At 42.0% G+C, this 267,240-nt stretch overlaps 7 protein-coding genes across 7 annotated transcripts; 5 read left to right on the top strand and 2 right to left on the bottom strand.

Moving 5' to 3' along the window:
- Positions 1-336: 336 nt before the first annotated feature.
- On the bottom strand, positions 337-31,554 carry LOC139303924 (dnaJ homolog subfamily C member 13). Its single transcript, XM_070927736.1, has 57 exons — positions 31,426-31,554; positions 28,258-28,338; positions 22,246-22,321; positions 21,228-21,377; positions 20,692-20,733; positions 20,397-20,597; positions 20,057-20,263; positions 19,409-19,504; positions 19,068-19,159; positions 18,687-18,853; positions 17,711-17,790; positions 17,407-17,576; positions 17,272-17,304; positions 16,414-16,513; positions 16,136-16,243; positions 15,877-16,032; positions 15,708-15,764; positions 15,472-15,593; positions 15,176-15,251; positions 14,884-14,979; positions 14,641-14,781; positions 13,567-13,584; positions 12,633-12,715; positions 12,401-12,554; positions 12,088-12,191; positions 11,834-11,993; positions 11,680-11,742; positions 11,486-11,587; positions 11,277-11,381; positions 10,809-11,011; positions 10,556-10,640; positions 10,290-10,444; positions 10,044-10,089; positions 9,772-9,926; positions 9,456-9,657; positions 9,223-9,338; positions 8,944-9,022; positions 8,719-8,854; positions 8,372-8,556; positions 8,158-8,232; positions 7,922-8,041; positions 7,075-7,470; positions 6,843-6,956; positions 6,418-6,534; positions 6,000-6,177; positions 5,799-5,890; positions 5,617-5,716; positions 5,450-5,524; positions 5,238-5,350; positions 4,979-5,148; positions 4,791-4,833; positions 4,535-4,708; positions 4,258-4,437; positions 3,930-4,070; positions 3,667-3,810; positions 3,425-3,524; positions 337-1,537 (listed from the first exon to the last, which is right to left on the bottom strand). Exons 2-57 carry the CDS (start codon positions 28,323-28,325, stop codon positions 1,440-1,442), a joined length of 6,819 nt encoding a protein of 2,272 aa, XP_070783837.1. The 5' UTR covers positions 28,326-28,338; positions 31,426-31,554; the 3' UTR covers positions 337-1,439.
- A 2,864-nt stretch (positions 31,555-34,418) lies between these two features.
- On the top strand, positions 34,419-38,885 carry lztfl1 (leucine zipper transcription factor-like 1). The gene is made up of 10 exons (XM_070927737.1): positions 34,419-34,501; positions 34,823-34,947; positions 35,094-35,288; positions 36,724-36,790; positions 37,252-37,317; positions 37,417-37,482; positions 37,568-37,645; positions 37,940-38,116; positions 38,303-38,406; positions 38,620-38,885. The coding sequence occupies exons 1-10, from the start codon at positions 34,499-34,501 to the stop codon at positions 38,636-38,638; spliced, it is 900 nt and encodes a 299-aa protein (XP_070783838.1). The 5' UTR covers positions 34,419-34,498; the 3' UTR covers positions 38,639-38,885.
- A 6,481-nt stretch (positions 38,886-45,366) lies between these two features.
- Positions 45,367-47,547, top strand: LOC139304256 (C-C chemokine receptor type 9-like). The gene is made up of 2 exons (XM_070928165.1): positions 45,367-45,420; positions 46,191-47,547. Exons 1-2 carry the CDS (start codon positions 45,367-45,369, stop codon positions 47,244-47,246), a joined length of 1,110 nt encoding a protein of 369 aa, XP_070784266.1. The 3' UTR covers positions 47,247-47,547.
- A 12,690-nt stretch (positions 47,548-60,237) lies between these two features.
- On the top strand, positions 60,238-147,654 carry gli3 (GLI family zinc finger 3). Its single transcript, XM_070927816.1, has 15 exons — positions 60,238-60,361; positions 76,718-76,891; positions 93,967-94,212; positions 108,107-108,212; positions 124,952-125,157; positions 128,323-128,484; positions 132,085-132,286; positions 133,725-133,944; positions 135,011-135,124; positions 136,102-136,242; positions 142,322-142,471; positions 142,606-142,770; positions 142,880-143,170; positions 144,392-144,785; positions 145,301-147,654. Exons 2-15 carry the CDS (start codon positions 76,759-76,761, stop codon positions 147,652-147,654), a joined length of 4,884 nt encoding a protein of 1,627 aa, XP_070783917.1. The 5' UTR covers positions 60,238-60,361; positions 76,718-76,758.
- Positions 147,655-150,591: 2,937 nt separating this feature from the next.
- prpf4bb (pre-mRNA processing factor 4Bb) lies at positions 150,592-160,105 on the bottom strand. The gene is made up of 16 exons (XM_070928029.1): positions 160,047-160,105; positions 158,713-158,791; positions 157,015-158,159; positions 156,506-156,673; positions 156,080-156,238; positions 155,480-155,561; positions 155,100-155,301; positions 153,909-153,982; positions 153,625-153,715; positions 153,198-153,345; positions 152,899-153,036; positions 152,628-152,781; positions 152,408-152,522; positions 152,177-152,328; positions 151,957-152,043; positions 150,592-151,777 (listed from the first exon to the last, which is right to left on the bottom strand). The coding sequence occupies exons 1-16, from the start codon at positions 160,103-160,105 to the stop codon at positions 151,574-151,576; spliced, it is 3,057 nt and encodes a 1,018-aa protein (XP_070784130.1). The 3' UTR covers positions 150,592-151,573.
- An 8,224-nt stretch (positions 160,106-168,329) lies between these two features.
- pxdc1b (PX domain containing 1b) lies at positions 168,330-179,494 on the top strand. The gene is made up of 5 exons (XM_070928048.1): positions 168,330-168,651; positions 175,627-175,718; positions 175,866-175,983; positions 176,080-176,191; positions 176,722-179,494. The coding sequence occupies exons 1-5, from the start codon at positions 168,396-168,398 to the stop codon at positions 176,843-176,845; spliced, it is 702 nt and encodes a 233-aa protein (XP_070784149.1). The 5' UTR covers positions 168,330-168,395; the 3' UTR covers positions 176,846-179,494.
- Positions 179,495-180,575: 1,081 nt separating this feature from the next.
- tmx3b (thioredoxin related transmembrane protein 3b) lies at positions 180,576-208,098 on the top strand. The gene is given in 17 exon segments (XM_070928199.1): positions 180,576-180,629; positions 180,631-180,670; positions 180,930-180,987; positions 181,567-181,606; positions 183,121-183,244; positions 184,044-184,089; positions 186,525-186,605; positions 187,056-187,155; positions 187,403-187,480; positions 187,802-187,868; positions 192,963-193,061; positions 195,066-195,123; positions 195,336-195,389; positions 198,693-198,749; positions 202,314-202,443; positions 203,938-204,006; positions 207,480-208,098. Coding segments are annotated over 17 exon segments (1,425 nt in total). The 3' UTR covers positions 207,750-208,098.
- Positions 208,099-267,240: the final 59,142 nt, after the last annotated feature.

Genomic DNA, 267,240 nt, shown 5'->3' with positions numbered 1-267,240 from the left:
AATTTTCATGGCTTTAATATGGTAAAATTTTAAATATATAGAGTCTAAAAAGTACTAGGGTGCGCCTATTTAATGTCAACTTAGTGTTTAAAGTGTTAACATCTACAAAATCCTACAAAACAAATCAGAAGACATGATCTCAGTGTCCTCAGTGGTGCCTTCGGCCCTATAAAGTTGGAAGTCATGTATTTCACTTGCAGGTTTAAATCAGATGGTAATGATGTGATAACTTGGCTTGGGATGAAAACTACACTTCATTTTCTTCTTTGGCAAAGAGCAAACATTAAATGGCTCATTCTGTTACTTTGACAAACACAAATGTGAATACAAAAGAACAACACTGTGGGTTCCCTTTTATTCTTAAAATTTTATGTACAAGTGCGACTGATTTATTTTTTTGAATGTACATTCAATATAGAAAGTTTATATACGCAATATTACATTGAACATTTCACAAATTGCACTAGTCTTTCACATAGATTCATAATCAGAGTCAACGTCATTCGTCACGTCTTAGCAGAAGCTCATTTCCGGTGGTTATTATTCACTTATAAATATTCTAGTGCTTTTTGCATTCTGGGGAAGGAGAATTACTTTATAAAATGTGAGGCAGAAAGGGTAGCCTTCAAAGAGAGAGCAGAATGACCTATGAATTAAGATCACAGGAGGCTAAGAAGCTGGACATGTGGAGAGCAGATCTGTGTCACCTTTGAAAGAGTGGATCGAACTAGACCTGACCAAACCAGACAAGAGGTCAGCATCAGTACGAGGCTTCAAGTCACATTTTCTTGTGGAGAAACAGGGTAGAGAAATCATAAACATATATCTTCTGATTTCCTATTTTAACATTTTTTCCTTTTCCATATGATAATCCATTATATAGACAAGTAAATTGCATGTTTATGTAAGAGGTGGATAGGTCCTGTGCACAAATGCGTCACAAATGAGGCCAACTGCCCTCTGTTCAGGATTGAGGGTAAGTGTAGCCAATCAGGATGTTTATATCTTATATAGGAACAAGATAATAGAGAAGAGACAGTTAACCTATAATAAGCCTCAGTCTCAGCCAATGTCTTTCTCATGAAACAAAAAAACAAAATCTAGAGTAAAAAATATATTCATACAAAAAGTAAACTCTTCTGTGTGTCATTAGAAGAACCAAGAAAAGTAGCACAGAAACAAAACAAATGTAGTCATCCGTTAAAACAATTTCCAAGTGTTTATGAAGACTTGAGTGCCATTTTTTTTTAAAGGGGAGAGGAGAGTGATACTGGAGGAGGTGTTGCAGAGATTTTGGTGACGGTCAAATGACAGCCCGCTCTCCTCCGTCATCCTCTCTCTCCATCCAGTCGTCTGGGAGCTGAACAGTCCCTCTCTGAGCTGCGGCCGTGAAGCTGCAGGGCAGTCTGGGTGCCTGAGCGTGACTGTGTGTGTGTCCGTCAGCCTTGGTCTCCAATGTCGTTGTCCACGGGGGGTGGGACGTTTGGCATTACCGTGGTGCCAGTTCCTGCTGTAAGGTAACCTGCTACTCCTGGACCTGCAGGTGACAGGACGATAGACAAGACTCAGTACAGGTGTGACTGGGTGAGATAGCTGGAGCGCTAGTGGTGAGTGATGATGTACTAAACTACTGTGTGTATGGAGGAGGGATCACTTCTTCTACTTTTAACAGATGTTCACGGATGGGTGGAAAGGTTGCTGAATATGAAAGAATTTCATACATGATGTGTAATTGAACAAATAAATATCTGCTCAAGTGCAGCATTTATAGATACACGTTTTATAAATGTCAAAGGATGAGATGGATGTAAATCGATTTCCATGTGTGATTTATGCTTTTGTAGTTTCTGAGAGTTTGGAAAAAGTTTATTTTTTCTCATCTTTGACTGACATCGTTGATGTTTTGGTTATTCTGGAAAACCGAAATTGTAAGTCATAAAAGCACATCATCATGTAAACAAACCTTTCTGATTCCCTTCACTTGTATTTAAATACAGTTAGATGTTAAGTACTCCAACTCTAGTTTAATTATTACAATTTTAGAGGTTTATAACCGAACCTATGAGTCTATCTAAGTTAGCATAACATTTTATGGTACATATGGCAATACAGCTGCTTTATATGCATACATATGCTCAACCATCTGGATGTGATCTCATGTATATTCATAAAGGAGTGATTTTCATTTGCATGAGGGATACACTATGGTTGTAACATGAACGAAATGGTTTGAGGTTGAATACTGGAGAGAGAAAAATCAGACTGATAAATAGTATGTGAACAGGAATGCAAATAGTAAATACAAACATATTTTAAATTTAACACCTTTAAGACATAGTCTTATCTAGGTAACTCAATAATTATTAATACTATTTATTTCAATTAGAAATGAACATTTCCATGTTTTTAATTAGTCGATTGGCTACAAGACACGGCTATGTCATTGTCCTACTAAATAACACACCTGCTTTGTATAACACTGAAAAATAGACCATTTATGTTATTTTTGGTATTTAAATAAGAATGCATAATAACATATACCACATTAAAATTAAGAATGAGAGATAATTTTAACTCAACTCTTTAATGAGTAACTAAATGACATTTGCCTCTCTTCATCTTTGGTTGACTTTTTGTTGAGAGGCACTTTTTTCCTTCCACTGCAGGCTACATGCTGCCAACATTTTTATTTCTTCAGGCTTTATCGTTTTCAGCCCACAGCAGACTGGAAAATGGCCTTTCCCAAATCACATCACGTGGGACAGTAATCACATTCATGTGTGAATGTGAAAGGCATTTTTATTTTTTTATTTTACCCGCCAATTGTTAATTTTCTACTTTCAAGCACATTTTTGTTCATTGCTGAAACTGGAGTGTGATGAAGAGTCATGGATGGAGGTGAAGATGGTATGACTTTATTTTCAGCACAGCGAAGATGGAGAGGTGGGAATGGAAAATTAAGTGTGGGTCAAAGATGGAGGTAAAGAGGCAAGGAATGGCAGTAGGAGCCAGGTCAAAGTCTACCTGCATCAGAGCAAGAGAGAGGAGGGCTGTGAGTGCCCAGCTTAGGAGTCTAGAGCCCACCTCGCAGTGGGCTGCTGGCGGCCAGGAGAGAAGGAGTGGATACCCCTGAGGAGGAAATGTGGAAGACAAAGAGGAAGGGAAGGGCAGAGCCAGGAAGTTATAGGACGTGGGGAGAGAGAGGGTCGCTGGGTTTAAGCACAAGTGAGGAGTCAGCCACAAGGTGGTTTCAAGGATAAAGCAAAGCATTAAGATTCAACAACAGCTCAGAGAAAGGCACTCAAGACTTACCTTTTAAACACTCACAGAAAAAAGAAACTGAACAGCTTTGCTTGTTAAGAAAATGTCAGGTTTAGTGACGCTGAGTGTTTAATAGCAAGTTGAGCTTATCGAAACACTTTACCTGTCAGGTAGCCTGCGGTCTGAGACTCTGAGATGAAAAGATCATGTTTCTGGTCTTTGAAGGCGCTCCACACTGAGGACTTCGCAAGAATCTCATTCACCTGCAAATGCAGTGATTGGCAAAGAGTCATATAACCAGTAGGATGTAAATCTGAACAATTATTTAATTAGCAAATAATCAAGGGTACTAATCATACAGTGGTTTTAATTGATAATCCTGCTGATCATGTATTCCTATCATACCTGTTCTCCAAACTGCAGACTGCGAGTCATGGACTTGAGAGCTTTTACTATCTGGGCCTTGGTAGCTGAAGGGTTGTCTAAAGTCTCCAGTCCGATTCCTTCCAGTAGCTTCAGGAGGTATGGAACCAGCTCCACTCTTAGAGCCTGTTCAGTTCAATAATAAAATACATTATTATTATTAATTTTACATGATCATTAAACACAATGTCAATAACAACATGAAATTAAAAAAACAACAACAACAACAAAAGGTGAGAGTTTACCTGGGCCACTAGTTCAGTCTGCTCCTTCTGGAACATGCGGTTGAGAGCTTCACAAGCCAGTCCGGCCATGTCTGCCCGACATTTCATCCCAGTCATGAGGGGTCCGATGGTCTCCAGAGAAGCCATGGATCGTACACACAGCTATACAAAATGAGATGGTTTTTGGTAATAATGTTAGCGTATCGTGATGCAGAAAGGAGACAAACTCAGTATGAATTGTTTGTTGTTTAACAAAAAGAGTGTTGTGAATATTTTGATGTTTGAAGTCTGGGTTCTAATTTTCAAGGGGGAATCCTTGAAATCTAAATATATATATTTGGCTCCTCACCTCATTGTCTGATAGCACGTGGATGAGGCGGATGGAGCTCTTGGGCACGGCGTTGTTCTTGTGGTTGAGTGCTGCAAGGACGCGAGGCAGGTGACCCAGAGGAGGAACCTGGTCGGCCAGCTGGCTCTGTGTGCTGAACAGACATACTGCTGCCGTGGTAACCGTCTCCAGGGCCTCACCCTGCAGGGGACCAGAGATGTCAGGAAGAGGTGAAATTGCTAGTGACAGACAACACAATAAGTGAAAACATCAAATGCTTCTCAATAACGCAGCTCACGTTGGGGTTGTTTTTCTCCAGCAGCTCAGTCAGGGTCTCCAGGAGGGACACCAGGAACTCTCGAGGCTTGCGTAGCACCCAGCCTGGCTGAGCAATAAAGATACGCAGGAAGACTCCACCAACTTCTAGCTCGTTCTGTCCTGCTCCACAAGCCACTGTGAAGTCCTCCGGCAACTGAGCACACAAAGCAAGAAATTATGGTTACATTAAGTCATATATTACTGTTTTATAATAAGTTATATATTATTACACTTACTTTCCAGTTGACATCAGGATTATCCTTCTGCTGTTTAAAGTGCCTGGAAAAATGTAAGAAAGTAAAGAACGTGATATTAAGCATCATATTAGACAGTGAGGACACTCCAATATAACACACTTGTCACACTCTTGACTACTTAAATAGCTATTGGTTAAATAGGGTATCGAACTGGGCTCATGTCATACTCGAGCATCATCTCCCGGACAGTGGTGGACACTTTCTCCCTTGAGCTGTCATTCCAGATGAGTTCAGGGTTCTCGTGTGTTCCCTCGAATATGTGCACTGCTGCCTCGGCATTGTCTCGCATGGCGTCCATGAACACACCAGGAAGGAAACGCATCAGCGTTAGACGCACCTTGGTAGAGAGCAAATGATGAAAATGATGCATGATAACACAACAAGGACAGGAATGATTTATGTTATTAATAAATTTTCCAGACTGACCTTTGGCCCGACCAGCTTGTCTGAGGTCATCTTGGAGAAGAGCTCTGCAGTCTGTGTGCGAACCTGGGGATGCGTGCAGTTACAGAAGAGGTCTAGCAAGTAGATCAGAGCACCTGGGGAGCAAACAGATTAGCATGAGCATCTGTGCACTCAGAATTCACATAAATGTGGAGCATTCTTCAGAAAAAGAAAAACAACAGAATTACACTGACCTTTGGCCATTGCCTCTTTGACTATCTTGGTGTTAGAAGTCAGTGCATACAAAGTTTCCAGCACCATTTGCCTGCCTAAATGATGCAAAAAAAAAAACATGTTTTAGTCCACAGATACAACACCGCAAGAAGTATAGAAAAGCACAAATCTTTTAGAGTCTTCTTACTGGAGGGGAGCGAGTGAAGCAGCAACAGAAGGTTGGACAATACCAGCGACTCAGCAATGTTGCTGACGCATTCTTGGTTTGATGTCACTGTATTCACAACCTGCAAAGGAAACCAATATCACTAAAATGCAGGGACATATTGGGAACCACAGTAATTAGATATAAGGACCAAGAAGCTCTACCTCCAAAACCAGCTGCTGTACTCTTCCAGCTCCATGAACCCGCAACAAAGAGAAGAGCAGTTTGAAATGGCCAATGCACTCGGACTCCGAACCTGAAATTATACAATGCGAGCTGCTTAGAAAAGAAGCTCCGGACTTAAGACATCCAAATGAAAACACCTCGACAGACAAAGCAGAACTTGAGGAAGTGTCATTTCTCACCAGGGTTGTTCTTGATGACATTGCGGAGAGCCTCTAAAGCCATCTCAGCGAAGCGGAGCCTCTCAGCATGCTGCTGGGACTCTACCTTGTTACTCTGACTCATGGCCAGCAGAGTGTGGAGGTACTGGGCCTGGGAGCCTACGTAGTCCAGAAGACTGGCTGCAAATGCTTTTGGGTACTACAACAGAGATGGCAAAACACATTACAGCATTACAAAAGGTCTATTATAAAATCTATTCTATACTGAAAATAAACCAAAGAGACCATTAAATATGAAAAAACACTACCAATAAAACAGTTTTTTAATCAGTCTTTATTCCACGTAAAAACTCTTTGGTAGACAGAAGACTGATGAGAAAGGGCAAGCAATAAAAATTGATTGAATGTGGTTGTAATACTATCTGGTTTTTCTACTCACCTCAAGAGGAAAGGTTGGCTGCTCATTGTAGACCCGGACAAAGATCTCCCCAACTATCAGCTCTTTGCTGTGATCATTGAACACAAACTCTGCACCAAAGCTATCATCATTCTCGCCCTATAAAAGAGACCACAGAGAGGATGCATGATGACTCTGATACAGCTCATCAATAATATCTATATACTTATATCAATATATGAAATGAACAATTAGATAAATTACCATTAACATAATATAAACATCAGTAATCATGCTTTGAGTATCAATCCCAAACGTGGCTTTAATCTGCATCTGTTACCATATCTATCATATATTTAATATTTGAACTGAAGCTTGACACGCCACTTGTTATGTATTGTTTGTGTGAAAATTTAATAAATAAAGTTTGGCATAAGAAAAAAGTACAGTATAGATGTTATTCCTACCCTCTTGATGTTTCCCTCCTGCTGACCCTCCAGGAACTCCAGCAGCTCGGCTCGTGTTCCATTGTTCCAGATCAAGTACGGGTTCTCCGAGTTACTATTCAGCAGCTTCAAGACCTAAATGCACAACGGGGCGTGAGGAACTCAGCTTGGTGTTGGGGTTTATGTGCGTAAATGCTTGGTGACATACAGCACTGACACAACCCAGGGAGGGTTGTCCACCTGTGCAACATACCTCAGCAGGAGGTCCTGTTCCCAGCTTGCTTGAGATATATGGTGTCAGCATGGCTGCTAAGCTCTTGCGGATGGTGGGGTTCTCTGGAGGTGTGCCCTCAATGCCGTTGGTCTCTGAAACAGGATTGTTCCCGTCCGTGGTGTTTGTTGTCTGGGTGTAGCCTCCCAGACGGCTGAGAGCTAGCAGGCTGAGCTTGGCCAGGCTGTTTGCAACCTCCTGCTGGTTTGTGTCCTGGCTCGCCTGCACGCCGCTCTCCTCCAGAGTGTAGTCGTAGTTGAAGAGGTGGACCAGCAGGTGCCAGAGCACACCAGCGTGGTACAGATGGGTCTGCAGGAAGAAATCCACTGCGAAGGAGCTCACGCACTGTACTGCCAGGGTGGCAGTTTTTGGGAGACCCTGAGAGGAGGCGAGGCAGAGAACATGAATCAAGGTTGAGAGAAATACATATTTGTAAATAGGAAGCTGTCTGGCGGCAGAACAAGTATAAAGCTAACATCAAAAAGGTGCTACATGTAGCATTTTACAATACAACTATACGGCAACTCAATACAACTTTATGGCAAAAAGGAGATTGTTTGTTAGAAACTGTTCTTCTTAAAATGGAAGATGTTGGAAGAAGAGGATGGCTTAAAGACAAACTTCTCTTTAGTAAAGCAAAAGAGGAAATCCTAAATGTTTTGCAACTGAAGGCTGTAAAGCATAATTTCTACATGGTTTGAATTCTCACAGATAATGTAAAAATGACATATTTATGTTGAAAATCAGTAAATATAGAAGACGATTTTTCTTTGTAATGACTGACAGAAAACTCTGAATAAAGTAAACATAGCAGATGCAAGATTCTCACCTTTCCATAGAACAAGATGTGACAGAGGTCCCTGATGATATTGGGCAGTTCGATGATCTTTTCCCTGCATTCCTCAAACTGGGCTGCGACACTGTAGCACTTACAGATGTGCCCGCACACCTGTGGCACATTCAAGTGTTGAAAAAGTGTTAAAGAATACACTACAAGCAGTACAGTATTCATCTCTAAAGAGAAAGATGACTACTGGTGAATTAAGTGTTTTGAGATCATTTTACCTGTACAGCCATGTCATCGGGCTTGCTGGATGCAGTTAATACAGCAACACACCGAGAAAGAGCCTCCAACAACACCTGATTAAATATAAAAATGTATTATTCATTCAATCACAGTTCCCCACACACCACAGTGTACACGTCTATGTAAAGATGGACAGCTATACTGTCTCAATTAGACCGGCTGATATTTCAGGATTTGTGAATGTGTGTGCACCTCAATGCCGTTGTCACGGCGCAGCTCCTCTGCATTAAGGGCCGAGCAGTTCACGGTGTGGAAGGCCAGTTCAACAGCGGCCGGGAGGAGAGGGGAGGTCTTGGAGAAGAGCTGCCCATCCTCCGTTTCCATTGTGATTGTTTTGATGAGCATGGGGTAACCGGCATATTTGTAAGGTTCCAGTTCTGTTCAGTTCCAGAGGAAAGGCAGTATTAGTTAAAAATCTCTAACACAACCAACACACTCAAATGAACCTTTGTATATTGTAATAATTCAGAAAAATTCTTCAAAATGTATAGGTAGAAATAACAAAACAAAAATGAAAGAAAGTTTATTTATCTATATACCTTGTTTGTGTCGGTTGAACAGGATGCTCTGAGTTTTGAGGATGAGGATGATGTTTTCTGGGTCGGGGCCGTCCAGGATTCGTGCAGACTTCGTACAAAGGAATTCGTAGGCTTTGTTGACTTTTTCAAACATGTCCTGAAAAATACAAGTTGAAATGAAATCTGTGGATAAAGCTATGTAAGCCCTTACATACATATCATGTGAGTAAGGGTCACAGTACGTACCCTGCCCTCTGGGTTCTTGTCAGGGTGGTACTTCTGCGCCAGTCTGAAGTAAGCTTTCCTGATTTTACTCTCCTCATGCCTGGGGACAAAAATGTCAACACTTCTAGAGTCCTATTTTCAAATTCCACATTATCCAACACTGAACACTGAAACAAGTTATCTCCCACATCCCACCCACCTCTCCATCCTCACCCACAAACTCCACGTTTATTGCAACTAATAAATAAAGATGATTTGGTATACAAGACGAATAGTGATAACAAATCAAAGGCCACTCACTGCCCCTGTCCTTTGGGGAGGTTGAGGACTTCGTAGGCATCATCTATAGACATAGTGGGAGGCTTTTTCTCCACCTCCCTCTTCCAGGCTTCAAGAGTGTCTTTTAGCAGCTTCACCTGTAGGGATAACGGTGGTGGATCACAATGTTAAAAGAAGCCTTTTCTTGGAAAACACAAGCAGGACATTGATAAAGAAGCACAAGCTTGGATAAATAAGTAAAAAAAGAGACATACAGCGTCTCGAATGGGCCAGTTGGGGAAGCGGATGGTGTCACACAGATGTCTGAGGTAGTAGATGTTGCAGAAGAGCTCGTTGTCCAGCTGAGGGAAGCTGATCACAGGGATGGGGCAGTACTGGTAGAGGGCCCGCGTGTTGCTCTGCAGTCTGGGGCTGAAGTCAGCTACGTGGGCAGCTATCTTCTCAATCATCATCCGCCTGAAACGAAGAGTTGACACACGAGCTATCAAAATTTCTATAAAACACATGCCGACTTACACTGATAGCCTTTTAAAAGCACACTAATTTAACATGATAGAGACTAATATCTACCTCATCTCGCTGCTCCAAATGGCCTCAGGTGTGTCAAATTCTCCAAGGAATATCTCTGAGAAGCGTTCAGCCTCGTAGTTCTCCAGATAACACACCATGGCTTCAGGCAGCACCGGTCCCAGAACACTACGCTGCACTATGTCCTGGCCCTTAGACTGGAGGGGAGGCACAACACGCAAATACTCTTTTTAAAAAGGAGGTTGGATTCATAAGATACAACCTGTTGTATTGTAATTTATAAGGTAAAAGTCTGTATCAAAAATAAACTTTACCTCCTCTGATTTGAAGGCTTGTTTCAGATGTGTGTACTTCAGGAACCTAAAGAAACCACAGGAATGTCCCAGAGGTCGATCAACAGTGCATGTTACTAGTGGCAATGTGTAAAATATCATATCAAGATGAGTTCATAGAATAAAAAGACTAAATATCTTAAAAATTACCATTCTTTATACACTTCTGGGGATAACTTTAGCATGTTTGTATGTTGGTACAAAATGCTATTTATTGTGTGTTTTCACCTTGCTACAGGAAGCACGTTGGAGCCTGTGTACATCATGATGAAGAAGAAGACCCCAGTTAAATAGAGGCGCTGCAGATTAGGGTTGTCCTGCTTCACCAGGTACAAAACATTAGCTACCTTCTCCACCAGGATGGGGTCAAAGGTCAGCAGCAGCTGGAGTGGACAAAGGAAAACAATGTCATTTTATTTACTTCAGCAATTCACCATAGCGGATATGACATCATTGTATTGACAAATAAAATCTGATTCAGATTGTGCAATTACCTGAACAATGTGAGGGAGGCAAGCGTTGTCACTGATCATCCTCTTGATCTTAGGTAAAGGACGGATAATGGCATTATCTAGGTCCCTGAGTAAAAGGTAAATAAACATGCTGTAGTCACGGCCTAATGGTTTAATGTTTCAACCAAAAGTCATCACACATAATATCATTCCATTAACCATTGTAGTATAAAACCATAAAAAGGGAGGTATTTTCTGGACTTACAACCACATAGGTACTTTCTGCTATACCCACCTGCTGGGGTAGTAGGAGCACATGGTGATGAGCATGTTGAGAATGAGTGTAGCCAGGTCCGACTCGTTCATCACTGCCTGTCCAGTGGCCAGGAGGCACCATTTTAGCTGGGGGATGGCCTGCAGGGGACGCCAACCATCCATCCCCTGAGCCCAGCAGCGTGTCTTGGCTGTCAGGACACCTGTGCTCCAAAATTCCTGCATCTGGAGATGGAAAAGTAAAAACATAACGCAAAGATAAGTATGGGTGGTTGAAAAGAACATGAAAAGCAACAATAAAAAAAAAAAAAATCCACTCAAAATCAAATTGCAGCAACTTCAAGAGACCAAAATGAAAGAAATAACAAGGGAATTCAACGATTTCACAAGATATCTCCTCTGGATCGCATAAACTTACATTAACTTTTTTTTAATTAATTTTCACTTTATTATACAAATACAATATATACATTTTAAGAAGATCACATACCTCCTCAAAACTGAAAGGTCCTCTTCTTTCCTTGTCTGCGTTACCGAAGTACCACTCTTTCTCACTTTCCCTCTTCATGTCTGGCGCTGCCTCCAGCACGTTGCTCTGTGGAAATTAAGAGGACCTCTGTTTGACACACTGAATTACAACAAATCAATAGAGCCATTCTTTTCATGTAATATAACTCAAAAGCTATAGCCATGTTTTACCTGGAGGGGCACAGTAGCTCTGCTGGTATGCAGATGGGCCAAGGTGAGCAGATCCACCAATATACGCACTCCATTTGAGTCCATCACCTCCTTCACATTTTTCTGCAGGACAAACAATGAATTATTAGCCAAGATAAAGAGATAGAAATGTGCGTTAATGAACAGGAAATTCTAAGACACAGTGTTGCTTTTACCTTGTTGAGGATGAGTTTGTTGAGGAAGAGGATGAGTCTGTCTCTTTCCAGTTTGTCTGTACACTGTAACCACACAAGAGTATATTGAGTTTCAGGATTAATTAAAGGACATAAAAACACATCCTTTGCCGTTGCAGTAGCAGTTTGTACTCACTCGGTCCAGCATGCCCACAATGTATTTTGTGTCTGTGAAGGGGCCAATCTCCTCGCAGCACTTCCCATAGACTATAGCGAGCGCCTGCAGGCACAGGCACTTCATCGTAACTTTGGGTGTAAGCAGAAAGCGATGGTAGAGTTCATTGAAGAACTCATATCTAAGAGCAAAGAGAGGGAGAAGCATGTTTTTGGATTCAGTGCAGAATGATAATATTACGGTTAGTTGGTTCAGTTGTTGTATTGTTGCCTTACGATCTCTTGATGGCACTCGATTCTTCGTTTTCATCCTCCTCAAGCAGCAGACGCAGGTAATAATCCCCGATCTTTATCTCATCTGAAAGGCACTCGTATTTCACCTGCAAATAACAACATATACAGACAAATTTCACTCACACTATTTGTTTTGGTTGTCAGAATAACCCTGTATTTCTCTGTAGGACTCAAAGAAGTATCAATATATATGCTGGTCTGGCCTGTGTGTCTGATATTGATGATATTGATAATCAAATGACAGTCATGAGATCCAGACAGCAGTGACTGTAACATACTTCAGCTGAGCACAAACCTCAAACTCCTGGTGGTTCCAGGAGATGACGGTGGCACTGCCGAGCTCGCGGTCCACGCCGAAGGCGCGCATCTCCCCCTCCAGAGCGTCCCGCAGCTCCTCCCGTGTCTTCAGGTTCCAGATGAGGTTGGACCGTGCATGGTCGAGCTGGAATCTTGAGAGGACAGAAGAGCAGGTTAGGATGGTAGACTGGAAAAACTGTTTTCAGACTGTTATGACTAGAAAGTTTTACCTGTAGTAGAAAAGCTCCCAGTTAACTTCAATCTTTATTCTCTGCCGTCTCTTCCTCAAGATGACAGGCTTTTGGTTTGGGTTCTGAAAATGAATGAAAAGATGCAAAAAGTCAGTCCATTATTATTCACAGCATTCAACATTTGTCCTTTTTCAGCTTACGGCATGAAGAAAGTTGTGAAGTTAAAATGACCAACATGAGAAACATTTTACACAGACACCAGAAATGAAAAGAAAAAAACACCCAAAAACAATTATCATTATTGCACCAACATTGAAAATATGACACACAAAACCAAGATGGGATCCCAGAATTGGGTGCGCTCTGTAATCCTTGCTGGGCGAGACAGATATTTGGCGAGCGTGCACTTTGAAGCATTTTGTGCTTCTTAACATTAAATTCTCATAAATCTGTTGATTCCTGTTGCAAAGATGATGTTGTACTCGAGCCTTACAACCTTAAGTTGGATATCACTTATTACTTGCAAGGTAAACATTTTTTTAATTGGTGCCATAAAGCAATGCGGCAAATTTCTTGCATAAATCAAAAATGGTGTCAGCAATGTAAAATCCTGTTCCAGAGGCCTTACAGGCCACTTGGCAAAGGTCCTTCAGTTTATGGTAATTATACTCATGTCTCAAACTAAATGTGGTCATTATTTATAGAAGACAAACCACTACATGCACTCTGAACATGCAGCAGGACAAGAAGAGACGTGTTCAAATGTATGCATTTATTGTCTACTGTATAATATATTATTCACTTTTCTTGCATCTATTTGAAGACACACGTGGAAATACAATGAAGATGATAATACGTCATCGCCTGGCTGAATTAAAGAAACACTCAATATGTAACGTGAAGATGGAAAAATTGTCAAGAGAAAGAACATGGAAAGAAAACAGCATGGATCCCATTGGTCAGTCCTACTTACCAGGTTATTTCTGTCCTGCTGCATTGTTTGACAGCAGAGAAACCATACAAGACAAGGGGAGGGTGGGGCAGAGACAACACAGAGAGATTATTGTTCCTCAGATCAGACAGAGATCAATCGAAACAAAAAGGGTCACAGGTCACTAGAGTACATCATACTAAGCGATCGACCCACAAAACTATCGCTGAACCATTCAGATTTATTAGCTGACTATCCACTAGATTCATATATTTCCCAAGACTACCTAATGAATTGCTGACAACAAATATATATGGAGCATGTGGTGCAAACATGAAACGACGGATGTGATTAGGGAATATTCAGTGAAAAAAAAAGCAAGCCAATCAAAATATGCAGTTGATCAGCCATTTTGAGTCATTCGAAACAAAGGTGTAGAAAAGAAAAAGGAAGCTCCGGACATTCAGGTGAAGCGAGTTTTGATGCTTTATTTGAAAGTAGAAACGTCAAAGAGCTGGCAGTAGTGGCCCATGGTTTTATCAAACAGTTCAGATGACACCACCAACCTCAACCCACCCACACACTTTCTATAAGAATGACTAGGCTCAGTCTGAAATACCATCCATCGACTACGTGCAATTATGACACTTAGTCATCAAATTTGCATCCTAACAGACGTATTCTTTTAAAAGGAAGTTGACCGCTGAATATAGATAACACTTTGGTCATATTCATGCACTATAATGGAAACGTTTGTTATAGCTACAGAAAAAGTGTCTGTTAAACATTAAATACGACATTTATGTGAAAATGTGTACAAGCAGTTTGAATAGTAAATATGCAAGGCACGGAAAAATCATATAATTGCATCTTGACAAGTGCGGTTTCCCCAAGGTCAGGCAGCATCAGAAGCTGGCACCGCTTTTCATGCAAAATAACAGCAGCAGCTGTGTTATTGAATTTGCCTCTGGATTCTGCAGTACTGCTCAGCATCAGCAGGAGGAGCAACAGTTAGAGACACCTGATAAGAGGTCAGCAGCAGTAGCAGAAGCTAGTCTGATAGATAACAGGTAAATCAGCCCCTCAATTCCTTTGGAAAGGAAAATAAATCCTCACCTCTTTCTGGGCTATGCCCATTTTATCTCTCCAGTGCATCAACACTAGATCAGCCTTCTCCTTGGCAAACTTCTCCACCTCTTTGGCCGCTTTGCCAGCTATTCGCTGCCACTCAGGCACCTTGTTTCGATTTAGCTGATCCTGTGGGACACAAATATATAACAACAATTATAGACTTCAAATATTTTCTTTTTGAGCTTTTTGTTCGCTCTGCAAAAATGTACAGATGTGATGTTCAGATACCGTGGCGATTTTCAAGTTGTCACGGATGTGCATTCTGTCCACATCTTTCTCTGGGACTGGGTCAGGGCTGTCCAGGTACGCCAGCAGGCCTGTTGGCTGAGAGCGCACAAGACATAATGAAATGGGTAAAGACTGAAACAGGGTGCTTCAGCTGCCAGAGAACAGCATTGGCTTACATCCTGGAGTGCTTTGCCTGTATCATCATCATTATACTAATAGCTTCTGCCATTAAATCTGGACAGATATCAAATGTTTGTTTAAAAGTTTGAACTGAGCCGATTTGTAGCCTTACCAGTATCCTCTTCAGGAGGTTCATGGCAATTGGGTTCTCTGCCGTCCACAGGCCCACAAGGTGACGACTCAGCTGCCTGAAGAAGAAAATCTGACATAAGCAGCTGAGCCATTTTCTTATTTGTTAGGGAACGCATCTTCTCGTTTAACTACTGTAACAACTGAAGTGTTAGTCTGGAGTGCTTCTCTGGATAAGAGTATTAGTGAAGTACAAAACTGTAAATAAAGCAGCTAAAACTAACAAATCCAAATTCCTAAATCATTGTGAGTGAGTGTGTGGATTTATTGAGGTTGGACCTGTTGGTAAGCATCCGCTGGTCAGCGCTGATGGTGAACAAAGAGGTGTGCAGATGCCTTGGAAGAGCCCCTTCACTCAAGGCAAGCTCCTGCATCTTAGTGGCAATTTCCTTGTCTCCCTCCTAAATTTAAACAAACACAGGTTGGTTATCATGATGAAGCAAAAACACTACAGACAATCCAACCATCATGAAATTATTCACATGGTAAACCACCTAACCCACAGAAAGGTTTACCTCAATAATGGCCTTCATCACCAGGCCTGCTCCCTTCACTATTGCCATGGAGGGATGCTAGAGATAAGGACGACAGTCAACACAACACGACTGAATCTATACCAATCATATTACTATCATAGTAGGGCAGAAAGGTTTATTCAACAGCATGTTCACACAAATCAACTACCTGGAAGAGTTTGAACAAAGTGCGTCCATTGGAGGCAACCATCTCAAGCAGCATGTCAAACTGCTGCCCCTCTGTGGTTTCACTGTAGGGCGCGCACAGGGCAAATGTTAAGAAGTCCAGTAAGGAACTGATGACCAAAGCTCCTGTTCCATGGTCCTGAAAAAACACAAAAAACGTTGATGAAACTATACAAAATAATTCTCCTAATTCTCCTAAGTTCAGGCTGCAATCAGCTTGATGACAATAAAAAGAAATGTACCACATTAGTGATGAATTTTTCAAGGAGGTTTTCCAGGAACTTCTTGGAGGACAGCAGAGAGGCCTTGTTCAGCTGCTCCTGCCTCAGGTCATAGTCATCGTGCATCGGCTGGAGAGAAACATGAGAGAAAAAAAAAAGGTGTCAGCCAAACAGCAAGATATCAGTCAATGGAGTTGAGCATTTCACCCAAAATTCAAAACTGCATTAAAAAAAGACAAACATGTTAAATGGCTGATATTTATGAATATATTTGGTCTAGATATTTAGGTGATACTTACACACATAAGGGCACAGAGCATGTCTACAGCAGCATGTGTCACACCATTGTTGTTCCGTTTTAAAGCTTTTACCGTCTTAACTCCCAACTTTTCCCTGAACCTGGAACACACCAAACATACATTCACAGATTTACCAACACTACTAAAACAATGCCTTGAAACAGTTGAGGAGCATAAACAACAGAAATACAACAGAATATAAACCATACAAATACTGATTTATTGTAAGAGGTCTGGGGTTGGATACACAAAGAATTCATTGCTTCAGAAGTGGCTTGTTGTTTCTTTGGCTCATAAAGTGTCACATTTTCCACTGAACTACTAAGTGTAACAATAAAAAAGAGGTTTTCCTTGAAGCAAAAATAAACCATTTTTGTATTCATAGTGATCTGTGTCTTGTGTGAGGGAAACACCAAGCTACTCTAGCAATGAATCTGTAAGGAAAACCAATTACGGCTCATTTGCTTCAGAGGAACAAATAATAAACAGTAAATACAGTTCCTCTCATACATCTCAGTGACCCGGAAAGACTACGTGCTTTCTTAAATATTGAGATATACAGAAGTGTAAAGGATAGGATGGGCAAAGCAGATAGTGGGAGAGAGATGGAGGCACAAAAATAAGAGTATGAGATGGCGAGAGAGGAAGGTAAAGACAAATCGAGGCAGACAGCTCGACTGAGTGACATAACCTCCCTTCTGAAGTGCCTGTCTAAAAGCCTGAGATGAAAGCAAAACAAAGATAAAAGAGGAGGAGGCTGATCGACAGACAGCTGAGAAAGACTCTGGAAAAGAACAAGAAGGATAAGAGACAGAGAAAGGCAAAAGGGCAGACTGAGATGTATGGATTCATATTTACGTTGCATCTGTGACTCCAGACCCTTGACCAGACCTTGGAATGACAGAGCATGCCTGTTACCAGCAGCTCAACAAAAAGTATACTTCAAACAAATAAAAGCAGGAAGGTGAAGTGAGATAACTGCTGCATTCTTACTTAGGCAGCTGGGTGAAAGCCTGGAAGCCAGCCTTGGAGGCCACCAAACGTCGAATGGCCTGGAAATGGCTCTCCAGCTCAGCGTTAAGAGCCGGCAGCTCAGCCTCCTGGGATAAAAGAGCCAGGATGGCGTTGTTGATGAGCTTCTCTTTGTTCTCAGAGAAAAGACCCTGAATAGAAAAGAGATAAGAAACAGAGAGATAAAGATGGGGGGGGGGGGGGGGGGGGGGGGGGGGCGTGAATGTGTGAGTCCTGCTTGGCCAGATGGATGGACATAAATCACACAGAAATTGAACACACTCACATCTTGGGTTACTGCATGCAGCACTCCACTGTAGGATATGTTGGCGTTGAATCTGAACACTGCATCTGCAAAGTTTCCATCTAAGCAAAGGAAGGAGGGATGGAATAATTAAATAAAAGAATATATCACCTCAAAGTGAGACTAAGAGGCTACAGCCACACTGCGACACAACGTAGGCCCAGTTTGTTCCTCAAGGACCCCAATATTTCCAATATTTTATATTGTCATACAAAATAACGCGTTCCCAGGCTCCCTGGATTAGGAAGTAAAGATATAACTATATATAACTTTTATACTATAATTTTTTTCCCCTCACAACAGACAGAATATTATTTTATCTAGACGGTTAGAAGAGTCTTTGAGGATTCAGGAAATACCTTTAGAGCAGCAGCAAGTGTTGTCAGACAACCTTCTGGGCTTTTCAAAGGTTGCTGAAAATCTATTTTTCAAAAAAAGCTCTGTGACTCTAATGTAATCGTAATACATGAGAGGCACAAACTGGGGCTAAATACAGCGGCTCTTTGAAGTAGATGCTGAGATTCTCACAATTACCATGCAAACATGCTGATGTTTAGAAGGTGTTATGTTTTAGTTTAGCATTTTAGCATGCTATAATTTGCTAATCCGAATTAAACACAAAGATGTGGCTCAGCAGAGGCTGATGGGAATGTCATTAGTATTTGGCCATAAACCAAAGTATTGGACAAATTGAAATTTTGATCAAATGGTGGTGCTGGATTAAAAGCTAAAAGATCACTAAAGTCAGTAAGATTCATCCTCTGGGGATCATGAAAGATGTACATAATTTAATGTACATAACGCTGAGAGCACTACTTTAGTAAACACACTACTAAAGTGGATACTATTGTCAAAACGATCAAAATTCAAATGAAAATCTACATCTAAACCAACTTACATATGATGTAAAATCAAATTCAAGTTCATGACTCTCACGAGATGCAGGGCTTAGACTCACTAGGAGGTGCTGCCAGGAATTTGAGATGCAAACTCTCCACCTCCTCATCCACAGGCATGCTCAGTAGGCCCCATCTTTGCCCTCGCTGCGTGGGGGCCATCTTGACACACACGTCCCTGTTGCCTGATGCACGGACTCCATCAAGTAGGCTGGCTAATAGGGAGTCCCTACAGACACACATACAAAACAGACTTAGCTAAATGTGTTTTAAAATAAACAAACAGTGTGCACACAGTAACATGAACAAGTTAAGGCTGTGCAGAAAACACAAATGACTTAAAAATAAGTTCATAAAAAAACAGCTAAAATACATCACAAACGCACAGGGCCTGAAGTGTCACTACGCACATAAAGAAAGGTGTATGCGTTACGACTGTGTACCTTTCTGTGGAGGAATACTTCCTGATCTGACCTCTGATGAATTCAACTGTAAACACCTGAGGGTTGTCTACATCACAGATGAGAGCAAATACCTGAAGGGAGATGAGACAGAGGATAAGAGTGAGGAGAAAAGATGGAAGGAGGAAGGGGGGAGTTTACTCATATCACACGGACTCAAGTGCTTTCATCAGAGCTGTTAACTTGCAGCGATGCAGTTCATACATAATGAAACAAAGACAGGCAGTTCAATTAACATTTATCTTCACAGGAGTACAACTAGACGAAACAAAATGGTTTCGTGTGGACGTTTCAGCCTAAAATGTTTTACCTATTACACTCACCTCTCCAAAGGGTTTGATGGTGACTATGTTGTATGAAGCTGGGTCTCTCTCCACGAGACATGTCTCTGTCAGGGCCAGTATACGCTTAACAGGCTCCTGAGGAAAGACCAAGTCATAACACCAAAAAAAGCTGATTAAATATATAGTACTTCAAGAAAGAAATATTAAATACAACTTCTAATTTTCAGTATAATGATATACCACTTTATAGAAGTAGGGAGAGTTATAGTGAAAGCCAGAATAAAGAGGACATCTGGCTGGTTATGTTAAATGAAGTCCCACTATATTAGACATAAAGCAGAGATGAAAAAGCATTACGTTACTTAATTCGCTTCTGTATCGTTATTATGCCAGAAGTGGATTCACAGAGCAAATAAAACCAATGTATGGTACTCAAAACTTTCCAAAAACTGTATTTAACACATTCAATACTTAAATTTGGATAATTTTACAGTATTACATGGATAACATTCACTGAAACCTGAAGTTGTCTTAGTGTTAAAAATATTGTCTCATATCAAACAAACAAATGAAACTGCAGCACATTTTTCAAGAGGACCTTTTAACAAACAGTTCCTTATGGGTCCCTGGACCTCACTTTGAGAACCCGACCATACAGCCCTGAGAGGAACAAAAAGAAGCTCTAACCGAGTGTCGAGGGGTGATCTTCTGCACCACGAACTCTGCCAGTGAAGTGATGCTCTCGTCTGAGCTGTACTTCCCCAATCTGTCCGTCACGAAATCCTCAAAGGTCAGGGCCTCCTTCCTCAGTCGTAGAGTGATACCGATGAAGTTCCCAGCATGCTCTATGGCGCAGCGGATAATGTCATCCCGGTGCTCCGAGGCAAACAGATGCTGAGAGAAAGAGGCAATGGAAAAAGGGAAGGGAAATCTTAATTTTCTTAAGACAACACATAACAGATGCACTGAGGCATGCGCACATACATAAACACACACACACACACAAACAAACTCTATGAATGCTTACCAGCCTGCTGAAGCCCCCATAAAGGATGCAGAACCCTCCCTGATAGTCAGATACCTCGACGAAGCCCTCTACGTTGCGATAGTCATAGGAACACACCACCCGGTTGGTGTGCGGGTCAATCTGGTCGATGCCGCCCGGTGTCACCTCTAAGCTCACAGGCTTCCGTGTGTCACTCCAGTGGTGCTTGTAGCAGTTGTAACGCTGTTCAGCACACGTGTTGTAAGACATTCATTTTGATTTCACCACAATGGCAAACATTATATTATATTATATATTATAAGATCTCAGCACTTACCCTGCCAGTTATCTTTCCCTCTGAAAACTCTGTCCGGAATCTCTGTGAATAAGAAAAATAAAGAAAAAGAAGGTATTACATTTTTGTGCCAACTTACAAAGCTAGCTGTTAAACCATGCTTGTGTAAAACTTATGTGTCGAGTTTTGTCTTCACAGCAAAATTACAAATACATTTAATTAGCTCTGTTGGGAACTTCCCATCCTTGTTGCCGTTTCAAAACACCTCAGCATAATCTGTTTATTTCTTCACAGAAACAATCTGCTGATTCAAATTTGTCATAAACACCTACAGTACAGCGAGTCAAAGGGCCTGTGGTTTGCAAGCACTGCATTCCCAAACAGTGCTTCGTACATTACGTGACTTTGCTGCTGCGATTTTGTTTTTGACAACTCAGCAAAATGTACAGCTATGACACAACTAGAAAGCATGGAAAAGCCACATCAAACATCTGAAGTCTGAAACCCTCTTAATGAATATGTTTATGAGGTCTGTTTAGTCATAGTGAAGTGATGCAGCTGCGAGTGTTTGTGCTCACCAGCGCTTCTGTAAGCAGCTCTGTCCGGTGCTCTGTGGAGAACTTGAGCGTTTCAGACTTCTTGCCGCTCCCTTTGCGGAATGTGAGGTTGAACTCTGTTCCCTGACCTTTTCCTACAGGACCGATGCCACAGATGTCTCCATAAGGCCACTGGTAGCATAGACAGCAACAACACAGAAATACACACAGTGTTATCGTCACAAACAAGCAGTTTAAACATGATGTTGTGTTAACACTTTACTTTAAGTCCCCTTATTTAGCATTTATAAGCAGCATCTAAATCATTTAATATATGGTTTATAACACATTAATTTGTAGTTGTACTGTAAGAGGATTTAAGTGTTTATTAATGTATTCGTCAACAACTATAAATCCTTCTGTGGGCACCCATAGGTCGAGGCTGGTGTATGAACAGTTCATATAGAAAAGCACAGTTGTAATAATATAAAATATGTCTTCATAAGAGAAGTTATAATTGTTGGCAAATACTGTACATAAATAAACGTATAGCTGCGTACAACTACATTATAGTGTGTTATAAATAATTTATTACATGTTTATATATGAATGCTAAACAGGGGGACTTCAAATTTTAAATTCAAATTTTACAGTGTTACAGTGTTTTACAGTTTTTTAAGTGTTGCCAATGTTATTTTTACACCGCTTAGTGTAGTTATTCCTTTAGAACAACCATGATGCTATTTTCTGTTTAGCCATTTTCTTGACTGAGGGGCGTAATGAGTGAGGTTTCATGTCTAATGGGTATTGATTATGATATTGTTTCATGTTCTAATCGGTGTAAAGATATGCTGTTGCATGTTCACAGCAGAGCTGAAAGCTTAGCATATTTAAAGGCTCAGCACAAGAAGTTATAAATACTGCGTTTCAGCTTTTAGCAAAAGAGCAATGTGCTTCAAATGGATTTTCAATAGTCACACATGGATCCAAGAACAGCACATCCCACAAGCAACTGCGAGGCACTGATAGTTCCTCTACAACAGGCTGCATACATACTGACCTGATTCGTTACTTCTAGCGTGGTAGGGTTGTAAGTGGTAATGCCATGCGTCCCCACTGAGAAGACTCGCTTGTACCTGGAACACAGAGATGAGATGACTCAGAAACACAGCCTACCCATCACCACCACCTACAACAGCATGGCCAGTCACATAACATTAGCAGTGAATGTGGGAAAGAGGTTGAATGTGTGGCGGTCATTCAAATATGTGGGGGTTAGCTGGAGCAAAGCTAACAGATAAAGTTAGCCCCGATAACTCTGAACGTCACTCCATTGAACTTGTGACCTCAAGATGTCCAATGAGCCAAATATAAATAAAGCTGCATTACAACTGATAGAGGGCAGGACGGTGTGAGAGGAAGGGGTCCATTTGCAATCCCCTTGTAGCCCTCCGTGAGCTAATGATGAGTCAAGGACAGGTGACATCACTGGGGCTCATTTAACTGATGATATCATCCACATGCAGGTTTATCATGTCACTTTCCAGACATTTTTATGAGGCAATGGTTGAGATAAGGCACAAAAGATGATGAGAAAAGATAACTAATTGAGCTGCAACAGCCAGGCAGTTACCTGGATTGAAAGTGATTAACATGTAGCCTTCATTCTCACCATCATCATTCAGTATATACATGTGATACCAGAGTGAAGCAATGCAGCATGAATATTTACCTATTAGACCCAGCCATTACTACTATGGAATTTGCTATTCTTTCTCTATATTTACCACATTAGGTCTTTTCGTACGTTAGCAGTTTTGTAATGAGTCACTCTTTGACACTGAAACAACTAATGCTAATTCATTGGAGCTGTTATGAGAGAGTGGGTCTTTCTCACATAGTAAGAAGGAAGCAGAAGAAATTTTGCCAATCTTTCTGCGTGTTACGCTGAGTGAATGTGTGTGTGCCTGAGCAGACAGGCAGGCATGTCTGTGTGTGTGTGTGTATGTGTGCGTGTGTGTGTGTGTGCGCCTGTGTGTGTGTGTGTGTGTGTGCTTGATCGCTGTGTGGTTTGCCAACAGTTTCAGTTGGCATTTTTGCCCAATTCATAACATTCTGCCTGGTGTTTGATTTGAAAATGGGTCATTTGAGGGTTTTGCTTGTGCAGAAAATAAGGTTTGCTGAGATTTTTAGATCTGGGGTAAGTCTAAGTTAAGTGTGTTATAATGCAAGGGTTTATTTGTATCTGGTTTACATGTACGTTCATCTCTGTACAATATATTTTGTTATTTTAGCACCTGCACAGTGAACATGCTGACTTGTCTCCTTTCTTTCTCTTCTCCTCATTTGGCCTGGCTAACGTTAAGAGGTCTAGTGAAGTTACCAGCTAGTCCTATCAAAAAGAAGAGCAAAAGGAAGTCGAATTGAGAGGACTTTCGCATCATGCATTTGTACTTGTGTACAGAGTCCATGACTAACATAAACAGACAGGACAGGCAGCAGCCTGAGGCAAGTCCGAAGTGGAATATTAGGTCCAGGCACATCTCACAGTCAGTGTCATTCCTTCTCCACAATTGTACAAATGTCACATCCTTTTTGTGTACCTTCCCCATCAGAAAGCCCGTACAATCTCTCCTCACACTGAGGTTTCCTTTCTCTGCTTCCATCATCTTTGGCCACAAAGTCTGAGACCACGACTCTGTCCTGTTCTCAGGGTGCTGTCTCTCTATATGAGCTTGACCTTGGTGCTAAGTACCTGGCTTAACTGGGTGTCAGCACAAACCTGGTTAATTATTCATTCTCTGTGGGCTGAATTTTCTCCCCTTAAATTCTATCTTAGTACACAGGCAACATCCAACCCTCTATGGCTAGAGTGTGTTTGTAAGGTTTGTAAGTGAATCACATTTTTACTGTATGCCTCTTCCTTTGTGACAACACAAAATACTGGAAAACAAAGCCAGTCACTATAACATTAAGTTGTTATCAGTACATGAAGAGGTCATCGTTTGCATCTGTTTTGTTTGAGCGTTAGCAGGAGTTCGTCTTTAAAACATAATGAAAGCATGCATAACAGCATAAAGATGGTCATGGAGAACATTCCTTTGAAAGATAACCAGACAGACTGCTAAAAACAGACTGATTTTCTGACTGAAGCATGGCAATTACAGTATAAATAGAAATGTGCCTCTCTGGTCAACTACATAACCAAGTGATGCAGTGATAAGTACCGAGGAGGAGCTTTGTGTATAGACACAGAAGCCAAAGTCACCTGCTAAGACACAGTAATGCCTGCATGTAGAAAGGCGGGACGAGTTGAGATTAAAGTGAATTTGGGAGAGTAAATCAGTATATTTATCATACTATGTAGAGACCCGAGGAATTAAAACAACCGTATCAGTGTTTTTGCATGTTTTGGCCTATATACAACAAGTCACATGCACTTGACATTACTGCTGATCATTTTACAACTCCTGAGGTTCAGATTTCCATTCATACAAACTATATGAAAATCAATTCAGCAGAGACTTGAAACTACCTTGTGTTAGGTAAGCCACCATAGTAACCACAATGTCTGTTTTTATCATTTAGTTTGTTTGATATAAATAAAGAGCAGGCATGATTGAATGGATGGAAACCAATAACTAGTAGGAAAACATTCACAAAAATCTAAATTGCTCTGGTACAGCATGCCTTGAATATATATAAGGAGAAAGGAGCACACTATAACACTATAAACAAGCTTTACAGGTACAGTTTACACCACATATAGTTTGATAAGTAACAGGTTACTCTTTGTTCAGTCGTACTGTACAGCATGTCTTTGGAGCCTTTCCTTCCACTTCCAGGGTTTCATAATGTATCACATTAAGCAACTTCCTGTGTCTGACTAAACCCTCTTAACAACTGCTTCTGCCTCTTTAAACAAGATTTCTCACAAAAAAAAGACTAAGCTGAAGATTTGTCTGACTACATAAAAACCAAGGACAACACTACATAATCTCCTATTCAAGACCCAACAAACACTTGATTGCAGAAATGCAAAGAGTGGTGGAGAGCTGACTGTGAGCAAAAGACCCACTGCAATGATGGAAACAACTGAAAATACTTTGTTAAAGAAAACCTTGATATTTCATGAACACAGGGTACAAAAGACAATTATAGCACATCCTGTGTACTGGTATGTAAAACGGCTGGTGAAAAACATAGCTTGAGCATCTGTAGCAGCTAAGCTTCTTTACTGTTTGAGCAACAACATAGAGAAGTATGAAGGCATTCAAATAAGATTCAAAAGGAGATTGTGATTTGCATCGTCATGCTCTAAAAAATGTAGAGAAGTGTGATGTTTGAAAAGGAAAAGCCTTAAATGACACGGAAAACAGAGACTTTGAGTCACAAATCATACAAATGCCCTTCATTAGGACGACACACAGACAAATCTAATCTACTCTACAAGGGAGTCACAAGACTTGAATTAAACATGATCATGAGCACAGAGAGACTGACAAATGCTGTTGTAACACTAAAGCAACACTACAACAGTTAGCTATACTGTAATTTTAACTGTTGTAGAAAAATGTCTGGGGCAAGATCTGAGTGTAACTCAGTCTCTCAGACATCCAGCAATTTCCACAAACTTTGTTACGTCATCATACAATCTGAAATACTAACAAACACTTGTTTTAGACCCATAAAGAAGAAACCAGACAGAGAATAGGGGAAACTACAAAGCAACACCACATCATCATTGCTTTTCAAATTTCCCTTCAACTCCCTGCAGAACAGATGACCAATATTCTGCCTTTCTCCTACCAACCTGCCATATAGTCCGATTATTAAAGATTTGACAAAGACACGTTTGAGCATTTGTGTCAAACTTGTGACTAGGATTTGAATTTTGTACATGTAAAACTGGGCCTTTTTATATCTGCACTTCAGACAAGCATTCAGAGTGAAATGTCCTTTACACAGATATAGTTCTTGAAGATGTTGGGACATCAAGTGATGCTGAATACTGTCTAACATACTCACCCTTCACATGACAAATGCTTTTTATATATGGCCGCAGGGGCATGCTAATCACAGATGAGTCTAATTAAAGTTTACTTTTGGGATGATGTGCTGTATTCACAGTAAAGAGCGGTGCTCCTCTCGGTAACTGTTTAAGTCTGACCTGATCCTGTGGCTACCTCTATCTAAGGTCATGGTTAATTAAACTATTGGACAAAACCTGGTAGATTTCGCTTTGGCTAACAGGTATGTTCTTAGTGTGCTACTGGCATAAAAATACAGTTTGATTGCAATGTTATTATCCAAGACTAAATTGATTGGTAAAAATCTAACTGGATAATTCGTTTTCATGATTTACAACCCAATGAAGACGAAAGTAGCCCACGGTATCTGAGGTTGGTATGAAGCAAGATGAAAGAGGATATCCTGACATCACACGTTCTCTTTCTCTTTCTCTTTCTGCTGGACCATTAAAGCTCTGTGTGACCTCTTCAAGAAGCAGACAGGCAGATAATGCAAATCTACTGAATTGCGTTTGACCCATTCATATGAAACCAGTTCATCTCTGGCAGCCAGCATTCATATACTTACGTCTGCAACTGTAGATACACTTCACTGATAAACCACATAATTACATTCCACAAGAACCAAATAAAGTTTAATTTATCTCTCTGCTCACTCGCTCTCTCATGGTTGCCAACATATTGTTCTGTGCTCTCTCATCTTTCTATCTCTTTCTAGTCAGTTGAATGACCTTCAAATGTTAATATCAATAAATGAAGTTTCCATCCCTGATGGAGATGCCTGACCCATTCAGATCAACCGTCAGCGCCAGTTCAAACTGTGTCCCTGTGCCGTTCTGAATGGTGTACTGGTCTCCACTGTCCACCACGCATACATCAACACTAGTCTCTGACGGACACTTCAGGAAGCATTAGCAAGATGAAGCTCTGATGATGGCTAATGCTCTGCAGCCCTGCTTAAGTTACCCAAGTCAATGGCAGGCCTTAATGGGACAAAGACATTTAGAAAGCAGATATTGGTAATGTGATCCCACTAGCTCCCTGCTCACACTGGAACTTGACCATCCTTTAGCTTTGAGGGCCACCAAGTATCTACATCAAGTCCTATGTAGATTTAGGCCTATATTGGCTCCACTTCATATAGTCTATAAAATGAAAACAAACAGATACCCTATGTACTGATAAAATTCAAATACAGTATAATGTGTAATACATTTGTTCAGTAGATGATCGTGGACATTAGGCCATTCAGACATATGTTTCGATCACAGACACAAGAGTTGGCCTCGTTGTACTGTAATGTACTGTACCAATTCACATCTATTTTTGTGTTAAAATAAGGTCAATATGATCAGCTTCACCTGACACATACTGCACACACGAGTACACAAACACCTCCTTCTTGTTCTAAGTAAATTCAGAAAAAAGGTTGATTTAGGAAAAAAATATGTTAAAAATCAAACTTGTCCTACATTACTGAGTACACAAAAATATCAACCTTGTGTATCTTTATAAAGAAGAGAAAGAAGGCATATTTACCAAGTGTGAAATGCTTTTGAACATCTTACATTGAATGTATCTTGTGACAGCTAGCGACTGTACCAAAACATCAGTGTACTGTACTTTACTGTACTGTGATAAGGATGTTATACAGTGTTTATAACAAACAATTTAATCTATTTATTACAACTAAATAGACTAATAGGCTTAAGATTAGTCCTGTTCTGCGTTTACTGCCAGTATCTAAGTCTTTGTGTTACATTTCATAAGACAGTGCAGCTCTACAAAAGTACACATCACTAGTGCTGATCAGTGGCTGCTGACAGTGGTCTGCAGACCTCGTATCACTGGATAAGATAAGGAAGTCAACACAATGGAAGCACTGAGTCAGGATTTTCCCAAACTGCCTTTACAAGGTGATGAAGGGAAGAGTTTAGGTTAATGTTGCCTTGTAAACCAATACAAAGACGATGTGGAATAGACAATGCCATCAGCCCATGAAATCCTATCGGTGGGGTTAAAAAACAAGTTGTGGGTCTTACTTCCCCCTCCAGGAGTGTTTGGTGGTGTAGAAACAGGCCAGGTCTTTGTTGTCTTTGACGACATTCATCTTTTCACAGGACCTACAAAGCAGAAGAAAAGTTAGGACTTAAGTTAAAAGTTATTATGATTAGGATCAAAAAGTAAACCCTTCAGCATTTTAGACACCGAAAATAAATAGGTGGAAGATCTTCATGTGAGCATTACTTGAAGGAAATGATTATATTTTTAGTTATACAGCAGGAGGGAAGAATGATAACCAATGGCTTTCCATGTCTCAGTTAACGTCAGCTCTATAAGAAGTCAGAAATAGCCTGAACCTGTAAAAGTCATTACTACGTTAAGTTTATGTAACACACATTCCAATGTACTGCCACACACACTTCACACAGTCATTCAACATTTTGTAGCTCGAACGGAGAGACTGCCACCCGACACTCCCTCGGCTACGGTACTAATACTGAGTAAACAGTGATTATCCAACAACATAGAGTCGTCCATCGCTCCATCGCTGACTGATTCTTCACTGTCGTTACCTCTGCTATGAGCCATAGCATCAATGCAGCCGGTAGCACATGACTGATATCCTCACTCTCTCCTTCATGTGTGCATTTTCACAGGCTCACTTTGAAAACAGACATACTCTAGGAACCACTGGGATACAACATGCTCAGCAAAAAAAAAAAAAGGTTCAAGGTCTTTCATTCAGCCTGATATCATAGGCTCAAAAACAACACAACAGTGCAACAGCTGAGCATGTGTCAATAGAGTCTGGTACAAAGCCAGTGTGGCCTATTGATCGCTTTAGATAAACAGGGGTTAGGCTACTTCTTGGCCCAGTGCCTAATTTAATTGAAAAATCCTTGGAATTTAACTTTTAGACAACCTGGACAATAGATTAACTAGGATCGATGGTCTTGTCACTAAATCCGTAAAGTTTCCTTTTCAAACTAGGACAAAATATAAAGCATTGGCAGGATGGTTAAGGGAGGCCCTTGGTGACAGATTGTTTCAAACAAATGAAAGATGAAGACATCTAAGACAAACCAGTCAACAGACCAGAATAGAGCAAATGGAGGGAATAACTGCCTGTCCTATCCTTAGTGCAGTAATTTGCTGGCGGCTGCACTGTGACAAGGGGAACCTGTGTCAGCACTCTGCCAGGATCCTGGAAAAATCTGACTCCAGTTTTCCTTCCTCTCTGTTTCAGTGTGCAACTGAAGCATGGAGCAGCAAAATAGCCACAAATGATGGAATCCACTATTCACCAAGGGGGACAACTGTCTGGTTTTCAAAGAGAGCAGGATGCAAATACAAGCTACTTTCAGGTGCTGCAACACTGGACAAGGATCTTTAAAAATTAGCCAGTAATTTTGTCAATAATTGATGCCTGTGCTGGAGAAACAAAGGTGCAAGGAACAGTCAAGAGCCAAGTTTTGCATCAACAGTTTTTTTTTTTTCAAACACGCATTCATGGAGCTGCATAATGAATCTAATCCAAAGCGGGGGGCTGATGGAATGCACAATAGGAGATGTTAGCAGCAAGCAGTGCACAGTGTGCTCTTTGCTACTGCAGAAAGCACTGCAGTTTTTATTATATTACTGTGATAAAAAAAAGACCAAGGCAGATTCCAGGATGGGGTCATGTGATTACCCCTCGCTGCTCTTCTTGCCTGTATGCAGATCAATAGCAAATTATTCACAGGGTAGCCCATGACAGAGTTTAGCAAAAAAAGAAAAAAGGAAACAGGAGGACAGTGAAGTAAATATAAATGGAACCAGGCCCAAAGCAAAGCATACAGCATTTACATGATAACTTGTTCCAGACAGGTCTCACAACTTTTCAGAAACTTTGACAAACACAGCTTTTCATCATTGCTAACATAGCTGCTGCCATTATGTGGAAAGCTGTGACAGTCAGTACAAGCCCAGAGTGTCTACTGGCGCTTGCTTCAACCAAGTAGCACTGCTAATAGGCTGTATCAAACCTATAAATGGGACCTAACAGAAGAACTGAAAACAGACTGCATAGGAGGTTAACTACACTACAGCCACAGGTTGCCATGACTATAAAGACTTATTACTGTGCAAACAGCTCTTGTGCTCTGCCTATTTGTTTGCTTACGTCTGTTTTGTACCCTCTTTCCCACAGCTGTTGGAAAAAAGTTGGATCATCTTTTTCCTTTTGAAAAATATCACTGCATGAGCATCAATGTAAGTACAAGGGTCAAACTATCATGTGCCATTACATCACTATATGGCCTTAACCATCTCCAGTTAAGATTATGTTGAATATAAAGCTACTACCATACCTGAACTGACAGTACCATAAAATTAAAGAAAGGTGAGCCAAAGCAGAGCATTGGCCACAAAAACATTAAACTGTATCTTGAGAATCACAAATTTGAATTTAATTTGATCAAATATTTCATATAGTCCTGATGTAGCCAAAAACATAACGCGAATATCATGCTGGTTTCTGCAATGTGTTTTTCTTCTTGAGAGCCTTTTCTGCACCGAAGACATGTTGCAATGTCCTCCCCTTATTTGGCAATTAGATGAAGCAATTTCTCTGCCACGACAGGAACTTTAAGGTCGGGAACTTGCTCCATTTCATTTTAGGTGGTTCTGAGGATATCATGAACCACTTGCTTGCAAAATATGTTAAACTTGCTGATTTTCTACACGTGACTATACATATAATGCTAGAAGTTACACGAAACGCGTTAAAATGGCTAATGGCGATTCTTAAGTCCATTTGAGGATGTGCGCTGGCTCCCGATCTGTCAAGTAAATCCATGACAAGCAGCATTAACGTTACCTGTGTCTCAAGCGGCTAGCCAAACTCTGCTTCATTGCAGCGGGCCTACACGGTTAACTGTCTGGCTAAAAACAAGCACGACAGCTCCGTTTAAGAGATGTCGACACTTTTGCTCCACCTAACTAGAATAGTAAATAGCCCAGACACATTTGTTATCAGCGTTTGTTTGCCAAATGCAAAAAAGGGATGTGTCAGGCTAATGTTGGGTTAGCCATAAGCTAGCGGCTAACTAGCACATCACTCAGGGTTTGTAGGCGAACTAGCTAGTCGCATTAGCAGCGGGGTTCAATCAAGCAAACATGGAGAAGATGGCTTGAAGAAAGTGGCACATGGTAGCGAGTGCATTTACCTTTAAAATCGCTAACGGGTGTTATTGGTAGCCGTCCCTCAGCCCCCCACCCTCCTTTGTGTGGCCGGTGCTTCTCAGTTTTCCCACTATGATGCTGAAGGTGCTCAGTTACGGCGTATTCCCCCCAACAGGGCTCAGGACGCTGCCATATTCCTGATACCAAAAGTGTGCTACTGCGCACGCGTGAGGCCTGCCTGTCATGCGGCTGTCAGCTGATTGGTTTGTCGGGACGCGGAATTATCGAGACACCTGATCCGAGATCAGTTTTTCTTAATTTACTTCAGTGTTTGTATTGATACATACAGTCGAAACTGACCTGGGAGAAGTTCTATTGTACGGGGCTACTGCGGGCTGGGTTGAATAGAATCTTCAGTTTCTATTTGAGCTCATTTGAAATTTAGGAGTGAATAAGTGACATGCACAAAAGAGCCAAATATATATTTACAATAATCCAATTTTGACAGCCACCTTGCTGAAATGGACTTCCTAAATTATCTTTGTCAATTGTTGATTTAAAGAAATTGAAACTGAATTACACTTCTCTCTATTTCTACATTTACATCTTTCATATTTTGCTTCTCGATATCTTATAGTCATGTCATTGAAAGAACACTCAAAGGGTAATTCAACCAGTTATTTTGTTTTGTTTTGCAGGTTTCCAGGTATCAGAAGCCTGCTAAGTAAAACGATGCATCTGAGGGAAGAAGGATTACTGTGCCCTCTAGGGACATTGTCCCACCGATACAGCAATACCTCTGGTCAGGGTACAGTTTAGCCAGTCTACAGTATTTGTCAAGTTTAACACCATTAGGCCTACATGAAGGCTAAGACCAGGACACACACATGCATACGCTGGCACATACACAAATGTGTGTGTTATCAAAGTCACAAAATGTGATTTAATCAGATCAGAGTCATTAACTTATAAACACCATCCCCTTTGCAAAATAAATTCTCTGAGGTTCACCATTTACAGTAATATCAATATGTCAAATGTCAAATAGAGATGGTTGGCTCTGTAAAAGCTGAGTTAGATAGAAACTGAGACCACTCAAAAATTAGTCCACACATCAACTTTAAGTAAATATTACACTACAGCAGTTTACTTAACATGCATTTGTCAACTGCTTGTTTGTATAATCCCATAATGTTCTATTGTAATGCTTTTATTTTATTGTTTATTATATATTACATGTTTGTGCTGTCATTCAAATATTTTCTTTGCATGCTTTTGCTCTTGCAATGATCCACATTCTTCTATAATTTAATTTCTTTGACAGTTTGCTAAAGTAGCTTGTAAACCAGCAGCAGATATGACATCAACATTTTGGTTCTGCCACAAGACCCAAAATACATGTCAATAATGAAAAGTAACCACCACTGACCATTGTAGAATAGCAGTACCAACACATGGGATGCTCAGAAAAACTGAGAATACTAATCTATGACTTGTAACCTTTCAGAATATGGTTTTAACCTGTGATGTCTAGTCCCTGTATCAAATTGTAAGTGACTCACCGCGATTGAAGGTAAAGGGGAAACATCTTGGCCTCTGTGACTGACTGATGTTGCACAGGGAACATGAGCGGGGCAGCACAGAGTGGTCACGTTATGAGGCATCTGATTAGGTGACTAACCATGCGCTGCCCGTTAGTCTAATTCAATTACAGCTAGAGAGACATGAGGGAAAAAAGTTTCCTTCTTTTTTTCTTAGGAACCTCCTTCACAAAACAGATAGTGACGTGCTTTTGGCTTCAGTGACAGAGGATAAGGAGACAGTGCAACAGAATCTCTGTGAAGTTTTTATTTGGCATCAAATAAGTTTAACTGATGGAGAAGCAGCCATGTTGACGCCCATCAGCTAATCAATTGAAACATTTATTAAAATAATACTAATAGATGGGTAATTGTATTGTAAATGTGCCAATAAGAACACTGCAATGTGCTTAGACTAGTTTACCAAGCTGCAATTAGGGATTTAGAAAGATATGGATGGATGGCTGCATGATCAACAATGAAAAGTGTTTGAAGTTGAAGAAGAAGAAAAACAGTAATACTGTACAGTAATACAGTAATACGGGTGATTTGGTTTAATAAGTAGTAAATAAGTAAATCTATATTTAAAATAGAAAGATCTTACACACTAAATGTCAGTACAATGTAAAAATCAAGTCTGGTGATGGGACATAAGATCTTTTCTTTTAGCAGCAGTTAAAAAGCTTTCTGTATAATTAAAGTGTCAAGAATAAAGCTATGATGTCTCCTTCCTTCCACAACATGTTTTCTCCTATTGTTTCGTAGGTGTTGAGTTCATAACCTCTTCCATATTTTCAAATAACTAACTCAAATTCAAATCTATAACTCTACACTGCCATCTACTGCTGCACACTATACACTGAAGCAAGCCCAATTGCCAGTCAGGTGACAGTATAGCCTACATGCTGTACATTTAATCAAATCTAATTAAATTAATTGGAAACAAATACAGAAACGGAGGTGGCAAATAGCCTAATAAATGGCAGAGGGTGCTTTTAAATGACAACTTTTTTTTGGATTGTATAAATACATTATCATTTGCATTGTATAACATGTCTTAAAGATGTTAATAATCATTAAGTGTCTACATTTATGTGTTTGAAATGTGGCTATTATGACAATGTTGTTGCATTAATGCTATATATATTTATATTTTAGTATATTATATGACCATACCATTTTTGTTCCATGATGTACGTAGCGCTGTTGAACGCACCTCTAGTAACCAAGGTAATGACGCTATTCTCCGTTGCCAAGGCATTCTCAAGGCAAACACTAGCTGGGTAGCTAAGCTAGCCAATCTGCCAGATAATCTTATAGCTATGATATAACCCCCGTTTAGCGTACTGACCGAGTTTAGCTTGTAGTATAAAAGAGTTTACTAGAACCATCGACTCCAGCAGCTTTAGCGACTTTAGCTTCCAGCCAGTTCGCTGCGTGGCCTAAATTAGAGGCTGAAACACCCGTTTTTCTTTTGGATCAGCTCAGTCTACAAGCTAGCGAACACAGTAACATTAACGTTAGCTTCACAGCCACCATGGTAAGTAGCTGCCATCATTTGCTATTTATGGACAGCAAGGCCACCTGTTTGCTTTTACAAGTTAGCATGCGTAACGCCTCGCTCTGTTTTATTCGAAGACGAGTAGACGGTTAGCAAGCATCCTCATAGATAGCACGTTGTATGTGCAAGCTCATGTAAATAGGCCCTGTTACTTATTAGCAGGGGGAAATCCTCTTCAATCTAGCTTATCAGCTAGTTGTGGTTTCCATTACAGTCACTCTCTCTGTCTCTCTCTATGTCTATCTTTCATCTTTGCTGACAATCGTGTTACTAGTTTTTCCCCTTCTTGTCTCCATGTAGGCTGAATTTGGGTTTAATGAACACCATCAGAATGAAGTCATCAGTTACATGCGATTTGCACGGTCAAAGAGGGTCCTGAGACTAAAGACTATTGACTCATGCTTTGAAGAACTCAAAGATAGCAGGTAATTAAATTTTGGCATCGTTGTTTTTATGTAAATTAAACTTTAATTCACTAAACTGACTCATTGTATGGAAGGAAAATATATAACACAATGAAGTGTTTTTCAGTTCAGATGGACCTTTAACATGTATCCGTATCTCTCTGAAGGCTGGTGGACGAAACCTTCACAGTGGACGAGGTGAGGGAGATGCTGGACGGGCTGCAGGCGGTGGTGCGTGGGGAGGTGGAGATGGAGCTCATCAACACAGCCCACACCAATGTGCTGCTGCTCAGGCAGCTCTTCTCCCAGGCTGAGAAGTTTTACCTTCGACTGCAGAGCGATATCTCCGAGCTGGAGAACAGGTGAGCAGTGAGGAAGGAAGAAGATTCAGGCGTCTAGTTAATATTTGAGTTCGTAGACTATAAACACCCAGGAAAACACTTGACGAAAGGTGACATAGTCATGTTTGCTCCCACAGGAGTGCAAAATGTTCTTATTCAGATATTATGGAATATACAGCCCCTCCACGTTTTTATTTATGTTTTTATCTAATTTATGATGTTGTGCACACAGGATTTTTTGCACAAATGAAATCAAATTCAAATTATTTAAAGCGATGTGACAGTTCAAGGTCAAACAGAGTGCCACACCAAAGTAAGAAGTGAGCTAGGCCTATAAACATCCAATACACCATGTTCATGAGAAAAACTCCTCCACTTTGTACCACCAACCCTTCTCAGTACAATTTAGGTTTACTTCTCTTGCATGTTACAGTGTATGCCAGGCAAAAAGGTGAGTGTGAATTTAACCCCTTTTTCCAGTACAACGGTTTCCTTTTTGCAGTAACATTCAGTTAGCCTGAAAACCACAACTTTGTCACCTTCTCACTTTTTAAGGTCAGTTCACCAAAACATATTTTGAGACTCCTGCTGCTAGCCCATGTACATATGATACCAGTAATACAGGTAAATCACATTTGAACTGTTGTCAGAATATACAGTTGTTCAAAATGTTTGCTTCGATACACAAATTTGAAAGTCAAACTAAAGACCAAAGCACACGCTACCCTGTTCCTCTTTTTGCCAGTGAGATGGAGGAAGCAGGGCTTTTCCATGTTCACTAACCTCACATTATCTGATCTGGTCTGCACGATCGGGGGAAAAGTTTGTACAATTTACACTTCTGCAGCTGAAACTAATGCTGTTCGCCAGTGTGGCCATTGTTAAGTCCCACAGTACATGTACACAGGTTTGAATGTACTTCTGCACTACTTATTCAGGTGAACTTCCTGTAACATCTGACCTCTGTAACCTTGCAAATGTTATTTTGATGTAATATGCACATGGTGGGTGGATAAACAAGCCCTAAAGCTTTTTTTCGCAGGGCCGTACGTGACTGATATGGTATCTAAAGCAGGGAATACGCCCCATATCACAGTCTACGTGTGTTCAGCTGCTTTTTAAAAACCACATTTAAGCTTTTCAGAGAACTGTTCTCTTCACCACAAGCACATTTCTTTATAGCATGTGTGTTAAACTGCCAAAAGTACAAAGGTGTTTATTTTCCTTGCTTAAGATACATAACTGCCAAAGGAGTTCAGGTTATCTGTTCAGTTTTACTCTATTCAGTGTTGTTCACAAAATATTGACATTAACTTTCCATACTTTGTATTTTATAGACAAAGGTTTCATTTATTCATAAAATTTGTAGATACTATTTGATAGGATTTCAAGCTTTTTTTGTATTCTTTTCTCTGTAATTTCAGCGTCCATTCTTTGCTCTTCTCTACCCGTATAGGGAGCTGTTAGAACAAGTGGCTGAATTTGAGAAGACTGACTTTAAAACTGCAGATAAGGTGAGTATAATGTGCTGCTCTAACACATGTAGCCCTTCAAACATCGCCATCAATGTAGTCGCCATTAATCATGCGTCCAAAGGGTACAGTATTTACACCCACAAGGAATTCAGTAACTAGAGAGCAGTGCAGTACCTTTGCATTTTAAGTAGTTTTATATGTCAGGCTGCCTGCCCTTCACACGTAGCCGTGCGGTTCAGAAGTCACACATCACTGAGGTTGACTTGTGGTTTTTACAATGCATGGTTAAAGAAAAACAAATCAACTTTGTAATACAATACTCCGCTCTTTCATGGGTTCAGCTATTCACGCCTTTTTAGCAAAAGCAAGATTAGACGGATATAAAAATGGTGTTTTATTTTTACTGTTATATCTAATGTACAGTAATAGCAAGGTATAGCCGACACATTTTAGACGAAGAAATAAGAACTGTTCGGTCATTGAAGTGTTTACTTTATTCCCAGATAAACCAGGAAACAAGCAAACCCAAGCTAGCACCTCTGAATGAAGGTGGGGTGTCTGAACTTCTTAACAAGGTAAAGAAATATATTGCATGATATACAGATTCATTGTAGAAAGTTGTGCCCTCATTATCATATATAGATACACTCCTTCACACCTTAATATTTCTTCAGGAGATAGTGAGACTACAGGAGGAAAATGACAAACTGAAAGCAAGGCTGCGGACTTTAGAATCCCAGGTATAACAATTAACTATACATTTTTTATACAACACACAACATCTAATTTATGTTGTTAACTCTCTGCTCTGATTAATTTTCTTAGGCAATGAGTGCACTAGATGAGAAAAGCAAGGCAGAAAGAGCTCTGAAGGACCTTCAGAAGGTGCAAGGGGAACAGCAGGTACTGTTCGGAGTTTGGCTTGAAAGTAGCATCATCTTCTTTTGTGACATTTTGAGTTTGCTTTCCATTTTACTTCTTTTATTTTTTTAAACTCTATTTTGTTTCATCTGAACACTTGCTGTCATTTGGTTTTATCTGCTAACTTGGATCTCAAATGGTATGTATCCCGCAGACCACAGTGTTGCTTTGCTGTGTATAGGAATATAGGGCTATAGATTCTATAGTGAAAGATGTAACAGCAATGATTGCCATTTATCCCATCTGAACTTGTATGTTGTTTGTCTTCCTTTCAAGCTGGCTGCTCAATCCCAGGAGATCAGCAGCCTCGAGGACACGGTGGCAGCTCTGAGGGAGGACTATGAAAGGTCTCTTAGTACCAACGCTGTCTCCCAGAAGGATCTGCAGGAGAACCTGATCTCTGCCAAACACGACCTTCTGCGAGTGCAGGAGCAGCTGTCCTTGGCAGAGAAGGTATATCACTGTTTTCTTTACCTGCAACTGACGGCACAAGCATCTGAAGTTAACACCTGCCAAATGTCAGGTGTTGGTTAAATATATTTGTGGCAGATAAACTTGCTATACTGTCCAGTTGTTGTTGAGTTGTTGAGGCTTCTGTGCTGTGTTTTTCACGTGTTTATGTATATGTACGATATGCAGGAATTGGAGAAGAAGTTCCAACAAACTGCAGCCTACCGCAACATGAAGGAGATCCTAACCAAGAAGAATGAGCAGATCAAAGAAATTAGAAAACGATTGCAGAGGTCAGTATTCATCTTCAAGAACAAAACAATACAAATATCATCAAGTCCCTCCAGAGTGTTCCAGAGAGGGCAATGGCTGCCTGAAGAACATATTAAACACCATCAAAAAACTGGAAACATACAAGCAAAAACACTGGCATGACCCTTTAAGTTTAAACTTGTGTGTTTGGCTTTCTTACAAAGAAATGTGTTTGTGTTGCTTGTCTGTTTCAGATATGAGCCCAATGAATGAGTTCTACCCAAGACAGCTGTTTTAACAGGTGTCCAGAGTGTAAGACAGGACCAAAATTTACGATGGTTTGGACAAGAAACCATCAGTTCCACTGCTGTAAGACAAGAGAGACAGAAAAAAGCACTTCCTTGAGGAATTGTTTATTCATGCTTTATCTGGCATCTTCAGTAGTTATTGGCTTTAGCGACGTAAGTGGGAGCTTGGACGGTTGACAGTACAAACAACTGAACACGCAAATGAAGTAGTGACAAATGATAGCCTTCTTCAGCTGTGCTTTTTTTCTACGTCTCAATTTGGAGCTCGCGTACAGTAGCTAGCAGACTTCCCTCAGTGCTCTATGCAATTACCATCATGTCCCTGTTTGAAGAGGCCTTGTCCATTTGCTGAATTGGACAGATACGTACTGTCTGCCTGAAGCTTTGCAGTCTTATGAATCTGACAGTTATAGGTAATATTTAGCTTTCCAGCACCGGGTAATAGATTGTTGATATTTTGCTGATCAGTCTTTCTTTTAGCAGTCCCCTTTTTGTAGTCAAACATGATTGAGTTAGCCCGAGAGCAAAGCAAACCCCAAGCCAGTTAATTTTTTTATTAATAGGTAACAGCTTCAAATTAATGTTCTCCGACCCTTTGAGGTCAACCCTGCTTTAATTTGTTACCTAAACATTTAATATCATTTCACACAAAAAATATTTCCAATGATCTGACATTCTGTGAAAGTCTGATCATTGAAAATATACCAAATGTCTTTCATTCATTTCTTCTGCTCTTGCATATTGCCTGATATGGATAGCGATCTAGAATGATTTCCCTACTTCCCTGCACAAAGGGCATAGAATATTTTTGTCTGGAATCTTTAACTGTGTACTTTTCGTATTGCTGTGGGTGATGGAGTGTAAGAGAAAAAAAAATCAATATACATGATGTTCATGAAGTAATGCTCTTGTAGAGTATGATACATCGACCCTATATTACACTAGATGTGCATTTGTTTGTATTGTGCAAAGTATGGGGTAATAAAAGCTGTTACCAAATAAATGTGTGGTCATTTTTAGTGAGTTAAGTCACTGTAGGCTGCCTTCATCATATTGTTTTTAATTTTTCACTTTAAGTCTCTGGTTCATTTAATCATCTAAACATTTAAAAAAAAGCATCTTTCTGACCTTTATTCTGATATTTGAGCTGTGCTATGGCCTTGTGAAAATATCAGACAGTAAATATGCCCCGGAAACATGTCCAGGGTGTCTCCCTCCTCTGGCCCACTGCATGCTGGGATTGGCTTCAGGATGTTGTGACCATGTCAAAAATAAGGTGGAAGAATTAAAATGACGTATGAGTTAATTATGATAGATTTAAGACTGAATAAACATCACTGTGCCTGGAACTGACTGGTTCAACAAGGGGGCGCCACACTGCAATAAGATTAATAAAATACATGCCTCTGTTCATAAACCCTGAAAAGCTGTACACTTAAATTATGTGGGAATGTTTGATCTCAGTGGCTAAATGTGGCCTCAATTAATACAATTACTGTTAACAGATACATACTTAGTGTTTAACAGGATGTGGACTCAGAAGATGGTTTCAAATTATAACTGCAGCATTGCTTCATGTGTTAACCACTGTATGGTTTTACAGGCCTGTACATCTATGAATACTCCTGATACCCCAATCATCATGACTAGGGTGGACACAGACACTGTGGATTAGAGTATGAACAGAGACTTCAGCAACACAGAGGGAGACATTTGTAACAAACTCAAGGTGTGGTAAGGTTTTTCTTTTATTTGATAGGACGTGTTCAGAGAGAGAGAGAGAGAACAAGAGGGATGACATGCAATAATTGTCTTGGAGATGTTGCTGTTACTGTACTTGTTGCATGCTGGTCCACCAGGACACACCAAATATTTATTGGTTCTGTATAACTTTATGCTGAATCAGAGAGACTGACCAAGTTAGTAAAATAAGACAAAACACTTCCCCTGTTTTTAAACTGTTTAAACATCAGGAAACCAGAAAGGGACACTAATGACCATGAGGGGCATCCTTCAGCTGGGTTAGAGTTAGGGGGTTATGTCTTATCACCTGCACAATGCAGTTTGTTTTTGTTTTGAATTCAGCACATTTAGTCACTTCATCTGCTTCAAGTATCTAGAAGAAGACCTCATTGTTTTTGTCTTGTGCATGTTAACCACAGTGGATTGAGACACTGGCAGAGTAAGAGACAAAGTGGTCACCAGTCAGTCAACTGTCAACCCTTTGTTGTTTTCAGTGAAACTCTTCAAGCCACAGTCTGTCCTGACGTAAACCTGTGCTGGTTTTGCATCATGTGCAGGAGTTGTATGCATGGTGTACTTTTCTTTGTATAGGTGCTGAAAAAAGGGGCGGAAAAACACATGAGGTAGGCATACAACATTAAAAGCAATATTTTTTAAAACCTTTTTTACTCTGCTGTCAAAACATGAGAGGTAAAAAGTGATACATATAAGAAAAGGCATATACTATTTATTCCTATGCCAAAATAAAGATCTGGAAAAAAAGTATTACTGTGTTGCATTTGTGTGGTTGTACGTGTGAATTCACACTTGCGTGCATGCATCTGTTTTCTATTAGTAGCACCTGAAGAGTAACCGTCATGGGAAAACTGCTGATAATTTCAGATAGGATGCAAATGCTGAACAGTTGTGTGTCAGTGCATGAAATAAATCACAGCGAGCAGGTACACAGGAAGTGGTGACTAGTTACTCTCAGTGCCAAACTCAACCCCTCGCATTGCTGAGAGAAGTGACAGTGACAGTACTTTCCCACAACATGGGGCAATTGTTAATATATGTCACCCATTCACAGTAGCTTCGTGCTCACTGACACGGCATCAAAGGGGTTTTCTCAGTTTCACTGGTAAGACAAAAGCTTCTGTTTTTTGGTTCTTCTACAGAATCATCAAGTAGGCTTTTACTGGAGAAATAACACACATTTCAAGAGAGTTTCTGAATATATGGTGATGTCCAGAATGCTGCGGGATGTTAAAAACAATGATGGTGTGATTTTTAGAAGGACAACACATAGCTTTAACACAGCTTCATTAGAAATGCAAATGCACTTTTGAAAGATGAAAAAACATAAAATTGTGATCTGATGATGGCGCTAGATGGAAAGTTAACACCAAAGTTATTACAATTAATCAAGGTTGTAAAACGTTATGAGAGTTAGCAGATCTCAGCTACCGGGGGCTGCTCATTGTATAATCTGAATCTGCCACTCACAGAAAGGTGGCACAGATCAAGATTAACAGACATCAGATGAATACTTTAGTCACAATCAGATGAATTACTTTAGTCACTGAGAATGATTGCTCAATGCGTTTTCATTTTGTTGATTTAATTTCAGCAGTTCAGCAATTTCTGTTCTTCCAGCTATGATACTTCTGCATAAAACATACAGTAAGAAGATGAGAAATAATTCAGAACAAATAATGATTTACATTTGAAACCTGATGAAACTGCTGTCTGTTGTTTGTGCAGACATGAAGATACAATGACAGCATTATCAGCATTATCAATGGCCTTATTTAAGTGGTAGCATCTCCAGTGTGCACTATGAAATGTGAACATTTGTGTCAAAGAATTTGAGTTTTGTCTTACTGGTTTCAGGCTTGAGTCAGCGTATTCTCACCACAGAGACATCAGTTCATATGCAAATCATGTTCAAGAGAACCTCTATCTTACTATCCAATTATTCTAGATCAAAACTGAAACAGTGCATTACCCATTATTTCCTGTTTTACACTGGAGTACTGCACTGTTAATCTTGATGACTATGATCAAAATTTGATTGTTTTTGTCAGGATCGTGACTCAAGATGTAAATTGTAACGGTTGAGTTAGTGCAGGTGCATTCATTGACCACATGAAAGTTATTATTTGTGAAACTTATTGAAGTGCTTTTTACACTATAGCTGAAAAATATACAGTGTGTTGGACTAAGTACAGTAGACAGGTTTTCCCCTTTTGTTTTTACCTATCATGCACTGCACTGTGTCATGTAGCTGAAACCAAACTGCCTGCATCATCCCATACTGATGACTAATTCATGGCTTCTCAACCTTTTCTCACCTGTGAACCAATTTTAGGCCCCAACATTTTGACTACCCCAGCAGTGAAAGGGCTGTCAGGTCATATATCATGTGAATCAGACTATTTTTAACAGCATAGAGATAGACGAAGATCCAAAGTGACCATGATTACATAGAGTGTAGAATATAAGTTATCATATAGAAGTTGTAAACCTGCAGTAAAGGTTAAGAAACAGACATCTGATGCAGATTTGGCGGCTTTTTCTGTCACATGTGTATGTTGTGTAACCTTTCTGTAGCAGAAGACTGTAACATAAGCTTCTGTGTTAGTCATATGTGACTGTGAGATCATCAAATCCATTTGTTCTTTGTCCTTGCAAGAAGGACCAGGCCCTTCGTTTGTGGAGTTTGCTCTTTTTTTTCATCTTGACATGAGCTTCCTCTCCTTAAATATATATAAAAAACATGTTTAAAGACCTTTTGTGGCACAGAAGTTATGGTAAAAGCATATAAAGTCAATGAATTAACCTAAGGGCAGTTCCTTTGTCTGCAAAAATTATCATTGCAAAGCATAAGTGAATCAGCCGTGGACATGTCTTCGTCAGAATAAGCCATAAAATCTTCATTATGTATCTGTAATCTTCAACTTGGGACCTGACATGGGGTCGCCTCCTATTTTTGTCTACAAGTGAATACATTTTCCTTTTGACCTGCCACAGTATGTCATGCTCTCTTTTCTGCTCACACGGCGTTTTAAATACCCACTGATCAGAACATTACAGTCAATTAGCTGCACTTTAGTGATGCCGTGTGAGTGAAACCTCTCAGTCCGCCACTTTCTTCAACAGCTTGTTCCCAGAAGGAAAACGCTCATCTGAACATGACACGGCCGTTTCCCTGTGCCTCACTGTGATCAAAACCGAGAAACGCAACCAGCATTTGGTAGAAATCTGAAGTGCTGATGGCCCCACACGGTATACACGAGTGTTCACGATATGCTGCAAGCACTATCAGGCCAGGAAGTGAAACTGTGTGAAGATTGCACCCCACAAGGGCCAAAACAGCTCCACAAGAGTGAGACATACCCAGAGACACAACCAGAAATCTGATTGAAACACTTGTCTTGACTACGATCTTAACAACGATTTCAAACCATGTCAACTCAGACTTGTTTTGTCACTTTATTCAATTCTGGTCCTGATTACTCAAGATGAGTTTGCTTATTTTTTACTTCCAGTTTTGTTTGGGCTTCAGATGAAGCAGTTGGTATGACAGGGACTTTCTGACTATTTGTTATTTTATTCATTTCCCTTTACTCTTGGCAATAACAATGAACTTTGTATTTCCCACAGAGTTGTCTTCACAGAAAGTTGTTGTTTTTTCAGAACACGTCTCATGAATGCCTTTTAACTTGGCAGCAGTTGATACTTATTTAAAGTGCAATGTCTTATTACTACTTACTACTTTATTACTTCAATTAAATTTGACTTGGATGAAACAAACTTAAATTCAATTGAAGGCATAGCTTTGCCTTATATGCGTGTTCACTCTCTCACCAAGAGTTAGAGGAGACTCTCAATTCTATATGCTAAAGATAAGCCACCAGCGTTAGCTTAGCTTAGCTTAGCATAAATACTGTACAAAAACCAAAGCCACAGTAACTTTGTCTTGATGCTAAGCTAACCGCCTCCTGGCTCCAGATTCATATTCACCGTACAGACATGAGAGTAGTATCAACCTTTTCACCTAACTCTCAGCAAGAAAGGAAATAATCAAAACCTCATAAGAAGATTTCCCTCACGCTGTTGATGCACTTATTTATTCAGTAAGAGGACATTTTAAAAGGAAAGATATAGGTTGACAATCATTTTCGGCACTTGGCCACACTGTCTGAGCCTTAAACATCTGCAAGTGCTATGAAACAATGGGTCTTACAACATGTCGTCAGCATCGACTACCTCCTCCGGTTTTGGTGTGTAATCACAGCTCATGGTTTTCAGTTTCATGCATCACTCATCTGTGGTGTTAAGTGCTCCACCTGTGTACACAAAGTGTGTCAAAAATGGGCTTCGACTTGATCAAACTTAATCGGCTGTGAAAGGAATGTGGGTGTATTGTTTTGGTTCCAGCCTGATGGCCATGGTTCAGTGGGTAAAATCTAAAAGTCACAGCTTCCCTGTGAAACTGACACAACGTTGTTACTGTTAAAAGATCATACACGTCTTTCAATTTGATGCATATTCTTCTTTAGTGGTGTATAGCTGTGTTTGGGGAGAGAAATATACAGCGCCATGGGTCGTGTTCTGTTCTTTTTCTGAGATGGAACGATATATAGCAGCACGTGATCCTGTGGTTAAAGGGAAACCATATAAGCAAGTGAAGATGAGTCTGGTTGTTAAAGTTACCAGTTGTACAACCCAGACAAAGAGTCAGACCTGTGACTGAAAGGATTGCTTTCTACATTTCATCACTGAGTGGGTAAGTTTGTTGCACTGCTACAAAATTGTAGAGAATGTACAGGGCATTTTCTATTTAACCTATAAGCTTAATTTTCCACATTTGTTATATTGTGTTTTATCCATGTTACGTTTTTTGCAAGGTTACAAGGTTTTGGTGTGTTGTCTCATATTAATATCCTCTGGTTCTTTGTAGACAACATGACTGAGCCATTTACAATTCCTATGACCACAGGAACTGATTATACTGGAACTGTAAGTATTAATTTGGGATAATTATCTGTTGTCATGGCACCAGTGAAAAACAATGAACTACTAATATAGAAATGCTGATTTAAAAAGTCTGGAAGGTAACTTCATAACCATCATAAGGAAAACTTCCACATCTGTGATTTTAGTGCATGTGTGTCTCAATGTTTATTCTGCAGTATTTAAAGTATGTCAGAGCTCTTTATTAAATACGATATATTTTGCAGTCTTTTTATTATGTTTTTGATTTGCTCCAGATACTGTAGGTTTATGTAACGCAGACATCTATAGGATACTCAAATGCCAGTCTCAGCCGTATCAGCATCAAATTTTCCATTGTTTGTGAAAACCTAAGCCCCACCTAAGCCTCCCCCCGCTGTTTATCTCTGCCCTAAATCTAAACGCGATGCTTCTGAGGTACTGAGTTCTGCTGCGGGCCTCTTTCTGGAGCCCCTCAGGATCGTTTACCCCCCTCAGGCTTGGATAGCAGCAGGAAGCTGTGCTGTAGTGTGGTTTCTCCTGCACAGACACAACATCTGCACCTGACAGCAGTTTTTTTTTTGCACACTCTGGTTAGCGTCACATACAGCGTTTGATGTCATATCACTGTGTCCCCACTAGAAGCATGTTGTGTTATGAAACCCTGATAGCAGTAAGTGAGTTAGGTAACAAGGACAAAAAAACCCACGCTTGACAGGAAATGAAAAAAGGGGCTGTTACATGTAACCATCTTTAATGCTGCATCAGATAATCAATTTTTCTGTTTTTGATTGCAGGACACTTCTGACTACACAGATGACTATGATTCAGTGCTGACTGAAACCTCAGGCATGTGTGACAGAAAATGGGTAAGGGCATTTCGTGGGCATTACGAACCACCTCTCTTCTCGATCATCTTCATCCTTGGCGCTGTGGGTAACCTGATGGTGGTTTGGATCTACACCACCGTGCGCAACCGCCTGAAAACAATGACCGACGTGTACCTCCTAAACCTGGCTGTGGCTGACCTTCTCTTCCTGTGCATGCTGCCCTTCTGGGCTGTCGAAGCCAGCAAGGGCTGGGACTTTGGCATCGGTCTCTGCAAATTGGTGTCCGCTATCTATAAAATCAATTTCTTCAGCAGCATGTTCCTGCTCACCTGCATTAGCGTGGACCGCTACATTGCAATTGTACAAGTCACCAAGGCCCAGAACCTGAAGAGGAAGAGGCTGTTCTACAGCAAACTTGCCTGCGTGGGTGTCTGGTGTCTCTCCACTCTCCTGGCCCTCCCTGAGTTTATCTTCGCCCAGGTGAAGACCGACCAAAAAGATCAGTCAGTCTGTGCTCTGGTCTACTGGAACAATGCAAACAACCGGACTAAGATCGTGGTGCTGGCCCTTCAGATCTGCATGGGCTTCTGCTTTCCTCTACTAGTTATGTTCTTTTGTTACTCAGTCATCATTCGCACACTTCTGCAGGCCAAGAGCTTTGAAAAGCACAAGGCCCTTCGTGTCATCTTTGCTGTGGTGTTTGTGTTTGTTCTCTCTCAGCTTCCTTACAATAGTCTGCTGATAATGGAGGCCATGCAGGCAGCTAATACCACTATCACTGACTGTAACACTGTAACTGGTTTTGATGTAGCTGGACAGGTTGCCAAGAGCCTGGCATATACTCACGCCTGCCTGAACCCATTCCTGTATGTCTTCATTGGAGTTCGTTTCAGAAAAGACCTAATGAGGATTCTGAAGTGTGCTGGCGGATTGGGCAAAGGAGGGCTCAGTAAAGTACAGGCAGTTCCCAAACGTCCCTCTGTCATGTCTGACACTGATACTACCCCTGCCCTTTCCATATAAATACCCGTTCTCCTAAAATCCTGAACCTGAGACCTGAGCCTAGTTCAACATGATCATATAGTTTCAAATTTTTTTCCTCATGCATTACTTGCCACTAGCAGAGCAACGATCACATTTTCAACTTTGAAAGCAAAAAACGTCTTTACAGTTTATATTCATTACATTCATATTCTGACAGTAACAGGCACATTCTGGGCTCACTGTATAAACTGTAAATTAGTGTAAATATCATTAACTGTTTGTATTTTTACATTTGTTCCATCTTTTTTGTCGTGTGCTGCTGTAACTGAATAAAAAAACATTGTATTTTTGTACAAAAAATGTACAAAACAACTATTAAAAATTATAAAAAATCTTAAGCACACTGCAGTTTTCTTCATTGTTGTTTCATTTATTTTTTATAAAGACAATGCACATCAATCAACATCTCTGTAAATGTTCCAGCGTTAGCCAGCTGGCTAATTTTCAACTGCAGTGCCTTGGTGAGATGTTTTAAAACCAATGAGGTGAGGTATTCTGTCCCCACAGCATAAAAACAAGTGGGAAAAGAGTGCAACAGTAGTTTCAAGTACATACTATAAATGAACAGAGTGGTAAGTGATGAGATCAGCAATTTATATCTACTATACATGGGAAAGCATTCAAGTACTTTCACTGGTGTAACGTACCTGGTGTGGTGGGAAACACACTCGAATGTGCCAAGTCCAATCCACAAAGTTTTCGATCTGACTAGAAAGTCTTGCCATTGTCAGTGCCGACACTCTTAACTGCTGAACCACGTCTGAGTTCGGCTATGACTTGGCAGTTTCACAGGGGATGCTAACGGATGCCCATTCAAACTGGCATGAAAGAAGTTTCCCACAATGGCTTCACAACGGCTGCAACTCAGACAGGTGGCAGACAGACAGACAGACAGACAGACAGACAGACAGGTGTCACTGTCTCAAAAACTCTCCATGTTCAAGCCACACCTTTTGAGGCACACGTTTTACCAACTTCAAAAAGCAGCACACTGAATGAATTTTAGTAAAAGCCACACAATTTTCATGAAATTCAATGCAAAATCTAGCTGAGGAGTTGTGAGGACACCAAAGCCTTGCCAGTCTAAATGGTGGGCTGATGGCCTTCTTTCCATGTCTCTCTGATGGGTGAGCTGTGGGCGATGAGCGCCGCGTCGCTCAATCACAGTTTCATGACACCTCCACACAAAAACTGCTGGCATCAATCTGATTTCAATCTGAAATTGGGAAATACAGACTTCAAGATTCAAAGCTGAGGTTTGAGGTTGTCATGTAGGTTGGCTTGTTCACTCTGTGTTGTCTCCTTGAAGCAGAACAAAATGACCAACCTTCATATTTACACATTTAAAGGTCAAGACAGAAAATGTAAAAGTATGACCGTGTGCTTGGATTTAGATGTTCGCTTAAGTTGGTTTAGAGTGTAACGGTACGTGTACTGACACAGAAAGACAAGAGGAAAAGTCAAATAAAAAGAGAGAAACATCACAAAATACATGTTAGCCACAGTCTTGCACACTGACAGTAGTAAACAAAACCTGGGATGTTATTGTGGTCACTGAGGTTGGCCCCAGACGACTGCAGCCTACCTGCTGAATTCAGGTGAGACCACATTCTTTCATTTTCCTCCTTTGTACTGCTTCTTCCTCTCACGACAGGAAACCGTCAGTCAAGTCAATAACATGCTCATCACTATGGATGCCCTCTGGGACTCTGGCAGATGTCTTGAATTGGCCTTAACTGGAGAACACTAATGGCAATATTACCACTCAGCACATCTTTAGTGTATTCTGAATAAGTTTGTATGTTCCAGTTTAATCCACGAATCTTTGATTCTTGTTTGAATAAATTTGAATATCTACTGTATGGGTTACATGGAGTTCACGTTACGTACACCAGGGAGAAGTGCTTCTCATGCCTCTTTAAAAAGGAGAAACTGCACAAATGTGTCATATCCTATTGCAAAATGCAATTTATCTTCTTGTTTCATAACTAATGTTGTAATAAGTAATAAGATTTGCTGTGTGAATAAATCAGATCCTCAGCAGATTTAGTTTGACCCTAAATAAGAACACCATGAGAGTTGAACAACTGATTTCTTTGGAGGGAATCTGTTTTGCACAAGAGGTGGACAAAATATCATGGACACCATACAATATGATACAATTCAGTACAATGCCAAAAAAAAGAAAGAAGCTATGCCCTCACTTTTGTCTCATCATACATTCAGCATTAAAAGCTTCACTGAGGCAGTGATTCTTCCAGAACTATTGCATTAGATTGTGTCAGTTTTTGTCTGACGTATCGCACCAGTCCTATCACATGGGCTCAAGTACCCTTGTTTGTACACAGTCAATTGTTAGATTATTTACTGCAGAGAAAACATGATGACTGTATCGAATCATTGATGTTATTCTATACAAGGCATGTGTGTTGATGTTTAAACTCTGTGTCTTTTCCTTAGTCAGTCAAGATTGCATTTATTCTACCACCATTTGGAGCGAAAGAAACTGGAGGACTCAACCCTTTGGCCATTACTTTTTAGGTTTTTGGTAGCTTTTTGCCTCAACACTTAATGTTTAAGTGCTGCAACAGACTCATGTTATAGGTAACTGGGGCACGTGCTGTGCAGTCAATAAAATTGCCAATACAACAAAAAATACTAGTAAAACTCCAGCATTAGTACTACTAACAACTCACAGACATATGAAACATGATAAGGGGCCCAAAGTAAACACTGCTTTTTGTAAGGGGGGGTTCTTCATGTTAAATCTTCAACTGAAAAAGTAACTACAGCTATTAGATAAATGCAGAGGAGTAAAAAGTACAGTATTTCCCTCTTAAATGTAGTGAAGTAGAAATATAAAAGGATAAAAGGATAAAACATAAAATGGATATACTCAAGTAAAGTACAAGTACCTCAAAATTGTACTTAAGTACAGTACTTAAACGTACTTAGTTACATTCCACCACTGTCTGTGTCACAGACAAATCATAATTTGTATTTTTCCAAATTAGCTAAACTACTTCACAATGTCTCCAAGTACTGGAGTACTGCAGGAATACCCCTCTGAAGTTACCAGGGAGATTGTAAAAATACCCCAGATTGGGAATCCCTGCCTCATATTGTGGTGTTGTTTTTCACTGCATATCACTGCCTGGATAAAAAGCATCAACCAGACCAACATACAGCGTGAGCTTACTTTTATTTCATTTTAGACTACAGGTAATATCCACCACAAGGTGGCGTAGCTTGCACAGCAGAGATAGCCTATTGTTTAGGTTTCAGGGAGAGTTACCAGCAAACACACAAGTTTTAAAATGAAACTAACCCCATCTAGTGGCGGTCTGGATGGGAGGCCATGTCTCAGGGAGCGGCAGTCGGACATCAAGTTTCAAGTTCATGAGGTTTGTCTTGTTCTTGCAAAAGAATCTCATTCCCAAAGAGCAGCTAATAGACAGGCAGATTGATTGTATACTGTATTACTAATATTCCATGTTCCTCATTAGCCCACAACTGAAGTACCATGGTAATCACCACTGGGGAAAACAGAAAAAAGTAAAAAAACTGAGCAGGTCTGGACTGTGTCGTGAAGAATGCGAAAGACTCACAAGTAGAGCAGCACCTGTGGTTTGGGAACATCCCATCCATCTTTCTGCACACGGGGAATTGTGTGTGTGTGTGTGTGTGTGTGTGTGCATGAAGGAGATGTGGGAGAGAAAGAAAAAGAGGGATAGAGGGAGGACATGGTGGAGTCTATGAGTAATAGGAGGGACAGAGTAAGCATATGTGACCCATTGACATTGAGCGAGCTGCAGTCTGGTTTCAACTGGCCTATGGTCTGGTTCTGTGGACCACAGAAAGCCTCAGGGACGATGGCTTATGTATCAACAATGACCCACTGGTTTTGAGCACAATTTACTACTATAACAAGTCACAAATAGCTCCTCATGAAAGTTAGAGTGTGCCTCATTGGCAAATTTGGAGCGTATTGCGAAGAAAACAGTGAAATGATGCATATAAGAAAGCAAATGGAAAAGGAGAGCTATCCTTTATCCAGACAAACAGGATCTTCATACCACTCCTCGGCGTAAAAAGAAATGTAATAGAACTTAGACCTCCACAATTCCAGTCCAAACAGGGAGCCTCTTATCATCGTCATCTCTCCCACAGCTAATATTTCACTTCAGCTCCCGGGCCCACAGAATGAGAGACGTTTCCATTTCATGTCAGTCATTTCCAGGCCTGTGTGTTACCTGTGTGGTGATAAGTGTTTGACTGACTGGGAGTGTCGTTAGTCACTGTCCGGCTCCGAGTGACAGCCACAGATTGACGCTGATGATGAGGCCTGGTGTGTTCAGGGACAACAAAAAAACCCACGGTTGATGTAGGGGGGAGGAAACGCATTTACACACGTATAACACAGCGGCATGCGCACAGACATACTAAGCACACCAAGGCGGATTAAAAGAGAAGGATTTCTGTCCTTATAATGACACAATCAAGTGACTAGAAGGATCACATGCAATCCTAATTCCTATTACACATGACATCTACTGTATCTTAAAGGTGAAGAATTCCTACTCAGTTACCTTAGCAACATGTCACTGCATAATAGTGTGATGAATTAACAATTCATTTCTATTCATTTTGTAATTCAACAATGTTTTTATGGGTCCTGTCATTTCTTAAGAATTATCAAAATGTTATTAGATTTAAGTTAATTGTGTTGAGTTTTTAAGCAGTTGTTGATTTCCAGTGATATGTTTTTCTGGAAATAAACTGCTGCTCATATATATTTAATTCTTTCTTTGTTTGTAGACAAATGTCACATTTTTTAATGTTCAGCTGCATTAAAGACTCTTTAGGTTAAACTAGCATTTAATTGCAGTTGCTATTTAACCCTATAATTAGTATCAAATTACAAGGAACCTTCCTATAAATTTACTGTTAAATATCAGTTACGTTCTAGGTAATTATAGGAAAATATGGAAACCATAAAATAAAATGTTATCCCCATTTTTCCTGGCCATTACTCCTAAAACCATAACTATGAGATTATCCTCGAATGTCAGCCTCTTGAGGAACAGTTAAAAAACTCAAAGATGGATTTGGTGGTAAGTTTAGTTGTAGGTTAAATGTTCAGCATTATGTCAGTGATCATATTTAATTCACCTAATCAGCATTATAAGCAAATCGGCAACAGTGAGCTAAATCTGGCCTTGTTTACATCACAACTTTTACATGATTTTCCATAAATAAAACTGCAGATGATCTAAATACGAGGCTTAATCCCAATAATTATGACCATGTAACATTTAATACTGCACCAATGTGTAGAGGGGCATGAAGCTGCTACGGTGCCTCCAAGATATATGAAGGCTCATGGTGCTGAAATCCTGTCTGATGAAATAACCAGATAAATAACACAGATAAATGAATACGTTCCCCTCTGTTGTTTTGTTGTTTTGGTCAGCTCTGTGTTTGTTGAAGTTAATTACGCTTGCAGATTAGTTTGCATTCTGTTGCGTTTTGTTGCCCAGTTTAGTTAAACCTGCAATAACTGATTTGTTTTTGGCCACTTGGGCACAGCAGAAACAACTTGTAAACACAACATTGACATATCACCACCTTTTAAGTTGATATGGCGAACTTGTTAGCAAACAGCTGCTTACACATCCTGCAGTTACAGAGCAACATTATAATTTATTTGGAGTCGTCATTTTCTGCCTACCTGATAAATGTAAGTCTAGTATTGACTCTCTTTTAGCTTTGTTTTGGCCTCTACCAACTCCTGAGGGTTTTACAGTGCATTTTGAAGAGCTTTTGCACTGAAAACAGCTGCCTGCTGCAGCTCAAAAACGACACTTTGAGAGAGGCGAGAGTATATACAGCTTCGTAAAGACGAGGGGAGCTTTTGTGCTATAATTCTATAGCATATACATACTGCTATAGGTTCATCACTATGAGCGACCCATTTCACATTGTAACATTGTTTTCCATTGTCATACACTGTTATTGTTATGATAAAAATATGGATTATAGCCCCTTTACCGTTCACTTTTTATAACAAACTGTTATATAAATTAACTTCGCTCTTAACAGTCTGCCACCGGCGGTTGGTTTCAGTTGAACACTCTGTTGCTAGTGGCAACCACTACTGGCACAGTTGCTGCTTAACTGACATTGTTACATCCACCATTTTGTCAAATCTGTGTCCAGGCAAATATAGACGTCTTTTATCCAATCCCAAAATGCCCTAGTTGGAGCTTCATCTGTAGGTACGTCTTTTATTACGTCTGCTTACAGCTGCTATGATCAGCTTACTGCTAATCAAGCTAGCCACTCTGCTAGCTGTCTGAAGCTAATGTGTTGCTAATACCGTTGCTTCCAGTGAAAACAAAGGGGATACGCTGTTTTCAACCTTTAATAAGAGTGTTTTGCTGTATAGCTGTGCAGCTACACGTATAATAAGGGCACAGGATGTAAGTTAATTAAACAAAAAAAACATAATGAAAAATACTGCATTTCCACTTCGCCTGTAAACTGTTTGGCCCGCGATGAACAATGCTTAAAAAAACCTAGCCCACGGTTGGACCTTACTTGCTGACCACTGGCATGACAGGGTCTTCAAATCAGCCCAATCATAGGAGGCAGCGAATATATTAAAACAGCAGCAATGATGATGATGCAGATGACAGTGAGGAATGACATCACTATTTCAGTCTTTCAAAGACAAATTACAACACCCTCGGTTTGCTTTCACCATTAGTCTCACAACGGGCCTACCTGGGAAAAAAACAGGAAATAACACAGCACTACAAGGCCAAGAAGTTCAATCTCTGGACATCTCTGGAACATGTTTTCACCCTCACGGTCTCTACCCTGCCTTTTACCTCCTCTTCTAAAAGCGAGGCAGTAAGCCGTGAGATGGATGAGCTGAGCGTTGCAAGGTTTCCAAAAGCGAACAGAGTCTGACTGCTGCTCTACCTGAGGAGCGAAAACAAAAGAGCCATCTCTACCTGTAGGACTGTGGGAGTCGAGGCTTTGATCTGGACCAGAAAGAGAGAGTAGTTTGATGAAATATTGATGCTTTTCTTTTTTAACTGTGTCCTGTGGGAGCTCAGTCTGCTCTCAGGATGTGTGCGCTGATCCACAATACTTCTCCGTGCCTTGATGAGAATGGACTTGACTATGCGGCTCAGGGAGTCTTATCGGTCCTAATGGGCCTAATGATGACCCCCCACTCTGGGCCTGAACTGGTCAGGGACTTTTCTTCTTGTTGATCAAAAGGAGAGGTACTTTTAATCAGTCAACACCTATTGCAAAATACACTCTCAAGTAATGTGTGTCTGACAGCATCGTCACAGAATCTTGACAGCAAAGCCTGCACATGACTTAAATCTTTATTTGGCGTTGGATGGGTTGTTGTTTACCCTTGAAACAAAGGTGCAACAGCTTTAAGTGTACATGTTGTTTACTTTAACACGTACATTTATAACTGGAGAATGCCACCCTGAAAATTCATCATCGTAACTTAGCTTGGACAACATAAAAATCAAGTTAATTTTGTGGTAAATTTTAAGTGACAGACAACTTTTAAATAAAAAATGATCACCTTGGAATAAACATTGGAACATGTGAAGCACATGTTTAAAGTGACTTCTTCCTCACAGTGGTACTTTTTTGGGCCAGCATTCAAATATTAAGGCCTTGTTAAGCTCAGTATCAGACCATGTAATATGATTTCAACTGTAGTGCTCAGAAACTTAGATTTTAGTTTGTATGACTGACCCACATTCTTCAAGCAACAATGATCTCCGTGCAAGGAAAAAAGTCTGAATATTGATAATTGCCTAGAGTGCTTTTGTCTGAAAGTTAAGAGGCCAACACACTCCAATCAGACCGGAAAAGAGCGTGAAAGACAGGGGGGGGGGGTTTATCACTCTCCCATGCTCACGTTCATACACAGAGATAGACGGCGGGCATAATGACTTCTGTGCAAAAAAAGCCGAACGATTATTTAAACTTAAAGGAAGAGGAGAAAGAGGCAGAGAAACGAGTTTGGGGAGGGGAGGTGGGGGTCTTAGGAGGAGCCAGGGGCAGGAGATAGTCTGGGAAAGGTCTCGCGTTAATGTGGAATTAACATGCCTTTCCATTGGAGTCCATTAGATAATCATATTCATACCACACAAGGCTCCAAACCCTTCTCTGTTTCATTATTCCCTTTTAATCCGGCCTGATAAGGGGGTGCAGGCGTCGTGGTTTTATTATGTCGTCATTTGGATTCCACATGAAATCCCCACGGGATGTTATCACGGGGAAATTGCTTAAATAGCCCAAGTGGATATAGTTTGGCGTTTATTATTTCTGACGGATTCAAAATAACTGCAAATATCCTTTTCTGATTATTTGGGAGCTGAGAGTCTTATCAGTCATTCACACTAATGGCCCACTCAAGCCACCCGATACCTCCGGCAGGGAGGGGAGGAGGGATGTTGGGAGGAGAAGAGGGGAGTGCTGTGTTTAGTGTCCTGAATGTACAAGTGTGTACAGGTACAGTACATGTGAGAAAAAGGAAAGAGGGGAGGAAAAACAACATGAAGAGAGAAGGGAAAGTGGTAGAAAGAGACTTTTCTATGTCCACGGCTCTCCTGACAGAGGACTAGAGGTCACGGAGCTCTCCTTTGTGGTATGTTTGTCCCTGGCAAACAGGCCCAGTGTCAAGTGGCTGTAGTCATTTGTTGGTTGGCACACTTGCACTTGTAGTCCTAAGATTAAGCGCAAGCAAACACTCTGAGTAAATCCTTTATTAGATGTAGAGAGTGTTGATACCGACAGGAAACATGGGGAGTGAAAGAGGGGGACAACGAGCCTTATAATTGCAGTTTTACGGTACCTTATTGTTGCTGTCTACAAATTTGGTTAGTTTTCAGATTTACTGAGGGATTTAGTGTTCCTTTATGGGTTGAGAAAATTCTCCTACTTCTTAAGCTAAATAAACTATTTAAAACCCCATTCAATTATATGAATATGAATCATGAAAGGTTTTCTAAGGACAGCGACCAGGACACCAGATCAAGATCAAGTGTTAAAATAAATCGTTAAAGCGTTTGTTATAATCATCTTCTTGAATATGAAATTTGTGATTCAGAACGACACAAACAAAATCTTTCACCAGGAACATTGTCCTCTTGTTCTTTTTAAGATGGGTGTTTTGCCTTTTTTTATTAAACAGTGACAGAGTATGAGACAGACAGGGAGACAACATAACAAGTCAGAGGGGGATATGACATGCAACAAGGATCCCTGGCGGGTTTCAAACCTGGAATATTGCAGTTAAATGGTATGCGTCTTAACCACTAGGCCACCATCCTTATTACGCTCAATAATCCACAGATCACAATTATAGATAAATATTTAAGAATAATCCACAGAATCCTGTCAACAGTTTCCATAGGGAACTTCTTTCTTTGGTAGAAAATAGTTCCAAATGTAAAAAGACTGTATTTTGTTGTAATTTAGGTGGACTGACCCATTTAAAAACCTATATGTAGTTTATGTTTAGACTTGGCAGCTCAAAGGAAGGTTATGTGTTGCCAGTAATGGAAAGTAACTAAGTACATTTACTCAAGTACTGTACTTAAGTACAATTTTGAGCTACCACTTCACTTGAGTATTCCCATTTTATGTCACTTTATACTTTATACTTTTTTAACATTAACACTTCTAACACACCACTGCATTTATTTGACAGCTATAGTAACTGATTACTTTGCAGGTCAAACACATGCAGGATCGTCTTATAAGATGTGATACATTTGTGTGTACACATACAGTGTATGTAAAACTCAAAAATATCTCCACCTTGAAAGCATTAAAATGCTGCTTGCACATAATAGTAATCCAATAATATGTACATATTTGAATGCAAGACTTTTACAGTATTTTCATACTGTGGTGTGGCTACTTTTAATCAAGTCAATATTAACTGAAGACACTTTAAACATTCATTCATCTTAAAATACTGACTTTTTGCTGTGAAAAACACAGGAGCTTCTGTCATTCCTGTGTTCATGCAGCCAGTGCATTTCCAGCAGTCACATCTGTGTGGATATAATATGCTTATTCTGCCGTATCCATTTCACAGTGACATCTGTCCAGCGGCGAAGAATTAAAGGCAAAAATCCAAATGCCTACACAACATTTTGCCAAGTATTGATTTACTGTTACTCGTGTAACATACATGGACACACTGAGCGCTACATATTATTTCAGTGAGATCATGGCTGAAACTGGAAACACACTCTGTCAGTTGGTCATTTTTTGAAAAATAGGCACAGGACACAGATGTTGATCTTCAGTGCACGGGATTTGTTTTAGATTCTTGATTGTGCCGTGAGGGAAAAGTGACAATATGCAATGCTTGTGTGCGTGCTTGTGGTTGGTTATGGTGTGTGTGTTTGTGAGCATGCCTGAGTGTCTACCTTAGTGAGTACACCTCCCTGTCTGTGGATCTCAGGGTCTGGAACAAACAGTAGTTCCTTCTTAATTGGGGTGAGATCTGGGGCTTAAAGGGGGCCAAGAAGGGACCCGAACCCCTTTTTTTCTCCTCCAGAATCGCTTTGGCTACAGAGGTGCTTTTGATGTGTGCTTTGGCTCTGCGAGCCCTACTCTGGAATATGTTCTTGGGAGACCATTGGTTACTTGCCTCCAGGCAGAATCTCAATCCCCAGGATCCTGGCCCTCTTTGATGAAATACTTTCGGGAGCCGCTAACCCTACTGATGCCCATGTGCACCCCTCCACCCCCTCCTCCTTTCCCCTCTTGTTCTCCCCCACCTCGCCCCCACCTCCACGTTCCTCAGATTCTCTTTGAGAGATTCATAACAAGGACTTTATCTCTGTGTAGTCCAGGCCAGATGAGCACCGCCTGACAAACTGACAGGAGAATTAGTCGTGTCTTACAGAGCACCTTTGACTGTCTCCTCTCTTTGCCCGACTTCCTGTCGTCACGGACACAAGCATTTTCATTGTATTGACACTGATTTATATCATAGCTCATATTCTATTATTGTAGCATTTCCGTATTTGTTTCTTCTTTTACTCATAACCTTATTTATTATGTCTGGATTGTAATTTAATATCATCAAAAATAAACACTTGCTTTTATTTTGATAGTCTCTGTATCCGTAGATTAATTGATGAATAAAGACACAATCTGAGTTGAAGTCAAACCATGTTTTGCACTGGAATATTTAAAATAGTTCCTCAAAGGCTCGTCACAGTCGCATAACTTTTACATTCAAAATCCATCTTCATATTCTGACAAAACCAGAGTCAAACATTTGGAGGTTTATTGATGACAAAGACGTTGACAGTTGTGACAGAAGAGGCTCTCATTGATTAAGGCAGTAATTAGTCAATGCAGACTTTATTAGCACCAGGAGACTGATTATTATTATTATTTCTTAAACAGAAAATTCCTTTAAATTACAGACTTTTTTTGCCACAGTAGCTGATTGGATGTGTGTTGCAATCATGATAAATACACTAACTGTGGCGTGATGGACTTGACCTCTTGGCCACACACACACACATTCAAATCCTGGTTAAACGATTAACTGGTGATTTTCCTCTCCAAACTCCCACCTCTTCATTGATTGAAACAACACCCAAAAGACCTCTCTTACCACATAATTTCCCTGTATATTGATTATGTATATTGATTATAACCTAACCCTACAGGAAGGCTTCCCCGTGCTTTACGGCAGCATTGGGTATCACTCTGAAGGCTGAGCCCAGGAGACACTTTTCAATAGATGAGTAAGATTTGCTCCATAATGTAAATTGTTTTTTTTTAAAACATGGCATTTGTGAAATACCTGGATCCAAGCAGTAAAAAATATCACTTTATACATCACTGTTTAATTTAATTACTCGTAAAAAAAATCCTCATTATTACAAAATCTATCCAAACAGTTGTCATGTTATGCAGGATTTGTATTTTAGCAATGCAATTTAAAAAGATGTACATTCAATTTGATGCTAATGTTGTTCTGTTTTGATGGCAATCATTTTAAGTTACGCAGGTTGACATTATGCAGAAAGTGATGTTAGCAATATGTCCAGTAAGCTCAATTATAGAGATTTCTGTAAATGTACAGAGAACAACATATTTCTTGCTGTTCTTTTAACTTTTGTGAAAAGTGACTGGCAGCTTTAATTTATGTTAAACTGCACCGGTGCAGTTTTAGCAGGTGAAAACACAGTGTCTTTTATAAGGCAGAGACCCAGTAGAGTATCTGATGTGGTCCACTGCATAACCTATTTCATTCAAACACTGTAACTTAGTTACAAACATGGAGAAAACGAACAGGAAAATCAGGCCAAAGATAATCAAAACCTAACTCCCTTGTCGGTGAAAACATTTTTTTTCCTAACTTGGGTCAGTTGTAGACTTGCTAATGTGCTGCAAAGGCCTATGAGGAAAAGGAAGGTGTGCAAACTGAGTTTACTGTTGTAATATTAGGACTAACTAGGATTAAAGTTTCAAAAAAATGTTGGCTTAAAGAAAGAAAAAGACCGAGAAGAAGAAAGAAAGAAAGAAAGAAAGAAAGGGGTACACAAAATAAAAAAGGAGGGAGGCAGCGAGTAAAGGAGGGAGCAATCCGAAGGGAGGAGTCAAGCGAAGGAAGGAGCAGCTGGAGTCCCACACTTCGCCCTCTCTCTTCTCCTCGAAAAAGCGCAATAAATGTAACAACAACTCTCCATGCGCTTCTCTGACGCTTCTGTTGTTTTTACGCACATCTGCGGTCTGCTATCGGCAGATATTATCGGGAGGCTGATGGTGTTAGTCCGGCGGTGGTTGAACACAGCAAACTGTGAGAAGGAGGAGAAAGACAGGCAAGAGGAAAAACTCTGGCAGCGCCGTTTTGGAGTTGGAGTTGCAGCGTAAAAAAAAAAAACAGAAAGTCCCAGGCAACTCCAGAGGCACATCTGCAACTTAGGAAGAGAAGAAGACGAAGAGAGAAGCCGAACCATTTTTTTCTGTGAAGATAAAAGTCAAGAATTTGAGGGGAAATCACCCAGAAAGAAGTAAGTAAATCCACACAGGCGGATTAGTATGCGTCTACTTTTAAAGTTTAGTTAAAGAGAGGCAGTCAGACTTTATGAAGCAGCGGCGGTTTCACGTTTCAAAACGATGGAATTTCATACAAGTTCAGATGTAGACATGGAGTGGATTAACAGAAGAAACACTGGTATGAAACAGCAGCTTTTTAAACAACGATGAAAAGCTTCGATCTGGGATCCCAAAAACAGCCGAAATGCACCGCAGACTGTGGCACACTTGGCCTGGGTGTGATTTATTCTCTGTGAAATAAGTGTTGGTTGTTAGAAACCCCGGATGGCACACTTAACAAGTATCCGACAGACAGATGCGCATTTTAAAACTAGTTTGAAGTTGCTTAAAGTTTGGTAGTAATGAAAAACGTGTTTTCGGATCTTTGGTGATGTTATAAGACAGAAGAAACACGTGTCATTCTGTTGGGAGTTTTGAACTGTAACTTTATGAACTTCAGCAGACATGAAACTTTATTGGACTTTTGCCTGAAGAAACGCGCGTGGGGGGTGGGTGAGGCAGGGAGGTGGGGGCATGCATATTTATGTGCATGTGTGATCATATTTCAGAGTCTGTTATTGATTCGGTTTATCCGGTTAAGAGATCTGTAGAAACAGTTACATGGACATGCTCGGACACTATTATAGTTTTTAAATCCATCCAAGTCTGTGACTGACCCTGGCCTTGACCTTTCAACATTTAAACATATTTAATTTTAAAACCTTTGTGCAACTCAAACATTGCTACATAATTTTCAAACCTTACAAGTCAATTATTTTGATATCCACAAGAAATATTTTCACTGCAGAATATGTCCTCACCATCCCCTCATTTAGTTTCTGATTTTGCACTGAACAGATATTTTTAAACAAGTGCGGTGAAATAGTTCTTTGTGTTTCCATGTTATTTTCTGCAGAGTGTCAGTATCTGCAAACCTGATAAGAGTCTAAGTATTTAGAAGTTTTGGAATTATTATGTGAAAAGGAAAATGTTTGAGGATACATCATGGCGTGTTTGAAGGCATGTGCATGTGCCATTACAGTGGGGTCTGTGGCACTGCAGGGGTCCATATGGGAGGTTTTATGGGGCCCCAAGCAAAATTAGAAATGGTGTAAAGTCACTATAATTTAGTTTATTAGAATTCACTGGATTTATCACAATTAAAAATGGATAAGAAGGACTAATACAGTCACAGGTTTGTCCCTTTCATAGACAGACTTTCATTTAAAAACAAAATCAACACTGAAAAAACAAACTCCCACATGGAGGGTGAAAAAAAAAATCTCTCTAACAGAAGTCTGTGTGTTCATTTTGGGGGTCCGGGACATGAAAACGTTTGAGAGCCCCCGAGCCTCCACATGTGTGGATATTTGTTTGAAACTTTCCCTCCTGTCCTCGCCAGCTGTTCCACATTTTATCTGCTTGTCTGCTCTCGGGTTTCATACAGATGACGAGGGTCTGAGGTGCTCAGCCATGCGGTGCAGCTCAAATCCTCCTTTTTTTGACACTTGGCAAATTATTAACGGAGGTCTGGCTGCCCTGAGACGGGGCAGCGAGTGAACACACCAAATAAGATGTTTAACAGCACAAGTTCACACAGATAAAAATCTCCTTTTAGCTATTTTTACGAGGCTGTTCCATCATTCATCTTGGCTGCGGATTTGGCTTTGAGCAGAGTTTTTGCAGGTCTTGGTTACATTTGTCTAATAAAATTAGAAAGGGGACTGTCATGTAACTGTCATTTAATATGACTCCTGTTAAATTTATAATAACAAAATAACATTTTTACAGGGCCTACAAGTAGGAAATGAATCAGTGTTATGTCAATGATTCAGCTCAGTTAACATGAAAAAGAATGAATAGACGGATCAGGCCTGAAACCACTCGGATTTTAGGCCTAATATTTTATATTTTGAAATGACATCATGAAAATCATTTGTAATGAGAATTTCTTTATTGAGATTAAACAAATAGAGCTATGCATCCCCCCTATATGTTTTGCTTTTTTCTGGCTTGTGACTTGTTATTCATTTTAAAATAAAACTGGCACTTATAAATACCTTATAATTGCCTCTATATAATTACTATTTGAGGCCATAATTATGATTGCATTTTCAAAGTGTAGGCAAAATATAAAATACGATATATTTTCCACAAGACTTAAATTAAGTGTGATTAAATTAAGTGGTGAGAGATACATTGGTGACATTTTGGGATTTAATATTCTATCGAACAACGTTAAACACAACTACGTTTAATTTCTGTTTTTACATCACATGTGGCTCAGTAGAACAGGTCAGTAAAATTTGTAGTGTGGTATGTGATATATAATAACACATATATAAAATAGCTTAACATTGTGAAAAAAATCACTATCCAATGATAAATATGTATGAATATTATATGCGGACACTTAATATTGTTTTTGGTACTATTAAATTTTACTTAAAGGAAACTGCAGAGGGGGATACTGGTGTCAAACAGGTGCACCTTTACCAAAAATAAAGGACTTTGTTTCATTATGATGCAGCAGCAGTGATGAATGCAGCAGTGTTTAAGATGCTAATCTGCTGGAATGAGATGCACAACTCAGAGCCATTCGCTTACTGTAGCCAGCAACGATGTATCACTGCCGTTCCCTGCTTCTTCAGCTCCACGCGTGAAGAGCAGGCGGATAACGTTTCCCTCTGCAGGAGTCAGTCCGTCAGATAGCAGCAGCGTACTGTTTTATCTCAACTTTAAAGCACTCCTTTAAGTAAAATTATGCATAGCGACACTGGCCCCGTACACCCGTGACCTGGCGACCTGGCAGAATAGGGGCTGTCATGTTACTGCGGGGAGATGACATGCTATTAGCTTTTGAGGTATGGCCCTCTCCTCTTTTTAAGGGCCTTGCATTCACAACTAAAGTCAGGTTCTGTCCTCAGGCCTTTTACACCCTGCAGGAATAATACCTGTTATCAGGTTTGTATGCGAGCGGCCCTAATGAGCTGTGTTGTTGTGCTAATGCTGCGACCTGAAGCCCACAAAGAGGTGGCAAATGTTTTGTTAAAACGAGGGTAATGTGAGGAAGTTGATTTTCCTTAAGATAATGAGGACTGTAGTTTATTTTTAGTGTTAGCTCGCTTGCTTTGCAGGTTTTTCTGCAGGTTGTGTGTTTTCCCCGTTTTGTGTTTTTTCTAAATGATCCTGTTTCTTGGGAGGTCACAGGAATCACACAGAGGTGTAAATAGTAACAATGATTATAAGTTTTAAAATACACAGTAACCACCTGACCAGTGAAAGTTTGGAGTTATTCCCTGTATAATTTGATTAGCTGTTGCTTCCCTTGCATATAACTGCTGCAGTTGAGTAGATGGCCCCCAAAAGAAATCTCTCACTTTGATGATTTGGTACTTTGATATGTTGACATCAAATGAAACAGACACAGCGGGGAAAGAAAGAGGACAAGTCAGACAGAGGTAGTGATTGAGGAAAAAAAGGCTATGCATGAGAGTGGGGGAAATGTGTGTGTGTGTGTGTGTGTGTGTGTGTGCTGGTGTGGTTTGCGAGGCGCTGAGGAGTGCTATGAAAAGTTGGGCTGAGATGGCAAACCTGAGAAGCGTCAAAACGTCTGGATGCATTTGCGTGCGAGCAGAGACAAGAAGGGGTCTTCGGGTGTGCAAGGGCTTCTCCTTGGCCTCCTAATCCCCAGGCCCAGCCATCCCTTCAGGGCATGCCTCAGATCTGGCTCTCTGGCTCTCCGCGCGGACGACCCAGCTCCGCCAGCAGATTTAATATGCTATGTGTTCCTGCTCCCCCGGCTCCCCTCCACCTCAACCATCATTGTCCCAGAGCGGGACCCCCGCTCCCCGCTTCAAGGAGCCTGCTAAAGGCACCTTTCAAGCTGGGTGATGTCTTTGGATAAGGCGTGCGTACGGTGGGGGGAAAGTGGCGATGAAGAGTGTGTGAGACTCAAGATATCGTACTGTAATTTCAGATATGTATATTACACACATTCAGGAATCTTAATACACTTGGGGCTTTTGCAAACAGCATACTGACACAACCGTCCTGCACCTCACCACACTCGAAATGCATGCATGTACATGCATTCTGCTGCTCATTCACACTTCTCTCTCTCTGTCTCTTCTCCTCTCACTCATACACAAACACACATGTTTAGTTTTTATTTAGTCTCTTTTTCCCTTTCCCTCTCTCGTGGATGCAACTTTTTTTCATTTGTCTGAAGAAATAAGAAATGGGAGGAAAAAAAGTGGGAGCTCAAGTTGCCTTAGCTGGGGCTGAGAGAGGGCTGGTTTGTTTTCCATGGCTTTGGCCTGTTGGAAACTCCAACTGGACCTGACAATTAGTCTGGTCAACTGCTCTCCCAGAACGAGGCACCGAAGACGGCAATAAAAAAGGGAAAAGAAAGAGTGAAAACAGTCAAATAAATTTGAATCAAGTGATTTGAATTTACGATCGATTACGTTGTATTTTACAGCTTAACATGAGCCCTGTTGTAGGTCATGGTCCATTTTATTACAGATATGCAGGTTTGTGAGTGAGAAGGCCGGGTGTGCCAGCCAGCGGCTGCGTTTTCTTTTCTCACATACTTGAGGAGAAACAGGACAGGTCACGCCTGCATGTGGGTGCCGCTCATCCCCTCCTCTGTTTGCTGTAGCTGCCGTAAAAATGTCTTTAAGTCTGCGGTGTGAAGTATAGCAGCAAGAGGTGAAGTGCTTTGGTTTGGGGCCCATTTGCTTGTGGGCTGTGTGTAAAGTTCAGCGCCTAAAGACACAGTTTCCCGGGGCCGGGGCTGTTATTGCACATGTGGCATTGTGTCAGCTTTGATGGGAGCCGGTTGTGGCATCCGTGAGGGGGTCTGTGCTTTCTCGTCCGGGGTGGGTGATTGGGGGACAGATGAACTGGCTGCTTGCTGTGAACAATGATCTGTCACTTACCCCTGCTTCTTGATGTGTGAGGCCATGAGTCAGGCTCTGTCTACTCCAAGACACCAGGACACACACACACACACACACACACACACACACACACACACACACACGCTTTCTTTCCTCCAGAATTATTTGATCTGAGCGAGAAAAAACTATATTGTCAACTGTGCATTTTCTAAACAAAACTCCTGTCCTTACACCAGTAATTAAGTTGTGCATTGTCATGCAATAATGCTCACAATGTGAACCCCATGTGTTTGCAATCCCATGCTGCTTGTAGTTGTCTTTCAGTGGGAGTTATCCCTGAGTCTTGCTGCATCCTGGAGTGGAGGTCAAGGAGGGGTCTATTGTTTGAATGTCAAATGTAAATCCCAAGGTTAATACCTGAAAGAAGCACAGGCCCAGACATTCTCTCTCCTCTCCAAACATGTTTAGATGAGTACCTCTTCCCCCACTTTGCTCCTTCATTTCCTTCTGCTGCGGACTTGGGGCAAGTTGGAAAAGGAGGGGGTCTGGCATCCCGTATAAACCCCTCTAGTGTGTTCTTCTCAGCAATGAATGCTAACAGACCCTGGTTCTGATAATGCCTCATCTTAGAAAAACAAAAGGGGAACTCTACTATCTGAGCAAATTTCTGCCCCAACCTGAAAGAGCCCTCCTTTGACAGCGAAGCATTTGAAGACTAATCGTTTTTTCTCATGCAAAGCATGCTGTTTTAAGAGCCCGGGCCACGGAAAGAGAGGGGGCTGTGTTTTAACAATACTCCGCAGGGAGTGAGGAACAGGGTTTGGGGAGGGGAGGTAGGGTTGAAGGGGGGGATTCCTCTCTCCTTTGCTCCACAGACAAAGCCCAGTTCCTTTCAGGGTTGCATGGGGGGTAGGGTGCGTGGGGAAGAGGAGGGAGCATCCAAGAGTTTGAGTTCCTTGAAAGAGAGGGACTCCAGCCGTTTTTAATGACAGTTTGTCATCATGGCTGCTCCACCTTCCAGGGAAAATGTAGGGCTGGCCTTGCAGTGACAGGCCTGGAAAGAAGTGGGCCCGAGAAAATTTATAGAGAAACAGAAATATTAACGTGTACATGGGGCCCTAAAACGGCTTTGGCTATTCCTGCCAGACTGGTGTTTTTATTAAGAGGGGTCGACATGCTTTGGAAATATATCTTATTCATGAAGAAAGCCAGGTTAGACTTCCCAAAGAATTCATTATATTCCCCCAGATGCGGCTTTGCGGGTTGCAGCCATCCCTCGGAGGACGTGGAGCATGGAGCGCGACATTGTAAAGCCTCCCTCAGTGGGCACGGGAGTGCGAAGGGTTCCATTTGTCAAAGGTGCTGGAGTCTTTTTCCCTCCTCAACACTTTCCCGGCTCAGTCTCAAACTCATTGTCTGAGCAAAGGCAGGACATTAGTCACCGCAACACCACGGGAGCCTGCAGGGCTAAGGACCAGTGCTCTGGAGCCCGGGCTGGGACAGAGGGGAGGAGAGAGGGTAGAGGGAGGGCTGGAGGGAGGGAAGGAGCGACGGAAAAGGTGAGAGAGGGGCAAAAAAGGAGGTGGAAATGTGGGGTGGATGGAAAGTGAGGAAGAGGGAAGACGAGAGTGCAGAGTATGTGTGTGGGAGAGGGAGAAAGACCATCAGGGGGTTAGAGGGAGTGGAGTCTGTAGCTCTACCTCAGGGCTCAGTATGTAAGCCCCTGTCTACCCCCCAAAGCTGCTTTCACAAAGAGATTTACAAGACAGGTCTCCGGTGTGCTTTGCTGCCCTGCATTATGAGTGAGTGAGTGTGTAAATGTGTGTGTGTGTGTGTGTGTGTGTTTGACTTTTTTTTTTAGTTTTTTTTTTTAGGACTTGTTTTCTTTTTGTATCATCTATGCAAGAAAGATATTCACCCAAATTTACCAATCTAGGCAGGTCAGACTCAAAACAGCCCCAGTGGAGCAGTGTGAATAACCTATTCCCCCTGGTGGTGGGGTGTGTGTGTGTGTGTGTGTCTGCGGGTGTGTGTGCATTCATGTGTGAATGTATTTCACAGATTCACACATACAAGGGATCCTGTTAGCTTTTGGAATTATTTATAAAGCCTGGCTTTTGTGTGGCGCTCTAAGTCCCTGTCTCCTCCCATTACTGCCTATGACTCTACCTGGGCTTCCTTCAGCCCCCAAATGCTCCCTCAGCCACCCTCCCAGCACAAGGAACTGAGTTTGGTGTTATATCTAAACCTTTTACAGCTACTAGTTTCCAGAGAGAATCACTTTCTTTCTCTTCTTTATACATGTACTGGCTAAAGATTTACTCCTCTGGAAAAGTACATTTCTTATTTAGAAAGTCATAATCTGTGGAGACAAGCACAATCTATACACAACACACAAAGTTATACCGACCCATCCCATGTGTCCCTAATTACCCTCTAATCCAGGGAAGTTTTTTCCCCCTTTTTCTTGCACGGACTGAGCAGGGGTGAAGGTTTTAGTGTGTTTGAGATGGTTTATGTTAATGTTGCTTTTATTGAAACAAGCTGGGATGTGATTATAGTCCTGCTCGGTACATATGAGCAGCGAACTGCTCTAGTTTCCCCATCTCCCTCTGGCATAGAGATCAATGCAAACCAGCTAACGCAGGGTAATAAGCCATTAGTACACACATTGTTGGAGAGATTTACATACATCGACCGGCGAACTGATAAACTAGGTTCTATGTCCTAGAGGTAAGAATTATTGTGTGTGCGAGTGATTAGCTGAATGAACTCCGGGTTAGAGTGTGTGTGTGAACCATCGCCGGGTGATCACTTCCCAGTGACTGCCAGTCCTGTGTGATAGGTGCCAGATTGAGTAGCTGGGAGCCAGGTTGTCTCTGCTTGTCAGGAGAGCAGGGTGGAGGAGGGGAGATGTGAGGATGATTACACTGTACACTGTTCCTCTGATCTGATTCATCACTAACTGTCTCTCCTGCAAAGGGTGAACTTATTATCCCTGTCTCAACTTCCACCGTGGAGCCAGCTGCTCTCCATGCTTCCCAATTAACCCCAGGCACCCGTCAAACGCTCCAATTAAGGCCTCCTCCTCCTCCTCACAAATTTATTTGCCTGCAATAGCCGGCCCTGCGCTGGTTGGGATGCTCCAGCATGCAGAGAAGAGTGAGTGACTGAGCCGGCAAGCGTTGAGCGTGTTTGTTTAGGAGCTGTCCTAAGCAATGGCGTTACAGCTCCCAGATTTATTTGAGGCGGGGTTGCAAACAGCTGAAACGAGTAAATACACCCAGATGTTTGGCTTCCTCACGATCAAGTCGGCGGGCCTGAGGGGGCTGCCTTTCTAATGACAGTCTTGTTCCTCGCTCGTTATGCCGGGGATTTTCAGGGGGCCATTTTGTGACTGCGCTCTTTGGAGTTTATGGGAAGTTTTTTGTTGAACACTTGGCAGTGCTGTGAGGTTTATGGCATCTCATTCCAGTGTTGTGTGGTGTGATATCGTCTTGGTATTTGAGTTGCGTGAGTCTTTTCACTGGATTGAGAGTTTCCTCCGATCTCATCCTTTTTCGAAATCCGAAATATTCAGCTGTGTGTTTTTGATGCATTGGTTTCTGATGAGCAACAGCGTGTGTGTGTGTGTGTGTAGGAGTGTTGCTGTAGGTGGTGTACAGGTTTGGCAGCACTGCCAAATCCTCTGAGACTGCCTGTGTGTGTGTGTGTGTGTGTGTGTGTGTGTGTGTGTGTGTGTGTGTGTGTGTGTGTGGAGCCTACGAGCTGGCACAGAGGGATGGGGGGGCTCTGTGGCTGATATGAAAGTGAAGGGAGAGAGTTGTCTCTCGACGATGCCGTTGGGAGAGCCGTCAGGGAGCTAGAAGTCTCCGGGACTCCCTCTGAGCTTCAGCTATCTTTGATCTCACACCTCCGCTGCCGTATACTCCTTTTACTCTATAGAACACATTCTCACCTGCTGCCAATCCTGCAACACAGACCCACAGTTCACGTGGACGAGACTCTTAACTTGTATGCTCCACTTACCGACCTGCACAAGGGCCAGTGAACCCATTCATGGTATCGTGGTTGCATATGAAAGCACTACTTATACAACTAAGAGGGAAGAAAACAGCAACACCCACTGACTATTTGCATGATCAGTTAATCTGTTGATTATTTTTGCCATTAATCAATGCATCAATTATTGTATAAGATGTCATAAATGATACAGAAAGTGCCCATTAGAAATCTTAGGTGTCTTCAGATGTCTTGTTTTGTCTGACCTAAAGTCCAAAACCCAAACATGTTCCTTTACAATGATACACAAACAGAGAAAAATGAAAATTCTTCAATTTTGAGGAGCTGGAACCAGCAAATGTTTTTTTTTTCTTGATAAATTACTAATTTTATTCAACTAATCCATTTTTTCAGCGGCGTTGTGCTGTTTGTGTCAGACCAGCACAGGCACCTCATAAAAAGCATGTACTTGTTGCGTGCACTCCCTCCCCCTTTTTACCCCTGTCCATCACTGACATGTTGAAATAAGGTTGGAGTGCTGATAGAGTGACCTTATTTTAAGGTATTTTTCAACCCGCCTGATGAAAGATGAGGAGAATGCGAAGATACTACAGAATCATCTATTTCTGCATCTGTGGAATGTGTGACCCAGTGTCACCCTTTTGGATCTGTTCCCATCCACACAGGAAGCATTAAAGCAATGCCATTTCTGCCTTTTCTCTTGCTCCCCCCCCCCTCTCCCTGCATTCCTTTTGACTGACTGCGGCACATTTCAGGACAGCTTCATTCAGCATTCCTTTACATCCCGATTTGTTTGCCCTCCCATCTTATTTTTTTCCAACCAAGTCTCCCTCTGTTTGGGTCCGGCTTTATCACGCGAGAGCCAAACACCAAGACAACTTCATCTCATCCAATTTTCACCCCTTTAATTCGGTTTAAATGGCATGGCCGCGAGGGCCAGAGTGGGAATTAATAAGAGCCAATAAAGCTCGCCACTGGGGCATCGAGGCCAGTCTTTAAGTAAACATTATGACTTCTTGAGGGGGGATTCAGGGGCAGCACTTGATGAATTGTGGCGGAGCTTGGGAAGGGCTAATTTCTCACTTAGCCGTCCTGATGGGGCTGGCTAATAGGCCTTGCTTTGCCTGGCTGATTGTCTGCTGGCTTTATTATTGTGCATTATCGCGCTGCCCCCTGGCTGTTGTTAACGTTCGGCCCCGGAGACGCCAGGGCCCGTCATTAATCACATACCAGCACTGACTCACTGCGCTCCAACACTTATCCCAATGACACAAAGAAATGAAGGAAAGGAAAGAGAGAAAGAAAAGGAGGAGGGAAAGGAATGAGAGTAGGAGAGGGAGTATGCATGAAATAAGTTAAGGAGCAAAACTGAACAGAAGAGAAGGAGAAGTCCAGGGCTGGGCGGTTTCACGATGACTCTTTAACCTGTAGCTGTACGGCCTCCGGATTGCTCTCGGTAGTTCAGTTGCCTCAAATAACGCTTCTCTTTGTGATACACTTCTGTCTGAGGCACAGAGGATGAGAGGAGTGTATCCACAGTCCCCTGGGCTAAGTGTGAGGACCTTCTGTCAAAGCCATACCTGCTGCCACTGCACACACACACACACAGGACCATCCATCCGCTTGATCCTTCTCTGAGTGCACATGTGAGGAGGAGGAGGAGGCAGAGAGAGAGAGATGTGTGTGAGGTTTTCATCAGTACAGGAATTTCTCTTCTTCCACTCATCCCCTCCCTGGGGTCCCCCCCTCTTATTTATGTTCTGCACACAGTGATCGCACTTGCATACTGAGAGGCGTATCGAGCACCTGGTGCGTCTAACTCCTATACACACCGTCATGCAGAAAGGCTCACACACTCTCAGACACAGTCCCACTTTTTCGCTGTGCTACGTTCTCTCACACACACACACACACATTACGTAGGAACTGAGCTCTGAAACAACGCAGCACACGGCGTAACATGCTCTTTTTCGCTGTGAAAGTACAGTGAAGGATGTTGTCGTGCTCTGGTTGTGGCATCATGCAGAGTGCTTTCTAAAGCCTTGTATGAAGAAGACTGTTTTCACTGGAGATGAGAGGCCCACTGACAGGATACAGACCTCACTCTCTTGCTTTACAGTGTGTGCCATGTGCAGGGGCCACTCGAGTGGAAACCTTAGCATCGAGTATGAGGTGGCTGCTGCAACAGACAGTGATTTTATAATACACTGAATTTCGGCTGTGTGGATAAAAGCAAAGTCTGTTATAAAGTAGGGAAAAGTATTTGTAATCTCTGCAAGTTCAAGGCAAAAAACTTTTGCATGTCTTTTCTTCCCAAGGACCTTCATGGTATTTGGCTTAAGTAAGAGGTTGCATTGTTTGCTTTGGCCTGCAGTAAATGGCTGAACAAGCATATTTTCCTTTCTCTCAAGAATCAGGAAAAGTGTCTGATCAAACAAAGGCTCGACGTTTTAGCATGGGAAGAAAATGATTCAAGTGGAGAGCAGGGGAAACCAATACTGCATAACTGGGCCACCACGGCATCAAAGCTGCCTGCATTATCCATTGTCTCAGTCTTCACAGCCCCTCTTGCCCTGACACAAGTGGCTCACGAACAAATGCAAAGTCAAAATAAATAAACAATCTAATAAGCAGGGGGCTGTGGGGAAAACGCGCAAGATTTCCATTGTGGCGCACGCTTTATGTGCCCCTTATCTACTGGGTAGAGCGCGCAAAAGAAGCATCGTGTAAGCATTACGATTACATCGTGTGGGTTTGTTACCCAGGAATGTAAGATGCACTCAGCTCATTCTGCAGTGCAACACTCAGGGTCCCTCACCAGCCCTCAAAAGCATCTTAAGTGGAGAGGTCTGAGGGACCAAGACGCACGCGAGGATAATCTTATTAGCTCTGCTGAAAGCTACTGATGGGCTGTGTTGTTGCACTGTTTGTCCTTGACGAAAAATATAAACAGTCCTCGTTTGCGCTGGCTCTCCTTTTTCAAATACTGTGCAGTGCACTTGTGATAGCAGCCCATATAGTTTGCGGATAGAATGCTATTACGATGCTGTGCCTCTGGTGTAAAGATAAATGAAAGACAGGTAGGTCTTTTGTAAAGTAAAAGCATAAAATATGCATTCATTTTTCCTGGCAGTATTCACGAGATGATTTACTGGTTCAAATCATCAAATGTATTAAGTTAAAGTTTGACAATGTCGCGGTAAAAAGTGGGACTCACACATCACAGTTGGGTGATATAGAAATATGTAAATGAGCAACAACCTGAATAGCTCAACCATGTCACTGTATACAAAAGGGCGAGAAGGCCTAGCACTAAACCAGTTTGCATGTGCATATCTGGGATTTGATATGTGTGTGTGTGGCGGGGTGTGACTAATTCCTGCTAAATGGCCCTTACTTGAGGGGCTGGTCCCCATCAGCTGTAGGCCAGACTTAGTGCCATCTGGGCACAATGTTAAGTTTCACTGGTGAATGGGAGCCACAACCACCAAATCCCCAACACCCCCCCCACCCCCCCTCTCCTCTTTGCCTTCCAGGGCCAAGGGCAAGCCATAAGTGCAGTTGAGCACAGCATGGAAACCTAAGTATGTGGTTTCCTCCGAGAGCCATTGAGTTTCAGAACACCTCCTCAGTAGGGATTTTGAACCCATCACAGGTCCCCTAACCACCAGCGAGCACTTCCACTGTCTCCTTAAGGGGCCTCATCTCCGTCACTGACCTTATCCAATGCAAACACATACAGCCTGAGCCAGCGCATTCTGTTTTATTGCTAGATTCAGCTAATCTCGCTGAAGGGCCTAGACTCCTCCTCCCTCTTTGCCCCTCAGTGTTTTAGTTATTCCAGCTGTGCAGGAGCCCTTAATGTTGTTGGCATAGCTGCGAAATGTGCAAAAACACACATTGTACTCTCAGGAAAACATGTGCAGGCATGCAGGGGCACAGTGAGGTGCACACACATGCATGCACGCATATATGAGCACACACACACATTCTCATGCTCCTCCCTTTCTCCATTCATTTTCTCCCCCTCTTATCCCACTTTTGCTCACAATCTCCCTCAATCGTCTCCATCTCCCATCTCTCCCCTCCCCTCTAACTCGCTGCGCTGCGGTGCGTTTGTGCGGTGTTGATAAGCCTAAGATAGCAGATCTCGGTGGTCGCTGATGTAATGATGATGAATGCTGCGGCGCTGCCAGTCTCCCCCCTCAGGGGGCCCTCGACACTGAACAGTCGCCCTAATGAAATGAACACAAATACAGTACCCCATCTGTGAGGGGGGGTTGCTAAATCTAAGAAGACACTTCAAGAGTTTGTATAAAAATGTTCCCCAGTTTCTGAGTGTGTGTGTGTGTGTGCCATGCATTTGCAAATGTCTTCCTAATGACAGAATGCAATTGGAGGTACACCTTAAGCACTTTCAAAGAGTTAAGCTTGTAAAGATGTAGCCTTGAAATAACAAAAGCCAGTGATTTTTTGATAGCGGTAGCAGTCGTTTGAGCTTGCGTGAAGAAAAAAAAAACGCTTTTTTTTCTATCAAAGGCAAAAGTTTATTTTAGTGTTTCACTTTGATGTGTACAATTTTCAGATGACTTTCAACTCAGTGCTTTTGTCATCAAGGCGTATAATTTATGTTAAATTGATTTGCTTAATGTGCTTATAAAATAAGAATGTTTTTTTTTTTTCTGAGGGAACCGTCTGAATTGTGGTATTTTAAACCTGTTTAATCGCCTCCCTTTCTGTGTGGAAGGATTACAGTTGAGCACAAATAAAGATACACCCTCTTTCTCTCTTCTCTAATTGGGTGTAGGACAGACATTTCATGGGAAAGACATTAATATGAAATTAACATTTATTTTGGGTAACAACAGCAACCAATGCCTAGTTGTAATTCCTTCTTTGTGCCAGGCCTGAGACACACCACTGATGCGGGGTCTGTGAGGCAGTCCACATACAGATGGCTTTTTCTATGCTGTCTCATGTAAATGTATAGAAAATTCTGATTTCTGCATCTGGCTTGTAAGTATGTTAGTGTTTCTTTTCCTCAGTGAAGGTTCAAAGTGCTAAATGAAAAAAACGCTCAAACTAATTCTGTAGGGAAGTAAGATCTCTGTCCTTATATTAACATTTTGCAACATATAAAATTAGAAAAACTTTTTTCACATCAAGAAGCATTCTTTCCACCTGATAAAGTCTTGATCTAAACACAGATGGCATTGTCTTTGTGTTGGCGAATTTCTGAGTGTTTTTGGAGAGTTGGACAGGGTGAAAATGAGCAACACGAAAGGCGAAAGCAGAGACAGGAACATCTGCAGGATTGGGTGTGGGCGTCCAGGTCAGAGGGATTATGGGTGAAAAGGTCCTGCTTTTAATTGCTGCTTTGGAACTGTGGCCTGCCTTGTGGAACACAAAAGGCCGGTCAGACACGCTTCAGTGGCTTGGACTTGTGAATATTTGCCCGACCAGTGGAATGCCCCGCTTTCTCCTCACCTCCCCTACAAACCCCAATCCCAGACCCTCGTATTCACTGCACTTTCAGCTCTTTTAGCTCTGGTCTGACTCACCTGGGGGCGACAGGAACACACACACACACACACACACACACACACACACACACGTACATGTATGCACGCTCTGTACGCAAAGCATGTTGGGAGCTATTCAGTAACAGCTGTAAAGTAGGTTCTCTCCCCGTTCTTTTCCCCCCTTCACTGCTTTTGCTCAAGTTCAGTCATTAGAGTGATGTAATGACAGTTTCAAAGAGGGAGACTAAAAAATGTTCTCTGATCGCGCTCTCGTTTCAGTTTCTGCCGATGAAAGTGAATGAGTGGCACCTATGATCAGTTATCATAGCAGGAACTTGCAAAATGTGCTTGTGCAGACATACATGCACTGCACATATTCTAACGATTAACTCGCTCAAAGCATTCACTCTATCAAACACATGAAGCAGTGATTTGAGATGATATCTGTGCAAGTAGGACAAAAATGTCTTTGGTTGGGGATGACGGCTACACATGTATTCATGTGGGAGTGATTAGAGGACGAGTTCTTGTTTAATTCTGTTTTGATTGGTAAGGGAGTAATTGCATTGTGTTTTTTTTTCCTTCTCTTTTTTTTTTTTTAAGCCAGCAATTGCTTACAGATGTTGTTGTCAGGTCAGAATGGAAGACAGACTCTGGCTTTTCAGGGGGGTGGGGAAAAAAAACAAACAAAGCGCACAGTGTTTGTCTGAAGTTTACCCCTCACCACTTCCCCCTCGCCTTCCCTCCTTGGGGAGTTGGTAAAAATCAGCCCCCCCTCCCTCCCTTCTCTTGTAGTTTCAGCAGCACTCCTCTGTTTGCATTATAGCTGACTTTACTGCTGGCCTTTTGTGTCCATGCATGTTTATAGGGTGAAGGACAATTAAACAGTACAGTTGTGTAATTAGCCGGTCTTTATTGGAAAGAAAATGTTAGTCAGACTAAATATTTCCAGTAATTATCCATGAATTATGGCGTCTAAGTAAAGGCTTTGTATTGGACCAAATGAAGCTGTCCTGTACTTTGTGTAAATGAGTGGTTGTGGTGTATCACTGTGTTGTCTCCATAATCAGAGACCTCCATGACCCAGATAGAGTTGAGTTTGTAGACGGCCTCTGAGGTGCTGAACTGAGCAGCATGTCTGCTAGACTGTTGGCTGAACCCCTTCTAAACCCACAGACAGTATTAACTTGAACCACCTTTATTCTTTGAAAGAAAAATTGCCCGGCACCATGATATTCCCAAAAGGGCCTTCAAACAACCCTTGTTTTTTCAGGACTGTGAACGTTTCTCTCTCTGTGGTATCCCCTTAAGGTTTCTCCTTTCTCTGTGGAAAGACTGCAAGAGCAGGATTATCAGTATATCCACAAGCTGCCTTTACTTCTATTCTGAGATATAAAACCTAGTCAGGATGTCCTGCCTTGCTATGTTCGTAGAGTTGTTGTTTTTTTGACAAGAAGTCAGAAGTTTAGTGTGACATAGTTGAAAATAAGGTAAGGTAAATTTGGTTTCAGATATTTAACCACAGTTAGTGGAGAAGGAGATCAGACCCTGACAAGCAGATCAGAGCCCAGCAGGTTTTAGTTAAAATAAATCAGGGTGAGCTGGTGGATTGACCCGTGGTCTGCTCTGGGCATCATGAAAAGGGAGGATTGGATCTGAAGTTTTCCTCACAAGGTTCTCAGTCTTGAAGTCTTTACTTGAGGCGCTAGATTGTTAGAATGTTTAACTTAGATCAAACAAGAAATACTTAATTTTAAAACTCAATGCACAAATCAAGCCGATGATTTACTTCAGTTTTACAAGCACAAAAAACAAAAAATGTCTACATTCATCTTGTATCATGTGCTTCATGTCTTTGCACTCACCTGTTTTTCTCCAACAGTTATCCCGTCTCCATGAGGTGTTGAGGAATGAGCAATCGCCATGGAAACCCAGTCCCATGCCAGTTCAGCAGCTGAGAAGAAGAAGAGGGTGGAGACCATTGTGGCGACCAAGGGCTCATCAGCGCGCAATGACATCAGCGAGAAGGCAGTGGCCTCCAGCACCACCTCAAACGGTACGCGTCACCTCTAACCGCGCACTCACTTGGCCGCTGTGGTTAATGTAAATATAATCTTTTGAAATACACCCACTCTTGGAGAGACTGGTCCGTTAGTCAGCTTACCAGATCAGTAATGGGAACATGGAGCCCGAAACCATGAGTGAATGTGATGCCACCAGAAGACTGAGCACAGCTGATATTCAGGTGTTTTTTCACCTGAGACAGTTTCAAAAATAAACCCAGTAAACAATAATACACTTTCAAATTCTTTGCATACACATTTCTTAAAATAAGATCCAGAAACAACTTTGTAGTCTTAAGTCTTTAGTTTGGATATTGCTGGTGACCTTCTGATCCGTCTTAAGATGATTAAAGTGTGGAGAAATTCAACTTCCTCTGTGCACGCTCAGGTCGGTCACATCTGTTAATCAAACTTCATCACTAACTTGTGGATAAACATGCCATGGAACCACAGGTTTCATCCATTGTTGTCCTAAATTTAGCTAAAGTCACTAAGGCCTTATTTGTTGATGTGTTCCAGACCCCTGTGAGCTTTGGTTACCTGCTATCACTCAACATATTTTAGCATCGGGGGCCGTGACCAACTGGGGATCAAGGAATGTTTTCTGTGCTCATGCTCTCATTACTTTAAGATGAAATTGACCAACTCCCAAAAACATGATTTAAAGATTAAGACACCCACAGATTCTTGCTTACGTTACGTTATGTTTACTTTTCCCCTATTCTGGTGCTTCACAGTGAGTCACATACAAACCCTCACTGGTAGCAAAACTTTGGCATGTTTACATAGCAATGTCTTCAACACATGCTATTAAAAGTGGTGTGGAGCTTACAGTTCACTAAGCCTGTCGCCATTCAGCCTTTCATTCTCAATTCAGAGGCTTGAATGAGGAATATTAGATGGTGATTTTTTTTTTTGCTGTAAAGCCTTGGAGCATCAAGCTAAAGTCATAACAAAACCAAAGTTGAGATCACCACGGTCTAAGCTGCAGCTGTGCTCATTAGCAGTGAGAGGATTTGGACGTTTTTGGGATAGGATGGTTGGCTTTAGTAGCTGGAGCTGGTTTTGAGTTTTCTGTCACCCCCCTCGACTGTCCTGAAGGGTGAACCTGAGACAAACAGTCCAGGAAAGGGTAAATAAGTTGCTGTGACTTGCTCCCCGTATGGGAGTTATCACAGGAAGTGGGTAAGGTAATGCATCCTGAAGCAGCTTGGGAACACTCTCACTCTTACTCATTCCCAGATGGCCAGCACTGTTTTATTAATTAAAGGGGCAGCATGGGAGAAAAAAAAAGAAGTTTGTTGTGGAAAAAGCATGGATGTAATTTTGCTCTGTGATTTTTCTTTGTAATGTGCTGGTAATTACTGCTCCGAACAGCATAAGGTTTGTCTTGAAAACCTCGCTGACGATTCTCCTACACTGACTCAGCCACGTCAGAAGATACGCTACAGCTTTAAGCGTTGCCCTCCCCAAAATACAGTAGTCTCATAATTCACTTGACGAAGGGAGGGATGATACTTATCTGCAGAGAAAGGTCCCTTTTAGATCCCAATCTCTCTCTTGGAATCAGAAGATAGCTTACACATTCTTTGTGTTGTTATAATTACAGCACATTCCCAAGTCGCCCCCAGAACTCATAACCTCTTATCAGGTGTAACCCTACACTCGCCTCAACTTTAACCCCCGTAGCCCCTGCCCGACCGCCTCCATCCAAACAAAAGGTAATTGTGAGCAGCTGTGGAACCCCAGTGACTGGTTCTTCTTAGGAAGGCCCGGCGAAATATTTCCCCCCGTCAAGCAGAGTGGCGGCCCCTGATCTCAGCGCAGCGGAAACCCCGTGGTATGCCCGGCAACAGCGTGCTACGATAAGTTGTGAAAAGTGGAAAGTAAGTAGGGGAGGGGGCAGGTGGAGTGGACATGGCGGATGTTTAGCTTGGTCTTTCCAAAGCAATCTCTGCCTCTGAAAAGTACAGCCCTTTTCTGTGATTGGGATCAGCTTGCAAACAGGTATTGATCTGATCAGATCTTGCAACTTTAATCTGTTGTAATTAGCAAACTGCACTGAAACTGATTTAACTCTAAAATCTTCACTTTACGTGCACTACAGGGAGAAATCTCAACTTAACGCTGTCCTTCTCCTCCACTCTGCTCTGTCTTCCCCTCTTGTCCCTAGTCTGTAAGTTTTGTCCAAGTTGAGCTGGCCCAAAGTAATTATTGAGTCCTGGTCGAGCGTTCCCACATGGTTGGCTAAATGGTGGCTTCATCCTGTGTGCCATTCATCTCTGTGCCCCCTCCTCTTGCACTGACAGCTCAAAAGAGCCGACTGTGCCACAACAATGCTGTGATTGGTGCTCTTTAGGAGGGGTTCGGGGGGGGGGGGGGTGCTCTCCCCTCCCACCCTCATCATTCGGCAGGCAGGTGGACCACAAAGTCCCCTGATTCTTTTGTTGGGCCTCGAGCTTAAAAAAAAAAAAAAAAAGATGTCCCTGCTCTTTGGCTGAATAAATCCTGTCGTCATGGGATAATTTGCTAATAAAAAAAAGAGAAAAAACGGGGGGGTGGGGGCTAAAGGATTGGTTATTTGCAAAGGAGAAAAAGTTTCTGGTTGGTTGGACTTTTATGATATGGGTGCTGCTGGTTTTGAGGGAAGAGAGGGAGTTAGTGTAAGTAACAGGATGAGAATTGAAAAATGGGGAGGGGGAAAACTGGACACAGTTCTGAAAATTGCCAGTGAATGCTGTTTTAACATGACAGAGCCTCTGTAAAGCAGGTTATGAAGTGGGTGAGTTGGGACCTTTTTAATGGTCATGGTTAAAAGGGCAAGAGCAAGGGTCTCGGAGGCAAACAAGTTAAGCCTTAAAGGGCAACAAATGTGAGGCTTTCGTGTAGGTTACCAGAGAAATCCCTAAGCAAATGCAGAGCGTGGCTAAAGTGTTTAAAGAAGAAGGGAAAAAAAACAACACTTGACTGCTTTGGAAAAAAAAAAATCTCCTGATGGGAAGAGAAGGAGGAATGATACAGAGAGCGGGGAGAGATAGAGGAAGAGTGAGGGGCCACCTTCTTTTTAGGCAGCCATTTAAATGATCAACAGTAAATAGAGGGGAATGTCATCTGACAGAAATAAAGTTCCCGTTAACAGCGGGGATGGAAAGTAATTTACAGATACGCTGTCCCCGCCATCTTTGTGCCTCCCAGATAAGGTTTCATTTCAGAAACGGATAGGAGACATTTTCACTTACGGGCCCCCATTCTGGGACACCTGTGATAACAGCTTGTGGACCCCTAATTGAAAATGGGTTTCAAAATGGATTTTCACTTTTCTTCCTCCCTCCTCTCCCCCTCCATTCCCTCCCTCCCTCATGACTAACCCCCCCCCCTCCACCCCCGTCAACACCCAGCTCCATCCCTTTTTTCCTTGTCGTTGGCAGAGGGAGGCAATATTGGAAGGACAGGGAGGGAGAAGGGAGGAAGGAGGGAGGCAAGGGGGAAATGGAGCGTTGGGAGCGGATCATCCCTCAGCCTGTGTCACAGCTATGACAGCCGCGTGATCCGTCTTATTAATGAAATCATTGATCACTTGATGGGACTCATAATCAACTGTTTCTCCACTGTGTCCTGCCCCATCTCCTCCTCCTCCTCCCTCCTCCTCCTCCCTCCTCATGCTGCCATCTCTGCTTTCCACTTTTTTGTTTTTATCCCTGTTCTATCCCCCCCTAAAAGATGAACCACTTTGAAAATCTGATCTTTTTTTGTGTGACTGGAGGAAAAAAACAAAACATAGATAAATACATAAAATTAACAAGGACACCCAGACACTGCCTGACAATAAATGCTGACAAGTGATTCAGCATCTGGAGGTCTGATGGGGATTTTAAAATGGCAAGAATTGCAAGAAATGTATCTGCTTACTTTTTTAAATTGGCCTTTTCTTTTGGAGGAAACAAGTTGGTAGTTATTTTAAGAAATACACAGAGGTGATCTCTGTCATCTGTATTTGTGCTGTATGTATTTCATGGGGACCAGAGGAGGAAGCAGGGGCCCCTCTGTGTTACCCTACTCTGGGCTCTGCCTGTGGGGGCTAATGAGAGAGGACTGATGGAGGGATAAGGGACCTCATGGGAGCTCTGGCTGGCCTACGGGTCAAACAGCACAATGGAGGAGGCGTTATAGAGCCTGACACACAACCCCACACAGGAAAACTGGCTTTTAGTGTCAAAAGACCTCTGTTTGGTACATCAATTATACATAAAATACATGAAAACTTATTATACAAACTGATATACAGAGAAGAAAATGCAAATGTATCCACAATATGGCTGTTTTCATGATAGTTCATCACAAGGTTTTAGAGATATATAGGTATCAAATATATAATCTATCTGTAGATGAGGGTCACACTGGCCTCGTGCACACACAGTGGATGTGCTGGTGAGCCATAGCCATTTCATGGACCTCTGCACTGAAGGCAATTTCCTGCAGCAGCAGGGGGACGGGCTTTGGCAGAGCCACCTCACAGGGGCCTGAGGCGCAGGATTAGCTTAGCCTCGCTGCTACTCAGGGCGGAGGGGAACCTCAGCTGCCCAACCCAGTGCAGCCCAGCCTGGCCTCTCTTGTCTGGCACACTTCCGCATGCCCAGATCGGCCTGCTGGAGCTCCACTGCTCTTTCACTGCTGGAAGATGTATATAAGCCACTGCCTCAAGACTTTTGCATGTTGTGGAAATACCGCCAGAATTTAGCTGTAGTGGAATTGCATCTTTGTTTTTTTTTGGTCAGTGATCATCCTACTTGTTTGCCCTGGTGGGTGTTACAAGAAATACAGCTTTGAACCTCAATGGAACCCTTAAAATTAGCCCTTGAAGGAAATCCCAATTTATCACAACTTGGGTTTTTGTAGTTTTTGTCAGTTATGATGACACTGGACTCACCAAGGCAATTGCTGAGATCTGGGAACAAATTACTACAGGGCAAGAAATATGAGCAGTCAGACGATCAGACGTTGTAAATAAACCAGATTATTTAAACCACTTTATTTGGATGGATAAAACCCAACATGAGCGAACCTGAAATGTCAGTAAAATTAAATGTCCTTTGTTGCACAGAAAAACTGGACAGATGTACAACTATGGTAGGTCAAAGTTGAACCAGGAATCAGTCTGTAAACTGTGATAGATGTTAGCAACGGACGGACGTTTGGTTTAAAAACGTATTGCTTGCCTTGGCTTTCTGTATGATTGTGTTCCTTGCTTGGATGTACTTTTTACAATGTTGCTGTATTCCTGGAAATCAACGTAGTGAGTTCAGTGGTATTATTACCAATAGAGATAAAGGTCAAAACTATAGAATAAGGCCCAAGTTGTATGTTGTAATTTAATTTCCCTTTAATTTGACTTTGAATTCATGTTATGCACTGATACAGAGAGCAATCTCGGTCATAGATATTTAATTCTAATATGTTGTGATGATTCATGCTGACCATCACAATGGCTCCCTAGAAGAACCTGAGATCATTTTCACTGACATGCTGAGAGCCAGAATAGCCTGGGAGTCAGAGGTCACCCGGGTCAGAGGCAAGTCTCTGAACCAACAACCACCCTCACAAAGACAAATCAGCCAGCCCTGTGTGAGAGGATTGGGAGTACATCGACCAGCCTGGCCCTGCTGCATCCCAGCGGCTCTGTGGCCCCGCCGGATCTCACTCCTCTCGGAGAGGGAGTAGCAGGGGCGACTAAGGGCCCCATAAACTCATAAACCCATAAAGTGGGGAAACAGTAGTTGATTATTCTACCACTCTGTCCATTTGTCGGTAGGCATCAGTGGCCTCCCTCCTGCCAGGAGGAACAAAGCCGGAGTGTCCTGACCCTGCCAGGAGGATTTATTGTGGTGTGTTCTTGTCCGCGTCCTCTCTGTTTTGTTCGCTCACTCATGCCTCCTTACCACAGCCGGGTTCTTGTTGAATGGGATGAAGTAGCAACTAGTGGCGTTGCCACCAGGGTTGCAGTTTATATGAAAGAATGAATGTGTATGAAGAAGGACAGGTCCTACTAGAGAACTGATCGCTTGCTTTCTGTATGTGATTTTGTTTAGATACTGTAATCAACACAAGATGATCAAGATGATTCACGTTATATGAACGTTAAGGCATTTTCTGCTTTTCATTTTTTAGTGTCTTGTTTGACATATAGATGTTAAGGACATAAAAAATGTAGCGTAGCTTGTGAATAATTGGTTCTCTGTGTCCTAAAAAAATAATAAAAAGACATGTAATGTGTACATTACAAGAAAAGGCACCACCAGTGTATTAAGAAAACTACTTGTGGTGTATACACAATGATATGATAAAATGATATAGCACTTTATGAAACATGTTTTAATATTTATGTCTTTAATGTCCTTTCCCCTTCAAGTACATTTTTCTTTCTAACATGCTGGCGTAGTGGCAACGGTTATTTAAAATGATAAATCATTTTTAAAGAAGTCACGTGAAAAACTCAAATCGTTGTAGCTAAATTTTTGTTTGGACCCTGAAACTCATTTTTTGTCTTTCTGCACTCAAAACTCACTGGACTAAATCAAGACATGCTTTCAGCTTTGGGAGAGCAAAAGGCCCTATACCACCCCCTAATCTCTCTCACCTGACCTCCACACCCTCTGGGCCTTGACTCTCACCCTTCTCCCTGCTCCCCCTCCCCTTTCCCCACCCAACTCTCTCCCTCGCAGTGCGAAAGAGGAGCTAGGATCAAAGGCCATAAACCATGGCAGTGATTTCTGGTGATTGATTAGAAGCAGAGGTTGAGAAGCAGCAGCTCTCTACCCTCCATTCTTCCCACCCTCCGGTGCTGCGTACGCATTCTCCCAGGGCTCTCGTAAATAGCTCAGGCTTCAAGTGTGAAAAGAGTTGCCACGATTGGCAGACAGAGCCCAGAAACACATCCGCGCTGGAGCGCCTTGGCCAGTTTTTCTGCCTCTTCCTCCTGGATGGCAGGGGGGTGTCAGTTGATAAGAACCATTTGTTGTCTTGCTTGGATCTGGGGAGGGACAGTGTAATCCCCTCGCCCTGGTCTGTTCGCAGAGCTGGAGGAAAAGAGCAGAGGAGAGGAGGAGGAATTGATTTTCAGAGAGAGGGCATGCGGAGAATTGAACTCAGATGTGTAGCAGAGACAGGGTTTGAAAGAAACATTCTACTTGCGGGGAAACAAATGTCTGTAGCTTACAGCAGAGGGGCCGTGCAATTTGAACTTGAGCAAGTCCTTCTAATGTTAATCAATTGCATAGTCTTTCACCCCCCCCCCCCCCCCCCCCCCCCGTCCCGAGCCAAGCTCAGCCTGGAGGCCTCTTGACAGGCAAGTGGTCCTGTAAAGGCATTTTAATAGGCCATGCCCATTCAGAGGCATTGAGATTAACGCTTGAACCGCATCTCCTACATGCATGCTTTCGCACAGAGACACAAATACACATGCACCTCTCTCTGTCTTTCCTACCCTGCCTGATCTCACCTGGAGCTGTGAGTCTAATGATGTTCGGAGTGTGGGCCTCGCAGCGACAGCTCCAGTCCCGGGGAGATGTGTCTCATGTCAGACTTTGCGCCAGACAGACTCCAATAAGGAAAGGGGGGCGGCGGTGGGGTGGGGTGGGTGTTCTTCAACGCAGCTGGAGCGAAGCCAAAACTAAAAGTGCAATTCTCTAAAGGTTTTGTTTTTCCTCTGTGGTATTTACAAAGTGATTGAGCGCATTTTTGAGTGTCATGGAGTATCTCATTACGCTCCTAAAAGCTTTTTATCCATCCACATGCTGTAAAATATGTACACATGCAATGCATACTGTAGATGCTCAGTCATGCATGCATGCAGACGCATAATCTCTCGTTTTCTCTCACTTTCCTCAACTGCAACAAACTATACACGCACGCTTGGTGCAGCTGGAGGATGGACCGTCATTATTAACTGTTTGGCGACCTCATGACTTCATCTTCGGAGCTGTCAGAGGCGGCCCACATTATGTCTCCGCTCGGCTCAATGGGCTCTTTGTTCTGGCTTGGCTCTGGAGCAGCTCAGCATGGGGCTGCGTGAGTCCCACTGCGGCTCTGAAGGGAGGGAGAGGGATGGATGCAGGGAGGTAGTGGAGATTTGGGAAAGACATGGGAACTGGGAGAAGAACTGGGAGAGTGAGGGATTAGATCAGGAAACCAGGAGTGAGTAACAAGAGATTAGCGGGAAGAAAGTGCGAATGAGATACAGAAGGTTGGTGTGTGGAGACGTAAAAGAGGAGGAATGAAGGATGGAGAGGGACAGAAATGCTACATGCTACAGGTGAATCTTAAAGTAGCCTATAACAGCCGAGCCTTTTACTATGATAATTTTAAACACTGCTTTCCTGCCATCCCACTGACTCATTCCAAGATTATGAAGGCAGCATGTCATCTGAGCTGCACCGGCCATCCTTGTGTGGAATGTGGGATTAATGGCAAAGTAATGCAGAGATTAGAGAAGGAGGCGAGAGTGGAGCGGGAGAGGAGGATTCGCCAGGCGGGAGTGACAGGAGAGGTCATACATGAGGAGAGCTCATTACAGAGAAGGGGGGCAGCAACAGGAGGCAGAGAGACTTGGAGAGTAAGGTTGAAGCAGGAGATATGATGAGAAAAACTAAGAGGAAAATGATTTAGGAAGCCACGTAATATGTGGCCAGATAGAGGAGTGTGTCCCATGTATGGAATATTAAAGGAGCAACTTTTGCATATTTTTAGACCCAATATTTGCACTTGATAAGTCAAACCAACACTATCTGCTCTATTGTCATTCTAATGTCAGGGTGCCATTAACTGGCCCTGTCAGTTGATAAATGGTTGTCTAGTCAGGTTATAAACATTACAATTTTGTTTCCAAGAAGTCATGTTTTGTTTCCTGTCAGTTTGATACGATGAATGGCCTTGAAAGTGACATCTGAAAGTTGGCTGATTTCAACTTTTATATTGTATTCTACCTTCAGTCTCTCCATTAGTGGTGCAGGAAACAGAATTTTAAGCTCAGCGATGGGATATTTCATGCCCCAATGTTCCTTCGAAGTCATACACAGTCTTGTACCAATTACTTTTTAATAAAAGAATCAGATTTTTTTCCAATTCATCTCATGCCTATCCAAACCCCCCTACTGCCACTCACCTCAAAATATTTATGGAGAAAATAGATTTTTACTTCTGGAATCTTCGACACCTCAAATAACTCCTCTCGCTATTACACACTACACTGGATCAGCCAGTATGAGTCAAATGTTACAACCTGTGACATACGATACGATTGCTCCAGCCACTTGTACATCATATCGTCCAAACCTGCAACTTTCACCCTGCCTTGTGCTTTTTATTGCACTACACAGCCACTTATCTAATCATATAGAAAGCCTGGTGCCTTTTCCTTTCCCCTACTCACCTCCAACCTCCAGCCCCTTCCCAGCAGACTGTGGTTAAGTCTGTTTGGCCAACATAGCAGATCCTCTAATCTGCAGAGCTTCCCCTGCCTGCTACAGACAGTGTAATGAAGGAGTCCAGGTCTCACCTATATTTTAAGGGCAAGAGAGGGGGAATTAAACCCTGTTTATTAAGCTGGCACTCCCATTCATATCACACGCTGGGGGCGGGCAAGGCTCAGGCCTGGGATTTTGTAGCAAACGTGGCCCAACCGTCAGCCGTAATGATGATAGGATGTTGGAAGGCAAATGACGATTGATAGGTTTATAAAGGGTTCTTTGTGAGGTGATTTGGCACCTTTTTAGGCCTTGATGGGGAAAAAAATGTGGAAAGTGAACTAATGTTATTTTAGATAATTAATGTGTCAAGCTGTAAAGGCAAAACGTTGATTCAATTAGCATTTTTTTAACACCAGGTGACTTAATGTGTGTGCCGAACAGCCCCTCATTGTGGGAGCAGAGTGAAGGAGTCAGTTGAGTTGTGTTATTTTTATGGCATTTGGCTTGTAGTTTGGAATTCTGATTGTCATGCTCTCTGGTAAAAAGGCCTTATGTCCAAATGTGACGGGTTAGAGACTTTAAGCATTACCAGCTGCACCATCAAAGGCCTCTGCATGCTGTTCATTTAACCCAGATCCGTCACACTCATGTGTAGCCCCTGATTCAACCTGTAATGTAGACATTCAGCAGAAGGCATTAGACTGAGACTAATGTAGAGTTATGGATGCAAATTAACTCCCAGCACCTCTCTACCTGTGATATGTCAAAGGCTACAGACTATGTTTGAATATATTTGGCTGGGGTGCTGTTGGAAATTAATACACGTTTATACGTTTATAACGAACATCATTACGAGCAAATACAACCTATGCCAACACATAGAGAGTACGTCCACACTAAGCTGGCTAAATTTGAATTATTTTTCTCTCTGGTTTGGTCCACGCTATGCTGGCCTGTGTGACACCTGTAAGTGAAGATTTTCAAAATGGTGCTCACAGTGGATAGGTATGAAAATGGCATGCGTTTCAATGTGGACGATTAACAGAAACAGAAAACAAATATGTAAATGAGAACAACTACATTGTGAGTTCAGCAGGTGGTCAGACAGAACAGATTAGCCTGCTTAGTATGGATGCAGTTTAAGTGTTACGTGACTCTTTAAACAGTTTCACCTCTATTTACTGAGCTGCATAGCAGGTGAGAGAATAGAATCAGCAGCCACAGAGCAGGCAGTGAATTAGACAGACAGATCTGAACATCCACAGGCCTAATCACCACAGACGAGAGAGAGAGGGAGAGGGAGAGAGAGAGAGTCCACTCTGGACTTAGACGTTCACCAGTCATTGATAAAGTGCTTAGCAGCAGGAAAATTAATGAATCCGGCCTGACTGGGAGAGGGGGTTTTGGGGTTGAAGGGGAGGGAGTGGAAGAGGAGGAGGAGGAGAGCTGTTGGGGGTGGGGGGTGGGGGGGTAATCCTGTTCCAGCTAAATGGCTGATCCCTCTCATTCCTTAGATATCAAATGTCAAGAGTTAAATTAGCCTGCTAGCCTCAGATAGGAGTTAACATGCTTTTAAATGGGGCGGGGCGCGGCGATTCTTGCCCTCTCCGGGATGGCGGGCAGGTGCCTTTGAAGTGTCTAATTATCCAGCTCCCAGTAAGTGCTGGTTAACTGTCTTAATGGGGGCCTCTATGCCTCAATACAGTGCACACTTGTGCACACATGTGTACCAGAATGTGTGAATGTGCATTTTTACTCAAGTAAAAACACACAACATCATACTTTGTTTACATGACAAGAACAAATGCAACATGGACATAAGTTTGAACTATTAAAAGTTAAGTGAAAGAACTTTATAGTATCATTATATACTGTAAGGTGGGAAACATCCACAGTGGCATTTTGGATCGTATTTGATGTGCTTGAAATTACTGTATTATTTTTTCTATTTTATCCTAACTGTTGGCTCTGTGTTTCTTTGCTTTGGCTGGATATCCATTTCTCTTGGCGAGCCGTTCCTAATCTGAGTGCCACAGACTTGGTCCGGATCACTCTGGTGTCAGAAGTGGGATTCCAATGCTGAGGCCCAGTGGAAAGCTGGCCCACTCTGGTCTGGTGGGCAGTGAGCCCAGATTCACCCTAAAAGACCCACTATTCCAAACGGACATAATTCTGCCCTAGTCTGCCCTAGCACACAATCATTTTATATTGTTACAGAGGACAGTATAAATAACTAACAGGTTATGGCTGATCATGGCTGGCTTGTGACTATCTGAAGCAATGCTAATACAGTCTATAAGCCAATCAGACCACTAAATGGCATTTTTCTGCTTTGAAGCCTTGATCAAATGCATCTCTTGGTGTTTGATTCCTCAAAGAATGCAGGCCAAGGTGCCCTTTGAGTGAAAAACCTTAAAAGCCATAACTATCCATGGTCAAAAACGCATCAGTGTGCATTTTAGAGGCAGGGCTTTCAGCTCTCTCACCGCAATGCTCATTGCTCCCTCACAATGTGGCCCTGATGAAATGGTGGTGGGGTTTCGGGCTGCTCTATGGTGGGCCTGTGCCCCTAATGGGTGAACAAGGGGTAGCTAGGGGCAGGCGGAGGCTTGGCACGACACAACCCTGCTGTGAGGCTGATTTGAGGTGAGCGCAGGGAAGATGGAAGGCGCCAAGCAGGCTTTGATTTGCCCCTCCCCAGCCCCAGGGCCTGGAGGCTGGGACCGCGAGATGCTGAGCTCTGGGTACGTCCCAGCAGACCCCTGGCGGCAGAGAGAAAAGGCTGGGACTGCGGGCCGTGGAGCGGGGGGTTGGGGCGTGGGCTGCCGTGAGCCAAATTGAGATGTGGGAGTCGTCGAATTTGGCTGGATGAATATTGAAGAGGGCATTTGTGGGTGCTGTGTGGGAAATCAGGAGCTGACAATAGACTGCTAACCAGAAGAGGGAGCATCCTGTCCTGCCCATGCCTCTCTCTGCAATTCATCCAAACATCAGTCACACGCTGATGGTTAAATAATGTACCACTATGGATTCACTCTGCAGAGACGGAATCAAACATGAGCGCAAAGTTAAAGGGAGTGAACTTTATGTTTGCTGAAGTTCTCCAGAGCTCTGACAAATATTTTGACTGGGGATTGCAAACTATCCTGTCCACACACATCAGGGCAATGACCCGATTCTGCCTTCTGACATTTAGAAGATTTGTTTGTCAAGGAGTTTCTCGAATGTCACCCTTTTCAGGCATATACAGGAAGCTCCATTAGGACTTGGTAACCTTCACATAATGCAGAACTGAACTGTGTTGTGGGGAAGGCACCCAGCTCCTTGTGGCACTGAGCCCGTCAGCCAAGAAGTTGATCGGAAAAATACCTCACACAATTGCGGTAATCCCCTGTGCTCTTGTTGTGTTGGGTTTGGTGGAGTTTGAGTGGTCTCTCTCTCCCTCGTCTTTCAGCCTGTGCTAATCGTGAATGATTCCCTCTGTCTATAGCGCCAATGCCAGGGCCGGTGAATCAGGTACATAAGCCTAAGCCGCTTGGAGAGGTGCTCTTATTAAACTCTAGCCAGCTGCTGGAATTTTTCTTCCCCCTCTCATTGTTAATTGGGGAGTCTTGAGTCTTTCCCGGGAGTTGATTTGCAAGAGAAAGAAAAAAAGGAGCAAGAGATTATTGCACAGGAGGAGAGGAGCTTTGAAGAAGTGTTTTGTGATTTCACTGTATATCCTCCACTCCTCTCCTCCTTGTTCACTCTCCATGTGCTCCCCAGCCAAAACCTGTTTGTGCCATTGACAGCAGTGCTTTGAGAAGTTCGAAGGTGGAACACAGCATACGCCTGGCTTTGGCTCAGAGGTACAACAACACCTCCTCTGATGTTTAGGCTTTTAGGAAAGGCGGTAACCGGAGGGAAAGAGTTGCAATGCGATGTGCGATGGCCCTTTGTGCACCCCTGAAACATACATGTCCCGGCTTTAGAGACTGAGTTCAGGCTGGAGGGCAAATCAGATGCTTGAGCGTCAAGGACAGATTGGCATGTGGGGGAACAGCAATCCTTGTTCTTAACCTCTGCCTCTAGAAAATACCTTCAAAAACAACAAGCCAAGGGTTTTGTTTCACTTTTCATTTCTTTGAAATGGCTGGGCACCCTTAACTTAAGCCCCCCTTGTCCCAGAGCCCAACCCTCAGGAATTGGCCCCACTCCATATCTCATTATCTCTTTTAAAATTTCATTTTGTCATTGCATCCACGCTCTCTTTTGTGCCGCCATATTAAAGGCCATGCATAGGGTTTTCTCTGAAGGTATTCGTACCAGTTTTACAATAGAGACCCCGGACAAGGGGAAAAAAGGGAGAAACCTGGGCTTTAGGATTTAATGAGTGGCTTGCTGGGGGTGAAAGAAGGATAGAAAGCAAGTGAGGGTGAGGAAGAGAGAGTGCATTTGTAGAGGGTTAGAGAAAGAGAGAGAGAGAGAGGGGAAAGAGTAGTAAGGGAGGAAGAATGCAGGAATGGAGCACCAGGTACCATAATAGTGGCAGAGAAAGCTCCTGAAATACTAGAGCTGGGGCGTGTGCTCTGATCAGGACGGCAGTGAGCACAATTACCTTCTTTTCAAATCCTTCAGTGACACTGCGGGAGGAAGGAGGACTTTGAAACTTGAAAGGCAGGAGCTCGCTTTCAACCTCAAACGCGAGCAGGAAAGGGCTCTGAAATTTGTTCAGTGCTCCCCATCCACCATTAGCTTGTTTCTTCCTCTCGCCTCCAGGCATTTAAGCGCTTTTTGAAAAGATGTTAAGAAATTCAATCACCATAGAGAGAGAGCGGGATAGTTCTTTTTTCAGTTTTTTTGAGAGGCATGCTTTCCTCTGGTCCACAGAGGACCGGCCTGCTGCTTTTGTATTGGGCTGAATAGACCTGCAAACTGGTAAAGGACTGGATGTGGCAACCATGGGAAAAGAGAGGGAAATAAAAGAGGAATGAAAAATGAGGGAGGGAAAAAGGGAAAGGGTCTGTTGGGCGGATGGTCAGAGTTGTAGGGTTGAACTTTTCAAAGTTGCATGTGTTTACCTGTGTCTGCTCTGTCTTCATTAACCCTTTTTTTGACAGGTGCCTGACATGTTGTAAAGATAGAAAAAGTTTCCACCAGCAGGTACAAGCAGCACAGAAGAGACACCTTACTTGAGACCTCTGGTTCTCTTCCACCAGTGCGAGGAGTCAATTGACCCTTGTGCTGCTGAGTGTTTATTTAACCATTTAAGGTGCTATAAACTGAAGTAATGAAGCCCCTTAAGGTGGTATATGGTAGAATGATGAACCCCCCTGTGGGCTTTCCATGGTGACTGGAGGGGGATGGTGGGACTGTGACACTGCTGTGATTGAACTATTAGTCGCTTGACCTCCCTTGGAGGGGAGAGACGTATCTGAATAGCGGTGGGGGTCACTGGAGAAGGAGAAACAAGAAAGTAAGAACAAGAAAGAAGGGGGAAGAGAGTGAAGACAAATTAAAGTAGTGAAAAAATAGTAATGCATAGTATATTTTTCTAAAGTAAGCAGTTGAGTCTCTGTTGAGCAGTTTTTTACTTGTAAGCTCGGCAGAGGATGTTTTAGGCCAGTTTTAGTGCCCAATGGCCCCCTAACTGCAACACTATCTAAGACCCCAGTGATGAATGTATTTATAAAACATCAAATATCTGCATGAAAGTAAGAAAAAGAGCTCATAAATATGGAGGCAGTTTTTACTTTCCCCGATGTAATGTTAGATTTTCTGGATATGAGAGAGCTGAGAGTACACAGTGGAAGCCTGTGCTACACACAGCTACATGCTCTACCCTTAGCAGTGCTTGCTCCAAGCATAGTTTACAGTCTCGACTTCTTTCAATCCATGTCAGGAGATGAACCCAATTCCAAAATCCCTTTATGTTAATATTGCGCTTTGCAAGAGCAGACCTATTAATCCAGCTTTAACCGTATAAATGCCATTATTCCCTTAATAAGATCACTGGCTGTGCAGTATAGGATTAAATACTTATATCATAACTGACACTGTCATTTCCTGCGGATGAGAGTGGCTTGCCTCTCTGGCTGTCAGTTCCGCGTTAAGAATCCTTGAATCTGCTGCCAGTACTGCGCTGATGCACTGCTGGCCTGAACGCTGGTAATGGATGTGGGAGAGTGAGGGGAATAAAAGCGGGACCCGTGGGTTGCTACCCTGCTCTCTCTTTGCCTCTCTCAGTCTCATTCTCTCTTTCTGTTTCTCTCTCTTAACCTCCCCCTTTCTGATCGCTTCTCTTCTTCTGTGAAGTGGTACAGCATTATGGCGGCCCTCTTCAGTACTTAAGGTAGTGCTCTTTAATCTGGCCCTCTCCTCTGTTCTTAATTGGCAGTTGGATGCTGTTGGGTTGCATAGTGGGGGAGCCTTGCATGGCTAGGCTGCTAATACTGCAGAACCTCTGGCGCCGGCACAAAGGCATTTTGCCAGGTTCTCAGTAAGCGACATTAACGCAAGAAAGAGCAATGGGATGTACTGATGACCAACACCCTAAATGGTGAAATTCTAATTGCAGCTGATAAAGGAGTCAGGGCCTGAATAGAGACTAGACCAGACTGTATGGATCGGACTGAATGAAAGCTTGATTTGACAAATGTGGCTCAGGGCAAAAAGTAAGGGGTCTCAAATGTGCAAATGATCTTACAAAAGAGCACAAAGTACAAACTATATTTATCTAGCCTTCATAAGTGTGGCATGTTATGTTAGTTTCTGAGTTAGTCTATAGTGTATCGTGCTATAAAAAAGACTAATACCAGGTCAGGAGGCTAGCTGACCCTTATACATGTAAATTCACAGGTCAGGCCAAGGGTCAACGGTCGTGTCTTTCTGGTAGAGCTCAGCCCTTGAACTCAACTTTACATACATCGTCTTTACCCAGCATGCCAAGAAGCTTTCTCCAGAAACCCCACTCCTCCTAATTTTGCTCTCAGTGTAAGAAAGATTTAGTTTGAGAACAGAGAGAGAGAGAGAGAGAGAGAGAGAGAGAGTGGGGAGAAGGAGCAAACAAGAGAATGAAGGAGGGTGGGGTTGACACAACCCATGACGCTGGTTAATGGGCAGCCTGGAATGCAGGCGGAAAAGCCTGCGTAGCCTCCTCCATGGGAATCCATTTCTTTATAAAAAGAACAGACAGAGCTGAATTTTAGAACAGACTTTTGGGAAACGCTGCCTCAACTGTGCGAAATGAAGCGGTTAGGATTTTTTCATTCATGGTGTCCATTTGCTCATTCACGTCTGCCTCTGAACTCCCACATCTGGCGCCGTGGAAAGCAAAGCCTGGCAGATTTACACCCATAATGCCCAGTAGATTTCAGGTGTACAAAGCTGATCTCCAGCTCCGCCCTTTACCCGCTCCTTCTACGTGAACTGACTTCCTCCATGTGTAAGAACACGCGTGTTTACAGCTGTGTGTCTGTGAGAGTGGGTATGAAACATAACCAGGGAGGGAGTGGGATTCTCACATCTGCTCCCAACTTTTATTCTCATATCTACTCATAATAAATCAGCAGCTCATTGTTTTTAACGTCACATTCTCCTCCTCTCTTTCTATCTGTCTACCCTCGCAGAGGACGAGAATACAGGCACGCCTTACCACCGCGAGAGGCGCAATGCCATCAGCTCCCAGGCCCAGACGCCCGGTGCCCCTGACAGGAACATAAGCGAGGAGCCCTCCACCTCCACAGAGGAACGCCCCTCCCTGCTCAAGAAGGAGCTCCATGGTTCCCTGCCCCACCTGGCTGACCATGCCCTGCCGTACAGAGGCACTCTGTTCGCTATGGACCCCCGCAATGGCTACCTAGACTCACACTATGGTAAGTTCACTAGCCACAAAATAGTTGGTATTATTTATTTTTAAAGTGGGGAAACTTGTAGATTTAGTAAAGTAAAGAAACTGCACAGCTCAAGGACATGTTTGTAGCACTCCAAACGCTGAGGCCAAGTTTGTCTCTTTACTGTAGGTGAGAGACAGGACTTCCAGATGCTTGATTAAGTCTGACAGATTAGCCTCTCTCTTGTGCTCTACACACACACACACACACACACACACACACACATTTGTGAACACATGCACGCACACTTGTCTTGTTTTGTGCCTGGGAAGTTAGTATGGGGAACGGCCAGCGTAGCTTCTTAATTCCCTCATTAGGGGCCTGTCTGAACACAGTACTCCGCTTTCTCTCATCAACACACACTTCAAAGCCCCAAAGCAGCGCCGAGTCAAACCTCACCACCCCCTACTCTGCCTCTCTCTCTCTCTGTGGGACTCAGAGACTGTGTGAGAGAACGATGGCAAGAAAGAGAGAGAGAGAGAGAGAGAGAGAGAGAGAGAGACTAATGGAGATGAAGCCTGAGAGATTGAGGTGAAGGGAGAGCTGTGGCTTGAGTGAGATACTGAAGATAATTTGGAAAAAAAAGGTGAGATAGACAGTAGTAGGTAGATGAAAGTGAAGCTGTGTGTGTATGTGGAAAGAGGGAACAGGAGATAGATGATTGGGGAGTAAGAGGCTGATTAGGAGGTTAATTCAGCGGCCACTGTAGCCAGGACTTAGCCTGCAGACAAGGATTTGATGTGATAGCTTGTTTAGTTTGGTTAAATTGGCTCTGAATTGGGGCAGACGGAGTGGGACAAAGGGATTTTAATCCAGTGGCAGTAATGAAAAGTCCAGTGGACATCAACCTTATACTGTAACTCTATTTATTCAGCAACTTCATTAGCTACTGTTCCCCTTGTACCAACGTGCCTCTTTAAGGGAAAGGTTACTTAAAACCAGGCAGGGTGCTGTGGACAGGACCCTCGAAGGCAGAACATTACTGCCCATTACATCCTGACCTAACTCAGCAACACTGCCACTTCTCATTTTATGTATGTATGTGGGTATGTGTGAAGGAGCTCTGGAGGTTCCAGACCACTGAAGCCTTGGGGTAGGAGTGGGGGAGAGAGAGGGGGGGGGGGTCACTCTGAGGCTTGGGGTCATGTGGAAAAGTCACAGTCTGAAATGGAGAGTTCAAAAGCAGCAGGAAAAGTCAAAAGAGCCGTAGAGCTTCAAGAGGCTTTCTTTGTGCATTTGGACTCAAGAGGCTGGAAGACTGCAATCATACGAGGCAGAGCATATAAAGGTCTTTAGTGCCAAAACAATAAGTCGATAAACACAAAGCGAATTTGATAATTGTTCATTTATCAAACAAAAATTCATTTGCCAGTTGTAGCTTCTGAAATATTTATTATTGATATCATTGTGAATTTAATATCTTAAGGTTTTGAACTATTGGCCAGACAAAACAAGCAATTTGAAGATTGAAATACACCTTGAAATAGATTTTATTAATTTTTTGTTTTACCATTTTCTGTTTTATAGACTAAATTGATTAATCAATTGAAAGAAATGTTGGCAGAATAATCGATAATGCAAATGCAAAGTGCAAATAATTGTTAGTTGCAGCCCTAATGTCTGTAGATATATAATAATTACACAAAAAAAGTTGATATCCGATTGGTTACCACTGTTCGAAAGAAAAATAACACAAATCAACATGAAAAATAACACATTTTGACTTAGAAAACACATGAATGGCTTCTAGTGTTTTTCATCAATGTTTCTCCTTCAATTCTCTGATCCTGACTCTGCTCAGGAAGACTTATGATCTGAGATGAGAGCATTGCTGTGTAAAACACCTCCTCCTGGCCCCAGGTGTTGAGGACATGGGGTGTCCCTAAAGGCGACGGTCCCATTCTGTCTGATTGAACCCAGTACCAGAGCTCAATCCCCATGAGCTCCAGCGGTCTGAGGGTCAGCAGAACGAAAGGGTTCCCCTAAAACCTCCACTTCCCCTCCCTCCCTCCCTCCCTCCCTCAGCTGCTTTGAACCAGAAGCCTGTAGCGTCTGTCGCCACTCCTGCGCTGCAAGGTGTAAAAAGCCACAGGCTCCTGTTCTGGTTTCTGGTTCCATACACATGTGAGCACACACATTTTACACACACACACACACACACACACACACACACACTCCACCAGCGGTAGTCCCTCTCTATGAGGGCTTTGTCACCTCCTAAATTCATCCCAGGTGTGTGCATGTGTGTGTGTGTGTGTGTGTGTGTGTTTGTGATGGAAAGGGGGCCCTAAGCCTTTGTGCTGTGCTTGCATTGCTTGCCACGCCACGCAGCAGACAGCCAGGTAAATCCTCTTACTCTTAGTGCTGGTGTGTGTCAGTGCTTAATGTGCCTAAATGCGACGGCACCTGCAGCCTCCCCACACCTGGTCGCCGGGTCGTTAACGTGGTGGCGAAGCTCTGGGAGGCGTGGGAGTTGAACAACGAGAAGAGAGCAAAGGAGGGGTTTATCTTCAGGGGTCTGTGCTCTTCGTAAATCTCTGCTATTCAACCAGAGTTGTGATCTCCCACTCCTCTTACGTCTGTGGCCTAAGACTGTGTTTACTCTGGTTTTTACACCCACTTCAGCGCAGAAAAGAGGAGGCACGAAGGAAACATTTCCCCTATTGTTAGCATTAGCTAATCGTGGTGATGCCTGAGTCTTAGCCGCTTTTCATGGGCAAACACTGGATAAGAGTCCACATCCCTCTTACCACAACACTAATACACGGGGCTTTGCTGTGGGATAAGAAGAAAGGATTGAGATGAGGATTAATGAGGGAGAAGTCTTTTTTTAAGATCTTAATTGTGTAGAAGTGTGAATGGGATGCGCAGCACCGACATCTGTTTACATTGTGCGCTGATTAGCCGGTCAGTGGTCCTGCAGCAACAGTGAGCCCACTTGCTGGCGAAGCATCTCTGCTTCCTCCGAGGGGATCTTCTTCTTTAGAGTGTCTCTTTCTTAAACACTTGCCCTTCTTTGCCAGACTAAACATATCCATGGAGGGACTTAAAGCACATCCCTTTCAATGGCTTTCTTGCAAATGTTAAAACTGCACTGAAACACCCGAGAATGTTTTAGTGAAGGGAAGGCAACCAGAGGAAAGTAAATTTGCCAATCTTAAGAGAATTCTTAAGTATTTTGGCGCTGAAGTGACATAAGTTTTGTGGCTGTACTGTATCTGTGATACTGTAGGTCATTGATTGGAGTAGACCGGGCACATTAAGTGTGTCTCCAGGCTGTGATGGCTGCCTATCAGCCCAATGGTCTTTGGGTTAGCTCCTTTAAAAAATCTAGCCCAGATCTGGCTGCCAGGGTCTAATCCCTACACCAAAGCCTTGCTGTCCTTGACTGATCTCAGAAACCAAGCCTGCTAAGCTAGAGGCAGTGGAAGTGTGGATCTCTTGGCTGAAGAATTCCTTCACATGTATCACAGTAACCCTGCTCTCTGAGCCTGGACAAAGGTGACCGCTACCTGGATCATACTGGCCCGGTGTTCTGGGAAAGCTAGCGGGAACACTGAGGCATGGCGTAAAATGCACCCCGGGGTTTTATGATGTGGTGGGGGTGGTGGGTGTCCAGTCACAGGGGTTAAACTCTAAACTGCTGTGCCGAGCTGATCTCAGGTCTACTGGGCCGTAGCACGCCAGCCGCTGCCCCGGCGTCAGTCTGTCTGCCTCAGTATCAAAATGCAGCTGACCACTGAACTGAATGAGCTAGCTGTCACCAAACTGAACGTGATCCGCACAACAATGGCCCCAGACTCTCTATAGTTAATTACAGTGCTTGGTCTCTCAGTTCATATGGACTGCACAGGACCTTCCCATACGTCTTGAAAAAGTAAGAGCAAGAAAGAGCAATTATGATTTTAAGTGTGTGTGCATGCATAGGTGGAAAAAGAATACAATACTTCTGAATTTTCACTCGAACAACAAACTTTCTGGCCTCTTGTTGGTTTAAACGTGACAAGTGCTGGCTTGGAAACATCCTCCCCCAAAGAACTGTGGAGTACAGAGGAGAGCCTGGGGTGAGAAGGCGCGTGCCTGTTTCAAGGGTAAGTGTTTGTCTTTGTGATTGTTTCAATATTGGGTTTTTGAGTGTGGTGGCGCGGTGTAGTCCCCTAGTGGTGTGCCGGCACAGAGAAGCCTGGGGCACACTGCAGGCAATGGAGAGGGATCCCTTCCATTCACCCTTTCATCAAGTAAGAACAACATGGGCCTGTGCTCTGCTGTGGCCCCTTGGTCCAGCGCAGCAGGGATAATCAGATGATCCCCTTTTATACAGCTTATTAGAGGCATCTCATGCTGTAAGATAGGCCATATTCTCACATGCATGTGCCCCTTTGTAGCGCTTGATGATTTAAGGGGGTTAAGCAGAGTTTGAAGTGCTTCGAGAATGCACTTTCATACCATCTTAAGGTCATGTGGTGCTCTTACCACAAAGCTGATGCGTGTGAACTGAATATCTCAGAATAATGGCAGTTCTTATTAACAATGACAAGATTAAATGTGAAGGGGCTAAGACGAATTAAGAAGAATTTCCAGAGAACTTAAGATGTTCAAAGAAGAATACTCAGCATTTCTTGGTATCATTGTCACAACATCTGTCAGTGTGTTTTTACTTCTTTTCAAATGAGATTGGTTAATCAGTCAAGTCACAGAGGCAAGTAGGAACAATAGCACTTTGCTGATGTTGTGAAGGCTTAAAATGAAGATTTGCTGCATCTAGTACAACCAAAAGGAGAATCAACTGCAGAAAACACCACTGGCAACAATAACATTAAGCACTATACTATAAAACAACAAGACTAGATGCACATGGGGGATTCTCCTCAGCTAGCAGGTTGAGCTTTTTCTCTCAAGTTACCCTGTAGTCTCCAGTAGGATAATCACCTCTGTGTGCTACGGGAGAATCAGAGTTATTTCATGCTTTTCTACATGTTTGTTTCCCGTGTATCCAAATCTCATCGCTCCTCTTTGTATTTGCATTCCTCTCACATAGTGGCGAAGATAAGCGCCCTTATCCCTTCAGTCAGCAACCCGTATCTTGCTCTCGTCTCTGGAGGGTCGCAAGTATATATTGTTCTACACGAAGAGGAGGCTGATGAACACAGTATAATTAAAATGTTTCGAGCAGCCTGGTGAAATGTAAGATATCACTGGAGAAAAGAGAAAGAAGGAGGGGAGTCAGGGCTGAGTCTGAGGGTATAAGTGAGACAGAGGGGTAAGAAAAAGAGAGAAGAGCCAGAGAGAGGTGGAAGAAGAAGGAGGAGGGGGAGTAACAAAGCAGAAAATGAAGAGAGACATAAAAGAATGGGAGCTCAAGGAGGTCAGGCCCATCACAGGCTTTAGTGTTGCCTTTAAAGATGCCTGGGACAGGTGGCAGCTCCAGACAATCTCGCACCACAGAGCAGCATCCTCTCAGGAGGAGATAAGGGATTCCTCCATCCAGGCACCCTCCTCTCCCGCCTCCTCCCACCTCTCCTTCACTCACGCTCTCCACCTCCCTCATGCCCACCTCCCTCCCCTTCCTCCCGTCTTGGGGTTCTCCCAGACAAGCTGCTTTGATGTGGCTCAGTGTGAGCGGGCAGCTGTAGGCCACGGGGCTGCAGCAGCGCTGCTGGGCCACTGGGCCGGCGGACCGTTGGGAGCCGACTCGAGCGCGGCTCAATCAGTGGGGCTCTCCGGTGCCCGGCACTTTCAGGTCTCATTAAAGCGCTCCGGCAGGGTTAATCCTCTTTAAGGTTTACATGGGCCCCAGTTTGTCTCTCTGCCCAGGCTGAGGGAACCCCTGGGCGCCACCTGCGTGACAAAGACTCAAATCACTGTGACACAAGTTCCCCTCCGTCTGTTGCCTCACTCCTCTGCTCCCCTTGTATGTTCTCCTCTCTCTTCCCTCTATGGCTCTCACTTGCCTTCCCCTGTGCATTCTGCCTCTTCTTTACTCCCCTTCCCTTGATAGTACCTAGGCCTGGTTGTAAGTCTTTTAGGATTATTTGGGTGGAATCTGTTGACAGGGGTGCAGTAAATGGATTACAACTTTGTCCTTGTTTTGGGATGCTGTGAGGAGGGAAAGGGGAGAGATCAGGAGGATGCGCTTTGAATAATGAGAGAGTCAAAGAAAAAGAGATAGACTGAGAGCAGGATTAACCGAAAGAATTAGGAAGACGACGCAAGAGTGAGAGAGAGGGTGAAAGAGAGGCCAAGGTGACAGCAATGCAAAGAGTACCGAGAGTGGAGAAAAGAGAGAATCAGAGAGATCCAGATGTTGTTGCACTCATAAGACCTAATTGGTCCAGAGGTGTTGACCCCTGTCTGGCCCTGCAGAGCCCAGCAGCCATTTGTCTGATTGCTGTGACACTGGGCTTTGTCTTTGCTCTGTGACACACAGTTTTCTCTATTAGCCCAAATAATGGCCACGTACCTTTAGAGGCGTGCACATACTTTGTCTAATGTCTGTATGGGTTTGGTGGAAAACAGAGGAATAGACTTACACTACAGGGGGAAATACCACTCGACTGTAAAATATATCAAAGGGCTGCACTTATGGTTTTGAATGTTAAGCTTATAAACTTAAATTCATGCACGACCATTTTCCAAAGGATGCAATATGTTTTTAGATTGATTGCCCACCTTCCAGGCAGCCACTGGTTTCCACTAATTTTAACACACATGATGAAAATCAGCTTGCAGAGGTTTACAACTTGCGTGAGATAGATCATCCAGAACATTTTGTTGCCAATTATGAACTCAACCGTTTCGTGAATTCAATGATTTTCCAAGAATTGGTTCTCAAACTGCAACTTCAAGAGACAACATGGTACCCTTTTTGCAAAATCCATGTCTCTTCACTCATTGAAGGTTTTTCTGCAACATAGTTAATTAATGCGTCACTTTTTGGCTCTCCCTGAAATCTTGGGTGTCAGATTGCCCTTGAATGCACCACTGAGGAGAATTTTTAAACTGGATCCGTCTTTCAACCACATTACCATGCGATAATACACTATTCTGACATAAAAACAAAGGTGACAAAATGGCCACTATGATGGATTACCACTCTTAACCTAGATTAACGTCTCTGAAAGTTGATATTCATAGCACACAAACTGAACTGAGGACAATGGCTACCCGGAAATGTAATTTTAAAAACAAAAGTGCATTAGAATGGCTTTGGTTGGTCGCCTCTCAGCATGATTCAAAATTGAGAACTGTCCAGTTTCCCCAAGCAATGTCCAGCCCGTGTGTTATTATAATGCAGGTATATTAGCCTCACAGTCACTGTCTCACAGCCACATGCAGTTTCAGTATCACCTGCATAGGGGCCCAGGGAGGAGCTGTGACAGGTGAGGGTCAGTCAGTCACAGAGTAGCCTGATACAGCTGTGGCAATCATGAACACTGTCACTGATATGACCTTGGCTCATATATAGATGTTGCAGTAAATCCCAAATAATTTATCATACATTTTCTATGATACAGGCATTTAAAAACAGACTACAGACACATCTTTCTCATTTCTTTGGTGACCCCAATTCCTAAATAATGATCACAAAAAAGATCAAACCCTAAAGCGGCCTTGCATTTCAGTTGAATACATCACACAGGAGGAGTTGAAGCTAAATAAATATAGCAAAGTCCTGGTGAGTTAACCTGAGGTTTAAATCAACTCCCTTCTCTCTGAGAGGTATCGTCGTTTGGAGAGGAGGAGATAGACAGATGTGAGAGATAAAGAGAAAAGGGGAAAGAGGTGTAGCGCAGTGTTTCAGCTACTAAACTGCTGTGTAAATCTCTCCCCAGCTGGGTGGGGGAGAGGAGGCTGGAGGGTGGGGAAGGGTAGAGAGGGTGCTGGAGTGAAGGGGGGAGGGCCAGCGCACAGCGCTTTGTTCTGCTCCCTAGCTTATCCCAATCTGGAGAAATTCTCCAAATGTAGGAGATAGATTGGTGCTCCACAGAGGCCTCGTGAAATAACCTTCACTCCCTGATCCACACTGGGATACAGGGAGGAAGGGAGGCGGGGAAGGGAAGAAAAAGGGGGCATTGCTGGGGTTGGATGGTGCTGGGGGCCCCTGGAAGAGCAGTGTGCGTGCTTAGCTCCACTCTGTAGCAAGGCAAGGGTCCTTGTGCTGGCGTGCAATTTGTTAAGATTGACTCGGCTTGGTAAATGTCTTGCAGATGCTGGAGTTCCATTAAGATATTTGTGTGACTTATGGAGACGGGAGGGGGTCGAAGAGGTAACTGCAAGCTGCTTGGAGCGCAGCCTAGATCTTGATCTTCATCCTTCTGGTTCCTGACTCCTGGTTGCTAGAATCACGGTTTCTTACTGTATATTATTTCAGATATATGTCCTGCAAATGGATACTTATTTCTCAGGGGATACTCATCTGTAAAACTTTGAACTTTTAGATAAAGTTTGGCAGGGAATCGGTGCATGTGACGTGGATCATGTATGAGCGCAGTGGACCCTCGGTTGAATGAAAAATGATCCTGTACGTAACTTTGTAAATATTGGCAGATAACCTGCTTGAACCTTAAATCCCAGAGCAAATATGCATAGACTTGTACAATCATGAAGAGAAAGGATAGGCATTAACCGACTTGTTCAGTCTAGACAAACAAATTACTTCTGACAGCGAGTAGCGATGGAATGTATACTTGCACAGTGAGCGTGTTATCGCGCATAGCTGACGTTTCTCTTTTTTTCCCGCTCACTTTCTCCTCTCTGTTCTGTTTTTCTTCTCCACCATGTTAATTACGTTTACCCACAGAAAGACTGTTTGTGTTGTAAGGGTGTGAGAGCAGTTGAGCAAGACAGACAGGGAAAGCAAAAACAGAGGAGAACACAGCGGAAGAGAGAAAAAAAATCTATTGATTTACAGAGGAAGGGTGAGTGTGATCTGCCAGCCTTGCGTATATGATGAATGGCAGAGAGATTGGCAAGGCAAAACTTAACATTCTTCTGTTATTTAACCTCTCTGCTTGCTTTCTTCTCCCTCCTTCTTACTACTGCTCTTTGCTGAATAAAGGCTTTTCTCTGTTCTAGTGCCCGAGCATCGCATACAGTATAGAAAGCTCTGCACAGCAAGAACATTAGGCTAATTTATACAGCGGTAATTAGGCCATTAGACCTGAAACAATCTGGGACCCATAATTAAGCAAAGCGCTCCAAAAGTCAACAGCAACTCCCATTGAGCTTAGCTAAACAGTCTCCAAAAGTGTTATTTACATGTCCAAACAGCTTGAGGTCTCAGTGTAAGCAAACATGATGAAGGACGTGGTGTGAAGGGACTGATCAGAGGGAGAATTCGCCCTCACAACAGAGCCAACTACTTCTGCTGATAGTCTGCATGGGGCTTCTCCCTCTCTTGCCAGACAGATATTTGTAGGGAGGGATGCTTAGTATCACATTTGTTTAGGAAAACAGTTTTAAGAGTTAAGCACATCATGTTGTAGAGTTCAGGCACATAATAAATACTCAGTTATGCCTGTTAGCTGATGTGTCATATCTTGATTTACTAAAAGGAACATTACCTCAGATACTCTCAAGCTGAAGTGTTGCACATTGGAGGAGTTATTTTCAGTGTGTATTTCATTTCATTTTGTTTTAAGATGATGAATTAATTGATTTCTCTTTCTATGATTGTTTAAATGTGGTACAAAACACTGTATCCAGTTGAAAACTCTTGAGCAACAACAATATGAGAAGGAAAAATCACTTTTTGGTGGATCTGCTCACAACTCATGGACATTTGCAAAAGTGTGCTGTTGTCAATTTGAAGGGGTCATTATGTTAGTTATGTTAATAGTTGGAGACCACTTCTCAAGGTGACATCTCCAGGAGTAGGTGAAAAACACCAGTAACAAACTGCATTGTACCGTAACGTTATGTACATGTTGTATTCACTCCCAGAACGGAGCGACACAAGTTGCACACACAAGCGCTTGCAAATACGCAAACAGACAAAGTTGAGCGTCTTTCACACACTGTGCGAAGTGTTGCAGAGTTATGGTGTAAGTGCGGGCCTCGCTGCAGACGAGCGTGCCTGAACAGTGAGATCATGAGCGGGGAGAGAGGTGGCATAATGAAATCTGGCAGTCACAGCCCCGGCACAGGCTTCATATGTTCCACATTAGCAATTCACAAACCTCTGGAGCAGGCCCCAGCAGCCCTTTTCTCACTCCGCCTTAGTCGCTTATGACAATCTGTCACTGGCTCTTTGTGCTCTCGCAGCAGAGCGTCGATGAGAAGTGCAGTGTTTATGGAGGAGTGTTTCGTCCTCGCCTGCGGGTGACACTCTGTTAGAGCAGAGTCAGTGAACCCTCACCAGAGGAGAGGAGGAGCCCAGGTTTAGCAGTCAAGACAATAAACTCACAATGCTGAGTTGACAACAAAAGAGAAAGAAAAGAAATTGTTTGTGTATTATCAAAACTCAAATCATAATTGTGAGTGACAGCTCAAATTGTCCCAAAGTATCACATCACACACGTTCCAAAGCACAGTGAAGATCCTTTGTGGTAAAACTTCCATCATGAAAGGAGATTAACCAATAAGAATATTGCAAATGATGTGCTTTAGGCTTTATCCTCCCCTTGTCCTCCCCCTTCTTTTGAAATTATTCAAGTGTCCAATAAAGGACAAGGCAATTACCATCCTCTCTTTAATGAAGGGGAAGCTGGCTTTTGGTCCTGAGCACGGTGTGTTTGTGTTGAATTAGAATTAATGAGCCTGGTCAAAGTTTGCCTCTAATTGCCCTTTCATTAAGACTCATTTGTAATCGTGTCTTAATGACTTCTATCCCTTCTCCTAAAAGAATAAAAAAAAAGGGAAAAATTTAAACCAAAAATTAATACTGCTACTATGAAAAGTTGCACCGGGGTCATTAAAATGTTGGAGAACAGTTCTGAAGAGCTGATGAATTGGTAGAGCTATAAAAAAAGATCTCTCATTCTACAAAAAGTTTGCAAACTATGATATCTAGTGTTCCTGACTTCCAGCGTTTGATTGGTTGAGATGACTTCTTTAATCCCTCTCACTTTGCCAGCGGTGGCTCACCATATGCAACCAGGACAAAACAGTCGTGATTACACTTTCTGTAGGAATGCTGGAGCGGCTGTGGTGTGTGGCCGCAGTGGGAAGGTAAAAAATTGTGACGCCTGTGTTGCCTTCCTATGTGCCTTCCAGCTGTATTCTGTATTAGAGGACGAGAATACCCCTGAATATCCAGAAGAGCAGGGGCAATTTAGTCTGCGTGTAAACAGTAAGGAGTCCCTACAGGAAACACTGGAGATGGATTGCAGGATGGAGTCTCCCCCCCCTCTCTCCTTCGCCCTCTGTTCTTTGCGACTGTATACATTCCCCCCAGTGACACAGGGTTGTTTGCCTTGCTAATGGAGAGCTGCGCTGGCGTAAAAGAGGTGGCAGGCTCTATTTAGATAGGGCCACGGTAAAGTAAACTTCTGAGATGGATTTAAATAAACCTCGGCGGAACAGTTTGCCATGCGGCAAAGTCGTGGGCCACAGCGAGAGGGGGGAGGGAGAGAGTGATGAAGGAGAAAGAGAAAAGGGTCCAGTCGAGACACAGACACTGTGCTGAGAGAGGAGCTCCAGAGACGTAAACATTTTTGGGATCTGGGTAATTCAATGAGGAGTGGCGGATGTGGGAATGTAGGTGTGTGTTGCAGGGGTGAAGGGGTGGGGTCTTGAAAATTATTTCACAGTTTGTAATCTCTACAGTCATCCCCTGTTGCCCAACAGGACAGAGGTCAGTATAAAGTTCCTGCAAATGTGGGCAGGGATCAGTAAGATTAGAAAACATGAAGCTTTTACTCCCATCGAGCTAGAAAACATCGCACAGACCCCATTAAACCTGAAGGTTCATTTCCGACTCTGACAGCCAAGGGCCGACAGCCTCGGAGTGTATCTGTGGAGAGTAAACAAAGCAGATTCTGCCCTTGTCTACCACAAGCCCATCCCAGCATCCCCTCATCCCTCCCTCCCTCAGCAGCTCTGGAATCAGCCGAGGTGCGCCAAGCCAAAACTGAGTCATCAGGAGGAAACTATCAAACAGACAGAGACGGAGTGGTCAGATACTTGCCAGAGCTGCATGGAGGAGGCTTTTACCACTTATCTCTGCTATTGCGAAAACAGGATGAAACCCCGTTTCTAGAAGTTCGCCAAAGTTTTCTTTTTACTCTTTGAGCACATTAACCAACCCTAATAGGCGTTGCTGTTTTTATGCACGATGTGTTTTGGACTAAATGGGGCACTCCGCCAATTTAACATGTCGAAATCGATTTTTGTTGTCGCAGGGAGTGCTATATAGCATGTGAAAACAGCTGTATAATGTTGTCTTTGGCTCTGGAGAGAGCTCTCCAAAGTCTGACGTTACATCACGTTATATCTCGGTATGAACTTGGGGATCCATATTAGGGACGAAAAGTCAGGATATCCAAGCTTGTGCTGGTTCAAATTTGACAATTCAGTTTTAATCTGTCTCTTGCACGTCTCCAGACTTTATGGAAGTGCAATACTAAATCCCTGAAGTACCTCTTTAAGACTTGCATCCTAATGCTGTAGGATTGCAAACAACACCAAACTGATCCCCTCTTAATTGTGGCTGTGCTGGCCCAAGCTGGCAGCGATCATCCCAATGAGTGAATGAGTGATGAGGTAAGCAGACCTGAGAGGTGCTCGGGGATCAACACCTGCTGCGTTGCCCATAGCTGCAGCTGCGTTTGGCATGGACCAACACTTGTAGAGCTGTCGGGCACCCCACCGTTTGGCCATCTGCCCTCTTGGCACACGCTTCTAAATGTTTACAAGCAAAAAAAAAACACATAGCTAGCAGCCTCAGAGACTTGCTGCGTTAAGGTATGCAGATGTTGACACATGCTTTGCCTCAGGGTGGTGATAAGCAACTTGGCAATGGTCTCAGTAACAGGCAATAAAGTGACATGTGTTCTGGCAATGAGACGTGTTCATAAAGCATGTGAATGAAGAAGTGATTAATCTGTTGTTGTGTGGACCCAGTAAAGTTTCCTTGTGTGTGTTAGTCATTTGCTGTTCCTGTCTTTCTGTGCAAGTTTTAACCCATTTCAGTTTCACAACTCGACCCTCAGGTAGCCAGCATTTGAGCAAAATTCCCACTCATGGTTTGCCCGTTGCAACTTGCCCGACAATGGATGCGCAGTTGCGACACAAAATTCCAGCTCTTTAGTTTTAAAGATTATGGTGCGGAGCGCAGTTAAGGTTACGTATGTGAATCCAGCCTGGTGGCAGCACAACAGTTTCAATTTCAGGGGTAAAAATAGAGAAAGGCTTGGAAGCTCATATTATGCAAATGTTTTAATGTTTTATCTGGGGGGGCGGGGGCTCTCGATTCTCTCTGGCAGTTGTGACAAAACAGCGAAACGGAAAAGGATGTTTTTGTTCTCGTTTTGTACATTTCATTGGTTGTACTTAAACGTTATCCTTTGTACAAAACCATATTATGCTTGGTACGGTGAGAAACGTGCCATTTGGCGTCTTTTCTTACGGTTATTTATCGCTGTTTATTTTGAGTTCTATCAGCCTTGAGACATTTACAAAGACTTCCTCAGTGAACATTTTGGAGCAGTGCAGCTTTTAGTTCAGTGGATTTAATGAGGTCTAATTTGGGTGGGTCTGCTGAAAGATAGCCATCAACCACTGCCTTTCATTATAGCTGCTATTTAGATTAGCCGAGGAGGGAATGAATTCACATGACAATAATTTGTTTTATAGGAACCAGGAGTCTTGCAAAGTGTAAAGAAAAAAAACACGTCTTATATTTCTTTTCCCTTTCTCTCCCTGTTATTCTATACAGCTGCGCCACAGTTCTTCCCTACCTTCCATCCCCCCGTGCCAATCGACGACAGACATGCCCAGGGACGTTACATCTACGAGCCTTCCCCTGTGCCGCCTCTTCACGTGTAAGTCTCACACACTGGTCGCACACACACACACACTCAACCAAAAATACTGCTGATCATACCTGAGACCATATTTAATTCAGCTGCATCACACACATCACCCCCCCCCCCCTGCTCCTAATGGCGATAAAAATCAAGCTCCTAAACTTCCTTCCGCCTGTGGGGGCGTGGAGCATCCTCCTCGTGGGTGCTGGGTGCCTCTCTTTGCCATTCAGGATCAAAGGCCACGGCCCTGTATGTGCGCAACATGATCCGCATGTCAGAGACACGCAAATGAACATGTGTCAGAGACATGGAAATGAGAGCAGGGTGAGGGGGAGCCTGGGAGCGTGCGATTCTCATAAGAGCAGTGATCAAGCCTTGTCAAGAGAAGGAAGCAATGCCTCCGCTGACATCTACCCATCTCTGACAGACACAGATGGGCTCCTGACACACGAACTGTATACAACTAACCGCCCCGCCTCATCCAATCACATGCACGAACAGGCTATTATTTATGAAGTAAGGTAAAAACATGGCGTCATGCCTTGTAAGAGCGAGTGGTGAGTATTTATAAGCAGGGGAACTCTTATTACAGTAGTCTCGTATTTCCCTGGAGTGCTTGTGACGGCGCTGGCCCGGTCAGCAGAGAACTTCAAAGCATTCCCTCAGCTCACTCACATACACTCATGCAGAAATTACTCTTTCTTTTTTCCTCTAATCACTTTTTGGACACCGTCTTTTACTCTTTCTGTCTCTTTTACTCCCTCCATCATTTGTATTCTTCGCGTCTAAACAGTGAACACCACAAGGAGATGCTTCATTGTCCTTGCGGCGCTTGTTTTCTTACCCTCAGACACGAAGGAAGCGATCACGGCGCGACGAGGACAAATTGGATGGGGCAGCTACTTGGGCCGCATTATGTTTGATATTCTTCATCATTATCAACTCCCCCCTTCTCCTCCTCAGGAGTCATATCTCTCCCTTGCTGATGTGCCACTAAGCGTAATGAATTTTTTATGTCCCCCCCCCTGCCTCCCCACCTCCGGCCCACCCTACCTCTCAACCCCTCATCTCCTGCTCAGGGGCTGCAGCAGAGGAAAAAAGGGGGGAGAGAGGCGAGGAAATAAAAAAAGGGAGGTGATTGATGCCCCGTGTCACTGCAAACAAAATGGCAAATATAATTTAGCATTTAGCTTATGCGGAGATAATGGGGCGAACACGCGCCGGCAACATAGGCTCGAACAAACAGCCTGGCTTGTTATCCGTCAGGAGTGCTTTGGTACGATCTGGGGCACAGGTTAGGGAGGGGGAGGAAAGAAACGAGGAGGGAGTGGAGGGACAACACGGAGCCAGGGAATTGAATTAAGGGGGAGAAGTTACGTGGCGCTGGTGTCTTCAGTCACTCTGTCCGGACAGGAGTTATCTGTGCGCTTGGTTTGCTGTCACCGGAGACACGGCCGTGCTACTTATGGCCTATTTATCCAAGCCATTAAGCACAGAGCTGTTTAATATGACACACTATGCTGAGGGAAACTATTTGTCATTATTATAAGACAGCTGTTTAGCGGCCAGCCGTATTTAAATCAAGCCTGTGAACTCACTGTCATGCACGTTATCTCTGAACTTACGTGGGTTTCATGTAGAAATGATCTCAACTGCTTTTGAGTCTTTGCACAGGGAAGCAACAATATTGCCTTCTTGATTAAAAAAGCAGCGCTGAATCCCTCAGTGAGAAGAAGCGCTCATCAGTTGCGGTATTGCAGCTGGGTCTAACCACCTGATTGTAAATTAGAGTTAATTGCACTTCCAGGTTTGGCTTTGTGCAAGTTTTAGCCGTGGCCAAACTTTACGACCGCACAACTACGGGCAAAAAAGTAAACCTCTCTGAGGATTTAAAAGTGATGCATTCTACACAGTAATGTTGCTTGTAGCTAGCCTGAGCAAATAGAGGCAGTCAACGTATAGCTGTCGCTTCAGGGAAATGGAAAGAGGCGGCTTATGGAGAAATATTGAATTGTTTTAAGACAAGTTCTCCTCGGTGAGCAGAATTAATCGTTATTAGCCCTCTCAAAGATATGCCTAAGTACACAGGGACTATTATTGCAGTACTTCCCCATGCAGCCTCTCATTACGGCCTGTAATTACAGTTGGGTTGGCCCTGCGGCAGTTCCATCAATCCAGCCAGCTTCCCCCGCCACGCACAAAAACCAGTCACCACTGGGCATCCGTGGCCGGAGAAAAACACTGCGAACGCCCCAGCAGCTTGTTTCCTCTCTGCCACAATGACACATCCACCATCCATTCGTGGCAAATGAACAGAATCATATCCTATTACTGTGAAGGGCCTAATTGAAACATGTTTATTTATGGCCCCCGTTTTCAGACGAGGAGCGGGTGTTAGCAGCGCAGCTAACGGGCTCCAGCGTTATGAGGCGGTAGAATTAAATTAAAAGCTCATAAAATGAAATATGCTCCGTATTAGCTGTTTGACACTTAATTTGCCTTCAAATGAGCAGAGGAAATCACAAATTAACTGTCCTTTGTTTTTTTTCCCTCTTTACCTCACCTCCCCTATTAGGCAAGGGAGAGCGCAATTACAGACAGAGGCTAATCGTTTAGTTTATGAATTCTTGTGGGGAAGGTACCAATGTGCCATTCAATATTAAAGCCCCAGGGTCATAAGGGGGGTGGGGGTCCCTTTTTGTGGTTGCTTGCTTTACTGAGGAACTCATATATTAACATGAAAGAACGGCACTTTGCAAGAGTTTCAAGAGCCCAAGTTTGAAATGAAACCAATGCCAACTAACAAAAAAGGTCGTCTTAGTTTACAACTCAACTTCTGCCAGACCTGTGCTGATCCAGGACCAGCGAAAGTATTTTCTGTCCTGTCTTCTACATGTATCTGGTCTGGAAACAGCTGACCTCCAGCCTCACCAAAAAAGACAAAGAGCCCCTCCTGCTCCAGAGAAGATGCTTCCTGCTTAAATAAACACATTGATCGGTGAAGAGCAGGCTCTCCATGGGAGCTCTGGTCCCCTCTGCCACCACCATTGTGCGGGACTGGCTTAATGGGAGTTTGGGGGGGAGGCAGGGGCCAAGAGAAGAGACCGCTCCTTTCATACCAGCTTTATTGCCTGACCACGGTACACAGCAAAACAAAACAGCCCTCTCATGCGGCTCAGCGCCGGCTCCCTGTCACCAGGAGACCGCTCAGAACAAATAGAGGTATTCGTCACAAGTCAATTATCAGCACCGGAGTTTACTCTGGAGTCGCGGGCCCTCGTGCTGTGAATGGGGGCCACTAAAACAACAAAACATTCTTATGGGATAAGCAATTCACTCACAACCTTTTGCGCAGTTACCGTATGTGGATTTAGGAAATAATTAGTCAAAACTATAGAGTCCATTTAGGAGTTTGTGAAGTTGTAAAGAATGACCTGAGCTTTGACTTGTTGGGAGGTTTTTTTTCAGTTTGATTGTGGATTTGTGATGAAATGTGTGCTTTATATACAATATTAAATGGTTCTGTTGAAGCACCTGAGCACTTTCAAATTACTTAGTAAAGTAAAACATATATAATATATAATCAAGTGTATGTTTTCTATATACCAAAACAAATTAGTTCATATATTGTATATTTTCTTTCAGCCGTTTAACAGCTTTGAGGATGTTTTAATGGATTTAGAAAGGGCAACAATCTGAAGCTCTGAGATGCCAACAAAAGTTTGATTTTTAAAGAAAAGGAAACTTCTCAGTGTGACTCATGAATAAAGTCATGGGCTGTATTTTCTGTCAGTGTGGAGGTAGAGTGCAGGTGGCGGCTGTGAGGGTGTGTTTCCGTGTTCCCAGCCTGTGTGGTTATTTCATTCAGGAGTGTGTTTGTTCAGCTGCGGGCCCGGCCTGACTGGAGGGTTTTTCTGGAGGTGCCAGGGGAGAGCTGTGGCGCGTCTCTGTCATCGCAGCACAACCTCAGCTCTGAAATGATGAACCAGGAAGGAGTTAATTGAATTGGACTGCATGAGCTGCTGCTTCAGAAGCGTTATTGTATGTAAAGATTGCAAAAAAACGAGTGAATCACCTTGTTAACCTCTGAATTCCAGTTGTATTTTCTGTAGGCACCCGAGATTCTCACCAATTTCACAGTTTGTGTGCACCGAGTCTCACTCGCTTCCCCCTCGCTGTCCTCTGCCTTTGGCGGAGAGATGATTTTTTTTTCTTTCCTTTTTTTTAAGATGTGTGCAGTGTTGTTTTGTTATTTACATAAACTGTTGTCAGAGCGCCCAATCTGGGCATAGAGGAGCGGCGTGTTGCTTAGCATAAAGACCACGGTCTTATCTCAACACCTCCTTCCAGATGGGACGAGGCAGAGCATTGCAATACACACACACACACACACAGTACAGACACATACACATATTGCAAAACAATAGAAAGACAAAAGGGCCTAGTGTAGCCTTTATATGAGATGGAGGGAAAAGGTTTTTTTTCTTCATCAGTGGCTATTTATGGTGTGATCTGACTTTGCTGTGTCAAGGCCTCATTTGATAGCTGGTATTTCAGTTTCAGGCCAAACTTCAACACATTTTTATTATTTTTTTTTACAAATTTTGTCTGCATTTTTAGTCCAACATGTGACACAGTAGCTGGAATTTGTAACTATATATTTTTTGTAATGTGACAACACTTTCTCAGATTCTCTGTAGTTTAAAAAAGAATAAAAATCATAGCCCGCTTGACAATTTTCTATTAATATTCACATTTGAATATCGTCTAGACCAAAACAGAATGCGAAGTGGAGCCATAAATTACGTTAAGAATTAATGATTATTTCATAATCTCATCTGATAATTTCTGTCCAGATATGGCTGCTGTCACCGGAAAGCAGGGCAGAGAGGCGAAGGCCACTTTTTCATCCTCCTCTCCAACTGTCCAAAACCCATTCTGTGTGACTTCATAGGTCACCCCTCTCTGGTGCAGTCACTGGTTTCCCTCCACCCACCCTCCCCCATCTCTCACCCCGCCCCCCCCCCCCTCTCTAATACTTTCTCTATGGAGTAAGTCGGGGGGACAGGCGGTCACGCAGTAGCTGGCTTCATGATTAATGGTGTTTATTCTTGACAGAAGGCTCCTTTATTTATCTGCATTGCAGTTTCACTGATACTATCAGTCACCTGAATGAAAAATATTCAGTCATACCAATTTTGCAGTATAATTGAGTAGAGTCACTTCCTTTCAGTTTTTTCCCCCTCTCGCTCTCCTCTCCCACTCTATCTGGCAGCCTTATCATCGCCACAGTAATTTTCGCGCTGCGTTGTTTGATATGGAGAGGCTGGCTTTAGCCGTATTTGACATAAAGCCTCTTCAATTTTTCACTGGAGAAAAAAAAAAAAAGGGGAAGAAAGAAAGTTGTGCACTACTCTGTGAAAATGTGCGAAGAGGGCAAAGTATCTCTCCCCCCTTTTTTTTTGCTGAGGCAATTTCAGGATTTAGAGAGAAAGGAGATAAATGCCTAAGCAGAAATGTGGGCAGATTGAAGTTACAGTATATCTATTTTTTTGTAATACACCAGTTTCAGAACCCTAAATGGGCAGTGTACTCTCTTTTTCTATTCAGCCTGCGCACAGGACCATGATATTTTGAAGGCACCTGTGTATTTTGAGAATGATGGATCCAGCAGGTTGACGGGAAGAAAAAAAAGGGTTAGAGTTTGGCACAGCAGATATTTGACAAGGCCTGTAAAGGTTTTAGGGTTGAGTCATTACCCGTGGAGATCTGTTAAGACATGTTCCAAAACCCTACTTGCCAGGCTAGGATTACCTACACTGAGGCTGCTCCTGCTGCTGTCTGTATGTTTGTATTTGTCCCTAGTTATTAAATATCATTTTTAATACTTTTTTTTTGTTGCTCTCTGCTAAATGATTTATGACTATTTTAGCTCGTTTTAACAGCAAATAGTAATCTCAACTAAAGAAAAGAATTCACTGTATTTCTAATCTACCAATGATTCCTTACATAACACTTTGATTCATGCAAATCAAATCCTGTCTGATTAACAAATATTTCCTGTTCATTGTGATGTCTCCTGTGTTAGTCCTTGGGTGAATTTAATTTTAGGGTCCATTATAAATATCTTTGAAAAAGGTACATTTCGATAAAAGGGGAGTACATTAATCTCTAATACAAGGCCTGTGAATTTGCACATGTAACACATTAGTGGATTTGATTTTCTATACACAAGTCATTTGCCCCCCTCTTCATGTTTGAGATCTCAATTTGTAGCTCTCCCATGGAGCACAATGGAAAACCAGGTCTGAGGGGAAGAGATAACAGGCAGGTGCCAACAGCTCTGCGCTAATGTGTGTGTGTGTGTGTGTGTGTGTGTGTGTGTGTGTGTGTGTGTGCTTGTGCATCCATGCTTACACACACACACACACACACACACACACACATGTTTGAAATATTTCCTCGTCAGTGTTTGAGCGTCAGTTTATTTATTTCAGTGCCGTTTCTTTTCTTTTTTATTGTTTGCAGTTCTTCACCTTTTATTTCCCCCTTAAATATGAAGCAAGCAAAATTACTTTGAAATACATATTAATTTAAATGACGTTTACTAATCGCCCTCTTACAGTTCAGGGTCCATTTTTCATCTTAGACATTTAATAATGTTTTGTTTGCAAAAAGGAAAATATATAAATAGGTCTACAACAGAAGATTATTTTCACTATTATTTTATCTGCCTATTACTTTCTTGATTGATCGTTTTGTGCATTGTGAAAACTGCCCATCGCAATTTCCTAGAGCCCAAGCTGAGGAATGAATTTATTATTTTGTCTAACAAGCAGTCCAAAAACCCAGTTTACAGACATATATATAATAAAAGCAGTAAATCCTCAAATTAGGCATTTTAGCTTGAAAAAGGACTGAAACGATTAATTGATTATTAAAATAGCTGCTAATTAATGTCATGTCAATTGACTAATTAATTAATCGAGCGCTAAGGATCATGGACAGCAACACCAGACAAGCCGTATTACGTTCATAAAGAGCACATAAGTAAAATCTTACAGCCTTTAGTGGCTTTGGTGGTAACTTACTCGATGGGTGTGGCTGACTGTCACTTTTATGAGCCGTGCCGGTTCTTAATTGGTTTCGTAAAAGACCCTCCTCTCATTGGCGGGGAGCTATTAGAGAACAGCAGTGACTGTCAAGATATTAGCCAGCGCTGGCTGGCAGCACGCCGCCTCACATCGTCTCCACAACCTCAGGCAGCCGCTGTCCTGACGTCTGCTTCACAAATAGTAGCAGTTTTAAGAAACGAGGCTGTCACTTAAATATACCTTCCTGCCATCGGAGGACGTGCTGGTTTTAGGAAGGAAATATTCATGCACAATAATCAATTTTCGTTCTAGACTCTTTAAGAAATTGCGAGTCAGTTTTCAGCTTCTTTTGACGGAGCCTGTGCCCCTCAGACGTCATGCTGTAGCAGTGTAGAAATGTGGAATTTCCATTACTCTGATCTCTGGGCTGTGGGCTGCAGACCCTGCGATCCCACTCTGGGGGCCAGTTACAGCAAGTAACGAGACCAGGGGAACAGGGCCATAAATCCTCTCCAACTCTCCTCATTTTCCATCCTCCCTCTGTCCCTCCCTTCCTTTCCTCTCCCTCTCTCTCTCCTCCGCTTCCATCTTTCCTCGTCAAGCCTTCAATACATGATTTACGAAACCTAAATGCAACAATGTGAAATATTACCACATGTTTGAAATGCCTTTAGTCCAGCTTAAGTTCTGCTAAAGACTTTTACAGTTTTAATGCAAGAGGAAATGAGTTCATTGCCTCCCTTACAGCTTCTGCACCTCCTCTCCTCCCTTTCTTCTATTTGTTTATCTTCTAAATCACAGAAGATTTTACAGCCTCCTCACCAATGAAAATTAATTCATATCACATAAAGCGATTCTTTTCTCTCAGCCCTTCGTTATCTTCCTTATCAGATGTGGTGTCCATTACAGACGGAATTGTTTCATCTAATAATATCGTTTGGAGTTTGGAATGAGCCAAAAAAGAAAGCCTTCACTACTCCTGTCTCCCATGATACTTCTTTTTTTTTGAGAGTGAGGGTCAGCTTGTGAAGTTTATTTTCCTCCTACGAGCGTCCGGCAGGAGCTGCACAAATATGCGCAGTCATGCACGCAGCTGCAGGGTGACCGCACTTTTAAGAATGCAAGCCAGGTTTTTATTGCATGTCCATCACTTTTTGACATCTCTGTGTGAGAGATTTTACTACAATGAAAGTTTATTTAAAGAGATTAAATAAGGCTGGGGAACTTGTTCCTAGAGGCAAAGCAAGACAAAAAACAAGTGTTTCCCAAAGCAGGTTTATTAGGAATTCCCTCCCATTCATTTCAGTTTGGTGTCACTTATGTAGCAGGTTTGTGAAACATCCTCCTTTGGGTATATCCAAAATTTACACAGGTCTGTGTTTAAGCCTCCCAAAGCTTCAGCAAGCCTGAGCTTGGCACCACCACACTCTCAGCCCCTTCATGATTAAATATCAAGGAACTCCACTTGACATTTTATTAGTCCAACAAGATGGATGAAATGGCTAGAATAAAGTAGGCTGTGTCTTTTCACTTTCCCACCAGCACTTGCCTTTCTTCTGTCCAGATTTTCTTTCCTTCCCCTCCTCTACAAGAAGTATGTATTAGGAAAGCGTGATGGATTTCACTCTGAAAAGGAGATTTTCAGTGCTGAGAAGGAAACATATATTTTTGTGTCTTGTACCTGATGCTCCTGTTCTCCCCCCTCTGTGTCTCAGCTCTCCCTCCCTCCTTTTCCTCCCGCCCCCCCTCCCCTTTTTTTTTTCTGTTGTTCTACCTCAGATCTCTGTCTGAAGGATTAACCATCTCCAGCAGTGTGTCTCTGCTGTCTTGTAGCGCTGTGTATTGTTTGTGATTTGCTCAGGCCCATCCGTGCGGCTGCTCATTTCAGCAGCCCAGCGTGACGTGGTGGATTGAGGGGGATCCACGCCGCTCCTCGAAGCCCTGGGCCACACTCATTCTCCTCACCTGAGATGGGCTGTACGCACGCACACGCGCACGCTCATTACCGGACTTGTCGGGGTAGCGGAGGCGGTGGGGTGTGGAACCTGAACCCTGTGTAGCTGCAGGCGTCAGCTGAGTTTTTGTGTAAAAGGCATCAGGGCCATCGAGACATTACTTGAGAGGAAAAAGAAAGATAGGTGTGCTTCCTCCCTGTTTTCAGAAGTTTAACACTTCAACACCCAGGAGTCCCCTCCTGTCTTCTCTCTAGCCCGAGGCTTGCCAGAGGAAGTCAAAACACTGACTGAGAGCAGCGCTAATTCCACCTGAGCTTGCTTTGGAAAAAAAAAGCAGCAATCAAGTAATTTGCAGCAAGTGGAGATGAAGGTGGAAAGCTCCATGCAAAACAATCGCTCTATTTGTAAAAGGGGAAAATCAAGCATGTGAGAGGACCAAAAAGGGACAAAGAAAATATACTTTTTTTTGTTCCCTGATTCCAGCCCCCTTGAAATTACAGGGAAAAAAAGGCAGGCTCATTTTGTGTAATTTCACTTTCATGTTCTCATTTTCTTGCTATATACTTTGTTGATTCGTTTTGGTAGACATTCTTATCTCGATGGCTGAAAATTACATTTAATTGCAGTGTGGAAAAAGGTTTTCAGAACAGCCTGTGACAAGAAAAAACCCCCAAAAAAACCCTGCTGCGTGGCAAAGCCAAACATCGACTTTTCAAAACGACGATTGTGTTGAAACCAGCGCAAAAGATAAACAAGAAGCATTTTTTTCATGTGTGACACACCTTCAGCGGGTTCATGAGTCCTCTGGAGTTCATACAGGCAGCAGTTACAACCAGATCCTCTGACACCTGGACCCGTTTGTTATGACTTCAGCTTGTCACACTCACTGGCTCCTGTTAATAAACACATGTTATCACTCCAGTGGCGTGGAAGTGATACGTGCCTACAGGGATGTGCTGTACGTCTTTCTGGCCAGACAAGTGTGTGTGTGTGTGTGTGTGTGTGTGTGTGTGCTCTTTCTGCTGCTTATATGTAGACAATGTGAGTGTGACTGAAACACACAGGGGGAGGAGACAGAAACCGAGGGAGAGTGCTGTGTATTCAACTGGACAGTGAGTGTGTGTGTGTGTGTGTGTGTGTGTGTGTGTGTGTGAACTGACTGTGTAGTGTATGGGAATGTCTGGCACGCCTCCAGAGGTATCCCACAGAGAGGGAATCCTGCTTGATGTGACCATGAATAGAAAGCCGTCCCCACCCCCTGAACCCACCCAGGCCTTTGATGTCAGGGGGTCACACAGAGCCCTCGCAGCTCCGGGGGCACATAGTTACCCTGAACGCCTGGCAACCTCACCGTGCCATGCCCACAGTCTGCTCTGCCCAGCCAGGAGGAGGAAATTCAGATTACATGGGAAACAAGCTATAACTGTTAATGCTCATGGAAAAGTCTGAAGGACAAGTTCCTGGCTTTCATTTATCTTTGAAATGTAGTTCTTAGAAGTTAATTTCAAATATGACGGCTACAGCCAGAGAATGACAGATTAGATCTCTGCAACATCTGTTAAGGTGACTTTGAGCAAAACTCTGACCCCTGCCTACTTGTTTTGGTTTGCTCTAAGAGGGTGAAAGCCTCCATTTTTTTCCTGTCAATGCTAGCATTTTTCAGATCATCTCATGCTTTTTCTAAAAATTTACAGTAAAATGCCAAGACAATACAAAAAAGCTAAAGCCTCATCTTTTACTTTTAACTTAATGGCAAAATGGTGCATTGATAAAACTTAATTTACAGTCATGTGTTAAGGTGCGTTACGACGTAGCTACGGAGCCTAAACATGCAGCCGCATAGAGATACCACGTGGGAACCGCGAGAACCGTGATTGTTTCTTGTTTTTTTCTCCTACAAGTTAAAGATGCTGGTAGAGATATCTGATAGTGACGACAACATGAGGCAAGTCATCTGTAACACCCATCCAGCAAAGCCATCTCCACTGCAAACCCTCTGCTCACCATGACCACCACTCACAAGGAGGACCTTCCACCGTTATGAATGTAATTAAGGCATGATACGGCCGGATCATCTACAACACATCCATCTAGTGTTGTGTTGGTGCTATCAGCGGGTGAAATCCATCACTGAACTATAAATCAAAACCTAAGCTGTAGGCATCAGTGGCAGGACTCCTGTTAACCCCTTGCGTCAACCATAAATCCAACTGCGAAGCTTAACTTTTAAGATAGTTAGCATAGATGACAGGTCCGAAAGATGGAGCAAACGCTTGAAAGCTGAAGATTTCAGCCTGTTAGCTATGACACCACATCACGAGCCAGTTTGACAATAGAAAAATATGTCTGACAACAAAATAAACAATCGAAGAGAGAGTCGAAGGCTAAAGAAAGTTGGCTTCTTAACACTGCTGGCAAACAGACGTGCGTCGGTCATGTTTGTGAATCATATGTCAGCATTTTTCGAAATCTTTATTCTCCATCTGCATCACACCATGTATAGACTTTGGAGTATTTTCAAAAAGCGCAATTTCTGCTAAGGGTGGAAAAATATGTATTTTTTTTTAAATGTTTTTTTGCAGGGATGCATTTTTTTTTTTTTTTTGCCAAAGCAGCCCGATCCAGAGGCCCATGGTTTGACTGAAGACTGGATCTGAAAGTAAAATGAGTTCAGTTTTAACTACTGCTGTAAATCTCATTACTAATGTGGAAAATGAAGTCATTGGAATGTGCTTCAGTGGCAGAACTTAATGAAGACTTTCCCATCGAATCATTAGGAACCTAGAATATATCTACCTTCCTCTGTTTGTGTCTGTCTCTCTGTCTCTGTCTGTCTGTCTTCTCTCTTTTCCCTTGTCTCGGCTCCCTTTCCTCTCTCCTTGGGTCTCAGCTGGCTCTGTTCCTGTGGCCCTTTGATCTCAGTGAAAGGGTTTGGAGCTTTAAAGTGCTTCTGTTTCCGCTGTCAAGAGCCCCTCTCTTCCTCCTCTCTGGTTTAGGCTTTCAGAGCGGTGGCAGCCTTGTGCTGTGGCTGGGTGGGTCAGGGGGTTGGGGGTTGGGGAGGGGCACAGGTTTCTATGAGGTGGTGAGATTGAGGTGAGGTTGGAGGGGTTGGGTGTGTGATGCTGTCAACCTCGGTCAGGAGACGACCTGACTGATCCCAGTTCCCTCCAAAACTCCAGTTCCCACCTCTCTCAGCCCCTTGTGGCCACAGATGCAATGTGTCAAGGAAGACGAGTCTACATGGGTTTAACCTGCACCCTTGTAGTTTTGTATTGCCTCCTCTTCTGGTATCTTATGAGGACACCTCACCTGTTAAACATCCTTCCAGTGCAAAATCATCACCTTGAAAAATAGTGCAACCTCGCTGCAATAGCTTTATTTTGTCAACCAAGGACTTAATTTACCTTCTACAATAAAAGGGTGCTATGTTTTGCATTTGTAAATGTTGTCACCACCAATAAATATATAGAATGGAAGTTCTCATTCATAGTAGTGGCTTGTTTTTGTGTCAAACAGAGAAAACAATCGAATCACAGCCTCACTCCGTTGACAATGCAAGGTCGTCAAGCAAAGAAGTTGAAACTGGCTCAACTTTTGCTGTGATGTCATGCAACGTTGTGCTGTTGACGGTCTGAACGGCCACTTGGTTTGATGTGGCTTCTAGCTTTAGCTAAAGCTAGGCTATCATTTCAGCTGCCTGCTCATAATTTTCATATATATCGCTACCTGCATCTAATCAAGGTAACTTGAATATGTAATTCACCAACATATAAATCAGCGAAGAAGAAGATAAAGCTGTTGAAAGTTTTTCCATTGTCTTTCACTCTCAGTTGTCTTAATTCTCAAGTGTCAGTATTAATTAGGTAAAGATTTATCAAGATTAAATGGCACAAGTGGATTTGATCTAACTTCTATTGGACTTGTTTGGTATCGTGACTCTCAGCTTTTATGTTTTTTCCTTTTCAAATCTCCTTCTTGGACCACTCCAGCAGCTATGGGTGGAAAAAACGATGGTCTATGAACATTCACAGTTGCTGGATTATTGGATTTGGACTCGCCAATTTCCTGTACCCTTCTGTGAAGTGCACATCAAGAAATTTTCATTTTACTTAATGCACACCCATTTCATGCTCGAGCTAAAAGTATTTTGCAAAGCGCAGTTCCTGTTTTAGCAGACCGCTGTGTCAATACCACCAGGTCTAACTGCTGCACCACAATGATACCTTCTGTCCTTAGTGAAGTCATCAACCTTCACCGCAACTGTGTGTTTCTACTTTCGCTTTCACCAAAAAGAATTATTAGTGTTGATGTAACCTTGTTCCAAACAAAGATTCAGGGCCTGTTTACATGAACACACCCCTCCATGAAACCTCAAAATCTTTTGGGGGCATATTTACACTTGGCAAGTGTATATTCATCCGGTGAAATAAGACGACAGTTTAAAATCCACAGACCGCCCCGTGTAAACATGCAATGTCTTAAAGAGGCGCTGGCTGGTTTAAGCGAGGCCACGTGAAAGGAAATGGCTTCCATATGTCAGGAGCTCAGTCTTTCCTTGTGCCCTGTTTGCAGGATGTCTTCTTTGAGGGTTAATAGGAATTATAAACCTAAGAAGGGAAGTAGAGGAGTGAAGGAAAAGTTTTTTCTCTGGTAAGGCAGAGAAGCCTGCAAACCCTGCGGTACAGCTTTGATGTAAATCTTAAATCAGGTGTAACTAAGACGCTACTTCTCTGGCACACACCTACTCGCACATCAGCACACACACAGGGCGAACATTCCTGCACACACACACAGCGCATGTTGTCAGATTACTTCCTTTCGTCATGTTGATTAATGCATACTGGCAGATGCTAAGACGATCACGACCCTGCAGAGAGCAGCTGAATGCGGAAGATCGGACACAAGTACAGAGATGCACCACACTCCTCCAAACCATCCATCTCTCTCCTGTCCTCCTCAAATCCCCTCACACCTGGCTCTGGACCCCTTGAGACCTCTTTTTCTCTCCTCCTTCTCCAGCTCCCCTTTCCTCCTAACTCTCCTCTGTCCACCCTTCCCTCCCCATTCATAGTTCATATCTTCACACACTCCCTCGTCCTCCTGCTCCCAACTACTGTTCGTGCTCTAACTGTCTCCCCTCCCTCATATCCTCTCTCCACGCTGCTCTTCCTTCCCTCTCTTGTCCTCAAACTTTTCTTTCCCTTTCCACCTTTCACCAGGCCGAATAAGGACCCCCCCGTGCCTCCACCTTCTTACCAATCAACACGTGCGCTCTCTTTCCTGTTTTCTTACCACCTCTTTTTTTTCCTCAGTACTCCCGGCCTTCCAGAAGGGCTCTGTTCTTATTTGCGAAGTTAATTGGAAAAACAAGGCAAGCAGAGGCATTTAGCCAGGGTCAGCGTAGGGAGATGCAGCCAACGCATGACAGGGTTAATCAGTGTCAGGGCAGCCAGAGTGGGTGTCTGGCTCTCCTCAAACAGGCATGTGGAGGGCCAGACGAGGAAAAAAAGTCTTTAATTTTTCTACATTTCCTTCTGGAGTCTTATTTCTATGAAGAAAATGTAATATGCAGCCATTTCAGGGACACTTAAATATCTGTCCCCTATATTTTGTCATTAGATGGACCCTTGTACATCTGGGAAATTCAGGATTTTAAATGTATTCTTTCAGACTTGTGTCTATTGCAATTTTTCCTCTGCCATCAATGACAAAGCAGTTTTTTTTTTGCGTTCTCTCTCAGCTGCATGTGCTCCTGTGTACATGAGTGTGTACGTGTGTGCGTGTGTGTATGTGTGTGTGTGAGATGCATGGTCAGCCATGTGACAACAAAGCGAGCGTCACTCTGCAGCTGTGTTGTGATCTGTGTAAATGAGGCATGTAATGGTGGCGTGTGGGCACATGACTTGCTTATCATAAACACACTGTTTCACACACCTGTTTTGAAGTGCACAGTTTCCCTCAGCGTGGAGGAAGTAAAAACAGTTTCTCGTGAATTCTTTTTTTGACAGGAGACGTGCAGAAACGCACACAAAAAAAAATTGTGTTGCAATGTCAGATATGATCCCTTAATCTGTCACCTTTCGCACACTTTAACAATGAGGCTTTTGGTGAGATTCCTCTCAGGACTTCCCCTCCTGAGAGTGCTGTTGTCTTTTTCACACACACCTGCTTCAGCATCACCGAGACATGTTGTCACACACTTGAACACAGTGAAAGCCCTTAAAATCGTCCCGTAGCCCCTTTGGGCTCATTACAGAAAGGCTCACGAAGACAAAGTTTGTATGTGTGAATGTCTGTGTACACATATGTCGGTGTGTTTCTGTGTCTTGTCTTGAGTGTGTGTGTGTGTGTGTTGTTTCCGCTCCTCAGTGCTCATTATTTGCACTGGCCTGAGCTCTTTCATTAGGGGGGCTGTGAAGTGGAGGGACGGAGGGGCCAGTAGGGGATCAGGGGAAGGGGCGGAGGTCGTAATTGGGCTGTTCCGCTCCCCTGGCCTTGCTCAAGGTCACTGTGAGACAAACTCTGGGCCAGGTCTCTCACTCTTTCTTCCCCTTTCTCTCGTCTTTTCCCACCCTTTTCCATCTCTCCTCCTCACCTCCCTCTTAAACCCCCACTTTTCTCTCCCTCCCTCCTTCCTTCATCCTCTCCTTCTCCTGGGGTCTTTTGTCACAGTAGACTGGTCCACTGGGGAGCCACAGAGAAGTGGAGGGGCTAATTCAGTCTAATCTCTTAGCCTGTTAATGTCTGGCTGATATGTGGATTTCTCCACATCCTCGGGGGAAGGCCTTTGTGGTGAAGGCCATCATTATGAAGTTTCCTAGCCCTCCTAGCCAATTATAAGAAGGGAGACAAATTAGTTCATCTCAAACTTGGCTCCTAAGAAGTTTTCTTGATTGTTCTCAACTTTATTTCACATCTCATACCATAGAGACAATTCACAGTAAAGGTTTGTGATAAAAAGAATAGCCTGATAGTGCTCATATTTTCTATTTAAAGAAAAAGATTGTGCATCTTGTGTGAAACTTGCTGGATGGATTTTGTACAACATTGTAACCGTCATGTGCAATTCTGTACACGGTTTCAGCTCAAAGCCAAGTTTGAAGCCATCTGAAGTAAAGTGGTGTAGCGTTGCTTGTCTGGCGCTGGCCAGCGGTGAGCTCGGTCTAACGTTTCCCTCTGATTAAGACACAGTGGTGAAAGCTGCCTTTGATCTGAGGAAATGTCTGCGTAGGGAGCAGTTGGAATGCAGCGCTCTCCTCTCCGCCTCGCAGATGGAGAGAGAGAGATAGTGTCACAGTCCATTTGTCCGGCCTTGCCACTGCCAGTCCACCCACGGTAGTAAAGTCTGGATGGTCAGAGCCTGTCAGGCCTAATGCAATGAGCATGATGTCCCTGAGGAAGTCCACTGCTTTATTGATGTTTTTGTTAATGTTGGAGCTTAAGAGCTTAATCAACTCAAAAGATGTTATTATTCCACATGTGGTGACTTAATTAGTCAGATTACAGACTTCTGCTCATTCAGGAAAGTTATGTTGAGTGATTTTTTAATATCTTTTATAATTTATTCCTATTCCATATTCGTCAAACTTCATTCAAACTGCGAGTCTTTACGGCAATCACAAACAAGTTTTATTTTGAGTTTGTAGCACATTTGAAATATGTATTTATGTTCTTTCTATACTTTCTTCTCCGTGTGTCTCTGCAGGCCTCCTGGGCTGGCGGGCAGTCCAGCGTTCTCCGACATCTCCCTCATCCGGATCTCGCCCCAGCGGAACCCCTCTGTGGGGGCGGAGTCGCCCTTTCACCCTCCGCACCCCTACATCAACCCATACATGGACTACATCCGCTCACTCCACAGCAGCCCCTCCATCTCTGTTCTGTCAGCCACCCGGGGCCTCAGCCCTGCAGATGGTGAGTAAAGTGAAACATACACCGACGCACAAAGCATGATGCATATATACACTCAGCACACACACACACACACACATCTGCACACAACCCCAGCAGAGCAGAAATGACCGACAAAAGCTCAGTGGACCCTTAAAAATGATATTTGAAATTGATTAGTGAGGTTTGATTGCTACTAGCAGGAATCTCGATTCTCTATATCAGTTTAATTCCTCTTTGAGATCAGAAGAGGTCAGGTGAGAGGCAACTAGATCCATCTCTATTAAGACCCAGGGGCTGGTGAGATGTTATCTGAGTGAGGCGGCGGGTGGATGGGAGCATTATGAGTGAGGCGCGATCCGCGTGGGTGGGGGCGCAGGTCGGAGGGAGGCTAATCCTTTTGATCTGTGAGTCATGTCAGAGACCTCTGGAGGATGCATCAGTGAGCGGCAGGGTCACGTACAGTTACAACGCACACACCGAGGGAGGGTCGGATTCAAGTTCAGGGTTGGGGGGTCGGTTGTTATGGTGTCCTACAGGGAGCATTTGTTTCCTGAGATCTTATGATGGATTTGGACTGGGAAACAGATGAAAGTGGACACCAGAACCAGTTGAATTATAAAAAAGCAATCAATATTAAAAACGATTAAAAAGGAAAACTCTATGCATCTTTTAGTGTCGTGTGATGAAAAGATTGGTAGCATTTGAATTATGTGATTTTAGCATTTACTAATGCTGAAATGAGAACTTGATTAATCAAATTGATAAATTGTTCATTTTGATGACTTATTTGCTGTTTCCAGCTTTACAAATGTGAGGTCTTGCTGTTTTTTTGTTTTTTTAGCTTTCAATTATTTAAAATTAAAATACGTCACCTTGGGCTCTGGAAATTGTGAGTGGCATTTTTTCTTATTTTTTTTTTTGACATTTTATGGACTAAATAATTGAGTGGTTGATTGCAAAAATAAATGACAGAATACTCAATAATGAAAAATCCTATTATTACCCTACTATTTTCTGTGTTTTTTAAGATTATGCAGGTTAAAACCACTACAGCAAACAACAAAGCAAAAAACTTAAACTGCTGCAATGATCACGCCATTTAAAGTGCGCCTATTAGCCGAATATCTGCGTTCACCTTAAAGGTCCTCATGTCGTCAGCTATCGAGCTTTTGGCACTTCAGCAGCAGAGACCCACTTTAGCTCCCCACCTTGTGTTGAAGTGTATTTCTGAAAGGGCAGATAGCAGGGGCATCTCCTCTGAACCAGCACACTCGACTTTCGTCTCATCCAGGTCTGTTGAAAGCTGTGTCTAAGTGAAGAGCGAGAGTCTCTGCTCTTTGCGAGCAGGAAGCATGTACTCAAGCTCAAACTCTCTACCCTCCAATTTTCCATTACCACAACATAATGTGCACCAGTCTCAGCTTGCTTTAAATCAAAATAGTTTCTCCAACCTACCACATGATCCCCTTTCAGTTCATAATGCTGTGAATTGTGAATGAGGCACCTAATTACTCCTTTAATCAATCCAGTGATTAATTAACCCATCAGCTTTTGTGTTGTTAGTATATCACCACGCTTACAGGGAGCCCTTCCTTCTTCAATATGCATTTTTTTTTTTTTACTACCAAAAAGTACATTTGAATAATGATGAATTAATTAACAGAATCTAATGGAGATTTGAAGTGGGTGGGATTTAGTGCCACCCTCTTGCTGCCACACATTTACTTTCTTTTTTTTTTTTTTTTTTTTTTTGCTCCTCCCTCACAATATTTCTCCGTGAGATGGGGTTCAGAGGTAGGCTTGCCCCTGATCCTATTGTAATGCTGAAGGAGCACCCGGTGGCTCACCAAGTCCTGAGGCAAGTCTCTGCCTTCTCCACGTCGAGTGCCACACTGACAGCCTCCCCCTTTACCCCTCCTTTTTGCCCCCAGGATCGCACTCGGATGCCAGCATTTCTGATTTAGAAATTCCGCAAAGCCCTTTTCTGTGCATGGATACTGAATGGGCCATATTATGGTTGAATGCAAAAGCAAAGCTAAGGCGGAACAGAGGAGACAATTAAGAAACTCCCCCCTTCCACTGAAGACATAATACCCAGATCGAATTAATTTAGAATTTTTTCTTACATTCATTCAACCAATCATGGATGCATATTGCAGGCATACAGGCCAGCCTTAAGAGGAAATCTCCTCATACAGTGTTTCTTTATTTATTTTCTCTTTATTTCTTCAATTGGGGGGGAAAAAAGAGCTGAAGCACTCTGTGAGTCTGAACCGATTCTATATTTGCATCCAAAACCACAGTGTTAGTCTTTTCCCTCTCTCTTTCTTAGGATATTTGCATAAGGAAGCCCACCACCAGATGTTTATTTTTAGGCTACGGTTCAAGGACTTACAACACTCTACTGTATAACTAAGGGAATGACTTGGAAAAGAGAGGCATTTTGAGAAAGAGAGAGAGAGAGTGAAGTGGAGGCAGAATCGTTTGCTGTATCTTTATGCATGCAGATATATCTGGGCAGATTTAGGCCTTTTGTTTTCCTATAGAGTTTAAGGGCGCACAGTCGAGGAGCAGGTTGCATATCTGCAGACTGCAGCCCTGATGTGTACAACACACAAGCACCATCTCTGGCAAAAGATGTGTCAGCCCACATACTCTTACCACACACACACACACACACACACACACACACACACACACACACACACACATAAACACTCTCTCCTAAGTGATCAAGGAACAGTAAGAAGAAGAGAAAAGGCTGTTTAAGAATTGTATTGTAAGACGATCAATTATGCCGTGCTCTGTATGAATGCATCAATCAAACACTAATGCACACTCACTGTAATCTCTGAGCAAGCATCCGGTAATCCCCAGTGAGGCTCTCCACTTCAGGTGATGCTCCCTGTGCAGCTGTTTTGCTTAACTTGATGGTGTTGCTAATGTGCTCATTACTGTTCTGCTGAGCTGATTATCATCTAATGTAAATGAACGCAGGTTTGTAATGCAGTGCAGGTGCTCTCCCTGTCGTGTTTTTCCCACTGCCTGATTCTTTTTTGTTTCTCTACTCTCTCTTCTTCAAATACTCTCTACCCACCCTTTTTTCTCTTCATCTCCTCATCTGTCACCTTCACTTTTTGTTTGCCTTGCTTCTTCTTTGCTGACCCGATCGTTCTCCTGCTCCAGCCCCTCACACAGGTCTGACCACGGCCGAGTACTACCACCAGATGGCTCTGCTGGCGGGCCACCGTAGCCCGTACGCGACCGACCTGCTCCCCTCCGTGGCGTCCACAGCCGGCGCCAGCAGCGCCAGCGCCCTGCACATGGAGTACCTGCAGGCGATGGAGAGTAAGTCTGCACTGATCTCACACATGACTGATAGCATAGCTTACGACTGGGATCAGTTCTCATAAATAGTCCATATGCAGTGTTATGCCAGGAGGTTTGAAACTGATCCAGGGTCAGCGGTTCTTGTGTGTGAAATTTTTATTGACCATGAGAGTTTTCTGAACTTATCCAAGTTCAGGTTTATAAATCAGTTCTTCACAACACTCGCCAGCATGGATGAATATAATAATATTCATTTATAGGGGCCAGTTTTGCACATCGTGGCTGTTGCTGTGAAAACCACGTATTTTCAGATGCCCTGTTTTCAGCTTTGTGACAATGAATTTTCAGATAATCCTTCAGGTTTTTAAATGGTTTATTTACCATGAGAGTTAAGAGACATTTCTTAACCCATAAAGGAATCCTTCACCATATTTGGAGATACAAGGTTTTCAGTGGACAGTAATAATGTGAATTTGGTGAATTCTTTAATCTATTCAGCCATATATATCAACCAATTTTTATGCGTCTAGGCTAAAACCAGTCTAAATATGATTTAAAAAGTACACATCTAGGTTACATCTATTGTTTTAATCACTTAATTTCAATATGTATCATATCCTAGCTACACAGTGAAATGTAGTTATTGAAATGATGATTAAACAACAGTTTTAGGAAACCTAGACATGTAAAAAAAAAATAGATTTTTCAACCAGATGTAGCCCAGTAGCTGAAAAGACAAATGCCTTATGGGATTGCACCTTAAAGTATTATGAGTGCATAGCTGCACATTATAGCATGGGTGGCCCCTGTGGGAATTCAGCCTTTAAAATGCACCTTCACGATGCACCTATCTTGTACTATATATAGATCAAGCTGCAGCTCAACCGCGGTGAGGAGAGACCTGCAACTTTACTTTGACATGATTTAAATGAGCTATTGTCTTAATGTGTTGGGCTCAGGACTGTGTGCAGAGGACTTATGCTAATGAGTTATTTTAAAGTGTAAATAGGAAATTAAATGCACACTGAATCTTAGAAAGGTCAGACAGCCTCACCCTGCTCCCTTTGATGAGAATGTATTTAGTCAGGCAGACGCCGCTTTCATGGAAATCCGGGGTGAAGTTCCCCCTATTCCTCTGAACAAACTAATTAAAACTAGCCAAACTTGTGCGGGTATCAGAAAATTAATTGCTATTAAGTGGGAATTGGAATGTCCCACCATTCATCACTGGAGAAATCCTTTCTTCTGTGTCACTTTTTAAGATTAATAGACTGAAACAAAACAATTAGGGCCAAATTTAAGTGGAGATGCGATGCTCCTCACTTAAAAAAAAAGCCTGTGATCATTGCTGGTAATAAGTCATCACGTTTCAACAATGTGTGTTCCAACGGCTGAAAAATTAACACTTTAAAGCTTTGTTGGATTTCAGAAAAGAAAAAAAACATACAAAGAGCAGAGTCTATCAAGAGGCTTTCGCTGATAATCTGGGCTACCACGTTACTGCGGCTATTTTAGTCTATTTCACATCAGTGTAATTACCTTCAGTGAGAGCTGTGCTAATGAAACAATGGGCCTGTCCTGCCTATTTGTGCTTTAATGGGCTATTGTCTATGTTCGCACTGCCTAATTAGTGCCATAGCTCTCATAGATGACGATACTAAAGTCTGTATTTGTGGTCTTTATTAGTTCATTTAAATCTCATTGCTATTTTTTCTATTGTTAAGGCATTTTTCTCATTAATAATTTCACTTTTAGTAACATTTTGAACACTGGAACTTGTGTTTGATACAAACAAACCATTTAATTGAAGTTACTGATTATTTATTATTTCTGGGCCTGTAATTTCAGTAGATTACCAATAATTGTATCTGTTGAGCAAAATTTACTAAAACAAACAGAAGGTGACACATAATCTATATATTGAAAATTAATTTCAATTACACTACTTTTAAATATGTCCAGAAGTATTGTTTCCCTTAGTATCCCTGCATGTCCTAAAGTTCTATAAGTTTCTATAAGTAAAACTCTGGCCTGGTCTTGTATTCACACTTCAGCCCTCCCCTGTGATAGCGTCCCTCTCAGGTGGCCCCCAGGCATGTCGGCGAGGGTTCAACCCCAGTTTTTGGAGCCAGCTTTTATTTCCAACGCCGTCAGTCCGGCCTATCTAAACCCTCCCTGGCCACAAGAATTAATGACGCGGCGCGTAACCAGCCATCCCGTCCATAAATCAAGAGGAAATTAGAGGGACAGTCCTGCTACGAGCCAGGACGCTCCTCTCTCCGTCTCCCCGGGTTGGCCAATTTATCATTTGGGCTGTGCATTAATAAACACCACTCCCATGAGGCTTTGCAGTGGTGGGACGCTGGCCCGGCTGTTGAATTAGGAGAATTCACTCGCGGTGGATTCGGCTTGTTTAAAAACTGTCAGGTGTGTCAAATTTTAGACATAGAAGGTTGGATTTGTCCAAACCAGGAGGATACAGGATGCATTTTTATTTCAGGATTATATGTATATATGAAATAGTGAAAATCAAACATGTCGAGAAGCGTCACGTGACAAACTAGATTGTATTTAGCAATTGTGTGCGCTCAGGGATTTGTATGTGTATATGTATGCCACCCCTCCAACACCCCCTCCAACACTAAGACATAAAAAAGACAGATTTTCCATACAATGACAATGTAAAGGGGGTGTTGCTCTCCATACAGCTTCACGCCGTAGTTGAAACTCAGGCCTATGTATGCCAGAACACCACCGCTGCCACCGCAGAGCCATCCACACACACACATTCACATCCACACACTGTGATTACCATGTGAATGGAGCGTTCTGTAATCGTTGGATGTGTCAAACGAGAGATGGAGCATTTACGTTTGGGAGATGGATGGATTGTGGGGGACGTAAATATGGAGGGGGGTTATCGGGGCTGCGTAAGCTGGTTTTGTTTGCCTTTATAAAATAACTCAAAATGTTTTATTTCCAAGTCTTGAGTCACAAAGTCATTGTGTCAGTTCACGCACAAAGCGCGACATCCCCTCAGCGCTTTTCCCCCCTCCTTCCATCTCCCTCTGTTTTTCTCTGTCTTGTTTGTGACATCTCCATGTGAAAAGACAACAAAAGTCATGTTTTAATCTCTACCCGTGGCTCATTGTATGTGCAGAGAGAATGGTTGTGCCGTTTCCGCCTTTTACCTTTTCAAACCCCCTTTTTAGTATTTCCAGTCAACACTGATTGCATTTGAATAACGAGTCAAATTGGACTTGATTAAATATTACCATACACAGTCAGAGCATTTCTCCAACATAAAAGGCATGTTTTCTCATGGATGAAATGCAAGCAGTGCATCAAGTGACAGCTGAACACTCATTCAGATGAGCCTTTTGTCTGATGATTGACAAAAATGTCATCTGTTGGGGTTAGATTAGGTTAGAGTTTGGATGAAGTCAAACAGAAAATCACGTATAAAATGCTCTTGTTTGATCTGTAACTAATTTGTAGGAATTTAGCTGATGCTCTTCTCCAAAAAACATGGAATGAGGGAGCAGATAAGGTTTCATTTTAACCTTTCACTTTCAGTTGTTTCTTACTCTCATCTCCTCCTCTTTCCTCGTCCTGCAGGCTCTCGTTTCTCGAGCCCGCGGCTGCCGTCGCGGCCCAGCAGGAAGCGCCCGCTGCCCATCTCGCCCCTCTCTGAGCACAGCTTTGACCTGCAGACCATGATCCGCAATTCGCCCAACTCTCTCGTCACCATGCTCAACAACTCTCGCTCCAGCTCCTCCACCAGCGGCTCCTACGGTCACCTCTCCGCTGGAGCCATCAGGTAATAGTCCCCCATGAATTATTCTCAAAGCTGATGTAAAATGGAAGTTCCCTGACATGTATGATCCAGCGTTTCTGGAGCTTGACCCATGATGTGGACTAAAAATCAGGACGGTTCAGATTTTAAACATTCTTTTTGTGAGTCCCCAAATATTATGTTATGGAAGTGCAGTACAAAATCACTGGATTACCCCTTTAAAGTTATAAAAAAAACAACTCTCGTCCTGTCAAGATGTCTTTCAGGAGCTTTGATTGATTGTGTTTCTCTCAAGGTGGTCATTCAGGGACTGTGCCAATAATAAGTCAAACAGCGGGATCTCCTCGGGGGGAATGATGTTGGAAATGATTTTCTAATATCATTGATTGGTGGATTTTTCATACAGAACACATCAGAATATTACTGTAGTTACAATGCACTTTAACTTGTGTGAGAGAAAAAGGGAAAGAAAGTGTGTGGTGGAGCGAACAAGAGTGTGTGTGTGTGTGTGTGTGTGTGTCGTCCATGTCAAACCCCCATGTGGGTGACGATCTCCCAGCCAGCCAGTCAGCCTGCCTCCCCGGCGGCTCGTGTCAGTCATCCGGTACACCTCATGGAAACATCACATATATCACACCCCGGTACCAGAGGCGAGCGAAGGGAAGAAAAAGAAAAGAAGAGAGAGGGGGGGAAGGAAAGATCCATCGCCCCACCCACAGACATTGATCAGCGATCTGTAAGAAGAGCCTGATCAATCATGCTGCACGCTCAGCCACTGTCCTTGTGACAGGACCCAAATAGCCAGAGCCAACAGACTGATGAGTGATATGACAAGCGGATGGGCCCCCAAATGTGTCTCGGTCCATTGATTTCCACTCGGCTCGTAATAAGATCAGCAGACATATGGGTCGCGACGAGAGCGAAGCGTCAGCGCTCAAGATGAATGGAGGCCGCTGCTGTCGAGCCACACAGATCTGTGTTTATCTGGTGGTTCACCTGCGGTTATCCTGACCCCGGAGGAGGTTTGGTGGCTTCTGGGATTTTTAGGATAAACAAAGTTAGCTCGGGTTGAGGGTAAATAAACTGAGGACGAGTCTGTTGCAGGAACAGGGAATTAATTCTGCTTTATTTACATGGCTATACGACACACTCCAGATTGTTTATCATCTGTATCATTTGCCCAGTGGAAGAATGACATACTGTTTCACACAGACCACATGATAATTCACTGCGTGTTAACAAGCTGAACATTCATTGGCAGGGATTTGCCGGCAGCCCCGTGGTTCCAGCATTACCACACCATCTCCTGTCAGATTGTCCTCAGGGACGAGGAGCTATCCAGAACAATCCATTTATTCACTGTCTTTCCCCCCTTTTTTTTTGCCTCATTTCAACTGATGTTTTGCTGAAGTTTCTTTGCCTAATATAACTCGTCAGCCTTTCCCTCTTCTGTTCTCTCCAGCCCAGCATTAAGCTTCGCCTACCCTCCGACCCCGGTGGCTTTGCACGTGCACCAGCAGCTGATCGGCCGTCAACCAGGCATTGTGGGCTCTGCTTTTGGCCACAGTCCGCCCCTCATCCACCCATCGCCGGCCTTCGCCACCCAGAGGCCCGTACCTGGCATCCCCCCCTCCGGGCTCAGCGCCAGCGAGCGCTCAGCAATATCCAACGACTCCTCACAGGTGAGAGCGGCGGCAGGTGCCTGTGCGATTCATCATCACAGGTAATAGATAGCGGCGTCGCATGCCAGCCACATCTCGGCGAAACGCAGCGAGCTAACGTGGTACAGGCAGGACCCCCCCTCCACGTGCTCATCTCCTGGGAGTTTCCTCCTACTTGTGTTGTCTCTTGTTTTCAGACTGCCGAGCACAGCCCAGAACGTGCCTGCAGCAAACAACAAGGGGCTTGTTAGCATAGAATCCCACTGCTGACTCCATTAATCACAAGAGAGAGAACAAGGATATAGAGAGGGAATATTGACATGGATGGATGGATCCAAAGGGCCTTTTTCCCTCCTTCCTCAACCCTTACTGTATGTGCGGGCCCACATTTGAAGTAAATATTCAATGTTTATTACCCGTCCTCCCTGCTGTTTCCCATCGCTTGAATTTTGTGTTATCGTGAATGAGGCCTCATTCAAATTGGGTACGCCAAAATTGCCTTTCCCTCCTCCTGAATAAAGGGAATATTGCTTTGGGGCCACGGCCATTTCTCATTTGTTTCAGCTAAGATAGAAGGACAAATGTGTTACACGTTACAGAGACTGACAGGCTCACTACAACTCACAACAACATTTTCAGGAAAAAAACAAGGAAACCTCTTTCCTTTTCCACAACCTCCTTGTTAATTCTTTTATTCACGTGAGCTTGGTATGTAACAAGATTTCCCCCAAGGAGCGAATTTAAGCCCGGGCCAAAGTCAGGTCATCCATTGGTTCAGTGAATTGGTTCATGAGTTTGTTTTAATTGCTGTGATTAGAGGAGCTAATGCCATACAGTCAATTGCATAGTTTTTCATTCAGGCAGTTGAAGCTCTTGCTTTGGACTGAAGATGAAGCCATTATGGTGTGAACACAGTTGTTTTTTTTCAGCTTGATTAAGTAAATGATTGATTCACTTATAAGCATCACGTGCATTTTTAATGATATTATGAGGATAACATTGAAAATATGTAATATTAAATCATCTATATAGTCAGGTTCATGTCATGGGACGCTTGAAATGATGAAATATTTTCTGTTTTCCGCAGACCAAACCAACAAGTGAATCTGCAGTGAGCAGCACTGGAGACCCAATGCACCACAAACGCTCCAAAATGAAACCAGAGGAAGAGTTGCCGAGCCCAGGCGCACTGAGCGTACAGGTGAGGACATTTTTCAGCAGTATAAAAATATATTTTAGTTTACCGGCTCCTTAGGATATTCTTCAGCTATCTGGCAAAACTATCCACTCTCTCACGCTGCAAATTGGTTGGTAAATCCCAGAATTCACTGGCCAGGTTTTATTTTTAGATTTTTCCAGTAGAATCGGAAGCCCATATATTGGCTGGTCACCTGCCAAAGTGGCCGCAACAATAGACAAGCTTACCAGCCACAGTTTGTATTTATTTATTTACCTGCGTCTGGCAGTTTGCTGGTGTTAGTTTCCCCCCCGCTTTTATCAGCCGCTGTTTCCGAAGCGAAACAATTCATTGATTTTGGGAGACTAGAAGGAAATTGTTTTTTCTTTTGTTTAATCAAAAATTTAAGTGGTTGGAAAAAAATGAAAGAGAAATGTGATAACAGTAAGTGTTTGCATCTGCAGGAAAAACCTTATTAGAGTCGATATTCAGGCAGCAGCAGATTTAGCCTGAGGTGTGTGGTGGAAGCCCAGGCTCTCCTGAATTAGCCCGCACCAACTCTCTGCTCCACTCAGCCACCTAACTGTGACAGTGAAATATGTCTGGGCTAATAGAGCAACCTACAGCAGGAAAAGGGGGTTAGATTCCTCAAATACTCGCCCCGGTCCTGTCGTATAACAACCCCCAAACACAGAGCGGGGCTTTCAGCGCTACATTTCCGCTCTCCACACTTTTCTCCCAGGCAGCCAAACAAGGCCAGATTCATAGGGGCACCGTGGCTGAGACCTGTAACCAAATAATTCTTGGCTGTGCCTTTCATGTAAACCAGCAGGGCGGTAAAAAATTACTTTTATGACTGGTTTGGATGGACTGATGTTGGGGAGAGGAAGGCAGTTTCCTGTAGCTTTTAGGCTTTTATGTGGAGCCCGGTATTAAGTTGATTTATTTCCATTATTTCCATTACATTGTTGAACTAGAACTTTGTCGCTGTTGTTCCTCAGGACCACCCTGATGGGATGACCCTGGTGAAGGAGGAAGGGGACAAGGATGAGAGCAAACAGGAGCCAGAGGTGGTTTATGAGACAAACTGCCACTGGGAGAACTGTTGCCGCGAGTTTGACACGCAGGAGCAGCTAGTACAAGTGAGTAGCAAACTCAAAAACAGAGTCACATTTAAGGTCTAACTCCAGCATAGAATGCTTGATTGTCCACCTAAAGCTGCTCCAAGCATTTCTATACATTGGCAGCTCCAAATGGCAGCTTTGAAATATCAATATCCAGAAATCCTGTAATGGTATGTCAGTAAATTGTGCATATAGTGTTATTTTTTTATTGATTGAAAGAGTTTAGAAATAGGAACAAGAAAGGCAAAAGGTTTTCATTTCACTCGTTAGTTGCGATTCTTCCTGTGGGCAGAGAAGCGTTCACACTTGACCCCGGTTGTTCTCCGGGACCTTTCTTGTAGGGAAACACGGAGACACAACAGGGTTGTGAGATGAGTGAAGACTTACATAAAAAGCTTTCCCGGTGCAGCTCAGAAAACACACACCAAAACTACAACGTCTTTTGGTTTGTATGCTGCGAGAGTTTTCAGTGTTTCTCTCTTCAAGCTCAGTAGATCCCAGCAACATCCACTGCAGCTGCACTATTCTGCACAATGCCTCCTATCAGGGCCACAACCCCTGCCTGCGCATCTGTGCAGCCGCAAGCAACCTACAGTAGAGTCAGAGCTGCAGGCGTTGACTGATACTGCTGCTGGATTCCTGATTGGATCCAGGGACGGTGGTAATGGGCTCAAAAAGCTGGAGAGCACATCTCACAGCAGAACTGGGCTAACTGATTTGGCGGGTTAAGCCTCCCAGAGTCAGGATGTGAGCTTTGTGTACAGCACTGGACCGGCCCTCCTCCTGTCTGCTATCAGAACTCTCACACAGCCCGGGAGATGGATGGCTCTCATCATGTTGTGCCAGAGGGGTTCACTGCTAAGCTAAATATTAATGACGTTATGGTCGCGTCGCCCCCACTATGGCTACTTACGCTGACGCTATTAGCTCTGCTGCTCTCTTGCGGCCTGTGAACCGCTTCACCCGCTCAGCCAACTGAGAGAGCCGACTGAAGTTGGAGAAGTGGTGGAAATACATCATTATGATGCCGTGAACAAGGGACGCTGGAGTGCACACACACACACGTGCACATGAAACACACATCACCACACATCTGATAGAAAGATCCTCAGCTCTCCACAGCTGTCTATTTGCCGTCTTGACATTGCAATCCTCAGCCGCGGTGGTAACCCCTATCTATAATTGATATCCTCAGCGCGGAATGGGCTGCCTCCCGTGTTTGAAGGGCTCGGCTCAAAGGTTGAGAATCTTGACAACTTCTTGCCCCTGTTTCAGGGGGCGAGATGAGTTAAGGTGGTGGGAGAGGAGGGGAGGATGGCTTCTTAATAGAGGAAAAGCTTGCTCACATCCTCCCCCTACTGTAGTCACACCAGGTGGCCATCTGAGCAAAACAATGTCCTCTCATTCCTCCACATATACTATCCAGCCTAACCTTGCCAAGCTGCACTTAATATCAGATTGCCATGTAGACAGACACCAACAAAATCCTTATTAGTTTTCCATTTTCCATCTTGGAATGTTATTTTTTCTTTCTTTTTCTGGCATTTGACTTTCTGATATTGCATTTTATTTCTAATTTTCTATGCACATGCAGATAGAGATGCCAATAAAAGTCTTCGCCTACAGAATCCCTGCCCTCTAATTCAGCAGAGCGGACGAGAAAATGCTCTTATCTCTCTACACCCCCACCCCCCTCAGTAATAGGATAAGTACAGTATTTGGACCACAGTGGCTCTCCTCACACACTGGGAGGGGTTTGGGGGTGGGGGGGATTTCCATATAACCAAACAATGGAGCGTCCCTTCCCCCTGTACTTGTCTTCTGAAATGGCTTTGGGGAAAAAAACATGATGAGAAAAAAAACAAGGTTTCTCCTTGTTGTAACCACTAGCTTTTGCACAAAGTTTACACACGGATTCATATTCAATGACGGCCTTTAAAAACTGCTGTGTTGACGGTCCACGTCATGAAATAAATGTTTTTATTTAAGTGTTAAAAGTAAAGCCTGTGCTCAAATGTCCCTTTTCCTTTGTGGTTGGCCTAATTTTAGAATTAAGCCTTCACACCACCCTCATCGCTTTCCACCTTGTTCAAAAGCACTCCTGCCGAGCTCTTCATGCATATTTTTACACTCTCCAGCATGCTCTCACCATGACATGCTGCGGCGCTCCTTTATCATCTGCGTTTAAGCGCTCTCGGTGCAGCCGATAAGATAAACATCAGATCTATGCAATTTAGCTCACTTATCTGGCCTACCCAGTCAGCAAAAGCGAAGCGGGTGTCAATTTTAGTTTGCTGTATTTATTTCATTTATTACATTTCAACTTCTCTATACCTCTCCATCTCCCTCTCCGCTCAGCTCCACTTTCTTTTGCTTCCCCATTTTTTTTGGGCACAAACCTCTCCCTCTCCCGTTTTCTCTTTCATTTTCTCTCCCTCCCCTCTTTCCCCTTGGAGGGAGTACTTTTAAAGATAAGGCCTGGTGGCTTCTTTAATGTCTCTCTTGAAGTGGGCTTTTTTCACTCGGTTTTGTCGCCGGAGATGCCAACCCCACACTCCCATAATTCCCTAATATGGCCTTGCTCAACAATCTTTTATTATTTTCTTATGGATCTTTTACTGATACTTCACCATGGAGAAATCTGCAAGGGAGCTATGCATTTTCAGTGTCCTTGTATGATGAAAAAAAATCTGTGTCCTCTAAGTCGGATACGAGGGACAAAGAATAATCATTTGGAATTTGAATCAGCATAAAAGTTGATTGTTTTTTCATCACTTACATTTGCTAAATGAATTAGCATAATTCATTCTTTGTAAAAATGGTCTTTTCTGTGATCCATTTAAAGTGTATTTATCTTATTATTGTTATTTACTGCATGACCACTTGAAGAAATGTGTGATCTTGTGAGCACTTAACCTTCAACAGCTGAACCATTTCGAACTTGAGAATTCAGTTTCTGTCTTGCGGATTTTTTCAAGGATGTTTCAGACTATATAGTCGGATGGGATTGGTGGTCTGTATGTGTGTGTTCTCGCAGCTCATCAGGCCTTTCCCACCCTCCACAGCCCACCATTCTGTTCCAGGTCATCTACATAGGTGGCGCTGTGATGTCCTTGTTCTTAGATGGGGAGCCGGCTCTCCCTGTGTGCAGCCTTGTTGAGGCGGCTGCTGTGCGCCTCCCCGGTGTTAAAGGGAGATAAACGTGGGCACAGTCTGAAGGCAGCCCCCTCTCTGGCTGCTGGCGCAGGCTTTTAATTGGTAAAATGCAGATTTTTTTTGATCAGGAGAAGGATTAGGCCCCTTATCTGTCAAGAGTATCTTACTCTAAGATGAAAAGACTGTGCTGAATTACACATGCCAATTCTAGCTCCCTGCCCCCTGCTCGCTCACTCACTTACTCTCATCCTCCCTCCTTCCCTCACTCACACAATTTTCCCCCCTTTTACTTCATCCCTCCTCCTTCCCTCCCTTCTTTGCCTTTTTCATGCTCTTTCCCCCCCCCTCTCTTTACACAAAGCACTTCAGCAACTGACATCACAAAAGAGCATATGATTTATTAGGCAGTGTTTGATAAAGCTAAACGGTGTTGCGGGTCCCACAGCTTAGTGAAATTGCCTTGTAAACAGGCCTTCTTTTCATGCACGCTTGCATTCTAATGCATGAGGGCTATGTCCCAGAGAGAGTTTGATAAGGAGACATGGAGATGGATACTGAAGTGGGCAAATGCTCGGAAATAGCAAAAAAAAAGAGATAGGATTCTGTGTATTACAGTAATATGTGTAGAGATGCGTGAGTTTGAGCATTCACATAAAGGGACGGAAAATCATTTTAAATCAGAGGCTTTTATTTTGTAGAAAACATAAAAACTTAAACCAAGTGAAAAAGTGTTTGTGTGTTTTAGTGCTATTTATGTTTATGGTTGTTTTTGCCATGCACCCAAACAGCAGGGGTCTGGACCAAGAAAACAGTGTCTGCACCTGTGTGTGTGTGTGTGTGTGTGTGTGTGTGTGTGTGTGTGTGTGTGTGTGCGCGCACCTCTCATACGTCACAGACGGCTTCAGTGTCCCCTGTGTCCGTGTACCTGGCGCTCCCTGTCGTGCGACTCCCTCCTAAATCCATCTTGGTGGCGTTTTTACAGTTGTTGGCCGATAAGCTGGCAGGGGGAAGATGAATAACCTGCCGCGCCGCTGCTATCAGCACCTGTTTGTCGATTTAGCCGGCCAACGGGGCCTGTCTGCTCAGCATGGAGATTATTGATTCAATAAGAATTGCCATTAGATCATGCCATTAGGTTTCCTCGGCGGCCCCTCTCCCCGTGCTGTCTGTCCCCCTCTCTGTCAGCTCAGAGGCTCATGCATCACACCCGTCAACGACCTCCTTCATTTGTACAAACAGGGTGTGAGTGTGTATCCATCTGTGTGTGCAAGTGCGTGCATGCGCTCGTGTCGTACCAGCCACCCGCGTGATCCAACACCACGGCGCTCTCCCATCGCTCTCAGCCAGGGGATATTGAATGCTGTTCGCAACAGACCGATGGCTTGCCACAGGGATTCCCTCACAGAGAGGAAGAAAAAGAGAAGACGAGTCAGGTTTTCTGAGGCTCTGGCCGAGGTGGGGAGGAGATCAATCTTGGGGAAACTTCACTAGCGTCTGTGGTCATCCAGTCCCCAATCATTTTCCGTGGAATTAGTCTTGTTTTGTCACTTTGAAATTAAAAAATGTCAAGTGAGAATAATGGAGGTCCTTTGCGGATACATTAGTGTCAATTTTACTCTTTGCTGCTGTTACTGCGCTGACTCATTTGTCGATACTCCTCCTTTAGTAGCACTGGGGAGGTGCAGTGGTTTTGTAGTTAGAGAGGTTCAAAATGTCCTGAAGGAAGATTAAAAATAGGGCAGTTTCTAGTGCGTGTCATGGTTATATGTGGGGTCATGATCTGGCCAGTGGGCAGGGCACTGGGAAGGTACAAAGGTGCCATTGTGAGAGCAGTGTCATGCCTGGAGGGGGAACTGACCCTGGATGCTTTATTTGCTTTGGACCTGAATGTTTTATAGCTCGACAATCTTGTGAGTAAGCGCTAAAAGAAAGTATGTTTTCCCCAGACATTTAAGAGCATTCAAAGTCAAGCCTCCATTTATCTCCCTTCCTTCTCCCTTGTTGCCATCCGTCCCTCTTCATTCACCCCCGAGGTAAAAAGACTCTTCTCTGCTGCGTAGGAATGTAATAATACCGGTTCTTTTGGTCAGGATATTGTGTCTGTCTCCCTGGGTTTAAATTGCTCCCGGAAAGGCACTTCAGAGGCCACCACAGTGTTGTCTCTGAAAGAGAGCCAGATGTTGACTTCGTCCCCAGAGGGTCTACGTCTGCATGACTTTATTTCCTCCTCACCTCCTTCATTCTTCGGTAACATCCACCACTTACCCGGTTTTACAAGACAGTTAGTGAGAAAAGGAGAAGAAAGACGGAGAGAAAGGAAGAGAGAGGGGGATAGAGAGGAGAAAGGTGCTGCTCACAGATATAATGCTTGGCTGGAGTTGTAAAGCCCTCGCATTTCAGATGCCTCGTCTGAACTTTTGATTTCTCGCCCTATCTCCTCACCTCCCCTCCCACCTTCCCTTCTTTCTAAGCCTCAGATTGGAAGTTGCCACGGCAGCACAACTGTCAGCACTTGTCATGAAGGGGCGAGGGCCCGATGTGATGCGAAGTGACAGGGTTTTATTTGAAAATCCTGTTCAGATCGGACACAGAGACTCGCAAGTCTGCCCCCCCTCACCCCCCCGTGTTTGTGCAGATTTCAACAGAGTGAGGCAGAGAAAGAGAAAGGCTGGAAAGGAATGAAGGAAAGAGTTAAGGGAAAAGAGATGTAAGAAATTAAATGGAGAAAGTACCACATAAAAATAAATGGAAAACAGGACAGAGAATGTTGTATTTGCCTCCTATGCTGCAAAGCAAAAATGTCCTCAAGCTGAACAACAAATCAATTCAAGGCCAAATAAAATTGCACTTAGTCTTCACTTCCTTCTCATGTACAGACACAGCAGAAACTTATATAATGCATTGATTGCTGTGGTTAAAGTTCTGTCATCTTCTTTTCTAGCACATCAACAATGACCATATCCACGGGGAGAAGAAGGAGTTTGTGTGTCGGTGGGAGGAATGCTCTCGAGAGCAGAAGCCCTTCAAGGCACAATATATGCTGGTGGTCCACATGCGCAGACATACTGGGGAAAAACCCCACAAGTGCACAGTAAGGACACTGCTATTTGCTCAGTTGACTTAATTCATTGCAGATTAAATGCTATTTTACATGTAAGCTGCTAACACAACATTCAGGCTGTATGAGTGATGTCCTCTTCCTCTTCTCTCTCTCTCCTCCTGCAGTTTGAGGGCTGTGCCAAGGCCTACTCCCGTCTGGAAAACCTTAAAACTCACTTACGATCCCACACCGGAGAGAAACCTTATGTGTGTGAACATGAAGGCTGCAACAAGGCCTTTTCCAATGCCTCAGATCGGGCGAAACATCAGAATCGCACACACTCAAATGAGGTACAGGCAAACAGAATTTCAGACAGCTATGCCTTTGACTTTGCTGCTTGAATGTGGTGTTCACAACCAACGTGTTCCTCACAGCTCATCTTTCTTCTTTCACTTTTAGAAACCGTATGTGTGTAAAATCCCAGGCTGCACCAAACGCTACACGGACCCTAGCTCCTTACGCAAACACGTGAAGACGGTGCACGGGCCGGAGGCGCACGTCACCAAGAAACAGCGCGGCGATTACCCGCGCCCCCCGCCCCAACCCCGGGAGCCTGGGGGCAACAGCCAGGGCCGGTCACCAGGGCAACTGCCCCTGGGTGGGTATACGGACCAAAGGGAGTACAACCATGCTACCTCAAAACAGGATGAATGTCTGCAGGTCAAGTCCATCAAGACAGAGAAACCTATGGTGAGACTTTATTTAAGGTTTTATATCAACTCATACCTTTAATATTATTTTTGATTCTTTTTCTAATACTTCTACTACTAATTCCTATACTTTAACATAGTAATTTAAATGCTTAGTATTTAGGTGTGTGTGATTTTACATTGAATTGGGGGCATGCACATTTAACACTGAATTCTTCTAATGAGTAAACGTTTTCTTCTATCCAATGCTTCGGCATTTCTCTCCTTTCCTTTCTAAGGACAGTGGGTAATCAGGTGAGATAGGTATCCCTTCATATTGCATTTGTAAAATATTCTTTCACTCTTTCCTGACTCACTCATTGTTTTATTATCTGTTTTACTGTCTGTTCCCATCTCACATTGCCACAACTGCTTGACTTGACTTTCACCCAAAACACACGTCAGATTCGTCCTCATTGTAGGTTTCCCTCATCTGTCGCATTCATAAAAAGATTATTCTTTTCATTTCATTGTACAACACTTTGAAGAGTGGCAATGATTTACCAAAAGAAAAGCTTTTTTTCTGAGCATGCCTTTGGGCTGAACTATGAGGGAACTGAAAGTATGCCTCATACTTCCCAGGGCTCCACTGTGCAGCCAAATTCATTCACACAGTAAACAGGGTGAATGCCCGCTAAACACTGTTGACACTTGATGCCAAAAAAAGTAATTCCATTATTCCTCAGTGCAACATAGTTCCTAAAATTCAGTAAACAACCTAATTAGGTACTCACCAGTCTCACAATGGGCCTGTATCCTATTTTCCTATCCTTTGAAAACAACCCAAAACATGATTTCTCTTTAAAAAAAAAAAATGTTTTTGTATGTCCCGACTGGATCACAGGGGGAGGCATTACTCATGCCCCAATAATGTACAAAACATTGTCTTCCAAACACCTCTTTTTTTCTAAAAGAATAAATGCAGAAGTCGGTTCTCTGGTTCGGACAACCAGCTCAAACTGCAGTGGTTGTGCAAGATGATTATATGATCACATTAATAGAATTATCTTTCATAATGGTCAGTCATCTTTTATGAATGATTGTCATTATCTAATATTTATAGGGAATGCATCCTTCAAAAGATTACATTTATCATTGTTTGTGACATATGACACTGTATACCTGCCCTTGTGTTACTTGAAATGAACTTAATAATCATCTGCTTTTCTTTCTTTCCTTCCTTCTCTCAATATTTTCTTCTTTGCTGGTCTGTGTCTGTCAGACGTCTCAGCCAAGCCCTGGCAGTCAGTCTACATGCAGCAGTGACCAGTCCCCCATCAGCACCTATCCCAGCAGTGGAGTCCAGCTTGCTGTGAGCGCCGGACGCTCGCCAGGGGAGGGGCTGGAGGAGGACGAGGAGAAAGAGGAAAACGAAGAGGAGGCGTACGAGGAGTGTGAGGGTGAGCCAGCCCCCATCATGGACTCCACAGTCTCCACGGCAACCACGGCAATGCTGACCCTGCAGGCGAGGCGAAGTGTTGGCCGCCCCGTGCGCTGGATGGAGCACATCAAGATGGAGAGGCTGAAGCAGGTGAATGGAGCGCTGCCCAGGCTGGGGCCCCTGTCCCCTACACCGCCCCCAAAAGGTTCCACACTACCCAACATCCTGGGGAAGGGTATGGTTAACTTTTTACTTTCATTTAATTCATCTAGTTTCATTTTGTTTGGAAAAACATTTTAAGGGGCATTTAGAAAAACGTTTGCATGGTACTGTAGTATCCTTATTTTTTACAGTTAAAAAGTGCATGTACAAAGAATTTACACATTGCCACAAATGTGTGTAGGAATCACGCTTTGAGAAATAAATTATCCTGAATTCCAGCATGCCCATTTTGGCTGAAGCATTCATGCAAAACAAATGCTTAAAATGTACTGCTCCGCTGGAAAATGCTATCAAACCCATATCAAGCTATATATCATATCAGAGAACATAGCATGTAACAATGTTTCATGGCCAAGTGCTGCCTGTTCTCTATGGCAACATCTGTTTGAGGAATCTCTCCACACTTACACTTAAGTTATTTGGCTTTTTCTGTCTCCTGTAATCTCCCTTTCACCACATAATGTCCTTGTTCTCTCAATCGATGACCAAACTTTCTTCATTCCCTTTTCTCTCTGTGTTTCTCCCCAGGATCCTGTCTGGGCAGGCAGTGGGGGGTGTCTGTTCCTCAGCCACCTGTTCATACTGAGCTGGGCAGCACAGAGCTAACAGTGCTTAGTTTGCTCCGAGATCGGCGTGACAGCAGCGGTAGTGCCGCCAGTTCAGCCTACCTGAGCAGCAGTCGGCGCTCTTCAGGCATCTCCCCCTGCTTCTCCAGTCGACGCTCCAGCCAGGCTTCCCAGAGTGAGGGTACAATGGCAGCTGCCCACCACCGCCGCCTCCACAACCTTAGCTCCACCGACTCTTATGACCCCATCTCCACTGATGCCTCCCGCCGGTCCAGTGAGGCAAGCCAGTATGGAGGTGGGGCAGGGATTCTCTCAGGTGGGGGCTGTGGAGGTGTAGGAGGAGTAGGTATAGGAGGAGGAGGGGGATCACGGGGGATGCTCAATTTAACCCCAGCACAGCACTACCACCTGAAAGCCAAGTATGCAGCAGCAACTGGCGGCCCACCTCCCACACCTCTACCCAACATGGAGCGCATGAGCTTGAAGACTCGCATGGCCATGATGGATGAGGGTGGCAGCAACCACTCTTTGCCGCCTCTAGTCAGGCCACATCGCTGCAGTGATGGCACCAACGGGTTCACCAATGGGTATATGGGACATGCAGGTTATAGGAGGAGGGTCCTCTATCCTGGCGAGGGACCACTGAATGGGAACCGGAGGGCCAGTGACCCAGTGCGGACTCAGGCTCCTGATATGTTTAGTCTGCCCCCAGTGCAACGCTTCAACAGCCTTAACAACCTCCACCCTCTTCCACCTCTGTCTCATCATTCTACCCCTGAAACTCGCAACTTTAGCCTACAGAACTACACGCGCTCAGAGGGAAACCTGCAGAGAGGCCTGCAGCACTCACCGTACACTCCTAGCATCGCAGAACACGCAGCCTTAGAAGCCCTGGCCATGGAAGATGACGGGGAGGCTGGCCTGTTGCTTGGGGATGAGGATATGCTACCAGATGACCTGGTGCAGTATCTCCACTCCCAGGTTCAGGTGGATGGTGGCTCATACATGCACATTGAGGACCAAATAGCTTCTAGCCAAAGGGACACCTCCCATCCATCTATGGAGGAGATAGAACAGATCCAGACTTCAGGGTTGAATATGGCCTTCCCTGGGTCCCAGCAGATAGCAGAGCGGAAAAGCCCTAGTAAGCTTCCCATCCAGTGGAATGAGGTGAGCTCCGGGAGTACTGACAGGTCTCCTCAGAGGGAGCAAAACCTCCAGACACAGTGTGGAAGGTGGTCGGGAACAGAACATGGACCGGTATCTGCGCCTTTCGGCAGGTTTGGAAACATGGTGGTTCAGCAGCAAGTGCCCCTTGATTTCCAGAACAGTTGTGCCCAGGCTAATCAGTCTCAAAGTGCTTGCTGTGTCAACCCTGGGGTGAAGCTAGAGACATCGCATAACTCCTGCATGGAGATGAGAGGTACTGATCACAACTCCACAAACACCTTTGGAAGGCCCAACTTCTCACAGATCACTGATGGGCCTCTTCCGCAGGGTTTGAAACAACAGGCCTCCAATGGACCTCAAAAACAGAGCCACTTCCAGCAGAACCACAACAGTAGCACCTCTTGCCAGGTTGGGAACAACCTAGTCCTTAGCAGGGCCTCTATGGACAACCTACTCAGCCTCTCCCAGGGAACTGCTCTTAACCACAATCGGCAGATCCATGTCCCTCGCCCACCGATCAACAGTTACAGGAACTTGGTCAGGACCCAGCAGTACCTCAATCCCGAGAACTCCAGTGAAATCCAGGCTAGTCTCAACCAGCAGCAACAACTGCAGAGAAGTGGGGACCACTGTGCCCTTGCGCATCAGGTATCTGGTCTGAAACTGGAGGCCCCAGACCATGGATACTTAGAGCAGGGCTTTGGTGACTGCCTCTCTTACGAACCAGCAGACCGCAAAGCCTCCTCGTTCCCTGTCCTAGAGGACCAGTGCTTGCTGGACTCCATGGTTGAGTCTGTGGGACAAGGTGGTGGCAGTGGGAACTCGGTTGCCCTTCTCTCCCCTGGTGCAGACCAGGTGACCAGCACAGTGGATGGCAATGTGCCTGGTGTATTAGATGAGGGGGTAAGTCTGGACTTTGGTGTCATGCTAGAGGATGGCTTTGACCAGGGTAGCTTGGTCTCAGGGGTGTTGAGTCCCTCCATCTTCCAGGGTCTGTCCAGGACCTCATCACGCCTGACTACCCCGCGAGCATCCGCGACCTTCCACAGTGTGGCCCCTGGCCTAAACAACATGGCAATCGGAGACATGAGCTCTCTCCTCACCACACTTGCTGAGGAGAGCAAGTTCCTGGCTATCATGCAGTAGCTGCTCTCTCTCTCAGCTTTCTCCTCCCTTAGGAAAAATGGAAAAAAAAGGAAGAGAAAAACTCTGGTGTATGTGAAGATTAAGACCAAAGTGGCAATTATGAGAACTTTATTATGTACTTAAAAGCGTTGTGGAACAGGCAGTTGCCAAACCCATTTATTTTGTAAAAATGTCATCCCACACAGAAATGGGATATACAAAATTATGTATAGATAAATAGTTATGTTCCTTTTCTGGAATGTAGGCTATTTTTGGAAGCTCTTTTCTTTGTATTACTATGTGACGGTGAGCAAAAGCTCACTTCTTTAAAACAGTATTCTGTGTATTGTCACTGTTTTTGCTGTACACACTGATGGTAAAAATGCATGTATTCAAGGTTAAACATGAACACTGTCTATATAAGTACATAGACTAGCCCATGTGCCAAGTATCTACCATTCTGATCCCAGAGGTACAAAGCCGCTAAATCCATTGTTGTCACAGCAGGTCAGACATGGGTCATTAATGTAACAGGCCCTGATGATAACTTTATATATCATAGGTTTTAATAAGTGGTGTATTTACATTTGTTGTCATTTTGTTTGTATGTTACTTTTGTGAATCTGTAAATGTTTCAGTGCTTCTACCAAGTGGTGTTTTGGTCAAGAGTAACTGCGGTATGGTATCGAGTCCAAAAAATGGACACATCCAAGTCTTCAAGGCTCCGTAGATAGTCGTCTACTTCATATCTAAATGGCTCGATTTAGTTAGTCTGGTAAGGTACTCACAAGTGTACATAACAGTGTTTTTATATTCTGTTTGTGATAATCTGATTATTGACGTTGGATTGCACGGTTGCTCGGAGCTGATATGAAAATGGACATTTTCTCCTTGATGATCAAAAGGTCCCATTTGGTGCTTTATGTATGCTTACATGAATAGATATGAGTACTTCATGTTTTTAATCTGTCTTAATGGCCAACAGTGGTCCGCAGCACATGAATTTCCCTCTCATGATGATAAATGCTGTACAGTGATGTGTTTTGTTTCATAGGAAATCATCTGTATTGTTTTCTCCAAAGCTCTTAAATTCAGAATGTGTACTGCCATCAAGTATTGCAGTGACTTTGTCAACAGTGTTAGTATTGCCTTGCAGTCTAATGTGACTGAACACAGAATATTGAGTAGTTTACCTTTTATTCAGCGTCAAAGCAATGAGGTACAAATTGTTTTATTGTTCTTTGGTACTTTTGTCATTTTTGTAGCTGTGCATTGATGGTGTGTTTTTTTTCCTCCAAAAAAGTAGAAATCATTTCCTTTGAAAGAAGGAAATTACATTGAGGTATGTGCCTTATAAGTCTCTGCCTGTCAGTAAAGAGAAAGATCACTGCCAATCTTCCATTGTGAATTATGAAAAAATTAAAGATAAACATTTAAAGTGTCTTGTGAGACCTGAAAAAAGATAAAATGACATTTATATAAGAAAAGTCTGAATATCAGAAAAGTTAAGATTTGCGAAATGCATTCTACTTTTCTTTGATTTTTTTCTTTTTTTTTTAAGTTTTCACATTTATTGTGCTTTTATATATAATGTGTAAATACAATACTCTTTCTGTAGGTTTAGCAGAGGAAATGGGGAGTATCCTGGGGCCAATAAAGAATTGACTTTGAAAGCAGGGATTCCCAGGCCCTGGGTAGAGGCCAGACAGATCTGGCTCCGAGCGGAGCTTCAAGGGCCCAGCACTGCCCCTCCGCCAGAAGAGCCACTTTGCTCTTTTATAAGTGACAACAAATGTTTGTATGGTTTTAATAAAAATGGAAATTATATTTTAAGTCTCTTTTCTTCTTTATATGCTGGTTTTGATAATATATGAAATGTTTTGGCTTGAATTATGGTTTTGTTTTTCTATGGAGACAAACACCCAAGATAAAAGATAAGCAGAACTACTTCTGTGATTGTGCACACGCTCTGTATATTACAATAAATCAAACTGATTACAATGTCAAACCGCAGCCAAAGAAACCATATTATGCAACTTCATAAGAAACCAAGACAGTAAACAAATATGCAGCCTGATATGTTCTTATATATACTCTATAAGAATACATTTCCAACATCAGTCGCCATAAGAAACTTCATTCACGGAGAATATGAAGTGCTTCTGATGCCCTCTTCTGATCATCACAAGAAACTACAATTACATTGTAAGGTGTGAGCTATGCGGTGTGTGAATTTGATGGCATGGTTATAAATGACTTGTTTGGTTACATATTCACATGAAAAGCAGCCATGGCCTCGGCGCTCTCTGTTGAGATTAAAGCCAGTAGGAGTTAGTATCCCTGCTCATTCATACAGACTTCTTTACCAGTGGTTATTCCACTACAGCGCTCATGTATTTACGGACCCTTTAAGGCCGACAGCCCATCAGCTCAAATCAGAAGTCATTTTAGAGAGCTCTTGCATCATTCCCTAACTTTCCAGACGGTGAAAAATGGGAATCTATTCTAAGCGAGTCTCCCATTATGCTTTTTAGAAGCTCAACACAAGTGCAATCATGTGACAGAAATGAAGGGTACAGTTAGACTTTCCTCTGCAGAGAGGGAGCATGAGAGCTGGAAATTGTTCCAACTGGATACAAGATGGAGCGTTTTTACTTTTGATGCTCTGAGGCTGCAGCGATATCCCTTTTCACTCTCTTGTCATCTTCAGACTGCACTTAGTGGGGCATAAGGATCAAAAAAAGCCCTTTTTGGACAGCTAACATCCATTTCAGAAATCTGTGCAAATGTTCCACGACTGTTTCGCTTCCTATCCAACACCTTTAACAATTTTATATGAATCGAGCTATTGAGGATGTACAGGACATCATGCCATTCACCGTGCCCACATGTGGGGGATAGAATGAAGAAAGGGGGTTTGGTATACAATAGGAAACATTTTATTACTAAAAAGTTGTCTTATACTGAAGTTGCTCTTTCAGCAGCGTTTCCACAACTATTCTTTATTGAAATCACAAGATTGTTTTTTACCACTTAATGGAAAAAAAACAAATAAATCACACATGAAATGACAGTAACTGTGGACTATATACAACAATGGGAGGGGAGGGTCACATGTGTGGCTTCAATAGGCCAGCATTGTTTGGTGTTTTACACACTAGGCTCATACAGGAGGCACTTGAATGTGAGAGCCTTAAGAGCCAGGACCTAGCCAGAATGCTGGAGGGGGAGGAAGGTAAAAAAAAACATGGAAATGTCCAGCAACAGAAAACAATGACTACCTGCTTTGAAAAAAAAAGGAAATCTTGTTCAAGGAGTACATAATATGCATCTATTCCTTCGGTTCAGACCTCAAGGCCTGAAGACTTGGTTAGGGGGTTGTGGGGTCGCTGTCACATGAGGGACACTGATGCACATACAGAGCATTTACACAGGCCTGCACCACAGAAATCTAGAGCACAAAGGGTGCACATTCAAAAGCATGCATTGGCCCACAATGAGAATTGTGGTTAAAAAAAAAAAAGAAATGATGTATTTAGATATCTGCAACTACAACAAAACTCAACTGTCTGCTGCTTGAGATTGTTAATGCAATAGACATACAGTATTTACAGGATTTATATTTTTCTTTAAAACATCTGTCACTCCAATGCCAGTTAAATAAGAAAAAAAGTCCATAACTGCATTGCTGGGTATGAGCGGGAAGTTTACAATGATAAATCGCAAAATCAATGTCTTCAAGAATGGCTACCATTTAATGATCTATTTACAATAAAACACAATTATGTATCCATAAACAAAATAAAGTTGAGGAAGAACAAAAATCCATGACATTCTGAATAGAAGTCTGTGGGTTGGCTGCTTCGCTGCAGAGTTCCGGTCAGAGCTGGTTTAGTGGTTGGTTCTCTGTCTGCTCTGGGAGTGTGTGGCGTTCAGGGTGTCAGATCTTCTCCTGGATAAAGGGGTGCTGCAGAGCCTGGTTGATGCTGATGCGTTTGGCTGGGTCCAGCATCAGGGTGCCATCCAGCAGGTCCTTCAGCTGCATCACCTTCTTCCTCTGGTCCTCAGGCAGTCGCTGGCCTCCTATCATGTCTGCCAGCAGGTCTTTGGTGGGGTTGATGGTGCTCATCACCGTCACCTTCTCCTGATGGGGGGGGGGCAGAGAAATGGAGACAGGAGACGTTCAGATGAATGAATAATGATTACAACTACTGCACATTTTCAGTATGCATGAAAGATCTGAACAGCCATTAACACTACATTTTATACTCGTGTAAATCTTCTGGTGAAAATGTACCGAACAAGTAAGAAGGAACACCTTACCCTTTCTGTCACTTTGTCTACTTCAATGTACAGGAAGTTCAAATTCTGATCGAAGTGCTGGTCTTTGAACGAGCCTTTACGGATCATCTGAGGAAAGAAAACCACGATATTGCGTCAGCCATAACGTCTGGAACACTGCATGGAGCAGCAGCACGTCTCACTTCATCTAGGAAAGGGAAACAATAACTGAAGGAACTGAAATTATATGATGCAATCTTACCTTGTTGGGCATCTTGCCCTTGAGGTCCATGGCTAGTTTGATCATGTGATTGTTGGAAGATCCAGGAAACAGGATTTTGCCAGTGTAAAGCTCATATAAAGTGCAGCCAACAGACCACATGTCAATCCCATAGTCGTACGGTTTTCCTATGACTGAGACAGAAAGAAATTGTGAGCAAGGTACAGTTTTGAAACTGATTAATGGTGAGATTATACAAATAATGCAACTTACTGATTTCTGGAGCTCTGTAGAATCTGCTGACCAGGTACGGTGTGATTTCATTGTCAGCAACATGGGATGCAGAACCAAAGTCACACAGCTTCAAAATGGTCTTTGACTCATTCACCTTTAAAAAAGGGACAAAAAAAGGAAGTAGTACACAAGATGGTGCAATTTTTACATTCTATAGCCTGAATTAACTTGAGTTGAGGATTGAGTATTTCCACCGTACCAGGATATTATCTGGCTTGATGTCAGCGTGGAGGATGTTGCATCGTTTGAGCAGCTTGAGGGCCAAGAAGAGCTGCTGACTGTAGGAACGCACAGCCTTGATGTGGAGCCCAACGTCTTTACCGTATTTCTTCAACACCTCTCGCAAATTCATACTACGGATGATAATACAACAGGTAATTATGAAGTGAAGCCATCGCATAAATGCTACAAAAAGCAGTGGATGCACACAGCTCAAATGATGAGAAGAGTAGCGCTTCCTTTTTCAGTACCTGAGAGGCTCAAATACCAGACAAAGATGCTGCTTGTGGTAGAAGTGTCTGAAGAGGCGAAGGCAGTGGAACTTGTCATCAGGATCAGCATCATTCAGCTTCTTGAGGAACTCTAACTCTTTCAACCCGGTCTTCTGCCTGTTGACCAAACATCATACAATCAATGCAAATAAATCAAACATCCTTATGACTGTTGTTGTTGAGAGTATTTTATTTCCATGTATCTACACTTGATTGGATATACATTTCTGACATTCATGTAAAAATGTATTTAGCTCATATAAAAAACTTTGACTCACATGAGCTCATTGTTTCGGATGATCTTGACTGCCACCTCCTGGCCAGCCCTGGCAGTGTCCCTGGCTCGGATCACGTTGCTGAATACACCCTGGCCGGTGTAGCCATACACATCATAGCGCTTGTCCAGTGTCTCCCCGATGTTCACCCCTAAACAGCCACACAATCCACAAACTTGTTAATGGCAGGGAGGCTGTTACTCCACTTAAAATAGCAGACAGACGCAGATGTGTGTGATTAATGCACTGCAACCACCACACCACAATCCGTGACAGACATTGCTTCTATGAAGTTGTAATGGTACATTGCCATGATATTAAGCAAGCATTGATGAGAGTTTCCTCAGATACTGACACAGCCCACATCACAGGCTTCCCTCCAGATAACTCCTGTGTGAGAAAATATAAGGATTAGGGAGGCAGCACTTACGGTAGTAACCCTCAGCATCAGTCCAGTTGTCCCTGAGGTTGGGGTTCTCCTTGAAGTCCTTCCCTACACCTGCTGCTCTCATCCTGGCACTCTGCAGAAACACCACAAAAATTAGGTCAGTGGCTCAACAGCTGCTGAGTCTGTGTGTTTCCTATTAATCGTATTCTTTGCTGAAACTTCAGACAAGGCAAGTGTAAATTATGAAGGTACTAAAATGCAAAGGACAATTATAAGAGATTTTATAAGACATTTCAATTCCTAAATTCCCAACTGGAAATACTTACATCAAAGTCAGCAGCAAACATGTCATCTGACTCTGTAAACATGTCGGGGGCTGAAGGCTTCTTTGGGTTGGCTCCTGAAACAAACAAAAACAATAAAAAACAACACAGGGTGAGTTTCTAGTCATCCACCATGTTGTAAAACAGAATATCTGGAACGTGTTTGATTCACATACTCTGCAGAGATCAAAATATGCTGCAGGTGGCAGAGACACCCAGGCTTTGGATTACAAGCCAGCAACTGAATGAACACATGACAGAAAGAAACAAAATTAAAATCCCTGATCACACAACTCTGCATTTCTCACACAAATCAAGCCACCAAATGCCATTTTAGTTTTGCATAGACAGGTGTTCTTTGTCCAGTCTATCACATAACAGTGTGAAATTGCTCCAAACTGCAGGAAAGTGCAAATATTAATGCACATTTATAGTTCAATGAATTTAAATGCAGGGCGAAAATGCTAAAAATCAGTTGTTACTTTGGTAAATTGGACTTCCTCCATATCTGCTAAAGTGACCATGATTGAACGAGGGAAACTGCATTGTAAGAACACTGAAAAATTGCCATTTTGCTTTCTATGAAAATCAAGGACAGAAAACGGAGTAGAGACTATTCAAAAGTGATTGCTATCCCTGATGGAGCTTTTGGCTGTTCAGGCTCTGATCTCCATGTTCACAGAAGACTGTGTTCTTCAGTGATGAAGGGGAGCAGAAGAATCTTTTCTACAACTATATTTCAAAGGTTTAAGTGATGGGCGAGGCTGGAGGGAGGACAGACCGCAATATTCTGTAGTTGCCTGGGTCAAGCTAACCCCATTCTGCCACAGTTAACATATATGGAGCTACTTTTGTACTTGACCTAGTCCTCTTCTCAGTTAAACTAAGATTTCAAGTCATACATGATTGATGTCTTCTTGGCAACTAGTGTGATCATACTTCTGGCTAGCAGATATGGAGGAAAGAGCACTGATTGGTAATGTTGAGAGGAACAACATCCGCCACATGAGTACGCACCACTTCTTTAGGACAATGCATCCTGTTCCAATATTCCACAAGCCTCCACATATAATTTTAGAGAAATTAATTGCATGTTGACACTCGCAGTGAACTACGGAGCGCACACCTGATGGTGTGGTTCATTCAGTTGGCCTTGTATGCCAACAGATATGATCAATTTGACCTGGACATTACCGTCTTTCTCCTGGGCGATGAGGTTGTGCTTGGCTTTGATGCTGGCCTCAAAGGTGTTGAGGTTCTCGCGTTCATACTCCTTCACATCTGCGGCTACTCGCTCCAAGATGTCATCAGGTGAGGGTGAACGGCTGCGTGTGCTGCTCTGAGGGCTGCTGGGCTCCGACACCATGTTGGCGTCCTCACTCCCAACCTTGTATTTCTGTATAATGTGACCATAAGAATACATCTCAAACATAGTCAGTCATGGACATTAGTTATGTTACTTGTTTCCAGGTAGACAGACCACTATATTAAGAGCATAACTTACAGTTTCTTCACAAATATTGGGCTGATATGGCAGCTAATAAAAGGTCTGAGGAAGATAGGTGTATACAGACCTGGACAATGGCCATACGCTGCTGGCGGCGCTGTTCAATGAGAGCCTCCTCATCTACCTCCTCTCCATCAAAGTCCTCTAACCTGCAAACACAAACACGTGTGTCATTATCAGGGCCAATGTGAGTGAATTCTGAGGTAGCATATGTGCTCCAGATTGTCTGACCCATTCCAATTGCAATCTATTTCTATAACTTCTTAGAACTCTTTTCTTTCGAGCAATTAATACAGTTGGACATCAAAAGCAGTTGCCATGAACAAGCTTACCCCAATATTAGTCAACTGTCATTGTGGATTGTTTCTAAATAAACTTTCAGTTGATTGCAAATGATCAGATCAGTACCCTGCATGGCATATACTGTGAATTTAACAATGCAGAATCAGAGAGGACACTGGATCATAACATGAATGTTCACATTTTCTTCAAATTTTGCATCGTCTTTGAACTACAATAAAAGGTAGCTCATGTAGCCTTGATAGAATTTCACATGTAAAACACAATATTAAAACAACCGCCACTACATGTATAGCGGATGTCCATGGTTTGCCTCTTATGAATGACCTGCACAGAAGCAGAAGGGCTAACATCTTCTTTTACTCACACTTCTTCCTCTGAGGATTCCTGGTCGACTTTCATGCCCTCTGAAAGGCTGCCTTTGAACTTGTCCTCGTCTCTGCTGCGTCTTCTCCTCCTCTCCCGATCGCGGGACATTGAGCGCCGGTACTGTCTGAGCCTGCCATACCTGTCTCTCTCCCCAGACCTGCAAATCATAGATGTCAGGGAGGGATAGCTTATTACCTCGTAAAGGTTTTAACCTGTAAAAAATCTTGCCATAATGCTACTGGGAGACACCAAATGAAAGCAAAGTTCCAGAAAGAAATGCTAACACAGAATTTAAGTCCAGACAAATGTCCAAAGTCAAGTCAAAGTTTGTCTTTGATTACATTAAAAAACATTGGCATAACTCGGAGGAATATCCTGCGCTGTGACTAGAGACGAATGAAAATTGAGTAAAAAGTGCCATCACCTGTGTCCCAGCGGAGAACGCCTGCGGGGGGAAGAGCGGGAGCGTCGTCGTGGTGATGGGGACCTCCGTCTTAGAGGTGAGCGACTCATCCTGCCTCGATAGGGTAATCTGGGACTGTTCTCTCGTGATCTATCTCTGCCTGGTCCTGCATCTGCCCGGGGGCGCTTCCTGTAGAAACATCAGGGGAGTGGAGGGAGAAGCTGAACTGGACATTCTACACAACACTGTCACCGTGCAGGATGACTATCAGTGAAGGCTTTCAAATACTGTATGATTCTCTTTTTAAATTCTTTATATTTAACACTTTATTGATGCCATTATTCGCTCTGATTACTTTTGCCGTTTCACAAAGCCAATGTAAGTCCTACGTGTCATAAATGAAAGATGAACTGTCAAATATTTGATCTCTGTACATCTTTTAGTTCAGTCAGATTATTGATTTGTGAGGCATTTCACTCTGACTCATCTGTTACAGTCAACTTACTTTACTATGAGAATTTATAAGTTACCTCAGTGGCGAGTCCTGCCTGTCAGCATCCCTTCTTCTGAGGTCTGGGGAGCGGCTGCGGCCTCTCCTGGGGGGGGACCTTGTTCTGGATGGTGAGTGGCTCTGCTTCGATGTCCTGTCTGAGGCACTAGCTGAGGGGTGGTGGGCATCTCTGTGGCGAGGGGAAGCGCTGCGTTTCCTCATGGGGCTTTGAGGCCCTCGTCTATGAGGGGAGCGGTTCTCTTTCCCAGATGAAGCGTCCTTGGATGGGGACTTGGCTGGTCGCTTGTCCCGGTCAGTATCTGGGCGACTTGGCCGTTCTCGTCCAGGTGATCTGGACCGTCGGCTCGCTCTCTCCTGGTTTGGTCTGTCATCCCGCTGTGGAGAGGAACGTTTATCAGTGCGGCTTCCTTTCTGCTCTCCTCTCCAGCTGGAGGGGGAGTTGGACTTCCTGGTTCTCTCCTTGGACCTGTCAGTACTATCCGAACGCTTTCTGTCTTTTGACCTGCTCCTGCCACGGCCTCTGTCTTTAACACCTGTGTCCTTGGTGGTTTTGGTCACCTTGTCTTGCTTAGACTCCTTGGTCTGTCCAAGCCTCTCCGCAGACTTACTCCGACTACGACGCTTGGCGCTGGACTTACTGCCCTCTGTTGAGTCCCGTCTAGATTTCCCACTTTTCCCCCCTCTGGGAGATATTGGTTTACCTGAGCTGCCCCTTTGACGCTGTTCTCCATTTCTGATCCTAGCATCTCCATCCTCTTCGGATCCAGAGTTATAACCCTGAAGGATCAAGCCCATGCCCGACTGAACCTTGCCCTCCATCAACTGGCTGTCCAGCTCAGCTTTGATCATGGCCCTCTGTTTCTCCAAATCCTCCAGCAGGGCCCTGTCGTCCAGGCTTGGATTTCCAGAAGAGGGAGAGGATTCAACTTTTTTGTGGCTGGAGGAGCCAAAGAGGACAGCACCAGAGGGAGAGGAGCCCTCTTTGCGTTTGTGTTTCCTGTGTTTGTGACGATGCTTGCGTTTGCGGTCCTTGTCCTCATCAGAGGCATGCTTGTGTTTTTTGTGCTTACTACGATGCTTGTGTTTTTTCCTCTTGTGTTTCCCGCTGCTGCTGTGATGTTTGGACCCCTCTTCTGTCTTCTCACCATTAGTCACTGCCTCCTCCTAGGACAAGACAACATATCAGCTTAACAATCCATTCAGTTGTAAGATCATCTCAATATTTACATTTCTATATGTGTTGTGAACATAGTTCAATTCTTTTTTCTTTGATTTTATATAGTTGCACTCTTCCAGATTGTATGAAGAGTTACAGTATATAACAGTTATAGTTATAGATGAGGACTAGAGTATTATTGAATTTTGATTAGGGCTCATTACATCATTTAACAATTAAATTACATTCAGAGATAAACAAAATATCAGGAAGGCAGACAGGACCCTCCAAATGAAATTAGATGTGTTGTTAAGCTGCTGTTGAATAAAGATTTGTGAAAAACTAGAATAGATTATTATATGAATTACGCTATTTAATGTTTAATGTGTCTATATTGAGGTGCAGACATGGAGCACCACTGCCACGACAGTTTGATACCAACAAAGTTTGGACCACTTAAGTTAAAGTTAATTTGAACTAAATTTAAGGTGGAAAGTTTAGATCAGAAGCATGGCATCATACCACTGAAGATATTTAGGTCTTGCTGTTGTCCACCCCTACCTCTTCCTCCTCTTCTTCCTCAGACACGTCTCCGCTGTCCTCATTTCCACTTCTTTCATGGCTTTCCAGATCCTGCTTCCTGTTTATCAGAGAACAATCTTCAATATTGAGCACACAATATTATACATGAATGATCTCATTAAGCAAATCAGGTATCAGCCATGACATGACTGATCCACAATAAATACAGTTTATCCAAAAAGTTTACTGTTTATACACCACATGAAAAATCGATTAATTAAACAAATAATCCATGCATTGATTGATAATTACAATACTCCCTTGCTGTAACCTCAATAAACATTGAGGACATAGAGCTAGTACAGAAGCTTTCTTTTGTTGTCTCTCCCCCAACACTAGTAACCATTGGCAACCACGGCACCAGAGCCTTAGGGTATCATAAAAAAAAAAATCCCAACTTTGTGTTCTGTGGTGAAATCTACTTTGATCATTACAGTGTTCAATAATAAGATCACCTCAAAAGAAACAAAAATGTAAGCATCAGTTTTATACACATCTCATTTACTGATGAACATATAAACTGTCGTCCTTTTCCAGCATTAATTGGCAGACATATGTGCGAATATGTTGTTAAATAAATCTAACGTTACTGCTTGCACTATAATTGTATATCTAGAATAAAGTTGACTCCATAAACAAGAAAGCAGCATTTAGATCCCTACCAGTACAAGTTAGCGGTTAGCTCAGTCGTTAACATTAGGTAAACCGTGGTTACGTAATGTGCTGAATTTAAACACTAAGCAGTAACGTTAAGAATAATAACCGCAACTTTTACCGTTATAAATCGGTTTATTAGTGTGGCAACGACACAGATTTGTCACCACGTAAACTTGACTTGTTCGCTCTTCCACCGAGCACGACCGCCAAGATGATTTTCACTCATTAGCTCGGATACGCTAACCGTTCTTAGCAAACTTAGAGCTAGCAGGCTACATCCTAAGGTAGCTTATAGCCATGCTAACGTTACGTTACAGGATCGTTGCATGCTACTGAACGGCAATGTTGGACTATATGTGGCCTGACACGGACATTATATGGAAGAAAATACACATCACTGCAGTTGATGTACACTTCTATATGCTATGTGTTTCGCGAAACTTAATACTATGTGAGCTAAGGAACATTAGCTATTTGGCTAAGAACGTTAGCCAGCCCCTGACAAGTAATTTAGCTAGCCCCGGCAACAATGTGAAGCAGCTACTCTGTTAACCTCCGCTGTTCTGACTTACAGAACAGTTCCCTTTTGATTTCGGGTGAGGAAAGCGCTTGCACCTTATTACCACGAACGTCTTATCTTTAAATAAATGACTTACACGTGTTCGTTCCCATTATTCATTCTGCTGGACGCGATGTCCATCTCAACGTCGGCCATTTTCCTCGGCTGACGGGCCTTTTCTTCTTCGATTACTTTGACCACAAAAGTACAACGATATCAAAATGCCGATACGCCCTCTGTTGTGCTGGCGGCGCACTGCAACCGGGAATCTGAAATGTCTTTTGTCCACCAGGGTGTATGTTTGTGTAGTTTAAAGTTTTCAGGCCAGCATACGGGGTTACAACACCATTGGCGGCAATATATTAACACAACAGGAGGTTTTAAGCTGAGAGCTGACATGACTCTACAGATTGATGGCAACAAGATGAGCCTGAGCCAAAAAGAGGTAATAAGATGCAGAAACAAACTGTTCTGTTCTTTTCCCAAATCGTTCTATTGATTACAATATCTTTGGATGTTTTTTAAACTTCCCAAAATGATCCATATTGGTCTTATGGAGGAGTGTGGAAAAAAAGTCATCTTTGTTGTCGATCCACAACCCTGAAAAAATGCGCAGTGTTAGACTTCTGGAGAGAGATTTTAAGCATTAGAATTAGAGAGTAGATATAACAGTGTTCAGATTGTTGAGTTTTCACAGAGTTGAGACACACTGAACTATCACACCAGGAGCCTCGGGTGCAGCCTTTGAGAGACAGCCAAATAGAAAGAAAAACAGCAAAGGGTGGGCTCTAGGAGGTTGCTTAGTTTGCCACAGGATGGCCCTGAAGTCAATTAGTGGGTCATGTGGTTTTGGGGGCCCCTCATGCACCATGGGGTGCATGCATGTGGGGGTTGTGCTCCTCACTGTGCCTCATTGGTATGCTCAACAAAAAATGCTACTTGAGTGCTTGATTTAAATTTTCATTGTAACAACAATGAACAGCAACAACCTGGAGCTTAACGCTTCAAAGACAGTGGAGATGGTTGTTGACTTCAGGAAGAGCGCAGCCCCACCCGCCCCCATCACCCTGTGTGACTCTGCAGTGGACACTGTGGAGTCCTTCCGTTTCCTGGGCTCCATCATCAGCCAGGACCTCCGGTGGGAGCTGAACATCAGCTCCGTCATCAAGAAAGCCCAACAGAGGATGTACTTCCTGAGGCAGCTGAGGAAGTTTAACCTGCCACAAAAAATGCTGGTTCACTTCTACACTGCCATCATAGAGTCCATCCTCACCTCCTCCATCACCGTCTGGTACGCTGCTGCCTCCACCAAGGACAGACGCAGACTGCAGCGTATCATCCGCTCTGCAGAGAGGGTGATCGGCTGCAACCTTCCATCTCTTCAGGACCTGTACTCCTCCAGGACCCTGAGGAGAGCAGGGAAGATCGCTGCCGACCCCTCCCACCCCGGACACCATCTGTTCGACCCCCTCCCCTCTGGCAGGAGGCTGCGGTCCATCAGGACCAAAACCTCCCGCCACAAAAACAGTTTCTTCCCCTCTGCAGTCAACCTGACAAACTCTCACTGACCCCCCCCCAGAACACAAACACAAGCTATACGTTATATTAACGTACATCACCCCTGTCCCCACTGCGTTACATTAACGCACCCACCCCCTACTGGACACTTTATCTGGACACTTTACTTTATTCTGGTCACTGCACTGTTGTTATTTATCTTATCTTATTTTTTTTTTATTTTTATTTTTATTCTTATTCTTATTTTAGCTTTTATATTCTACTTATTTGTTATCAAAACAATAGCACCTTCAGACCACAGCAAATTCCTTGTAATGTATGTTACTTGGCAATAAACAGTTTCTGATTCTGATTCTGATTCTGATTCTGACAAGATCAGCAGCTCATTTGGGAACATACCTTCCACAGAAGAATTCTGCCTTATGAAACTCTACTCTAGTACTGATAAGACGTACATGTGCAAAAAAGAAAATTGAAAACATAATCAGACAGATCTGAGACATTATGCTGAAACGCAAAAAGTTGCAGAAAACTAAAGCAACTGAGCAGTTGCTTCTAACGCAGCTCAGTGACATCACATGGCATTCAAGGATGCTGGAGCATTCACGGGACGGTTATTATCCACACTTGACAGTTTTATATGAAGCAGTAAATCATGTTATTGTGAGGCACCTGTGGTTGCTTATTCACAGCAGTGTGAAAGTAATGGAGGCGTGTAGATATAACAGCATTAATGTTGACATCTTGGCAGATGGGACAACAGCTTTTGGCAGATGACAGTCCTGCTGGTGTTATCATCATCATCATGTGTTTTAATGACATCTTGCTTAGTGTGGGCTGAACTAAACATTAAAAAATCACATTATAAAGTAATTTATATAAAAAGTGTATAAAAATGTAATGGGACTCTGGTTGTTGCTTGAGCCCCTCTGATATAAATATGTGTGCACAGTATACACAGAAGGTCTAAAGGCTGTAACTCACAGTCAGGGCCTTCTGCTGTACAGTGTACCTCAGATTTATAAGGTAAAGTTGCAAGCTGGAGGCCTCAGCACATATTAAAGTGTCGGTCATGGAGACATTAGATATTCCATTAGTTGAGACCTCTGTCGCAGTGTGGCCAGTAAATCATGGACCTACACAATATGGTTAATGTTGTGTGCTGCTGTGCAGTCTGGAGGAGACACTGACTTACTGTGTGTCATGTGGTTTATGATTCATAATGTTGCATGATCACTTTGTAAAGATGAAGCTTTTGTTTGTATAATATATGCTTTTCTATTGCTATTAACTTAGTAAACAACAAAAAACAATACATCAAATACATGACTTTGAACGTGGTTTACAGTAGTCTACTCTGAAAGTCATAGACCTTAAAGGAGAAGTTCGACATTTTGGGAAATACTCACTTTCTTGCCGAGAGTTACATGAGAAGATCAATACCACTCTGTGCAAGTATGCGCTTAGCTTAGCATAAAGACAGGGGGACACAGCTAGCCAAGAAGTGACTGCTCCCAACCAAGAAGTCTGGCACATAATCCCCCGTAAAACCATGAACTTTACGTTTTTTCATTTAGACTTTTGTCTTGATTAAACAAACAGGATATAGCTTGTTAATTATTGAGCTTTAGAGGTGCAGTTAGGTGGATTTTGTTACCTTTGAACAGGCTAGCTGTTTCCAGTATTTATGCTAAGCTAAGATAACCCAGAATGTCCTGAAATTCTTAACTGTTGAAACTTTCTTTACAAACTCATTTTTTTGTAAAGCATTTGAACACACAAAACTTGTGTTTAAAAACTTTAATTTACAATGAGGAATGTGTCCCGTATGTCAGGCTGAGGGTTAGGGGCATCTAGAATCTAGAATATTTCCATGTGATATAATGGTGGAGCCATAGCAAAAAACTTGTATATTTAATTCACCATAAGCAGCATATAAACATGTATATATATACTCATACTCATATAGATCACATTACTTTCTGTAATGTGGAAAATGTTTTTCTAAACAGAAGAAATGGAAAATGAAGGGATAAATTCAAAAGTTCAAGGGGTTACATTTGTGTTGCATTACCCTTTGTCATTTTCCACAGTCTAGAAACATCCTACACAACCATAAAATCATCATTTCATGTCAGTTTGTGCAGCAAAAACTGTGATAACATTACTGATGGAACAACATTCACAGAGCCAACAACATGAATTTCCTGATGCCCCAAAACCACAGATCTGATTTATGACTTTTGTAGCTGGAACTTGGATTTCCACGGAGAGGAAATAAAGCAAGCAGACGTTAGGTCTGCCTTGACTCTTATAGCCTCTGCTCTCCAAGCTTCACTGGAGACACAATAAGGATGGGGCTATAAAACATGAGGTCCAACAGATGCGCAGTGAAGACAACCACAGTCCATTATAGAGCCTGTTAAAAACACTCAGGCAGTTCGCTAACCCACTGTCACCTCAGCCCCTGCACTCTTCATTGGGTTTTGTCTGCTGTTGTGGACGAGGACAGAGTTATGGCCCAGAATGACTTCCTCCGAGTGAAGCTCTGCCGCAGCTCACAATGCTTCTCAATGAAACGGGAACGCCTGCTTCCATCAACGCAGATGTTCTTTGTTCCCTGACAGATGTGTCCATCTTTATGTTTTTCTTTCTTTTCTGTTCCTTGCTGATTTCTAATTTTCTGAGAGAATAGGGGCTGGCATAGGATTTACAAGGGCAAGGAAGTAGGTTTGGGAGTACGACCTAAGCATACGGCCTTGTCAGAGGTTGAAATTTATGTTTGCTTCAAGGGAAGGGATGAGGAAGCAGGTTCACATTGTCATGGCTTGTGAGAAACTGCAACAGAGTGACTTTGAAACTGGCGATCATTTCTCTGTTGTCATCGCAGGTGATTTTAATGTAGAAATATACAGAAGTTCTTTTAATTTGGAGCCGACTGGGCCATCATTTGGAGCTTTATTTGAGACATCTGTGTTAACACCATCCCCGCAGGTCCAGGGTGTGGCAGTTTGGAGTGACTAATGAGAAAACAGGAGATGCAGAAGCCCTAATTTTCCTCCTCTCAGCTGCATAATTAAACATGGGTGTAAAATCCTACATGGGTGATAATCACGGCCCCAAACGTCAGCCTTTAACTATGCTGTAGGTCCACCACCCGGGTTACAAGGTAAACATCCATCATAAGCTGGAACTCATGTAACGTATGATGTGTTTTAATTTTGAGGAAACGTTACTACCAAGACTTGGTGCCATTAAAACATACTATGCTGCTCCATCGTAATACTGGGTAATGAGGGCTGTCTTAATCAGAACTCCCTTAGATCAAGAGTCAGAATTCATCCCAGTAGAGGAGGATCTGTGATAGAGATATAAAGACCTCAAGTTTTATATATTCAGAAACACAGATTGTCAACTACTTATACTAATAGCTTTGCTTTCAATGTTTCTTCTCAAATAAACACATTCACAAGTTAAATGTTGTAAGGTCTCGGATGTGTAACCCTCCACGTTCTTCCCATAACTTCATCCCTTATAAACGTAGTCATATACAATCCTTGATCCTAAACTAATCCGTATGCTAACCTAAGACAAATCCAAATTCTTATTTTAAACCTAAATCCAGTTGCTAATCCTAAATTAGTCCATTAAAAGTGCAGAGCGGCAAAATGCCTCCTCAATTTAGAGGATTGTTTTTTCATATCTTTCAATCCTGTGAGGACATTTGAGCCCACACAAACAAACTATCTGGTGACACATCAGTCTCACATCAAACAAACCAACGCTGAACAATTCCTCTTACTCGCTTACTTTCCTCCACAGAGTTTCGGCATCAGCTCTGTTGTAATGAGAGACAAATGTGTTTAGAATTCTGCCTGAGGACGCTTTTAAGGATGACTGGGCAAAAGTACATTTTTCCATTTAAAGTTTACTCTTTCAGAGGAATTATACTGGAATGGGGGTATTGACACAGAATGTGCTGACGCTGTAAATGTGGCCAAACCACAGATTGAAGCCCTGTTCGAAACAGACAGATCCTATTATTACGCAGGGGGAGAAGGGGTTTTCCGATAATACCGAGGCGGTTTCTCTGTGTAATGCAATCATTCTCTAATCATTCATGCTTAAAATGAAATGTGCAGCATACGGCATCTCCACACTTCAAATCAATCTATATTGTCGGTAAGAAACTGATTATTTCACAACAGGACATGCTCCTTTGTTTTTTAACACTTAAAAGTTTCAGCGGTCTGTCGGTCCACCACTTTGGTCCAGAATGAAATATGTTTTGAGGATAGATCCTGACTTTGGTGACACCCTGACTTTTCATCTAGCACCATCATCAGGCCAACATTTTAGTTTGTCCAGCATTGTGGTTATGATCAAATAGTTGCAAAGCTAATGACAAAAAACAAATCATTGTAAAGAAGCTATTAATAATTTGTGTTTTGTGCTAATAAGCAAATGTTAGCATGCTAACATGCTAAACTAAGATGTTAACCCTGGTAAACATTATACCCGCTAAACATCAGCATGTCAACATTGTTATTGCCCGTATATTAGCATGCTAATGTTAGCATTTACTTCAGAAGCTGTTAGCTTAGCTGTGGAGTCTTCTTTTGCTTTACCTTAGTTTGACTTTGCAACTTGAAACCTTTCAGATGCAAAGCTTCTTTGAAAGCACAAACATCTTTTGTTCAATTAAACCTTGGAGCTGAATGGCAGAGAATCTGTACCTAATTTAAATAGACACTAAAAGTTGGCAGACTTTCATTTTTATTCATTCAAGTCCAAAGAATGTCACATTTTGGAAGGTCAACGTGGCTGCCAAGATCTCTCTTTTGATTCTCGCTCTGGAAGTCAGTCTGATGTTAGTCACTGAGGTCAAACTCAGCATAATCAGAGCCCCAAACCTTCAGTGCTGGTCGGAGCTACTTTATTATTACAGTGCATCACGTCATTGTCTTCCCACTGTATCATTTCAGCTATGATAATGACACACTGATAGCCAGTTTGAAACGTATGTTGAGTATTAGTCATGCATGTTACTTCAGCCAACAAGATTTTGTTCATTCATCACACAATTTGTCTCATCTCCATTTTGAATACCAGTCACTATTATAAGAAAAGGGGCATCAAAACATGCCGGAGACGCTGCATTTTAAATACATTTTGAGGATATTCGCTAATTATTATGATGACTGAATCTGGTTTCCACTCTAATTCATATGAAAAACCCTTTCAGTAAGTGTTTTGCATTTGTAGACAACTTGTCAATGAAACAATAAGAGAAAATTAGAGGGAAATAACATGACATGTCTGTGGTTGATGATGTGGAACTTCCAGAGAAACAGGAATCCCTGACCAAGTCTAAGAATATTTCCTATATTTATTTATATATTTCCCTATTTTCTAGACTGTAGTAACATCTTCTAAATGCAGGCAGCCATCTAATGTCTTCTTGCTGGCAACAAGGTACTGAACAGCTGAATATGAAACTGTCACATGTTCAGGAGACCTCTTTGGACAGTTTAAATGTGGCAAATTGAAACTTTATATTTTCCGGACTGGCTGCATCACCTTGTTTGGAGTCCTTTACATTTGCAATAGTGAGACTGAAACACTCACAAAAGTGCTATTGCGAGCTCAAAAGGGGCGCATGAATGCAGACTTTTGCGGCAACCATCTGCTCTGTCTCATAAAATGTAATGTGCACATTACAGCAGGATGGCTTTCTCTGATCCCAACAGTCCAACTTTCAGTTTTCTGCACAGATTTATGTGCATTTGCGTGTCTGTCCAGTAAGGATTGTTTTACAGCTCGCTTTTACTTGCAATTAACATGCTATTTCCTGAACTGCACTGTTATGAAATGCTTTTACCAGAACAGTTTGCAGACAGTCCTTTCCCCACAGTACAGTAGTTAATTACAGCTGAATCGTCATTACTTGACTCTGCCATGACTTCCTGTAAAGCTCTTTTACTGGTCTCTGCCTCTACACTCAAACATTAGTGTGCTGCTTAATTGAGCAATGCAGAGAAAATCAGCTCCTTTTTTGGTCACCCTGAGAGGAGACAAATGATAGGCTGCAGCGCATCTAAATATTGGCTAAAATACTGGTATTTTCTAAGTTATGTGAGGCCAGAAATGGAGAATCTTGCATAAGGCAAACCTTAATGCTCCTTAGATGGAAAAGAACTGCTGGATTTGAGTTGTTGGACCTAGATTTTCTTGTCCTGTGGTTATTTGCAAACATCTAATTTCAAGATCAAGTGTGCAGATTTAAGGACAGATGTTGCAATGCCATCAAATCCGAGGTTAATAAACGCTATTTGAGTAAAGAAAAAAAAGAGGAAAATAAGCTGTTTCTCCTGATTATAAATAAGGAGATGGACAGTTTTGTCTTTGCAGCCCTTTTACATTCTTTGCATAATAATACCCTGTTGTCAAGGAGGGAGGAAGGAAGGAGGGAGGGAGGGAGGGAGGAGAGGGGAGGAAACTGCGCTGAAAGAAGAGCAACTGCTGATCCAGACAGTGTGAAGTGAAATATGCTGGATTTAGGAAACTAACGGCGGACTGGAGGAGGGACTTCACTCCGAGACACGTACTCTTTGGACTTTAAAAAAAAAATCTTTTCGACGTAAAGAAAAATAATCGATATTACCGGGGGCGGTATCTTTGACTCTAAAGTCTGTTTTCTTTTTTTTTCTCAAATCATGCCACGTTTGAGATCACGCCTGTGATGCGCAGAGCAAGTCATCCTCCTCCTGTTCACGCACAGCTGCTGTGAGAGCGCTCAGAGCACACTGACCGAAAAAGTTACCCAAGTTTTTTTTGTTGTCGTCCTTGTTTGCCACAATTTTAAATTGACTAATTTCTGTGGCTGCCGGCCGACCCGCCCCAGCATGCTGGACTGACGTCTTGAGGGATGGCATCGGCTGTGTTTGAAGGCACGTCGCTGGTCAACATGTTTGTCCGGGACTGCTGGGTCAACGGGATCCGGAGGCTCATCATCAGCCAGCGGGGAGAGGAAGAGGAGTTTTTCGAGATAAGGACAGAGTGGTCTGACAGGAACATTTTATACTTACATCGGAGTTATTCCGATCTGGGGCGGCTGTTTAAAAGACTGGTCGAGTCCTTTCCTGAGGACAGAAGAGACCTCTCCAAGTCTCCACTGATAGAAGGTTGGTCTGATGGGAAATAGCCGAATGTGATAGTTATATGGCAGGAAGTGAATATAGAGCTTTTAATACAACAACAGGTATCACAAACAATATAACTATTTAATATACATTTTTAAGGGTTAAATTCTGCTCAGGGGCTTAGCTTCAAATTGTGGGGCCATATGCACAGGAGGTTGCTGGGGCCCCCCTCAACTTTCTCTTCATCTGCACTATTTTTTCAAGGGCTGCAACTAGGGGCTTGCAAATATTTGGCATTTTTGTTTAATGAAAGACGACTTAAATAACGTAAATATCAAAATGGTTGTAGATTAAGTTTCTGAATGATTATTGAACTTATAGTTTCTGCTCGTCATTCAAATCCTTCTCCGCTTTGCTGCAACATGAATGCACCTCAGTACAGCCACTACATCATTACTGATCACTGTTTGGGCCTGTTTGAAAGTTTAGGTTTTGCATCTCTGGCACTACCAGACCAGGGAAGTTTCCCCAGTAGTGGATATGGGGTGGAAAACCTTTCATGTGCCTGCACAGGGAAACTCCCACCAAGTGATATTCCTGTTTACATTTTGCCTCAGACAGCACAATAACTGCTGTTTTGTGCTTTTGGGAAAGTTTATTTTTCTTTGCATTTTTGAGGATGACAGTCAGACCCTGTTACCTAACCAGCTTAAAACATTTCTAAATGTACAACTGAGAACCATAAGGGCATTTCTTTCCAGATACCTCAGCTTTAGATGGCACTATTAGGCACCAGGGTTTAACTAGTATTAAGATGATTTTTGATTTATTTAAATTCAGGGCAGTAAAATAAAAGAAGGAAAACATCATAAACATAATCAATAAAGGGTCTGGGGCTAATCTGAACATAGCCTAGACTTACATGCTTTTGTTTGGACATGTTAATATTTAACAAAGTCCACATTAGCAGACCTATCACATAGCCTGTAGACCACAAGACCAACATGCTGACAGCATGTTTCCAACCCTTGTCAATATTTGGGAGCTAATTAAGGCTGTAAGGTCTGCTCGCTCCTCTTAATGGCCTAAAAGTTGGATTCATGGGAAAACACTAAAAGCAGCAGCACTGACTTCCATGTGGACATTTTCTGGGCAGTAATTTGATCAAAGGCAATGGCAGATGTATTCCTGTTATCTAATACAGATCGTTGGTGTGGGAGTGAACCAAAACAAGCACAGGGGGAATTTTCAACTTTGCAGAGTAGGGCTGTGACATCTATCCAGCTGTCCCAGCATCAGGCTAAAACGTGGACATTTAACACGACGCCACAGTCATCAGTAACACATCCAATAAAATAATATCCAATAAAAACACGTATCTCCAAATTAGGTGATTTTGGATTTTTTTTTTTTAGATAAACTGAAGGATTTTATTTGTGTGCTAGTAAAAAGTTGACATTTTGGAGATACATGTTTTTCACAGGACAGGGACAATGTGAAAGATTCATTCTGCGTGAATGTGACAAAAGGATTTCAGAGGTATCACATTTAAAAATTGGTTTTCTTCAGAAGGATAAGATGCCTGATAAATCTGACATGGTTTCACTTTGATAAATAAAACATGAATTCAGAAAATACAAAAAAATAACTTAATTGAAAAGGTGTTGTGACATCTTCTGCTAGTACCATCTGGTAAAAGTAGAGCAAAGTTGTAGGCAGGGCTTTGTAGAGGGTATATGTAGCCCAAACCTATGGCCCCCTCAGGGTTTGGGTCTTTGACACTGTGGTGCTGTGGCACTGCCAACAGGTTTGGCAGAGCTCCCAGCTTGTTCTGTGTGTATGATCTCCCCACACAGTCTTCTTGGCACTTCCCTTTTGTGCCTACCCACTGAGCCTATGCGAATGTTTTGGAAACATCCCTTTAGTGGCGACTGGAAAGCTTTGCTTCCTGTCCATGCACTGAAATAGCTGACGGGGTTGTTGACAGCTCACTGCTTTGCCACTGCCAGTGCAGTGTGCAGTGCATTTTGGGAAGAGACATTTTCAGATCTCATGACTCACTTTTCACTTCTTTTTTGGCTGTCCGTCGCCCTTCATATTCTGATTACAGCTGAAAGATAAATAGAGCTGTGATATCATCCCTGAAGCAGACAGTGTTACTGACTCAAGCTGGTTTGACAAATTCATTGATGCATAGCAAGCCCACAGGGTTAATAACATTCCCCTAATGGCCTTTCCTTCATTCCTGCCTCCGTTCAGTATTTCATTTGCATCCCTTCTAATTGCCGCTCAGATTGAAAGTCCCCAAGAAAACATGTCGCTCTGGCCTTTCTCAGTCCACTTTGCTCCAGTTTCTGGCTCTGCTCATGTTTTCCTGTTTCTGTGCTGCGCCTAGGCAACAAGGAAGGCGTGCAGAGCTTTCAGACTGATGTCATGATGAGAGAGAGGGAGAGGAGTGGACTTCCCATATTTAGTCCTTCTGGTTTTCGAAGGCCCCATAACACTTACCTTTACATGTGACCCCAGAATGAACACAGACAGGAAGTGATAGCTCACATTCCACAGAGGCACGTCGACGCAGGCTGTGTTCGAAATCACTCCCTCTTACACTCATTCACTACTCCCTTCATAAGAAATACTAGTTTACTCTTGAACTCTGATGAATCATCATTTCAGTTGGTTGTCATAGTGTTATATTACACACGTTTCAATGGAGTGATCATGTTTTTTGGTAGTGTACACATTATGGACTGAAATAGATGCATTACATTTATAGACGTACAACTCACTTTTATATTATGGCCACTGAAAATTCTCCGTTCTGATTGGCTGTCAGGTTGAGAGTATAAACGGATACCTTCTTTGAAGCATATTTTTGTGCTGTTCTGAATTAGTTCCAGTGTTACAGGAATAGTTTGACACTTAGCGGGAAATAAGCTTATTCACTTTCTTGCTGAAAGTTAGCTGTTTAAAATAAACATACAGTACAGCCAACAGCTGGTTAGCTTAGCTTAGCATAAAGATTGGAAACAGGGGGAAACAGCTAGCCTGGCTGTGCCCGAAAGTAACAAAATACATCTACCAGCACCTCTAATGCTCACTAATTAACAATTTTTGTTCAATCTGTACAAAAACCGACATGTAAAAACAACATATTATAATTTAACACTCCAGGAAGTTACTGTGCCCAGGCAAACCAGTGCAAAAACCGTGTAAAAAAGTGTAGGTTTTATGCTAAGCTAAGCTAACTGGCTGTAGCCTTACATTTAGTGAACGGAAATGAGAGTGGCATCAATCTTCTCCTCTAATTCTCAGCAAGACAGTGAATATTTGTTTTTCCCAAAATGTCGAACTGATCCTTTAAACTCTGTGTAAGGTTAAAGAGCTTTGAGTTTGTACTGGTACTTGTACTCACCGGGGAACAAGAAATGTGTGTACCATACACCTTCTTATGGACGTGGATTCTTACTGTGGTTTGATGTTGACTGAGGCGTCCAGAAATAACATGTTGACGAAACTGCGGTGCATTAGTGGTTAGATGATAAAGGGTTCAGGCTGCTAACATGTGCTTATCAGATCTGTGCAGAGGATAGCTGTGAAATAGCTGGTGCTTACAACATCTGATGACTGTTTAGATTATGTGAGTGAGGATAACTTGGACACGCTCGAGTTCCCACTTCTACTTTGTTATTTCAGCTAATAGGTGAAGTGGCTCGTCAACATGGCATACTGCCACAGAGCTAACAGACGGCTGACTTTAGTGTGCAATTACAAAAATGATAAGGTGGGCACAAACACTAACTTTTTATGAATCTGTGTAATTACTGTTATTGTTTACTAATTTGTTGCACTAGGCAGATAAATACTCACTTCAGCTGATCTTCCGAAAAAGGAAATAATTAAGAGTGAAGGCCATAAAGAAACAACCAAAAGCTGGCTCCTGGCTAAAATAATTTCACAGCAGGATTATTTGAAGAGGACAATTAGACTTACTGGGGGCTGAATGACTGATGCTGAATGTTGAATAATCACTTTTAATACAAGGACAGAAGTTGCCAGGAAGCCCATACAGGAAATAAACTCTTTCACAGGAAATTGGAGGAAATTCACTTAGGGACCCTGGTAGGTATAAAACATAGCTACACTTTGTGTCAGTGTCTTTGGAGACATTTCCCAGTGGACAACCCTGTAATTATAGCAAACATAGCAAATCTGAGATGAAATATACGCACAGATGAATGTTTCATTGTTTTTGGGGATGAAACTGGTGATTTGCCGCGTGCCTCAGAGGGAGGAGAGGTGAAGTAGGAGGGTAGGAGGAGTGCCACAGGCAATCCAGTGGTGTACTGCAATTTTGATGCAAGTTAGCAGTGCACACCCGAGTTTTGTGCATTTTGTGACACTTTAATTGATGGCGGCGACCCACATTAACCTCTCCAAAATCACCCAAACCCCTTTTAATCACTGTTTTTCATAATGTACTCTTTTCTATCTGTAGACATGGTCTGATTGCACAGTATAAGTATTTATTCTGATCGCAGTAGTGAGTAAAGGTTAATATCTGATTGTAACCAGCATCTGTCATCCACAACAGTCTCTAATTGGAGAGGTGTATTGTGTAACTACCACCAAGCTGTTGCAAAAATAACCACATACTTCTCTTTTTACACATCAAACAGGCCTGTTGTATCTTGGTACTCTACACAGCCTGCTAGTTTATGCAGTAAAAATCATGCATCCTTACACAAATCATGGTGACCTTTGAACTTTCGGTATGCCCAGAAATATTGTTTAAAATTGATAATGTCTGCTTATGGCAGCATATAACTTCTCTTGCAAGTCTGTGTGTCCCAGACAAGTTTCCTCTGGATGTTCCACTCCATGACCAAACTATCAGTATGTGGAGAAAACAGCTTTTTATGGGGCTGAGAGGACTTGTGATGATCGTCTTCTTCCTTATCCACCCTGTTTAATGTGCACTTGTTTGCACTTGGTTCATAGCTTGGCAGGATATAAATCTGTTTACAAGGATATCAACTAACAAGACTGGGTGCGGTTTAAAGTCTCTGCGGAGAAAAGGTTTTGTTTCTGTTTAAGATGTTAACTGCTCTTAACTGATACTGACTTGAAGCTTGTCAGGGCTCTGTCTTTGGTACCAAATCTCCAAACCAACCACGAGAAGCAACCAATTCACAAAATAGCATACACTATAAAGACATGGATTCCACTAATGTAATGGTTTCCAATATTCTGGACTGGAGTTTTAAGTGTTTAAGTGTCTTTCTTGACCAAAGCTACATGAAAACAGTCTGAACAACTTTCAGTTTGCAGCCTTCATTTACTGTACATTATATTTTACACTCACTGCTTATTATGTCTGTAAATATAAATATTGGCTCTAAACTTTCTAAAGCATCACTACATAAATATCTGTATTAAAAACAGACCCATAGCTGTTCGATTATGACAAAACAACGCAATATATCCGTATGAGCCTTAAAGAATGTATGATTTGTTACAGAGAAAACTGGCGGACAGGTCTTAAAGGGACTAAACAAAAGAACATGATCCGAAGGCAGTATGAGGTTCAGACCGGGTGGGAGGCTCACTTGGTTCCTGGTGATGATTTAACTGCCCAATCACTCTTCACATCCCCCTGGGTATGATGTCATCACTGATGGCCATTAGAAATGGATGAGACTGTGACTGTGCATAGTGTTGCTTTAGGCTCTCTTACTCAGTGCTTCCATGTAACAGTAACCGCCGTGTGACTGCGTTTTGTCCACTTACATCAGACAGAGCCTCATCAGTGTGGCTGCAGTCTCTCCTCACCACATCCCTTTGTCAGCATGGCAGTAAATGATGCTTTGCTGACGGCTCACTCACATGGGCGGCAGCCGTGTGTTGCTAAAAGTGCTGATTTTACACTCCCTCTACTTCTTAAATTACATTCCTAGTTTTATGCAGGACTAACATGTTATCACAGACACTGCTCTGTAGCTTTTCTGTCTACCACTGTTATTACTTTCCTCTGTTATTACTGCTGTTGTACAAATGTTTGCGCTTACACCGGCAGTTTCACAGCATCAGTTTATACTGTGTTCTTGTTCTGAACACAATGACAAGTAGTCTATTTCTTTTCTCCTCCTACTTTGGGTAAATATCAGGGGACATTGTTAATATAAAGGTTATTGTGTTAAACAGACTGCTACCTTTTCACTTGCGTTCGTGGCAACCTTTTTCAAGAACAGGGATAAAGTCAGACTTGTCTGGCTTTTTGTGTCCTGACTTTTGGACAGATAACAGTCTGATGGCAGTAAAGGTCGTAGCAGCTGCCCTTTTTTATCGCACAAGCACAGAAATAGTCACTCTGAACATTTTGATTGTGGGACAGTTTCTTTTTACATTGGATTTGTTCAGTGTTGATTGTTTATATATTTGAAAATGTTTTTTATGTTATTCTCAAGGCTGTAGTTATTAATACTGTTGTATTGCAGTGGTGGAGATCTTAGGGGCAGGGGAGAAAAAAATAAAAGGGGCACCAGCTGCATGCGGTGGAGCCCCAGTGTGCAGAAAATTGAGATTTATATATGGTGAAACAAAACCTTTCCTAGCATGTAGGTCAGCATATATGTTTTCTTGCACATTGGGCCACTATATCACGTTTTATCTACCGCAGAGGCATCCAAAGGTCACCTTTTGAAATGGGGGCACCAGGGGGGGATGAGTGGGTTGTATTTTATTATATTGTGATAGGTTTGAGGGTTGGAAAAAACATTAGACATCAGAAAAATACTACAGCATAACAAAAATACCATACAGTTGAAACCTAGACCTCTCTGCCGCTGTAACAACATATTATAGGCTTCACGGAGATAGATTCATTGTTCAACTGTTGTATTGAATCTAATTAATTTGCACAGGTGTGTCTCATTTAATTCTGTGTGTTTTGAAAAATATCTTTAAATCCTCACAGTAGAGCTGATGATTTCAGATGTTCATATTTATTTGTTTCAGGGCTTGTAAAAATCAAAGAGGCGAACGACATTGAAGAGAAATTGAACGAGGTGGAAAGACTATTGAAGAATGCCATCAACATGCCGTGCAAGGTCAGTCCTTCAACTATTACCCTTCAAATAATCTTATATCTGTACTTTATTAGCATATTCACTGATACCTTTTGCTTGGTAGTAAAGGGCAGATGTTTGGAAACTTACAGCTATGCAGGCTAAATGACTAAAAACCTGATTCCACAGTATTCCAGGTCAGAGGTGATGTTGACTTTCTTTGAGCGATCGCCGCTGGACCAGGTGCTGAGGAATGACAAAGTCCACAGAATCCAGCCGTGCTTTCAGAGTCCAATCAAGATATCGGGTACATGTCTAGTATTCTAGTTTACACAAAGATGGAGCCGCTGTCGACATCTCTAATGTCATGATGACTTAACAAACTGCACTCTGTACCTTTTAGAAATCATGCGGTCCAATGGATTCTGTCTGGCCAATACTGAAACCATCGTGTTTGATCACAGTCTCCCTGAAGAAAAAGAGAGACCCTCATCCACCGACTCTGTGGAACATACGTGAGTATTAAGACCACTTCTCAGTTTCTGTCTCTGTCTTGCCCCAGTCTTTGTCATATTGGCTTTTTCACAGATTACTCTGTAAGATTGATTCCGACATCATGCCACGAGCGAGCAAACTGCTTGCAGTGTTAACACAAATGACCTGCTTGTTTTCCCACAAATATAAGGATTTCCATGTTTGCCCTTGAGTGTACAGTAAGTGTTTTGGTGAGTGTGGGACTCACTTTGAATGTGACCCTCCACCCCCACAGGAAATGTGTCTGTGCACCTCTTCCTTCCTTGGGTGTGTGTAGGAAGCAAAAGAGGAACACATTCCTCTTGGTGCTTCACACAAATCAACACTTAACATCACTCTTAAATAGCTGACATTTTTACTGCCATGCTCTAACTTTGTACTAGCAAATGAACTCTCTATGGGTTGATGCAGACAATCAACACATGGCTTTAAATCAAATGCGTCACACTTTTGATTCCTAAATTAGACAGGTCCACCCCGTCCTTGGAGTAATGTATGTTTTTGTTGCCAGGTATGAGGATGGAACAGAGTTTTTGCCAATGGAAGCAGACGTGTGTGACGAGGAAACAGAAGCGTATGTGACCAACCTTTCCTACTACCATCTGGTCCCATTTGAAACTGACATCCTGGAATGAGGAACTGAAGCCTGTTGATGGACATATGATGCTATCATTGGGGACTATGTACTCCTAAATGGAACCTAGCTATGCAACGCTGCACATAGCTGCTCCAAGTCAATGCTGCTTATTCTAGAAACCTCTAGAGTTGCTTAAGTTTTTTGTAGCCCATTTTGGAGTCGGGCAAATGTACAGTATGCACCAAAATGTTGCAGAAGAAGAATGCAACAGCAGCGCTGCTTTGTTTTGGCCACTTTAAGCGACGTCACCAGTGTGCCTGGTCTTTATACTGACTACAGAGGGCTTTCAGATGCTGTAACGCAACCTGTGGCAGCATAAGTGAAGGTCCATCAGTCTTTAGGCAGATGCAAACAGCTGGAGAGGTTTCAAAACATGCGGCCTGACCACTTTAAAATAATTTTAATAGCTTCAAACACATCAATGTCTGGAGTGTGACTGCAACCAGAGGGAAGAGGGCTGCACATCAACCTGAATCTGGAGACAATTTTACAGTATTGGAGCATTCACTGTTACTTTAAATTTGAATTAGCCAGCACTTTTTTTCCATCTCAGTTGTTGTGTCTTTATTCTCCAGTGGACCTCCATGAAGGCATCGGCCTCGTTTGCTCGAAGATCTGCAAAGCCCATTATCTTCTCATTTAAACTGCTCCCTGAAGTGTTATAAACAGTGTTACCACTCGGGTGTTTTACTCCTGTGGGAACGCAGGAAGCTGTCATGAAGCTTTGTATATGATATTTGTTTATGGTGCAATTTTCACCAGCATTTAGGGACTTTTTTGTTTGTAAAATACCAGCTCGAAACTCATCGGTTAACTCCTGCTTTGTTGCTGTGATGTGCAGTCGGATCTTTGGCATGAGAGCACTCTGAGATCCAAGTGAAACTAGATCGCATGGGTTTGAAAAGAGACATACAAACGTGTGAAGTTTAGCCATAAAAGAATAGAAATCATAGGGCCAAATTTTGTCTTCCTGTTTTAGCTTATAACAAAAACTTGATGGTAAATCGAGAAAAAAGAACTCAAAACTGTGTTAGCATAAGAATAGATACATTTTTTATGGGTTCACTTGGTTCTTGGACTGCTGTCAAATTAAAGAATATAACAGAAATATGTGTCATCGTCATCATCATCATCATCATCATCATCATCATCATATCTCTCTTTCCAAAGTGAAACTTAATGCTGCCTTTTTGGATGTTGGTGAGATTTTTGTTTTTTGTCTGAATAATAAATTAGAATGTAATATGTGTTGGTGATGTAGCTTGTAATGTTGATTATCTTATGTTTATAAACAAATAATTTGATATATCAGAGTAGAGTGTTGAGTGTTGTCATCATGTGGAAAACTGAATCATCTCACTGCTCTTTTTGCCACGCCATGAGAGATAAAATGGGGGCAAAGAAAGCTTTGTTTTATGGGTCAATTGAGGTCATATCTGACCCGTTCTGTAAGATGACGTGTGTGGGTTCAGCTTGACAGCTGACTGCAGTCTTACTGAATGTGGGAGTCTGCAGCTCGGCCTGCAAATGGGGGAACAAGTCCTCTCTTTATGTAAAGAAGACAAACAACCTTGCTGTACTAAAACTTTTGAAAGGAAAAGTTATATGAAATAGGCAAACACTTGATTAAAATTCATGCCTTTTGTATGTTTTATGGGTCCTCCCAACATGAGGACGCTGCTTTAACTTCTCATAGCGCCTTTTATGAAACTGTGGAACTCAGTGAAGCATTACATGTGTTTTGAATGCAAGTGAAAGGGATTTGTGTAGGGTTAACTATAAGGAAGTCTATCTGTCTTCATTGTTTTGACAGTTTTGTTAATGCAAAAGTCATTGTGTTCTTACAATGTGGGCTAACAACTTGTGTCCAGTTTTCTGCCCCCCCCCCCTCCAAATACAAAGGCATTCAACCCTCACAAACTTGGCACACGAGGCTTCAACAGGACGGTCCTCCACATGAGTCTATTTAGTAACACAGTCATGATCACCATTCACCCCATGAGAAAGTACAGCTCTTTCTCACGGTGCAAAAATATTTCTTCTTTGGACATAAACGCTTCTGTAGAAAAGAGCATACGCAATGATTAATAAGATTCAATAAAAAGAAACTGGAATTTCTGATTTAAATTTTCATACAAAGGTCAAACAGCTTGATGTTTACAAAGTCCTGTATGAGTTCATATGTAAAGATCAAATATAAGATGTCTGTCTACCCAGGCTGGGGTAACGCATTATAAATAGTTATGACGAAAATGGTACTCAGCTGATTTAGTGCAGTGACAGGAGCGAGTGACTCAATGCTGGTACTCCAGTTTCAGACGTTTAGAACATATCAATATGCCCATCGTGCCAGCCGACGGTGTGAGGATTGAGGGGAGGACAATGTGACGGATAATATATTTTATTTATTTCGTAAACTTCAGCCACACTCTGTGAAGCTAACCATTCTATGCCTTGTAATTTCATATTTTATGTGTGATGTAAAATCTTTTGTGTGTAAATGTGTCAAAAGGATTGAATGAAGATAATCTTGATTATAACCTTTGAAAATGAAGATAACATGTTTGATAAGCTTTTCAGACAGTATTAAAAACAAATTATTATTCTCAAAGCTTCTCAAAACAAATATGTTTCCAATAAAAGAAACGTTCATGTGATGTTGTTTGTGGAAATCATGAAAGAGTACATACTGTATTTGATTACAATTTCAAGGTACTTTATGCTTATATAGTACTACTTCTTATCTACATGTCAGAGGGAAATATTACTACTAAAGTACTACTAATAGTACTTCTTATTCCAACACATGCATCTGACAACTATAGTTACTTTACAGATTCATTTTTACATACAAAACATGCGGTCATCTCATTAAATATAATACAGTACATGACCGTATGTCGAATAGTTAAAAGTAGCTCCTTGTCAACGGCTACATTACATTGCTGCTTACATGTGCATCAGTATGCATAATGAGCAATGCTCTGGGGGTCCAAACACTCAGAGGCCCCTAAAGCTCAGGGTTCACTGCATGTCAAATAATAAGTACCTTTAATACCCACATAGTACATTTTGCTGATAGTACTTAAGTATGATTTTTAATGCAGGACTGTACTTGTAATTAAGTATTTCATGTTGTAGTATGACTATTTTTACTTACAGTAATTAGAGGATACAGGCAGTGAAGGATTTGGCCTGTTGCCTGTTTTAATTATCTTGGAGCGCCACCTTGTGGTGAGTCATACTAATTTAATACAGTAAAATACATCTTATTGTTTGTTTAAAAAACATTAAATATTTATAAAAACGCATATATAAACATCATTCATATATTCTGAATGTTTTAATCAACATTAATATTCTCTTTTCTTCTTTTTTCTGTTCTGCATGCTGAATGCATGTAAATTATATCAATAACTTTGTAATTTTAATCATATATTCTGCTTTTAGAGTGACTTTGTAACAAATGTCCAGGGACCACAGATGAAAAATAGCCTCTTGGCTAACTCTGGTGCATTCAAAGCAATGTTTATTCATGCGCACTGTCCCTGTTAAATAAACCAATAAATAAATAAATAAATACAATATTATACTATTTATCAAACAAAATGCGTTGTCGTTATATACGCAAGGCTTTTTGCTTGTTTCATTGAAATATTAGACTTAGTAATAAATAATGTGCAGCTGTTGGTGCCTGAAGCCCCTCGGGAGTCTGCGTAAACCCGCGCATGCGCCAAAGAGCCCGATTTAGCAGCTGTATTTCCTGCTTGCTGTTTTCACTCCGAAGCGATGGCAGAAGTGAAAGCTTCCCTGATTTGCGGGGGTACGTTCACTTTTTATTCCATGTACATTGGACATTAGCCTCTACATGTCATCACAGCGCCTGTTGAAGTGACTCCTAAAGCTCCTGTCGTTGAAACTGTGAAGCAAATGGATGCACAGTTAGCTGGGGCGACAGCTTTAGTTAGCTGGTGATGCTTCAGTCATGAGGTCCCAGGCTGGTGGGCTTCGGAATAGAGACGGTAAAGCTCGTGTTGTCGTTATAATATAACATGTGCTTTATTTCTGCTTTAATATTACAGTTGTGGCGGCCTTCCTGAGTTCAGCGGTGCTTGCGTTTGTTGAAGATCTAGATGACACGTAAGTGATGCACTCCTGAATGCTCTGCTTCAATATGTCACCTTCCTGTCACTGTCTCGTTATAGCAGGATCATGCAATGCAACTTCCGAGTATACCAACTGACTTGCTGTGGATGCAAAGAGTGAAGAGTTTAGTTCAGTGTTAGTTCTTCCCTGATGGAGGTCAAGCGTACATTTTGTGTGATGCTACTTTACCAGATTTGTAAAGGTTCAGCACTTTTCCAAAAGGGCTGCAGAAACAGAGGGTTATTCAAAGCAGAACAGGCATGGGGGGGAAGTCTTGATTTCATCTCAGGTTTCTAGTTGCACAGTTGCTTTTTAATTGGATGGCTGTGCTGGGAAGTCTGTAGAGATTTCGTCTCTTGTGTATTTGTGTTAGTGGGATCCTCTAATGTGTCTCTTTTTTGTAATTGAGGGGCAATTTTATACACATAATAACTTACTTCTCTCATATCCACATTATTATCTTATCTTAAACATAAGATAGGTAGCATGCATCCTGCAATGTGAGTCATTCAGTAAACTGTATATAAGATGTGATTGAATATGAAAACTGTCATTCATTCTTCTTTCTGACAGATTTAAAGACACCAGAGTGAACGATATCTGGCTGGTTGATGTGAGTCTGACTGTACACACACACACACACACACACACACACACACACACACACAAAACCCAGTCTGGGTCCATTCAGCTATGCTTTACTTTATATCCAGCATGCCGCTGTCTGGATCATCCCCTGCGGAAGTGGCAGCAGTCAGGGTGGGATGCAGGGATGCAGGGGGGCGGGGACCGGAGGGGGTGTGCAGACTGTCCTCTGTGTTTGTGATTAGTGAATGAGAAGTCATGCATGCCGGGCAAAGCCAGGGGGCTCGGAGGGGTTTATATCAGAGTTTGTGTCTGGGTCCATATAAGCTGAATCTAGCTCGAACGTTCGCAGCTGCTTTCACTCTTAGTTTGGGAGGCAGGACTGAGTCCTTATGTTGGTATGCTGGGAAGTCTCAATACTGTGTCAGCTGGTTGTATAGATGTTACTGTGGTTTTCACAACTGAGTAATTATGGATTGATTTATTTTTACAACTCAATCTGCAAAATTGAAATTGCCACTACACTGGCCAAATCCATTAGGAAAGGAATTTGATTTCAAGTTCAAGTATTTTTTCAGTGAACCCAATGTCTTACGTAATTTATAAGAATGTTGCTCTTTATAGAAGAAGCCTTTAAAGCCTATTAGCCTAGTTTAGCTAGTTATAATAGTTTTGGCTTTACAGCACATTAAGTATATGGTTTAATCTCAGTACTCTTACCAGCAGAAGCAGGCTGCTGTTAGCAGCAAAAACGGCCAAAATGAACCCAATGTATGCTACCTGCCCGGCACCAAACGACAGACGTCAAGTTAGCTACGAGCTGGGGAACATATTGTAGCATTCAGCAGCTAAAGAGCTTGGTAATTCCTTTAAGAGTTCATCAAGTGGACACAAACACGACCCCGAATGAATGATGATAATGCTCCGGTGATGATACGTCAATGTTGTGTTCACAACGTGTTTCTGCTGCCAAACCAGTGGCCGAAAAAATCTGTTGTTGCAGGTTTAAGATGTGCCTTAAATAGCCAATTCATCTGGTCCTAATCAGCAGCCGTGCATTCAAATGAACCCAGCTGCTGCTGTGATTTGTTGTCTAAAACATTCCAGTGTTGTAGTTTTGTACTTAAGAAATCCCTCCCAGAGTTCATACACAATATCAGGGAGTCACTCAAAGTACAATAGTGACAAGAACACAGCTCAAACAAATCTCTTTAAACACCTCAAGGTCATATACACAAAAAGACTATAATTCTAATCCATTTCAGTACAACGTTAAACAACACCATGACCAAATATTTCATTTGCTTGTTGTTTGGTCAGTCAGTGTAGTATTTTCTCTGGTGTAAGATGGAAGTGAAAATAAATAAATGTTTTTAAAAATCAACCCTGGCACAACGTACAAAGATATCTACTGACTATAAAATAAAATAGAATGTAGAATTGTTATTTACTATATAAGTATAATAATATAATAATCATAATGTTGACAATGTTTAGCTCATGACCTAAAGATTGCTTTCTTCTCATGCTGGTTATTTTCAGTTCTATGCACCGTGGTGCGGCTACTGTAAAAAACTAGAGCCGGTATGGCATGACGTGGGAGTTGAGCTGAAGACCTCCGGGTCTCCGGTCCGCGTGGGAAAGATGGATGCCACTGCTTACTCTGGTGAGTAAATGATGAAGCACTACAGTGTCGTCCCTTGGAGAGCCTATTTGTCCCCAGATGATTATTTCATGTGCTGGAGACAAGGACTCAGCCTAATTGAGTGAGTTGTTCGACAACATGATGATGTTCTGTGTGTGAAAGGCTTTCAGGTCTTATTATAAACAGCGTTAAAGATTGATTTTGAATTATTTAATGGCGTTTAGTGTGACATGAAATCTCAATATTATTGTTATTGTAATATCTTTTGCAACAGTAATCATACAGTGAAAGATTTGTATTGTGAAAGTGCTGGTAAAATAACCAAAATCCTGTATTACATTATGCAGGCTGTGCCTTAGAAGTAATCCATAGACACATATAATTTAATACATTGTTTGACTGAATGAAACCTTATTTATATTCCTGTGGGTTTTTAAAGGAATAGTTTTATATACACTTTGGGAAAGTTAGACAGAGTTAGATGAGAGTAGGATTGATGCCACTCTCATTATCTGTCCGTTGAATATAAGGCCGCAGCGAACAGCCGAGTTAGCTTAGCTTTGCGTGGCTAGCTTCATACTTTCTGTAGCGACATAAGAGTCGTATCAATCTTCTCATCTAACTATCGGCAAGAAAGTGACGATGCCTATATCCCAAAATGACAGACAATTCCTTCTTAATCATAAATGTTTCAGGCGCATTTCCCTTATCTTATGCAGAAGGTATTTGAACCCCATAATAAGATACTTAAAACCTTTGAAGGAAAAGATGGTTCTCAAGATATATATTTTTTGAGTTGCTCTTGTTTTCTATATTGCAGGAATGGCATCAGAGTTCGGTGTCCGTGGTTACCCCACAATAAAACTGTAAGTGACATCTCTCTCATCCTACACGTACAATTTTGTGAACATCTTTTGTTTACAAATTGCAGTAATTCTTCTTTGAATCAGCCTAGAGAAATCCATATCGCATAGCTTCTAATGTTCAGTATCTGTTAAGTCTCTACTTAAATTTGTATTGTGTTATTATCAGGGTCCTTTTTTCCCCTTGATGTTGAGATGCCCTTAGATGACTTATTCAGGTGGGAACAAGGTGTTTTTTGCCACGTCCTTGAGGCATAACTAAGTGACAAACTCTGTTCACACCTTTTTGGCTGTTTGGCCCTCCTGGATGCCGTTAATTAAACATTTCTTGAGTGATAAACCGTTTAAAATCAGCTCTCTAGAAAAATAAATTTACATTGGCCTCTTTCTTATATTGATTTTTTCTTAGGTACTTCCCAAATCACTTACATTTATCTTGTGACGTATTGATGAACAAATCAAGAGTGTTTCCATTTTATCAACTGATTTTTCCCCATCTATCTCATTGCTTTTTTTTTTTCTTTCTTGAAGTGCAAGTGACATTTTTTTATATAAAATTAATGATTTTCGGTAGCTGGCAGCTGCTCAACAACGGAGCTCATGTTGACTTGAGAGAAATTATCGTCCTACATAGCAGAATTTCCTCCATATATTTAAAACAGAATCATTTATCTGCACGCTGCCATAATGGGCTCCCCGTTTAGTTTCATCAAGCTCATTTGGGAAAGTGCCACAGGATCACGGCAGGGTTCATAACATTAAACCAAGCAAGTGATGAAACATCCATCGAAGAACACAAGATACTTCCCTTGGAGACAGAAGGAGACTTGATTTAGAGTTCTGTTTCCCCCTGAGTTCATTAAGCCCTGTGGGCTGATGCAACCTTAGAAATCCTTAATGCATTCTGCGTGTTGTAAGAGCTCGACTCCAGCAGTTTCCTTGGCTGGAACTCAGTTGGAGAGTCGTTTGTTTTGTTTTTTTCGTTGGAGGTGCAGTGATTTAGATTCACGAGTTAATTAGTTGACCTTTTGTGGTATAGAAGCTTTTCCTGGTGGATTTGCTGTTTCATCAAAACATCTTGTAAGAGACAGGTTGTCGTTGCCATGCTCAGATGTCAGGCTCAGACTTTAATCGTGCCACATGCAAGACACATGCTGTATGAAATGTAAAAAAACCCGTGAAGAATTCCTGTTATACGTCTTCAAATGTCCAAACCCAAAGATATTCTGTTTACAACGATACACTCAGTGGCCACTTTATTAGGTACATCTGCACACCTGCGTGTTAATGCAAAAATATATTCAGCCAATCATTTGGCAGCAACTCAATGCATAAAAACAGGCAGACTTGGTCAAGAGGTTCAGACCAAACATCAGAATGTGGAAGAAATGTGATCTGAGTGACTTTGACCCGGGAATAATGGTGGATTGAGTATCTCAGAAGTGGCTGATCTCCTGGGATTTTCACACATATAACAATCTCTAGATTTTGCAGAGAAATGTTCCAAAAACAAAAAACATCCAGTGAGTGGCAGTTCTGTGGGCTAAAGGGCCTTATTACAGAGAGAGGGTCAGAGGAGGATTGTCAGACTGGTTCAAGTCGACAGGAAGGTGACAGTGATTCAGATAACCACAGCAGTGCCATGAAGAAGAGCACCTTCGAATGCACAACACGTCGACCCTTGAAGTGAATGGGCTACAGCAGACACACCAGGTTGCACTCAAACTAGAAGATTAGAAAAACATTGCAGATTTCTGCTGCCACATGCAGATGGTAGGGTCAGAATCTGGCATAAACCACATGGATCGTTGCTGCCTTGTGTAATACCACTTAATACCAATCGTGCTTTGTTTACACCACAGACATCTCAAGCTGGTTCCACCAACATGAGAATGAGTCAGTGATTTGCAGCATGAATGTGCAGCCGGCAAATCTGCAGCAACAATCATGTGAACAGAACCCCTAAGGAACATTTCCAGCACCTTGTTGAAGCCATGCCAGGAAGAATTCGGGCTGTTCTGGGGTCAAAGGGGAGTCGAATATCCAGTATTAGAAAGTTTTACCTAAGAAAGTGGCCAATGAGTGTTTGAAACAGAGAAAAGCAGCTCAGCCAACATTTGCCATTTTTACCTGATTAAACAATTGAAAAATCAATCAATTGTCAAAATAGTTGCCGATTAATTGTCTGTCCATTGACTAATCAGACTATTTCGTTTGAGCTTTACCTTTTCTGTAATATTCTTTCCCTTTTGTTCACCGAATGAGGTTTTTCAGACAAAGCAATATCCTGAATCCAAAGTTCAATGTCACGCAATTGATTTCCATTTCATTTTATTTTCACATGAATGTTTCAATCTGCGTCTTCGCTGCACAAAACAACGAATGTTTTACAATTAAATGATCAGCCTTTCACTCTTGTTTCTGTCTCTCCTTCTCAGGTTAAAGGGTGATCTTGCCTATAACTACAAGGGACCAAGGACAAAAGATGATATCGTAGAGTTTGCCAACAGGGTGGCAGGGTAAGTCACAGCCTCCAATCACCACTTCAAAAAGAAATGACATAAAACTGATTAACTTCCCTTATTTCACAGGAACACACGCTGTACTAATAAGATCCGTCCAAGCAAGCTTATCAATGCAGGCCATATTTGTTTCACAGCTCAGTGGATTTCATCCTCTGATGCTCCAGTTTGAGCCACTGTATCAACAGAGCCTGACAGATTTCTCCTCCTTGAGGGAAATCAAGTTAGATCCGTGACATAGGGCTTGATCAAAAGCTTGGCTCTGATGTGGATCCAGGGCTGCAAGTCGTTGAATCTCCACTGGGTGGCGCCACCAGCACAGGAATCAATAACAGAATTGTTGCAGTTTTTACATCAGTTATGACATTAGTGTGCCATTTTTGTGCTGAATAACATTTTACTTTAATGACCTAATCTGTTTGCCCCCCCCCCCCCCCCCCCCCCCAGGCCGGCCGTGCGGGCACTTCCCAGCAAGCAGATGTTCGAGCACATGATGAAACGACATGACGTGCTTTTTGTGTATGTCGGCGGGGACTCTCCACTCAAAGTAAGCACCCAGACATGAATCAAGATTGCTGTATTATTCTAAGCGCCCAGCTTCTTCACAACTCCGCGATGCTATAACTGTATTGATTGAATGATAGAAGCGCCGCGCTGCTGCTGTTGTAACATCTTTTAACAGAAGAATAGGTTGTGTGTAATACCGTCTTGTGCCTCAGCCTTTACAACTGTTTAACACTGATTTATTGATAGCTATTGTGTAAATGCTGAAAGACCCGTTTTGCCTTTTCCAGGAGAAGTACAACGACGTAGCCTCTGAGCTCATTGTCTACACTTATTTCTTCTCGGCTTCAGAGGACGTCTTTCCAGAGGTAACGCTTTGAATATGCATCCTTTTGAAATTCAGAAAAAAGATGAAATCACTTGTGGAGAATGTCACATTTTTTCACATCATACATTATTGATACCCTTGAGTATTGTGCATCCAGTTGATGTTTCTATCCTTGCTAGTTTTCTAGATTGAAGTAAATAATTACATTATTTTAGCATAATCTTCCCACAATGCATACACAGATACCAGGCTTACATTTACTCACAGGCTGTCTTTGCAGCCTTGTCCCACATTCTGCAGGTGCACATACATTCGTAGAGTAAGAATGTTTTAAATGAAGTATCTTCTGTGTTTTCAACAGTCAGTAACTTTGCCAGAGCTTCCTGCGGTTGTAGTCTTTAAGGACGGAGGCTACTTTACCTATGATGGTGAGTATTGTGTCTTCATCCCCTGTTATCTTGGGGAGTAGTTTTGTTCAATTAGTCATAAAAGGCGTAAGACATGGTTTAAGGGCCCAGTAGGGTGCCGTTTGTGTACTTTGCCTCGTCTTTTTCCTCTTTCCTTCTCTGTGATCCTTGTTTTCGCTAGTGTTCCTCTAGTTTTCCCGTCCCAGCTGCTGTTCTTTCATCTTCCTTCCCACACTGAGTTATGGTGTGCCTGGCCCATCATAAAGCACCCAGGGCTCTGCCCACTATTGTGTGTGCGGTGAGGCCAGTGATGTTATGGTGGTTTGTCTTAGGGCGGACATACAGTACATAGCAGGGCAGGGTGGAGGGGAGTGAGAGACCACAGTTTAGGGCGAAGAAACCAGTGCCGAGCCGGTACTGTATATACAGTCATGTAAAGCCAAGAAGTGAATCACTGAAGCAGCCGTCAAGTCCCTGCATAAAAATCATATTTGACATAAGAGGTTTAAAGGAGCTGCTTTTTTCTGTTGCCCCATTTGAAGCTTCTCACCGCAACAACGTGAGTGCACCACATCCCTCCAGGATGTCTTGTATGTTGCTGCCGCTGTGGGCCTGAGCTGGGAGGCGGAAGCGGAAGTGAAGAGCGTCGAGGCACAATGCCAACACAAAGGGGCCCCAGTAGTGGCTGTTGGGCAGGTTCGGTACACGGTGTAGCGCCCGCAGAACAAAATCCATCTCCGCCGCCGCCTGCAGGTTCACATCCGTCTGTTCCACCTGACCGTTACGGAAGGGGGGCTTCCTGCACCAGAATCGCAGCAGGAAAGGCTCGCCACAATAGACGTTGATGACAAAAACTCCACACTCTGCAGCGTCCTCCAGGACCTTGATACGGAGGATGTGGTGAATGTCTAGCATTGCCATGGTGACGGCGTATTAAGCTTGTCAAGGACTGAGAAGGTGAGCAGCATGGCAAAATGACATGGTTGTGTCCTTTCTCACATGGCAGACTTTTCATTTCCCCTTCAAGCCTGTAGAAGACAAAATCTCTTATTATCGGGAAGCAGAAAATGGATGAAAAATAGAGTCTTGCTCATTAAGCACTTACCGACAATGACAGCAAAAAATTAATTTCTCTGCATCAGAGATTGTAGTTTGCCTGTTAGCCTTTTTTTTTACCACCTGTGGTCCTCAGTATCTGGTTTCTCTCCAGCTGTGCTGTGTTTCTCAGAGGACTGGTCTCGCTGAAAAACCCACTGACTGGATGTTGGATTAGGGAGGCTCCTTATGTGGTTTTCTATGACTCTCACTTTGCATGATGTTCTGTCAGAAACCTTTTATCGAATGTTATTTGGCTAAACGTTGGAGACACATTTACATAGGCACCCAGTGATACCATTTTATGGCTATGACGTTAATTCAAATGTGTGGACGTACAAGGCACACATTATATTTTCATTAGCCATATTTTTATCTACCAGCTGCAGAGGCTGGCAGTTCCCAGGATATACAAGCATCTTTTATCATCTTCCCTCCTGGTATTTGTTTTTGCATGTCTTCTGTGAAGATGCAGATTCAAAATACTTATTAGAAATTCAGAGCACATTTACAAGCCTGACTTGTTGTGTCTTTTAAAGAATAGATGCCATTGAGCGAAGCCACACTGTCCAAACACGGCCCCTCGCTTTGTGTAAAATGATATCTGACGTATTGTTGCTGAGCTTTGATTGGTTTAGTGCACATCACAAACAGCGGCATCCCTTTTGAAGAGCGCTGTTAAGATATAGTACGGCACAGAGGCTCATACATATTTAATAGCTCAAATCATCAGTTTCATGCTGTTCTACAGGTCTGCACTGTTATTGTGCTTCAAGAGCTAAATGGTTTTGATCATTGCGAGTGTGCAGTGAAATCCTACATGTTAGGGCTGTAAGAGGACAGAAAAATGTAATTAGGAGGTATGTTAGCTTACATAGTATGCTATTTTCAGATGTATTTCAGTATTATCCAATACTCAGAGCCCAGCATCAGACTTTCTGTTCACCTGTTTCAGTGGTTCATGGTTTGGCCTTGCCACTCCTTGTATGGAAAGGTATATAACACAGCCAGCTGTGAAGCAGCACTGTTTTGCATGTGTTTATTGGGAGCGCTTGAATGACGGGCCGATTAACAGTCCCATGAATGTGACGACAAGATGAGATCACACTTGAAAAGGTGATAACACGCTGATATTTTGTGACGGCGCACATGGTTATTTGAACTGGCAAAGACGACAAGGTCGGTGTGGAGATGATATGCTGATGAAAAGTGCAGTTACTGGTCAGATGTAATGTCCCCACATAATCCTTTTATGTTGTTAGTTTTCATTTCTGAATTATTCAAATCTTTTAGTTGGCTTAACTTCTGTCAATCTACCACCTTTTCAGCAACTATTGGATGGATTGCTATGAAATTTTGTACAAACATTCATGGTCCCCAGAGGATGAATCCTACTGACTTCGGTGATCCCCTGACTTTTCCTCTTTTGGTTTTGAGTAAAATATCTCAACAACTATTGGATAGATTGCCATGAAATTTGGTACAGACATTCATGTTCCCCTCAGGATGAGTTATGATAACATTACACTAACATCATTAGCCAATCATTGATGGTGATCTTTGCATTATTAAACAGGACAAGACTCTATAGCAATGCTAGCTGCTCTCTGAGGCTGCACTTTGGAACATGCTAACATACTCACAGTGTCAATGCTTCACCATCTTAGATCAGTGTGTTAGCATGCTAACATTTGCTAATTAGCGCTAAACAGAAAGTACAGCTGGTTTTGCTTCTATGTGCTCATAAAGTATTTGACAAATTGAGATTTTGACCTGGTTATGGTACTAGATGAAAAGTCAGCGGATCATCAAAGTTATTAAAGTTCATGCTGAGGGGAACATGGATGTGTGTACCAAATTACATGGCAATCCATCCAATAGTTGATTCTACTCAAAACCACAACCTCATGGTGGCGCAAGAGGAAAGTCAGAAGGATACATCCTCTGTGGGCCATGAATGTCTGTAAAAAAAAAAAAAGAAGAAGCCAAAACCCATAGTTGTGAAACAAAGTGCACACGTCTCTTGACCAAGATCCAATAACTTGTTTATTCCAAATTATTTTTTTCTTGTCCACCTGCTTTCTTCCATATCCATGAGTATCTGATTCCATATCTGAGCTACTACACACATCTTCACGTGGTTCCCATCCCTCACTGAAGCTCTTTTGTTGTGCTTTTTCTGCTTTTTGGCAGCTAGCCAAAGCATTTTCATTGTAAATCTTTAAGCTTTTCTTTTTGTCTCGCCGTTGTCCTGTCATATCACTGCGCTTTCTTTCACTTTAAATACATCAATCTTTTCATCTGCCGCCTTCTGCGTCTCACCCTGTTTGAATTATCTTGGATGATATTACCTTCTTCCTCTCCCTCTGGTTTTGTTTCTACACTATTTGCATCATCTTGGAGGTCTTCTGCGCCATTAACCTTCATCCTTGAAATGTGTCGGAGCTGCCTCCTCCCTCCGCTCAAAAACTCTGACACTGGATCATCCTCACTCCACCCACTGTCTGTTTCTATTCCCCCTCCTGCCCCTCATCTTTGTCTCTTGTCTCCCGCTGTGTGAACTCTGGGCTGACAGGCTCCTGTAGGGCAGTATGGAGATTGCGAGGTTGGCGCCCAGGAAGAGAGCAGCTCTAATTTGTTTCAAGGTGAAGCAGGTTCAGGCGGTGTAGAGGTTCATCAGGCTGTACGATCCCAGTATGGGGCCTTCAGCTCTCTGTCTCTCGCTTCTGGGAGAAGAGAGTCGTGCAGCTGCATGCTGTCTATAAAGCCAAAACATCTGTGGAAAGAGCTCTGTGGAATGTCTACCAGATTGACTGACTCAGCAGCCTTAACAACAACACGGCTCTGCCTTTGCACAGCAGCAGCACTGAGAAAAAGAGTGCATTGCATTAAGGTCATTTTGATTCAAATACAAGTATAAGCTACGACCTTGGGGGTTTTAAAAGTGTGCTCAGTTTTTAGGTTGTCATGTTCGGTATTATGCCTACAGCTCCTTTGGGGCCCTGCAGCTTAAGAACCATGTAAAAGTCATCAGTGTTCTTGTAATTATTGTAATGGTGGCAGAAAGGTCATGATAACTTATTAACATGTCATAATGAGGTCCCAGATACATTTGACATCAATTATGAGCATCCCGTAGCCTCTCTCAACCGGAGAAAACAGCGTTGTTCACACAGCCTCACTACAGCCTATTTATACCCTGAAGGGACAGACTCTTGTTCCCATTTGCATGTTGCCTCCAGATGTTATGCTAGTAACAACATGTGGTTCTCATTCAGGAAGCAATCCTTTATTTTACTTTAGCTCATTATTTATTTATTTGTTGCACTTTATGTTTTGTTTTTTTGCCTAATGCATCTGTTGAATTATGCATTCGCTCCAAATGTGTAAAAAAACAAATCTGCCAAAAACTGTCCTGAAAATGAACGCACATATGTGTGCAGAATCATCTACAAACCAAATGTGTTTTTTTTGTCCTTTCTTTCTTGAAGACAGAACTGCATAATAGTTGGGTAAATGAGGTCAGGTGAGCCAGCAACCCAGAAAAAATGGTGTCTATTGTTACAGTTTTCCAATATTTTGTACAAATTGCTGTCTGATAAATAGCTAATGAATGTTTTATAACATGCGTATATGAACAATCCAGACAGAACAAAATGTTGATACTTTGATTGTTTACCTCTGGATTGATTCTGCTCACTCTGAGTCATAATCCATTGTGCTGTTTCAGATCCAAAATAGCCTCCCTGACTACTTAACCCAGAGGCAGCCCTCTGTCAAAAACAATTTGTGATCATTGTTTAACTGACCTCTGTGTATGAATGCTCAGCTTGTGTCCCGCTCTTCATTCCCTAGAGAGCGTGCAGGTGGTAAACACTGTGATCTTCTTACAATGCAGGCATCACTACACTGTTCTGCTTTTAATATTGACAGGTCGTGTGCTGAATGTCAATATGCTTTTTTTTAAATTTTTTTTATTGTGCCTCTGCTTCTCAAAGAGTCTGTCTCTCTGTGTTGCAGAGTACGAAGATGCTAGTTTGTCATCGTGGGTGAACAAGGAGCGCTTCCAAGGATACCTGCAGATTGATGGCTTTACGCTATATGAGCTCGGAGAAACAGGTGGCGTAATCATAAGATTTGTCATCTGTAATATGTTATGTACTCCCAAGTTGCATTTGACTAATTTTTGGGTATGTGTTGCTTTTCCCCAGTTTAGGTTTTTATATATATAAATTATGTATCTAATCATAACTTGTTGTGAAAATAATTTGTCTAGTAGAGATATTGCATAGGTATAGTTTAATTCTAGGGCTGCTTACACACTATTATTATCATAATCAGTTAATTTGCTGATTGTTTGTCCACAGTCCAAGCTGACAATATTAGTTTATTATCACATTAGACAATGAGATGTAGCACAAAAGCGTTTAAGAAGCTGGAACTATGAAATGTTTTGGATTTTTCTGTAAAAAAATCACTTAAATGATTATCAAAGTAGTTGCGATTCATTGGCCGATTTCATTTCCGCTCAGTTTTATTTATAATCAGCCAATAGTCAACATTTTTAAATTACAGATTGACAACCAGCATATATAGTTTGAAGTGCATCACACAGCTTTACTCCGCCTGCCCCTTTTTAATTCCATTTCACACTAAAATCCCTAATATTTAGCTTCCCACCCCAAAACAGCCAATGCACAGCATGATTACTTTATAATTTAAAAATAATTTTCGAGCTGCTCTTGTCAAATGTTCCTAGTAAAAAATATCAGCATTAATTATTATTGGGGCCATGATAGAGCCTGTCCCTTCCCTCTGGATTTAGACCATGCTCATACACTTTCTCTCTTACAGGAAAGTTAAGCTCAAGAGTGAAACACAAACTGTCTCTTAAAGGCAGTAAATTGATGCTCTGTTCAGAGAAAGCTGTGCTGTCTAATATTATATACAGTATTTTATCTTTTTATGTGCAGTTTACTGAGATCAGTGATGCTCAACGGTTGCATTTTGCTTACATTTGCTGCTGCTTGCAGTCCATTTTTAACCTATTTATACCAAATGTGTTGCTCAGTATTGGTAGATCCGACCACAAATTAGTCTCTAAAGTGTCTTAATTGGATAAACACTGTGTGACAGATTAAAGACGGCATTGGCTGTTAAAATAACTAGGTGGGGTTAAGATCGAAGTGAATTTGTGAAAAAAAGTATAAACAGCATTGTCTCTAAAGGCTTTTCAATCAAGTATCAAGTTTCATGCACTGCAGGGCTCATTGTTTTAATGCTCTGGAAGCCTAGTCCCTCACATCGCAAGTCACGCTGACACAAACTTGGTACCAGTGTCTAAATACCAGTGTAACCAAAATAAATGAATAGTCTCGAGATGTAATTTAGACCATCTCAGGGGTTAGCAGAGTATTGAAAACAAAATCTATTTAACAGACTTGCAGTCGAACAGTTTTGTTTGTGGAGTACAGGACCATAGGAAGGCTGTTCTTCAGGGGCTGAGGGTGGATAGTATGTCTGATGACCGCAATACAAACAACCCCATTTAAAGAGACACTACACTGTGTACTCACAACACCTTTAACCACAGTATTGTACAAATCCACAGTGAAAGAAAGTCATAACCAAAAACTAATGAAAAATGTAGCTTTAATGTTCCTTTCCATGATGCCAGGCTGTCCACTACCTTTACATAACCTCAACCGTGCAGCAAAGCCACAATCAGTGACCACCAGGGGGCAGGCTGGCACTCTCATCCCAGCAACAAGGGGTTTTTCTAGCCTCGAACCATACGAGTCTGAATAACAGACCTTTTAAGTTGTGTAACAGTTTTTTTAAGTAGACCTATTTGTCATGTCGTGGGTTTGGGTTTTAAATGGCACCGAAATAGCTCCTCTACCAGAAAGTGACCACTTGTTTCCTGTTCAACCAAGTAGAAAGCCTTTGCTAGCTCAATGTTTGAGTGATGAATGAATGAAGCGCTCTTGGTGCCTCTTTCTTTCTTTTCCCCTGTTGAGAGGTGATTCGTCTCCTCCAGAGCCTCTTATCTGCCTGCCTTTGTCTTCTCACCCTCTTTTTGTGCGTGTGATTGTGATTTGTAATCCCTGTCTGCCACCTCAGGCAAATTGGTGGCGATTGCAGTCATCGATGAGAAGGACCCCACAGAGGAGAGTGGCAGGTACAAAGAACGCTGAAATTAAAAAGCATGGCTCCATATAAATCACTCCCATGCACTCCCACGGTTACCACAATAGTTTAAGTACACAGCTTTCAAATAGAGATAAGACTTGCTGTTATTGTTTGGATCTTCCCACAAATTGCAGCCATCGGCTAAAAAAAGGTTAGACTCCGACTCATGTGGCATTTCACTCTCTTCTCATTTGCTTTTAGATTAAAGACCTTGATTCAGAGGGTGGCGAAGGAATACAGAGAACATTTTAACAGGTAAGGCACGGATACGCGATGAGGTGAACGATGAACCTCCAATTTATACATTTATTCTAGGATGGTGTGCTCACTGGGGAACGCTGCCTGTCTATTCACAAGCAACTTTATGCCTTTGTCAGGGCGCGTCTGTTTTTCGTTGAGGTTCAGTAGAAAGGTAATTATGCAAAATGTCAGCTTCCAAATATAGGTGTTCTTTTCAGCTGTCAGTCAAAAACTCTGCTCGGTGTGTATTAACGCATAATTTTCTGTTTTCTCCAGCTCCAATTGTGCAATAACAACTGGAGATGTAACGTGTTGCCTTGCTTGACCTGTTCCTTTACTGGAGAGGAACCAATTTATGCACTTCATGCAAGTTATAATTTCGTAACGATGTTGTTATTTTTGCTGTTAGTGGACGGTACAGGGTGGAAAACAGAGATGATGCAAGAACACAGACACCCACATGTTTAACACACACATATAAAACACCTGTGTGTGTGTGTGTGTGTGTGTGTGTGCGTAGGCGGCAGGATGATTTAGTGAGTGCAGTAGGTAGGTCACCCTTCAGCTGGAGGACCCAGGTTAAAGCAAACCTGCTTTGCTGAAGTGGCTTAAATTCAAATCAGCTGTAAGGTTGCTGTTCTGTGGTTGACCCTGATCTCTGATCACTCACAGTAGGGCGGCAGGCGACAAGAGGATTTCCTCAAAGGGATTAATAAAAAGAAGAAAAGTATCACATTTTCATCATTAAGTTGTGCTTAAGTTCCTTACTGTGCCACATCATTGACCACGATGCTTCATCTGATAGATTTCTGCTTTTGAATAAAGCAGTGTATCTCAAACCGCCATGATCAAAGTGCTTCTCCCTCTGCAGGCATTCCCATTAGGACTGATTGAATTACACAGATCCCTATCATCAATTAGACTGCTATCCGCCACACTACCTAGTGCTGTTTTTGAAGACTTCTGAGTTTGAGATCCCCACTGAGATCAGAGCTGCCTGCAGTGTTCTGACACACCTAAACGGTACTTGTAATTACAAGTCGCGGGCTCGAGTGTCGCCCCCGGTGGTGGGCGGAGGCAGCGCACAGGTCGACAGATCATACTGACTGAGTTGAATGAGCTGACGCTGTTTGATGTAGTAATACATGTCGTGGTGTTCAGCTCAGATGCCATTTGTAGCATTTTGACAGAACAATGAATGCAAATCTCAGATCTGAGAAGGAACTAGTGTGTGTGTGTGTGCACCAGTCATTATTGGCGTAGCTTTTATGTGCCAGTTGGTGCAACACGACTAGACAAGAAGCCTTGTGACAAAGAGCTTCTTCACAAACTGAAACCTTTGACCCATGACTTTCTGTCCATAAATGGTTCTGGACTCTCTCTGTTTCAGATAGTACTTACCGCTAGATGTTGAGCAACATATTTAATACTTCAGAACCCTTTTAGATCAATATTTTTATGTTTACAATTGATTCAATATGTAATTTGATGAACCCACAGAGAATTATCACTAATTTCTGCAGTTCCCTCCAGCTCTGGTGCTTTATGGTGTCTTTCAGTTTGTTGTTTTGGTTCTGTGGTCTGCAGCTTTACTGTTTTGGTTCAGTCCCTCCGCTCACTGTTTCCAGACACAGCACCTGCCCAGCCCCAAACGTCAGACATAGTTAGCATCTAGCTGGTGAACATAAAACTTTCAACTTTATGAGGTCAACATTGCACACAAGTTGTGGTGCAGCACCAAGTGGCCAAAAATAAATCAGTTAACACAGGTATAAGAATACCTTAAAGCCGCTATCAATTTGAAAAGCCAGTGGTAGTATATAAAATGCTTAAATCACATAGAAATATTCCAGAAGGTTGCTTTAAGTTTGGTGATTTTTAATATTGCATGTGCTGAACTGTGATTTAAATCCTTCCAGAGTGCATATGTGGGTGATTTTTCTCCTCCTACTGTTTTTTTTTATATGATAATTGGTTGATCAATAATTAATTCCTGTCTGCAAAGATGCCTCTTATTTTAAAGTTTCTCTCTGAGAGCTTAAAGCCTACTGGTGACATGATGAATTGATTTTCCTGTGGAATGTTCTTGTCTATTACAAACCACCTTCTGACAATTATGGCTATAAAGCCGTTCACCCCCACGCCCACTTTACCCGTAATATTGAAGAAGTCCTTCTTCAGAAAACACACTCCTCTTCATGAGAACCACTTGGTGTGAGTAAGTTAAATAAATAACTAAGACACATTCCCAGAAGGAACATTTAAGTAAATAGCTGAAATCTTCAACTCTTGTGAAAAATCTGAAAGTATTTACCAGAAAAAAAAGTGCTGCACATTCTTGCCCTCAGTTTGCTCCATGCCGCCTCTCACACATGCAAGTTTCTCAGTTAGTTACTCACTCCTCTTGGCTGGTCTGCTCGGCGGTCTGGCCAAGAACTGTCAGTGTGAGTGGGAAGATGGACGCACATGGGAAGCAGATCAGTAAATATTTAAGTTATTGAGTAGGGAAAGTATTAATAGCAAAGTAAGTCAGTCTTGGACATACACAGACACAATGTCTGACCCATAACTCACAGTGCTGCAGAAGTTACAGACTGACTTTTTTGATGAGCTGTATTCCCAGTCTGCCCCACTATTGTCAGCAAGATTATCACTGAAACAGACTGATATTATATTGCATCTACTGGATTTATTATATAGTTCAGTCTCTTCATAATGGTGTCATTGATATAAGCGCAGGCAGTATTGTGCAGCACCCAGGGGACAAACGTGCTAGATGTAGCTATGATTCAATATGAATATAATATATATGTAGAGGCTCCCATAATCAGTCATTCAGTGGAAGTCACCGGCTTCCCTGGACTTGTGCACCCCCCACCCCCCCCCCCCAGTCTACCTACAATACACTCTGCTCAGACATAGTGCAGCACAATGAGATACAAATTGAATTCCTCCTCCTGCCTTATCGTTTAGATAAATCACCTGAGTCTTTTCTGCAGTGGGAAAGATGAGGAGAAACAGGAGGCGGCATCAGACGGAGCTTTGGCGATATATAAAAATATATATATATATAAATATATATATATATATATATATATATATATTTTTTTTTTTTTCCTCTGCAATGACAAAAGTGATCCCAGTTTTCCACAGCGAGAACATGTGATTCCATTCAGTGTGGTTTCACATTTGTGTGCCATTGTGCAGGAAAGTTGGCGTCCCAGTTTTATGCAGTCCACTGAGAGAGGGGAAAAAAACGCTTTATGTTTTACTGTGTTGTATGTTGTTTTTGACACACTGTTTGTCTTGCTCCCCCAGAGACTTCCAGTTTGGCCACATGGATGGGAATGACTACATTAACAGCCTCATTATGGGGTGAGTGTCTCACGTCCAGCTTTACCTCTCTCTTCTCATGTCATCCTCCTCTTTCTCTGCCTCCATATTACCTGCTGTCAGCTACTTTAACAGGTCTGGACTGGCTGGTAATGCCAGCCTCTGCCATTAAAGATGCTCTCTTGTAGAGAAGTCAATTACACAGACGGGCTGTCATTTCTTTTTTAGTGCTCGTGGCAATTTTAACCCCCCACCATCCTGCACACATGCACATGAAACAAGCACAAGCTCCTGCAAATCTGCCTGTGCGAGGTCAGGATAGTAAAAGGAATATATGAGGAATTCACGGATAAGGCTATGCTTGGATTAAATCTGTTGCGGTCATGTGTTTTAATAGCTTGTCAAAGAGCAGGGCTAATGATGCGGAGAGGCCCTGCTGCAGTAGCTTTGCGCCCAGGCTGAGGCCGACTGTTGGTGTGTCTTGCTCGGAGAGACCCTGCAACTGACATCCCACACTTTTAATTAGACAGAACCCCCGCTAGTGTTAGAGGCCAGCAGGGCTGTAGCAGTTGGCGTGTCTGTTTTGTGTCTGCTAACGTACAGTATCTAATTATGTGTCTTTGTACAATGTTGTGTGTGTTTGTGTGAGAATCTGCGAAATAGGCCGCTACAGGATGTTATTTTAATTCGAGCATGTCATTGTTTGTATGCGGGAGATTATAGCAGACATAGTCTCCTAAGTCCTGTGTAATTAAAAGTGTGTCAGTGAGTACAGTAGAAGTCGTTTTGGAAGTGTGACTACATTCAGACTCCCGGTTCACGGCTGAAATTAGACAGGCGGTGTTTATATTTAAGGATAAAAGAGGTGATTAGCCTTCCTAATTTTGTATGAGTACATACAATATGTATTTCGCTGGGTTTAACAGGACTGAATTTGGCCGCTGTAGCACAGGATTAATTGCCCTCCTTTGAGGAATGAAATCCTGGCCTGTCAATGTCCACTAATTCTCTCCCTTGGGAGAGCCATGGAAATAAATCTGATGGCTTTTTATCCCTCTTTCTGTCATCACAGCGATTACTGTGTTCTGGCAGCGGTCTGTCTGGCGTAAGGCTGCCCCTGCTTTCACCAGAAGAACATAGACACACTCATGAATACACACATATACACACATACACACAACACGAGCACCACTCTAAGCCTGAGGCTGTGTCTGCCTCTGTTTAAACGTAGGATTATCGCTAACCCTGTATATGGAATTAATTCTTCTTAAAGAGATGTGAGGTGACTGGAAAGTCTGTAATCATAGAAGGTGAACAACTAGAAAGATTATTATTACCACACAAACCAGTGGTCATTTGATTTGTATACTAAAGACTGCTTTTGTGGAACCCCTAGTAGATTTCTTGTGGAAATGGTATTCAGTGTAACTTGAATACCGTTTCTACAGCTGACGAGTGACAAAGGCAAGTCTCAGCTCGAACACAAATAAAGTTAATTTCCATTATTGAAAGATACCAGGGTTTTCTAAAAGGAGCAGGTCGGTTTAAACATTCAGGTTTCATGTCCCCAAAATGTATATTTCCTGGACGCACTGTGATAATCATTATCACAGTTTACCGTTTTTAATTATGTCCTCTTGCAATAATGAAAGCTCAGAAAATGCCTCTGGTAAGAGAAAGTGAAAATAAAACTTGGAGAAAAAGAACAAATGAACTGCTGATAATGAGCCAGAGTCCTATTAAGTAAGTAAAAGAAACAACAACAGCAACAAAACCCCCAAATGGGTAAACTACACATTGTTTGCAATGCATGTTATTGTTAAAATCCAGTTTTCACCTGCTTTTGTTTTTTAAACATTTTATTGATTTCTTTTTTAAAGAATAGTTCCAACATTGTGTTGAGTTAGATGAGAAGATCGTCGTTACCACTCGTGTGTCTCTGCGTTAAGTATGGAGCTAAAGCTACACAGCTAGCTTACAGCGGCTTAGCGTAGCGTGTTCACCAAGACATTGTTTCACCATGTAACTTGTACGCCAAGTTATTTCGTGAGGTTTGGAGGTTCTGGTATATAATGTTGGCTGTGTTTTTAGCTTTGGACAGAGCCACGCTAGCTGTTTTTTCCCTGCTTCCAGTCTTTATGCTAACGGTCTCTCGGCTGTAGCTCCGTAGTCAACGCACGGACTCGAGAGTGGTATCTGTCTTCTCATCTAACTCTCGGCAAGAAGGCAAATGAGCATATTTCTCAAAATATTACTATTCCTTTAAAAAGGAAACATTCAAATCCATGTGAAAATAAAATGTTATGCTAACGCTAACTCTCTTGGTTTTAGCTCCATACTTAAAGCACAGATATGAGAGTGGTCTAATAAAAAGGCAAGAAAGCAAAAAAGTGTATTTACTGAAATGTCAAACTGTTCTTTTTAATAATCAAAATAACATGGATTTTAAAAAAAAAAGAAAAGAAAAATAATAATTAGCCCTAATTATATGCCTTTTTTTGGCAGCGGAAAGGAAATGACTTAAATGTGTACTTCCTGCCAGTTCTAATTGTATATAGCACACTATATGACCCTTCATTATGGGCGGCAAAAACCCCCAGTAGTCTCCACTCACAGAGGTGAACAGGCTAATCCATATTTATTTTAAATGGGTGCCATCTGTTGGAGTAGGCTGGATGTCAGATGGAATACACATTCATAATGTGTGTGTGTGTGTGTGTGTGTGTGTGTGTGTGTGTGTGTGTGTACATGTGATTGCAGATCTCAGCTGGACAGAGTAGTGAGGCGTTGATGACTCTACTGCACGGGCGTGTGTGTGTGTGTGTTTGCACTCCTGATCTCAGCCGGGTGGTGTATTGGGACAGTGATGGATACGTGTGCGTGTGGGTGAAATTTGTTGCCGGGTTGAGTAACACCGCGGGGATGTGAGGTGGCAGCGCCGTGATGGACTATTCGTGTGCCTCTGTGTGTAAATGTGTGTGTATCTAAGCACTAGGATACCTTGTCTAAGCCAGGGTTTGCTGTTGTGCGAGACGTGTGAAAGAGGGATTACTTGTTTATATGACCTTGTTCGTTATCTCACTGAGCTTTGTAATTCCTCTGCTGATTTGTCGAAATAAGTGTGTATGTCTGTGATTCTGCATTTCCTGCTGAAATGAGGCAAGATCATTGGACTACTGGGCTTCTTTGTGTATGTTTCGTATATGTCTCAGCATGGATGCAGAGCTGCTTTCCTTCTGGACTCCCTGCGATTCACTTGTCAGCTGTAATTTGTAAAGGTCTTTTTAACTGTGACCGACACAGACCCATAAAGCCCCTGAGTTGCACACTGTTTGCATAAAAGATAGAAGAAATGCCACTCTGAAATAGGCCAGACTACATCGCCTTTTCCCTCAGATGGAAAATCCTCTCTTTGAAAGAATGCCTATGGGAAAAGTTAGGTTGCTCTGAGTACAAAGGGTTTGTTTATCTCGCTATTGTATTTTCTGTGTTACAATTTGTTCTTCACAAAACCACAATTTGTTCCCATCTAATGATGCACTTTGATAATGGCAATCCAAGGTGCCGAGGTTAAGAAGATTAAAAGCTGTTTCCTGTTTTTCTCAGCGAAGTGACGGTGCCCTCCGTTATCATCCTCAACACATCCAACGAGCAGTACTTCCTGCCCAGTGAGCCGATTGAGACCATGGAGCAGCTGGTCCAATTCATCAACGGTGTTTTGAACGGTTCTGCACAGGTCCAAATCTTCTCCTCTTCCTCCCTCCTCCTCCTCTCCTGCTTTCTGTTTATGCATTCAGCTCAGTGTAGCGCCCCCCCCCCCCCCCCCCCGTGTTGTACCATTGTAATCACACCAGTAGTCTTCATTAATCAAGCATGTTGCCTTGCATTTTAAGTCCTTCCCTGGAAAATATTTTTACCAGATGAGGTATTTTTGCAATCTCCTTTTGCATGTTTATATTTCATATTGCTGCCCTTTCCGAACAGATTATCTGCAATAATTCCGCCTTCTAAGTCAAATACTGAAATACAGAAAAACAGGACTCTGTATTGTAGTGTGTACACTAATCTGGAAAAGAAATGTCATCGCTTTCCCTGCACTACATGAAAGTCACCAGATGTATGAAACCGTAAGCCAAACAGCCAGAGGTCCTGTCCTTTTTTGTTTCCCAAGAAAGGTCTTGGCTATTTTTTGCTTTGTAAAACAAACCACCTCCCTCCAAATAAACAGAAACAGAAACCTCCATGTTTCTGCCGTTCAGTTCCTGGCAAAGCCTGGACAGTTTCAGCCTCTTCACGTCATGCTGGTAATGTCTGCCATGAGGTGTCTCAAGGCTGGGTCGTGCTCCATGTTGAATGTCACAGAATAATGTGTTAAATGCATTAAATTGAATTTCAAATAATGCAGATGGTGCAAAAAAGTAACAATAGATGCTGTTAGATTTCAAGGTTGTCTTTTGGTCTTTTTCTTGAAGAATGTGGAGAGCTGAATTTTTGTCTCATGCATGATGAAAATTCTTGGCTTTTTTGGTGCTTTTCATAAGACACGTAGACATTAAGATACACAGACGGCCTGTTTAGCGTCGCATGAAGCATGAACCAGCCAGAGGGGGACAGAGTTGACAGGCTGTGGCATCTCTCTAGCAGGTTTTTAGGGAATAGATATCACTTTTTAAAGTATGTCCCCACTCACTGCACAAGTCCTCTATCCTTTGCTCCTTTGCAATTAAGACAGAACAACTCTAACAACGTGCTATAAAAATGTATGTTAAAACTTCTCTACTTACGCAGTCCTCGCACAGCATGAGCATTAGTCTATGCAACAGCTACTTCCACAAAACTCATCCCATCCCATTCACAGAAGTCCTGCTCAGTCATAGCTCACTAATTGGCCATCCTGATGAATTAGCGCCGGGACTGATCACTCATTGGCTACCCAGGTGCTGTTGCCAATTAATGAGCTCAGACAGTAGAACTGCTGAACGGTGAACAAACTGGAGTCGGCCACATCAGATAATTTTGTGCAGAGAAGCGGTAAATTAAGCAATATTTTAAATGTCTGGGATGTACTGACCATATGACTGGATTCCTGATCATTCTGTGTTCATACTGCAGGAGTAGTAAAAGTGAAGAATGGATGAAACCCTGCATATGTACTACATAGGTGGTGAATATAAAATAGACTAGACATAGCACCTCCTCTGTCTCCATTAAAAGATCTGTCTCCCTGCAGGCGTATGGAGGTGATGGCGTCATCCAGAGGATCAAGCGTGTGGCCTTTGATGCCAGATCCACTATTATGGTAAGTTGGTGAGGGAAGATATCCTCCGATTGTCTACGTGTAGCAGCCTCGAATGAACTAAGCGCAATGTTGTTGTACAACATGCACAAAAGGTATTTTGTCATATTAATATCATATATATATTAAACATTAAACTGAATTAAAGACTCCAAAATGCTCCATAGACTTAAGGGGAACTTCAGACTTGGGTGTGACTCCGTGGGTTCGTCTGTATTTGATCCATTGTTCATATAGAAATATTAATTAGTGCAGCTTTAAGGTCTATTTATTATATCAGTTTCAGGCTTATTATTTTTATTTGCTATAGTGACCTGCTACCTAACTGATATACCTCTGTTCTAGCCCTGGTCTTTACCTCTACTATTAAACCATATATTATTATGATACTACTGAACACCTTGTACTTGTTGATATGCTTCACACGATGCCGCACCTTGACTGCGTTTGCCAATTTAAATAAAATACCGTATATATGCAATCTGCGCCAAGTTCAGTAACACTAAAAAACAAATGCCTGACTGCTCCTCCCCTGTGGGAGAAAAACAACATTCAGAGGACAACACCGGGCACACAATTGAGAATATTCAATGCAGGCAGTAAACACAGCATGGGGAAAGAGTAACAGGCAACAGAGCAGGAGGAGAGAGGGTCAGGAGGCTGAACTCGCTTCTCCTCCCACTTTTAGTAGTTGGTTCTTTTGGGAGAACTGGTGTTTAGGGTGTGATAGGAATGTAAATACAGCTGTGTTGTAGTGCTCCTTAGTTGGCACAGTTACTGTAAACACGGGTCATGTTCTTAAAGGGATGAAGAGAACTCCTGAAGGAAAATTATAGATTTTTACTCAGGAAAATGTTTAAATAGAAGTTATTGTGAATTCTGGCACAAAGAATGTAGAAATATTTTCAGCTGTCAGGAATCATGGAATCAGTGGGAGAATAAGACTTGAAAGAAAAGGGTTTAATACAAAAACAATATAACATGTCTTTGGGCTGTGTAGAAGCAAAGCCCATTAGTTAAAAGTAAGAACCCACATGTGAAGAGCTTGTCTTACACCTGTAGGAGAAAGGAAATGCTAATCTCTTCCTGCCTCCTCAAATTTGGCAAGCTGCGAGCATCACCATGGCTAGTCTTGCTCACAGTGACATTATATGATACAAAGCAGATAGGCAGCAGACATCACCTTGCCCCCGGAGAGCCTATCTAAATGCACGTCTGACAGGAGCATGAGGAAGCAGCCATTAGACTCAATGACTCATAGCCAGCTGTGTTAGCATAGCATACCCATCTCTACCTAATCTAGCAACACACAGCACCGGCAATTACCATCCCTCTTGTAGTGGCAATGACTGGAGGGGATGTGAATATTTCTCTTCTTCTCAGCTCAGTGGCTGACAGAAGTTGTGACCGAATACTCCCTTCTAGGTACATTGTCTCTGATGTATCCTGCTATATTAAGGCCAAATGACTCATTTGTCACTGAGGTCATTCAAAGAAGAACTTGTAAAGTTGTCCTCCAGTGACTCGGGCATTGTTGAGCCCGCAGGAGACGAGGGATCGTGTTTCGCAGTGGTGTACTACATAAGTTCAATTTTATATGCAGGTTCAGAACATGGATGTGAATGAGATGTTCTTTAATCTGACCAGGGAGCAGATATACATCCCATATCCCATACAGATTGTCGGCTTTGTGCATTTACTGTATTTTCATCTAACTGATCCTTAGGGATTAATGCACTGACACTTCCATTCACCATTTGCCTCCAAGCCTCCTGAATCATTGTGAGAAAAAGTGTAGTTGTAATTCACTCTCAAAATCCATAACAGTATGTGTGTAAGTACAGTATGCGTTTGAGTTTGTGGTCAGGGGAGGTGAGCCTAGGCGAGGAAGACAGAAAAACAGCGTGTGTGTGCAGAAAATATCTTCAGACAGACCAGTGAATAAAGGTGGACCTTTGCATATGTTTGAAGTTTGAGGTTTATTTATTTATTTCAGTTCAAACTGTACAATGTAAAAGTACAAGAGACCCAGAGGAGTAGAGATAAAAGGGTACAACTCTGCAATATGGTCACGGGTGTAAAACAAAACAAAAACAATCAAGACAGACGAGACAAGATAGAATACAAACAGTATAACATGATACAGACATCCTAAAATTACATGACAGAAATTTGGTTAATACTAAAACATTAAAGCCTGCCCGAGTTTCTGCAAATTATTTGTGACCTGCCTTCTAAACGTGCTCGCGAAGCTTATTGCCGTCATGCAAATGAATGAATAAATGAATGAATAAAAAAGCAGCATCGCAGATAAAAACATTAAAGCCAGCCTGCGATTTTCCCCACAAATATTTTTGGATCTGCCCTCTAAATAGGATTTTGAATTCACTCTACCTAATAGCTGGGAGGCTCTTTACTATTGTAAACACTGGCTGTTGAGAGAGATGTAACACTTTTATTTAACTGCCAGATACTCACTCCACCGCTGGGCTGCACTATATTGAAGATGGGCAGAGAGAAATGAAAGAAAGACATCAATTGAAAATAGAAATAAGAAGAAAAATAAGGAAGAAGAAATAAGGCCAGGGCTGGATTAACTGTTAAGGGGCCTGGGGCAGGAATGGGCTGCCGGCCCCTATTGAACCCCAGTTCCTCCCACTTTCTCTACATTTGTGCATGCACCCTTTTGCCTTAAGTACCACATCATGAACAGTGCACATGGCAACTTTTATATATTTCCCCCAAACCCAAGACCCTAACTAGTACTGCTTTGCTGGAATACCCCCTACTCCACTTCGTGTCAGCCTGTTACTCAGTCTGACTTCTCCAGTCTTAATCCCACAAAGCTCAGATTGGTCAGTTGTTGCGAAACAGTTAGCAATAAGTATGATTCCAGTGATGCAAAATCGTACCCCAGTACACAGTGACATCACTTTTGGGGTGTGGTTATAGGTGGAATTGACTTCAGCCATTTAAATATGAATCCTGGAACCGCTTTCTTGCCCTAATCACGTCACATTTTAGTGGAGCTTACTACCAAGAAAATCTGCAATTAGTCAAATTAGCACAAAGAAATGAGCACACCATTATCCAGACTCGAATAAAACAAGAAAGAAGAAGGTTTAGGAAGGGCTTCTGAGTGATTAATGTTTGTAGATGTTTTTGTTTTTTTTACCTGTATGTTCATATTTACATCAAGAGCATGGTGGTTTTAAGAAAATGGAGAGTATGTTCTTATGGTGGTTAGATAAACAAGCTTAAATCTTCTGCAAAATACTTAATTGTAAAGGAATTTCATATTTTGTTCTCTCCTCTGTCCTTTCTCGCTGTCCTCATTAATCTGTTATTTCTATATTTCCTTCAACCCCTTCGCATCTCTTTCAAACTTTACTTCGGTCTCCATATTCTCCTTCCCTCGCACTTCCTCCTTTTTTTTGTCTTCCTTTCATCTTTTGTTGTCTCCTCTCCGACATCAGTCAGTGTTTCGCAGCTCTCCGCTGCTGGGCTGCTTCCTGTTCGGCCTACCGCTGGGTGTAATTAGCCTGATGTGCTATGGCATCTGCACGGCTGAGTCGGATGACAGTTCGGATGACATAGACGCGCTCAAGAGGGAGGGCCTGACTGACGAGGAGGAGGAAGAGGAGGAGGAGAGGCAAGGCGTCGCTGAGCTGGAGGGCCCCGAGGAGGGCGAGAACGAGGAAGATGATGCTGGGGAGAAGGATCCCGAGGAGAAGAAAACCGATTAACACAGGGGCTCCCGTCGGATAGAGGATGATAGGCCTAGTCAAATGTAGTGACATGAAACTCAAAGACATATCAATGTATTACTGTTCCGCTTCTTTGTCTTTCATATCACTTCCCCTCGAAGCCCCTCTAGCACAGACTGTTCTCCCATCTTTGAGTTCTGTGTGTCAATGTGTAAGGTCAGCTGTTCGGTGAAGCCATCGAATCATGTTTAAAACCAACAGCCTTTTTAATGATGGAGCGTAAACAAGGTAACGTTCAAGAGAAGAAGGGATGGCTGTGAACCAAACATACCACTTATTTATTACGATTCGACCAATCAGTGGTTTATTCCATGTGACGTGTGACTCTTTCTCCGGCATTGTTAGGTTGTTGTTTACACTTAAATGCCCTTATTATATCTTCCTTTTTTTTTTCTCGTGCCCCAATCTCTTCTATTCTTTCTTTTTGATTCCAGTTTGCTATGATATCCTAGAATAGTAGATATAGTAGATAGTAGATAAATCTTGCCTTCAAACTGAATACAACATACATACACAGACATTTTGTTCACCCCCCCCCCCCCCCCCGCCCCCCCAACTTAAAGTGTAGGCTTGTCATGTATAGCGATTGACGAGAATAGAAAGAAAAGGAAGTGCCCGAGAAGGAAAATCTGCCATAAATGAATTGTGCTTTTTCTATTGTATGTTATTGCCTGAAAAGTGCCGAGCATTGCAACTTATTTTTCATGCCAGCCGCCTGTTAGTGTCCAAAGTTGTTGAAAAAAAAGCTGGAATGGTAATGTGTATCAGTCTGTCTGATACTGGAATACGGCAAATGCACTTTTTTTTTTCTTTTTTTTTTTTACTCATTTCAACCCAACATGACCATCCTGCTAAAAAGTCTTAGTATCAATGGGTTGCGCCTTTTACAGCGGACACCCATAACATGCATCAGTAGTTCCTGCGGCTTTTAACATCTCATATTCCTCGGGTAGGCCGGCTCTGTCTGTCTCCATATTTCAATCTGTCCTCCATCACTGGGTGCTATATTGAATTCAGTAGCCAGGTTGAAGTTTACATCCCGATGCACTGAGAAGTACACTGAGCACACAAAACATTAGCACCGTCTTCCTACCGCTTAGTTTCACCCCATTTTTTTTTTGTTATAACCCATTATTGTCAGTTTTCTCAAGGCAAAGAAATCCATCTTTATCCTATTTTCATACCCTTGTGACTAAAGTGTGTGTAATAGCTGAAATCAAGTAGGGGTTATGGCTTCCTCTCAGGTGGCCAGCCAATTTCATGAAAAGAGCAAGTGTTCCTAAAATCTGCTACACCCACTTTAATACCATTTTTATGAGAACTGCACAGTAGAGTGCACCTACTTGGGTTTGGGATCATAGTGGTGCCTCCCTGGCAGCGTAGCATGTTAAAGCACCTGAAAACATGTTGCATTACTATCTGTGAAGTTAAATATTTGCCACTAAAGAAGGAAAATAATTGTTGTGATTATATTATATTATATATTGACTTACAGTGGTGTTTCCATGCCAACAAAATCTGATTTCCCATTAGCAATTCTTACTCTAGATTGGTGCATAGAAACACATTTGGTAGATAACAGAGAGAGATATAGTTTGACATTTTGGGAAATATGCTTATTCACTTTCTTTCCAAGAGTTGGATGAGAACGTTGATACCACTCTCATGTCTGAAGGTAAAAAGATATAACTAGTGCCAGCAGCTGGTTAGCTTAGCTTAGCACAAAGACCGGAAACAGGGGGGAAAAGGCTTGCTCAGGTCTGTCAAAATTGATTCATGGATTAAACAAACGATTTTCCCCTTTGGGCAGAGCCAGGCTAGCTGTTTCCCCCTGCTTCCAGTCTTTATGCTAAGCTAATCAGACATGAGAGTGGCATCGATCTTCTCATCTATCTCTGCAAGAAAGTGAATAAGCGTACTTCCTAAAATGTCAAACTGTTCCTTTAGAGGGGTACACTGGATTATTATTTGCTCTGCATTTGCTTCACATTACTCATCTGAAACATTTATGCGTTATATCTAACGCACAGAGCTGCAAAGCAATTATAAGTGAGCAATGAGCAATGAAAGCTCCTGTAACAGGCTTTCTCTCGGGGGAACTTCAACACACGGTAATGAATGAGCATTAAGTTCATTCTTGACCTTGGGAACAGTAGTGTGACAAAGTAATCTTAACTCGAGGTCCTCATCTTGACTTTTTCTTGAGCTTGACGACGCCTTGACAGCTGAGCACTAAGTACTAAGTGGACCTTGAATTAAGATGATATTTTCAAATGGTAATTAATGTTTTGAGCTGTTAATGCTATTACTGTGTAAAGGTAATCCCCAATCCTGTCCCCCATTGTGTAACCCGTTTTAAAAAGTGTAGCTGAGTAATATGATGGCTACGGGATTTGTTATTCATTGTTGCTCATTTCATCGTGCTTTTGTAGCTCAGTAAATCTTGTAACTTGATAAATTTAGGCACCTCAACCTGAGCACACCTGTTGTTTTTAAGATACAGAGGTTATCTGTGTCATTACTGTGAATCTGCACTAAAGGAAACCATGCCCTCGCCTTGCCTTCTGGTCTTTGTAGTTGCCTACCGTTCTCTGCCAAACTTCCTCTTTGGGTTTGAATTGAGATTGTCACACTTTATTACAGGTTTGAAAGATTGAAATAAAGATTGTCCTCTTTTCTTTTCTTGTTGACTGGTATCTTATTTTTCCATCTGATGTACATATGCTGTTTGTTCTCGTTTAAATTATCTGCTCGTCTGCCATTTAGACATCGTATTTCTCCATCTATCTCCAATTATCACGTCTAAATGTGTTTTTTTCCCTCCACAGTGTAATCGGTAGAGGTGTCTTCTCAATTATAGCAGATATAATCAAATTTTTGGGGTTCTAGGTTTAACTGCGGCTGATTGCATTACTTGATGTGAAACTCATTTATTTCTTCTCTTTAGGGAATGACTGCGCTCACAAGTCAAACTCAGAAACGTGACTTTACGTAATGAAAAAGCACAATGTCACAGCGTACTTTCTGAAGCCTTACCCTCGCACAGTTTGAGAGATAGAAAAAAAAAAAAGAAGCGTGTTCTTGGGAAGTTTGATTGGCTGTTTTTCAGGTCTCATGAAGGAGGAGATCGTTCATTTTCCATCGGATGTCATTTTGGGGATAAATTACCACAAAGGGGGAGATAATATATTACTACATCAGAATCAGTGTCATTGAGCGGTGCTGATGCAAAAGTAATTCACCGCTCAATTACCTCGCTATATATTCTCAGAATGAGTTTCATCGGCAAATGGAGGAGGTCTGCTGTCTCTTTTTCTTTTGGAGAACCAACAATCTAGTGCACTAGACAAGGGCAATTACACTTGGCTGCTTATTCTGACGTCTGTCTTATGTTGAAATGGCAAATTAAGGCGAGATAGCAATCATCTCATTCCCGACTCACGTGGGAGGTGTTTAATGGTTTTCGGGTCGCTTGCGGGGTCAAGGTAAAGAGATAGATGGTTATTTGAGTTAATGCTTCGAGCCTGTATTTCAAGGGTGTTTGGAGCTCAGTTTGTGTCACTCAACAAGATGAGAAATAGCTGATTAGCTTTGCTCACCATGGAAACCAACCCACACTTGTTGTCTGTGAGTCTTTGCAGATTCTTGTTAGAAACAGTATTTTTTCATCATGGCTGATAGATGGCTGCAGCTGCCAAAGTCCATCTGTTTGCTGCTCCTTTTAAAAAAAATACCTCAATGCCTAATTACACAAACAATGTAGGCCCTTTCGTGATATCACCTCCCCTCATTAAACGGCTCTTTTGTGTGTGTTTCTGTTTCCGTCATCAGCACTCGGATAATACCTCGTAGCTCCGTCTGACTATTTTTGGCGCCGCAACTTCACGTCAACAGTTCAAATGGGTTTAATAGCCGCTTGTCAGCTTGTCAGTCGATAGCTGGTGCTTGTTGCCGTTGTTTTCTTCTGAATGGCCTGACATTTTGAAGAAAGTTTTCTTCTGGTGTGTGTGAAAATGACTGTGTGCGAAGATGTCTGCTGCACATCAAAGCTGCATCAATATCCTCAAACACAAACACACACACACACACACACACACACACACACACACACTCTTGCAGAGGATAGTATTTGCCACTTAGAACATAAGATAAGAAAACCACATATACACCCTGCTACAGACAAATACCACAATGCTTATCTAAACTATGCCGAAAACAAAGTCATAATGCCATGATGTAATGGATACAGTTTATACCTATTTTAATCATAATATCTATTTTGATGCAGTGTTATGTAAACCTGAACTCTCCATTAGTACTCCCCTGTGATAAAACATGATTGAGGGTCACCACAAATATGGTCACACCACATATAATCACATCTGCAGGCAGCATTTTGCCAAAAACACATTTACCATTCATCCCACCCCGTTACTGTACGCCTGTCATGCTTTCCATTCTCTCATTGCACATATGTTGAGGGAAGATTAATTCTTAGTCATTTTTTAAACAGTGGGGCCTTGTATTGTAGCAAAAAGCTAGGCTGAAATTACAACTCTCACTAGCAAGTTTCATCAGCTGTGGCTAGCTAGCTAAGTAAGCTAACGTCAGCTCCATTGAGTTGGTTCAAAACGCCTCCTTTTAATTAGTTGGAGTGTTTAACATTGAGAGCAACTTAAACCATTTCTTGTATGCGTACACATACTTGGCCAATGAAGCTGATTCAGATTTTGCACTGAAAACTGTCTTGTGTTTAAACATTCATGTGATGAAGTAATTAACAGAGAATAATAAAAAGAATTTGGCTAATTATGAGGTGGTAATGAAAATACATTCTGACGCAGACTAATAAATCATAAATCAGGACATATTTCTCTCCCTTTCCTGATAGTACATTATCTGCTTTAAACACTAACCTACCCCTACCTGCCTTGCTAGTTACAGTTGCTACGCCATGATTGGACAGTCAGGGGGAGGGGGAGGGGTTTAGTAAACGGTCAATTACAGCACATGAAATTCAGGACGATTGCAGCTCAGTGACTCATCCACACTCCATATCTCGGTTTGTGACAAATCTTTATTTATAGCCGAAGCGTACAAATGATGTGCAGCTCTGCCGAGAATAACAAGTGCATGGCCCATATTATCCGCACTGTAAGCATTTCCCAGCGGAGTGTTTCTGCTTATCACTCTGCCAAGGAGCTGCTGCCACACAGCAGTTGCCTAATGATGTTGCCCGGGTCGTGATCATTTACTGAAGGGACCTGTCCCCCCAGGGGGGGGGGGGGGGGGGGTCAGGGTGACTTACAGTACCTGAGAGGTAACTGTTTCTGGGGGAGGTGACATGTGCCTGAGTGCAGCTGATGATGCTGTCGCTCCCACTGTTGCTCGAGGCTACTTCCATCCTCCAACCTGATTATCCAAAGAGCTTAAAAATCAGCTTTCACAGTCAAGGAAGGAAGACAACAGGTTCATCAACACATGGATGAGTGTTTACTATGTGTGTGTGTGTGTGTGTGTGTGTCACAGCCTGTGTTTAATCTGATCCTTAGTGCCATCACACAGATGTTCAGGGACGTTACGTGACTCGCGTGCTGTTTCCAGAGCTTACTTCCAAGCCCCCTTATAGTGACTGTAGCCAGCTGGGTTTTAATGACAGAACAGTCACAACACTTATATACACTCATACACACTTATACACGCACTAACGTACACACACACACACACACACACACACACACACACACTGTTGATGCGAGCACCTTTTGCTGCTCAGGCAACAAACTGTAGAAAAGGGAAAGCTTGTGGGAACAGTCTCTGAATCCCTTTAACCCCTAAAAACGGGATATCTCAGGAAATTCTACTGGGGCATGAGGAGCTGAGTGCTATATTCTGTGAAGAAAGTGGGATTTATTTAAGTTAAGAGCTTTTGCACAATAATCCTTTCAGGGGCACGTCTGAAACATTTTGAATGGGTGGGGTCACGAGCTCAGAGGAGAGGGCTGTCTGTACATTATATGCTGTTATATATATGTACCTGCGTTCATAAAGCCCTGAGCAAGATTCAAGCTTGGCTTGTGGAGACAGAGATCAGCAAACAAAATGATATGAAACAGGATCGATTTATTTCTTTATAGTGATCTTAAAATATTAATAGAGTTCCCTAATTAATGTACCTGTAGCTAAAGGGGTAAATGTGACTTATGTTTTCAGTTTAATTAGGGTTTGGGCCCGTACTGGTGTATTAAATTATTTATTGCTTGTTTGATGTCTGATATTATCCTTTCATCCTTTTTTTATGTCAACTGCAGCGTTTTATGTTTCAGTGTCAGTTTTCTTATCTTGTTAGTACATGTATTGATCTGGTTTGATTCTGTGCTAAACATACACTTAACACGTCTGAGCAAATATTCACCAAACAAGAAATATGAAAAGAAGAAAACCCAGATTCAATCCAACCTGTGTACACAGGGAACCCAGTGAAGAAGTAGTTCGACATTTCGGGACACATGCATATTCACTTTCTTGATGCGAAGATCAGTACCAGTCTCATGTGTACACTAATTATGAAGCTACAGCCAGGAGGCAGTTAGCTTAGCTTAGCATTAAGACTGGAAACGGGCAGAAACAGGTGGTTTTAAAGGGGCTTATGTGCCGGACTGTTTCTTAGCCGGGGGCAGTGACTTCCTGAAGTATCCCCGCATAAAACTACAACTTGCTGTCTTTATATTTAAGTTTTTTACGGATTAAACAAATGAAATATAATGTGTTATAATTAGTGAGCTGTAGAGGTGCTGGTAGGTGGATTATTCTATGTTCAGTCAGAGCTGTTTCCCTTGATTCCCTAAGATAAGCTAGGCTAAGCGTGTCCTGGCTCTAGTTTCATATTTAATAGACAGATATGAGAGTGTAAAAAGGTTGCAAAATGAGTATGATTAAAAGAATGAGATGACAGGCATCACATATAACGGAATCCCACAATCCCACCCTTGCCCCCCTTCTGCACACGTCCCTGCATCCCTGCACTTGAGAAAAATAACGCATTTCAAATTTACCAGATTCCTTTGAGAGTTCATGTGAACAATGACAAGTCGAGTAGAGACAAACGCTCCTGATGGGTTATTCTTTGGAACAGCAGCGCAAAGTGCTGTTAGTGGTCATTACAGAGCCCACTTTAGCATCCAACACCACGGAGGAATAACAACACAGCGCCTGCAGAGAGTAATAACATCTTAGTGCTCCTGTGGCCACATTTGGCTCAGGCCAGTGGTTAACTTTGCAATCTAATAGGAAATGTTTTCTTTTCAGCTCCCTCTGATAGCTTTTTAATTGGTTTCAGTGACACTGTCACCTCTCTTTCTCAATAGCCTGGAGACCGTGTTGTGTTTGCTGCGACCAGGGAGCTCTGTAATGTAATCATGAAATAATCATAATTAGGAAAACATAAATGTGAGTAGTTATTTGGTTTAAAATGACCCAGAGGTGCAAACTAATCTCTTAAAATAAATTCTTGTTGATAGTAGATGGCTTAGGAGCACATTTAAAAACAAGCAATAATGAGGCTTGAGGGCTATAACTGTTTGTAGGGACCACAACGACCAAGTCTATCAGACACTTGTGGGCTTTGTGTTAATATGTCTGATAGAAACCTTCTGGGTTGTAATAATACGCAGGGTTTTTCTGGTTGTTGCACTGAATTATTGTTATTGCATGAGGCTATATTGAAATTTGTCCTCTGTGGGCAAAACATTAGAAGGAAGTGGAAAAACTCTAAGAAGCCTAAAACGATTAATTGCAAATGCATAATGGTCACGACCTCATTGTGTAAACACCGACTTGTATATGCACATCCAACATGAGAAGCTCTATGGGCTGAAATGAATTAGTACCTCAATTAATAGCAACAATTATTTTCTGTAAACTGAATCCTTTTGCGTTCAAAATGCAGCTGAATACCTCTTGTTGGTGACACGGCTCTTGAAACTCTTTTCTTAAAAGGCGAGACGGCCGAGTTATTTATGCAGGAAAACCCAGATGAGGTTAAAAAGAGATTTTTATCTTAATTACTGCACTAGTTTGTATTAGAAATATCATACAGACATAGCCTCAAATATTATGTACAAAAATTGGATTTTTAGTATCAATACACATACTTTACCAGGCAGTACTACATTTTTTAGTGACAAGTTAAATACTGTATTTGCCTTTTAGTTTTTGTATTACAGTACTATTTTAGGGTAGGGTAGGGACTGAATTTGACACTAACCTTAATCATGGTTAGCATTATTCTTGTTATGAAAAGAAATAACCACAACTTCTTTTAACATATTATTATCATTAAAGACACACAGCATGTTTCCATCATTTATGCCTCCTTCAAACTACAAAACAGAGGTGTCCCTGGAGAGTTTTAACTCTAAAACAATGCATGCTGGGAAGTCTGCTAATATGCTGATTATGTACTGTACATCAGAAACTTAATGAGTTGAATGAACTCACAGCAGTGCATCCATTCGACTCAAAGGACTTCAAGTCAGAACAACTCATGTTCATAAATTCTGATGTGGTCTGAAAATAAAACTGGAATTTTTAAGTTGAGTTAACTTGACATTAATTAAACGATGTGACTAACTGATTCCACTAAATTCCTGTATGATGTTTCACAATGTAATGTTGTCTGTATATCAAAGGGATATCATGTGATTCTGATTAGTTTAGTCAATATAAGTGTAGCAGTTGATTGCTGTACAAGGTAATTGTGAGTTGTGTGTATGTGGTGTTAATTTATATTGTCATGATGTATATTTTTATATGTCATAAAACAGCTTCTGGGGATCCACATAAACAAACAGTAGCCTACAAAGTTTCAATGAGAACGCCTGTAACTTGGCAAACAAATGTAAAAACTCAAACTATACTTCCTTAAAACTTCTCAAGAATAAAGTGAATACCAGATAAAAACAACCCCACAATGTCGTTGTCAAGCAGCATTGCTTTTAAAGCAGTGACATGTGCTCTCTATGGGGACACGAGCAGCCTGGATGAGTGGTGCAGAAGTTGTCAACCATCCAGATAAATCTTCTCAGAGCTCCACACTGCTTAGACCACCCTGGAGGATCTGGCCCGGAGGTTCGTCAAGGACAGCCAGAGGCAGATTCAGAACTGGCCCTCAGCCCTGTTTTTCCCAAAGTGGGTTGTCTTCAGTTCTGTGTGTCTCTCTCTGTATGATGTGCGTGCCTGTGTGGTGTAGCTGCAAGTAGGGCAGAGATTGTCTGTCATGCGTTTTCCGCCTATCTGGACTTGGTTTAAACAGAGCGGAAAGCGAAAGCCCTGCTCGGTGTGGGCTGTACAGCTTTGGTCAACGATGACGGAGGGGGGAAAAGATGGGATGGTGCACCTGGAGTTAATGACAAAAATGAAACGCTCATAAGTAACATGAAGGGTCCTGCAGGATCACGGTCTGCCAGAGCCACTTAGAAGCTACATTTGTCACGAGCAAAGAACGGAGAGCGTTGTCTGCTCCAGAGTCCTTTGCTGCTCCAGTTTGTATCAATCAGCTTGTCCTGACGGCAGCATGAGACAGGAAGAGAAACACATGCCAACTGTCCTTGCCTTAAAAGAAGTGCACATGTGACATCTGCAGTCATCAAAGACAGGGATAGTTTGCAGGTCTTCTTTCTCTCCAAAATTGTATGTGTCTGGGGATTATTTTGATACCTAAAATATTTCAGTATTTGTTATTTTGGCTCATAACTCCAAAGCAACCACATTTCCTTTAATTCAAGTAATCATACAGTCAGAGTAGCTAACAGTTCTTTCAAATGGTACACACTATAACCCACTTTCAGATAAAACTGCTTGGTATGTTGCAGAGCGAGAAAGCATCGCTACATCTGTAAGAACTTACGTGTTCTTGGAATCTGCACTTTATACTGATATTTTATTCATCTCTCAGGGAAAGACACAAAACAAAATGCAGAGCCTGGCACTGCTGAGCTGCACAGCTCTGTGTTATGTGGAATAAAGCCTAACACAACTAAGAGGACAATCTTCCAAAATGATGAATGCTGAAGCTCTTGCTCCTCTGATTTATCCATTTGTCTTTCTTTGCAAAGTACACATTTTTGGGGTTTGATATTGTCACCCCTTCCCATCAAATGCAACTAGAGGACACAGGGACTATATATTTAGTATATATTTATTATATTTTCTACATTGTAGTTTGGTTGAGCTTGAAACCACACAACCACTGCTAGATTCAATACAATGCATCACATTTTAATATGACAACAGGCCGATCTTTGCCCTCTGAAAACAACAAACAACTAGCTGACCTGCAAGTAAAGATTTAATTTCCAAAGCAAAGTAGAAATACATTTTACACCGTTTAGGCACAGAACCACTGCCCTTAGTTACTGTTGCTACGCATGTCAAGTGTTCCATTCTAGAACAACACAGAATGCGGTTTGCCATGGCAACCGTGGCAGATTACCACTCGAGATTTGTAGTAATTGCTCAAACACTTGGTCTTTAATTTCACACAGAAGTGAACAAAAGCTTTCAGAAGCCGCTCCTGTTGTGGAAGCTGTGTCTGAAATGACGAATGTCGCTAGCACGTTTCATCTGCTGTAGCTAGCTAGTGTAATGCTAAAACTCAGATTCAAAACTCAAAAATGAACGTACAGAGGCGGGGAGGCGTCACTGAAAACAACCACAACACATTTTTTTGTGCCTGAGAACGTGTATCTCACGCTATTAAACGATGTCAAGTAATTTGTGCACACAAATTATTAAATCAAGAGCACAAATTACTAAATTGTGGGCGCAATTGTTTTTTGTTTTTCTCCATGACATTAAAACCAGAACCCTGTAAAAGGATATAGACATGCACATGATGCCAACATACAGTACATATATCATGGATGCTTACTATAGAAAAACACACTTGGACAAACAAGAGGTTAGATTTATGTTTTAACGTACGTATTTGCAAATTGTATATTTTACTTTTACAGGAGAAAGGGATTTGAGGATGAGGAATAAACCGATAAGTTTGGCAAACACAACGCTAATCTAATGCAAGTGCACTCTTTCTTAAACCAAATACAGAGCAGGACAGAGCTGCTCTTGTTGCTGTCTGATGTAGTGTCATCTTGGTGGACGTACAGTGTTTTTCTAACCTTAAACCCTACTAAATAATGTAGCTAACAAATGACAACCCCGTGCCTTTGAAAATAATAGTTAGGTTAACACTTTAGGTAGTAAGCTAGTTAGCCGGACATGCTAACTTTTGCAGCACACATTGGGGCAGATAAACACACTGTTTCATCTCTTCCTTACACTTTTGCTCATGTATTTTTGGTTTTGTGAAGGCTACAAAGGCTTCAACATGTGGAGAAATCCAAAGATTGACTGGCCTGCTGGTGCCTGGTAACGGTTGCTAAGCTATGATTGGACAATCACTGTTGAGGGATGTGGTTTAGCAAACAGTCAATTCCCTAATTACTTTCTTTTAACAAGGTTTTGCTGTTGTTGAAAATATTAATGTGCAAGTATATGTTTTATGGTTTGACTGTAGTCAGCGAGGTTGCCACTGTGGAAAATGGAAGTGTGCAGAGAAACCTATAACTATAACTATAAATGCGATTTATGACTTCCTAAAATGAATGTGGCACAAACAAAATTGTCCATTTTCATGGTCTGTGCAGAAATCAGAAAGCCCCTTAACTTCCTTATTCACGTGGGTACAACCAACCTGAGCAACTGAGACTTCTCTTTGGTTTATGGTCGATGACACGTCCACTTTATGCTGCCGCAGATTCTTTTAATACTTACTAACACCCATGACTGACACACACACAAACACACACACACACACACACACACACACACACACATGCACACACACACACACACACACACACACACACACACACACACACACACACACAGCTTCCTGCTACCCAAGCTGAAACAACCTTGTCTTCTTTAACCTTAAAAAAAAGCTTACTAAAAATTGTATTTACATGAAACCCAATCATCTGATAGAAACATGTGCATGCACACAAACCAGCGCTATCTCACTATAATTCACCCCCACCCCTCTCTCTTTGGCTTCTGTCAACGTCTGATATCAGAGTGAATCTGAAAAGTTTTCTTTGCCTATTTGCATGCAGGAGAGACACCGTCTTCTTTGCATGTGAATAAACAGTTATTAAAATTACAGTCTGAATCTCGAGAGGATCAAAGATTAAACGGTTACACTGAGCGACACTTTCTGATCCCATTTTAAAGTAGAGGAACATACATTTGAATAACCCAGTGTTTATTTTAATCTTGCGACAGCCGGCAGCAGGGTGACAGACTGAATAGTGATAACCTTCAACTGGATGACCCGGGCTCAGCTACTCATGGTGGCAAGAATCAGTCGAGCTGCTGAAGTGCTGCATGTTGGAGCAAAACACCAGCTTCAGCATTGTTATACAGAATCTCTCTTTTCATCCTTTGTCAGCTCTTACGGCTAGTTCTTTTTTTAAAACATTGCTTAGTATAAATTGAAGAGCATAAAAAGCGACACTTGTTTTGACTTTATAATGAGGAATTTATGCACAGTTTATACATTCTTACATATGCATTTATTAAGATTTGAAAGATCATTTATTTCTGCTTTATGAATCAGTAATAATCTGTGCATAATAAGGTTGCCACATTGCAAGTTTTTCTATATCCCCCCCTAACCCTAACCATGCTACTTTGCTATCTCTGAAGTTAATAAAGCTAAACCAGAGATTCTTCCCTTAATCTTGGCATGTTTTATAAATGCAATTACTGAATTGTAAAGCATTTATATACAATTAATCAACATTTATAAAGACGTTAATACAAACTAGACTATTTTCTGAAGACAACACAGTGTGCTGGGGGATAGTGTATTTTTTGCTTGAAAAGCTGCAAATAAAGCAACAACTGAAGCAGAATAGAAAGAATATATAGAAATAAGTTGATGTGTAAGCAGTGAAAGGAGTTGAAGTAACCAAATATAAGTGTAAGGCTTGTTGTAAAACAGTATCCAAAACTCTGGGAGAGAATTCAATTATTTATTTTCAAGTAATTCTTTGAATAAAGAGCAAAAGAGTGTTGTTTTAATTCAGTACACATGCAGCACAAAGTGGAGCTTCTGCTTCTTCTGCTGCACCTCTGCTAAATAATAGCAGCACATTTTATTTAAATATGGAATAACTGAGTTTTTGGAGACAAGCTCAGAGTACAGCACTGACTTATTATCACCTTTTATGTTGAAATGGCAAACAGGTGCTTATTTACACATCCAGCAGACACAAAGCAACATTAGCATTCATTTGGAGTCGTGTTTGTGTCCACCTGATGAATGCAAGTCCAATATTCACTCTCGTTTTGGCTCTGTTTTGCATGACATTAACCTGACTCTCGCCTGCTGCGGCCAAAAACAAGGCTGATGATGGAGGTAAGACTGAAAAACAGCAAAATTGTGAGCCAGTAAACCAAAACAACGAGCTGAAAGATGCTAAAAAGCTAAGAATTCGGAGAAATGGCAGCGTCAGGGGATAATTCTCTGTGAGTTCATCACTACTTTCTCATGCAGTCGTGTGATCTGTTGTTAATATAAAAATATTGTAAAAAATCATTGTGCTTTTCATGAGAATTGTTGGCTTGTACATATTTTGAGCCGAGGCCCAAAATATTCTTTGCGCTGCTCCATGAGCTGAGAAGCTGCTACTCATAACTCAGACGCACAGCTAGTGAAGCTTTTGTCTGGTTTTAGACGGCGTCTTGTCAAAAGCTGAGGAAATGTTGGTGATGGAAAGACTTGAGGCAGCAGCCCTGGTAAACTGCCCAGCTTTTAGTCAAATGTGAAGTGGAGACATCTCCCCCATGTCTGCTGCTCTGAATTCAGAAATTCAGACATCAGTATGCCTGTGAGAGATAAACACGATGATGACTGCGGTGTCAAATACTGGAGTGTCTGGGCTGTGGTCTCAGCAAGTGATAATGAAGTGTTGTTTTCTTGGCTAACAAGCGCTCTCTAACCGCCGCCGCCACCGTACGCCCTGCTCTCACGCTGAAATCCCTAACAGATCAGACATGATCAGAAGGCCTCCATGTTAGCTTGCAATGTGAATAATGACTCATTGGCAGCAGTCGTGTCATGACACTTCTGTGATCATGGCAGGATTCTACGCTCTCCCTCCCTCTTTGTTTTTGTCTCTCACGCACACACACTCATACGGGAGATTGCTGTAGTGTGACTTCTGTATCCACTTTGTCTGCCTCACTAATGTTGAATTGTGTGCCTCAGCAGGAATTTTATTGGCACTGCTGCACATACCGTGGCGTTATTCACTGGACCAAATGAATCTATGAGCTGTGAAATCATTCAAGGGGTGTAATGATAAGCTATCACCGATCTGTTCTAGCTTTTGTAGCAATAAAACACACACAGATAGAGTTAAGACTGAGAATATGCTGACACTTTGGGATGAGAAAAGATGCAATCGCAGAGTTAGGAGGCACGGCACTTCCTGTTTTTTCCCTCATTCATCTTAAAGCATATTTCTTCAGAGCCAGTGGACACTTTTATTAAACCCCAAAGGGTGTCCATGCCCACTCTCTAATGAATAAAGTACATATTTAATTTTACATTCACACGTGGTCCGTCTGTATTTATAGTATTGTGTAGGCAGCTCCTGAGAAAGAGTTCAGGAAGCAGTTTTGTCTTTTAGATAACTTTCATGTGCAGATTATTACCAGCAAGTTGCAGCAACTCATTACGAAATAAGCAGCATGCTGTGGAAGTTTTGGGGATTGACTGATATTGCAGATTAGTTTGTGATTAATTCATGGAAGTACTGAGGAAGTGGAACTTTACCTGAGTATTTCCATTTTGTGAGACATTTCTGTTAAATTCAGGGAAATACCGAATCTTTACTTGAATTGTCTGATTTTTATAGTCACTCTTTGCTTTGCAGATTTAGGTTTTACATAAAAACTGTTAACGTTGGCTTCTTTTAACCATGACGATAATATTTCAAACCTGAACCAGGCAGTTTTGTCTGACCTTAACCACCAATCGCAGATATGCTAGAAAAAAATGTTATAAATGGTTTTGCAGATTTTACCGTTCAGGTGGTGGAAGGACGATAACAAGTGATACAAAAAGGATTTTCCGCACACTACAATCTGCATACTCTAGTTAATTACACACACAAGCCTCGAGTCTTTCATCAGGCATATAAACATAATGCAATAACACTTCAGTAATTAGCCCCAATGTAAAACGGTGTGTCCTTGACACAAGATCACACTGAAGGGTGCTGTTAGTCCTATAGCATGCGTGGACTAAACTTGCATACTTCATAAACAATGATAAAGTGAAAAACTGAAACAGAAGAATACATCAAATTAAATTAAAACAGTCGGGAGGTTCGTGTGTAAATCTGCTGTGTGTTTAACTCTGCCATTAAAAAACTAAAAATATGAGTCATCTAGCAAAGCACCACATAGTTTGGGCTGTTTCTGTGTGAAAATGTGGTGTGAAACGCATGTTTTTTGGGGTATGGAGACTGTGTCTAACCATGGTAAACATTCAGTTTTTTGTTTTAATAGTCCACCGGTGGTTGTACAGTATATATCAGTGATGCACTAGATGCCGGCATAGCTGCAGATTATTAAACATATATACACAGTAAAGCCTACTAACTGTGCAAAGACGGTCAGCGCGTAAGAATGATTACCGAACTAAACTACCACCAAGTTAAATCAAATCAGCTTTGACTTTGTGTCCATCCCTATGTTTATCTTCACTGGACAACATTAGCATTTTTCCGATACGGTCACCTCACAGTATGATTTCCCCAGTGCCCGGGACACTTATGGCTTTGAGTAAAAGATTTGAAGACCTTCTCAATGTCTGATGTTTGAGCAGAAGCAGTTGGCAACAGCGGGTCAGACTTGATTACTATGAAAAGATGGTTAAAAGTGGTCAAAATTGCAAATGGCTCCAATTTGGAGTTGTCATGTCATGGTACGCTTCTCCTCCGGCAGAGTCGCTCATCCATAGCTTCTACCAGTGACTTATGAGACTGATACCCCTGTGTGAATCATAAGCCTGTTGCCTAGCACTGTATCGCCTACCCATCATTCTTTCTCACATGTCTCTCCCTCTTCTCCTCCCCCTTCCCCTCCCCCCTGCTTTATAGGTGGTCTGTGGGGGGGGAAGTAACTGCCACGCAGGTCTCTGGTATCTCAGCGCCCATCTGTCATCACCGGTCCAGCCCGGTTCCTCACTGTGTCCGGGAGAACATCATTCGTGGGCTGGCCGCCCCGCAGGGTGGCTTGATGACTTCAGTGTTCGCTCACAGTTACAGGACTGCCCAGAGATTGGATTTGTGTCAAGTCAAGCAGCAGGTTTTAGCAGATATCAGCTGTAATCTTTGTGTCCGCGTGGAGCCACTGCTGATAGTTCTCACAGCCTCAGCAGTTCTCACGTACCGCATGATAGGACGTGACTGAAGATCTCCATTCACATGACAAAACTAAATATGATGGCTGCATGACAGGGTGGCTACTGGACAGTCTATGGACAGAAAACGACAGAGAACGGTCATCCTGCCAACATTTGTCATTGCTGTGCTTTTTATTTATTTATTATTTTTTTAAATCAGAGTAATTAAGTAGTAAGGTTTTTAATATATCAGAAAATTGTGATTTATTCTGAAAAACAAGCTGCAAGTCATCATCAGAGAGTTTTCAACATATAGACAGTTTGTACATTTACTCGAGTACTTAACTTAAAAACAACTTGAAGTACTTGTCTTTTACCTAAAAGTTTCCAATTTGGGGTACTTTATACTTTCACTACTGTTCAGAGGTACATATCATAGTATATAGTTACTAGTTGCTGAATACAACAACAAAATGTGATGCATCATAACAGGTTAAACTACCCAACAGTATACAAAGTGCGTTAAACTACCAGTTTTACCATCAAAACACTACTTACACCTACCTACTTACCTAGCATATACTGTATAACACTGAAAGGGTGCATTCTGTATGATAGTTAAGTACATTTTGCTGACAATATTTATGTACTTTAAACTAATAATTTGAATGCAGGACACATTTCATGTAGATGTCCACTCAGAGTTGATGGTAAATCTAGTCAATTGAAACAATAAATTCCTCAATGTGTGCAATATTGAAGACCAAGAAAGCTTAAAACAGACAGTGGCAAATTTTACTTATTGCCACTTTTACTCAAGTTAAACATCTGAATACTTTCTTTACCACTGATATTTAGGGTGTACAGTAGGTAAGACTTGTATATTTCTGTGCAGTCATTATATAGTAGAGCTCAAAAACATACGTAACATTGTTTTATCACCTTGATACTTCCATGACTTTTCCTCACTTCATGACAATTGCTTATAAACAGGATTTTGAACTGATGACATGTTTCAGTTCCAGAAAATGATGAATTACTTGTTCATTAAAATGGATTTTAATCTGCTCTACATCTATAATTATTGTTGACAGTCATTTTTATGCAGAATTAGCCTCCTAAATCCCATATAAGTCTATTTAGATATTATAGTTATTTTTCTGGAGTTTTGTAACAGTTGAACAGTTTTGGAGAACACCAGGAGTACATTTCTATTAAATATGAAAGATGTCCTTAATTGGTGTATTAACAATGTATTATGGTCATTTTATTTTGTCTCCATCAGATGTGTAAGCTGAGTTTGTGGCAAATGGAAGGGTTACCCGTTTATTAGTGTGTATTTATTGGGTTTTTATAATGTCATTAATCAGTTGATTTTGTAATTATTATTATTGCTTTTACACATACAGCGGTGGAGTCTGAGGGATACCAAACAATAAAGAGGGCTAATGAGGATAGAAGTCCTCAAACCAAAGCTGCTGCTGTACTGAGCAAATTCATCTAAGAGACCAATTTTAGGACCATTTCAGTTAGACATTTTACGGCGAGACAGTGTGTAGCTTCCCAACAGTAACCGCTGAACATGTGATTCTATCAAAGCCCCATTTCCAGTGGTTTCAGCATTTTTAAATCACTCGCTAACCCAGATTTGTTCTCCGCTGAATCCCAACCTAGATCTGGTGTCTTGGCTAGCCACTCCACAGCACGCTCAATGGGTGATTTATCAGTTCTTGCAGTGGTGGGAAACTAAATGATTTATGGCTCAGCTTTTTTTTTACCCAAATCTTACTGATGTCAGTGTGTCTGTGACTGCCGCCGTCTCTGACTCTTCCTCTCTCTCTCTCTCTTCTTGTCTCTTTTGCTTTCCGTCTCTTAACCTTTGGAGGTCGTGCCGGTGAGGTGTAACTTAAAGCTTGATGGGTAATCCTAATATGTGCTGAAGTTCTGGGATCCAATGAGCACTTGCGTTTGATCAGAAGCTGGAAGTATGTGACGTTTATACTGCTGGCACATGTCATTTCCAGCGTGTGTTCATGGTGGGATGAACGTGAACATGCACTCAAGTACATTCACATAAACTCACAGATGCGCGGCCTAATGTCAAACTGAATTAATACACAGGCCGAACCATTGCAAATGCAAGTTATTGCTTATTCTCTCTTCCATAGAGAATGTGCCCAATGAATAAAACATTTATGAATAAACACATATATTGATTTAAATATAACTCTATGAATACGCTATAGATTGCTCTTGAGATTTTGTCCCCTTCATTTCCCTTTACCCATTATTCCATAATCACTGACGTTAGCATATTTCACCATCTCTCCTTTTCCATTTCACCCCTTTGCTATCTTGCGAAAAAAAGAATTGGACTATTACCGTCATGCATTCAGGAAACGCAGCCTGAGGATATAAATTGGTCAAATGCAAACAAGTGGCATCCGCTGATCCTAAATGTGAGTCACTAAGTCGAGAATTTTGGGGCCTTGAAATGTCTGACAGCTTAAATCACTGTCACTCTGGGCAACGACGCAGAGAGGAACAGGAAGGGAGGAGGATGGGGAGAGAGAGATGGAAACAGAGGAAGAAATAATGAGTTTTCCCGTAGTAGTCTATCTGTAGGACCACAGAGGCCGCAGTAAATATGAACAGCATTTAAATGTAAGCTTGTTGTCTGTGGCTCTGTACCAGATGACCACCGTTTGGCATCATGCCTTTTTCATGAGCCCCTGTTGATAAAAATTCAAAGTCCTGATCTGCATTCTCTGATCAAAAGCCCTCCTGAAATGTGCAAACAGATTGTCACCTCATCTGAAACAGAGATGTTTCACAATGAAGAGTGCGGGTAAAACCACTGCGGGACACGAGCCCTCTCTCTGTATGAAAATGATACTTGAAAGGCGAGATAAAATATTCACCAGAGAGAAATATGGGGAGATAGCGCATAGCCTTGAGCAAGCAGGGCTCCTGCTGCGAGACGCAGGAGAGAGAGAAAGAGACAGAGGTGGAGAACGAGAGAGAGGAAGCTGGGGAGACACTGGGTAAAATGGGTCTGAGAGAGAATGTAAAAAGAGATTTATTGAAGAGCAGATAAAGAAAGAATAGGTGAAAGAATGTCCAGTAGGCAATTAACACCTTGAAACTGTAAATCTGACTCGGTGACTGTTTTACTTTGCCAGGAAAGTTCACATCTGCAAATTTGTTATAAAGCTCATAAAAAGAACATCCCTACAGCCTTATACATTTATATTTGAGTTCAGCTGCAAAAGAAACAAGTAATTTACCCACAAATACAGCAAAACTACAAGCAAAAATGACACTAATTTTCCACCTGACATTTTGTCAGTAACAGGCACATCCAAGAGATCATTAGATCATGGGAGAAAGGCATGATGTATTGACTCAGGACATAAAATTCTAGGTCACCATTGATTAGCAGACACTGGCCCTTTGCTTGCCTCTCTGTCATTGCGGGGCCCTGGCTTTATTTTTAGGCGAGGGCTGATCGATAGAAGGCCGCTTTGTGCGAGTCTCCGTGGCATTGTGCCTCCCTGTGGAGCCCGTGTAGGTCAGACCAAAGCACTCCGAAAGGTTGAACCAATGATGGGAATCAATGGATGGGAAATGTCAACTAACATGGCTGTTTACCACACTGGAGGACACTTTCTAGATACATATTGTTTCATGTGAACTGATGTCTAAAGCCCATTTCAGCCCTTTACACGTCTGCTAGATATAAATCTTGGACAGCTGGCTAAAGGAAAACAAGTAGTTGTGACATTTTCAAGCTATGTAGATATAGAAGCATCTTGTTGCTTTATTTATGTAGTCAACTAGCACAACAATTGGTGGCTTTATCCTGATTTACATTCACCACAAATTATCATTAACTAGATCCAGAATGCTAAACTACCAATAACACATCTTTAATCTGAATTTCTAAGAGAAATGAAAGAAAATAAAATCACTTTGCCCAGTTTTCTGTCACAATTAAACAATCATCCAAATATTTGATCACGTGTTATTTTGTTGGGCCATTTCCTGATAAATCACGTTGCATATGCATAAAGTGTGTTGTGTATTAAACCTGCATTAGCAAACTGCAAACTGTTGCCTATTAGCAGATATGGAGCAACATTTATTTGGAGTCATGTTTTTTGTCGATCTGACGGATGTAAGTTCAGATTCACTCTCCTTTCGGCTCTGTTTTGGTCTCCACCAACTGCTGAGGGAAATATCTGGCTCTTTAGCTGCTAAATGCTCCTGCTTACGAAAGCTTTTTTAGCTGAAAACAGCTTCCTGCTGCACGTAGACGCAACACTGATGAGAGCAGTGAGAGTGAATCGAAACAGTAAAGTTGTCGTGAAACAGAAACTGAAAGCTGAAAGGGAACTGCAGAGCTGGATGATGATTTTCTGTGTGTTTGTCACTACGAGCGACCCCTTCCACATTATAGAAAGCAATTTCATCCATTACTAATATAAAAATATTGATTAGTGTAGCTTAAATGTCTACAACAAAAATGATAAATTACCAATAAAATAACTGTAACCAACAAAACCTTTGAAACAAAGTTAGCTAAAAGACATAAAAAGTTAAAACATTTCCAATTTTTGATCATCTGTATTTGCAGATTTGCCGTTTCATAATACATATTACACGAGATGCATATAAATCGCTTGTTTTGTGTAATAAATATGAATACTCAGAAACATAACATCATCATATTTCTAGCATGTATGTGGCTGGAAAACTACTATGTTGACACTCTAGTTGAACAGTAATCAGATCTGTTATCTCTCGTGATCCTCCAAATGATCTATGTGCTGCGACGAGTAACATATCTGACCAACGCAGTCATGAAATGTTAAAGCACAACATATCACACAATTAAACCAATGTTGTGAGCAAAGGTGACCTGGCAGCCCAATTATCACTCAACACTGTTCCAAGCTTCGCTCTCTTACTCTCTCATTTCCATGTGAGAGTCCACTCGTGGAGCGCACATCCACCCACTTATGTGAGCCGCTTGAACTGCTCGATGACTCAGCAGCGTTACGCGGTGGAATCACAATCTGTTTTCGAGAGGCACTTAAAGATCCTTAATCCATTCTGAAATTGGCCCTGACGCAAGCGGCCGTTTTAACATTGTGGTGCGACGAATTGTTTGTTTATAGGTTTCAAACTGCGTTCAAAGTGAGTTATTTGTTTTGTGCAAAATACTCTGGACAAATGATGCAACTATGAGGAAAACTGTATCAACCGTATGTCTTCCAAGGTCATTGTTTCCACGTGTTTTTCTTTTATATAAAAGCGTTTGGATTCTGTCAAAAATTTCAGAAGAAATGAATAGAAGTGATAAAAGTTTACATATTTAATGCATTATTGATTTCTGAAGACATCACTTGTAAACGACCATGAATCCTCACGAGGCCAAAAAGGCTTTGATTTCAGCACGTCAGAGAGGACCACACAGTAACACATACACATTTCAGCTGTAGAACATTATGTCTATTGTCTATGCACTGTTTTTCTCTTCAGGCCTTGAAAATATATTCAAATTAAGCACGTAAGTGCTCACAACTCACAGAAACACATAACCTTTGACCAGGGTTTGCTTTTTCTTCATTTTTAAGGGTTCCAAGTCAAACAATTTGGGAACGGACAAACAACAGTTTTAACAACTTATCCTTTCTACTCAGACTGAGCAGCTTTCCAGTTGTGTTAAAGTTGTGTTATTACTTTTTTTTTCAACTACGTTCTGACTAAAAAGGTTTAATTATTAACATTTCAGTCACAAAACTCTTTGTGAAAATGATGTGAATGTAAACGTGTGTTCAGACAGAAAGCGAAGCACATTTTCGCCTTCCACTGACCACTGGACTGTTTGTGTTTATCCACCCAAACAGCTAATGTACCAACTGCACAGACGTTAACTGTGAGCTAGCTAACAATGGACGCACCTGCGGTTTCTGTGGGAGTGTGCTGTGGTGTGTTTGTGCTCAGCTCAGCCGGCTGACTGAACTCACCAGAAATGAACCAGACGTCACTCCGACGTCTCTCCCTGGGCGGCAGCGGCTCAGTCCGTAGGGACTTGGCTTGGGAACCGGAGGGTGGCCAATGACAACGGACTGCTAGCTGGAGATGTGCCACTTCACCTCCTGGGCGCTGCCGAGGTGCCTTTCAGCAAGGCACCGAACCCCAAAACAGCTCTGGGCGCCTGACTATGTGGCAGCACCATCCCTCTAACATCCCTAACAGCATGTGTATGGGTCCTATGTGTGTGTGTGTGTGTGTGTGTGTGTGTGTATTTCGGGGCTTTGTGTGTGTAAAAAAAATAACAGTAATTCCTCTTCTCTTCTTCCTCTTTGTCCAGGCAGAGCACTGCTAAGTAAGTCGCGCTTGCATATTACAATGATTTGCTCATTCACAGCTGTACAGTGCGGACATTATAACTTACCACCGTTACTCTGCTGATTGCACTCCAGCAACGTCGTCGGTGCACAGTATCAGTGGCTCAGGTGCAGGTGTGAGAGGGATAACAGGTGATTATAGAAACATCTACACCCGTGGGCCCGGTGTCACCCAGAGAGTCTGGTGTCAGCAGGGCTGTGGTGCATGCAGGGCAGCAGCCGGTCAGTCTGGGGCAGCTGGTTCTCCGACACACAGCTCAGAGCATTGATCCCTGCTACCAAGCCTCCTCATGCTCATTAGTGGCATTACTTGGAGCACTGTAGGGCCCAGGGATCCTGCTCCAATTGGACGGCAGAGCTAGTCAGCGGTCTGAGGAGAAATGATAACATACCCAGTTTTCAGGCCAAGGAGCACACACAAGGGCCAGGCGGATTAGAGTGGAGCGCAGTCTTGTTTGGCCAAAAAAGTGAGTTTAACAATCTCGCAGCCAGCTGTTCAACTGTAGTGTATATTAGAGGCTGAATTGTGGTTTCAGTGCCTGAGGACATGATGACGACATGCCATGGAAATAATAACAAGCAAGTTTAGAGTGTGCTGGAAAAGAGAAAACAATGGCTTTTTAACAGATATTTCTTTCTGCGCTTGAGAAAATACCTCCCCAGGTTTATTGCAGTGTGTCACATTCACACCAAAACACAGCATTTGAAATGTCAGCTATTTCCCGGCTTGCATACTGCGAGAGGCAGAGTCAAAATCCTCTTCTTTCCCGTGTGTTCATCTGCTGATAGACCTACAGCACGGAGGCAGAATTTGACATACATACCTTAGGCAGATGCAATGTGAGATCTCTGGTTGTGTTTTTTTGTGTAAATGCACACATTTACATATTTTCCAGAAGGAAAACGTTATCTGCAGAAAGTGCAGTTGACAGTTTGCAGGGTTATGTATAAGAGAGAGTTTTTTTTTTCTTTTTTCTGAAGACTCCCACGCTTCTCTCTCTCTCTGTCCCAGTGCTGGAGACTCACTGGTAATTTGAATTTGAACAAATGGCTGTCTTGTTTCTTTGATCTGGGATGATTGGTGATTAGTGAGAAGACCACAGTAACAGAGAGAAGCCATGCATTCTTATTCTCAGCCTCTAATTGATAACATGTAAACAAGCTCGTCTGTATCAAACCTTACATCATGTTACAAAGGTTACAGTTGACACGGCCACTGATTGCCTTTGAAGCCAATTAAAATACCTAAACAATATAGTGACAATTTAAAATGGGAAACTTGCTCAAGATTACAGCTTCACTGACCAGATAAGAGAATGTAATTTCTATGTATTATATCTTATTTATATTAAGACAAATGGCGTTAAGACAAACATTATGTATTCACTCCAGACAACCAACACTTTTCAAACTTAGCGTTTTGTGAGGGGATGAACACTTGAAATGACTCCTCGTGTTGAAAATACACTTGAGGAGAAAAGTTGTCAAGAACGTCGAGGGCTCTCATGTCTTTTGCATCTCAGGTATGTGTGATCACAAAGTGTCACTAATACGCCATTCACGGTGCCTGTTAAAAAAGGGCTTCATTTGATCCCAGCAGCACCACGGTGCTCCCTCAGTACCCGCACAGAAATACTGCAGCGAAAAGCAGCAAAAGTGCACTGATGTTCTGCTACTTTTCTTATAAACAAACGTCTGACATTTGCCGTCTTGCACATTGAACACTGCACCTTGTACTTCTGTCAAAGAGTACCTTTGACTTTCACAAGTAATTCTTGTTTGAGGGCACCTGAAAGGAGGATGTGAGGAAGGAGGCCTCCAAAAATAGGCTGCTTATTTATATCGTATGTTCAAAGCTTCAGATATTGCTCGCTTTATCTAAATATATATATATATATTTCTCCTGAGTGGTTTGCTTGAAACAAGATGTGGCGTTGTCTCGGATAATAACAGAGAATTGTAAGAATATCTGAATGTCAGTCTGACACATGTAGCATTATGACATCAGTAAGGATAAATGTCCAGATGGGTAAAACTGCAGTATACTTAAAACATTAAAAACAGCTGAATATGCCTCGTCAGATCAACTCGTCGTTGCAGAGAAAGTCAAACATTTCATCCTCCAGGCAGAGCAGAGATAAGGGTCAACTACAGAACAGAAGTCCAGGATCTGGATCAGGGAACTGAATGTCTTGCTGAAGAGCACTTTAGCAGGGTGGATCTTAAAAGCGGCATTCCTTAATTCTTTAACACGCAAATATAAAGAATATTAACATACATAAAGTGATTGAAGGATTCGACTTCAAGATGTTTCTCAAATGATCACAAGTGAAAACTCAATCCTGTTTTATACAATACATGACTGAATAAATTAAAAATGACTCATCATGACTGTGAAAACAGTTGTATAACCCCTTTTCATGTCTCGACTTGGGATGAGGAGTTCACATTTTTAATGGAAAGCCTGTGTTATAAACTGGGGACATCGTGTTTCAAAGATGTGGACATTAAAGGACAAGTTGGACATTTTTGATGGACTATTTAACGCCTGGGTGGAGTCACTTCTTGGAGTCTTGTTGCCAAGCAACGGAGATTTGAAGAGGTGACTGCGCCCAACACAAGAAGTAGTATGGCACGGATTAAACAAACAAGATAGCGTGTTAATTAGTGGCCTTTAGAGGTGCTGGTAGTCAGACTTTTTTTCCTTTGGAGAGAGCCAGGCTAGCTGTTCCCCCCTGCTTCCAGTCTTTGTGCTAAGCTAAGCTAACCAACTGCTGGCGGTAGCTTCACATTTTCTCATCTAACTCTCTACGCAAATAAGCGTGTTTCCCAGAATGCTGAACTATTCCTTTAACCGGTCACCAGTCCTACCAAGAGACACATTCAAGCTTAAGTCAGGATTTCTCTGCCTCTGCATTCTTCTTTAAATCTGCCTCTTGTCAGACCCCCATCTTTATGGACGTGTGATACTGAATTGCTGGAGTACCCCTTTAATAACACTAATAACTAGTATTTAAGTGTATAGCGTATTAAAAGACCTGTCAACAATTTAGGAGTCATAGCAGGTACCAATCTTGAATCTTGAATTTTGGTGGCGGGGCGACTTTTTTTTTTGGTTAACTGTCTTTAATCACTTTGTCATCCTGCCACCCTGTTTGACACAGGTCCATTACATTTCCAGCAGCTCTACACATCCTCTGGGATCATACATTATCATGTGGGTGTGAGTGAAGAAGACGTCATCCGAAAGATTTAAGGCTCCAATTTAGACATTTCTCCTCTTTGACAATGCTCTTGGCATAATTTCATCCAGCTGTTTCTCAACCCGAGAGGCTTGCAGCGGCCTCTCTGCTTAGTGTGCCGGAAATAGCAACCAACAGCACTTCCTTCAATTGGCCCTGAATTAGAGACGAGCCGGCAGGAGGAAGTGAGGCAGGATGCACCTCAATCTTGACAAAATGGAATGATTAAAGCTTTCGGAAACCCACGTTTCATCCCCTAGTTTCAGCCAATTTATGACAGCTCTCATTACTGTCGCGGAGACGGCATGTTGTCCCAGATGTGCCACACAGCCCAAATTAGCAGTCCTACATCATACTGCCTGTTTGTACATTCAAACTACACAGATACAGGCTGTAAAAGTATACCATGTCAGAGAAGAGGCAGACCATAAACATGTGACAGCCCTAGTGTTTGCATCTGAACCTCCTTGCTCTGAGTATCTCTGGGATATTTCATGTCAGCTCTGAATCTTGTACCCCCACTCCTTTTATCCTCTGCTAGCAACAATCTGCTCTCTGCCCATTGTGTGTTTTCAGAGGAAGAATATGAAGTTGGCAGGTACTGAGCGAGCCTGATTGGTGTCTTGAATCATTAAGAATGGACCGCGCCACTGGTGTCTGCGTGTCTGACATTTCAGAGCGACATGAAACCAGGCCCGTCACAGCGATAACGTCCCTTGGGGTGAGGTTGCGAGCAAAACACCCACTTTATTTATATATTTCTCATTAATCCCACGCACTCAAGGCGGCAGCTGCGTATGGAGATTGTCATGTTTGCGGTATCTTTGTTCGCTTCTTCTTTGCTATCACACTGTTACACCTTGTGTCAAAAGTGCAGCATTTTTTTCCGTGAAACATTTGTATTCTCATGCTAGCAACCATCTTTTGAAGTGGTAATGCATGCAAGTGCAGCATTGTAAAGCGTCATGGGGTGAGATGTTCTTCGCTGTTTCCCAACTGGGAGTGAGGGTTGAACATAATTGAGGAGAAACAGGACTGCCGGCCAGTTTGCGGTGGACCCTGGGGTAATAGCTCATGCTCTGTCTCCACTGCCACCTCTAAAAGTAGCATACTCCTTGTTTATGGTTGGGGAGCTTGCAGTTTTAAAATTCCAATGAGGCTCCATCCAGCGCTGTCTTTATCAGGCTGGATGATTTAAGTGCACCCAGGGAGCAGGAGGCTGCCGTCACTGTGTGCAGCAGGGGGCCAGTATCAAGTGTGCTTGATCTTCAAGACGCTTCGCTGGCCTTTGTGAGAGCGCAGTCTCTGAAGACCGAGGTGAAAACGAAATCATTCGTTCATCGCTTTTGATCCATGATTTCAGTTATGGAGTATTATCATGACAGACTTTGTCAAGGACTCTTTCATGGAATTACTTCTCAGAATTTGTTGTAGCTATCCATGTCCATTATTGTCATTTCTTGATTTATTATGATTCAATTTGAGGATATGAAATGCCCATCTGGCAACAAGCCACTGTATGTTCAGCTAAAATCAGATTTAACAGCTAAATGTCTGAATATTGACAGTAAGATTTTCAGTCAGTTTATATTCGAATCATCGAGGATCATCATTTGGAGAGGGGAGATTAATGGGCCTCATCATTAATCATCAAGAGCTGTGCAGAGATGGTGGGTGGCTTACAATGGGTGATTTTATTAATTAATAATATGAAATGTGAAGAATTCTATTGGTGGTACATTTTTCTAATTATTTTGTGTTTGGTTGTTTTTGTTGGTTACTATATTTCCTTTTGCCTTACATAATCAGTATGTTCAAATGTGCACTATTATGACCGTGATCCCTATAAAAATAACAAGCATTTCACCGTGAAGTTTGAATTGTGCCACATGTTGGAAGTCATACACTTACTGATGATTTAAATTGCTAGTTTGCAATGTTTTGTTTACGTGATACGTGGATTTAAGTGATCAATTGTGGAACCAAATTTATTTAGGACCAGCTTCTCTCCTTACCAGTAGTGGAGTGTAAGTACATTTATTAAAGAACCGTACTTAAGTACAGATTTGAGGTATTTGTACTGTACTGTGTTAGTAGAGCTATAAATTGCCCATGTTCAGTCCAGTCATATAATGGTCATAAAGCTCATTCCTCAGAGAACATGTATCTCCAGATGTACAGTAAGAATGGCACGGTTGGGGAGCTCCTGTGCTGCTGGATTTATTTTAAATTGAACTTTTGCGTTTGAAGATTCAACATTTATGAACATTCCTTGTTTTTCCGAGCATATTGTGCTCCACTGGGGCTCTTCCCCCCATATGGCTGGTGCCCGGGAGAACATGCAGTCTAACATCACTGGGCTCTTGTCTGTGATGGCATATTACTCTATTAACCACAAAGTAAGCATGAATGGGCATGCACAGCCAGAGCAGTTTATTATTATATGGAATATCACACATTAGTTACAGTGAAATGGAAGTTATAAGCATCTTTAGCTTCTGAAATGAGACATATTTCTGCATGAAATGGAATATCAGATCAGGGTTTAGTTACAAGAGGGATTTAAATAAAATCCTTCAGATGTGATTGGATACAGAGCTGGAGGACTGTTCACTTCTACACACGCCTCCCTCACCCTCATTAGATCAAGAGGAGGAGGATGAGGGCGAAAGGAATAAATTAGACCCTAACCACATTCCTTGGAGATGTAAACAGTATTTGCCAGCTGAAATCCAAACATACACCTTGCTAGGGTCAGCTAGTCGTCCCAAATCACATTTGATTGGATAGATGTATGTAACCAACAAAATTGAGTCATCAAAAAGTTTTCTATTTTTTACAGGACACATGTTTAGCATGTATCTATAAATGAACAATTAACACAGGGAGTCAGGATCAGAACTCGAAATGTATTTTTCATTACTATAACTGAAGTTACAGTAAACATGTTTGACAAAATCTTACTCATTAAGAAACTGTAATTAGATACCATTAGCTAATTTGCTATAATTGGGCTAATTAGATTGTGTGCACATGTATGTTCATGGCAACATGTCACAGGGTTTTTGGCTTTGATTAAAAAATAGCAACCCCCCCCCCAGATCATGAACATACGGTACCTTCGGTCCTGTTCACATTATCATTTGCTATGATTTTCATGGTCTGTGCTCAAGGAAAGTGTGTATATAGTAAAACATAAGCACTTACATAATATAGAAGGTCATTTCAACATTTTCACACATTTTTCAATCCTCAGTACTCAAATATTTGAAGTAAAGAGGTGTGAGTTTTGTGCTTGCAATGAATGCGGCATGAGCGCAGATAATGAGAAGATATGAAGGTGATTTATGGAGTTTTAAATTTGTTATTTCTAAGCCCCTCCAGTTACACTTCCTCTCTCTCTCTGTATCTTTCAATCACGCTGAATGTAGTGAGTGAACACATTTGTCATTAGAATTGAATTTCCCGTTTCATTGTGGTCTCTGCAGCTCGGCTGTATCACGGACGGGATCTATCTCTCACGCTAAAATAACCGAATTACCAGCATGGCAAAGAGGAGACTATAGATTCTACCATTATTGCCATGGCAACATGAGCTGGGAGTGAGGGCTGCCGGTTTGATATTGCACTCTGAGCTTCAGCTCACTCTTGTTAAGAGGATGGGAGTTCAGACCATTGTGTTTTCTGGAAAATTGGGGGGTAAAAGCATTGCCTCTTTTTGTGCGCAAGCCTGCAAGAGATATAATCTGATCTATGAGGGGTGGCAAGGTTTTCTAAATAAGATGATTCTTACATCTATACAAGATTTTAAGAGGTGTTTTAAAAGGATATATCGCTGGATTCTAGCCTTGACATATGTCATCTTTGCTTTGAGAAAATTCAGCCCGCACTGGAATATAGACTGTATTTTAAAACCAGAAAAACGAGATTTGCTTCTGATACTTCTGATACACATAATGAAACCGAAAGTCAAAAGGATAAGGAAAGATAATAAAAAGCATTGAAAGATGACTTCGAAGGTGCAAAAAAAAGTATAGTATATCATTACTTGTGAATGTAAGTCATGAATGAGACCCCAAAACATGCTTTTTTGCCATGTATAGTAAAATGAAATTGTCTCAGCGAAGCTCACACAAAGACTGTGCACACAGTTAAACATGTAATTGTTTAAATTGTTGTGTCAGCTGTAGACCCCAAGTGTCCAGTCGTTGTAGTTCTTAGAAATCGACGTCTTGTTGTGCTGCATTCAGGGGGTTTCATGGACAAAGCCGCAGGCAACTGGTGTTCGTACTGTTAAAGTAGATTATACAGGCGCTATTTTTGGGTTTCAAGTGTCAACAGATTATGTAAAAAAAGTCCAGTAAAGAATCACAAGAGGAGGTAAAATGCAAGGAAAAGTGACAAAGGATGCCAAAGTAACTCTATTACTTTCAATGCTGAATCAAAATAAAAGCTTTTCAAGGTGTTTAATGTTTGCTATTATCAAGGAAAAAGAGGAGTGTGAAAAATCAAAACTAGCTCTGAAAAAACTACACATAGGAAAATTATTAAAGACTAGTGTAGACATTACGAGTAGTGCAAGATTTTTTTCATTTTCCTTAAAGCAATAGTTTGACATTTTACACTTTACGTTCAATTGCCTTCTTGCCAAGAGTTAGATATAGACGTGTGCGTGTGTGTGTATATGAGGCTTCTGTACAGCCAGCAGCCAGTTAGCTTAACTTGGCATGAAGAATGGAAGCTGCTCCTGAATAAGGAACAGTCCGACATGTAACCCCCCCTAAAACCACAACATACACATTTTTTACACAATACAAATTAAACAAACAACATATAACAAGCCAATTACTGTGCTTTAGATGTGCTTTTGTTACCATTAGGATAGAGCCAGGCTCACTGTTTCCCCCTGATTCCAGTCTTTATGCTAAGCTAAGCTAACGAGCTGCTGGCTCCAGCTTCTATTGATGTTGATCTTCTCATCTAACTCTTGACAAGAAAGTGAATGTGCGTATTTCCAAAAATGGTCCGTTCTGAATAAATGAATATAGTGGCTGCACTTATACATGTCTCCCAAAATTGAGACTATTGCTTTAATTCTGTGGTGTTTGCAATTAAAATTTGGATCATATAACTGAAACCAAATTAGAATCCACTTGTTCCTTCTATCAAATACGAGACTGTAGCATGTGTTCTTGCCATCACAGGAAACTAATTTTGGTTATCTCAGTCTAGATTGTCCCAGTAGGCCTAAATACAATTTCTTTTGTGACTAAAGGAGCTGTAGACAATGATTTAATTTGCATGGCACAATGTGGCTCTTCTGGTTGTCTTCCAGTGATGTTGCTGAAACTCTCCAGTGGTAGTGAGGAGGGGAGGGCTGAGAGATATTCATCTAACAGCCGCTGGAAGCTGTGTGGCTGCATCGATTGAGCGGCTCAGGAGCATTCATTGTACATACAAATGATGCATGAATTGCAACACAAAGTGGGAGATACTCAAAGTGAGAGCTGAACAATTTGATTTGATTGAACTGAGTCACAGACAACCCTAAACAGCTCTTTAAAGACGTATTGCGTTTGCTTAAATCAGATTAGTTCAGGGCCTCACTGGAAACAAGAGACACCTTTCAGCACAAGAAATCCACTGACATTAAGATTGATACCTTCACTGACATAAATGCTGCAAAATTATTTTCCACCAACAGCCCATTTCTTGTATAATGAATTAAAATCAAATTACAAGTGCTCATTACCGTAAACAAACACAGCATTAGCATCAAATATGCAAATGAGCGAGTATCATATTACTCAGTGTGATGAATCACTGTGCATTAGATGAGAGGGACCCAGTGATGTGTCTATAACAGCCTTTCTTTTGTTCTGTCTGAATGTCTGGAAACCACCCAGCACAGTTATTTGCAGCAAATAAAATTCCCATTAAAGATTCATTAGCAAACCAATGTACCAGACACATTCTTTTCATCCTATTTGGTTCACCGGAAATACTAGCGCGCACATAAAAATGACTCAGAAATGTGTTGTGGTTTCCTTCGGGTCCTTGCAATTAAGTCTGAACTGGTATGTGCTGTAAACCAGGGAGATCTTTAAAAAGTGCCACTTCAAAGGAGAGTTGTCGAACAGGAGCTGACAGAACTGTAGCGAGAGGCTATAATTCAAAGTTATGGTGAAGCAATGCCTCATATGTTCTTTAGGTATCACTCTGGTTTTGTTTCCCACTGTTTTATGATATATTCACAATGCTCAGCGTCAGATGCCAAAAGCTAATTTCAGTTTCTACTTTATGCCAGAGAGAGGGGAGAGTTAAGTGGCACAAACAAACATGCGTTTCAAAGGTTTTATGAAGATTGTTAACTGAATTTTGGGGTCTAGGAAACAGTTTTGAAAACCCAACATGGGTTTAATGTGTACAAATGAGTCAGGGCCATGCTAGACGCTCTGTTAGGCATCAACATGCTAACCTGCTGACATTAATGTTTACCATGTTCACCATCTTCGTTTAGCATGCCCGCATGGTGACATTTTCTAATTAGCACCAAACGGTGGACTGACCGACCAGCAGTTTAATCCTGAATTGACATAACTGATTAAAATGAGTCACAGAAATGATTCCAAATACATTGTAAAATTTCTGTTGGATATAATGCAGCACAGCATAACTCTAGAATGACTATAATGTGAATGGAAAGCTGCTAGTTTCATTCCATCCTGTTGCTGCTCTTATGTGAGACCAAAGTGAAGAGAAAGAAGGTGCATTTTCACTTAACCTCAGTGTCAAATTGCATTGACTGAAGCACATTATCCTCCATTAAAGTGTATTTGCGGGACAATGGTTGGACCTAAAGAGGCCCCATTTTAACAGTGGTACGTGTTGCAAGAGGCAGTTTCCTTTTCTCATATGTACCGATTCGGTTTTGGTGAATCTCCAGAATTGACCAGAACTCCATTTTGCAGGTTTGCCTTTGATACATTTCTCGTCCTATAAATAGATGCAACATCTTCTAACTATAACATTGTGTAAATGATTGACATCCAACAGAGAACCATCTCTACATGTTATGATGGATGGAATACATCTTTGCAGTAGTTCTGGCAATCTAGATGTTCACCAGTCCAATACTGTATACTTATTACCTCTGTATCCCTGCCACCACCACTGCATGCTTTTCCTGTGCTGTAAATCTCCCCAACACTTCAGCCTCCACATGCATTAGTATTCATGAAGTCATACTATTTTGGTATATATATCCATGCAGTATTCAATATACCAAACATTACGCCTGTTTTCACTATATAGTCATTATAATAAGGTAATTTGCATTTTCAAGGATATGCTCCATCCCAGTTTGTGTGCTCAGAGCCAGTCTGTCAAGTTTGAACATACTGGGAGGAGATTTACACAGCCCAATATAACTGTATTTGTCTACCATTTGTTGCAACAAAATAGGGTCATGACTGAATTAGGTTGACATTTAACTTTTCCCTGTAATGATGTAGTGTATCGCATTATTGTTTAATTTTATAACGTGTTAATATTATTCCATGTTCCTTAAAAAAGTTGTTTTAATTTGTATTGTAATTAATACGGTATGTGTATGTGGGTGTGGACTGTTGGTTTGCAACAGCTGCTGCCAGCAGGAGAAGACAGACTAGTGTCGTGAGGACAGACGGAAATCATTTTTATTATTAAGTACATTTAAGGACGGCAGAAGAAATTGGGCGCTTTGAAAAGTGCAGAAACTCATTATTCTAAATTGACTTCACAGAAAGATAATAATAGCACAGTGAGATATAAGCTACCAGTGCTATGCTACGTGTCGTCCAGGTCAGAGTCACTCTATGCAGTTGCATGAGTTTTCCAAAATAATGCAAAATGAGTAATTCCATTACAATTTAGACAAAGGAATTGATAACTGGAAGACTGGCTCCTCTCATAGCCAAACTTTCCCTACAGTTTGCTGCCATGTATTGTTTAGCTTTCTGCCTAAAAACCCATTCACATCTCGTATTGCCTGACAACCTACATTCATATCAGAGTTAAAAAGTGATATGATGTCATATGACAGGGCAGATATTTGAGGAAGGTATTTATGTCCACCTTTGTTATATCTTAGCATATATTAAAAAAAAACAACTTTTGTTTTTGCGCATGGCCTCTTGGGTCAGGAGATGTTGACTGAGAGGTCGGTTGCTGGTTGACCAGGGCAACATGATAGCCAAATACAACAAGATCTTCCACCATGTAATTTTATCTTCTTCTTTGGTCTTCTTCTTTTGTGGCCAAATGCTGTCAAACAGAGCCTGCTGCTAAAAAAATGTGATTTAAATCTCCATTAAACAATATTTTTAATGTTAAAACTGAAACAAAGACCTCTCTGTAATGTCAAAGAGTTGCTAGTACTGCTGATCCCACTGTGGATCAACACCCATAGGTCAGCAGCCCTATGAAGTTTTTTAGTCATTTTTCAGTTAATTGTTTGGTTTGTGCCACCGACTCAGCATGATTTGGTGAATAAATGGCTGGGTTAGAGAGTCGATCATCTAGCAAACAAAAAAGACCCACATACCAAACCAAACCAGACCTGTTAGGACTATTGTACTTGAGTTCAGCAGATCGCCAGAAACACAACTTTGAGTGTCTCTGCCCCCTAGTGTTCAAAGATTGCTGAATAAAGCTTTAAATTCAGGCCCACCTCAACTACTGATAAAACACACTGATTTCCAAGTGTTCTGCATTGGACTGCTTATTTCTGGCCGTACAATTACCACGATATAGTTGTTACACACTAATCACATTCTAACTTGCACATACGTTTTCTTTATCTGAACCGAGGGTCTAAAGAAAGAGGGTGTCATATGCTGGAGAGATCATAAAGCCCTTCAAGGCAAATCTGTGATTTTGGCCTATTTAAATAAAAACAACTTTACTTGAAAATTTCACACACCGCAGATTTGTGATAACAATATTCTTAGCTTCAGATTTGCCTGTGATATCTACAAACTACCATGTGGGTCTGTCTGTCAGCACCGACATCATGAATGACTGTAGCTGTCATCTCGATAATTTATATGAAGGGAAATATGTGGATCTTTTCTACATTGTTTAATGTATACACTGTGTATGTCATTAGCAGTCACTGCTGAAGGGTTTAGCTATCCAAAGTTATAATCCACCACTACTGCATTTTTCCAGGGGATGAATTTGATCAGTGACAGGAGTTCCTTGATATGGAACATTTTAATGACTGAGCACTGGGGGACAACATGGCTTTTGTTGCAGCTGATAACAATTTGATAGGTTTTATTCCATCCAGATTGTTTGTATTAGGGATGTGCTGAGCTTGGTGTTTAAGATTATGTTTACACATGATGTCATTAAGTGGTGTCCTTTCCAGTGGAAGGAACTGCCTAAATCCATCCACCAGGAATTAGCTTGTGGATAATGTCAAACAGCGGTGCAGAGACAGACATGATCCCAAGAGGAAGACACTGACATTTCCATTTGAAAAGACCTGAGTGTCTTTTATATGGTGGGATGGCATTCCCTCAGCCATGTTGGGAAGTGACTAGGATTTGAGAATGTTGAATAACTTAGTCTTTAATAATCTACATATTTGGGTTATTTTTAGTCTTGATCCCTGCCTTTTAGCTGAAGCACAGCCATGTGGAAACACATTTAACCTTCAGTTACTTCCCATTTACCTCCTATGGAGATGATGCCTTCGTAATTATAACCCTCAGCAGGGTTCCACAAGCTAAACAATTTTAAGGCTTAATATCCAACAAAATCCTTGACAGGACTGAGCTTCAGGCTAACATTAATGGAGGGTCTGTTAGAGCAGTCAGGTGTGCCGTTGATAAATGGCCGACTATGTTGTCCTTTTTTTTTTTTTACTGTACACAATAAATTATCCACAGTGTCAGAACCTCCTTTCTAAATTTGCAAACACATACTCAGAAAAGCCTGAGGAAATTTTTACCCCAGTTGTTGGCCACCTGAGAGTTTAGAGAATTGATTTGGACAGAAAAATGCCACTGGCTGTGCAGCATCTGCGGGGAACTAGGTGTCCCACTAAGCCCCAGGTGAAGGTGGTTCTTCCTGTTTGTACTTTCACTTGAATTAGAAAAGACTGAGGTTTCATAACAGCTCTCTGCAAGGCAGGACAGTAGCCTTAGCAACAGGTGTCTCTTACTGTGGCTGCACCGTTGCAATTTGGATATGGAGTAGGTGCCCACAGTGATGGATGTATTGTGTCTATTGTGTTCCATAACACTGTCCTAGAGACCTAATTTGCCTCAGAGGGAGAGCAGAGGGAGAGGGAGAGCAGTAATTCCCCTGGCAGCCAGAATGATAACAAAGACCTAAAGCTACTTTCAGCTTTAGACAGCAGGTCATTTCATATTTCTTGATTATTTTTTTTGTGTCCATGTATTTTTTTTCTCAAATGACCAAACCTAACATACAGCAATATAAGCTAACCAAACCTTGAATTGGGTGCCACTTTATTGCTTTTGTTATATACAGTAGGACCTCTGACTGGAGACTGTGGTATGCCAAGAACAGTATATATAAATTCTACATATAATGTCTGCTCATAAAACCCACACTTTACTGACTTGCATACCATGGCACTGTTTACTATTTTGTTGTGAGCTTTCTGCTGTACTTGCTTGCATTGCTTTACTGTTTGAGACTGTCCTCCCAAGACGAACGACAACATCAGTTGTTTCAACAAGTGCCCTGAAGCGGTATGCGTTCAACTGACCAAGGCCTCTAGTGGCACATGTATTAGTAGTAATAATGACGGGAGCAAAGTGAGTCAACAAAACATCAGACTTCAACGCGAGAAACCGCTGTTTCCAATCGACAGTCAACATTGTTGTTTGTTTTTAAAGCATGACCACGATCGTTCCCTAACCTTAACCGCAAGGTTCATGTTGTAACCATGATGACGAAGATCCCTAACCTTAGTTAACTAGCCAATTTAACCAAAACCATGATCTTTCCTTAACCCTAACCAAGGCGTTTGTGCCTAAACCTTACCAAAACTTAACCATAGCGTTGTCCCAAATGATGTTGTGCTGTTGATACAGGCGTCAGATCAGGAAACGCTTGTATGTGTTGCTCTAGAGGACATGGACGAACTATGTATTTTGTTGTCTTGTTCAGTAACACTTTAACCCCGCTATTTAGCATGTATAAGTATATAAACATTCAATAACATGTTGTAATCTAGTTGTAAGCTGATATAAGTTTTCAACAGCCTTAATTGGAGGCTGGAGTATAATGAATGACAATATAGTAAAACCCAGTTGTAATGATATAAAATATGTCTTTGTGGGAATAAAGTGTTACCATAAAGTCTTCTCTGAAGTGACTGGTTATCAACTTCGGAGTGGAAACCTCACCTCAGACACTATACTGTATAAAATTGTCACATCTGTAATTTTAGGGCTGTTTATCTCTGTTAGCTTACTACTTCTTTTACCTTACTTCATGTAAAGTATATGGAAGGAGAAGAGCAAGCAGCCTTGGAAGGAAGAGTAACCAAACACATGTATAACATACAAGTTATCCTGTCTCATCCACAGCTTTATGTTGATGTTTTTCTCTCTTTCAATTTGGACCTAGCCTCGGGGAACATTCTGCTGTGGGCGTGTTTGGCCAACTTAACCATCTCTGACTGGTTCACAGGGGCGACAATTAACCTTTCTTCTCACAGCAGACAACAAAAAAACACACAAAACCCCCTAGATGCATGGCCTATTGGAATACATTTATTACTTTGCCCTTGTCCTTTGCATGGACGCTACAGAGAATCATCCAATTAAGCATTATGTCAGGTTCATCTGACAGGGTTATTACTAAACAGTGATTATCAGCACATTATTTCAAACAGATAGGAGGTTATATGTGGGCAGTGAAGTTTTTCATGCCTCTGAAAATCACATCTGTGGTTTGAGCCTGGATGAAACTTTCACATGTGACTACAGTGTATACAGTGTAGGGATTTCTTTTTTGCTGCAGGCTATATTGTTTTATGCATTATGTTGTTATTCTTAACATTTCAATATTAAATTAAAGACAAAAAGTAATTAAATGCAAAAAGATCCCTCGTTGTGACTTGCCTAACAATTATACATAAAATAATCTGAGGAAGAGCTCTTGGAAGAGAACTAAACCGCCCTCAAAAGGCTTTTCTGCAGTATTCATTGCTATGTTGCCAATAGCAACCATCTGTATTTCAAAACATCAGATGTTTCTGATTGTGATCTATTTTTGTTTATTATTTTGTTGGTACTCGGGCTGGAATTATTACATGTGGATGTCATGCTTGGCATGAATGCAACATTTGGAAAACAAATCTGCTGGTTGTAGTAAATTAAGGAACCTGCTATTCAAAAAGCAGAAATGTCAACACAGCAGTTGTGTATTGTAGAAAATGCTCTGACAGTGTTTATTTAGTGTTTTCTATTTAATTATCTTGACAACTATTGGATGGATTGTGAAATTCGGTACATCCTTTCATGGTCCCCAAAAGATAAATTGTAATAACTCTGATCAAACGACTTTTCCTCTGGCGCCACCATCAGGTCAACACTTAATTTTGTCCAATACTTTCCAGGACAAGGACAGGAGCAGATTGCAGCGTATCATCCGCTCTGCAGAGAGGGTGATTGGCTGCAACCTCCCATCTCTTCAGGACCTGTACTCCTCCAGGACCCTGAGGAGAGCAGGGAAGATCGCTGCCGACCCCACCCACCCCGGACACTATCTGTTTGACCCCCTCCTCTCTGGCAGGAGCCTCCCGCCACAAAAACAGTTTCTTCTCCTCTGCAGTCAACCTGACGAACATGGCCAAAGACTTGCACTGACCCCACCCCCCCAACACAAACACAAGTTATACGTTATATTAACTTACACCGCCCCTGTCCCCCCTGCTTTACATTAACGCACCCACCCCCTACTGGACACTTTATTTGGTCACTGCACTGTTTGTTGACCACGGCAAATTCCTTGTAATGTATGTTACTTGGCAATAAACAGTTTCTGATTCTGATAAACATGATAAACATTATACAAGCATCAGCATGCTTGAAGGCTGTAGACTCCTTAATTTAACTTAATTTTCTAGTTTTGGCATCAGATTTGTTTTTTGGGAGTTTATTATTGTTCATGCTTTGTTCTTAAAAGTTAATAAGCAATATTATTTTTATTTGTAGGTCAATCTGTGTTAAATAAGTAACGGGTCTATAAAAGGCACCCACGCATGCAAGGGCTAAAATACATGTAAAAGAGAAAATGTTATAATAAAAAATGTGCTAATTTTCCTGCTTGAATTATCCCAAATATATACTTTGCCGTCCCTCAACAGCCGCTAGTGCCTCTGAAGCTAAATGATCAGATTCCTCTCCTCATTACATCTTTCCTAAGTTTATATAAAGGGCAGACTTTCAAGTCAGTGCTGCCACATCCATTCTAACTTTTTGTGGCTGCAAAATTAAAGGTTTCAATTAAGTTAACTATTCCACCCTCCAGTGAGCTCCTGCACCGATAGATGCGGGCATTAGGGACACAGGTTTCCCTCATCTGTCATTTCAAGACTGCCGGGGCGTGCCTGAAACAATGTGGTCGGCTATCTCCCCCCTAGAATGTAAAGAGGCCAAACTGCACCGCCAGCTGCACAAGTAGAGCCTGGAAAAAACATCTATGTGTAAAGATGTCAGATTACATGCCAGTCGAGTATATAAGTAACATTCCACGAAAAAGCCAAAATGACCTTGGTAGAAAATGATTCCATATGACAGATTCAGAGGCTGCTGGTATATATTTTCCTTGGCAGGGATTTAAAAAGTGGGTTTAAATGGTCACATACTCCACAGAAGTCTGCCCACACCACAATTAATGGTTGGTAAATATATCTTGTGTACTATGATTCTCCCCTCTTCTTCTTTTTCCCCTCATTTTTATTGTAGACAACCTGAAATTTCACACTAACCTCACCTCAGCGGGGCATAAAGCCTAGTTTGCCTAAGCAGGTGGTCAAGGCAGGCTGTGTCTGACAGTCACTGAGAAGATTTGAGGTCTGTCAATCAGCACCGGCATCAATGTGAGGAATCCTCTGGCGGTAGTGATTGATTTGGAGGTCTATCTCATCTAAGACCTCTGAGTGTTTTCTCCTCTTGGAGCCATGGGTTATAAACCGTCGCGAATCCCTTAAAATTGTTTTTCTCTTCACCATCAGATAGAGAGAGACTGGGGTTTTGTTTGCCATTACATTTTAATAAGACAGATGAGAGAGAGGGGAGAGTGTTTTCAAGAGGAAAATAAATAATCAGCGACCTGGCTGACTCTGGGCCATATTGCGAATGAATCAATGGACTATTAGAGCCTGAAGCCAGGCATGAAAATGCATCTATCTTGAGCTAAGAGATATAGAGGTCAGAGATGACACTGCAAAGATGTGTGCTCTCGTCAGATCTGTGGCGATACTGTTGTCAGGTCTCTTCTGGCGGAGTGGAGCTTTTGTTCTTAATGGCGCCATACGTCAATATGGACATAACTGTCAACCACCCACCACTGCCACGACTGCCGATGTTTCATCGCTATTGCATCACAGGGAAAATACATTCACAAGCATTTTGCTTGCATATCTGAATACGATGTGGCATTAACGTTTTCTCTGCAGCGACTGCAGAATTTCAAATTTGCATCATTCCCTTTTCTGTGAAGAGGAAGATAAGAATCTCCAGAGACAGCAGAATTTCAGAAAAAACAAGAAAACCCACAATGATTGGCTTACTGTACGTCACCAGATTCCAACTGTCTCCTACAAATTATGTTTATATCCTACTAAGTAGGACGGAGGTGGTCAAGGTGAATGGTGGGTGTAGGCTTTGGTTAAAGACTGCGACTTTGGTTAAATTGGGGATGATCCGTAGGTTTTTTTGGCTACTTGGGGGCAGCAAACAAATGTATCACACAACACTGACATAACTATACAAGTCGATATGGTAAACCTGTTAGCAAACAACAGATACATGGCAACATTAGCGCTCCAATGCTAAATTCTCTACTATGCTCACTAGCTAGTTGCTAACTGTGTCTGTTAGCGCAGAGCAGATGGTATATTGTGGGTTTTAACAACTGAAAACAGCAGCCTCATAACTACGAGAATAATAATAATATTACATGTTTTCAATATCTCACCAAGACGACAATATTAATACAACCTCATAGATTCAGGTGGCATTACGTTTCTCTCAATCTGTTTCAGATAAGTAGTACATAAATTGCTAATTCAAACAGGTGCATTCATCGTTCGGCGGTCAGATGTCAACACAGAGTCGGAGAGGAAAGGTTGCTCAGATCTTCAAATGTATTTTGACAGATGCCACACATTAGTATCATTCATTGCCATTAATCATCACTGTGTCACCAGTAATTACTTCATTTAAACTGATCAGCCCTGGTCAACCCGCTAATGAAGGTTAATGTGCTCGGCTGCCATCATTCTTCTGCCTGCATTATACCAACAATCACAATCTCCATCAACAACACAATGCGCTCTGAAGCATTTTACTGTAACAATGCCATTATTGTGCGACTGCTGTCTCTCATCTCATGCAACAATGAACGGCAGACAATACTGCGGCCACCTCTTCTATAATGACATGCTACACTATTGCCTAGCGACCAAGCCACAAAGCAACATATCCGTCTGGATTGTGGAGGCTACTGAGGGGATTTTCTGTAGGAGGAAAAAAGAGTGTATTTACATTTCACTCCTATTATTGAATCCTGGAATTCATCCTGGAGACGTAATAGAGCTGCCGTGTGTATGTATATACGGACGTGTATTTCCAAGCATATATACTAATTTAATGTAAGAGATATATTTTGCTCTTTTGTTTTGATCTGAGGATTTTACATTTGCCGTGTCAAATGTTTCATATCTGGATAAAGTCTAGATGCGACTTAATACACTTTGGATTACACTTTGATGCCTCTCTGCAATTTAAAATTATATTCAGCATTAATTTATCTGCTGATGTTTTTGGTTAATAAGATGAATTCCCAAGAAGCCCAAAGTAACATCTTCAAATTTCATGTTTTGTCTGACCAACAGTTCAAAACCCCAAAGATATTCAATTCTCAAAGCTATAACACAAAGATTTGAGTAGTTGGAACCAGCACATTTTGGCACTTTTGCTTGATAAATGACTTAAAACGACTAATTTATTATCAACATTGTGACATTCAGTATTTCTGAACAAGAAGTTTGTGATGCTGTCGGGAAATGTATTGCAACACAGGCTGTTCCGTGAAATGTTTGTTTTCTTGTTGCCTGGATAACACAAGGATCTCACTATGAACAAATCTAACTTTTCAAACATTTGTATGACTGGCCTCACTGGCCATTTCCTGTTTACGTGTTTCTGTTATCTGTAACAAGTGAAGCATTTGTCAACAGACACAGCCCATCGCCTTGTCTGGGTGGCAGCGGGGGAAGATAAAGAGGCGTCGAGGCAGGCTCTGCCCTCCTGACAGAAGGCAAGAATAGAGGAATGGAAGCATCCTGTGTGATCTCTGAGGAGGGAGGATGTGTCCCACAGTTGGCTGTAGTTCTGCATACTGAGTCTGATAAGAGGATAGTGTGCGTGTCCATGCAAGAGCCTGCTCAGACTGAAATTGCCAACGTATAAAACTTGTATATTAAATACATACATATTCAATAATCTCACATTTATGATTTTATTTCTGTGAAATTACAGCTACACTGTATTTTTCCCTGAAAGTTTAATTCTTTGCAGGCTGGAAAGCAACATTTAGCCCATAACTTCCAACATTAAAATGCTCCATTAATTCTTTTGGATAATGAAAGTGTCTTGGATGGGCTCTTCCAGGCAGACTGACCCCTCCCAGACATTCAGCGGTGGAGGAATCTCTGGGCACGTTATGGCTTTAAATAAAGGTTTAATTCACAAATATATAACTTAGGACTTAAATTCATGAATGAGAAGAATAAGACATGTCAGTGCAGGTTTTACAAGGTGTTTTCATGTCTCAGTCACACACTGTTGATGCTAGAACAGTGAACTGATGTCTTACAATGTTTTAAATCATTGTACAAATAAAAGACATTTTACTTCCTTTACAAAAAAAACCCCCATAATTATCTTGCCCCTTTGTTGTGCTGTATATCCCCTGAAACTCCCATAAACAGCCTCGCATTGATAAACGATCAAATTTAAATAGCTATATTGCCTTTTGGTTTCATTATTCAGAGCATAATGACACCCGGACTGCTAAGTTATTTCAGATGACACAGTTTTATCATCAGCCTCCAATAAACCAGGACAATCCACAGGATATATAATGAAATCCACAGTGGTAATGGTATGCTAATTTCTGCACGTGTTTTCTCGCCAAGAAAACTGCAAATAAGGTGAAATACCTGAAGTTGTAACTCAAGCGGCTCCAAAAGCCTCGTGCCCCGTTCCGGCTCCGGTTGCTCACCAACACCCTCTCAGCCTACCATTCCCCCGAATATAAAAAAACAATTACAGACTTTAACAACAAATGGCAATGTAGCGCAAGTGCGGTGAAACTGTCTGGAATAGCTGGAGTCAGCAGCAATGTTCTTTGTACTGAAGCGGACTGCGGTTTTTTGTCTTAATTAAATCACAGCCACATTTTTAGGGGGATCTTAAGTTTTATGATCCGTGGGTTTATGGAGGCAGTGTTCACGCTCAAACGTCTAGAACGCACCATATGGGCAGCGGACTCTCAACAGCAAAACACACGCGACTGAAAAGCAGCTGAGTTGCTCATTAGGGCTCGGAGAGGATAATCTTCAGGTGTCGGCTGAGGGGGAACATAATTAAGGACATATGAATCTCGCCATGCAATATCTTCATGAACATTAAAGGTTATCCATATAATTAATTTCTATATACTCTGAGTCTTGACACTGGGTGTTCTCCACCAGTTTCTGCACTGCATTTAATCTCACTGACATACATATAATTCAAATTTTATTATGCTTGGCGGCATGATTTAAATTTAATCATCAGATTTTCTTTGGCATGATTAATATTCAGTGACCTCTCTAAAATCAATAGGAGAAATCTCCCACTGATAAAGCCTTGTCATGGCCCTTTAATGACTATCATCAGTCATTCTTTATCTATTGATATGCTATTTATCATTGACTCTACTAATGTTTAGTTAATAAGCAGCCAATACTTTGGCAAAAACCTCATATATCGTCCTGCTTGGAAATGTTAACAATGTTATACCTTAAAGACATGAATGACAAAATGTGGACCAAAGCACATGGCTATTATTTTTAACTGGCACTCGCCCTGCCAATGCTGTTAGACCACAACTGGTGCATTTTCATACCAGAGAGTATAATTAAAAGTTGTTCAGAAGTGCAAATTTGGCAGAGCAGCTACAAAAAAGCCCCTGGGCGAGGTTGGAGGCACCTCATTATCGGATGGAGAGGAAGACGCGAAGAGCAAGACAGATTGCTGCCAGTAACCCCCCCCCAAAAAAAACCCCAAGTCATTTATTAATACGATGACTGCTTTACTTGAAGCTGCCAGGTATCAACAAAACACTCACCTAGTCCTGGTAATTCTGGGCCCTTTGACACCTCAATTTATCAGCTTCCCAGGTTCTGTTGGCGCTAAGAGGTTTCCATTACATGCGACAACTGGAGTGGGCAAATAGAGGAAGTAGAAATTAGCTTGATAATAACACTTGAATGAAATAATAATACATACTTGAATTAAATAATAATACATTTGCACAAATATACTTAAGGTATCCTGTTATAAATAGTATAACAATGTATGTATTTAGTGTTTGGTTTCACTTTATTTTGCTGATTTGTCGTCTGCAGTTGTTGCCACTGTTCTGCTGATATTACATTATTGGATAATTTGATAATTTGACTAAATAAGATCATTGGGAAACATTGGTAAAACAGGCAACAACTCTTCTGTAATCACTGGTACGTCAGGGCATTCACACAATGATGCCTTTATTTGGCAGGATGGCAGCTATATGAAGATGCTGTTGACGGCCAGAAACACAAAAAGAAAAAGAGGCAGTCTCCGACATGTCACGAATTATTAGAAAAACCTGTCACGCCATAATCCCATTTTCTGTTTATTAAAATGCCATTTTGTCACCACAAAATTGGTTGATGGAAATATTGTGCTAAAAAGACTAAAGCAGCGGTCACACCACAAAGTGACAGTCGCTTGCTAATCATGCAAAGTAGCTCACTGAGCTTCTCTCTGTTTTCCCTCTACTGTCCTGTTTACTTCCCCCTGGCATTTTGTTCACCATAGCAAAGCACTTTGTTCAATTAAAGTTATTTATTGAAGCCTTAAAAGTCTACAGCCATACCAGCAGCTCTGATAGGCTATAGGCAAAGCCGTGCTTTGGGTCAGCATGCTAACATGCTCACAGTGATTAATGCTTATTTATGCTTATGGATGTTTAGCAGGTATAATATTATAATAATATAACAATAATGCTCATCATGTTCACTAGTTTAGTTAAGTGTGTTAGCATGCTAAACACAAAGTACAGCTGAGGGTGATGGGAATGTCATTACTTTTATAGTATTTGGTCATAAAAAAAGCGACATAAACAAACTGAAAATGTAATTAATGACACTAGATGAAACTTATAGGATGTTCAGAATATATCCCCCAACCTGGGGGTCGGAACCCCCACAAATGGTCTCAAGAGAAAGAAGATAGGGCAGCAGAGAAACACATCTGCTGACAACCAGTACACAAATAAAGCCTGTGAAGAGGGGTCTCCAGCTGACATTGCATCGTTTTAAGGGGTCACAAGCTAAAAAGGTTGGGAACTAGGGACCTTGAATATATTTAGCAAATTTCACAGCAATCCATTCAGTAGTTGAAGACAAGGTATTTCACTCAAGACCAAAAATGTCGACCTCATGGCGGTGCTACAAAAAAGTTCAGGCGAGTCCATAGGATTCCTCCTCTGGGGACCACGAATGCCTGTGCAAAATCTCAAGTGAATCCATTCAGCAGTTGTTGTTATATCAGATATATCAGTCTAGTGGTTGAGCAACCGACCAGCATGGCCACCCGTTGAGCCATGCTGCTAGTGTGGCTGAAAACCATAATCAATTATGTCAAAGCTAGGGTTTGGATTAGACATTGACGTCACTGATTCATTGTTAATTTTCTCTTTAAAAAGTGTTCACTGACATAACCATAGTTTTTATTTTTAACTTAAACACAACATGCGCAGGAACAACACATCACTATATCTGTGTGAATTCCTCATGCTGTATAGTAATGTATTTGTCTTGGGACCTGCACAGGGGGAAACTGCACCTCTTTACAAATTTCACAGATAAAAATATCTGCTTTCTACGAGAATAAACCGGTGACACTTTTGTAGTGCTGCAACACAGATGGCCCTTTTAGGAACAGCTTGAGAGGACACCATGATGGAGATTGTTTTTACTACATTAAGCCAGACTCCTCCTTTCCCACCTAAACACAATCAAAGGCTCTACGTTATCAATTGCATATCCCACTGGAAATACAATTTCAAGGTCTGTTTGATACATGAAAAAGCAATGGTGCATTCTAAATTATAAATTCCACCACGGCATTTTTCATAGCTTTTGTGAAGAAATCTTCTGACAATCCAGGTGCAGTGGAAAAACCTAAGGACAGTAGGACAAAACATTCAGTGCTGGTAAACACTTTTCATGCTTCAGTTAGAGGTGATTAAGAAACTGTGTCCTTCTCACATACCTTCAAGGGTTATTCACATATAATAAACTATGACATTTTTAATTCTACTAGCTATATTCACCTATTATACGGATTATATAAAATGTACTGTCACAAACAATCACAAAAGGAGTGCTGACTGCCAAGCAAATGTTGTCCCTTGCTTTAGTTGCACGAATTTGACTACAAGAGTATTTTTGCAGTCTGTGTTTACAACCAATCTACCAAATGCAGTAATGTTAGCTGTGGCTTGCTAGCGAGCAACATGCAACAATAACTGATTGGACTGCTGTCAAAACTTAAAAGGAACTTTAACTCCACTTTCTGTTTTTTGTTGCTCCAGTTCCTCTCCTTTTTACTCCTTTTCTGTTCAATCACGGTGTGAAGTACTTTGAAAAAAAGTACTGCTGGTGCATCTTTGTCCTGCTAATGGTGGCAAAAAGTGTGCTAGCAAACAGCCTATTTTGTCATTAGGCATTGTTGGAAAGATTATGTGCTCACGTGTGTGAGGCGACTTGATTTTTCAAAGGCTATAGCAATAAAATACGAATCAGTGTGTGAGTTACTCACCTGCAGCCTCTTTTGTTCTATTCTGGCTTACATGTGACTATTAAGATGTGCGTTTTTGTCATGTGTTTTTCTGTCTGTGTAATATATATTAGGGAAATTAAACAGCAAGATAATAGATTTAAAGTCTAAGTCAGGGGGAACAGTGCTTAGCTGTGGTTCATCTTCTGAAACAAGTGCACAAGGCAGGCTATGTATAGATACGAGCAGGTTATTTGTAGTGCAGTGAGCAGGAGAATAGGCAACTGATGTATCAATCTGTCTTCCTGAAAAATACCTATCGCCAGAGGAGTGAGATATACAGTAGACCTCTGAAGTGACAAACAGCGAGGTGTTTTTGCCTGGTTCAGCAAAAAACCCCAAAAAAACCCCAGGTCTGGTCTGGTGGCAGAAAACACATTCATTTGTTTAAGAAGAGCTTGGCAGGAACACATCTATTTGTCATGGCGAACACGGCGAGTGAAGGAGTGATTGAGTGGCCCGCAGTGAGTGACCCGGTGCAAGGATTACACGGGATTGAAACAGTGACGACAAAGCTGAGGCTGAACTGGAAAACAAAGGAGCAGGAACCTCTGTTTCTGCTTTCCAAACCTGTAAAGCGTGGACCCCAGAAGTGCATTCACCAAATACAAAATGTACTGGATATACTGTACATGTGTTGTCTTGCACTGGATCTCAGGTGTAGTGAAAAGGAACATTTCTAAGGAAGAATCTTCTTCATATTGTGATATTAAGTATTTATTTCGACATACTTGACAAGGCAAATTTTCTTTCGTAAATGGCAGCTTGTTTGGATTTAGCAAAATGTGATCGGCATGAGGCAAAAATAATAAGTTGCCTTTCCGTCCTATTTTTCCTCTCCAGCTCTGACTTTTATTTATCCTCAGAGCATGTCTCAAAACATCTCTGAAAGGACAGAGGGCTCTATTTTTGTGACATTGCATGGAGGATGTTGGGGCTTTTGTGCCGCTAAAGTGGCATTTTCACCCACTGCACCCAGGTTATTTTCTTACCAGTTCCTGCTGGGTGTTTTTGGTGTCGCCCTGTGAACTGTGTGGAAGGAGGGGCACGGAAGTGGGCGTGTTAGTAACAATCAAACAGTGCAGTGCAATTTTGGTGAAAACAATCTTCCTGATTGTTACTTACTCTGGAGATCTGGTTGCACTGCTTGCTTGCTTGGACCACCAAAAGTGCATGAAGCAAGGGAGTAGTGATATTTGGGCATCTGAACACACCCTGCTCAGATATTTGGATAATATTTCACCCAATATGACTTTTAAAGGCAGCCAGTTAGCAGAGGGAAATAAGATTCCTCTTTTAAAGTATACATAACTGTGTGTCTGGTCCTTTCTATCCTTAACAGATCTGTCTGAATGTGTCATGAATACTTTATGTAGGTGGCCTTATCCTGCATTAGACCCTATCTGGTGAATGCTTGCTTTTTGGTTGGCAAATTGTTGGTTGCAGCGCGTGCATCTGACAATGAAAAATGATCAGACTTCAGTCACCATGTGGCTCAGATTCAGATTTCCACCATGTTCCACTAAAAAAAGAAAAACAGAGGCTGAATTGGGACATTGCTGCTTTGTGTTCATACTGTTAAAAAAGATACTTTGAAATTTTCAAAGCCAGTACAAGGATCTAAACTGGCAACCTTGTAAAAACCAGCTCTTTCCTTTACTTCATATCCCACTGAGACAATAGCTGATGCTAGCAGAAAGAACAGAAACCAACTCAAGTTAATTTCTCATTAATGTAGCACACATGAAACCAGGTAACATGATATTTTAAGCCTGATAGCAAATACGTGCATAATACAGGTGCGTGCTAAAACTGTAGATGAGTTACCTGCAGGTGCTGAATCACCCACACTGCAGCAATTAATCCCAACATTTTGGAGTCCTGCCAGACTGGGCCCGCTGATTCATTCACCCTGTTTCACCCAGAAATAGCGTCACTGCATTAATATTGCAGAAAGCCTTGATATATATCAGCTTGCATGGTTTCCTTTTATATATTCATTCCGGATATTGCATGAAAGAGGCATAACATGGCACAAACTTGACTTTTGATTTGATTTAACAACTCAAGAAAAAATAGACTAGAAGAAGAATAGACTGAAATTTGAGGTTCAATTTTAGGACACTGTGTCACCAAGTACTCAGTGGTGCCAGCTGGCTGGACAGTATTTGAGGAAAAAACAAAAGAAAAGACGAGATTATTGTTATAATAACCAAAATATCTGTAATTCTGAGACGACTGGCCTCGTGTTGAAACTGTCAGCATACGAAAGGCGACCAAGCAGATTGTTGTTTCCCTGGAAACAAGCCAAACAGAGCACTCAGAGCTACTTGGAGACGTCAACCTCAAGTGTTAACACCCAAATGTGCAGGTGTAGGAATCTAAGATCCACAGCTGCATTCACAGAGAGATGGACATTTTCTGGAGAGGATGACTATTTGAATGAATTTTTTGATCTTTGATGATGATAACGAACTGCACAGAAAATGTTAACCAGAATTAGTGAGCTGTGATCAAATGATACTAAAAAGCTAGGAAAAGAAGACAGAAGAGGGACAAAGGTCTGTGGATGGGGGATTTTGAATTTGTCCCTTCTTTTAGGTGGATTGACATGTGGATTTCATTTGGTTGAGCAGAAAAACTAAATTGCAAGCGATGTGATGCTCCCATCAAGAGTATATTGTTATTTTGAAATACTGCCTAGAGCAGCTTCACAATCAAGGTGAAATAAAGATAAAATGTTTCATTTAGCTGTTGGTTACTTTGACATTTCAATTATGCAGTAATATTTCCTGAGGCCAAAATATGAAGAGGAATACACTAAAAGTGTCAAAAGAACTTGTAATATCTTAACCAAAAATCTTCTTCGGAGAGCAGAAGAGGCAGCTGAAAGGCAACAAAGAGAAACTTCTCTCTGCTACAGCGTTTGCATGACTCTCCAAGCTGTATGAGCAATCAGGAAGTTCTGGAGAGGAGCGCACAGGAAGTTTGATATCAATCAACCACTATACACAGCATGATGAATATGCAGCTAAACATGGTGCTCCTCTCGCAAGAGGGAAGACTGAGGAAGTTTTAATTAAGATTCACAGAATCTAAATTCAACCATAGAAGCACAGCGGCAATCAAAACAGGAAGCAGGAAGTCTTAACAATTACCAGGATAGACATCATCATCAAAGACTGAAATAATGTGTTTGCATATAAATGAAAGGGGTGTAAAAATATTCCTGATTATACAAATTGGTCATGTGCAGAATTAACTGAATTCTTATTACAGACACATCTGTTGGTTAAATGGTGAATTTCACAAATTACTTCGTCGTCATATACATATCCTGACAACTAGGTGTGAAGTGTGCACTCTCCAAACTTCTCCTTCTCTTCACTTAAGCTTATTGTGTCTCAGAGATATTTTACATACCGAGGGAGAAGAGATGATGTCTTCCACCCTGTGGAGAAAAATAGTTTACGTAACATCATCACTTTGAATTCAAAGGTGCCGCAGCTCTGCGCTGTGAAAGGACAACAGAGCGTTTTGCTCTTTTGTGGAAAAGGCCATTTGAAATCTTTTCTTTCCTTGAAAACATGCTGCATCACACCAACATGGATTCCTCTTTTTTTAAAGGCTGTACTACACACAATAGAGCTTCATGGCACTGACAAGCCTGTGATACCACTCAATGATGCAATCAGGGCAAAATAAATACTTTATAAAATAAATACCAAGTTCACAGCATGCACAACAGAGATTCCAGGAATTAGGCATAGCAAGAATGACAATGACCTGAGGGTAAAGAAATGGGGATATTGTCCATTAAGTAGGTCTGAGTCTGTGAAAAATGCATGCTCGTCTATGAAGTGCATTAGGGAGCAAATTTTGCTTTAATACAGCAGGACATGCTGGGTATCCAAGGAGTAATATTTTATGATTAAGTGCTCTAATGACTGCCTTTAAGGGGCAAAGGCATAATTCATAATACACTTTGCATGAGGTTGCCCGTTCCAAACTAGTCTAACACAAAGCGAGCCCCCATTAATTCAGTGTTTGCCCAATCAAATTAAAAGTGGCATCAGCGTCTGAGTCTGTTCATTCATGGGGTGGATCTGATTGCGCTTCAGGCCCTGTCGGTGCATGCAGCCCGATAAGAGGCTTGTACAGCGATTGGGCTGATTGCAGAGTGATGTTTTGGCTGCCATTGAAGCAAAGCCTATTGTGCGCTCAGCGCTGATCAGGCTGAATAACGAGGTTGTTATGGCGACGACACCAACTCCAAACGCTGGTGTGTGAGCAATAAGACGTGAAAAATGAGAGCAAGCGCTTTGAATTTTTCTAAATAAGGATTGACAGAGATGTTTTTTTTTTTTTTTACAACATTAAACAAGCGTCACTCCTCATCTGTCAGGAGCATCATTACACACAGCTTCTCACTAGATAATAATAAGTTGAACTGAACTTTTTGTCAAACACATCAGTAGATGTACAGTAGTATATATCCTTGTTGTTTGTTCAAAATTGTAACACACTGAAATTGTTAACACTTCCCAGACACACCCAGCTTGGGGGCTATTGCTTTGTCCCACCTGTGATTTGGGCACTTCCTGTTACTCAGTGTCTCAGTACATTTCACCATGTTATGATTCGAATCACACAGAAATATCACAGCAACTATTGGTTTAAAATTAACCATGAAATACTTAATAATTATAATTATTTTCCAAAGCATATGACATCCCCATCAGCCTCAGCTTTGTGTTTAATGCTTATTAGCGTTGCATGCTAACATCCGAAAGCCACCACTGTCATTTTGAGCATGTTAGCATGCGGTTGCTCTACTCGTAGCTGGGGGTTTTGACAGTCTGCATGTGCACCGCAACTGGACCCATGAAAGAGAGACAGGCAACGCTAGTTAGACCCTCTGCTTTCCATAACGTCAGACGAATACAACACTGAGTGAGTGGGAGCTGCAGATGACTCAGCAGTGCTAATGTTAGCAAGCTAGGTTAGCCTAGCTTGCTAGGTTTGTAGTGGAGTACAACAGCACAATGTGTCCTCCCATAGGTTCAATGTTATAAAGAGACAGATAGCTTAAATTGCTAATATCCAACACAATGTGGACTTGAAAAAGGAAAAAAAAATCTTTGCCATAGAAAGCACCTAAACAGATGCTTGATGCTAGACACTGTCTCCACAAGTACGTCCATAAAATGGTTTTATCTATTGAAAAATATAAAAACTGCACAGTAGCCGCAGTATCATTATAGTTTACATTTCCTTCCACAAAAAGTGAGAATTTCAGTTCAACTTAAACTGAAAAGGAAGACTGATAGCGTTCTAGCTATTTCAGGTAATTTAAGTACAATCATTGCCAGTCATAAAATCATTGAACAAATGTGGTGTCCATTCAACAACACTCGTGTCAGGGTAAAGTCGAATAGCTCAAAGTGTACACACCAACGGTTTCTAACTTAGCAGAGGCCCTTTAATACTGGGAACCCAAAGGGAAATACATCATCAGTGGCTGTTCTAGGGGACACAGGAAAGGTTATGAATGTCATTACAGTCCTCTGCGGACTTTGTGGTGAACTCATTCAAAGTAGTTCATAGTCATGGTTCTGAAAAGCTCAGATCTGGCCAAAATGTATTATACCCGTAACAATGAGGTGATGTGGTTCTGGTCACTTGCAACGCTGTAGATAATCAGATAGGCAAGGGACACAATGAGAGGCAGTGGACCTGACAGCATGGAGAGCCCGGATTAGACCACTCTATGAAAACAGAATCACTCGTGACAGACACTCGTAGCCTTTCATAGAGACAGCTCACAATAAGGCATAGAAAAAAAAATTATCATTCCCAGTCATTTCTCTTATCAAACTGCTCTTTTCATTTCCTAAGCTCACTATTGAATTTTCTCACTCAAGCTCAACATGGGTGATGGGGTTTCTTTTCTTTGTTATGTGTCATCCACACACTGGTCTCTCCCAGAGGTTAATAATGAAAGTTAAAACAGTGTTGCATATTAATGTCGAAATCTACTGAGCAACATGGCAGAACAATAATTGTCCTTCAAGGGCGGACTGCTGTCTTAAAATAATTTAAACGCGAGACATGTTGGCCCAGTCAATGCTCGGCTGAAATCACAATTGAGAGAAGTTCTCACTTGGATTTATAGGCAACAGTGATAACATACAAAAAAACGACATTTCTGACTACTTTTCTTTTCTTCCTATGTTAAAAACAAATGAATCCTCATTTACTCGAGATGACTCGCTGTAAATCAAACCCCATTAACACTAATGTGCCGCATGAAATGTACAGATGTTCAATAACACGCTATTCTGTGTCTTATTCAAGGAGCTGTCAAGAGCATTACTCATGCAAATTACAGTAGATTTCTCTCATGAAAGAGAACAAAAAAACAAACACTACATCTGGTGTTGAACTTTGCCCAGTCAGGGAGAGCGCTGGCAGCCCGTCCGCCCCGGCCACCGGCTGTGAAGGGAGATTGGGGCACCATCAGGGAGCTCCAGAATGGGTCAGCAGGGTCAGATCTGCTGGGCCAAAAGTTACCTTTTGTGATTATCATTATGACTATCATCTCTGCACTGTTACTACCGTTTTTCTAATATTGTTCTTTTGTTTATTGTGACTGATAAGAATCACAGAGGAGGCCCACTGTGGGCTTGATCCTTTCCCAAACCACTCTCGGACCCTAAGGAGGGCCCTTGTTTATTAGGGATTGGCAGTCGGATTCGGTTGTTGTAAATTACTGACTCTTGGAAGGAAAAAGCAACAGATGTGTGGACTAAATGTATCTACAATCCCACTGGAAATTGGTCAAGAAGCGACAATAAAAACACTGGGGCAAAGCAGGAAAACCGGCAGCCGACATTTATAAAAAGGTAAGCTAACAACATTTACAAGAGAACGTTACATTCAGTGGGCTATCTTTTGTGTTTGTGTGAATTAATGCAAGATTTTTCATCGCCTAGATATTGGCTAAAGGAATGTTACTGAATTAATGGTAGGCTATCTAAAGTATTAGATGCTTGCTTAAAGTCTGGTATAAACAAGTAAACAGCCTTTTCTGCTAACCTTGCAATAGATGAGAACAACACTATGGTATCTATACAACGACGAAAACTAAACTACACTTTCTTTGGTTTTGTTGACTCAAACTGGACCAAAACTAACAAGAAAAATAGTTTTTGGTGCTAAAATAAACTGTTGTACCATTAGTCACATGGGTAAAACATTGTCCAGCAATACTTTCAAAAGTTAAACAAACATGTCCAATAAAATTGCTTTGCTGAAACTGATTTTTCTGATTTTCACTATTGAAGACACTATAAATGTCCGTTACATTTGTCCTTACGATTGTGGTCTCTGGTGCTATCTGAAAGAGCATTGTCTGTTTAAATATTTTAACTAATGCACATTTAAAGAGCTTTCTTAGACTAGAGGTCACTGAAGGTTGTGCCACTCAAGATTAGAGGTTCAGCATCTCTTATCCAGATTTTTTAAATTTGATTACAGCTTTCCATATCAGGCAGCACATAGCATCTCCGTGTCTGTGATGATGTTGGTGTATTTTGGTGAAGTTGAGCTACTGAGAAAGAAAAAGAAGGCAATGAATCTCTTATAGAATAAATCAAATGAATGTGTGTCCCTCATGTGTCAGCCAATTTAGATGATCCTCTGCAATGTCACTGATGTGACACTAGTGACAGATGTTAATATGCTGTGAAATATCACAACACTTTCAAAGCTAATTGAACCAGGGGTGTGGATCTTTATCAAGATCAATATTCATCATTAGTCATGTTTCCACTGACAAAGATAAGTTTGACTAGATTCAGTCCAAATGCGACACAGAGACGTGATTACAGCAGAGAGCTGCTTATTTAGAAGAAGTAATGCCGGAGGAAAGGGAATTGATAGGGGCGATGTGTCACATGGAAGTAAAAAGGAAATGGAGGGAAGAAATGGCAGGTATTGAGCAGAAATGAAGGCAAGTCTGGATGCTGTAAATCCATTTCCAATTCCCCAAATCACTTGGGGAACTGAACTCATCTCGAGGTCACTTGCAACTCTCTTATCCATGCAGAACTGCTGAGTGGGCTCTTCAAGTCAGCTGGGTCAGCTGTCCCTTTGGCCACCGCTGATGGGATCAACAATGAGTTTATTAAGTATTGGGAAAGTTAGAAACTTCTGGCTAAGTAATGAAAGTATGAGATTAGATGTAATCCTGTTGCCAACTCATATACAAAATGTGACTCAATACGACCTAATCGCATTATGAAAGCTTTTACATTACATTTCAGGAAAGCTACATTTGCTGTTCTCCATCTCTTAGCCAAAACTAATATAAACATTAGCATTGCCTTAGATTAAGATGAGAAGAGACTGTGCGAGATGCAGATGAAGCCTAAAGTTTCAGCCTTCATTGAGCTTAATATATTGAAACAGAGGTATTATAAAATTCCAGTTTAATAGATTTTACTGTTGTTAGCCATGCTAGCGATGTGGCTCTAAGGATGGCAGTGTTGGACCACTTTGGTCCAGTCTTTAACATCAACAACTGTTGGATGAATTGCTATGACATTATGTACTGAAATGTTGATATTCATGCTCCCCAGAGGATGAATACTAATGATTTTTGTGATCCCTGACTTTCACTAAACTTCTACAAAGAAGTTCCCTTTCATGGCTTCAGTGATAACAAGGCTTTTGGAAGGATTTTCTTTGACATTTAGATTTGACATTTTTTTTTCACACAGGATGAATTGTAATGACTTTGGGGATCTTTTCATCTAGCGCCATCATTAGGTAAAATGTTAAATTTGTCCAGTCCTTGGACCAAAGAAACTGACATTCTCTTCAGCCTCAGCTTGAGTTTAGTACTAATTAGCAAATGTTAGCATGCTAACAAGCTAAACCAAGACGGTGAACATGGTAAACTCTAAATTTTGGCATGTTAACATTATCATTGTGAGCATGTTAGCATGCTGTGGTTAGCATTTAGCTTTAAGCACAGCTGTAGCCTCTGGAGCAGCTAGCATGGCCGTAGACTCTTATTCTTCCTGAAATCTATCTACCTTAAGTTTAGTGATTTAAAGAGCGACATGAGTTAGAGATATTAAAGGTTCCCAGTTGAGTTTTCTTGTAAACAAACAAAAGTTCTGTTTAGGTATGATGTGTATCCTTGATTTTTGAGGGTAAGCATTTTTAAGTGTACTTGCTAGTAGTCTTCTTCTTCACTGCTTTTGCTGGTGCATTGCTATGCTTAAAAGTGATACTGCCACCTATTGCTGATGCTCGCCGCATACGCAAGCATCCTCATACATACAACTACTGGTCAAAAACTCCACATGGTACCCTTAATGCATAGATAATGGATCTGCGCCTCAGAGCTACCCACCAGTTGATGACTTGCCAAGGAAAACAGGAGCCAAGAGGGCTGAGATAACCCCTGCTAGTAGTGACACATGTGGCCATGACCATTTAAACGTGTTTTGATGAACCTGCTGTATTAAAAAAGGCTCGCAGGCAGGGAATCATTTAAAATTAACAAGAGAGATGATATCTCGTTACCGTTACAAGGTCAAGACCGTAACATCATTTGTTTTTCCGCGCTTTCCTTCAGCATGAATCGCTCCATCCTCCTGGTCTGTTCTCTCCTGCTCTGTCCTTCAAACACATCCGGTCGGACTGGTGTAATTGCACCATGACAGGAGCAATTCCTCATCCCCATCAATCACTCCTATGGAGATATGGGCTTCCTCCAAACATGACTACTCCCACCCTCCCTCCTCCCTTTCCTCCCTGGTCTGCCTCCATGTTTTACGGTTATAGTGATAAATAACATCCAATGTTCAGCCCCCTTCATTCAAGCCAAGATTTCCTGGCCTGCATCCTATCGAGGTTGGACCAGAAGCACAGTGCATTGAGTGATATATTGACCCTGTTGGGTTAGTGACAGGTTTTTCTGATGTTAGTGCTGCCTTTAAGCGCTCCCTCTGTGTGGTATGTTATGTTTACTTTGAGTTTTGTGGACCACCATCACGGAATTAATACAAAGGACTATATGGAGGGGAAAACAATTTCAGGTCCTGATCCAAAAATGTGGTTTGTTTTAAAAACTAAGACATTAAAACACTAAAATTAATGTCAGTCGTCATTTCAGATCAAAGTATCCTGCACAGCCTCAAGGACGGTCACTGTTTGGACAGGCGCAGTAATCTGGGACTCCTCAGATCTGCAGAGGAAAGATAAGAACTGTTTAATAGAGCATTGGCATTTTTAAATAGCTTGTTCTGCAGGACTAAGTGATTAGTGCACACAGCAATATTGACCTGGAGAAGGATCTTTATGTCTTTTAATTAATATACTTTTTGCATGGCTTTTGTCACATCCAGAAACAGATCAGTGCTGCGGTAGGTTCACAGGCAGGGTAGTCTATTCATAGCAGTATGCACAAATGAGTCACTGGAAAGCCTCTATTCATCTGCGCCAATATAAAGAGTGTTTGTGTTGTGAGATGTTTTGTTTCTTATCAAAAGAACAGAAGTGGAAAGTTTGCTTACAGAGCCTGATGATAGCATCTCACTTGCACAGCTATGGGAAAACTCTGAATTTACAAAGCGCACTCAATACAAATACAAACCAAATCACACTGAAATCTGGGTATTCAATGAAATTAGGTTCAGCTGTACTTGAGTGAACTGAACAAAATTGAAATTTAAACTAAATCTGAATGTCCTAAAAGGCCTCTGTGTTGAGTTTGCATGTTCTCTGTTTTCTCTGGATGTTTCCTTTCAAATCTAAAGACATGCACGCCACTGTATGTATTAGAAATACTATTAAAGTTGCCCTTGACCAAAGCACTTCGCTCAGAAGTAGAGTTGGTCCCTTGGTGCTGTACTGTGGCTGCACATTGCTCTTAAATAGTTAGGATGGGTTAAATGCAAGAGGACAAATTTCCCCACAGGGATGAATAAATAATAACTTGGCCACTTAACCCCAACTGTAGCTGTAACCCTAAACAATATAGTTACTTAAAATTACAACACAAGTTATCTAAATGAGTCCACTGCTGCATTGAGTCTGGTGAAGTTATCCATGTGGATCAGGACATTAGACATTGAAACCCAGAAACACTTGATACAAACAGATTCAAAATACAATTTCACATATTATTTCTATGGTTTTCTGATAGGACACTGGTCTCCATTGCAGCTGACTTGGCAAAATCACCAAAAATGGTGCTTGACATCTATATGGTTTTCTTGTACATTCAGACTGAGAAGCACATTTTTGCTTTGCTTTATTTGCACATATTTGAACACTGGAGTGTTTTTGCAATCTAAATTCTGTTCATGCAGTCACTGCACTAATTCTACCAAACCTATTACTAGAAAAGACAAAACCCCAGATCATGTTCAATGCCAACGTTCTTAAAATTCTCTTTTCTGCGCCTGGCAGTATGGTTAAGGTTAGTGAAAGATTGTGGTTATGCTAAATAAGCTATGGTTAAGGTATGGTTTGGGTCATGCAACAAAAGCTGGAGTGTTCCCAAACTTTATTTTTCAGTTTTACAAGAGAAAAAACTCAAAGGATAATGACTAACTTGTTGGTTTTGTAAAAGTATGTCTGGTTAACCGCCCCACCTCCGTTAAAGAGCAGCGCACAGCCACTTCCCTGAGCTTTTCTATGGAACCATCCGGGGCTGTCTCCCATGCAGGAGATGAGAGGGTCCCTCAATTCTTGAAGATATTGGACTGAGTATAAAGACGCATCACAGCTGTTTTTGTGATGGCTGAAAGCATCAATTCTTTCAGTGATTTTCCTCCAGACCCCCCTCATTTTCCCTGTTGTCTCTGTTATTAATGAATAATGCATATCCCAGAGTCCTACAGCTCT

The sequence above is a fragment of the Enoplosus armatus genome, chromosome 21 (assembly GCF_043641665.1).
Source record: "Enoplosus armatus isolate fEnoArm2 chromosome 21, fEnoArm2.hap1, whole genome shotgun sequence".
NCBI classification, from domain to species: Eukaryota; Metazoa; Chordata; class Actinopteri; order Centrarchiformes; family Enoplosidae; genus Enoplosus; species Enoplosus armatus.
This window is presented reverse-complemented; position numbering and strand designations above follow the sequence as displayed.

Coding starts and splice junctions, on each gene's coding strand:
- LOC139303924 (XM_070927736.1), bottom strand. CDS start 28,325: ATGAATGTCGTCAAAGACAACAAAGACCTGGCCTGTTTCTACACCACC. Junction 10,641..10,808: donor TGCTCCTACTACCCCAGCAG/GTGGGTATAGCA, acceptor CCTTTTACTCAG/GGACCTAGATAATGCCATTA. Junction 4,071..4,257: donor ACGTGCTATCAGACAATGAG/GTGAGGAGCCAA, acceptor CATTTTGTATAG/CTGTGTGTACGATCCATGGC.
- lztfl1 (XM_070927737.1), top strand. Junction 37,318..37,416: donor TGTCTGAACTTCTTAACAAG/GTAAAGAAATAT, acceptor ATATTTCTTCAG/GAGATAGTGAGACTACAGGA. Junction 37,646..37,939: donor AGGTGCAAGGGGAACAGCAG/GTACTGTTCGGA, acceptor CTTCCTTTCAAG/CTGGCTGCTCAATCCCAGGA.
- LOC139304256 (XM_070928165.1), top strand. CDS start 45,367: ATGACTGAGCCATTTACAATTCCTATGACCACAGGAACTGATTATACT. Junction 45,421..46,190: donor GAACTGATTATACTGGAACT/GTAAGTATTAAT, acceptor TTTTGATTGCAG/GACACTTCTGACTACACAGA.
- gli3 (XM_070927816.1), top strand. CDS start 76,759: ATGGAAACCCAGTCCCATGCCAGTTCAGCAGCTGAGAAGAAGAAGAGG. Junction 133,945..135,010: donor TATCCAACGACTCCTCACAG/GTGAGAGCGGCG, acceptor TGTTTTCCGCAG/ACCAAACCAACAAGTGAATC. Junction 136,243..142,321: donor CGCAGGAGCAGCTAGTACAA/GTGAGTAGCAAA, acceptor CTTCTTTTCTAG/CACATCAACAATGACCATAT.
- prpf4bb (XM_070928029.1), bottom strand. CDS start 160,105: ATGGCCGACGTTGAGATGGACATCGCGTCCAGCAGAATGAATAATGGG. Junction 153,346..153,624: donor TGATGCTGAGGGTTACTACC/GTAAGTGCTGCC, acceptor GTGGCTGTTTAG/GGGTGAACATCGGGGAGACA. Junction 152,329..152,407: donor CTACAGAGCTCCAGAAATCA/GTAAGTTGCATT, acceptor TTTCTGTCTCAG/TCATAGGAAAACCGTACGAC.
- pxdc1b (XM_070928048.1), top strand. CDS start 168,396: ATGGCATCGGCTGTGTTTGAAGGCACGTCGCTGGTCAACATGTTTGTC. Junction 175,719..175,865: donor CCATCAACATGCCGTGCAAG/GTCAGTCCTTCA, acceptor CTGATTCCACAG/TATTCCAGGTCAGAGGTGAT. Junction 175,984..176,079: donor GAGTCCAATCAAGATATCGG/GTACATGTCTAG, acceptor TGTACCTTTTAG/AAATCATGCGGTCCAATGGA.